Here is a 281,816-nt window from a genome sequence, read left to right on the forward strand (position 1 = left end):
GTCTGTCAAGCTATTCGCTGTCTCTTAACATGGTGCTAAACACCAGCATCTTGTAACTTCTTTGTTTCCACTTCCACAAGAGTGATACATCAAGTCCACATAACATGGGCCTACTTATGTAATGAATACATGCTTAACACAAACGTGGTTACATTTGGGACTCTTGCAGTGCACACAAATGCCAAAAACTTACACTTGGGGATATGCTGTACAGGTGACAGGGTGTGTTGAAGGGCTGCACTTCGTGACTCTTGTGTCGCCCCTAAAACGCTAATGTTTTGAAAGGGAGAGGTAGTAATTCCGCTCAGCCTCATGAGATTTGGAGTGCTGGCAATGCAAAACAAACCATATTGCATGGTGCAGAACAAAACTCTAAGGCGGTCGACCCTCTTGGACATTCAGATGCGGGTTCGATTCTGGCTGCGGCGGTCGAATTTCGATGGAGGTGAATTTCTAGAGGCACGTGTGCTGTGCGATGTCAGTGCATGTTAAAGAACCCCAAGTGGCCGAAATTTCCGGAGCTGTTCACTACAGCATCCCTCATTAGCCTCAGCCTCAGTTGCTTTGGGACGTTAAACCCCCATAAACCACAAACTTTCTTTGGTGCATACAACCTATAGTGTAACCAGGACCAACAGAAATTTAGCTTTTTTTTTTTTTTACTTTTTCACCAACATACTTTACTCACATTTATGTCAGCATTCTTCTGGCCAGCCATTTCAATTTTCCAGAAAATGAAAAGCACCATTACTGCTTTCAGGAATTCCCGAGCGCCTTTAAATGTCACCGTGCTGATATTTCTCCCAGAACTGTCCCCAGCTGCAAAGCAAGTGTCGTCCTAGCCTTGTTGCAATGCTGTGCAGATAAGGGGCTGCCCCCTCAAGAAAACTGTTCAGCTCAAGGCTGCCCAGCTGAACACTGGCGCTGCTTTCGCTTGGAGGAGACAGGAAAGACAGACACACAGTGTTTTTGGTAATGATAAATCGAGCCAAGGATTTTTAATTTTTAAAAATATAGAACATTGCAAAAAAGATACAATCTGTACAACAAAAAACAGTAGCAGACCTGAGCGCACAACAACCCACTTGTGTCCCCTTGTGCGCGTTGGCTCCGCAGCAAGAAAGGAGCTCCAGAAACAAAAAATTTGCACAAAGTCCATAACAAACATAACTTATTCAGCCCTCTCTCTCCTCCATAAGTATAAACAGTGTTGACTATATACAAGCATTGTTAGTTACGCCCCGATTATAGCGTCTGTGTGTTCACTCCAGCATGTCTATGAAAAATAACCAACAGTTGCTCTTGCGTTTTTTTGACCCCTCCTGCTACCAAGGTTGGTGTCCTCAAAATAATTTCTTCAAGAATAGACACACAGCAGTCAATTGCAACCAGCCAACAGCTGGGTTCAGTTACCATAGACAGCGCTCTCACTGCACGCCCCCATCTGTGGAAGGCTTCTTCTGTGCCTCAGACGGCAATGCTTCGGGGACACCTGTTGCTAGGAAGGGGGGCGTAAAATCAGACACTTGTGTATGCAGGGGTAGGTGGTGGAAGGCAGTCTCGAGGCGAGAGAGAGAGAGGAGAAAAAATAAGCCGCGCGAAATAAATTAGGGGTCAACAGACGCACGCTACTCGATAGGCGCCAGAGGGCATAGAAGCTGACAGACAGAAAAACAGGCAGTACGTCGTCCCGGTAACACAACCAGGAGAGCTACATACAGGAGGACAGCCAGAGGAGCGTGCGATCCAGGGATGGGGCAAACAAACAACAAACAAGGAAATCACAGCTCACTCAAAGGGGCCAACATGAACCAAAGACAGTTCCGCAACACTCAAGGACACAAGACAACTAGGGACACGCGAGTCCTAACAGCACGTCGACAGCATCCCAAGGATGGAGGTACCGAGAGTTCACACTGCAGGGAGTGGTCTCGTCCCTCCGCACGGGAAACACATCACAAGAGCCCAGCTTGTCCCAAGAGTTGGTATCCCGCAAGTTCGGGGAAAAAGGAGGCAGTGCGGCTGCCTCGGCTGGCAAAAGCTACAAAAGCCACGAGTCATTTTGCACACCAGGAACGCGGAGGGGAAAGGGAATACGGGTGCCTGCGGGGGCACTGCTGGTTCCTAAGTCATCTTTTTTTTTTCTGCATGGGAGCTCGATTGTCTAGCCGGAAGCAGAAGGAAGCAAGCATGCATGCAAGCCCTATCTTCAACCGCGACCATCCTGAGCAGTTAGACACACTGGGCCTTGGTGATCTCCAAAATATGTCTAGGTAAAAATATTAGCAGATCTCATAATTTTTCTCCGACTTCTTTAAATAGACAATCACTCTACTTTTCTTGTTTGTTTTTGTCTCCAGGCACTTGCATTGTCACATAGTCAATGCTCCAAATGTTGCTGCTGATATTAGTCTGGTCTAAACACCAAGCGTAGGTGTTCTTGCTTCTGACTTTAGGCATAAGTCAAACGCCACTAGCAAGTTTACAGCAGAACGACCGTTTAAAAGCACAAGGGTTGAAGTCTGTAAGAGGGTGCCAACTGGCGCTGACACAAAGGGTACACATACCCTTGCATAAGTATTTAGAATGGCTGGTGCCAGAGCATCTTTATTTTGCTCACTCAACAACGAATTTCCTGGTGATGTAACCTGTAATGATCATTATCTTGCTAGTACCACTAATGTGGAAAGTGCACCATATCTGCTTCGGCTGAACCGCGCTGAACCTTGCTTTTGACAGTTGACCTCTTGTCATAGTGGCATTATTTTGTTCGTTTGTGCCACACCATTTGTAGCTAGTGATCGAGTTGCATGCAGACTAAAGATTCCTGCCAGTGCATTTATGATACTGCCAAAGTGCATCGGAAACGTGTCACACTTAACAGCTGCCAACAGCCTGAGTGCTGCACAGTATGCCTCCTGTTACTGCCATGTCCAGGGAACCACGAAGATCGGAGAGCAGCTCCTTCCTGCCACTGGCTTGCCATCTTTCACAGCTTTCATTTGGCGAGGGGTCAGCAGCCAGTAAGACACCTCAAAGGGTACACGAGGCAATCGGGAACTGGGAGTGGGAATGGCTGTGTTTTAGTTAATGTGGCAGTGGCAACGACGCTGGCAGCTCTGAATGGCAGACAAGAGAAAAAGAGCTACAATTACTGGACGGAAACCCAAGCTAGGTTGGTAGCGAGAGGATCCCTGCTTTGCAAAAAGCAGCCAACCAAGAGGACGTACCTTCCGTTTCACCATCCTTTCTTTTCTTTTAACTTGAGCTTGAGGATACCCGTTCGTTTTTAACGGTGTGACATTTCCATCTCAGCCTTAGCACCATGGGTCTCAGCAGAAAAATAAAGGCCGTCTATATTTGGTCAAGGCACAGAATTTCACTGCCCCTTTTCCCACACAGTGCCGCACAGTCTAACCTAGCAACATCTTCTGGCCGTGCATCGCAAAGGTGGCCTACTGTTTTCCTTTTCCACAAATACTTTCGTCCTTCTATAACAGCTCTTCCACAGCAAAGAAATGCAAGTTGGCGCTGCTAGCAAGCTTGCCAAACCAGCTCTTCTGCAAGATAACATTTGCTGTGCCGAGGCCGCAAAAATCGCCTGACAAAACATGAAATTTTGTTTGGGTACCAATCACTGCACAAGCAATTCATTTAAATGCGGAGGGCAAAAGCTGGCAGGGCATACTCACATTTCTTTCATCTTGCGAAACACTCTATTCAATTCATTCACACAATAGAGCGGTATGTTGCCAGAAAAAAATAAAGCTAAGGTGTGTGTGTGCGTGTGCGCCTGCCTAAAGACCACTGAAGGAGAAGCAAGGGGGGAGGTACCTTGCAACGCGAAAGGGGACTGAGTACTTCGGAACCAGCAGTGTCCCACAGCAGACCATTCTTGGCTCACTAATGAAATGAGGCATCCATGGTTAGCGACATATATCATCTATGATACATCAATATACTTATGGATACCAAGTTTTTGTTTCTATAAAGGCGCTTCCACACATTATCCAGGGGAGCCCTAAAAACACAACTCTGGTATCTACCCCTGTGTGCCCGCAGAAAAGAAGCTTCCAGCAGTGTACCACTTGGCGGCAATAAATATCCCATTGAGAGCGGGACCCTGCTAGACAGCAACACAAACTGCTGCTACCCAAACCCCTGCCACTCGGTCCAGTGCGCAGCAGCGGCTATGCACCCCACAAGTGCCGCAAAGGGGAAACACAGGGAAGCGACAAAGACAGTGCAGAACAGCTCCAATGATCAGTGCAGAGATCGTGATGCTCGTACGACAATCAGGTACACGGGTCTGTAGCAGACAGGAAAAATGTTGTAACTAATCCCCGCAAAGCATAGCAAGGGGAGTGTCGAGGCGCATGCTTGCGGGTGTGATCCAATGGGATGATTTGGGATTGCCGCTTCCCTCAGTTCCCCTTTGCACCCATGGCGATGCACTCACCCCCAGGTGGGCGCCCGTGTGCAACCAAACCAGGTGGTTGGCTCGCCGCACAGCTCATGCCTCAGTAAGTGACACTCATCCACGCACAAGCACCCAAGCAATGACACACAATGTGAGAAATGCAATTTGCTCTGCACCCAGTGAGAAGGACAAACAACAGAAGGGAAGGAAAGTAAAAGCAAGTTCAAGTAACCAAACATTCTAACATTTCCAAGATGAACATGCCTTCACACTGCACCTGGTTAGTCTCATCTGATCATGACAATAAAAAATAACAAAAGGCACTCAAATAGTAAAAAAAGAAGGAATCAAGCAGCACCGCCCGCAAATATATTGTGTCTCACTTGTGCCACTGATTCTTCGCCATAATTTCCCTTTCACGTGTGTGTCTATGTGCCCAGGCTTTTCTTCTTTCTTGAAATATCGGCTTGTCTAACATCCACTGAGATTCGGAAGTGAAGGCAGGGGCCCAGGACAAACTCACTGCCACAAGTCCCTCGTGGGTATTCTCTCCTTTTCCACATTATAGTCTGTGCGCGCCCAACAACCACACACTACAAGCACAGACAAGCACAGATGTACACACAAGGTTGACGCTCGATGTTTGCCGTAGGTCCACTGGTTTCGTTGCCGGCAACGTCCAAGTTGAAGCAGTCATGGTTAATGCATTTGGAGTCCTTTCTTTTTGTCCATTTTTGTTTGCTTTGCTGTTACCTGCCAGGTGGTTTTGTGAAACACTGAGATCGTAAACCGCTCTGTAGCAAAAAAAAAAAAAGAAGAAGGTAAAGGCGAGGCGGTCTGGTGGTGGGCTGCTCAGTCCTCCTCCTCTCGCTGCTGGCATCTTTTCCTTCTGCTAGGGTGCTCCACACCCCTTCACACATCACCGGTACCAAGCGAGCACTCCAAGATGCCATCCCCATCTCAGTCGACCGTGCCTAGCGTTACATCGCTATGTACATGCACCCAACATAACATAGAGAAACGAAAACACCCTTTAAAAAAAAAACGCAAACCAGGCAAATAAAGAAAAGAACAATGCCCTTGCCATATGGAAGGGAGATATTTGTACAATTGTCGAAGTTTGTGCGTTTATCTCACTCACAGCCACCTCTCATGTGCAACCGCAGAGAGGGAGGCATCCCTGCCACTGCAAGAGACCACAGCTGCCCTGGCCATCGTGGCGCTGCCACTGTCATCTGCCCAGAGGCGGGAAGAGGCGGCGAAGGAAAGGGCAAAAACAGGTGCCACCGACGTGGGTGTGGGACACCCGTGGCCGTGGCCCTCTCACACGGTCCCCGACTGTGCAAGCTACGACTTACATAACCCAAAGAGGAGCGGGACAAACCTTTCTCAAACTATGTTAAGGCACTTGACTGTGGGTTCAACAATAGGTAGTGGTGATACTACACTATCAAACGCAACCATGCAGCCAGACAGGCAAGCACACGGGGAGGCAGTGCGCACCACTCGCGCTCTCCACAACAGTCCTTCTTTGCTATTCCACGGACCGTATACACACACTGCAGTTCTCAGACAATAGCTTTCGTCACATGTCACTAAGCCTGTCAGAAACAGTGTGAGAGACCACACACCACAGGTGCCACCTCTCTTGTTTGCCATTTCCTGTGCCACCACTCGTCTTCCCGCAACACTCAAGAATGCCCTTCTGGAGCTGTTAGTCACTGCAACAAAAACATACACTAAAGAGCAAAGCCTGGAATAAAAAAAAAGGGGGAAGAAGAAAAACAGCTGGTCAGACCACGGGATCGCATTCCCAGCTTACTACACTATCAGGCTCTGCAGTCTGCACGATGCCCTTGCAGTGTGCCAAGTCCGGGCTGAAGCCACAACCACCCGATGAGTCCCCTGTAGTCGAGCACACGGCCAGGCATCAATCACACTGCCCACCCTGTCAGCCATGCTGCGCCATTCTCTGGCCCGTCACTTACAGGGAGCCACTGGTCTGTTGGTGTGGTATTTGTGAGCCTCCGTGTGATCTCACTGGCGCCCCAGCCGCAGACTGCACAATCAGTTTAAGAGGCCACAGAAAAGCACTAGCCAAAATAAGCGTCAAGAAATTTTGAACTACGTCGACCTATAAAAACTCAACAGTCCGAAAGGATAAAATAGTCTTCATGCACGACCTCAAATGCCAACAAAAATGTTTGTCAATAACAAGAAGAAAAATGTAGAGCTGTATAAAAAGCATTCGTTCTCACTAAGACGACGACTGTGCCACGATTAATGCTCTGTCACATGAAAGCAGGGGAGATCAATCTGCATTCACAGAACAAAAAAAGAAGGTTTACATAATAAAGCAATCCGATGCTTTTTAAAAAGTGTGAGGTAGCTTCTACAGCACAGACACAATCAGTGGTGAAGTGAAGGCGCATTTTCCCCACCGGGCCGCTACCACTGAGGCCTTGTGCAAGTGACTACCGAGTACCCCGCCCAGCTGGTGGCCTGCTTCATGCACAGCCTCCACAGAGGAGAGCAGCGGGCATGGCTGACAGTGTGGGAAGCAGGGTGGCAGCAAAGCATCCCAACGATAGCATTGGCAATGAGACATACGACGCCTATACATCGTGGCAGTGCCAGAAAAGGGGGCCACTTGCAGGCAGTAAGTCCACAGCAGAGCCCAGCTCCTCTACTACTCTTGGATGTCCCAAATCTCGGCCAGGAACGGTGGCAGCTTCTTGTTCTGCACCTTGAGCGAGAAGCACATTTCGGCGTTCATGTTGCCCAAGGTGCGCAGCTCGGTCAAGATGGACAGCAGCCGGGCAAAGTAGTTCTTGCCCGGGGGCCGGTGGTTCTCGGAGTACATGCGCAGGGTCTCAATGTAGTACTCCTGGATGCGCTCCACCTTGTGTGGGTCCACCAGCGATGGCCGTTCTGCAGTGGGCGTCAACCAGTCAACACGACCTCTTCCAACAACTCGCCACAGAAACACTCAGCAAACAAACATGGAGTAATGTTCTGATCAGTGTCAGGCTGTATAAAACAAATTCCCATCAAAGTAGTCCTCCTAGGTTAAGATCCAAATTGGCCAAACTGGTTTAAGAACAATCCCCAGTTTATTACAGCTGGTTCCCAGCTGACTCCAAATGGAATTCAACTGGACCGATTTCAACTGGAAACTGGGAAATATTTTTTAAACCAGTTAGACCATGTATGATTTTCACCTGAGAAGCATGCAACCCCTAGCAATGTTGTCTCACTACAAACTCACTTTCTTCTAAGTTATTTTACTTTAAACAGAACAGAATGAGAGAGCATACTGTTGAATCCACTGAAAGTGATCGTTATGCCCACGACCACTTCAGTGTCAAGTGGAGTCCCATAAAAGCAACAAATCTGCTTCAAATGTTTGTAGCAGTGTTACCACCAAGCATGAACACACTTTGCTACATAGCATTGAAACAATGGCAAGCAATGGTGACACTATTAGGCAGAGATCCACATCCCTATAAACTGCCGGTGCATACTAACAAGCCAGTTGCACTGGTTATACCAATGGCAAATGCTTTTTGCTACTTTGCTTTTCAACTACTGCTGAGTAGTATAGCCCAATGCATGTCAATGCAAGTCGAACAACCTTCAATCAGTACAGGTTCTATGTCATAAAACTGAAGCACAACTATGTTCACAATCTACAACAGCTTGCCATTGCTTTCAGTTGGGAATCTGTAAATTTTATCCTAATTAACTGCTCATGTGAAGGAAGCATTCAGCAGACAACTGACCGGCAGCAGCAGGAAAGAAGACACATGACGCAGAGCAACAGTGCGTTATTGCACATATTTCTTGCTGACACAGCCCAGTTGTATGCTCAGTGCTCCACACAATTCATCTTCTGGGTGTGGGCTCTTCACTGTCATACCAACGCAGAGCAAGCAGCCACACACAAATAAGCAGTACAGCTCACCAGAGAAAATTACAATGGCCGTCAGGAGTGCGTATTCAGCGTTGTCTACTCGCAGCTGACACATCTTGCGGCAGAAGCGGAACAGGGCATCAGCAGAGTCCCCCACACTGGCACTCCGGTAGTTGTCCCTTGTGTACGGCTGGTTATTGGCAAACACTATAGAATCTGTCTTCACATCATATTTCCGGGCACCTCTCAGCATCATCACTTCACTGGAGCACGCCTGCAAGACAGCAGCAGAGACGAGGGCAATATAATGCCTCTGTAGCACAAGCGTCACCATACCACCACACTGATGCAGTGTTCGCAACTCTTGTTAAGAGTAAAACCACTCCACTATGATACTGTAAGCTATCAGAGTGGCATTGATGCACCAGCCATACACATATACAACAGTCATAAAGCATGGAGAAGCCTCTCCATAATGAAGGGCTCACAGTTTCATGTCTTCGGGAAGCAGGAGCAAATATGGGACAAAATTTGCTTTCCCCCATCTCTATTACTAAAATGGCTTCATTCCTCTCCCTCCCTCTTGTTGCAACTGTGAGCATTACTATACAGCCTGAAATTTTTTTTTTTATTTTTTTTTCTTACACCATACTGCAATAGAACTGACTGCTCACAAGCCCCTTGCAACCCAATTATTCACCCTTGCATTACGTATGCCAATAAGTACTATCTGAAAATTGTTGTTTCTGCTATACATAGCATGGATGGAGTTATCATGCAAGCTTATTTGAGTGCAAACGCAAAGCAACCAGAGTTGAAAAGATTTATCTCAAACATTTAGCTGCATTCTTCGAAGTAACTTACTAAAAAGCTGCGTTGCCTATTTCTTGGAGCCTCCCACCACTGCAAGGCGCCAAAATAAGCCAGTAGCTCTAAGAAATTTGATCCACGTAAAAGACAGAAAGTATGACCTCAGGATGGGTAAACTCAAGAATAACCACGAAAGCGTACCAACCTTCAGCAAAGTAATCTGATCTTCTCGTGCCAGCGTGTCAAAGCCAGGGACCCGCTTGGAGAACTCCACAATGAGCTGCACTGTCAGGATGGTGATCTCAGTAATGTGCTGGAATCGCCGCTGGTTGTCTTCCTCACTGTCTCCCAGGGGGAAGGGCTGCACACATACACATAATGAAGGCAACCAGTCAACATCAAATGCAGAAAAAAAAAGTTACGTTCAAGCTAGCAACCCACTTGTGCACACACTTTCATATCGAACAAACATGTCTGCCTACAGACTGTTTCCGTTTCAGTCAAGGTGAAATAACAGCCAGGGCATTTATGGCTGCACTGGCCAGTATACAGTTGTGCGAACAATCTTTTCAGTTCTCCAGCAAATGGGCTTATTTTTCCTGCTCCCCCACATTTATTTAGTACAGCCATTTTCAGCAATAAATTTCTGAAATAACAGCACAGAGTTTTCCAGCGCCTACAGACCAAACCAAAACGGCCCACACAAGCAAGCACAAAAGCAACCCCGGTAACAGAATGCATAACCAGAATGAACATTCAGCCAAAACCAATATGGTCCCATGAAAGCACCAAAGTTCTTTCTCTGTCTTGAAGTACTGATGCTCCTCGCCGTTTTTGGTAAGCATATTTTCACTGCATGCAAGGTCGATCTTAGCCCTCCCTCAAAAGGACATCAATGAAGTTGCTCACTGTGCTTTGCTTCTATATTCCATATCATACATCAGGTGCAACGCTGTCAAGGCTAGCACTCTTGTTAGCACCGCCTACATTCGCAACCAAGAGGAAATGCATCCCTTGTGGTCAACAAAAAATAACAAATGCTGTCTTCAGACTTATTACACGTTTATCATGAGCATGATAAAACATGCTCTTATTGCTGACGAAACACTCAAAATATCTGAACTGCCTTCTTGCACCTATCGTTTTTGTTCACATGACGTTATCGCTATCCCCGCAACCGTGCTCCCAGCAGTTTTGAGGAGATCGCGTTCAGCACATTTGACCTGAAACAAATCTCCAGCTCTCTCATGCACATGATTCTCTCTCTCTCTCTCTCTTACCCGAGCTTCGTCCTATTGGCTGTAGCTTACGCAATCTTCCTCTGAACTAATCCGAGCTTACCCAAGTTACTTTGAGGCTTCACACAAGATTCTCAGTTGGGACTGTGTTAAGTAGTGCTTTCGCACTAAAACCGCAATAAAAACCTGTTGCAAGGTGGATTCGAACCCATACACGACACCCTGGGTACGCTGTCTTCTCCAGAGTCAAGCCTTACACCGCTCGGCCACAGAACAAGCACAGAGTGACAGGCATCTCTTTATTTTTTCATGCAGACTACTTGCAAACCTTCCACAGCGTTTCACATGATGTATGAAACGAAGTACAGTAAAGATCAGTCCACTACTGACCGTAGTTTTCTTCATGTCCTCCTCAGAAGGGGACTCAAACTCCTGCTGGTAGTAGACTAGCTTGTTGATGAGGTCCTCCTGAGATGAAGAGAGGGGCTTGACTCCTGGGCTGAGCACCAGTGGCTTCTTGTCCTCCTCGTGATTGCTGCTGCCCAGGGAGCTGCCGCCGCCACCCAGGGGCTGGCTGGTGGGGCTCACACCACCCACCGAAGATGGCGCCATCAGCGCCGAGGGACTCTCCCGCGTCGTGCTGTTTGGCCGGTCCTTCTGGTGCTTCTTAGACTCCCGCTTGATGGCACACTGGTACTCTGGCACCACACCTGTGACCAGCACAGCACTGTTAGCCCAGACTCAAGCCATTAGGGCGTTGGCTCTACCTACCACTAGAAAATGAACATAACAAGTACTGATAAATTACTGCCAGTGATTAAGCAGTCCCGATATCCTTCACATATTAATTCCCTTTTTTTGCATGCAGTGCTTTGCAACAACTGTGGACATGCTTGCTGTGCAATCTCATTATGTCTTACAGCACAATTATGACATTATAATTGTTCAAAAACTCACTTATGGAGCTCGAGTGGCCAAAGCCAGCAAGAACAGCTGTACGCAACAGCAACTCTAGAGAACTGACAGAGGTATTTAAGCAGCTTATTGGGAATCCACTTAGCAGTAATATTCGCATTCTGTGCAAGAAACTTCCAAAGAAACTGGTGAGAAAACTTCAAGGCCATAATGCATACTTAGATCAGAAATTGTAATTATGCAATGCTTTCACCAACATTAATAAGATCAGAAGTTCTGAGAAAAAGTTCAAAACCCTTGACATTTACTTATGTCACTATATCATACAAACACAGGCATGTATCTTAAACTTAAGCATGTGCTTTACAGCTGTTACAGATACTGCGGGCTTCCGATAAGTCATTTGACAAATGACGCTCAAAAGAATACATCACTTATTTCACGAGAACCAAAGCAATTCATCTTGGTAACTTGACAGCCCCAAGCCATTAAAAGCATAGCGGCTGGAACACTGAACACAAAGGTGCTGGCCGCCGCGGTGGCTCAGCGGTTATGGTGCTCGGCTGCTGACCCAAAAGACGTGGGTTCGATCCCGGCCGCGGCGGCTAGAATTTCTTTGGAGGAGAAATTCTAGAGGCCCGTGTACTGTGCGATGTCAGTGCACATTAAAGAACCCCAGGTAGTCGAAATTTCCAGAGCCCTCCACTACGGCGTCTCTCATAGCCTCAGTCGCTTTGGGACGTTAAAACCCCCATAAACCACAAAGGTGCTCTGTGCATTTGCCTCTTTACAGATTACATAGCTTGAGTGTTACAGCACCAAAGTCGATTTGCCCTTTTCTTAAACCTGGTGATTCTTCCCTTCTACAACCTGTACATCTTGAAGAAAGCTTTTAAAAGCAGCCAAAGAGTGTTCAAGCTAAATCTGACAGCACCATTGCCATTCAGTGCCAGGGATCACACCACAGGCTGGTTCAGTAAAGTGTTGTGGCCAACTCACTGGGCAGCTCACTAAACACTTTAATGCATTTGTGGTCCTGTGCCACTTATCTAGCCCGCAAAACTCAGGCCACTAGAGAGGAGAAAACAAGGCCACCGTGGCCACTCACATTCCGGCCGCATTCCAACGCTGAGGCACTTCTTGAGACGGCACTCCTGGCACTTGCGCCGCATGTACATGTCGATGTCGCAGTTATTGCCGTACTTGCACTGGTAGACCGCATTCTTTGTGATGCTGCGCCTGAAGAAACCCTTGCAACCCTCGCATGTGAGTGCATTGTAGTGGTAGCCCGATGCCCGGTCACCACAGACCAGGCACAGTTCCTCCTGCTGCCGTGGTGCAGGGCCCTTCTTCTTCTTTGGGTCCCCGAAGCTGTCCACAAAGTAACCATTCAGGCCGCCACCCCCGCTGCTGGGACTCATCTCCTCTTTGCCTGCATCGAAAAAGACAGCAAAGCATGAGCACTGAGACGCAGGGAAAGGCTAAAGGTTATATAAACCACTGCAACCTTCAAACAACAACATGTGTTTGTTGAGCAAGTTCCCAAGGCGACGAACTTCCCCATTCACTCCAAACACATGCAGGCAATGTAAAAGGGGGTGTCTGTTGTTGCATCTGCTGTCATAAAATCTTCAAAAGGACATAACTGCATCTCCAGGAATAAAGAAGCATATACTCACTGTTTCACATAGCTTTTCTGAAAACCGGGTCAGTATTTAGGCACATAAAAGAATGGAGGCATTAATGTGCACTTGTGAACAATGGAAGGTGGGAACACCTAGTTTAGTGTTGCGGATATATCTCTATATCTCCACATCTCCTCTCCCCGGTGCAAAACAGCGACACTACTCTTTTACTGCCAAAAACAAAAATGCCAAAAAATGTTTTTATATGACGGCAGCAAAAGTGACACAGTACAGTTAACTGGAAGAGAGTGTTCCCAACTTTCATGTCAGAATTACAGAACTGGCAAAAGTAAAATTTTCTGTCAGACGCCTTCACGGAGTGCACCTGTCAAGGGCCCTGCCCTGCTGTCAGCCGCATGCAGCCTGACAAAGCATTTCACTGCTTCTCTAAACCTTGACAAGGTGACAGTGCTAATCAGAACCTTTTTTTTTATTATTTTTATCACCCCCCCTCCATCCCCCCAACCCCCTTAGTGGGAACGCTTTTACCAGGTGTGCTTTTCATAACTCTCGCTGTGGATTAACTGCAGCAGTGGCCCTTCCTGCATGCATCAGATATCCCTCCACTGTCACATTTGTATGAAACTAACTAAAGATAAAAATTAAGGCATAGTGGCAAAATGATTGCAGTTCTGCTGCAGCGAAAACCAGTTTCACAAATGACAGGGGCACTTTGTATTCGGTTTCATTTGAATGACAGTGTCCCCACAAAGGTAGCAGGATTGCGACGCGCCATTACTCCCGGCAGACATTCGAAACGGCCTGACACGGCGCGCTCCACAGTCGCACACTGACGGCAAAGTTAAACCACGATTCTCCTCTCGACTGATGCTGGAGGATCCATCGCCAGAAAAAATGCGGCAAAACGTGTTTCAATCAGAGCAGGACGCGAAATTGAGATATAAAAGCATGCAGAAGCCTCGGTACACCGCTTTAGAAGAGCCGCAAGCAACGCGAACGCGCTTATGAAGTATAGAGGAGGCGCTGGCTTATGTCATCGGCGCCGCGCTGAGCGGCACCGGTTCCACTCGACACAGCCGGCGGACTCGAGTCGCCCCGACCGCACGCGCACACGGCTCCGGCCGACCTGTACGCCTGGCGCAGTGTAAACGGCCGCTGCCGTCAGCTGCGCACGGTACTACCACGGCCGCTTGATCTCCTCCCTTAGGAGCGGCCTGCCGAGTCGCGGAGCAGACAAAGGGGAGAGTGTGATGCGGCTGCTTGCCATTTCGGCCGCTAGGGGCGCCAAGCATCGGTGAAATGCTCCCGGCAGGCCGGCGCGGTCGGAGGCTCGGAAGCTGAGGCTTTGTGTGTTTTCTCTTGCGTTTACGTGGTGTTCCTGTTGGAACTTCACTGCGCTCACGTACGTGCGTCGAAAACAAGCATTGTGAACTCTTTTTCTGAGCGTAGCTGCGCACAGCACTGGCGAATAACCGTTAACGCGGTGCCTTGTCGTACGCCTTCGTCGTGCTAAAGAATGCTCCTCGGTAAGCTCTGTTGCACGTGCTCCTACCACGATTGCGTAAGCTACGTTTTTTGCCAGATCCTCTAAGGGGTTTTCGATAATGCCTAAAAACTGTTGTGTGCCACGCTGCCTATCAAATGCTGCAAGAAACCCGGAACTTTGTTACCATGAACTACCGTCCAATGCAAACCTTCGGGAGGAGTGGTTACGCAACATCTCGCGGCAAGGTGGTGACAAGGACAGCCAGTGGCAACCGAGCTCCAGAGCTGTTGTATGCTCACTGCATTTCAATCAGGTGGATTATGGGCAAGGAACGAAGCGCAAGTTGCTCAGGCCTACGGCGGTTCCGACGAAGTTTCCCTTCTATCCCACATACAAACAGCCGGTGACTTCAAAGAAGCGGAGAACGCTTTGTCGTGCGCAACCTGACGTTCTCATATCTCAGACGACCGGTACTTTAGGAGGTAAAGCGAGAGGAATGAATGCGGAAGAGAAATCTGCACACTCAGATTTTAGCACTGAACACGGCGGAAGCGAAAGTTTCAGAGTCCAGTCAGATGTAGCAGAAAGCCATTCTTCGGACGATTGCATTGGTGTAGAGGTATGTCGGATGAAGGAGTGTAAAGATGAATGTCAGACGTCATTCAATTTGACAGGCTTTTTCGACGAGACTAAAAGAAGAGCTCATCGCTTTGAAATGCAAACCCGAAGACTTAACGAGCGACTGCAAATGCTGCACGAAAGTTATGACGAAGTCCGCCAAAGATTGAAACGTGATGAAGATGACCGAGCTGTGCAGGCCGCAGTGAACATGTCCAAGGCTGCAGCAGACGGTGACAAGACTGTGAAATTTGTCTTGGAAAAGGTCATGAACTTTGACAAAGCAAGACCAGCAAGACCAGCTATTCCCTTTCATTTTAGTGTGCTGCGAATATTTATTACTGTATCAAAGGTGCACGAAGTATCCTTGTGCTGTTGTCAGATGTGCTGAAAGTCTCGTGAGGAGACACATGGTTCGCCTTTAGCCCCTCCTCCTGGACATAATTCACAATATTGTCGCCAACTACAAGATTACAGAGCGAGCAGTGGCGAGTACAGGAGCGCCCGCGCAACGCCCACCACCATTAAATCATGCCATGACCATTCGCCGTGTAGTCCTGTCTTCGGCTCGCCGTCACATTACAACATGTATTTATGTCCTGCATAAGCGGAAATGTGCGGAGAATTGTTACTGCTCGCCGTCTTTTATATACATCAACAATACTGAGTAAAAAAAATTTCTGGTTATCTGAGGGCGCGCTTTCTTCGAAAAAAGTAATAAGTGCGTCTGTGCCGCAAACAAAGGGCATGAGTTGAGCATGCGTGGACAAAACAATGTCAGTAGTCGTTATGGCAATCTCAGTTCTGTGCTCTGCATAGCTTTGTGTGCTGCGAAATTTACCGACCACGCGGATATCGACAAACATCCGCGTACACGACCGTGCTCATTTTATTTGCGTTTCCAAAGGTGTGAAATTATACCCGGCAACCCTGTTCCCTACTTTATACCATTATGAATACTACAGGATAAAGAGCCAGTAGATTTAAATATCATTTTTATTAAATTTCGGAGCCCTAACTCACAGGGCTCCGAGGCCCAGTGCATACCGCGAGGTGCAGTGCATACACCGCAAAACTGCAGGCAACGATTCCGTTACAAATGCGCACACCACCCCGCCAGCGCTTCTCCTCCTTCACTATCATTCACCGATAGCCAGCGCCACGGCCGCCGCGGCGGCGCAAGCTGGTACTTCCGCCATCACAGGCCGCGAGGCGCATTCGGCAGGCCGCTCCCAAGGGAGATCGAGCGGCCGTGGTACTACACTACTCTGGGCCACTGTGCCGCCGCTGTAACCTGCGCCGCTCCCAACAGCTGCCCTATTCGCACGCGCCGCGGCACGGACGCACTGACCCGACGAGGGCTGGAAGAGTTCTCGTGGCGAAAGCCGCTTTCACGTTCCACTACCCTTACACCTGCGTGGCTATGGCGTATCAGGCAACTTTACGCGGCTTGGCGTGTGTAACGTTGAGTGCGTTCCGGAAACTGGAAAGGCAGCGCGCTTACTCTGCCACCCTGGCAGGTGTAAGTTAACGGTTGATTGCGAGATGCTCACCCAAAGAACGCTGCGGCCTATTGCTGCAGTGCCGCGTGTATGCCACAACGTTGTCAGCGCTACCACAATCAGCTCACATCTCTCTCTCGCACCATCCCACGTACGTACCTCAAAGCGCTATTCATGCGTCCACTGACCCAGGGAGGCAGTTATGCGTGTTGTCAACGCCAACGCCAATGAACACAATGAACGCCGACGGCCTATGGCTTCAATGCCGCGCTTCTGCCACGCCGTGCTTTATTTATCTGAAGATCAAACGAAGGTGAAATCTCCAGACACGGTGAGCTTGGTGAAGCTTTCGCTTCAAAATTCATTTTCATTTTCAACTTTCCTGCAGCAAAAGTTTGCGGGTTGCGTGCGTTCGTCGGTTCGGTGAGGTTACCTGGCAGTGACAGCAGCAGATGAAGCATTTGAGTCCACTCCTACCAGCCGCCATTTTAGGCGATTGGCTCGCCGGACGGCGCAGAAATATTTATTGCGTATACTCGCATCCCGTAAACTTTTGCTGCCGACTGTACGCACTGCTCGACACGCAACGAACTCACACGTGCGGCATCGCCGTTCACACAACCGCATGCGTCTCGCTCCAGCGATCGCACCAGCATATTTAGCTCTTCGCCATCGCATTAAGCGGTTACGCTAGTCACGAACGCGTCCGCAGGCAAAAATAACAGTCACTAAAGCTGACAGCGAACGACGCACCACGGTCACGGGCGCTCGATCACGCTCTTTCGTGAGCGTTTCGCCGGTCCACCGTTGCCGGCATCGACGCACGGCATCGCGTCCGAATCGACGGCACGATGACGGACGGCAAGCTTTGAAAACCAGCAATCGGCGCTATGTGGCCGCGTCACGGAGCGGGATCTAAAAACGTTGGAGCCGCCGGCGTGCGCTGGCCGCGCGTTCTTGACCTTCGCCGCGCGCGCGCGCGTGACTTGCGAAGCCCAAGAAAATGTTTCGTGCAAGGCTACCGCCACCCTCACAGAAAGCGGCCGAGCCAGCACACCCGCCCACGAGCGCAAATCCGTGGGCACGGCTCTCACGTCACGAGCTTCTGACGCAAGCGGGCACATTCTCACCCCATGACGCGAGGGAACGGAGGGGAGAAAGTTAACAGTTTAGGCGCGTGGGGTGGACGGCACAGTTGGTGAGGAGAAGCGACAGACGATAGGGACACGACGCCAACAATTCGAAGCTGTAGCGCTTACTTTTCTGAAAACAGCTAGAAAGAATTTCTGAAACTATACTCTACCAAAACCTGAGAGGTTTTTGTTTAGATCTTTTTTTTCTTTTTCGCAAGGAAATACTGCTCATCCTAGCCATGAAGCGCAAACAAGCCCCATGCCATTACACGTGCGCACGTTTCCGCGGCATTCACGCAAAGCCTGGAATGATGAACGGTTGTGCCACGGCGTATCACCAACTGACCGCCAGTTAGAAGTGGATGTGGTTCCTCGAAATTACGGAGGGGAGAATGTGTCGCTGCGATAGTTCATCCACAACGGAGAAACTCATGAACGCAGGGCAGATGTGGTCTCGTATTTTGGATTCAGCCATAGGGAAGATTCTGCTCGCGGCACACCCCCAAGAAATGCTGTCAAAGTTTCCATATCAGCCGAGCACCCAACTCTGGACTACAGACGCCTCACTTTAGCTGCATGTTTCTTCTCCGCAACGATACATAAGACATTAGAATACATGGACAGCCACTTGGTATTCGCCTGCGACCGCTAAATCATTTATGATTAATTTATTCTCACCCTGATTCGGTTTCAACAGCTGAACGACGGCTGCAATGCTTAAGTAGAGCGTACTATTCTAGTACACTCTAGCATAAGTGTTCAGGTCACATATGAGGAACGAGAAAAAAAAAAACAGCAATGTAACCGCTAATAACTTGTTTTTCATTACTCCAGAAGAAAACCGGCAGGCAAAAATTTGGTGCTTATATTCCTTTAAATTTACAGAAGTGAGAAACACAGTAATAAATGTTATTTAACCTGCGCACAAAAGAGGGCACTCAGGGTAATTTTGAGAAACCGCACGTTACCAGCATTCCCTCGGTGGATAGAAGATGGACTGAAGTACTCTCCGAAACTCGCGCAGACGGTGGCGTCTCTTTTTCCCTCTACCTAAGTTAGAGAAAATGTATGGATAACGCCAATCTGATTTACCAGCGGCGCTTATCTCGTAAACGAGAGCTGCGGCGAGTCAGGTTATTCAGAAATGTCGGCGAAAACGACTGGGGTCTACCATTCGCGAATAGGAGCGGACAGTCGAAATTCGAGCTCCTCGGACGACACGTGCACATTTTTTTTTTTTTTAGCGTCGTCCGGACTCCTCTCTTTCTTTTAAGTTTTTCGGAGAGGACGAATAAAAGGATAAAAGTTCAGGTGCACACTGCGACCTGGAAGCGGAGTAGGTCGTCACGAAGGCACGCGAAGTCTACAGCTGAGCCTCGGATCGCGCTGCCACCTCCGGAGGCTTTCCTCTCATCGACCTATTCCTCTGCCTCCTGTACTCTTTGTTGGTGTGTCCAAACATCCTGGTTACCGATGCGTTCGGTTCGGGGGAAACCCGAGGCAGGTGGCCTCTGACAGGCAGTAAAATGAACGACGCGTCAAACGTGTCCCGAGCGCTAGAGGTTGCGCGCAAGAAGTGCCCTTGGGGCCAAACCATTCTGCAGTCTTTTTTTTTTATTTTCTTTAACTGCTTCGCAACACCCTCCCGCACACAAGCCGAACACCATCGCGGCCGTGTGGGAGGCGATTAAAGGAAGCTGCCCCGGGGCTCGCCAATGCCTTCCTCTCTCTCGGCTTCCGCGACTGCTGGGACGACGTCAATTACAGAGCACGGAGAAATGCCGCGGCGGAGGGTGGTGGTACCCGTATACTCGGAAACACGAGGCCGCGAACCACGTTCCGGAAGACCAGGAATTCGATGAATCCGTGGCCGACTGTCGGCGCACCGTGCACTGGACCGAAGCGAGGACAACGCGCCCCTTTCTCGACCTCCGTGCCAAGTCTCGTCATTCTTTCGTTTGCCTTCTCCTAGCGAGTAACGCGAACGTGGCCAGCGGTGGAACCAACAGAAGAAGCACGGTGTCAGCGTTGTCTCGGAGGGGCAGACGGACCAGCGCCCCGAAGTTTCACCCGCAGCGCCTCTGGCGGCCGGCCCTCGCATTCCAGAGCGTTGCGCGCCGAGCGCGAAACTGGTACACCGCCCTCGTGAAACATGGCAGAGCCGGAGCAGTCGCGAGAAGGCGTCCGCCTGTCAACCCTTCATTAGAGCGCCAGGCCCGAGAGGCAGGCAGCGGCAGATGAGTCCGGCCGCGTGCCCTTGAGACGCGCCGCCGAGCAGTCCTTGGCCGCCGCGCAGCACACACCACGGAGGGGCGGTCCTCTCCCTCCGCCGAGCGCGACGGGCAAGCGGAAAGTTTCAAGGGCGGCAGACGCACCGCTCCCTTGCTGCCAAACAATGAAGCCATTCTTCTCCATGCACGCACCACGCAGGGTTCCGAGCCGGTCACGCAACTTTGCCGCCGCCAACCCCGACGATTGCCTCATAAGCGTCCACCCTCGCCGCCGCCGCGTCCATAGCGCACGGCTCGCTCGCCAACTCGGCGAACTCCTGCGGTCACCAAATTGGAAGCGGAAGTCTCGTTTGCCGAGGCACAAGGACATCGCTCTGCTTCGTCGGTGGGAGCGAGCGAGGAAGAGCGAACCGTTTCGCAATGCGGAGGGCATATTATCGAACGAAGTAGTAAGATCGAGAGTATTACTTTCTAGCCGGAGGGGGCTCCGGTTCACACAGCGACGAAGAGAGGGAAGGGGGGGGGGGGGGGGGGGGGGCCTCCCCGCGGTCTTTGCGCCCGGGCCCGCTGGTCGCTTCCACGTTGCTCAAAACCCGAAGCGCTCGACATTCACACGCACCTCACGCGGCTCGTGGAGCCGCGCGGCCTTGCGGGCACCGGGCGGCTTTCCGCCTCCACGCAACCGCGTTGCGCGCCATGAATAATTAAAAGAGCGCTGCCGTCTTTTTCTTTTAACACCGCGCGCGCGCGCGGAGAGAGCGGAAAAACAAAACCGGACCGCTGGAAGGGGGGGGGGGGACACAACTCAGTCACAACGGGATGTTCTCGTTTGAAAAGAAAATCCTCTCCAAAGGTCAAAACGTGGACAAGTGACGCTACTTGCGCGGTCTGGAATATGGAGGACGGCAGGAGCGCGCTGCGCCGTTCTCCCTTGACGGCGTTGACGCCGCAAGGTCGCGAGAGACGACTTGGCGCTAACCACAGCGCACATGCGACGGGCGAGAAGTGTGGTAATCCTTCCGAGCTTGCAACACGACGCACTGCCTTGACATTGAAAACAGAGACGTTATACGGCGACGCCACGCGAAGCAGCAACTCGGTCGCCCGACAGACGCCGATGCGGGGATTTAGGTTCGTTTATGGGGGACTGGCAGCCTTCCCTACACGAAGCCAGGACCATCGCGAGTCCTCGGTTTTCGTCGGTGGACGCTCTCAACGAGCGTGCGTTTATCGAGAAAAAAAAAACAAAAAGAGCTGGGTGGGGGTGGGGGGGGGGGGGGGGGGGGGGGGATGGTATGCGACGAAGCTTCCTCAGAGGAGTGAGAAAACGGGAACGCCCGATTCTGCGCCCTCCTAAACGCCGCGGATGCTTCCGCGTTGTTTAGCTAACGATTGCCCCTCCTAAACGGCAAGGCGCAGCCCGATATAGACGAGCGACCTTCGCCCGTGGCGCGCTGACACAGCTCGCAGGCCGTCGCAAGCGCATTTATCCGTCTTGCTAGCGAAACGGTTCACGTTTCTTGGGGTACACAGAGAACAGACGCTGTTCGCATGTAACGCCGCCACGACCTCCCCCTGTTTCGCCCAGTTCTACCATTTCCCTCAGCAGTGTGTGACTTCACTCGCTATTACGCGGATAACCACCGAGCCACAGAGCGAAGCAAGCTCCCCTCTTCACCAGGCACTTGCACCGGCCTCAAAGTCATACCCCTTCCTTTCTGGTCCAAAGCGGGTGTGAACAGCGCGCTCTGAAAGACGCCCTTAGCGGTCGGAAAAACGGTGCAGGCGGCTCGCTCTCAGGGTGCCCGCGGCAAGTGTGAACCCTTCGCTCCCGAAGTCGCGGCAAGTGCGGCGACACCTGGAAGCTCGCGCGCAGGCCGTCGGACGGCGAAAAGCGCGCGCGCATCGATCGTCCGCCGCCGCAAAGGGTGTGGAGCAGGCAGTGCTAAAAATGAGCGTCGCTTATCGCTCGGGGGCCTCCGGTGCCGACCCGCCCACGCCGCGGCCAAGTCAACACAACGTGCTCCACCTCGGCCGCATATACACCTTGCAGCCGAAGCGAGATAAGGGGCAGTGGAGTACGACAGGGGCGCACGCGGGCACCGGGCGGGAAAACAAACAGGCCGAGACGACGCCGCGCGGATGCCAGCCGACAACAGGCGAGAGATAACGGCACCGGCTCGCCCGCCCGCCGCGTCCGCAGTGCCTTATCGCCGCCGATCGACCCCCCCACCCCCCCCCCACCCCCAGCCAGGGGGAAGGGAAAAGCAGTCGGCGAAACCCTGCGCTTCCCGACAAATCCCCCAGATGTGGGTGCCTGTACGTGCACCACGCAGCTCGAGATACTACGAGCACACTACAATAACTCTCTCCACAAAGCAACTCGTGGGTGCAATGTTCGCTTTGTTTAAAAGCATTTCTGCGGTTAGCTACTTCCCCGACGTATTTGTATCCCGCTACGTTAATCAGAATTCTACGCAACAACCACACACCTCTGTCAGCTTCCCTGAGATAGCGACGACCCATAAGATCGCAAGATTTGGAGTCAAGAAACGAGTGAGCCTAAAGAGACAAAAGAGCGAAATAAAATCGACCAGCAATGACGCTTCAGCGTTCGCATATACAAGAGCTGTCCATGTCAGTCATGTAGCGCACAAAGAGAGCTTCCCCTAAAGAGAGACGGGTGGCGGTGCAGTGCTCAATACCTTTCTCTCCAACGCCCATATCGCATATCGGCCCACGTCGTATGACGGCACATATACTTCCCATTTACCGTGAAAACGTGCAGAAATAGCCGCAGGCAACGAATAAAGTGCAGAAATCATCAACGTGAACGCACTGTCGAGGCCTAAAACTCTCACAGGGGCCATTCTGTGCTCGTCAGTCGGGAACATTCACAATACTCAACTGAAAACTCGACCGACGTTGGTGATCCCGATGGCATGCGCACTCATGTTCAGCCTGTGCCGCTCTGAAACGCCATCGCTTGCCACGACAGCCACATCCGACCTTTCAATGCACGATCTCGCGTTCCGCCGCGTTAAAGCCGCTGCGTTTTAACGAGACAGGTCTTGTTTAGTGACAATCCCCAATTGCACAACCCTACTTATGCGCGGTTCGCAGTTGCGGTTAGCAGTAGACGCAACCGACATTCCGAAACCACGTCGCACCAACTCGCGCGTTCCGACAGCCTGTTCCTACGCGTAGGAGAGGCGCTCAAAACGCTCGAAATGTACTTTTTCCAGCTTTTATCACAGACAGGAGACCAACTAGCCAAACTGAATACTTTAACGGTCTCAAAACTCAGAAAGGAAAGATTGCGTTATGGTTCGTTTTGAGGTACCTATACATAGAGTAGAAATTGTGTCACCGCTGCCGTCGCTCATTAAAGAACCGTGGTGCAATAAGACCCTTTGTGCGCGCTTACTCTAGTAGTTACAACGAAAGAGGGCAATAGCACAGTAGGAGCGAAATGAAAAGCCTTAGAACGTTATTTGTAGTACACATAATGCCAGGAGTTACTGTTATTAGACAGCGTCTGAGTACTAGCAAATAGCGATAGCAAAGGCGCCGTCCAAGAAAAAAAAAAAACAATTTACGCACGGATGGATATGTTTGACAAACTCTGTGAATATGAAGCAGGGAAAGGAACTACGCGGCATGCCTACTGGCGTGGCCAATTACATGTAGGCCGCCGCCTTTCCGATGTTTGTTTCCGAGAGAAATCGGCGGGTGTTTTTCGGCGCTTAATCTTCTTGGGATATCGGTGTCTTTCGGCTAGTTTTAAGCTGCAAACGCTAAAAGCCGTGATTATCGGCGAAACAAATTCTCTAAGTGTACAAAAGGGGTGATAGAAGGTAAGAGCATTAACACATTTTTTTTAACCTCATGTACTGTGCGATGTCAGTGCACGTTAAAGAACCCCAGGTGGTCGAAATTTCCGGAGCCCTCCACTACGGCGTCTCTCATAGCCTTAGTCGCTTTGGGACGTTAAACCCCATGAACCAAACCAAACCATCAACTGGTGGGCGTGTTGACCATGTTGGCCATGTTTATTGGCATGCTTTTTGATGGCAGCACCCAAATTTGAAAATGCTCTTTCAACGTTACCACTTTAGACGTTACAAGGAGCTCGGGACAATATGGGCTAGTCGTATGCATGTGGTTTCCAAAACAACGAAATGAGGACGGCAGCCCTGACCCTGCACGATAAAGAGTTTGGACCTTCGACTGAAACTTCTTCAGGCAGCGTTCGTCCCGCAATACACTCTAAGCAGAAAGGCGTAAAAAGAAAGTGAGCTTTCCTCTATGCGAACACCCCGCTAGAGGGCAGCTTACTCCCTCTGTACTCCTACATAGTTATATACATATTTAGTGTGTACCAGTCTAGGTACGTTCCGAGTGTGCGAATTCCTCGGGAAGCTGTTTTTCGCAACGGTCAACAATTTATGCATCGACCTACGGGTCACCCATGAAATCAAGTCGTAGTGGGTGTTCCTTTGCACGTTCATAAGCAACTTCTCTACGCACCTCGTAGAAGGCTGACAAAATGCTGCGTCTGGCTTTTTCCTGGTGCCCGATTCGAATTCCATAGCAGGGCGACAAGTTTCATACCAAGGATATATGACACATCTCGTGCGAGAGGTCCTTCTCCTACGACGCGTCTCCACAACCTCGAGTGAGGAAGAAAGGAAAATAGAAAGGCCAATCTCGGGAGTTTAAAGCGAATGTTCTAGTTTAGACCAGCGCTTTGAGCTTTTGAGAGACGGAAAAAATCTGGCGCTAACGCTCCCAACATCGGCCACAACCTGATAGAAAACCATCATGGGCAGCTCACTGTGGAGAGGCTCTTTAGTTCAAGACCTAAGTTCTGGCAGCTCTTAGCGAGAGCCCTGGTCCAGTACCCTCCGCCGAGACGACTAATCGTTTTGCACATGATTTCCGCAGAATCCGAGCTTTCTTGGCCGTGGATGAAAAAATAATGGCTCCACGCACTTTCCTATACAGAATCGAGTCGGCTGCCTGCGCTTAGGTGCCCGGCCATAACACCCCCGCGCTCTTTAAAGGACGAAACGAAGCCTTTCAGCGATATTCTCGTCGACGTGTGCTTAAAATATCAGCGTTACTGTTACAAGTGCCCCTGCGCTTTGAAGCGGAGAGGAGGAAGAAAATTTCTCAGTGAAAACGGTTGTCGGATACAAGCCCAGAAGCCAATGCTCCTCGGTTATAACTGTTTATGTATATAGCGACGTATACGTCAAACATTTATTTGACTCGACGTTTCGATCGGAAGACTGATCTTTTTCTTTTTCTCTCTCTCTCTCTCTCTACACACACACACACACACACACACACACACACACACACACACACACACACACACACACACACACACACACACACACACACACACACACACAATTCTAGCGTTTTACTCGTAAGCCTTTCATCTTCTACATGACTTATTAAAGGTGCACTGAAGAGGAATCTGAACTCTTCTTTTTGCCGCGGGAACTCGATCTACACGTTCCGAGCTTTTTTAGAAACTTCGAATTATAGCCCAGTGCGGCCGACTTCCCTCATTTACATCGGATTAACGTCAGGCTCCCGCCTTTTGTCTTAATTCCCCGGTGGGAGGAGTCAGCCAACGCATGGAGTACCTTTCAGGCAGTCGCGTGGCTTTGCTTTCGTTTTTTTTTTGGTTTTTTTTTTGTTTCCGTGAATAAATAGACCTAGTCATAGACTACATAGCTGCAAATTAGGCCCACGGAAATAAAAACACGCTGATCACTATGTATCATTCCGCCGATGGCAGAGCAGCAAGCCGCCACGGGACTGGTTGAAAGGTTGGGTTACTCCTCCCACCGTCTGCGGGGAATTCAAAAAAAAAAAAGGGGGGGGGGGGAGGAGCCGGGACGTTTAATCGGATTTAAATTACGGAAATCGGCCGCTCGGGCCAATAATTCGAAGTTTCTAAGTACGCTCGGAACGTGTAGATCGAGTTCCAGCGGTAAACATACGGGTTCAGATTCCTCTTCAGTGCACCTTTAAGCCCTTGGTATTGGTAGCCAGGATGATGCGGGATGTCAAAACACGCGGCAGGACCAGCAGCACGTTCAGCTACGAGTGAAATACGCATCGATGGGACGCGGGGGGGCGGCCGCAAAACAAATTTGTCACGCATATGTAAACCGCGATGTCAGGCATGAGTCAACCGACAACGACGCTGCCGCGATGACGTGCGCAGGCAAATGGGAAGAGACGTGCGAAATACCACATCAGTAGGAAGTGCAAGCCACAAAAAGACGAGGAGGAAGGGGGAGGGGGAATGGGGGGGGGGGGGGGGGGTGCAATGCACTACAGTCGCAGTGGAGCAAGCCACACTGAAAAGGCGCGATGAAGCAAGAGCAAGTTGCTACATTTGAAAGCCGTGCGCAAAGGTCACAAGTGGGCAGCTGCGGCGCGACACAGCCGCTGCAACACTGCTCGAAGAAGAAGCGACGCTGGCGGGTCTCTACATAGCCCCACGCGCCACGCCAACGCCACGTCAAGCGGTGAAGCGCGTGCAATATGTCGAGTGGCGGGAATCGACGCACGAGTTTTGAGGGTCACGGATGACCTCCGGCAATACGGTCTCGACATACGCCGAAAACACCGAGCACAAACGCAGAGCAGCGCGCCTACCCTGCCGACGCAGACAACAGGTGCCCATGCTAAATGTAACCAAGCTATAAATAAAGACGGATGAGAAAAGATGCTGCCGTGCGTCGTGCGGCCCTCTCTCCAGTATTTTTTTCGTCCTGAAATGTTAGTTCGGACAAACCAACTAAGTTTTTAAACGTTAGCTTCGGAAAGGGAGTCAATACAAAATTTGTAGACCACCCTGAAGAATACCCAGCTGAATTGTTTGCTACCAGATACCGTTCATGTCGCTTTCTTTTTAACCGGCCCTAAGAGCGCGCGAAATTCAAAATCTACCGCTTTTTGACAGCGGTGCTACTTGAGCGCCCCAGTCGCGACCTGAGAGCGAGAAATCCGCTTCTCTCATATCCCGCGCTTAGAGCAAAAAACTGAAAATTGGTTTTTGAGGAAAGGAGATGGCGCAGTATCTGTCTCCCATCTCGGTTGTGGGTTTCTAAGTGGACAGAGGCCACCAACCACCGCGGGTTCGAGCTTCGCGCGAGCCAAGGGCCCCGATCAGCCGTCACCACAAACACACTGGGACACCGATGCGGTGCACTCGACCTCCGCTGGGAGCAGAGCGATTCGCCGCAAAGAAATAGGTCTCCAAGTTCACCAAGGAGACGTTTATTCACGACGTCCTCCAGCAGATACACAAACACTCAATAGTCACCCCGTCCCGGGGGCGCGCGAGGAGCAAGGCTTCGCTGCGCGCACGAAGCGCCTCGAGCAATGCGCGCCGCTAGCACGCCGCTGCAGGAGAATGTCCCCGCGGCAGTGCTGTGATCCCTCTCTCGTGTCGACCGTTGGGCCGTTTGCGAGAGAGAGTGGGCAAACAACGCAATGTACGCCTGTCGGAGGTCGCTGGACCCCGCTGGACAGGCTAGAGCTGCTGCAGGTCAGAGGACACGTGCGGGAGAGCTCGAGTATACACTGGTCCGAACGGCAAAGGCCGGCACGGACAAAACAGTAGACAGTTTTAGCTGTGCGTCCGCAAAAGCTGTGCGTACGCTACGGGCGCACCTTACGCGCAGTGCCACCCGTCCTGGCAACGACAGTTTTAGTTGGGAGTGGCTAGTGTAGCGCCCGGTAAGAGTAGGGTATGGTGGCGCCATCTAGCGACAGCAAGTCAAAGCTCCTGAACTGTGTGCTGAGGAAACTTTTTCCTCTTTTATTAATGGCAGAGGTGGTTGCATTCGAAGTCTTTGTTTCTTTGTAAATGTAAATCAATTGAATCAAATGAAAATATAAATTCTAGCGCTAAGTTGGAGAAGTACTTTATCGGAGGTCGTTGCTATGACGACAGTGTACGCCGTAGATAGTTAGGCTTAACATCAAGAAATTCTTGGATTTATCTAAAAAACGATGACTATTTGTCACATATATCGTTACAGAGGGGTGAGAATGCACAAAATAAAAGTGAATACAACCGTTTAGAGCGAGCTATCGCGTCGAAAAATGCAGCGGCGATGCAGTATTTGGCCCGAAGCGGGCGTGCAGGGCGCCGCCATGTTGCCAACGTTAACCACGCAAGCCACGCAAGCAACGCAACGCAAAGTCCGCTGGCTTGCGTACGTACGCAAGACGCACGTATCGCGCTTGCGTTCTGCGCATGCGCACTACGGTCCCCGCAAGCTCCTTGCGTACGCTAAGCCCTTGCGGACGCACAGCTAAAACTGTCTACTAGCGTACGCACCTTGCGCTGTCTCCGAGGGATCTCTCTCTCGGCTCCGCTCGGACGGTCGCGCGGTACGCGGCCGCCCAAGCGGGTCCCGAAATCCCGCCAAAAGGCACCAATAGAGAGTTTTAGCTGAGCGGGTTTACTGCCCGCTCCGCTCGCAGTTCCCAGCGGAGCCACAGCGGAGCGTCGCGCAAGAGTTGAGTTTTAGCGCAGCGTCTTCCCCGTCCGCTCAAGCGAGGCGACTCGTTGCGCCTCCTAGTGGTGGTAACTGGACTTGCCAGAAAATGGTTATAAGTAAGCCTCTCTGATATATGCGTGAATAAATAAATAATAGCTGTTTACGTTTGCTGTATGCTTTCTGGTAACAACAGTGATTTGGTTTTAGCAGTGAAGCTTTCGTATTACAAAAAAAAATTAAATGTCTGCCACTGCGAGAGCCAAGACCACGCAAGTCACCCCTCGCAGCGTGCGCGTGTACGCATTTGTAGCGTTGTCTAGCGTGTGCATTCATCCTCTACGCGTGCGAGCGTCGATCGTGATCGAGTTACGTTCGCAAGTTATCCGACACCGCCTGCAATCTGTTCGCCATGCCAAAAAGTATCCGGCAAGACCCGCGCTGGCGGCCGCCATGTTGAATGTTTACGTTTGGTTCGGCTAGCGCGAGCCCAGAAGGCTTTGCGCGAGGCCCGCTCGTCGGCCCGCTCCGGACTCCGCTTGGCTCGCGCGGGAGCGGTGCGGAGGAGCCGTTCCGCTCGCGCGCTCCCGCCTGAGCGCTTCGCGCATGCGCAGTAGCGTTCCCGCTAGCTCGCTGAGCGGAGCGAGCGCGCAAACCCGCTCAGCTAAAACTCTCTATTGGCAAAGGCCGTTGGGGAGCCGGGGCGGAGCTGTGGCCAAATGACAGCGATTAGTCACCTAGCCGCCTCTCCACCGCCTGAGGCGGGAGCAAGGGAAAGAGGAGAAACAACGCGGGAAGCCGGCACAGCCGCGCAAAGGCAATGGCGGAAAGCCAGGATTCCCACACGGTGTACGCCTGAACCTGGGTCGTAAGCGAAGGGGTATAAGTGGCAGTGAGAACGCAAATCCCGGTCTGAGACAGCGTTCCGGAAATAAACGGATTTTTTTTCCCCCTCACGCAGTGCCTCTTGGAGCGCTGAAGTATCACAACAGCAAAGTGGTAGATTTTGGACGTTACATTTAGCTGGGACACCCGGTGTACCAACAGCGGATCCCCCACAGCGCTATCATCATAACGCTGTACAGGTCATCATCATAATAGTTATCATCATCTTCCCCAGACAAGCCCACTGCAGCGCCAAGTCGGCTATACTATTAGCCCTCTGTCGCGGGCAGCTGCGGCTACCTTATACAGCCTTCTCAAACTTCCTAATCTAATCCAGCCACCTTACCACACGCCGTTACCACGAATAATTTAATATAATCGGTTACCTGTTCCCCGCAGCGTCCGTTTCCTCTTCCTCATTTCAGCTACACGGTATCGACAACTCGTGTCTGTTCCCTAGCCCACTCTGACCTGCGAAGGACGGGGAAGCGGCAAAACTTTGCTCAGCTCGGCTGATGCCGCTGACGATCTCTCGCGCCTTCCTAATCAGCGCTGTCCTACAAAACTGGAGCAGAAAGGCCACGCTGTTCCACCCCAGCACTGACACGTGACGTCAGCCCTTAGCCATAGCCCCGATTCCGCACGGTTCTCGCGGGGACGAACTATGGGAGGAGGGCGGAGGCGCGTCTCGGCTTCCGCTGGCACGGTTGCGATCAACAACAGCCCTCGGTGCCAAGAGGAAGAGGCACAAGAAGCGGCGGCCCTCCGGGTCAGCTCCCGCGGCAGCACACCCCCGGACGCCGAACCGTGCGCGAGAGCGAGTGCGACGCCCTTGACCGTCAACGCGGAGCGCTCACGTCCGGAAATAACAATAGACACTTTTAGTTGGCCGTACGTAACGGGCTTACGTACGCAACGCACACTACGTTGCGTACGGTACGAATGGCGTGTCCATCACACTTTTAGTTAGCCGTACGTTAGCGTCCTTCCGAGTGGACGTACCAAGCGCATCCTAAAATTCTCCGCTGTGCTTCTCCGCGCCATCTGGCGCAAGAAATAAGAACTGATGCTTGAAAAGTTCTTGACATCAGCCAAGCCAAGCCTCTCGCCAATCCTCCGCCAGCCGTTCTCGCTGTTTTGTTTGCTTCAGGTTGTGATTCTCGTGTGCTCCGCGACTACCACAGCAGCAATCGAAATGCCGAGAAGCATTTAATTACTGGTAACGAAGCTGGCTGCATCGCGAGTCTTTTTTATTTGTTCCAAGAAAAACTATGCAAACAGAAGAAAATGAAATAATTGACTAAAAGCCAGAGAAGTGCTCCGCCAGGTGTCGTTGCTACGAGGTAAACACAGTTAGGCCTACAGCTTGAAAATAGCCAAATTATTTGAAAAACAGGAACTAGTTATCGCTTATACTTCTGCGTGTGGGCGAGAGTGTGCAAAATAAAAGCGAACCGCTACCATTTGAGCGAGCTATCCCGCCGGAGAATGCAGCGGCGACATGTTTTTATTTCGAAGCGGGCGAGCTGGGCGCCGCCATCTTGTCAACGCAACCCGTAACGTGCCCGTAGCGCACGCACGCAACGACACGATGCGTGCGTACGTACGCAAGCGGCCCAGCGGTACGGAACGTTCTGCGCATGCGCACTCGCGACCCGCAACGTTCCTGCGTACGTAACGCCGTTCCGTACGGCCAACTAAAAGTGTCTAATAGCTGCACGCGGGCGAGCTCCGACACGACTGGGTGACCGGGCCAGGAGCGAGGCGCCAGCCAGCGAGAAATGCTCAGCGCAGCGTCTCTTGTTTTCCGGACATGATGTGCGAACCGCGCAGCCGCCAAGTCAACTGAACTCGACCAAAGAACCCCGTGCCGGAGCCCTCCACTACGGCGTCGCTCATAGCCCGAGTCGCTTTGGGACGTTAAACCCACACGAACCATAAACCGAGGATGGCGAGCACGAACGTTCAGCATTGTGGACAAAAAGGTACAATCAACAAGGGAGGGGGATGGCGAGCACGAACGTTGAGCCTCGTGGACAAAAAGGTACGGTCAACACGGGAGGGAGGGGAAGCTGTTAACAACTGACACGGTTGAAACCATCCCAGTGGTGGCGGTGTCTACGTGTAAGCGGGATCAGCTTTACGTGTGGTCTGTCTCGGCAATAACTCACATAGTAGTAGCCACAACCACCTTATTTCTGCATGTGTATGTACGTACGTCTTGGCACGGCGCCATTTTTTTTTTCTCTCAAAGTTAGCAAGAACAGCACGAAGGCATTCGGTTCCCTCCATGGCACTTCCAAGAACGTTTCTCTGCCATTTTTTTGTGCCGCTGTTGATGTTTTCAAACATAAACCAAAGCGGCGACTGCTGACAGGAGCTCAAGAAGGATGGCTGAAAGCCGAGCGTCAGCCCTATCAGACACAAGCTCTACAGTTAACCCAACTGGCATGGAAATTACACAAGAAGAGGGAGAGAGATACATGACTTTTTTTTTTTTCTCGGCGCTTGTGAAAAAAGCACACAGAGACAGCGCCTCCCTCGATTGTGAGCTGCGCGTGATCGGAACGTAATTTCTCGAGTGGAAAAAAAAAAGAAAAAAATAGGGCAACGTCCCTTTCTGCACATATTATTGATTATTATTATGACGCATCCCATACCATGCCTTTTAAATATTCGGCATTCTTTCATTTTCTTCTCATTTTCGACGCACACACGCCGTCGATGTACAGCGTAATACTTTGCGGTCAGCAGAGAAAAGCACAGCAGAAAAAGCATTGCTCAAGTACGTCGCTACTTGCTGTTGTTTCCTTTTCTTTTTTTTAATCGCGCGAAAAATTTCTATGCTGACAACGTCAACGCAAGAACAAACAGAGCTTCGATATCTAAAGCGACGAGCCAGTAAATCGTATGCAAAAAAAAAGATGAAAAAAGAACAGCCAGCGCAGTGCTCTTTGTTCAAGCGAAGACGAACACGACAGGCCCCAACTGCGATGCTTCGAAGACTTGATTTATGAGGGGCGCTCGCGCGCACAATGAAGTTTGTATCACATGATAACAAATGAATCGAGCCGCGACAAGACTGCTCCGATGCACCGCGGAGGAGTTCTCAAAAGGCAGCGAACTCACTCGACGACAAACAATATGCCGAGAGAACGGTCGGATCAGCGAACTCCCCTTGCGACTAGGGCGACGTCGTCGACGCTATAATAGCCCGACGCACGCCTCCTACACGCACACACCACGAGTGACGCGAGCATCTGCCTCCAGACCCCGACACGACCACGCCAGCCATCCTCATCTATTATTCTGAATTACTTCCGCGTGTAACCTTCAAGTGTGGCGAAAAACGAAGATTAAAACATTTGATTGCTTCAACAATATACCGCGGAGAAGCGTCGGATGCGAGCGTCATATTTTGTCCAAAGCGAGAAAACGAAAAACAGAAGGAAACGACACCCACGTGCTTGCGTTGACAAAGAGCCTGCAATCCTTTTTTTACAACAGAGCGTTACGTGGAACGACAGCGCTGGCTAAATGCACGACGAAGTCGAGCGAAATGGCGTGGTGTGGGAACAAGAGAACGCAACACCTCCGAATGAAAGCGCGAATCACGCAGCGCGCAGCGTTCGACGAGGAGAGAGCCTCCCGATGGAGAAGCACTGTGGTTCCTTGAGATGCGGAGCCTCAAACTGCGCGCAGCGCATCCGCAGTCAACGATATACCCTAGCTGGAAGCGTGACATCGGAAGGACACGCAACGCGAACAGATCAGCGGTGATCTCGAAGGGTTACCACTGAGTGGATACCGAGTGAGAATTAAAAAAAAAAAAAGAAGGTCAATGAAGAAGCATTTCGCCGGCAGAGGACGTAGCCAAACTGACGATAACGACGGTGTGACCAGGGCACCGAATTAGACCGAGTGCCCTCAAACGTAGCGACGTGGCCGCCCGTGACCGGTCCCGGCAGTCGGAAGGGTTCGAGAGCACACGCGGGGCGTTATTTCCTGCGCCGCAACAGTTCCGCCGGAACAGCTGTGGGCCGCCTTTGCGCAAGCGTCTGCCGCAAGACGAAGGGCGACCCAGCGCCGCAGAAAGGTCGGCCTCTGGGGGCAACGGCAGCGCGAAGGACGATAGCCTCGCCCGCGCGGAGACTACAGGCAGCAGCGGCGGCGGCAGAAGCGGCAGCCGGCTGACTCACGGAACGCGCACCTGCGCCGCTTTCTCCGCGCTCAGCTGACGTCAGGGGCTCGCGAGCAGCACGCGGCGACGGCGGCAGCTCGCGCCAAGAAAGATAAACTGTGGCAAGTGCTCGCCTAAGACTGCGCCGAACAACGAGCCCCGCACACTCGCTGCGGCGGCGTCGCTGACATTCTGCCGGGCTCGGCCGCAGTGGAGCGGACAGCCAACCACGTCCAGAGTGCGGGCAGCGAGAGAGACGTGGCCGCGTCTGACCGTCCACCAGACAGGTCGGAGTGGCCTTCGCTAAAACGCTCGATGAGCGACACAACAGTTCTGGCGACCATCGCAGGGGGCCTCCACCAGGCTACTTACTACCCCTTCTTCCTTCAAACTGTGCATGCATCAGCTAATCCCGCGAACTCCCAGATGAGGGAGACACGCATGCATGCCCTGGACATGCATCACCAGAACAGCAGCAAAATGACCCCGTGCTCCCGTCCAACCACGCATTCGTCGAGAGGTGGGGGGAGGAGGCGGTGCAGCAGCAGGGCCAGTGTTATCATGTGGAAGGGTACGCACGCCAGAAGTCTTCCGGGGCCGCCGCGTACGGCGGAGGCACGTCCTCGTATCCGGGGTGGTAGTTCATGGCCGCCGGCACCAGGTGGCCAGGCAACGCACGCTCGCTCGCCGCTCGGGTTCACGGATCGGGGCGCGAGTCTTCGTCCTCCCGAGGAGGCGAAACGGCCGTGAATTAGCCAAATGTGTTGTCGGGGGGGGAGGGAGGAGAAGCGGGGGGGGGCGTGCCAGACACAACTGGCCTTGAATGCTGCACGCCGCCCGCAGTGCATAGACCCCGCAGAACGCGCGCGCGCGCAACGCTCCCTAGCATCGGCTCGGCGAACAGCGTCAAGAATGCACAGCTGTTGGGGACGGCTTTGCCGCTGCTGCTGCCGCTGCGCCGAGTGTCTGCACACACACGCGCACACATACGCGCACAGGGCTGCTGCTGTTCGCCGTCAGTCATTCGCGCAGAATGGCTCAGGCTGCCTATTTGGCGTCCCCGGCGAGCAGCGCGTTAGAACGGAACCGCGCAGGGCGGAGGCGGCGGCACTGCGGTTTCCAGTGACTCTACACTGCGGCACATTGCAGCGAGCGCCGACGCCAACAATGTCCCCAAGTCTTCCGTCACTGCCGTCCCAGAATCCGCCGCCCACAACACGATACCGAGGTTGCACGAACGAACAACGAAGACGCCACACAGAGGCGAGGACCTCCGCTTACGTCTGGCTTTCGGGGGAAATCCCGAGCGCGAAATAAATAAAAATACAATGCAAAGCCATTGTTCAAAAAGGGCCCTGAGAGAGCTACAGGAGTAACGGCTGCACAAACAGAGCTGCCCTAGCCTACCACACACTCGGAAGACTCATCAGGGTCCCTGTCACGATTCGCCGGCGAGGATTATGTACACGGGGCTTCCTGAAGGAGATAAACTATTTCGTGTGGGGGATAAAAAAATTCTTCATAGTCAGGACACACTTCCTTGTTCTAGAAACATGACAGTGGGTCTGTCAGGCGCGACTGAGCGGCGCGCCGCCGCGAAAATTTCCAACTTGTTGGAACCTCGCCGCTCACCGCCGCGACGACTCAAACACAGGTTTCTGCGCCGCGGTGGCAGGATTCGAGAGCGTTTTCGCTTGCATGTGAAACAGACTTTGCGTGATAAGCACGTCAGCGTTTTAACTGGTATTAACCAAGGGGGCCCTGAACACGTACTGCGTGTGGAGAGTGACCAGATAGCCAGGCCGAATCACTCCTCGAGCAGAATGAATGCATACGCGTTGAACTTTGCACGGCCCCTCAGGTTGTGCAAAGATAACTGTACAACAGGCCTGCACCTAACAATCCTGCAGCAAGGAATGTGCTGTTTCTCGCTCTTTGAATAAAAGACTGTTTAGGCGTAGAGTAAGACGGTCGCTGCCAAAACGCACGCGTAACGTCCACTGTGCCCACGCAACGTCCGGGTCAACCAACTGCTCTTCCAGGCCCACTTTTCGATTTCGCGAATCCTACACAGCAATAATCAGACGCCATTCACGGCCCTCTTGGTGATACGCAGTTGCTAGACACGGCAGCGAATTTTTCGACGACTAACGTAACCAACGCTCCTTAACATATCTGATGATGATGATTTTTATAGCCGAAGGGCATCTATGGCCAAAGAGCGCCATGGCACAAGGTGTTTTTGTCTATTCAAGAGCGTACCACAAGCCGAGCACCAGGCAAGGGGAATGCCTGTACCCACGGTAGTACCCGGCAGCACTGGGGATCGAACACCGAACCTACATGCATGCGAGGCGAATGCTCAAACCACTAGGCCACCGCTGCGGTTCCCTAAGCTCCGAGAAGTATACACTTGGCCTTCGTACTACGTGGCCAACTATACATTCACTGCTCATCCACTGACGTAGTACGTACTAGTAATTACCCCAAATCAGTCGACCTGAAAATACGTGGTTCGTACCAAGGCGAGAAAGAACTGACAAGCTGGCACTGGCTCATATACTTGCACGCAGTCAATAAATGTTTACCACCACCACAACCACTCACAGCGCGACTGAGGTGTCCAGTGACACAGTGAGACAGTTAGTGACGCTTGCTACTTTGTGGCTTCACACACACCGCTGAAACCCCCGAACTGCGGCTAAAAGTGTTTTCGCACTAAAAAGAGAACGGTTCAGAACCTGAGCTCTCCATGAAACGTCGTCGAGGGAAGGGTTAAAGAGGCGGTCACGTAACCTGGTACGAGCTCCGGCTGTATGGGCAAACGGGGAATATATGGAATGAACAACACGACGAAACAGCGGTCGCCACTACTGGGAACATCAAACTACGGTTTGTTTCCCAAACTTGAACGAAACGTGGTGTGCCGCGGGTGGTCTGGCTGGAGTCGTGACACCAGGAACAGCTCCCGTCTTGTTTCCGGTGGCTAAATCAAGACGTACTCTTCGCGGCAAGTCCGACCACATCTGGCTGGTGCAGCAATAGTAGCTTTTTTTTTTTTTATTCCTTCTTATCTGGGCCAATAAAGGATGTAACGAGAGCGTCGGTCACGTGACATTGCCAGCTTATGACGTCAGTCATTTCGCGCGGACGTCGACCAGAGAGATACCGCGGAAACGATCTGGTTCCCGCTGTAAAACCTCCGACCGCCCCCACGGCCGTAGCCTTGGTGCGTCTCCCTCTCCGCTGATATGCGGCCGCCAACACCGGAGACGACGCCGGTCGAAGCGAAGCGGCAGACGGCGCGGTGGTTACGCGGCGGTCGCGTGCACGCGCCGACGCGGCTGCCGTCCGAACGAGTGGGACACGCCACCGGAGGCCCACCAAGCACGCACTGTGCCACTAATGTACAGTTATACACGCGGGGCGAATTGGCACCGCGTACGCGGGTCGATATCCTCGGCGGCGGGTGTCGCGCGAGCGGCCGCCGACACCGGCTGCGGCTAGCCGCTCCGCCACCACGCGACGTCATTACCCGGCGCGCTCTTATTTCGCCAGGCCCCCGCCTCGACAGAGGCGCTCCCGCGCGAAGGCGCAGACACGGCTCGGCGGCCAAATGCCCCCCTTTATTCGCGGCGGTGGACAGACTGCGATAGGACGCACTCGCGCGTGAGCTAGTGGGCACCTCGCGAAGTATAGCTATAACAGTGGACTGCCGCGTACGCGTCGGCTGAACTGTGACGGAATCTGTGCAGCCTGTGTCGAAAGTAAAGTGCCGAAACAGTCTGCTTGGCACCCGAGGAAGTGCAAACTTTCGGTACGGAGGGGGAAGTAAGGGAGCCAACGCAGCATGACCCACAGGGCCCTAAACTTTTCACAAAGGCTCTACACACACCACGAAATGTTTATCTGAAACGCGACTCTGGCCAAAAAAGAAAATTAATCTCTTTGCATCTACAGCCCACTACCTGAGATGACTGAGCGGTGAACTGTGTAATCTGCAAACTAAAAATTAGGCTGCATACATCCCAGGCCGTGTGCAAAGACGATAGCGAAGTCGTGCGTTCTTGTTCTGTCTGTCGTCTGCCAGCGGTTGCACATCACGAAATGACTGAAAATACACAGCTAGCCGGGGATTCACTCCACTCAACTAATCACGTTGCGAGGCCAGTTTGGGAAGCACGTTCGAATGTTAAGAAATTCAAGCGCTATTTTTTTTTTTTTAACAGAAGGGGCGTCGCCGCGTTGGCTCAGTGGTTATGGCACTCGGTTGTTCACCCAAAATAGTCGGGTGCGATACCGGCCGCGGCGGTGGAACTTCGATGCAGGCGAAATTCTAGTGTACAGTGCGATGTCAGTGCACGTAAAAGAACGCCAGGTGGTCGAAGTTTCCGGAGCTCTTTCTTTACTACGGCGCCCGTCATAGCCTGAGTCGCTTTGGGACGTTGAACCCCCATAAACCACAAACCAAACTTTTCTGATCGAATGACGCAAGAATGCACAGCGTCTGTCCATCATGCATATTCTTGTTTCCGTCCGCAGAAGGTAGCGCTCAATTCCCTCTTTATTTACAATTGTGCACTGCCTCCGTCGGTCTCCGCTCACTCCCTTACTTCAGTAATATTTTTTTACTTCGGGGAAAAAAAAAAGACTAGTGCCGCCTCAAGATAAGGACCCGCACAATTTAACCGAGATAATCCCCTGACGCGAGTCGAAAAGCGACCAGTACCGCTTTCCACAATGCACGTGACGCCGGCTTAAATTATACAGTACAGGAGACGCGGCAAACGGACTCGACATTTCTCCTTTCGCAGCGCTCGCCCTATGAAAGTGTAATGTGCCCCGTAACAAATATGCACCAAGTGGCCGACCTGGCATCTCTACATCCAACATATCACTGCGATGCCCGCACGGGCGAAACGAGAAAAAAAAAAAGGGGAAGACACACGAACAAGAGGATGCTCTCTCTGTGCGCAAATCAGAAGTCGCAAATAATTCATCGCCAATGCCAGTTCCCTCTTTCATTTCTTTTTCTTCCACTCTGTCCCGCGCAGAGAAGCCATCAACGCAACAGATTACGCAAGAAAAGGCAGATCAGTGCGCCGACGACAGCCAAAGGGCGTTTGCGATGAACAGCACGTTTCTCCGGACAAGCGAGACGAGAGGCTCGTCCGCGGCGCAGGAAAACCGGGACCAACTCCCGCCTTTCGTCGTCGTAGGCGGCGGCGGCGAGCAGTCGTGAATTATACAGAAGTGGCTTCCCTCTTCTTGAAGGAACGGCCACTCGTCGACGCGCTACTTCGCAAAAATCGCCCCGCGGGCCTCGTCAGTCTCATGGAGCCCGAACAATCGCATCGCTCTTCTCCCACGGCTCCGAACCTTCCGCTCCCTCCCTCTCTAGGGGCCGGTCCTCTTCTCCGCACCGTCACTTTTTCTTCCTTCGCCGCCAGCGACAGCGTAGGTGGAACCTTCGCGGCCACGAAATGGGTTGTCTTTTTTCAACCCCTCTGCTATACCGGTTTGCGATAGTTGGTGGTAAGCTTTACGAAGCTTTACGAAGAGCGGGCGAACCAAGACATGTGCCTTTCACCTGTGCTCTGTAAGCTTGCGCGCTGTGTGACCTTTACTATGTCCTTTCTCCCACGCTCGGTTGTGCCTCTGCGTCTTATGAACGTCACCGCTGTCAGCATGCTGCTGACGAGCACGTTCCTCGCCCGACCGAAGGAAAAACAGTTCCTAGAATTCGTTGACTGACATGTTTCTAAGTTTTCTTTAAGCGACTTCAATAGCTCAGTTTTCCAACCTCCAATGAGCGTCCGCTAACACCGCTATTGTTTGTTTTATTTTCTAGCCCTAGCTGGGCCCGACGGTAAGAGCGTCGCCAGTGTCTTGCCGTAACGCAATGGAGCCCCGGTTGTCTTCCTGAAATGGGACTGACTTAAAACGGCAGAAACGGAAATGGAAGGGTGCCCCGGCAAGTGGGAGAAACAGGGAAGGGGGCGAGAAGACGGGGAGGAAACGCAAAAGAACGCGCGTAAAAAAAAGTAACGAAGGGCACAAAGGAAATAAGGAAAGCTAAATCAGACGCTGGCTCGGGGCCAGGGTTCGCGCGCGGCACGAGGGAGACGGCACCGGAGCAGCCGGCGCGTTACGAAGGGAGAGACAGCGCGTCTCTTCCAGGGCCAACGACGCAACACCGCCTCCTCATCCTCCCGGCGGACGGGCTTCAGCCGGGGGAACGGAGCGCGCGACAGCGGTCCCCGCCAGGTGGCGTCCAGAATGAACTCGACTCTACGCGCACAGCAGGGAAAGGCGCACGGAAAAAGAACGCCCTCCTCTCCGACCCCCTCGCCCCCGCGGATAACGTGCGGCGGCCTCGCTCCCCGACGAACCGCGGTGTCCGCCGGGGTCAGGAGGCAGCGGGAGCACCAGGAAACGCCACCGCCCGCCTTTCGTAATTTCTCTCGGGCCGCCGCGTTTTTTCCACGCGGGGTGGCGAAATGGGGTCTCGAGGTCAAGGTCGGCGGGGCTTCGCGGACCCTTGTCCCCCCTCCCCTCCGGTGAACGCGGCCGGCTCGGATTCCCGTTTCGCGAGAACGGAGACCGCGGCACCGACCGACCCGGTCGCCCGGAAGCGAGCGACTCTCTCGGCCGGCACGTGTGCGTTGCGCGCAGGGCCCACTTCGGCGGCTGCTCTGGCGGGAGCCGAGTGGGAGGAAACGCGGGGCGCAGCCGCCAGGAAATCGGCGGAGTTCCGCACGCGGCGACTAAGCAGAGAAAGGGCTGTGGCCTAATGGTCTCGCGTTCTGGTAAAGCGCGTCTTCCAAGGCTGAGTCGTCATTTAACCGGGATTGCGCGTCGCATGGTCCGTGGACGGCGCATAATGGAACGGAAAGTGCACAAAGCCGGAGCAGCGTCAATACCCACAGTCTCCATGAGAAAAGCTTCTTTCCTCCTCCCTCAAACGACAACAAGTTCTTGCGGAAGGCAAGCAGACCCCAACCCCTATACCCCGTTCCATTTTGCGGAATAAAGTTTTTACTACTACTACTACATACTACTACTACTGCTTAAAGCAAGGAACCCACTCCGCCTGAAAACGATTTCACATTCCATGCACTACCTGAGATGAAATCCTGGACAGCACGGCCAAGTGATCGGGCCGATCAACAGCGATGGGTTTAGTTAGTGCACTTCTCCCGCCCAGCGCGATGACCTCGGTGAAAACATTACAGCGAGGGCTGGTCGGTCACCGATGCGCTCCGGCTGGAGTGACATGAAGATCGCGACGCACGCGACCCCCGGCATGTGTACGTAACGCTGCCGGTGGCGGAGGAGACGTCGGCCGCCGCCGCCGACAGCTCGCAGCATTTTGAATCCAAGCCAAGGCCATCGCTTGCATGTCGAAACCCCAAGGCACGCGCCGCTGGTCCCAGAAATAGCGCCGCGTCTTCGGCCCCGGCGAGGGAGAAAGAGGACGCAACCCGCGCACGCACACACGCACGCACACGCACACAGAGAGCGCGCCAAACCCGCCCGACCCGTGACAGGGACGCCGCCAAAATACCTGCGCCACGTAGCCAGCCAACGCCGCCGCCGCAGCAGAGGCGGCCGAAGCAGGAGGGGGGTGGCGATAAATAAACGAGACGCCCCGAGATTACAATAATAGCGCGGCCCGAAGGGCAAAGCCCTGCCAAGAGAAAGAGAGCGTCCCTCGCACAACGTCGCCGTAACACGGGCAACCTCTCCGAACAACAACAGCCGCTGCGCCGCGCGACAGTCAAAGTACCAGGCGCCCGGTAAAGAGGAAGATGATGCTCGGCAGCGCGGTCACCACACCCTCCGAAGGCCGGCACGCTGACCGCGGAGCCATTTCCTCGCACCTTCGCGCGAGTTTCGACCCGAACAAGCTCCCAAGCGGCTGACACCACAGCGAAGCCTACACACGAGACCGATCTCGCTCACGCGCCAAGAGGGGGGCGATGAGGAACCGAAGCCCGACGACAAGTCACGCCCCCAAACGCGCGGCGTGAGCAACTTACGCCGCTTTGAACGCAGCGCGTGCCCGAAATCAAAAAGCGCTTTTGCCAAACCATTTCCTGCTCCGGCGTCGCTAGCGCGCGCTATAGTTTTCCATGCAGGTACGGGCGGAGTTCCGCCTACCGACGATGCACCTGCACAGCCGGTAACAACCACAACAGCTAACGCGCACCCTCCTTTTTTTTGTTCCACGCAGAGGCGACGCATAGTTACGTTGCTGCGATTTCTCTCCCCTCCACCTCGACCCCTCCCCCGCCACCCCCATTCCCTCTCTTCCCCCTGGGAACAGCCCAGTGTCTGGCACGGCGCGCTTCGCCGGCTGTTGTTCGCGGGGAGCGCGACGCGCCCGTACACTGGGCGCGGGTTCCTCGAAAGCGGAGAACAGCAAAATACGAGCCGCGGTGGGGACAACGGCCGCCGTCACGGCCGGGCCTGGAATGCGCGCCCAGTGTCGTTGATCGGTTCGGCCGCTGTCCCTCGGACGAGGCGAAACGTCGCCCTGGCAACGCCGCGCCGCCGACGACCACACACGCCAGCGGCGGCCAGCCCCACGCCGCCTCTGCTAGAACTGGGCCCGTACAACACGCTTCCGCACTTACAAGCACCTTATCTCACCGAAATCCCCCACTCCCCCTGCTTCACGTTCCCACACTCGCTGCGTTGGCAAAAGCTTAACATTTCGCGCGATTTCTCGGAAAATGAATCAATTGATGACTGACGATGATCAGCGCTCGAGTCGTCGTGTGCTCGTTCTTTGTCCCGTCTTGTTACGCGCAGTGTCACCGTCATAATGTACCAACTCAGCCAAACCAGCAACACTTGTGATTCAACTGAACACGCATCAACCATTCGATGCGATGCATTGGATACGCTTGCAACAGTAACACAGGAGTGCAGAGAGCGGGACATATGCAGCGGATATGCAGAGAGCGGAACACTTGTATTTATTTGATTTTCTTTTTTGCCTTTTCCGGGTAGCGCTTCGAGAGGCTGTGATGATGATGATGATGTAGCCTTCCCTTTGCGCAGGGTGACACAGAGACACGTAGCGGCGCAGACATGCGAAAACCCGTACAGAGAACACCGCAAGACACGAATGATACCAAGACAGGGGAGAGAACGAACACACGGCCCTCAACGCGGACGAACGTGGCGGCGAAGTTCCACGCATCTACGAACGTAAGTTGCCATTAACAACCGCTGCTGACGTTCACAGGACGCGTTGCCGTTTAGTGCAGACAGATATGGCCGCCGTAATGCGAGGCAAGAAAGGGAGGAGAAGACCGGAGGCGGCAGTGGAGCGCCGACGAGAAAGGCGACGGTCAAGGTGCCCCAGAAGAGCTCCAATCTGTCGCTATGCGCGTGAGCACCCGGGAACTGCGTCGAGAGCACCGTTCCTAATCAGCACTGGGCCGCGAGGACGAGGGAGGAGGAGGAGGCTCTCCCGGGGCGCCTTCCTGAACGAGCAGCACTGCAGTGTGCCGCCCCATCTCGCAGCAGCAGAGCGCGCTATCGCCACCAACGCGGCGGGCTGACGATAAGCGCCGCGGCCGACCACAACACGCGCCACGGCGACGACGTGCGTCGCCGCGTTCACGGCAGCACGGACACCTCTGGAGAGGGACTGCTACGTCATGCTCAGCGGAGAACTCATCCTAAGCTGTTGCCGCGGTCACCGACTGTGATGCAACGGAGAGGCAGAGTGTATACACAACGCGCCACTGGCCTCCGTTGTCAGACCAAACAACGCGGGACAGTGGGAGGCGCGCGCTAGCCACGCCGCGGCACCAAAGCCACTGCCTTTATACAAGTGCTCCTCACCGGTTGGCGAGAGCGAGGCTATACCTGAGCTAGTGGACTCATTGTTGATATCCAGGTCCCAGAAGTCGAGGTCCACGTCGGCGATGTCCGATCCGCCCAGCGAGGGCACGGGGCTCACGGGCCGGCCCTTGGCCGGGCTGCTGGAGCTCACCTCGGGCGAGCTGTCTTCGGGGGGCAGGGCCCGCTTTCGGGGAGCCGCAGCCGAGGCTCCCCTGGGGGCCGCGCCCCCGGAAGGGGGCGGGGGGCCCCCCTTCTTGCGTCGGGGGCTCGCCAGCCTGGCCTCGGGCCGCGCCACCCACGCCACGGCGCTGCCTCCCGTCCGACGGCGGCACCAGAACCACCACCACAGGCGGCGGCGAGATCGGTCAGCCGGCGGCGTCCTCCATGGCGCATAACTCCGGCACACGCAACAACAAGCGCACGACGGACGCCGCTTCCGCACCGAGGGGTCCGACCGACAGGGAGCGAGGACCGGCAGCGCCTGGACGTTGCCACCACCAGCGGCGGACGAGTTGGTCCCAAACAGAGCCGGCGTTCAAGGTCGGCCGCCGTGCGGGGCGCTCCGCTCGCTGCGCCGACGGAGAGGGGGGGGGAGGCGACCGCCGCCGCGCTCGCAGCCGGCGCAGGATCAATGGCGCGCCCCTCAAATCGCTCCCGCGAGCTGCGCGCGGAAGGCACGGCGCTGCCGCACTTGTTTCGCGACTTTGACAGTCCAAAACTGCGTCGTGTACCGTCCGAGCCGAGGGTCGCGGCCCGAGGCTGAATGACGGTCATTGCAGTGAGATGGAAAGCGTTTCTCCACTTTGGGCCCCGTTTCGTTTAGTGTGCAGGAAAAGGGTGACAGTACGTAATTTTTTTTTTCTAATCACGCTTTTCTTTGGTCCCAAACAATCCCTCCCCTGGAACAGTTTTCTGCACTTTGTCAAGCATCCGCGAACTCACTGTAAGCAAGGCCGACCGAGCAACGTGTACATAAAAGCCGTGGACGCTATTGGCCCTGGATGCGTGGAGACATAGCTCATCTCCTGAAGGCAATGCAACGGACACAACCCCAGAGCCCTACTTCTTAACGGCGGCACTTCCGTTTCTGTCGCGCTGCGAGCTCCGCAGCGCACAGCTCCAGTACCCAGCGTTGCTCGCTCAGTCATTACCGCGCACTTAATGGTGGCGCAACCAGCTAGCGCTGCCAGTGTGCCGTATGGCATTCGCCGAGCGCGACAGGTCGCCGTGCCACTACTAATGCGCTCGGCCGCGTCGATTTCGTCACCGGCGCAGCGGCGGCAGCAGCTCTCGCTGGCCCGATTACCGAGCGAGGCCTCGGCCGCCGTGTTTTTCTTCCTCCTCCCTCGCTCTTCTTTTTCTCTTCCGAGGGGCCCCGGCGCGTCTTGGTCGCAGGAAATGTGGGGCCGTCGCTGAGAAAGAAGACGACGACGCGGCCAGAGATGCCGCTTTCGCCGCAGGGGTCCTTCACCGCCGAGATGGCGGGGAAGGAGGGGGGCGCCGGAAAGCGTGGCCCACCCCTTTGGCCTGCAGCAGCAGCAGCGGCGGCAGGCAGGCAGGCAGGCAGCCGGTCAACGAACGGTTCACCTTGAACGCGGACTTTCACACTGGCCGAGCCGGTTTGGCCCGAGCGAGCACTTTCGCCGCGCGCCGGGCGCAGCCTTCCGTGGCGCAGCCGCCGCCGCCACCCTCGCCCCCGGCTTCCTCCCTGCCAGCAGCGTTTCCGACGCCGGCAACGCCACGGGGGAACCTGCGCCTCCCCCCCCCCCCCCCCATCCGACGCGACCAAGAAAACTTGGCGCGCCGCCGGAGCCCAGATCGCGCGCGCACTACCACGAGGCCGCCATGTTTATTCTCAAAACGCGAGCGTCGGCATTCCCACTTCCGCCGCAGAACAGCACGCACCGACGGCGAGCTGAGTGAGGGAGAGGAGCGTACTATGCGAGTGCACTGCTGCTACGTGCGCGTACACGCATCCGGCTGCCGCCGAGAAGCGACGTGCTTTGCAGCCGCACGCGGAGCGCTTCTCCTCCACGGTCGCGCTGCCGGTCCCGCAGCACACGCGAAGGTGCTGCCACGCCGCATTCAAGCGCAGACGTTTTATGAAGGCCGAGCCAGTCAGTCTGCATCCACTGCGGCGCCGTTGCAGCAGGACCGCGGGTGTCGGATGCGGAGTCAGGGACAGCGCTGCCGCGGACCACTATAGCGAACGCGGACTTTCCTAAAACCTAGCGGCGTTAGGCCTAATGCGCGACATGAACAATGCCTGCGTACCAAATCATCGACACAAGTTAGCGTAAAGGAAAGTAAAGTAACTACGAAAATTAGCTTTCAACTGCACGAAACGCTTGAATGAGAACATCCCACTGTAGATCAATGCATTTTTACATAATAAGCGCTTCCGACTTCGCACCGCAGACGGCCCATTTTCTATCTTTCTTCCCCCCCCCCCCCCCCCCCCCCCCCCCCCCCCGACGTACTGCACACAGAGATGGGAGAGGCACTAAACAGCGGCGGTGCAGGCGTGCGGTTCTAGCTGTACCAGCCCGGTGGCAGTAAACGTTCGTCACAGCAGGGAAGACCAGCGAGGCGTACAGCTGCTCACCCTTTCTTCAAATAGTTTAGCAAACCTAGAACACGTACGCCTGTGATGCGAGCAGCAAATGGCACAACGGTCCACTGTAAAGCCTCAGCATCTTAGAAGAGAACCAGCTTCAACAGTGCTCGAAGCACGACGACACGAAGCACACTGAACAGCTACAGTGCTTCGTGAGGGCAGTGCAAGACGCGTGTTCAGAAGATGCCCCCGGCGGTCATCTTCAGTGCAATGACCCCCACCCCACGGGAAGGGGCCGACGAGCACCCACAACAAAGGCGTACCGGGAAGCGCGAGGGTCCGCAAGGAAGCGAGAAAGGTCTAGGGAAGGCCGCAACGACTCGACGGCGCCACCGACGAGCATCTCTCCTGTCTCACTGCTCGAACGCTCGGACCAGACGTGTTCCAGTTGCTTTGATCGTTTTGTATACCTGACTAAAAAATCAATTCAGTTAAATTTTAGACGACCAAGTGATTCCCAGCGCAATACATTTAATGGTGCCGAAACTAGGAACGGATTTTCAAGACCATCGAGAGTTTTAACGACAGCCACGGACGTGCTGAAGAAGAAAGGGAAAGTCACCCACACGCAAGCGACGCACATCGTCACGGAAGCCGACGAGATCTTGGCCAACGAAGGAAGCGCTCAACATCGCACAGGTGAGATCGAACGTCTACAACTACGTAAGCGAGGTTCATGCAGCCACCAAGGCTCACAAGACGAGAAAAGAGGCGGAGGGTTAAATGAGAACTTTCCCGAAGAGGACGAAAAAATCGCCACGTACCTCGAACGTCTAAAGAGCATGACGAAACCTGCCCCATCAGACAAACCAGAGAAACAAATCCGATCATTCTGGCAACGACCGGGCGTGCTTCAGATGCTTCGAAGTTGGAGCAACTGAATTTCCACAGCAGAAGAAAGAAAAAAAAAAACTGGCAACCACTCGGGGAGAAATTCGGAACAGCTAGCCACACCAACCCACGGCCTTCTCACACACCATCCGTTTCGACTATATCAAGTCATCGCTGTGCGGAAAAGCTGGGGTTCCAAGCAACGGCGGATGCTGCCAAAAATCGACCTTCGAAAGAAGAGACTACGAACCAGACGGCGCTGACACAGGACGACATGCAAGAGCTCGTTGATGCAAATGTGAGTGAGTTGTGACGGCTATACGATGATCTTCAAATCGATATACGGGATAAACTACCAAGCGGTGGAGGCGACAGCTGAAGTCGCTCCTCCTGGTGTTCAGACAGGAGTTTGAGAGAACCGCGAGCGAACATTGGAGCAACGAACCGACGATAAAAGCGGTAAGCCAAGCATTTTCCTTATGAGGGGATCAGATGCGGAAACTCAGCCACTAAAATTTCGACCTTAGACTGCCGCGGCTTTGCATGCGTCAGCAGCAGGAACCACCTGCAACGCCAAGCTAGATCTAAATGCCAAAGAGGCCATTTCAGCAGTCAAATGAATTTCATTAAGGATTAAAGTTTATTCTGTCAGTGGGGTTGGTTCCAGGAGAAGAGCAAAAGCGGCATACCTCTGCTACTTCTAACTGAGTGTCATCGGAAGGGGGGTATCCAGAACGGAGCATAAAATACGGACCTTACAGACACCGTTTAGCTCCGCATTCCTCGTCTAAGCGAACAGATTAGGACTATTCGCGAGATGTTACTGGCACCAGACGACAGTTCTCCCCTTTGTGGACACTGCAAAGATCGACTTGCGGGTTGGTTTCGACCTTTTCGTTGAGTTTTCGCCAATGAATGTTAGGAAACTGACCCACGCACTGAGAGCGCGAGAAAATGTCGGTGCGTTCGGCTGGGCATTGCGGAAGTAGACTTCATCGACCTGCAAGAGAACTGCGCCCAGAATGTCGTACTGAGACCAGGGCTCCGCATCACAAAACTAAGACGATTCTGATACGTTTTCGGGATGGGAAGCCTGAAGTAAGGTGAAGTTACGCATTGAAAATTAACACAAAGTATTCAGATACGATCGTGCCGTGTTCATATTCAGCACCAAGAAGACACCGCACAGCATTCAAACAAACAGGGCCTCTAGCAAGCTACTCTTTGCAATTTCTCCGACCTTGAGATGTTTTCCGTGACAATTTCACTGACCATTAAAAAAAAAAAGATGGAAAAAATGGAGTGGTCATGATCAATATATGATATTGCTCGATATAAACATAATCCAGTTACAGCAACAAAAAAAAAAGTTTATGGAAACTGAGCACCGTTATGAGAACAAACCTTAAAATCCTGCTTATTTAAGGCAGCTCATTTTCTCCTGACGGTAGCCCGTCTTCAATCCGAATTATGCAGCAACTGTTGCTTCCCTGCTTCCCTTTCATGTTTTTATCAAAGGCTTTTCCTCCTCAGCATCAGACCTTACCAGTGTGTGCCAATAGCAAATTTTCGGTTCTGAAGCGGATGAGAGTAATAAAATCTGGCTGCAAATAGAATCGAGTAACCACATGAAGTTCAGATATCAAAACCGTTAGTTTAAATTAAATAAGCAATGTGCCTACACAAAATAGCGATAAAAAGACTGACTATACATAAATTGCTGCGGAACAAGGACAACATCATTTCCACAACATGTGTAACCTTGTGCTCGAAGTTCGAACCATGAGGCAACTAGCCTATATTTGTTTCCGTTTCGGCGAGGGCTCCGAGTTCGGCGTATACCCCGGAGCCATGTTTCCAGAACAACGATTTTTATGCCAACTATTTTCGCACGCGCGACGCAAAAAGATGCCACGCCGATGGGCACGGATACCGTGCTCAGTGCTCGTTGTATACCGCCGAAATTTACGCCAAAAACCCGTGTTAATGTGACACCGAGGATTTCCTCCATCCAATTATTGTTCTCCGTACGATTATCTGGCTATTATGACGTTTGTACGGCACCAAAAGACTCATTTACCGCCGAGAAATTTGGTTTTAAAAATCTTCCCGCCAGTCGATTCAAACAGGTGACGCTCTTACGGAAAAGCACTGGTTGCCGCCGTTTCGAAGTGGATGGCGGTGTAGCGTAGCATCCGGGATCCGAATTGAAAAGATCGTTGTTCGCACACGTATTTCACTTGTGAAATCGGCCAGAGATGGCGACACCTGTATTTGTTATTCGTTTTTGTCTTTGTCTTTTGCAGCATATAAAAGCTCCGCTTTCAATGAGAGCGTTCGTCGTTGTGATCAGAAAGCGGTAACCTGTCGACAGAGGCCACCTTCTATCTGTCCAGTGACCCTTTAATTTCAACCATTTCCCTGATTCTGCCGGCTTTTTGACGCTACATCCCTGTCGATTCCCTCCAGGTGCACAAAATTTCCCCGACAATTCCAGGTTTGCCACGTCGATGCACGCCCTGAACAAACCAGTACACACTGGGCGAAGGGCAGCCGAGCGAATTTTCCAGGCACGCTGTTCTGTATTCAATTTCTCCCGTCAAGCCGACCGAAATTTTCCTTCGCCTTATCGACTACGCACTCTCGCCAACCCGCGAAGCAGACACGAAATACCTTTCGCTTCAACCCTCACTTTGTTCTGTTTGCCCATATCTCTTTTTCCCCTGCCCGCAGCAAACGTGGATAAAAACGTGCGGGCGATATATTCGGCGACATCCCCTGCGGCACGCAAACACACACGCACACACATCACCGGCGAGAAAACAAGGGCCAGATAACCGTATCGCATTACAATGAACACGCCTCGGTTCCTCCACGTCCGATGCGAGCGACAGAAGGAAGAGTGCACAACGACGCTGCCAAGACGTCGGGGATGCGCGGACCTACTATGACAGCACCCTACCCCCTCCCCCCCTTCATCTCTTCTCTCGTCACGACACGGCCCGAGCCGGATGTTGTCCTTCGTCCGGCTGCTTTCCCGTGACCGTCTCGCTCGGGCAGCGGGTATGCCTCTCCGCGCACTCCCTCTCTGCGTCCCTCGCCAGGCGACAACGACCCGCGACTGAGCCTCCGGCTGGTGTCTGCGTCGCGGGCTCACGCACGGCGTGCCCGCAGCGGCCACTAACAGCAGATGGTCAAGACGGGCGACGAGGTAACAGGGTCACCAGGCATTGACCTTTCTCTCTCCCGGCACAACCACCACCACCCCGGATACCGAGGCCCAAAAAAAACAACAACGAGAAAGCAAAGCGAGGGAAGAAGAGGTCACTGCGTATAGGTTAAATGCGAATGGGAATGCGAAACATTGCGGGAGAACATGCGAGGAACAACGGATGCTCTCCGAGCAGTCGTGTGGTTTCGGCTTACTGTTTTCCTAATGCCAGTGACGTAAAGGTCATCTGCCTCCACGAAGTAACGAAACCATTGCCGGGCCCGACCATCCTGAAACACAGCCGATCGTGTGACACTGGAAAATTATTTCCGGTCTTCCGAAGGCTAATCCCGGATGTGCGAACGAAACGAAAAAAAAAATGGGGTACAACCGCGCGGTTTCTTCCAGAGTCCGGGAGCACTTTAGCCGGAGGACTTCGTCACCGCCGTCCCATACGGAGCCCGGGCGCGAACGCAAAACTGTTCTGCTAGCGCGTTAACAAGGTTACGCGCGGCGGCCCCCGTGAACTGGCCCGCAGACAGGGCCGCGTTCACGGTTGGGCCGCCGCAATTCGCGCCCCCGAGAAGACAACCGGGCCAACTGGCTCCGCCGCCGCTCAGGCGGGGGAAGAAGCAGAGCAAGAACCTCCAAAGGAAGCATCGCCGCGCGAGCAACAACACCACCAGCAGCAGCAGCACGATAACAGCAGAGCGTGGCAAAGAAAAAGAAGTCAAGCAGTTAGGAGGCCGCAGAGCCGCACGGACGGAGCCCTCCCTTCTCACCCACAGCAGCCTCCCCCCCCCCCCCCCCCTTTTCATCCCGGGTTCCCCTTCCTCCATCACCCTCAAAACCGTCTGGGCCTCGGAGTGGCTGGTTATGTTCGTGCTTGCACGAGCCACGCAACACCCCTCCTCCCTTTCTCACTCTCTCTCCTCTGCAATGCCGGTTGTATAATCCTCCTCCGCTGCTGTTTCGCTTCGCGTTCTACACCAACGAAAGGGTTGGTGGAAGCGGTGGATCGCCGACATCCTCCACCCCGCCCCTCCAACCTCCCCGCTGCTCCCCTTAGCGCACATGCATGCCCGCTCCTCCACCCATTTTGCGGTTACACTCCCAGGCCTGCTTTTAATGAGCTCCCGGTCATGCGTCGTCCTTCCTATTAGCTTGCTTTCTTTTTTTTTCTCTTCCTTCCAAGCAGACACGCGCACACACATACACCGGAAGTCTGCAAGAGCACTAACGGGAGACCGACTACGGCGCAGTATGCACTTTTTTGCCTCCTCCTCCTCTTCCGCTTAAGAAGGTGAGGAAGAGAGGCTGCACGCGCCCGCGACGCACTCGTCGTTCTGCCCACCGTGCGTTATGCGCAGCAAGCACTATAGTGCTGTAGTAAGGAAACGCGACACGAAACGGTCACGACTGAGAGGGAAAGGAAAGCGAGAACAGACTTGACTAGTTGACCCACTCATTAACAGACGCGCCGTTTACCGAACGCCACAAGCCGCCACACCGAGCACACAGGCATACACAGAGGAAATCGCTGCCCACTTACCGCCGCGCTCTCACACACCGCTACCTATAGCAACGCTTAGACGCGGGCCAAAGAATAGGGCACCTCGGGCAGAGGCCGCAGACGAAAGCCCCCCCCCCCCTTCCCGTTAAGCAGCGACCTTCCTTTTGTCCCAACGCAAAACCTAGCGCCAAGGGCGAGAACAACTCTAACCAGGGCCACAAGCGCAACATGATTCATAACTGACCAGCGCGGGAGGACACGGACAACGAAATGCACACACACAAGACTAGCACCGTGCTAGAAAGTCGGGCCAGGAACAACTCTGAGCAAGGGCAGCTGATGTGACATGCTTGGGAACTGACAGTAGCGCCGCCCTCGCCGGTCCTAAGGCATGTCGCACCAGCGAGTCCATGTCAGGCACGCTAGAAAGTTGACAAGCGCGTGCTACAGCCAACAGACCAGCCTTCTTTTTCCCTTTAGTACAGTCGAACCTCGTCATAATGAAACGTTTTATAACAAAATAATGGATATAACGAAGAAATAACGATTCCCCTTGGAAGCTCGGTTAATACGGGCTATAAAAAAACTACGGCTATAACGAAGTAATCGCCGGCCTCCAACTTCGTTGTAACGAGGTACTATATCGACCTCTTCTTGGTCACATTTCTTCCATGCACTCGACAGGCCAAAACTGAGTAAAATGGGACTAAATGCATCGCTCACTCCTGACACAGTCTTCGGTTAATGCGTGCGGAGACTACTGCGCTCGTGTTCCCTCTGGAACGTAGTGTCTGAGGGAGTAATGGTTGCTTCATTGATGGACTAATGGTTACTCCTCACAGAATGGGGAGATTTATAACGGGGGACCCTATCCTAAAGGCCCTACTCACTTCTGCGCCACTTTCAGTCGTTCTTGCTTAGAGTGCAGTACATCGCTTGTCAAGTGCCTTGCACGTGGTTCCTAATTTCGAAGTGATGGCGCCGCGCCCAAAGCGGAGGCACCGGCCTGCGGCGGCGTTTGGCGACCGCCGGGGTTTTCCGAGAAGGGGGCGAGGCCCCTCCCTCGCAGCGCAGCACAGCGCCAGTGGAACGCGCGTGTTGTGTCTGGTCCGGTAATCGCAGGCAGCGTAATGAGTGCGGTGAAGGGCCCCTCGCGTCGCGGCGCCCACATCTGCGACCGCGGCACGTGACTCATCGCCGCCAAGTCGGCCCCGTTCCTTCTGGCAAACACCACCAACCACGGCGACGACGGGTGGCCCTCGCCGAAAGCCCGTGCCGTTGTCCATGGACGCCGTACACTCGTCGACCGGGGGCGGCACACAGTTATGCTCCAAACTGACAACAAAATGAGCGCTCGCAATTCCAGGGCGATGAACGAAATGCTAATGCACGTATGACGTCATCAGCACGACGCTGTTAAGGGCGAGAACAGTGAAGCGCCGCCAGGGATCGGAAACTTCCACATATACCGTTGTCCACTGTACAGACGTCAGCGCCAATATCTCCCGTAGCGGCCGAAGTGAAGTAAACCAGAGTGCCGTATCGTCTTCATGACAACCGCATCCGGCAGAAAAAAAAAAAAAAAAAAAACTTCCACCACGAGCCGGATTCGAATCACGAGATACCTTCGTATCTCCGTCGATCAGACCACTCGGGGTGGGCAAAAATCATTCAATCTTAAGTATCAATTCACCTCCAGTCACCAGGTGCGCTGAAGTAGTTGAAACCGAAACTATCCGGAGTTTCCTACCCCTGGATCCACCACAATCCCTGTATTAACAAGTACTCCCCAGATGACCTGCGACGACAACATGAAAGCCACGGTGGTTCGCCGCCGGCGTTAAGTTCCACGAGAAATCTAAACGCGTCCAGCTCTCGGGCCTCTACATAGGATGAAAACTGTCCTTTTTACGGACCGAAAATATTCGCTAAAAATTGGGATGTTCCCATCCGGTTAGCTCCCACCTAACATCGCAACGGTGTTCGCTAAACAATGCGCCAGACTCTGGAGTGAAAAAAAAAAAAGAAACGCAGAGCTCGTTGACCAGACGGACATGATAAAGGTACCGAAAACGAGTCTATTCATCCTTTGTGAAAGCCAGCTAACTTATTTCTTCGGCGCTCAAACATGCCTCGACGAACTGACGGCAGTGCGTTCGAACATCGCGCCTCCGGGAACCGCGCTCTTGTCAGGGTGCTTCGACGTCCGCGCCATAGCGCTTGCAGCGCTTGTCGGGACGCAGCGCCATCCGGCGCTGGGCGGCCGAAGCACTCGGCGGCAGCAGCGCGGCGGTAAAACCGCTTTCGCCAAACAAGGTTCGAGAGAACAAAGACGGCCGGGAGCGCGACGTCAGCGGCGCTTTCCCTCTCGTTTGCCCACCTCTTCCGCGACTGCGTCGCCGGTATACTGCCCTCTCCTCCCGCGACTTCAACGAAAGAGGGCGGCCGCTTCTGAGCTTCGACTGCATCCACACCTCGCGCTTCTGCCGTCGTCGAATGCTGGTGGCGGCAGCGAGGAACTTCGGGGGAATAGTGTGGCAAAACGACGTTTACAGGAAAACCATCGGCGCCCGACAGCGCCACGAACTGCAATAACGAAACTTTCGATTCTTCGTCACTGATCATGGCTCCCCGGTGACGTAAGTCGTGGCGGACGACACCAGTTACGCGGGACCGAAGCAAGAGAAAACGAAACAAAATGATACAACAAAACGACCTTAGATTAGCTAGCCGCGCTGTCTACTATAGGTCTCACAATACTTGACGTCTAAAAGCAGATTCGTAGATTCCAAGCGTTGAAGCAAGAGCCGGGCTGCGAGCTTCGCAGAAAAGGGTTTTGCACTAATTTCGGCCCCCATGGGTTCTCAATGTACGCCGAAGCCTCAAAACCTCTGCGGTCATCATCATCAGCCTGACTACGCCGACTGCAGGATAAAGACCTCTCCCATGTCTCTCAAATTAACCCTGTCCTTTGCCAGCTGTGGCCACTGTATCCTCGCTTGTTAACGCCCACCTAACTTTCTGCCGCCCCCTACTACGCTTGCCTACTCTAGGAATCCACTCCGTTACCCTTAAGGACCACCGGTTATCTTGCCTTCACACTACCTGCCTTAAGTAGACATATTCCCTTACTACTTTTAGCACCTCGCTTTGGTTTTCTGCATGTTAATTGTTAGACCCACCGTTCTGCTCTGCCTGCCTAACTCATTGATCATGCTCTGCAGTTCATGTCCTGAGTGACTTGGCAAGGCAATGTCATCAGCGAATCGCAGATTATTTAGGTATTTTCCATTAACACTTATCCCAAACCCGATTTCTTCCGCTTAGTTTCGACTAAGATGTAATTAACCCGCGTTTGTTCCCTCGCCAACTCTGCCCGCGGGCAAAACCTCTGTACGCAGGCTCTTATGTATTTTGCCTTCATCATAATACGCCCCTGAAATGAGCGAAAATCGGAACCCACGACCCAGCGTCCGACGGCATAACCTCGCTGCCAGATCCCGTAAACACGCAAACATACGCACTTGAAATCAACAGAGGGTTAGTTAGTGTGAGGGTTAATGGGATCATTTTGAGGGAGCAACGAATAAACCTCCAGAAAGAGAGCTCAGGCGGCAAGATAAGCACGAAGCTAATAATAACGGCGCATTCCAATCGGCAATGCGGAGTAGCTCCGAATCCTCAAAGGAGCAATATATACGTCGAGGTAACCTGCCTGGGCCTGCACAAGGTCCGTACTATGGAATCAAATAAATAAACAAATAAATTCAGAATCTTAATCTGAATCGCCCACTGGAACATGCTGTTCGGTTTCGCGGAGAAAGAAAACAATGCTCCGGATGGCCGTCTGAAATGCGCCAGAAGCCGCATCTGATCATACCAGTTATTAAATTAGGGTTCAGCAACACATCGACATGTCCCGCTCAAGCCTCTAAAACCCACCGCAGACTGTGGCGCCACCAATGAGATGTGCACTAAAGCAAAAAGTGACGCATTGAGCGTTTTCACTGTGGTTTCTCTCCAGCCGCCATGGGCAGTTCATCTTATTGCCGCGAGTGGCGCGACAGTCGGCTAGCCTGAGAGTTTTGGACCAATCTGGGCGGAGGATCTTCGCAAGCGTCCCGTGAGGATAGTTCATCCGTTCGTTCAGTAAGAGAGCTCTCATGCACGCCTTCGGGAGGAAAGATTTGAGCTTCGAATGAGGCGCAGCCTTGCGACCTTTTCCACCCTCGTCGTTCACACAGAATGCGTGGAAGACATGCGTCCCATGCCAGCCAGCAGAGAGCCACGCGTCTGGGTTTCCCCCGGAACAAGCGGTGAAGGCCAGACAGCCGAGCCAGGTCGCTCGTACCGAGCGCCCTTCACGAAAGCGAACGCGCAGCCGGCGACGAGGGCGGGAAAACGCGCGATGGAGAGAAGCGATTAAGATCACGCTACCCTTTGCGGGCGTCCTTAGGTGGCTGTGCGAGGGTTTAACGAACTCGCAAGGACATCTAAGCGTCGCTCTCTCATATTATTTACCTCGACATTTCACTGCGTCTATTTCTTCGCGGCTTGTTTGGCCGCCGCAGGAAAGAACAGGCCGGGGATATAATCGCTCGTGATTCCTGCAAATGCGAGGCCTTGGGCTGAGACAGCTCGTACCCCAACCGTGGGCGCGGTGTTTCGCTCGTACTGTGTCAGGGCTAAGGTACAAAACAGGCGATGACGCGACACACATGTGAAAACGCAGTTGTGCCCCTTTCACGCAGAGCTAATGAGCCCCACAACGCGCGCGTATCTGTGGAGATAACTCCAATGAGGAGCTAAAAACGAACATGCCGTTTTCGCAGAATGTGCTACTACACAAGTGCGCAAAGCACAACTGTCGGGCAGCCTGCGTGGAAAGAGGTCCGAAATTCGTGACCACTGCACCTATAATACCACGTCGTAAAATCGCCTTAAAAAAAAAAAAAAAGAAAGAGTCTCGCATGCAATTGGAGTTACAAGAGCAAGCCTTGCGTCACGCGCATTTCTGCTGCATAAGTGCCCCGACACGTCGTCATTGGGGAGTTTTAGCATAGGGGGACCCTATCCATTTGCGGGATACAGGAACAGTGGGCAGCCAGTGCGCATGCGCAGGACAATTACCGGAGCGGCGTTACTGCACTGCGCATGCCCATTGGCGCCCTGATATTGATGACGTAACGTACAGCCTTTGTCAAAAGTTTAGAGCCCAGGGGGTTTGCTTCTAAGCACTATTGTGGCGCTCCTGCAGCACTTGTGGAAGTCCTACGCATCGGAGGGGGCAGGACCAAGAATCTTCTTACCTTCAGGAGATTTGGGACGCTGAGGTGGCATTACGAGCAAAGCAATGCAGCCCAGAAGCAAACTCCCTGGGCTCTAAACTTCTGACAAAGGCTGTACAACCAGCAACGAATGAAAAGCGAACAAGACACCTGAGGTTGCAGCACGGAAACACCAACACACTAGCTCCTGGAGAGAAAATACACGCGAGCTTGACGAACACTTCTTGCGAAGAGTCTTCGCGCCTTCGAATTTGTTGTAGCCTGAGCTGAAATTGAGCTTGCCCTTGTTAGGAACTTATCATTTTCCTGTTCGTGTCTCAGTTGTCTTGTTCGCGTTTCATTTCTTGCTGATAGTACATACGGCGGCGCTACGACTCCAGCGAAGAAACGGGTGCTTAAAGGAAGAAAACCAGCGCCACCGAGGGTGAAGTGCACGAAGTACTGTTTGGCGGCATCGCACGACGCAAGGCTGCATGTGGGCGAAGGCAGCGTACATCTAAAATTTCAGCAACAATGACGCCAGCACGAGTTTCCCCGCGCTTCTCCAAAGCAGTGAGGAGAAGCCTGAACATCGCGGCTCTTGAGCAAGGTTCAATACCGGGCGCGGCGCCCGCGTTTCGACGGAGATGAAATGCAAGTTGCCCGTGTGCTGGGCGATGTCAGTGCACGTTAACGAGCACCAGGTGTTCGAAATTTATCCGGATCCCTCCATAACGGCGCCTCTTTCTCTCTTCCTTCTTTCTTTCATACCCTCCTTCCTCCCTTCCATCACGGCGTGGTTGCGGTGTCCGCCGAGAAGTGAGACAAGTACAGCACCTGTCCTCTACTCAAAAACTCGACACGAGCCGACAAAGAAGCCTCAGGACGGACTCCACAACGCAACACGAAGCACGAGAGAGGCCTCTCAAACAGGCGCGGCAATCACGCCACACACACATCCCGGTCTCTCGATAGGCACAACCGCCGAGCATGTCTCGAGAACCGAGGACATGGCACGGCAACGGCGAGTTCTCCGTCAGACGCACCGGCACTCTCCGAGTTTGCTCTACGCTAAAGGCAAACACGCATTCCTCTCCCTACTGCTGGAGCGGCGCACGCGATCGCCGCAGTAAAGAAATAAGCACGGCGAAACAAGCTAACAAATAAAATGAAAAAACAGGCAAAGGAAAAACTTGTGCGGGAGGGGAGAGCAACGGAGAAGAGAACGAGGGGTGCCGCTTTAGCACGACGGAAAGTAAATTGGAGGAGGGAGCAGGAAAGCTACATAAAATACACAGAGCCGCGCAACTAAAAAACGAAAAGAAATTTGAGGCGGAGAGGAGGCTGCGCCCATGTCACACTAGTGATGCGACACTGCGAACGCCTCTAGACAGAGGGGGGAGAGGGGAAGGAACGAAAGCGCGCTCCTCTCTGCGCCGCTGGATCGCCGCCACTACCAGCACAGCAGTTCGCGAGCACTGCTCCTCCACCATCCGTGCCGTGCGCACCGACAGCCTGCGAGGCGCTGCTTCTGCCCGGTGCGCCCCCGTCCGAAAAGCGAGCGCCAATTAAAGCAGCACATAGCGATGCAGAGGAAGAGGGCAAAGCAGAGTGGAGAGAAAGACAGACGAACGAAAGAGCGCTAGGGGCGTGGAGGGGAGGGCGGCCCGCTGCGCCGGAGAGCCACGCAACCAGTCACGTCATCCGCCAGAAAGGCGCACGGACAAAAGGATGCTGCGGCAGCGGGGCAGAAACGAGTTGGCACAGAGATTCCACCTGTTCCTGCGGCGTGCAGCGGCGGCGGCGGCATGTGGAAAAACCAGTTTGGGGCCTCTCGGCCGCCGCGCGACAGCCGGTCCCGAGGCAGGCAGCGGCAGCAGCACGCTGCCCTTGAAAAAGGGGCGAGGGGCCGGCGCGATCGCCCTTGACTCGGGCGCTCTCCCTCCTCCGACGCTGCTGCTGCTGCTGCAGCGGCGGCAGCAGCAGCCGTAGCGCCGACAAAAGCAAGCGGGCCCCCTCCTCTCCCTACGGCCATGCCCCCCCTACCCGAAAAACACATCAAGCCTCTCCGAGCCGGCCACGCAGCGATGGCCGGGAACGCTGGTGCTTTTCGGGGGCCCCGCCGCCAGCGTTCTCCATTCGGCTGCGGTCTCGTTTCTCCGGGCACCGCCGACAAAATGAAAAGCGCAAAAGACTCGAAGGCAGCGAGCTGTGGAGAGGATACGCGATTGCGAACGCGACTGCGCACAGCGCGGAGCATTACGTTCCGAAACAATAACCAGGCAGGTTGAGGCACCCATGCAGTACGTTAAGATGCAGTTGAATAGCGCCCAAGGGAGACACCGAAGGTTGATCCGTTCTCCACGACCACAATTTTTTTTTTTTTTTGGGGGGGGGAGCGACAACAAATCCGCGACAGTCACCTCTCCTACCAAGAATGGTCATTATCTTACATAACCCAAAAAATAAAACGCTGCGCGATTAAAATGACCTGCGCCAATGCGAGTGAGCCACCCGATTCGTCATGACGACAGACAAGGGGGGGGGGGGGGCACAAAGCGAGAGAGAGAGAGAAAAATGGGGGAAGCGCTAGCGCCAGATTGATGAGCAGCCACTGATTGATGGCGTCTAGCGCAGACCGTGAGAACCACGCCCCTCCCTCACCCCTGCATTTGTTTACGTTCTCACAGGGTGTGCCTCTCCGGAGGTGTCCGAAGATGAGAGCCGGTGACCCAGCCTTCTCCGCGGAGGCAGCTAACTCCCATTGTTCCTGTCCGCGCCAAGTGCTGCACTCAGCGAGTGCACCCGACTTCATATCAGCCCACGATAGCATACTGAAATATGAAGTGCGTATGGAGAACTTGTTACCTAAGACACTGTCCTCGGCTAAAACTGGCCAAGTCGCTCCAATCAAAGCCAGCGTTGATCGCACAGCGCACAGCGTATTCCCCACGAAACGCGATCTTCAAGCTCGCGTAAGGGTGCACAATTTTATCAAACCGCAGGAAACATATCGGAGAACATATCGATCCCTAGGCGGGCCCATCTAATCGGTACACATGTCTCGCGTAGACAATCGAAGCCTGAAGTGCGCTACAGCCAATGATCGCACCAGACACAATGCAGAGGGAGCGATACACGAAGTGGCGAGAGCAGCGCCTCGCAGCGCAATGCAGAGCAGCCGCCGCTCAGCGACGCGAGCGCCCCCTTTCTCCCCAAAGAGGCACGGCGGTCACGCGGAAATATTCTTTTTCTTCTGACGCGTCCACGCAAGGAAACGGGGTCTTGTTCGTCGCCCTGAAACTGAAGGCCGCCTATTAAAGACGGGCCAGCAACAACGAGCGATGCTCGGCGGGGTAGCGAAACGCGGGGATGGCGGTAGCTCGAGCAGCCGTACAGAACCACCTGCTCCCGCCGGCGCGCTGGATGTAACACTCGGGCAGCACCTGCGGAATTCTCGGCGGGGAAAAAAAAGAAGGAGCAGAGGGTCGGGCCACAGGCACCCAGATAGATCCCCCTCCACCCCGGGTACTTTGCGGCGGGAACGCTTCATCCTCCGTACGGGCCGCTCCTTTCTATCGCTGCTGCACCCCGAAACGCGCAGGTGCGTCGCCGAGAGTTGGCTGCGCACGGCCCGCTGCGACCCGGCGCTCATTCCCATGCACTCGTAGATACAAGTAGCGGAAGATATCACTGCGGACAGAGAGATAACGCCACAGCGGTGTCTGTCGGGGCGGGCACGAATGCAATTCGCTGCGAGGAGGACAACGCTTACGAAGACAAACAGTTGAAACGCAGCTGTCAGCTCGCCAGTTCGAGACAAATATAGAATCAAAAGTGAAACGTTTTACTATCATGTTTAGACTGACCGACCTGTCGTTAGCACAATTTTGAGAACAGAAGGCATTCCGGGAAATGCACTAGCGAAGCGACTAGCAGAGACGGCAAGCAGACCTGAGGCCGCACTTTCTCCTCTTCTTTATTCGTCATTTTTCGTACAACTTGCCTCTTCCTTACCTCCTCCCCAAATCGTCTAGTTTGCAGGCAATTTCCAAACGCAGAACGGAGAACACGCGCAGCTGTTGCTCAACTCCACTTCGTATAGCGCTCCGAGTGGAGCAGAAACGGTCGATTTTCCAACGCGCGTGCTCAGAAGTCGCAAGTGCTGGCCACGTCCCTTTCGAGCTACACAACGCCGAGATATCGTGACGAGCCGAGCGCGAAAGGCCGGAGGTGAAGGACACTGCATCCTGGTAATCCTTCCCGAGTTACAAAAGCACTCGAGCTGGCTTCCAATTAGCCGGATAACGAAACGAGTTTTGCGCGCGTGCACCTCTGTAGTGCAACAACGCGCCCTATACTGTTTCAGGCAGTTACATAGTGTGTAAGAGTAGGGCAGGGCCGGCGCCAGCCACGCGACCGAGCGCTGCCGGCCTCTGCCGCTGGACATCTGATGCGGCGACCCAAGGAGGACGAAGTAGCGAAAGCCCGGAGCCGGCAGAGGCAGAACCCGAACTGCTTCGCTCTGCACGCCCGCCCAAACTTACGCACAGAAATTTGAACGAGAGAACCTTGACAGGGCCACCACCATAGTTGCTTTGACAATCTATCTTGTTAACTAGCTTCATGCAAACTGCCGCATCCAATTCAAGGAGCAACATGCCTTTCTATTAAGCCTATTAACGGCCGACACAAAAAGCATTTTCCAAGTGCGAGTTCGTCCTCTCATGCGCGGAGATAGTCAGCAGGTTTTCTGGATTAATTATTTTTGTGCAGAAAGAGGGCGACGTCAGAAACGGGGGAAACGGCCGTTCGGAACGGGAACGAAATTCTCCCAACGTTGTGCGAAATCAATTGCGCCTCGCAAAAGGGCGGCGGCCTAGCGGCGTTCGCGCATGGCCTCGACCTCGACCGCCACCAAAACACGCACACACACCTCGCGCGCACAATGAAAGAGCCCAGCCCGATTTTGTCGCAACTCGCTCTATCGGGGAGGGCACCACAGCGCACCTCCGATCGGCCTAACTTTCGAACCACAGACAGAGGCCGCGAAGGGGGGAAGACGGCGGGAAAGTACAGCGGCGCGGAGAGGCTACGGGGAAGGACCCCGGCCGAGCCGGGGCCGGCGGCCAACGCCCCGCGCGGCAGCAGTCGTGCATGCGCGCGCGAGTGAGTGTGTGTGTGTACGCGAGCGCCGCCGCTCGGAGACAACAGGCCGACGCCGTGGCGGCAGCCATTGTTCGGGCTCCGGCGAGCCGTGTCGCGACCTGGAAGCCCGTGGTGGGCGTCGTTAGCGGCAAAACAACGCCGCAGCGAACAGAGAGACGGCCTCCGCCGGGGACGGCACGGAAATGCGCCGCCAATTAGTAACGCGCCGGCCCGGCAAAGCCGGACGACGACGGCAGCGACGCGAGAAAGGAAATAAAAGATGATAAAAACAAAATGCCTGGCGCCCCCCGTCTTCCTGAACTGGGCCCCACGGACGCCGACACTCGGCAGTGCTGCCCCAGACACGGCGGTGGACCGGCCTATATATTGCGTAACGTGGCCGCGCGTTTAAATGCGGCGCTCGCTTCCCCACAAGATTCTCTTCGCTTCTTTGTGTCATCAAAATGGAACGCACTACAAAGAAAAGCACTGCTGCGGCGGTCTGGTTCGCTACCACTGAGACAAAGACACTTCAATGCACCTTCGCAAGTTCATAGAGCGCCGGTCGTTGCGTAACACGAAGAGTTAGTTCGCGGGCGAAATCAACCACATACACTGCTGCGTCGAGGCAGTCTCGCAGAACAACCAAAACTGCACTGAGCGCGCGCTCCAGACACTACTCTGGCACAACTGTCGCCCTAAACACAGTGAAACAACGAGTGTGTCTTGCAGTGGGGTCCACCTTACGGCAGTGTGCACTGCGATCAATGAGATTCTGATTCTGCGCCCAGACGTTTCAGTTTTCTTCCCCGATGTGAGACACTGGCCGGCGCTCGCTACCAGCTGCCATTGGAACGCGCAGCCCTTCCAAGCTGCGAAAGGGCGTGGCCCACGGGGCGGCCATACAATCGGCATTCGCCCTCCCCCATCCCCAGTCACGAAACGCTTCACTGACCGCGGCCACTGGGGTATAAACAAGCGCCGAGCGTGCTGTGAGGAGGGGGGGGGGGGGGGGGGGGGGGGGGGGGGCAGCTGCAGAAAGAGGACGTCCCAATCCCAGCCGGCCGAACGTCTCGCACCCGCGAGCTCTTGAATCTCCATCTCATTCGGCCCTCGCGTGTGGTCTCCCTTTCGCTCCCATGGACCGTCGCTGGCCTTGTTCTTATTTTTCTTTTGGGAAAAGTGCCGCCGCCGAGATGAAACGATAAAAACGTCTGGTTTCCAGGCTTCTTCTTCTTAAGCCTCGGAGTGAATTCGCATTAAATGCACGTTCCCTGCTTTTTTAAACCGTACCACATATGCTGGACGCGATCGACTCACCCGTTCAGAAGCATCTTTCAAACATGCCGTGTGTCGGTCTCGAGAAAAGCAGACAAGAAACAGGCTTATTCTATCTACCTCTCTCCCTCTCATTCAATCCCGGCACCGACCAAGACCACCTGCAAGAAACAACCCGAGGCATTCGTTGACTTTTGTTTTTCGCAAACCTCTGCGCCGTCCTCTTCCTTAGACGAGTAAACACACATACACGGGGAGATGAGATGGGAGCAGGAATGAAGGGGCAGCAGCGTCATTAACTGCTCGACGCCATCCTCATTACAGGGGAGCCAGAGTAGAAGATATTGCATCCTGCGGAGACAGCGGCTGGCTTCGGGCGCCGCTACCCCCCATATAACGGCACCCCCTCCAGCCTTGTGGACTTAGCACGTGCGGGCACGCCGGATTCCCGTCACGTCCCCCGCCAACCAAGTCCCGAGCGAGAGAGATTTTCGCGCCCACTTTTCCTAAAGGAGCGCAAGAGAGACGCGAGAAAACAAGGTAAGAATGAGACGTGTCGGGCTTGAACAAGCTGCCTCCGACCCTTTCCCACGTTTCCTTTCCGAGCAGTTTATTCACCGCGTCCTGCACAGCTGCATTAAGAGACAAGGCAGCTGTTTTCCCCGCGAGTGCTCTGTAACTATCACGTAGCGTTTGTGGAACGGGCCCCGAAGCTATACGGGGTTACAACGGCAAACGGCGAAACGGACGTTCCACACAGCGAGAAGCCGTGACGGAAGCGAACTACTGTTCCTGCCTGAATCGCTCTGCAAGCCCACATGAAGGAAGGAACGCTGGATTTCGGATGGAAAATAACAAATCGATTAAAAGCAGGGCCGCCAGTTTTCTCTAACCTGTTGATGGTGGGAGACACGCGCCATGATGCCTATAAATGGATTCACGTGATGTCAAAGGCGCCATTTTGTTGTCCAGCTTGTACTTCAGCAGTGCAGGTCGGAGCAGGAGGCGATAAGCCCACTAGACACGCCTTTCGCGGTGCTCCACAGAGAACAAAATGGCAGCCGCTGTGACGTCATCAAATACTCCTTCACAAGCTGCTAAATTACCAGCGCACGGTATTCCAAGTTACTGGATTCCGAGTTGTGCTCGCACCTTCGGGGCAGCCACGTTGCGTTCCCGTTAGTGCGGTCTTGCAGGGCCGCGAACTCAAGTGCCTTTGTTGCGTTCACCTTGCGCAGGGTAGCGAACCTGAACCAGCATACCTTCCTGCAGTCCTTCAGCTCTATCCCCCCCCCCCCCCCCCCCCACACCCCTTCGATCTTTTAAGTCGGAGCCCCTTCAAAAGAGAGTGTGCGTCTCCTCCGCTCCACGAAAAACTCGCCCAAACAGCCAACGTGGCGGCCACCGCGGCGAGCTTTCCCGCAAGCCGAGCTCGGCAGACCCAGCGTAGGTACGTACGGGCGCAATGCGTCGCTTGTGCTGCGGAGGAGCAGCGGCCCCACTATGGCAGCAGCTGCGTTAAACAACGGGAGCGGCGCACCCCCCTCCCCGTCCCCCGCCCCCTCGACGCTCCGCTCATTCCGATCTCGCTGGCTGCTGGGCTGTTAAAAGTGCACAGCTGCCGCCTGTCTTTGGAGCAGCATCAACAGGGGGAGAAGCGACAAGGAAGCGAACGTCGGCGCCGACGCCTGACATGCGACGGGAGGGACCGGGGCTTCTTTTCCAAACGCCGGAGAAAAGAACACCAAACAAAATGTATTTTTGCACAAGCGCGGAGTGTGTATACCGAACTACCGAGCTGCGACTCGAAGTGCACCCTCGTGGAGATTCGGCGTCGTTATATAGGCTCCACACTCGTAGTCGCAACGGCGAGTCCTTACTGGATCGCAGTGACGAAGGCACGGCGCAGCGCGCCGGGAAAGCAGCCAGCGCGTACGCTATTTTGAAGCCCGGACGTTCAAAAACCTGGCTATGCTCTTCGCGGTAGAAAAGCAGCCCCTTAACTGCGTTACGCTAAAGCTAGTTTGAGCAGAGCAAAACAGTTACAGCGAACGCGAGTCCCCGCAAAAAGGAGAGCCGTCTAGGCACGTAGTATGACTTCCCATTCTCTTTTTGTTGTTGTTGTTGTTGTTGTTGTTCTCGTACTCCTACCCACGTCTGTTTCCAGCACGGACTGTTCAAAAGGAGACGACAGACAAGAAATACACTGAACAGGAATGCGTTGAAATAAGGACTAAACTGTATACTTTTTCTTGATATATAAAATCCGCCACAAGAAACTCAATGGCCAGCGAACACTCAAGCGCTATGAGACTGCACCTGCAAGGCCGCTGGTGCTGGAAGCAACTCTCGCAACACCTAATTAGGTTGCGCAAGATTACAACGGCCCAAGTTCCCCTTTCTATGTGGCCACTTCGCGAACTGTCCGGACACATCGGGTGCGACAGCGTTCCGCCGCGAGGTTGCCCCCACACGCACCAACACACCGCATCAGCGAAGCAAACAATCCAGCGGCAACAGTTCCATCTGGATACGGGGCGTCCATCTGCGACGCCCCGCAGTTGCGTCATGAATGGGTCACGCTTCGTTGCTCCGTGTGTCGCGGATGCAGCCGGCGAATATTGAAACTTCTGCGCAGATCACCATGACGCGCCTCTCTCTAAACAGGGGGGCCACAACGTCACGGCTGCGTCACGCCGTTGTCACGACGACTCTGCAAACAACGCCAGCGCTGCCTCCTGCTATCACACTGCGTAACGAACGAAAAAAAAAAAAAACTGGACAGGAATGAGCAGTTTTATTTCCCTTATTCGTGCGTTTGCTCGTTTAACCCTACGCTCGTATTCACCTAAAGTCTTCTAATGTCAAGGAGCCAAGACACCCCGGTGTATATAGTATGTGGTATTGGACGTCCTGAAGCTGAAAAGAGCGAAGAGAGTAAACCGGCCAGTTGCGATTTTTCAAACACGACCGCGAATGGCTTCGCGCGTGCACCGTCACCGAACTCCGTGCATCCAATGAATGCCGGCTGCTGGCATCGTACCTATGTGTCGACACGAAGGTTCAAGTCTACGCAATGACCGATGAACAGGAACAGACCGCCGAGGAAAAATCGCGGCACCCAGTCGCGCGCTGGTTAACTGCATAGGCGAAATCAGATTCATGTCCCGAGCGTTGTGCTTTGCCCCGTCCGAAGTCCAGCAGTCCAGTGTATAGTCAATCAGCATGACACTGAGCACTGAGGGAGCCAATGTAATCTAGACAAGTCATTAACCTGCCCACACTGAGACTGGACTGAAAACGTAGCAAGCAAAATAACAGTTGGAGTTGGAACTAGTTGGTTGCACATTCTGTTCAATTAGCGCGCTAAGCAAACAGTTTTCCTTCTTGCTACGTCTTTCTCTGTGTTATTTTTATGTATCTTCCCTGACTTAACTTGCTGTTGTTGTTTTTTTTGTACACCGGTTACAATTCCGTTCAATCATCATCATCATCAGCCTGACTACACCCACTGCAGGGCAAAGGCCTCTCCTATGTCTCTCCAATTAACCCTGTCCTTTGTCAGTTGCCGCCACTGTATCCCCGCAAACTTCTTAATCTCATCCGCCCACCTAACTTTCTGCCGTCCCCTGCTACGTTTGCTTTCTCTTGGAATCCACTCCGTTACCCTTAAGGACCAGCGGTTATCTTGCCTTCGCATTACATGCCCTGCCCAAGCCCATTTCTTCCTCTTGATTTCAACTAAGATCTCATTAACCCGCATTTGTTCCCTCACCCACTCCGCCCGCTTTCGATCTCTTAACGTTACACCTATCATTTTCCTTTCCATAGCTCGCTGCGTTGTTCTTAACTTAAGCTGAACCCTCTTAGTTAGCCTCCACGTTTCTGCCCCATAGGTGAGTACCGGTAGGATACAGCTGTTGTATACTTTTCTCTTCAGGGATATTGGTAAGCTACCATTCATGATCTGAGAGAACCTGCCATATGCGCTCCACCCCATTCTTATTCTTCTAGTTATTTCCCTCTCATGATCCGGATCTGCGGTCACTACCTGCCCTAAGTAGACATATTCTCTTACTACTTCCAGCACCTCGCTACCAATGGCGAACTGCTGTTCCCTTGCTAGGCTGTTGAACATTTATTCATTAATGTAAGCGTGGCTTGAGATCTGCATTGAAATGCCTTCATATACGAGGCAGGAGTCCCGTCAATCTGCTCTTCGAAGCAGCTTTTTAACGGCTGCTCTTTTCCTTGTATCAATGCAAAAAGCAATTATTATTATTATTATTAAGAGGGTCACCATAGACAGCGGCCGTGAATGCAATAACTTGGCCCAGTCGACGACACAGCCACGTCTGAAGCAGCGGCGGCGGGAACGAATCGATGCATGCTCGGTGAAAGAGGGCCGCCGACACCGACGCTACAATAAGCAGTGCATCGCCACGACCTTCGCCTTCCCGGGTCATTCCCGGGAACTCTCGACAGGCCGATTATACTAGCTCCCGGCAGGATATCTTATCAGCGACGCACCGTCCAGCAGTGTCAGCAGACTGCTACATTTCGAATGACCTATATTTGACACGGGAGATAAGAGCCGCTACCGCGAAACCGCACGCCATGACCGCCCCAATCGCTCACACGGGAGAACTTTCAATCGCCTCGGGTGCAACACAGTCCTCCCCGCCCAGCGGGCAGGCAGGGCGAATGTGTATCTATACAGCGCGCGTGGCGGTTTCCTTCCTTATTCCTGGCCGACCTTCGGATCCCTTCCTGCATGACGCCCTCGCCCTTGACAGTGTCCGCAGTCCCGTTATCGACGCTACGCTGGCTGCTTGACCCGGCGCGTCCTATCACGCCAAGCACCGCGGCTGCGTCTCTCGGTCCTTAATCTTCACTAGCGCGGATGAAGTACAATGACACTTCGTGTTCTTCTTTTTTTTTTTTTTTTGGCCGTCGCCTCCGAGCTACTTCGTACCGGCGCTTATACGTCCGGAGCTTTCCTTAAACCGTTCTCTTCCATCAGACGTTTACTGCTGGATGCAATACATGTACGCGCAGGTGCCAGAGAACGTTGATCGGGGAGAGTTGAGGTAGCCATCCAAACAGAAAAACGACGGATTCGAGTAGAGTGCCTCTACAGGGCGCAGAATTGGCGGCGCAACCGAGCTCAGCTGCAGGAAGAAGGCGCATACGGGGGGTGCGGAGAGAGGGGTGAGAGACTCACAGGGTCCCCGGGGGCTGTACGTCTCGTAGCTGGAGGAGCAGGAGCCGGGCGACAGGCCGCTGCTGTTGGCCAGCCCGTTGAGCAGCGGCGGCGGCGGGGACAGCGAACCCACCGACATCTGGGACGACGGCGACGAGATCCACGCGCCGACGTCGTCCTGTCGCACGCGCTTCGGGGGCACAGGGCCCCCGTCGCCGCTGGCCGCCCCGCCGACGCAGGGGCTCGGCAGCCGGGGCTCGACCTGCGCGCACAGAGTCAGTCAGGGGGGTCGGTGGGAGCCCGGAAGGAAGAGAGAGAGAGGGGGGCGCACCTTGACCACGCTGGGCAGGTTTGGGGACAGGGCCGGCGGCGATCCGGCGGCCAGGCCCCCGGCTCCTCCCTGGGCGGCCTGCAGCAGCATGGGCTTCATGGAGGCCACCTCGTCCGAGGATGGGGCGGCCGCCGCCGACCGGCGCCCCAGCGGCTGCAGCTGCAGCTCAGACAGCATCCGATGGCCGCCGAAGGGCGCCGCCGACGCACCGAGACGCTGCTGACGCTGCCCGGGACACCATTCGAAGGCTGCGCAAAAGAGACGGGGCCACCAACGTCAGGGACCACGCATACACACAACGGAGGAACATACAGTACGCACAGTCATACACACAACTGTCTCTAGAGCGCTCGAACGCCGCGCACTGTTCTCCATTCATAACAACCGCCGCTGACCGGCGGGCCCGATGCCTATTTGAAAGACGTAATGAGTTAAACACGATCCTCGGGAATGTACACGCACCATAAGGTCAGGCTTCTAGCTCTAGATCACTGATAAAAGACACAAGTGCGCCGTTCGAGCGTTCTACACAGGTGTATGTGGACGACAGTGTACAGCCCAACGGCTCGCTTTGCGTAGCAAGAGTTCAAATTCAAACTCTCCGGAAGGTGAGGAGGGGACCACCGGAGAGCAGGACCTCGAGGGGCACTCAGGAAAGGGCGGTGCATGGAAACACCCGACGTCTCACACCCTGCAACGAATTCCCCGTTGCTTTCGCCCCATTTTCAAAAGCTCTAAAAACCAGAAGCCCTCGACACGAGTGCCCCGCGTCCCCGACTAACAGTGCGCTGCGCCGGTGTGAGGTCGTTTCATTCCCGGCTGACTGCGCATTATGGAACGCTAGCTCCCGCTTTAGGTAAATAATCTCGAGACACTAACGTCTCAATCTGCTTGTCCCTCCTGGTGCCTGTTTAAACATTCCGAGGCCAGAACGCCTTGGGGGGCTTTTTTGTAATTACTGTTAGGACCACTGGGTCTTTTGATGATGATGATGATGAAGACCACTGTCACCGTTTTCTTGTGGCGTATTCCAATCGGCGATCTGGAGCAAGTTGTTTTGCTCCTCGAAACCGGAGCAGTCCGGATCGCCGACTGGAATACGCCATTCGACACAACACCTCTCGTCTTGTCCCATTTACCGCGCTACTTTTTACACGCGACAGTAAAAACCACCCAGCTCAACGGCCTAGCGAATTATTGCCAATTGGTAAGCGTCGTTGCGAGTGAGGCGCGCCGGGTTAAAAAAACATCCCCAGCAGCACAGGTACCGGCCCAATATTGGAAACGTATTGGCAAAGTGCCAGTGTGAAACCATTCATTTGCAATACTGGGCCAATTACCCGCGCTTCTTGGGACCCACGAGTAGCAAGCATACTGCCTGCACATAAAAGGCAGGAAAATACGGCGTAGCCAAGGCGCACGAGAATGGGCGATCGGTTTCACTCCGACCAGCAACAAGCCCCTGCAAACACTGATAGTGTGAAAAACACCATCAACAAAAAACGACCCGATAAAAAGCGAGAAAGTAAGGTGCAAAATACGCTACAACAATACGACAGCACCGTGTACGTAGGCGACATTTACAAACAAGCCAATCGCATCGCGATTTCGACCGTCCTATAAGCACCGAGGATAAAGTTTGCTCCCTCCCCAAGCAGTAGGTCACTCGCAGAACCACACAATGCCGTACGGAACGACCGAAAGGTAGACCGCGGCCCGCTCGCGATACACGCCACGTGTTTCCGCAACCCTAAACCAGGCTGCCTGGCCCTGGAGAGCCGTACACCCGTGACGTCAGACCGCGCAAAGGTTACTGCACTCGCGGAGAAACAGTTGTTTGTGAACGTCAGATTTGGAGCGCCTAAATACCAGTTTATCGCGGCAGTTGATAGGAGCACACTCTCACACCCCACTCGTCGATAGCCGAATAACATCAACATGGGTCAGAAGTGATAAGATCCTTAACTCTCACCCCCTGCCCTTACCCACCACCCTGGGTAGGCCCCTTCACTTACATAAATGTACACCCACACACAGTCCTTCAGGCAACAAGCAAATTACTTTCGCGGCCGGTGCGATCCGCCACAGTTTTTTTGCACTGGAGATACTGCGGATAAGGTAGCCTATCACGGTTGGCCTTGACAAAAGTTTCCGCAACATCTATTCAGTCCAGATTGGTGCGTCATTGTATCATGCGCGTATAATTAATGTGGCAGTATAGGCGACACGACACAGATCCACGAAGCAGAGAGATGGGGATGACGTCAGGCGAACGGTATTTTCCAATTACTGCCGCCCCGGGATGAGATCGCGTTTCGCAAGCCCCGAAAAGCCACGGGATGCGACGCGTCAGACGGGCGATCCCGGCTGGGCATACGGGAGGGCGAACGCCGAGGCTTCGACGCGGCTGGTAGTGCAGTTCGAATAGGCCGACGCTGAACACGAGGAAAAGGATGTAATGAAAAAGGTCAACTGCTAGCCGCATACACGTACACTACGATGATGCCGCAAGCTTAATTTCGACGAGAGAGAAAAAGAAATTAAAACTGCCAAACCAATGACGCCGAGACAGACAGAGTCATATTAAATACGCTCACACAATAAACTGCGTCGAATCGAACGTATTGCCTACCAGCGCGTCCCAGCTCATAGATCGACTGAAGCTCAGAGTGCAAGCTGACTACACCCCACGTGATCGCCGCAATGTGCAGCCAGTTGTGCCTGTTCCGTACCACTCTTGAGTTAAGATCTTTCGAGTACTGATGCACCACGCATCAAATCCGCGCACACAGTACAGAGAGGCACAGCTGGGGGTGGGGAGCCAGCCCCATTAGAGCTCCCCGTCGCCGATCGAGGCGGGCCAAAGAACAGCGCTCAGCGCAACGGCTGCTCGAGGACACCGTGCGGCTGATGAATGAAGCCGTGTTGATTTCGCCAGACATCTCGCAATCATCGTGCCCGCGGCACCACGTAATATTCTCCCTTCTATTCGTGTTGAACACAACGAAGAAATATACAACGCTGAGAAGGAGAGAGCAGAGAAAAATGCGTGTCGTAAACGGCGACATGTTAAACGCACTTAGCGCGAAAACTCGATATGACACACGGGCTCCTAAGGAAAACCAAAGGCGCTGTGGCAAAGTGGGCACTCGACTCGACTCGCTTGACGTTGAGGAGAGGAGGAGATTATGAGCAAAGGAGTAAGGAGCTATCATTCGTGCAGTCGTCAAGCGGCGAAGGATGGGCCGTTAGGGTTTTATATCTGACTATACACACACTAAGCAAGCACACTCAGATAAATGGATTAAAATGGATCAAAAATGGATTAGCCGAGCTATCGCTTCGCGAGTAAAGCGAGGGACGCTAATTTCTCCGAACGTCGCTCTCCTGTTTGTGCGCGCTATCACAAGAATGTGACTCCTCAATTTCGCGCAAGCGTTACGAAAGTCGCAGATGCAGTAATAGCTTCGAAGAGTAAAATGACTGCTTGGAACAGGACGGAACGCGCAGCAACGCAGATATACAGGGTTACGAACGGGCTTCTTCCATCAAAAGCGGCTTCCATGGCTTAACGCTTGGAACTAAGCGAAACAGGTCGCAGTTGAAATCACTCATTAAAAACCGGTTTCCCGACAACGACGCATTGCACCTCCCTCTGATAGCACCCAGTATAACTCATTCCCATTCTCCCTCCTTGACTGCCTGCCCGCCCATATTTCTGAATCGGGACGATCTGCGGTCACGTTGAACGGTCGACCGCCTCGTTGATACCGGGCCCGACGCTTATGGAATGCGGCTTCCAAATGACCACTTCGTCTTCATGGAACAACGCAGCGCGCTTGGAGAAGCTACATGCGTGCGACGGGTGCCAGGCACTAACTGGCCTCTCTACGGGGCATCTCCCATCTCATATGAAGGAGTCTCGGCAAGGCGCGTCATTGGCAAGATCCGTTCATCCACATTACAGAGGCGGGTGTCCTGTCCTCCGAACGACGACCACGCACCCACAACTATACCACTACCTCGCTGTGACGCTCCGCGGAGGCGAGGGCTGATTCGCCGCGCGGCCAGGCACAGTGCCTGCCCCGTCGTTGGCGCGCGCGCCACGCGGCCGGGCCGAGGTCGGCCATCATCATCCGGTGGCGCGCGCGGGGGTGAAGTCCGCAGCAACGCGGGCCAGCAAACAGCGCGCCCGCGCAGAGTGCAGTAGCCGCAGCGACCGACCTTCAACCCGGGTTGGAGCTCCGCTGCGCAGGGCCATCGATCGGAGCTCCACGCGCGAGAAGGAGAAAAAAAAGAGAAAAGAAATAAAAGTAGAAAAAGCGCAGAGCTTGACCTTGGCCGCGCGCGCACTCTCGCGCGCTCCGCTGTGGAGAGCCGGGCGGGAACGGCGGGAACGCCGGCGTTGCTGCGCGCGCCAGCAGCGCCGCCTAGAGATAAAACGCATCACTGCGGTGGGCGTCAAGACACGCCGGCGAGCCAGCCAGCCCACGGCTCGGAGCCGCTGCCCCGGGGCGTAAAAAAGACGGCGGCGGCAAATAAGAAACGAAGAAGAATGGGCACCGCGATCAATGCGCGTGCAAGGTGCACGCCTCTCCCGTAACAACGTTCCTCTCGACGCGGTCTCGTAACAATGTATTCGTCCGGTTACGCCGGCCGCCTCCATTGCGAAAGGCAAACCGTGAAATACTCCACCGTGCCTAGAGAGAGAAACGATAGCCGGGAGCCCCGTCGCAGCAGCGCCGTAGATCCAATTGCATCGCGATGGAGACTGGGCGTCGAGTGCGGAGCTGGCACAAAAGGCTAACGGCCGTCCTCCGAAAGGTACAAACGCTGCAGACGACCTCGCCGAACGAGTTCTCTGCAGGCTAAACTTTTCCCGAGTATTACGAAACGAAGCGCTGGCGTCTTCCGTTACGGCAATGCAATTGATTTTTAGTATGACGTCACCAGCCCTATTCTCAGACTACTGAACAGCTTCACAACGCTCAATGGCAAACGTTCTGGAGGACGCGCCTAGCCTCGATTCACTGGTTGAAAAGGCGGCCAGTGGGACTTCGGACACCCGCGATCGCACCCACTAAGACGTCTATGTCAAGAACCCGAGCGGCTTGAGCGAATGGTTAGTGCCGAAACTTGGAACGGGCGAGGTCCGCCGCAAGCCGGATCCACAACCCGCAGGTGTAAAGTTTCGTACGTCGCCAGCATAGGCAATAGTGCTAAAATATTTTGTTTGGAGGTTTTCAAGAGTGTCTGGGGAGTCGTACTACGAAAACAGGCACAACCGAACAAGTACACGCGACCAGCAAAGCCGGCGACTGGCAAAAGCCGTCCTCGGCGATATGCGTACTGCAAGACTGTTCTGAACAGGTGTCAAAACTTGGCCACACTGTACCGCGGCAGCAACGTGGAATGATGAAGTCAACGCGCAGCGAAAACGACGATGAGCTTCTCCTCGATGCGGGTCAGCGGGTCATCGGCGATACGCGATCATTTCCTCCAGCGCTCCCGCCGCGCTCGCGTCGCTACCCCGTTACGTTGGCGGCAGCGTCACGGTCAGCGTCGATCTACCCGTACATTTGTTGCGGTCAAAGGCCGTCGTCGGACGCTATAGGTGTGCTTTCCGTATTAGGCTGCCTCAACAAAAAAAGGAAAAGGAGACAGAACAAAAGCGCGACCGGAAAAAGCGGCGACGAGAAAAGCAACAAACCAAGAAGAGGAAAAGAAGAAGAGGCGCGACAGCCTTCACGCACGGTAGAGGGAAATGTATAGAAAAGGCCGGGGCAGCAGAGGGCGATACCTCAATGGCCGTCGCTCGGCTTTTGTTGCCAAATAACTCTCGCTTGCAAACGAGAACGGTGAAAGGGAAACGCGGGCGTGCGCCGAGCTGCGACCGGTCTCGAGGACGCGGCGGACGGGGGAGGCAGGCAGCCAATGGGGGCTCGGCCGACGCAGACACGTCATCGCTGGCGCTCCAGGGGCGCACTTCCGGCACCGGAAGTGGACCGATCCCCCCACCGCCCGAGCACGGCGGGACCTTGAAATGACGTCTGACACAATGGCCGTGGCCCCCTGAGCTTGAACGTGCCCCCCCACCATCCACGTACGACGTTTCTGATTTAGACGCCGCGGTGCTGTTGCGGCTTGTCATCGTGATGCAAAGCGCATGCACCGCGCAGCCCGAGATGACGCTTTCACACCGCTTGACGCTAAATCCCACAGACCCCGAAAAAGATGCGGTTGCCCTCGGGTCCGGCAGCGACGCTATGGTCCGGAGCCCTTGCAATGACACGGCCACGGCAAACGACTACTGTGGTCCAACGACAAGCGGGCGACGCCAACGTAACAGCCTGATTTCGGCCAACACGAACACGGGGAAGAACTTAATCGTTCGGTAAGGTATGTTGACGGGCTAGTTGGTTTTGCATCTTGAAACTTGGGAAAAACCACCTAATCGTTCGGACTAAAGCACTAGTGCCCCGCGCTCGAAGGCGAATTTTCCGCCCCAAAGCGTGCTCGAGCCGCACAATCCGCCTGCTGTCAGGTCGGCGTTTGGTTGCCACTTTACTCTCACGCTGAACTGGAGCTGGTCGCTGTGGGATAGATTGGCTCCTCCATTTTGTATGAAGGGCGCATTCGCGCTGACTGCTTTCACTAGAAGGACCACAGACCGCATCCCGTCGTCTCCGGCGACAGGCAGGCTGTTAGTGCGCGACGCGTGCGTTTCACTCGTCGCTTACGTAAAGACTACGTCGACCTTCGTTTCCTTTTGGCTGGTCTAGAAGCATCGCAAAGTGCATCAAGCTGCCGCGAATCAACGAAGATTTATTATAGAAATTTAACGAGATAAAGAGGTCATCAACGCATGCGCGAACGCACGCACTACAAAAAGGCGAGCGAGATACCGATACTTTACACGCCCGCGACAATATGGTCTATTTTGAAACTCCACTGTGTCCCTTATAAGAAAAACCCCGGTCGGTATAAAACGGCAGTCGACACGACACCTGGTCTCACTTGCCATACTGAAACAGCCACTACAGCAATAAGCGCGCACTGCACGCACGGAGATTCGCGCGCGGGAGAGAACAGCAGTCGCAAGCGTGCCACGTGAACTATGACGCTTTATAAACCATTGCTCTACAGCTCAGTGAGCGCTCCTGCCTTCGACGAAACATTTACGTGGAATTTTTATACCCAGCGGATCGACCCACGATAATCCGCTCGTGAGATGTAACCCGACTGTAAATCTCGGCGTTAAAAAATAAGCGCAGCAAGTGCGGTAAATAAGCCAATTCAGTAGCCACAGCTCGGGAAGGAAGCGGCCATCCGACGTCGGCTCTGGAATGAAAGCTGCGAGGAACTGTCCCATACACTGCAAGCGACAAAACCAGGGCCACGCGCTGGAGATTCCCCGAGTTTCAGCGGGATCAGAAGCTGCGTCCTGCACGCTTGCCGATCTTTCGGAGAGCAACTACCAACGCCCGACTCCCAGACACCGCTTGAACCGCCTCCTCACGGCGGTTATTTCTTTCGTCGTCAGCCCGAAGTCAATACCAGGCCTGCCACTAAAGTTGCACTAGCAGCACGACGGGCATGCCTCTTTTGCAAAGCAGCTTCCTCCTCTGTGGTTTCCAAACCCGTTCACGTCTTTTAGTGCCCGTATCGTTTCTCATTTTTCTTTCCACATGCGGGGTAACAGCAAAGTGAATGAGAGAAAAAGTAAGCTTAGTTATGCAAACAAGGATCCGTTATTTCCCGAATAAATTCAACCCAACACTATCGTGATCGTTGCTCTCCGAGGCGGGTAACGCATTATACTGCGGATCCGAGTAGCAGCGCACACTGTACAGGGTCCGCAACCATAACTTCGACGAGCGCACGAGCCAAGGATTCGAGGCGAGCCACCATTTCGCGACCAGGAGGACATCATTCCAGCTGTCAGCGCCGCCGAAAACAACACGCGTGGCCTGCTCGGCGACAGTTTGGAGCGTTGAACTACGAGGTCGTTTTTAACTGGAACAGCTAGGCCGTAAAATTTACGACGACGTTCGAAAACGTTACGGGGCTTGCTCGCGCGGCTGTAACGCGATATATATACGAGTCTTATGAGCGCTGTGCGCCTCGTTTTAATGCCTCCCAGTTTATTTCCCCTGCTTTCCCCCGCTTCCTTCGATGACGCCGTGCCGCATCCGGAGTTTGCCGATCACGGCTGATGTTGGAGCAGCTGTAAAACGCGCGTGGATCTGGCATTATCGCCGGCGGGCAGAGAGTGACAAAAAAGAAGTAACAGGTGTGCCCCATAGCAACGACCTCCACGCTAAAAGTTAGATAAGGGATTTTACGTCCGCTCGCGCCAAGTGCGCTCACGTATAGTATTTGCGGTCGTTCTATTGCTTCACGCACGAGCCTGCATCGCGCAACTAGGCCTAACAACGACGGCCAAACCGAGCAAATCCGAGTTCTTTTTTTTTTTTTTTTTTCAGCTGGCCACTATGGTCCTGTGCGTCTGGTGCCGCAAAAGTTCTGAGCGCAAAAACTAAACAACAGCATGGAGGCAGTGCCACTCACTAAAGCTTAAATGCGCACGGCAGTAAAGCTGAAAGATGGTGCCAAGACCTCACTTCGAAGCCGTGCAAATCTCAACGAACGCCTCAAGACAGCGCTTTGAGTTCACCACTCGCACAACACCGCTGCCAGTTCCCGCTCAGCGCAGCGATCAGCTTTAACGCAGGAGCACAAACTGGAGATGATCGAGCGAGAACAAGCCAGTTGCCACAACGGAGGAGGATGGGGGGGCTTTACCCAAGGCCAACACTAAGGGCCAGTGAAAAAGAGCGCCTTCTCCGCTAACGCCCGTTGGTTGCCTGCCGTTGTTAAATCTGGTTCAGCTCAACGTCAGCACAAGAGGCCGTACAATACAAAGAGAAGAGCTAACTGCCGAACAGTACAAGCCACCAAGACAGCTACAGCAAATGGGTCCCCGGACTAAGGACTACGCGCTCTGGAGGCGGCCTCCCTCCAATGTACGCTCATAATAAAATTACGGAGGGCACTTCAGACTACTTACGTGCTTGCTTCGAATGCCCTCCTTTCTAATTACACATCTACTCATTAGCGCGCACAGTCGTAAAGCAACGCATATACCAGGTTCACCTTTGTTTGAAAAGAATCAACGCGGTTTTGTAGCCTATGGGTCGCATGCTCGCCTCGAAATCTGAGTCCAGGGTCAATTCGCCACACCTTCGGAAGAAATTTTCTTTGACACCACGGTGACGTCATCTTGGACTTTTCGTGACCACTTTTGCTGTCAACGACGCCGGGTTTCGTCGCTGATAACCATATAATGTTTTCGTATTAAAAAAAAAAAATGTTTTTTCTCTCCGTCTGGCCCGATTCAAGCATTTCGGGCAGCATTTGCCCATAGAATGCTTCGCCGCCTATTCCTTCCCGTGAATAGCGAGCGCTGCGATGTACAGAAAGCTCCTCACCCGAGGTTCCGACAAATAAGGGCCGCTCGGCCATTAGTTAACGTCCGTCCGCGCTAGGCAAAGCGCAGGCCATGCAACTGCGTGCACCGGTCAAGAATACGCGTACGCGCGCGTGGGGCTCCGCCGCTCCGAGCTCGCCCTGTTTACCGCAGCCCGTCCGAAGCTGTTACTCTCCAGACGCTGGCCGCATGCGTGTGTGTGTTTCCAAAGCCCCGCTGGCCGCGCCCTGGCTTCTTGCGCGGCTCCTAACCACCCGCGACGCTGAAAGATGCGCAGAAACCCGTTTGCTTTCCATGCCGCCCGGAAACAAACGGTAGCTCGTGCTCACTACGTTACGCTGCGTGGTTGCCTGCCCTCGCGCACTGCCTCGGGAATATTTTTACTTCGCTGCTAGACTGCTCGCTCTCGTAACTACCGCGACGCTTCTCCCGAACTCGGAAGAGGAGCTACTCCGCGAGACATCGCGAGTCCGCTCAGAGCGTATAACTATCACTGTCATCGGCACACCTGAGAAGCGCCTCACGAGCTAATACTGGAGACATCGTCGACGCCTGGACCACGCTGGGCCCCCATTATTTCCCTCCAGTCGCAAAGACATGTGTATAGGATTACACGAGGAGGTCACTAATGATGACGCCATCGCGCATGTGACTCGACGAGGCGCTCTCGTTTTACGTAAAGTCCCGCTACTATAGCCGAACCTCGTTACAACCGAACGGTTTATAACGAAATAACGGATATGACGAAGTAATCACCGGGCACCTTCAAATTCGTTATAACGAGGTTCAACTTCAGCTCAGTGGGGGAATCTCTGAGCATATGAGACACGCTTCGCCCGAACCTCGGCGCAAGGTGCTGCTACGTCCGCTGCACGTAGACCCCCGACCGACAGCAGGTGCCTCTGCAGAGTGAGCGGCGATTCGCTCCGCTCGGGGACCCGGACTTGCCATACGTGATGCATCGCCACTCTCACTGCACGCAGGCACCCGCAGATGGTGGCGGCGGCGGATTTCGCAACGCCGCTGCCGTCGGCACGCAAGGCCACGCTTCTACGTCGTCGCTTTCTTCGGCCGGCGCGACGCGACGTTCGGCAGGTGGGCGTACGCCCGCCGCCGCCGCCGGGCGATACAGCGCACGTCTACCCCTTCCTGAAGGGACGCGTGTTTGCCAACGGAGCGCGCATTAGCATGGACGCGCGTACGGCGCTCTCGTGACACCCGGCGAAAGCGTTTTCTTCCGACATTGGGCCAACATCTTGCCGCCTCATTTCTATTTTTTTTGTTTGTTTGTTTCTTCGAGCCGGCACGGCACCGCGAGCATGTAACTGGCTCTGCGCGCGGGGCGGCTTCGCCCGAAACCGCCGGGGCGCGTACGTGCGCATGCGCACGAGTCACGACCAGCGAGGTCGGCCTGCCACCCTTCCCCGCTCGTGACGGGCGGTCACGCGTTATTGTGCGCGAGGAAGACCGCCCACTGCGGCTGCGGTGCCTCCTCACGTTACGGCCGTCTCCGCCGGCGAAAGAAATGAAAAAAGGAACGAAGCTGTCCTCTACTCTGACCCTAGAGCATGGACACCGTCGGATAACCAAACCAAGAACTGGAAGTAGGGACGACATTGGTTTCCCTGGAGAAGCAGGGAAAACATTCGGCCGGCGCTGCTGTGGGAAGAAGCCACCAGTCTGCGAGGGCAAAACGCCGTCTCCAATGTCCACGAGAGTTCAGGCACGCCAGCAAGCTTCTGAGAACAGTCGTCGCTGCCGCTGAATCCAGTCGTTCTGTCCCCAGCGGCCCAGCTGCTTTCCCTCCACTGACCGCAGACTTCCGCCTTTCACGATACCCTGCACGGCACAGACAACGTAAGATGTCTTCTGGAAAACGCTGCGATGTGCCCGGCAATAGCATAGACAGAAGTCATCGACGTTTCGCCTCTGGACTCAGTTCCGAAACCAATCGCAGTTCAGAACAAAAGAGAGCAGGAGGGGGTCGGGTAGGGATGAGACGGAAAAAAAAAAAGAAAACTAGGGAGCGCTAAGGGTTCGATTGGGGCTGCCTCCTCCGTTTGCGAACACGAGTGAGGCGCGGTTCCACGGGCGGCTGCTGCTGCTGCCAGAAGACGAGCGCGCGGCAGGCGGGCAATCTTGCGAGTCTGCGCCCGAAGCCCTGGGAAAAAAGCAGCGCCCCCAGAGCCCGCGACACGCCGCCGCGGCCCGATAAGCAGAAGAGCGCAGCTACCGCGAAGCCAGCAGCAGCAGGCCCACAGGATGCACCCCCAAGAAAAGAAACCCGCGGCTGCTGCTGCTGCTGACGAACGCTGGCCGAGTTTTCCAGGCAGCTTTGTGCTCCGCAACCTCCGTACCCCCTCCGGGCGCATTTATTTCTTTTCTTTTTCTTTCTCTCCGCCATACCGCGCCCTGGACCCCGCGCACGCTCTCCGTTCCAGGAGCGCGGAGCGGGACCTCCTTCTGGGGTCCTTTTCACGCCGTCTCGCCCTTGCCCTTGAAGAAGGGGGGGCCACGCACCGCCGCCGCCGGGACGCAATGCACACACAAGCGCCGTCTGTTCTCCTGAGCGGAGCCCCGCCGCCGCGGCTTTGTTGATTGGCGCTCCGGAAGCCGCACCCGGCGGCGGCGGCGGCGGCGCTAGAGCGGGGGCTCCGGCCGTGTATGCCGCCGCCGCCGAGACGAAGACGCTTTTGCTTTCCTCGGAGAGGGACCCTTTCACGCGGCTTCCGGTTCCAGTCGCTGGGTCACCAGTGCCGCCGGGGAATGAATGCCCCGCCGCTTTCCCTCCCTCAGGCCGACCGAGCCGCGGCTGCCCCGCCGCGCTCGGGGTTCGGCTTCGCCCCCCTCCGTCCCCGACAGTCCCAAAGAACCGGGACGGCTGAGCTCCTCGGCCCAGCCCCCTGAGGAGCCGGCGACCGGGGCTTCCCGGGCAGGTCAAGCTGCTCGCGGCACACAGACGTGTGCACTCGGTCACAGCGGCCACGGGAAGAAGAGCCCCGCTTCTGCAACTTTGTTACCGCGTCCTTTTGGGGATCCTGTCCGGAAGGTGGAAGTGACTTTGATCAGCTGCCACTGGACGCGCCACGGGCAGTTCCGTTCCCGCGAGCCCCGTTTCCGTACGCACCTCCTCCGCGAAGTGCGAGGGATACGCTACGCTGTGAATGAAAGTGACACGACACGGCCTATTCTGGATTCCTGCCCCTGATCGCGAGACTTTCACGGCAGCGCAAAGAGAAAGTACCGCATGAGCAATGAGCAAGCTGCGCCTTCACTTGCATTCTTTTTCAGCTGCCACCTTAGGACCGGGCAGCTAGCGGTCGTCCACGAAGGCGCCTGTACTTTTCCTGTACGGCGCCTTCGTGGACGACCGCTACCTGCCCGGTCCTAAGGTGACAGCTGAAAAAGAACGCCGCTTCAAAGTTTGCCAGCAGCTGCCGCATATGTGGAACGCTCATGGCTTGTTCTCTCTTTAATATAGGCCCACGATATGGTTCAGAATAAACATGCCGCCCGATTACAGATCAAGTGCGAGCGGGACACAACAAACAGAAGAAAAAAATTTCACAGACTGCGTGGTGCTGGCCGACGCTAACAAGCGTAGCTGAACTCCGAAACTATGCGAGGCCTACAGGAAACGCAACAAATGGAATGCCGGACACTGTTTCACATGACGGGCATCCGCGAAACGTGATCCCACGAAGTAAAAAGCAGTTCCCTACCAAGAACGTCGCCGCCTCCTTACGCGCAACTGCAGGAATGCCTTAAAAGAGTTTCGTATTGCAATCACTGAGAAAAACACTCAAGCTCAAAACGCTCACAAACTCGCAGATGCGTCAAGAAAGTCCGTGCGCGGGGCAAAGCCGAGCTCAACCACGCAGAGCCGCTGCGACAGACGTGGACGAGCACTCGGACCAATGCGTCGACCGAAAAGACGGAAACGGGACCTGCGCACCTACACGGGGGGAACAAAAGGGAACCCAGCTGCTGCTTTCCGGACAAGGGATTTAAAAGCTCCCGGGGGCACCAATCGGCCGCAGGTGAGAGAAGGAACTGCGAAGACGTTTTCCAATTCCTTCTTCATCCTCGACTCCCGCGCAAGCCAGCCCGAGACTCGGTTCCCCCGCATCTCCTTTTTTCATCGCGAGCTGAGTAGACGCCAGCAGCAGCTGCTGCTACAAGAACCGGGAGTGCCACCGCTCACAGTGTGCGGACCAGCTCGTGAGCGGGGCCAGTAACAACAACAACGCGAGGCTTTATTGTTGTGCGCGCCCTTCTTCCATTCAGAGCTACTGGGACGAGAAGTGGAGAAGTACCAAAGAAGAAAACATGCAAGAGGGGATATATACCCTAACAGAATGAACAAAACAGAAAAAAAAATATGCACAAAGCTGCTACCAGCCCCGTCGCGGCTTTTCTTACAGGTGTTGCCGCCGCTGGTTCTGCTGCCCCGGTTTGCCGAGGCAACGGGGCCATGTCCCGGACGCGACAAAAGCGGTGATCGAAAAGAGCGGGACACCGGGTCGGCACGCGGGCCGCGAGGAGCATCCCCGTGCCGGCACAAACAGGATGGGGTTCTCCCAACAGCGCAGTTAAAGGGCTGCTGCGCCGTGTACATAGCGGGGTTCAGGTAGAGAGAGAGAGAAAGGGGAGGCGCCCGGATAACGGGTCGCGGGTTACGCATTTCCGCGCACCGTTCGTAGCCCCAGAACGCGGGAAGTTGGAGCGCCCGGCACTGAAGGGGTCGTCGAGCGCCACGTCCCTTCCCTATTCGAGCTGTCGGGTCGGGATTAGAAGGGTTCACCGGATGCGAGTTCGCGCTCCAGGAGCGGACGCGGAGCGCCCTTTGTCGTCGCAGAACTGACGGTCTTCTTCTGGGGGCACACGGGAACTGAAAGGAAGTGCCTTAAGAAAGGGGAGCTCCCTTCCCTCTTTATCCTAGGTTGCACAGCGTGTACAGTTCCTGTGCCTGCGCGTGTCAGTGATGGAAAAAAAAGAAAAGAACGCGTTTTGTATGCTCCCGCTGCTGAGGGTTACTTCAGTGTCGGCTTCGTTTGGATCGCGACAACTGTTTCGCTGCTCACACAGCAAGGCGACACAGAAGAGGGAAGATGAAAGCGCCTCTACGCAACTGCCCGTTCGGTGAACCTTGACAGGTCAAGTTCAGCCGAACTATGACCCCCGTCGGCATAAGGAGAAACCAGATACGCTTGCACCACCGCAGGGGCCGGGGGTGCGCGCCAAGTTTAGATGAGAAGCTCGGAAAAACTCTTAACATCAAGTGGTCGCAAATACGACGGGCCTAACAGTATACGTGTCAGCAACACTAGTTGGTAAAAGACTAGTGATCACCGAAAGCGACGTCGTCGGCCACTGCGGCGCTAAAGGTCGCCCGCGGCATCACTGCCCCCAGCGCTGGCACACTGCCGGGTGGGAAGCAGCTGAGTGCGCGGCTGTAACTCGCGTGCGTGACCCTGATCGAAGCAGCGGGGAGCGGAAACCTGCCCTCCAAAGAGGCGCTCGCTACTACTACACCGCACCCGTGCCTCTTTTACCAATCAGTCTAAGAATAACGCCTCTCTCCGCGCGCGCCCGATCCGCAACTCGCGAGCGATGTCCGAAGAAACAACACACAAACGAGGCGGCGGGAGTGGTTAGGGGCGAGCGAGGCACTGCGGGTTGCCCACCACTGCAGCTGCCCACAACACCGCGCTGGGGAGACGAGGCTCGGGAATGGTGGAGGAGGCATGGGAGTCGGCGCAGCTGGCTCGCACGCTGCTCCCAGGGGCGCGCAGCACGAGACAGGAAAGTGGGCAGCGCACGCCAGATGAAAGTCCGCTTGTGGCTCTGATTCGCGGCCCAGGAACGCACGCACGCAAGCGCCACGGAGTCACGGTCAAGCCGAGCCAATGACGAACACCGGGCGGCCAGGCTTTTTAAAGCGCGCGCTCACCTTTTTTTTTTTTTTTTCGTTTTTGCGACAAAGTGAACTAAGGCGACCGAACTGGGGACGAACTGAACTTGACGTAGTACGTCTCGTCACCTCTCCACGGTTCAGTGAACCACCTAATATCCGCAGCTGTTCTCTCTGGCAAATCTAAGGGCTAGTTTCACAGAAACCCTTTAGAGGCGACAGATGCAATATCCTTTTTTTTTATAAAGTTCATGCCCAAAGTAAAGTATGTCAATGAGGTTTTTAAAAAGAAAATTTCTAGCTCACATTCTCCCACCCTTGCATCCCAGCAAAACTTCACACCTGGAGTGGAGAAATTCATTCGCATTTTGAAACATCGGTCGAGCCGATGAAAACTAAATACGGCCTCTAAAACGAAGCAAATGATCTGAAACATGGAACACGCCTGTACGTAGGAGACATCCAAAAATTTGCACGCAAAATGGCCTCCCTTCCACTTGTTTTTTTTTTTTTTTTCAGATTTTACTGAAACGCATACAAAACCGCTTCTCAGAGGGCTGACGTTGAGCGAAACCGAAAAAAAGAGGCGTTTTCGCGATGGGGGCATGCAGACTGTGAACTCAAAGCGCCACCAAGATGGACAGTGTACGCCGCGTTCTACGCTCTCAACGTGTACCTCTACACTCGACGACAGCGGGGAACGCGTAGCCTACAAGCCATAGCATCCGTCGTCGAAACCACTCCTCCCTAAATCCAACAAGAAAATAAGAAAAACAAAAAGCGAGAAAGAGCACTGCACAATTTTTTCGTGCCGACCGACTCGCCGAGGACCGACCCAGGGACAGCCCCACCCAAGAACTAATAATAAAAAAATCCGTTTCTAAGTTTGGACCGCGCGTCGCCGCAGTTCGTCAGCAAGAACGCCAGTGCCGTAACTCACTGGCTGCAGGGACGGGCGGACGCCAGCGAAAGCAAGGCAACAGAAACAAAAGGAAACTAGGTGGAAGAAAGCGGCCGTAAATCAAGCGCGCTCTGCCGGCAGCAACAAGACAGCCGGCAGACTTTGGTTGCACCGTTAGTAAAGAGAGGGGGGAGGGGGGGATAGAGCTAGCGCACGCTAAAGCGTCGCCTCACCGAGTAACACGACCCCGGGGAGACCTGTGCACGCTGAACGCCGCGTGAAACGTGGCACCGGCACTGCGACGCGAAGACTACACGAAGCACCCGAGTCAGGTCGGCCGAAACAGCCACCGAAAGAACAAGGGCGCGCCGGACATCTGCTCGCGCACGCTAGAGTGGCCGAAAAGGTGCGAAAACAAGTTCGCGCAATGGGAGGGGACGGGCCAAGAGACGTTTCGGCCTGCTGGAGAGCACTTGCAACCGGAGCCCAACGCCAAAACAGTGTAGCGGACGGCACCTGGCGAACCCGAGTAGCCAGAGAGACGGTGGAAACTATTAAAGGCGGAGATCACTGCACTGCATAAAGATGTACGCTAAGTACATGTTCGCTCAGCATTCAAGAGACACTGAGGAGAACTTGAAGTTGTCCTCAGTCGATAGACTATAACGCGCTCTAACGACAGAGGCTACATTCACTGAGAGCGGAACCTTTATAAGCTCTAGTAGAACACGTCTAAAAAAAATGGACAGCGGTCGTTCTCCTACGCACACTGCGGTGACATCGTTTATTTATTTTTTATTTTTTTGACGATGGTGACGGAGTTCTCCTCGGTATGGACGTCATGGGTTCGAATCAGGCGGCGGGGTAAAAAAAGAAAGCTTCCTTTTTGAATAAATTTCTCTCAGCAATAGACGCGTCTTGTGCGGCCGAATTGTCAACATAGCCAGAAAAGATGCATTCTAAGATTGCATTCTAAGTTCTAAGATTGCTACCTACATACACCCTATTGCATCAGGTGCGCTCACGTAAACCCACATTCCGCCCTCACACCTTCACTCGCTGCACGCCGGAATGACGGCACGTCCAAAACGATAGCAGTCCGACACGCCCGCGACATGCGCACGCGGTCAACCCTCCCGATGTGATGAGTCGTCGCCGCCTGAAAGCATCTCCGCTCGCTTGAAGCGGAGTTGCACCAGCCGTCGTCGTCATCGACGGAAAAAAGGACGCGTGGGCCGCAAGGTCCCCACCAACTGTTCTTGTGCAACCGGCGAGCGCGCGCTCGCAAACGCGGAACATTTTCTCGTCCGGAAAAAGCCGAGTGCCCGCGACCAGTTACCCACAAGCATTGCGATACATCCCTGGTATACAGAAACACAGTCGAGAAGGCGCGCGTACGTGTGTATGTATGTGCACGCGTGTCCCGCCGTGTACTACGCCCCCCAAGTGAAAGCGAAACAGGGCGGTGTCGCAACGTCTGTCCCACACTCGCATTCCCCCTCCTCCTCCTCTTCGCGTTTTTACCTTCACCCGGCCGCCGCCGCCGAAGGGCGGGAACGTTGGAAAGAGGCAACGCCTTGTCGCAAAAAGGCGACGCGGCATACCGAGCTCACCGGAGTTTTTTTTTTTTTTTTTTCTTAACACCCAGCAAGCAAAGAGCAGTGAGTTCTCGAAGCAACCCACAACGAGCCCGGAGAGAACCAAATGACATTTTCGCGTTATAGCCAATCAATGCGCCTTCATACAAGACACCAAACATGTACAAATATACTGGCGGTACGTACTTCGTTCTTTCTATCGGCCGTTAAATGCGAAACTTTCCAGAACCAGTGGCCTCGCACGATCTCCATGCGCTGCAGCTCGTACTGAGAGCAATAGTGCCACCTCATGACTGCACGAATGCGACTGAAACCGGCCAATGAAAAGCGATTATTATTAACTGGCAGGACGTTCGTGCGGGCTAGTCGGTTCATTTTCCAGAAAGGCTAGAGAACGCAAAGAGACGACGACAGGAGGTAAAGGAACGAACACGACACCACGGGCGCGTTAATTGGCTCGTAATTAATTGACTCATAATCAGCAAGAGGACTAGTCGCGACCGCACGTACACACTACTGGTACACTGCGCCAAATTTAGGCTTACCTTCAAAGCCTGTAGTGCATGACCACGCTTCCGGATCGCAGGCATTCCCCCACTGTGCCTGGGTTTCCATCTCTGCGACTCGTCTTTTACTTCCAAAATGGCTCTTCTGGCTCCCGACCCCCAAGGGGCACATACGGAGGGGCCAGCAAAGAAGGGGCCCCAAGGGAACAGGAGCTCCATTGTCACAGACGCCTAGGCAACGAAAGGGGGAACCGGCTGGACCCGTCTAAACATGCAAGGACAGACGTCGAAGGCGCGCAGTGGCCGACCCCAGCGGTGTATCGAATCTGCAACCACGCAGAAACCGAGTGACAAGAGAGGCAGAGTTCAATGGAGACGAGAACCCTTCTGACCCCCTGCGCCGCAGGTGACCATCCGGGGTGGCGACGACGACAGAGTAGCAAGGAAACATCACCTTACTTCAAAAAACAAAATTCTTCGCCCTGCCCAAATTGGCCAACCGGGAAACTTACTCGCCGCGCTGCGTCGTCCCCTTCCGCGACCGGCGGAGTCCGGAGGAAAATCGAGGCACGTTCCCCGGAAGACGGATAATCACCTCGCGTGTCAGACAGCGGCTCAGACTAAGCGCCGCCAGGAGGTCTCTTTCCTCTAGGCGGCCCCGTCCTTTCACCGTCCGAGGCAACAAGCACAGAGGCGCGCGCGCGCAAGGTCAGCATCTCCGAGCGCTAAGAGACAGGGCGTCTCAGAAGCCGGCAGGCGGGTTCGTGGGCCCATCCGTAACAGCATCTTTCACTGTCCTCACTTTGGGTAGCCTGTGCCGGGCCTGTGCCGGGAATCCCCTTGGCTACCCCAAGGGCACGGGGCCTACAAACAAATGTTTCCCGCTCACGCACACGTGCCTCCCCGTCAGCTTCGAATTTCTGACGCTACTCAGAACAGCGCTTGCGCAGTGTCGTGCTGAAAATCGCCGGCCCCGACCAAAACCGCGGCTGCCCTCCGCTGGGCGGCGCTCGTGCGCCCTTGGGCTTCTGAATCGAGAAGCAGCGCGCAGAGGAAGAACACGGGGAAGCAGGCAGCGCGTGCGCAGCCCGCGCGCCGCAACCGGGAGAGCCAGCCAGGCGGGAGAGACGGCGAGGGGACAACGCACGGAGAGAGCGCGCACGAGAGAGAGAAAGAACGTGTGGGAGGGGAGATAACCGCAGCGCCGGCAGCACTCGGCGCAGAAATAAACACAGACAAAAGGGACGCTCGCTCGAGCCAGCGCTACAAACTAACCTTAGAGAAGGACGATAAAAAAAGAGAGAAAAAGAAACACGGGCGAACGCGCAACGGAGTCAAGGGCGACGCCGGCGGCGCGAGAGTGCTCGTTGCCCGTTTCCCTGGCGCAACGCTTTCTCGCGCAGGCTGGCTGGCTGGCTGCTGCTGCCCCGGCAACCAGCGCGGCCGCGGCGGAGACGACGACGACCGAGGGCCACCGGGGCATTTCCTGCGTTTCCCTTCCTCCTGCTGCTCTAGTGCGCCAGAGCTCGGTAGCCGACGCTGGCAGCGGAAAACCGCGCTGCCATGCCACCGAGCTTGGCGCCCCCACGGCAGAGGACCAACCTGTCGGTTTCTCCACCCCCAATTCTCCATCATGACAAAGGGTGTGGGAGCGGTACGGTGTGTCAGCAGATGACGAACGCCGCGCTCATCGCCGGGCTAGGCCTAACGTTCAGGATGTACAGGTACCAAAAGCAGTGCCACACAGACACCGTGCTGTTCCACCGCACGGGAGAAAAACTAAGGCGGGAGCGGAACGGAAGGTCTGTCGAGGCTATCCCGCTTCCTCTATCTCTCCCTAGGGACACCAGAGGCGGCCTTTCCTGCCTGCCGGGACTCGGCCCTGGCCAATAAAACCCATCACCGAGCTCACATAACATAACCCCACAGATATTTCATGACGGCTTCAAAACCTTGCTGTGTTTTGGGTTTCCAGAAAATTTTGCCCAACGCGCGAAAACACTTTCCGAAACCAGCCAACAGCAGAGGGTTTGGCCTGGTGCGTAACTTCCGATCTCGCTATTTTCCGAGCAAAATTTGGTTGTCGTGGTTTCAGCGCAGAAGCTGCCGACTCTCACTTCATCGTGAACCATGTAACGAAACAGTTCAGTGAAAGCCTAGTAGAAAAGGTGGAACAAGAAAGGGTGTCGGCGTATGTTTCACTTCTTAAAGTCTCAGCACCACAAAGTGCAGTTAGGCGCGCCACTGCGATGCGTCCTTAGCCAAAGAAGGATTTTGACCATCACTTTTATCGTACTTTATGTCGTGTAGCAGGCACGTAGCACGAAATTCTTTTTCGGAGGGGCCCAAGACAACTTTTTTTTTGAACCGGCAAAAGGAAGAACGGGGGGGGGGGGGGGTCGCCCCATCATCTTCTCCTCTTGGATATGTGCCTGCTGTGCAATCTTAAAAACGGGGTTCTAGCGCAGTTACGCTTCCCTGATAAGGCGAGGTGGCTGAGAAGCGGCAGTCACCAAGAAACAGTGTAGTCTCGCCGCTCTATCGCGAAGTGGAGTCGCTTCGTGGAGGTGTACCAACGGCTGCGGTAGGCGACCGCCGTCGCCATAATACGTACGTCATGTCGCGAGGAAGCGATTCCTAATGCGGTTACCGCTTTCCAACGAAAGTTTCACATCACTATGATCCATGCGAAGGACCAGTACACGGTTCATATGACTTACAGGTCTGCTCTGAATGCGGGTAATTACGAGAATTGACAAAACTTCCAGCTTCCCGCGGGTAGCTCGTGCAGTGGGCCTTTCATGGCACTCCCGAAAGATTGAGGAAGGCGGCGGGGGTTCATACATCGCTGTAACTGAATTCTTTAGAACTGAAGACATTTACTGAACTCTCGAGGCTTTTCGTCACTTTGTCCATCTTGCACAAAATGCGACTAAGCGAAAACAAGTCCGAAAACGAAGCGAAGGCAACACGAATCCAGCGCCCAACAAGAAGCCCTGCTAGGAGCAACCGCGCCATTACACAAACTCGCATTCCGCGCTAAAGCGGTACCCCTAAGAGAGACAAAAATGGCGAATGCGTCCCGCATCCAGCAGCGCGCGTCACTTTCTTTTGTGCTGTTCCACCCGTGACGTCAGAGAGAGCAGCAGCAGCATGGAGGCCGCCGTGTAACCGACCCACTTACGAAGCCTTCCTCCTTGCGCGCGGCCCCATTTTCCCGCGCCGCTCGCGCTGACCCATTGTCGGGGAAAGGGCGCGCGCGCACCGCAGCAGGAAGCCGGCGGCCTCGCTCCGTCGTCGTCTCCCGCCGTAATGGCCGCAGTGTTACCGTAACGACGGCAGCGGGGCTGTTTTATTTCGCCTCCAGCACTGCGCTATGCGGGACGGCCGCCTCTTGGTAGAGATCATATCCCGACACCACGGTCGAGATATGAAACGACCGAATCTGGCGAGCACCGCACGGCTGCAAAACGAGGATCCAGCCAGCGACCGACTCCGAGCTTTGGCCATTTGCGTCAACGACCACAAATTGCTTTTGGTGACGCATTCGAGCTCATCCAAAGCGACGCGTAATTACGGAACGGCCAAATGGTCTCAAGACGCCCAGTGGCCAGGCAGAAGCGTCCAGGCAAGGAGAGGACGAAGCTAATGCGGGACAGTGATCATTCTTCGCGCAGCGGACGCTTATCGCGGTTATCGATGATGAAAGCAAAACTAGCGAACATCGGTGGACGAACCACTTTTAATTCGGCAACGCCGAAGACCAGTACGTACTTATTTCTATTTTTTTTTTAAATAGGGGAAAGAAGAACTGTACCGTTCTTTAAAAACGACCTTGACTCCTATTCGCGCTCGATTTGACGAACAACGACAAATTCGCAACGTCGCAGGATTGCAAAGGAGAACGGGCTCCGCGGACGCGAGATATGCCGACGCCAAAGCATCGCGAGATTACTGTGTCTGTCATCGCGTGACGTGATAATTGCAAACGTGCGCATTTTGTCGACTGGCGGCGCACGTATGAAAAGGCCCCCGGCTCCACACTCTAAGAAAAAAAGGTGTGATCTTAGTCTTTTTGGGGGGTAAAACACTTGTCGCTGAGCTGACACCTTTTTGGGGGTAAGGTTACGCTGTTTCTTGGAGACTAAGTATTTATGCTCTCGCACATAGAGTAATGTTACGCTCTAATAGCCTAAACTTGCACTGACATAAGAAGAGTAACTTTAAACCAGTTAGGTATAACATTACGCCTTTCTAAAAGGGGTAAATGTTAGCCTGAGGAAAGCATAAACATATCCTAGCATGCAAGGTGCAAGTTTGCACCTTTAGCAGGTAAATTTATGCTATGTATAGAAGTGCAAAGTTACTTTGTCAAAGACTAAACTTATACCGTCATAAACAGAGCAAAGTTTGCACCCCTGTGGTGCAAGCTTATACCCTTACATGATGGATAAAGTTACCCTTCTAGTGGTACAAAGTAATGCCCTGCTGCAAGGGGTATCTATACACTACTCGGTGGTGTATTTATACTGTCCACACGAGAGCATTATTACCCTTCTGTAGCGTAAACCTGCCCACTGAATGCAGAACTAAAGTTGACCCATATGGTAGAAGCCCGAGTCTTTCTGGAAGTGCAGGCAGTGTCAAAATGTTGCGACGAATCTTTCATGTGAGATGGTCTGTGTCATTGTGTGTTCAGGTGCAGGTACTACTGCAGAATGTACACAAAGAATTCATAAACGAATTGGAGAAAGAAACATACCGTCATATTTATTTTGTCACATGCTACACCATATTACAGCAATGACCCTGGCAGTCTTCTTCATACAGGTGGAGGCAGTATGTACCATGTATTTGACCTGCACAGAGAAGAAAACATATAATGAATTTTGCAACCACAAAGCTCAGACGACGTGACAATGGGCTTAGTTAATTCAGGTCTAAAAGTGTAAACCACACAAAAGGCAGGGATAAATGGAAATGCATGAAAACAATGCCACAAGTGCAGGCTTCTGTTTATTATTGAGAACCAAAATCAGAAAAGATATGCAGGAAAAACAAAACATGTCCTAAATGGCAGCTACTTAATCACTCACATATGCTGACATTATCACAAGCACAGTGGCTTCTCAGGAAAAAATCCAGAATATTGTGCCCAGCTGCACGGTCAGGCTGTAGGCATCCCGGATGCCAGACTAAGAAGAGGGTCATATCAAGAAACAGAAAAACGTGCATGAAATGGAAGCTACTAAAAGGTGATAAAATGAAATGCCGTTTAACAAACCCTTCCCTCCATTCTCGTGTTTTTATTCCTCCGTATCTAGAGTGGTTAAGGTTTCATGCAGCCCTTGCTAACAATATGTCTCTGGTCTCTGATGCCATTATATGATTTGTTGCCCATGCAGTGAATTTTCTTCCTAAAAGGGAAGTGTAGGTGATTATCTGAGCATCAATCAGTGATACTTCCAACTGTAATTTTCCCTGCATATATTACCTGTGAATTCATTTCCAATTAGCAAACAGCAGGAAGCTTGTCCCTGTGATGGCATTTTTGGGTGCATTCCATTGTCACAGCCTTTCGATACAGTTTAAATACCTGGTGAAAGGCCTATGCACAAAGGCTATGCACTATAAATCTTAGTGTACCACTCCTGGAAAACAAAGAAAAGCTTTCGGCTAAATGTGAAATAATAGCAAGGGCAACTTACACATCTAAAGAATTGTCTCCATGCATGAGGTAACGTCATACCCAAAAAATTATTTGGACCACATTATAATACAGATACTTTTTATTCACGTTCATAGCCTGTTTCATACTACACCTCTACATTATGCCTGTGCGAAAAGCTTTGGTTATGGACTGGCCTTCACTGACAGACTACATTAACTACACAAGCAGCACAGAACAGTCTCCTTCTAAAGCACTATTTTTGCTTGAGGAAATTACATATCTCGTCTTCTTATTTAGACAGTGCTGCTTCTTCCAATGCTTGCAGCATATGCAGCAGCAGTAATTCTCATGAATTACATTTTGCTGGCACAATAGAATGTTACCTTTACACATCTTTTCAGATGCTTAGCATAATGAAATTGTAAACACTGACTGACAGCATTCAAGAATGGCTATTAAAACAGTTGCCTTCCATATCTGCTGTCACATGCAGTGCACGTGACCTTAATTAAATTTTAAGTTCACTCCGATGTGAAATGAAACTAATATGGATTCATGTGAGTTATTGGAAATTATTCACATCAGTGAACAGCACCTTCCTACTCAAAAAGAAAGTGTGAACAGTGCAAAGAAGATTAACAGCCTCACGTAGCTGCATATCACATTAAGCTTCACATGCATAAACGGTGCTAGTCATATTAGCTTGGTAACATGCCACCCTGCCAAGCATTACCATAACTGTGTCATTTTTTTCTGACGTCAGCAACATGGATTGTAGGCAGCGCCTCTCAAACTAATTCAGTATGAAATCTTTGCTGAAGTCCAGCCTACTTTTGCAGAAAAAAAACTGCATTTATACTTCATGTCATAAAAAGTGGTCACAATTAATCAAACCATTATTCAGAAATTCTTTCAGAACTAAGTCCTCGAAAACATTGAAAAGCTCTAAAATCTCTGTAATAGAATGGCTGCAGCTGTGCACCATAGCATACTATGTTCACGGATGGACATCAAGTGATGATGAACTTGCAACAATGTCCCAATTACATAAAAACATACATACCACACACATCTAGTCCCGGCCACTTGTACGGAATCCAGGCTGAACTTCGGTGCTAGGAGTGACAATGGTTGTGCACCTTTGCATCCCTCCTTCTCCCAGGTGCACTGCAATAGAGGCATCGTTTATAGCATTAGTGTAATGGTTAGTGATAACTTATATGTTCATTAAACCACGTAATGGTAGCACACATGCTCAAAAAACGACAGGAATAGTTTGAAAACGAGAAACAACTTTTGATTCCAAATTTTTATCCATTACAGCACTTGCCACATATTTATAACAGGCATAATTGACGCAGTGCACTGGCACAATAAGTCTAGACAAACTTCTACAGCACAATGGCCTATTACCAGTGAATTGTCACTAAGTGCCTAACATAATTAACACATTTTCTAACAGCCACTGCAGAAAAAAGAAAGAACTATACTGTTACTGCTTACGAGATTGACAGTATTCATTACAGAATTTTTTTTCGTTGACAGATTACCGCAGTGCAACCAAAATCCTTATTGTTCTAAACAGAAAAGCTTAGATACTAGTGTATTCTTCTATTCAACCTCTTAGAGCGACATCAAACCTAAAGTCTCACTCTTTCACAAGAGAATACAAGAGCACAAAAAGAGGTTGACATAGACTGTACGCTTTTGTGAGCTAATGTTTGGCCACCAACTAGCCCCGACCTTTTCACTAGTAAAAAGAACTAAACAAGTTCACTTTTCTCTATTAGTTCTCAGCCTGAGTGAAGAGCCAGTTACATATCAACTTAACACCATTAGCAAGCGCATCTTGCCATTCGAATGCAGTAAAACTGCTGGCATGATAAGTCACATTCTGGGTTAGCAAAAATATTGCAAGGTGTAAGCGAAAACGGCCGCATGCCAGGAAGCGCAGAGCACAAATGAGCTGCTAATTTCGTGCCTATGAATAAATAAATTTCACGTTTACTGTTTTATCGTTTGCTTGCTACTCCGTGGTAAAGAAAAAAAATTGACGCCGTCCATTCGCAAAAAAAAAAAAAAAGCGGCCTGGCAGAAGGAGTTGCTTTGCAGCGCTAAAATTATAAAGGGATTATGGTCCAATAAGAATCACATACAGTGCTGCAGTAGATGTGAGCACTGCGCGCAGTACGTGCCACAGAAGCGCGCACACTAATTTACTCGCCCCTTTCTGAACGGAGACTGCGGTTTGGACTTACCTTACTGAATGGTCGTGAGCAGGGACAAATACTTGGCGTTGAAGAGACGACCGGCAATGTTCTTTCGCACGGCAGACGAAGGATCAGAGCCTGCAGCGAAAGAAAGCATGAGAAAGACGCCGGCAGATTGCGCCGCTGCGATCGTGTGTTGTACACGATAGGCTCCCTCCGGCCGCACGCGACCGGCTCAAAACAAGAAATAGCAACAAGCAGCGGCTCGCGCACACAATCCATGATAAAAAATCTGTACTGAACACACCATAACTTGATCGCAGGAAACAACCCGTATGACCAAACGAAAATGTCACTTACTTGTACGGTTGAAATTGGGCGCAAAGAATCCGTACGATGAGGGCGCCGCGACAATCTGGCGTGCGCTGTTTCTTTCAGACGTTGACTCTTTCGCGAAGATGTCGCCCACTGCAGCGTCACATATCGATGAAGCTTGCACGATGAAGTAATCGCTGAACAGAACCTAAACGCACACAGGCCCGTACTGCAAGATGAAATGAGGAATGCGCGTCGCGACTTGCACGCACGGCACCCAGGCGCGGTAAACAGCGGCTTCGTCTTCGACTCTACGCGAGCGGCCAATCCAAATAGACAGGCACGTGATCTGAAGAGAGAGAAGGAAGAAACCAGGAGAAACTACAACCCATCGCCAGCCATCGCTTCCAAAGCTTGCTTCGCGCCATAGAGGAATTGCAGAGGAGGTTTTCCTTCCTCCATGCTTCGTGCCTTTCTTTCGTTCCGCCGGACCCCGCGCTTCCCCTCTTTTCCTTTTCTCCGCCGACTGAAAGAACGTCTGCGTTCCCAGTAGTGTCCCAAGGTCAAGCCGCCCGCGTGGGGGCGACAACCTTTGGTCCTTGCAATGTGCTGGTAGCTTATTATTTTTGCATGCGCCTCTCTGCCCTTGTGGCACGTATTTTTCCGCGCTTTCGGCGTGCGCACAACTCTTCCGTTATCGGAGACAACGAGCGCGGCGAGACTCGTCTTATCAGTCCTTGCAGTATCCCTTTGAAGCTTTTAATGCAGCCAGCTATTACGCAGTATGAATTACGCAGATGCTGCCGTAAATGTGTGGCGTATGCAACAGAATAGTTTTCAGAGCAGCTGCAGCTTAAAGTTACGAGCATCATTCGGAAGTTCTCGTCAGCTCTCATTTACTACCGCGTACAGAAGGCACTGCGAAATATATATCAATAAACTGCCCTTCCTGTACTTCTAAATCAGTCATAGAACCGGCTAAGAAAGCGATGTGAATGCTGCAGCATTATTGATTCAATGTCAGGCACAGTAACAGTTTTAAATACTGATATTGCCGCGTGATATTGCTGCGAGAAATTTCAACTTTCTTTTGTGCTTATGGGGCCGCACGTGTGAGGAGAATCCGAAGAAAAAAACCGCTCTGTTCAAAAATAGTTTAACTCAATCGAAATAGACACAGCTGTAGAAATATTGATTTAATAAAGCCGCATCGAGTGATCAGAAGCGTCAGGCAAACAAAGGGGATTCACAACATTTGAACATTTGAGGAAGATGGCGCAGAAGAGGGCTTCAAACGACAGTCGACAACTGCTGATGCAGCAGTTCTCACCTCTCATCGTTCCAGTGTTCGCGAAGTTCTCAAAATATTTTCAAAATGGGTCAACAGAGCAGAAATGGAGCACTGCCAGCGCTATGCCAGCAAGCATCCGTTAAGACGCTTCAACCGACTGGTTATTCGGGCGATTCCGTCTATTATACGCGCTTTCATTTTATTCAATATAGGCAGTTGCCACCGCTGAATTTATGCTTTTGTTAAAGATTGGTTCGTCAGTGCGATACAATGTGTCCTTTAGCTCAGTTTTATCTGTGCATACAAGACAAAAGTCTCAGTCATCCGAAGCAACTTACGATGATGAAGGAAAACCTGCCGGTTTATACGCCGTAGTTTCATTTATTTTCGAGCTTGGGTCTTCGGGCTGCGTCTATCTAGTGCAATGTACTGTTTAGTGCTTCTCATTAGCCTCTAAAAGAAAGAGTTATTTCCTGACGCATGAACCATTCCATAAGAATTCACAATGCACTGCCGCAATATAAGCGCCTTGATTACTGTTTCCTCTGGCACCCGGTTTGTTGCGGAATTCGATGCTTCCATAGCGCTACAGTTCGAAAAAAAAAAAAAAAATTGGAGGCAGTCAACTTCATTTCTGAATATCAATACTATACTTGAGTGCATTAAAGCTGCGCGGAACAACCTAAAAGCTAAAAGTTACGTACACGTACACTGAGTTTAAGCTAATTTCTGCTCTTGTAGGCGTGCAGCACAATTTCATATGCAAGAGAAGTTCGAATAGACTTAAATCGTGTTGGTCACCTCGCTCCCTGTTTATCAATTTAAAATAAGCTGAAATTGAATTGCTTCTATGTGAAACACTTGTACGCGCCAAAACATGATCAGGAAATGCAGCTATCTCGAAAACTGATTACTATGGGCTTCGCTATCTTGTGCCGAGAGAAAGGATCCGTACACTTGTTGGAAAGGAAACGTAGAAATGTCTTTTACGCTGCGTTGAGGAGTTTCCGAGCAGATGTACAAATGCTGGTGATCTCACTGTAGACCAGCAAAAGTGCGACTCTGAGGCCTGGCTCGTGTCTTGGTAAAAGTGCTCTAAACAAAAATGTACCTATATATATGGAATGGTCAGGCCACGTTCACAACTCAGTTCAGATGCAGAATTATTCCTTCCCTAGTTTCTTGCATTTTTGTTTTTCAGCGTTGTCAGTATTAGTGGTGAAGATCACGCGTTTATCAGCGAGTAGGGCTCTTTTTTGTTGTTGAAATGGAGCAGAAATATGAGAGTGCAATTTATTCGGGATTTGCGTTACATTGCATCTTCAGCTAACATAAAATTACAGCGTCAACAATCTCGCTCGTTCGTCTGATTTTGATTTATTAACTTGTATGCATGTTAACCTGAACCCTTTCTGTTATTCGTCTGTTATTTGCTTAGGAACATGTGCCACAACGAGGGGTTATTCGAAAAGCAGTGCACGTTATTCGAAATTGTACGGAGGGAATTAACCGCCCTGGTACTTATCGTACGCTATTAGAAAATGAAGAACAGCGCTGACTAATAGAGCTTACGCTGGCTGTGAAGCAAAACTGTTCCTTTTAAAGCTTTTATTACCTCTTTAAAAAAAGCTTAACCACAAGCCGATATTATAAGCGCAATAATTTTCATGCCTCTGGTGTGTTGAAGCGCTAAACTGTTGATTTCGTTCAGAGCTGCGATTGGTCAGAGGAGTAACACAGCACCGATCATGCCGTCTGTCTTTGCTGACTTACTTCTTTTTTAAAATGATATCCAATCATGAGTATGAAAGCACATGCACCGAATATTAGTGATTATTTTGGTCGTTAGCAACCAAGAGCATGTTTGCATGCGTGATGGTTGTCGTGGCCGATCGCGGCCAATGCACCTTTTTTCAGTAACGTTCTGTGCATCCGCCAAGCCGCTTCGTCCGCCATTATTTCCGACCATGTCAGGCGGAGATGGGCAGAAGATCGCTGTACGTGTTCTTCGAAGAAATAGCTTCTGGTCCCTTGAAGAAGCGAGGAGGCGCGGTTAGTGTCGCCAGCGCGGGTGAAAGGATCAATGCAGTGGGGGAGCGTGAGCCAGCGTAGCTTTTAACTATTGTCCTCAAAATAACCCCGCCACCCCGCTTTCGGGAGAGGGCCATCTTCGAGAGGGAGGGGAGGCGGTGAGGGCTGCATACTTTGCTGTACAGCGTCTTCGCGCAGAGGGAACACAGCTGGTTTGAAGAGTAAAAAAGGGGGTAAGTTTTCTGAAAGAGACTAACGGCCTCCACCACCTCCACACGGGTGTAACGATGCACTCTGCAAAGTGCATCTTTAGTCCATGCGCCTTCAGATAGCATAAGTCGTGAAGATGCACCCTTCTTACACCCTTTTTTCTTAGAGTGCACTGCCGTTCAAAGATGAACAGGACACCAGCTGACGTGCACCCAGCGAGTAATGAAACCGGTTGCGAGCGGCGGCCGCGCGGCGTATCACTTCGAGACGACGCGCACCGCCGTGCCCACAAGATGTCGAAAGAAACTCGGTATACGAATGGACGGCAACTTGGTTGATGGGGGCGCGCGAGCTCTCTGATGACCGCCGCGAACCATTAAGGCGCGCGCAGATGTGGCCGTCGCAGCTACTGCCGTCTCACCAGAGAGAGCACGCGAAGCTCAACTTCGCTTGAAAACAAGTCGCTATTAACCGCGTCGTGGTTAAGAGAAACGCAAGCGCGTCGTGACTCGGGGAAATCAAAAGGGCCGACAGTGACTGCATGTCATGCACCCCACCTCCAACTTCCGCAGACACCGGCTAACTATCGAAACGAAAGGTTTCGTTTTATAAGATTAACGGCCCAAAGTGACTCGGGCTATGAGGGGCGCCGTAGTGGAGGGCTCCGGATAATTTCCACCCCCTGGGGTACTTCAACGTGCACCGACATCGCACAGCACGCGGGCCTCTAGCACTCCGCCTCTATCGAAATGCGACCACCGCGGCCGGTATCAAGCCCACGTCTTACATGTCAGCAATCGAATAGGAGATTCGCATTACGAAAGCGCTATGCCGGTCTTTTTCTTTTTATCTCGAAAAGGACGCCCGGCCGGCGAACTGAAAGGTCAGAGTCCGCCACTGGTTTCGATCTCTCGTCCGTTCGACGGAACAGAAACGAACAGCGCGCATGGAGTCTGCGGAGCGCGGGTGATTGCGGCGATACCGTCGCATTAGGTCCAGCCTTGTTCGCCAACTTTTACGAGCATGCATATATAGTTAAGAGAGCGGCCTTACCCCTCTCGACGGGGGCGGTAGCACAGGTAGCTCTCATGGCAGCGCCGCAACGCGCGGAAATCGCAATTTGTATTCACGACGACGAGCCAAGCGAGTTTAGCTACACGTTGCACAATTACTCCGATGCACGCACACACAAACGCACGCAAGCGAATGCGAGGAAGCCTCGTTGCATATTCCAACTTCGCGACTTTCTCGAAGGCGCGTTCACACTTGCGCCACTTTTCATGCAACTATAAGTTCGCGGCCTTACTCGGCGCGTGTCATATCCGTGCGTAAATTATCTACGGGGAGCGGGAAGCGACGTCGCTACACATAAATTCTCTGCGCGAAAAGAAAAAAAGCGAAGGTTATACATCCGTGAACCCGGTGGCTCCCAGCCAGTTGGAAGCTGTCGTGAACGTGGGACATGCCGACTGCGTACGAAAGTAGCCAGCCAGCTTTGGCTACTAACGAGCGGACTCGTTAGGCAGCAAAGGCAGAGGGAAGTCGGAACGCGATGCACCCATTACGGTCATCGCGGGAGATAGACTGTTTCACCGCGGAGCGGCGCTCACGACACGTCGATGAGCGAACTCGGAGCCAGAGACAGTTATCGCGGAGGCTGTAGTGAGGTGCTCTTCGCTGTCCCATCCGAACGGGTTTCTTGATTCGATAGTGTGTTTCACACATACGCATGCGCGCTTTGCTAGACACGGCCATGTGTAGTACCCGCCAAAGGCGTGACATCGTGAAAAGGAAATAGTTACGAATTATAATGCAAAATAGTCAGGGTCGGCGGGAACCAAAACGCTACAGCTGCGATCTGCGGCCCAGGTGAGCCAGTCGCCCACCTCCTAAGAGTGGTATAAAAAAAAAGAATAAGGCAGAATGCAAGACAATACATCAGAGACCGCAGCTCAGATGAGGGTCGTTCCGTGGCCACAAGCTTGAAAAAGCGGCCGTAGTCGATTCTAGTTGGCGCAGTTGATAAGAATAACTTGACAGGCTGTTTCGAAGCTGTAGTATTTCTCTGAAGACCACTAGCTTCACTGGGAGATTACGCCACACCTCCTCACGCACCCTTCCCGATCTTTCCCAAAGACAGCTCGTGGGCAAATTCTTGTGAATTCAGCAACAGTTCACAATTTGCGTCACAAATACTCAAAGCGGCCGCAACTGCAATTATTTATAATCGATCTTGGCGGCCTGGCGGCGCCATTACACGACCCTTGAAGGAAAATCCCCCGGCGCTGGACACGCGCCCGTACCGCCAACTGGGAATAGTCTAGAAGAAGACTGCCTGAAGGGCAGTCATTCCGGACGGACAAAGCAGATAGGCTGGCATTGAGAAAAAATAAGCAAAGCGATAAAAAGAACTCTGTCCCGTATTTTCCACCAACAACGAAACTTATGCACACCGGTAGACTCGTAGTAGTACCGCAGGGCTAAAAAGGCGCGCCTATTGCATCGAAGCTGCGTATGGACTATGAGAGGCGCCATAGAAAAGGGCACCGGATAAATCTTGATCGCCTGCTGTTCTTTAAAATGCACTAACATCGCGCACCACACGGGCGCACTGCACCGCGTCGCGGCCGGGATTCGACCCCTCAACTTCGGGTTAAGCAGCTGAACAACAGCACCACAAATTGTCAACTGCAGCTGCTAGAGATAAAGAAGAAAGCGAAATGCAAAGTCCAGTTATTAAAAACTGTGCATTTCATCCACAAATTACACAACCGCGCCTTTCCTCTATACCCTTCGCAGCTTCCCCAGGCCCCCGAGCCCGGTGTACTCGGTATGTCCCCAACGCAATTCCGACAACACGGTGCCGCCGGTGCGAACGGGTCCCTACAGCGGCCCGCAGCAGTGCAGCGATCGGGGCGCGCCCCCGCGGCCAAAACCTTAGCGCGCCGGGCCACGTGGCGCCGGCGTCCCGGCGGCAGAAACGCGCCCCCTCCCTCCGCGGGCTGTTGCCACGGGTAGCGGCCGCTTGGCGGCGCGCGCAGCGCCGCCGACGACGCAACGCCCGCCCGCACGCACGCACGCACAGACACGCCGGGAGGCCGGTGACGCAACTCGTCCCCCTCGCCCGCGGTGCCGGTGGAAGGGGGAAAGAGAGCCAATGCTCTCCCGTCGTTTCAAGGCCTCCCGAAAAAGGCCACGCCGGAGACGCGCATGCGCCGCACCAGACAAGCGCGCTGCTCGCGCGCCAGCGAGAAAAGCAGCACAAATAAAAGGCGAATATGGAAGGGGGACGCTGCCGCCGGAGCAGCGCGAGGGCCGCCGCCAAGGCGGTCGCGCACCACCGCGCTCGCCGCCTTTCCCTTTGAAAAGGCTTAATTCCCAAGGGGGTCGCCGGGCCAAGAAGAAGCGATGCGCACCGCCGGCCGCTCGAAAAAACACGCGGCGAGGGAGCGCGCGAGTTCCCAAGCTCGCAGAGAGCGACAGTTGTCGTTGCGGCGCTGAAGGTTTGTGGGGAACTAGCCTTCGAGATTTTCTTTTCCTTTTTTTTTTTTTTAAAGCTAAGGAAGGGTCCCATTCTGCAGAAAATTCGGCGGCGTCCGTTGTGGCTGTGGCCGAGAAATCCGGATTTGGCAGAAAAGGTGGCTACATCCCACATGAACCGGCGGATTTGAAAAGCGATTAAAACATTAGAAAACTAGAGATTCGAAAGTCGCGACGTAAGAGTCGCGAGTTTCGATCCTAAAGATCGAAAGGTGTTGGAAGGTAAGAAGACCCCCAGTCCTTACCTTTAAGGACCATTTCAGTTTCAGGGAAGCTGTAAGGGCTCCACTGTACGAGCTAGAAGCAAACCATGCAGCCTGGTTACTTTTGACAAAGACTGTACATGCGTCGTGTGGCCTTTCACATAATATGGAAACAGTGGCCGTGTCTGCGTGAGCAAGAGGAGTCGCTGCCGGGTCCCAAATGGCGTTATCGCGTCATATGGCGGGTATTGCGGTTCACCGAAACACAAGCCACGAATCAGGCCCGTCACATGCCGGCTGCTTCGATCGATAGTTTGTAACAACACTCTGAGCATGTTTTCCCAGCTCTCCGATTGATACTCATTTCAACGTGGCCTCAGACGCGCTTCTTCGGGCGTTGGGACAGCAACTCTGCGAAGAGGATGAAGATAACTGGACCATTCGCTGTTTTGTTGTTGTTTTTCGCAGCAGCGGTATCATAGCGAAATGGCACGACCAATACTATTCAGGCAGTGACCTACTCGGTCTTCTACTATCCTACGTTTAACGTGTTTAGGAGGTGGCTTGGCGGTGGCAGACTTCCCAACGTCAAACATGGCGGTGCGCGAAATAAAATTTTTCTGCGGGTGTAGACACGGCTCAAAAGCTGCACTTCGAATTCTGGGTTAAGACATCGCTTTTCCACATTATATTTATTTATTTATTTCCTCTCAGGGCCAAGGCATTACAAGAAAGGATGGATAAAACTTTACACTCACTTTCCGACTTCTTAGCTCCAACCCCACTTCTTAAAACTCCAAAGGCAAACATAAACAGGGAGCGTTCTCTCAACTAGCGCCCTTTTCTGCACCAGAACGAAAAACACGAGAAAGCAACGGGAAGAACAAATATGATACGATTAATTGGAAAGTTGCCGCTACTTAACGACGAGAAATAAAACAAGCTTTACTATTTTCGGTACCTTCTTATCACAGCAGCCATGCGAGGCCACTCGCCTCGGAAGGGTCCGGGCTGCTGGCTGAAGCTAGCCTCGAAAAACTACCTTACAAAATCAAGACTGACAGTGGCAGAACACGGTGCAACCATGGGTCGAGTTGATGGGAACGATGCCATGTGTACAGCCTGTAAACGTGTACAGCCTGTATTCACGCGAAGCGAACAGAAACGCAATGCCTTCTTGCAGCACACAGCAACTGCACACCAGAGCCGATAACTCTACGTACACTGTCATCCCGGTCGCCCATGGGAACAGACCGGAGCATGAACTGAACGTAAGCGGCGGACAGGTCCACAAAACGGGACAGGTCCAATAACAGGCGAGCTCAAAGCGCCACAGAACGCGCAGAGGAGTCTACTCTGAGCACACGCCATCGCGCCGAGGCCCTACAGGGTAACGAATCCGTGCCGGTTTCCCAATGTGCGATACCTCTCGAATCAAATATGAACTACAAGAAGAATCTGAATAAAACTCTTGAGAATACCCTTGAACAGCCTACTGGTCCCGTGACTGCCAGAGCTGTTTATTCTAAACAGTCTAGAGACTCCCCAGAAACTCGATGCTTCAGAGCGGCAAGATTACGGGCGCCAAACGTGGGGAGGATCTGGAGATTTTCACGCCGCCTGGATATGCGAGAAAGAACCGCTTCCGACCCGCTTCAAGTACGCGAAGCGCTGCTCAAAAGGTGACGCCGCACACCATAGGGAGCTAGCTGCCGAAAGTGAAAAGATATGTAGAAACCACGATTGTGCGAAAAGTGTGGGCGTAACGTGGTTTGGAACTTGGCAAAACAGCGCTCCCTCAACACTGCTCGCTGAGAATTTTGGTGCACCTGCAGCAACCACGGAACGAGCGGCAGCACGAACGTTTTAGACGCGTTCGCAACAGTCCACCGATCGTGTGTTTTGACTACCGTATGTGAAAAATACAAAGGCCTACATGTGAACTGCGGAGGGCGGATTCAGGTCCGGGCATCTACGACGCCGGTGCGGCAAAAACAGCACACGTTCCAGCGCCACCTGAGCAATGCGGGAGAAACAGGGGAACTGCACTGGAAAAACTGACGCAGACGCACCTTCCACGAGCGATCGTCGCTGGCAGAGAGCACTGCCAAACGGGCTTGAACTTTTCTCTGTTCGCACCGCAAACGGGCAGCCGTCATCGGCTCTCGGAGGAGCGCAAACAAAGCCTCCCAGAAAAGGCTGCCCGAGACGACAGCCCCCATCCCAGCTGAAGATAGTAGCAGCTCGACGTCGGCGGCGCTTTGCATGATGCCAGGAGAGCGCGCGTGCGTTTCGTCCGCAGCGACTGGCGCAGTGCCGCCTCCCCTCTTCTACTATGCCGCCTCCCAGTGTACAACCGAGACTGCGAAGAGAACGTGGGGATCAAGTTGCGAGGCAGAGGAAGGGGCGGATGATTCTCTCAAGCATGGGGCGAAAGAAGCTTCGTGAGTGCACAGCGTTATTATCTTTTCCAAGAGAAGATCAAAAAGGTCAACTCATTCGAGCCACTCACAGCACACTCCGATCGCAACGGCAATCAGAGAACTGCGGACATAAAATTTTTAAGGTGAAAGCCTTTAATGGCTCATACTGCCGTCCGTTAACAGAGGGTGTCACACCTTTGGCAGCGTTTAGCTCGTGTCAACTCGGGAACTAAAAGAGATATGAGAAGACGAATGGTTGCTTCAGATAGACGTGGAAAAAAATGAACCTAGGAGCCACGTTTGGTGACTGTAGAGTGGTTAATTAATTAGTCAGGAAATGTCAAAATTGCGTCGAAATAGTGCGGACGTCGATATAACCACGGGAACGGTGCGACGTGACATCCATCGGAAGTCGTCAGGGCACAGTGAAAATTGCCACAGAATGGTCGGGAAAACGTCGGATTTATGTCAAGTTAGATGGAGAATGTGTAATTAAGCGTAATTAACACTTAAGATCCCCGAAAGATGTATAATTTGGGTATCGATATAGCCACAGGAACGACGTGACGTCACATCCACCGGAAGTCGTCACGGCATAGAATCCTCGGCTTTCGCCTCTCAACACTTTAGTCGCCAAAGTGTCCTCGCAATTTTACTCGAGTTCTTTCTTTGGGGCGGTACGTAAGAAATTGTTATACATCGCGAGAAATTCGCCTGCGCCCGGTAAATAATTTGTAGATACATTTTTAAAATGATTTTTGCAGTTTAACAACCAAACAGTCGATATAACATCAAATTTTAGTTCAAGTCACGTGAGGCATCAAAAAAACTTTGTTGAAGTTGAATCGCGCTGGGGTTGAAGGTCACAAAAAAGCCCTCGTTTGCACCACTCACGTACACCACTCCCAAGTGCCGTCCCTACTTCACGCTCTGGCCGGCCCAGCTAAAAGGGACTCGCAAAATTTTGCTCAAGCAGTCGCCACACCATTCAGCTACAAGACGCGCAGCACGAACTATAACACACCAAAACCGCGAACTCTCAAAAAAACGATACAAGTACGCGCTTTTTTTTTTCGTTTTGTTTGTCAGTTTTTACAAACAGTTCCTTCAGAAACACTGAGGCTGCTACCTCAAAGCAGACCGCGCGCTACGGGCGCGCATATGCGCAAAGAAGTGGCCCGTGTACTCTTCTGGCCTGTGTTTGTTATCTCAGCGAAGAGCGGCTAACAAGGCGGCGGGCAGGCCGCGAGCCGCCTCCGCCCACCGCCGGCGGCGCCCGAGTCGCGCCACGGATGCGTGCACTGCACACACGACACATAAGCGCGCGAGGCTACAGCGTAGGGAGAGCCCTCCATACGCCGCATGGCTCAAACCGTTCCACCCAGGAAAGACAGAACAGGGGAAAAAAAAAACGAGCAAGCAAGGGAACAGAAAGAGTGTTGGGGAAGGTGACACAGAGGATGAGAGGACGAGCGCCATTGCCCAGAGGTCAGCGCGACGGCGGGGGCTAATGTCCATAAACGTAATCGCGCGGCGCCCTGGAAACAGAGCAGTGGAACATCCGCGAACCGCGGGCGGAGGGAGGGCGTCCACTTCTGTCCCTCTCCCCCGCCAGTATCAGGTCCGCACAGCGGGCGGGGTGGGGTGGGGGGGGGGGGGGGGGGGGGGGGGGGGGCTTATCGCTTCTCCTCGCGCAGCGGCCGGTGCTTCAAATGTATATTGCATAAGAGGACGCCCCGGAAAGAAAGAAGCCATCTGGAGAGCGCCGCCGCCGACCCGCTAAAACGCGCTGCGCGCATCTCCCCCATAAACGCCGCTGAACGTACAGCCGTCAGACGGACACTGGAGAACACGGAGGAGGGGAGAGAGACACCTCACCTCCTCTCCCTATTCCTCGCCTGCTCGCAGAGAGGGTGCGGAGGAACGCGAAAAAGGACGCTCATTCAACGGCAGCGCGGGCGGGCCCCAGATGAAATGAGCGGGTTCGCCCGTGGTTACCCGTGAGAGCCAACGACGCTCCGAGGAGCCTCGAAAAAAAAAAAAATGCAGTGCCACATGGGACACGACGGACGAGGCCATGCAAAAAGATGGCACACGGGATCGGAGAGGCGAAGAGAAATGACACCACGAAGCAAGAAATATCCCAGCAGACAAGCTACCTGTTATATAGTGTACAGCATCAAGAGCGACTAATTATTTTCCACACGGATCTGCGCTTTTCTCGTCGGCTAGCTCAGCTGCAATGCGCTGCTAGCGCACATGAACGTCAGAACATGCGAAGAAGTTAGAATACGTGGTATATGAGGACATCCGAGGAGCACTGAGTATTGTTGAAAGATAGCTTTCTCACTCGCAGATCTGGGAAAGTATCCCGTTCAATACTTATAATGCGGTCGGTCGACTTTACGTTTGGTTTTGGTTTATGGGGGTTTAGCGTCCCAAAGCGACTCAAGCTATGAGTATAGCCGTAGTGAATGGCCCCGGAAATTCGACCACCTGGGGTTCTTTACCGTGCACTGACATCGCACAGTACACGGGCCTCTAGAATTTTATCTCCATCGAAATTCGACCACCAGAGACCGGACCGAACCCGCGTCTTTCGGTTCAGCAGCCGACTGCCTAACGTTACTGAGCCACCGCGGTGGCTGTCGACTTTATGTAACATACAGCTAACATAGAGAGGAGAATACTTCAAAAGCGTCAACGTCAGGCCCGTTTAATTACCTCAGCTGCCTTTATGTAAACCGCCAGCGCAAGGGGAAATTCCACGAGCGCGTCAGTCGTCAGTCACCGAATGCGGCCCTGCTTCTGTCCCGAAACTCTAGGAGTAGGAACGACTACAACCGGCCGGTCCACGTCCGACGCAAAGCACGAGAACCGTTAGCGAACGCCACCAAAGAAGGAACCCGACGTCCAAAGAAAGCAGCGCGTTTTCTTCTTTTTCCCCTTCGGATCGGCCTACGAAGTGGGACACGGAGGCAGGCAGCGCCGGTCGGAGCAGCTTTCCCCGTCGGCGCAGCCCAGAGCAGCAGCGGGGCAGCGGAGGCGCGTTTCGCTTTCGCGACTCCGACGAGGGCCGAGCAGCAGCGGGGCGACCTTGGCCGCCCGGTTCCTGCGGCACCCGCCGCTTTCTCCGCGACCCCTCCTCCACCGACAGCCAGCCACTTTTTTTTTTCCACGGCGCTCAAATTCCGCGTGCCAGCCGAGCCACGCGGTGAAACCAAAACAAGAAAAGAAAATACGAAACAAAGACTGCAACCCCAACCTCCCGAACTGCGCCTCCCGCTAACAGAGAGCTGGGCGTTCTTTCCCGTCTCGTTCATACGTTCATGCTTCCTGCAGCTTACACACCCCTTGCCCTAATGGACAACTTCCGCACACGCCAGGAAAGAGTTACCCTCTCACGCGCGCACTTCCGGCTCTTCCGCAGCGTGGCCCGTCCGTGCATGACCAGCGCGCCGACGGCCTCGGCGACACCGGCGCGGCATCAAACCGTGAGGGCTACCTCATTCCATCGTGCTCGTCGTCACCTCAGCGTTGGGCAAGGCTCGCACAGCCCCCCTCCCTCCGGGCGATGATGCGTTGCAAATCGTCGGCCTTAAAAAACGCCGCCCTTTTGACGGCTGATGCACCGGCGTTGTGTGGGCTGCACACACACGCACACAAAGCGCAACGAGTGACGTCAGCGCGGTCACGCTTCCGCGAGCCTGGAAGAGGGGTCGTGTAAGCGTGAGTCCCGTGTTGCGACACCGCGGACGGCACGGACACCCGCGCGCGCACCTGTGCCGGCTGCACGCGGTCCGACAGCGGAAGGGGGGGGGGGGGGGGGGGGGGGGGGGGGGGGGGGGGGGGTCCGGAGCTGAGGGAGAAAGCCCATCCCGAATGCCGCGGACCCATCACGCCCGAGCCGGTTGAGCAATTTGGGAGAAAAATTGCGCACGGTGGCCTTGAAGGTGAAAAGCTGTCGGCGCGAAAAGAACCCGCGCCGAACACGCTTGTAGAGGGCAACACGAAGCTTCAGCTCCCACACGGGGCATCGGAGGCAAATGCCGAGTAGTAAAGTGCTCTATAACGGGCAGCTCCGGACGTTCGAAACGACGACCCTTTAAGAATCACAATGGCGCCACCGTGAATTACGTAATAATAGTACAGCACCGGATTATGCGTCAAAAGACGCCCAGTAGCGCTGCGCACGAGACAACGTGAAGTGGCTAAAAGGCGGGGGAGGGGGGCGGCTTTCGGGCTAATGGGACATACTTTCGCACTAAAAACAAAAAAAATGCTCACGAAGAGGCAGCGGGTCGAGGCAGGTACTCGTCGAGGGAATGCATCGTTGTAACGTTTCGACAACTTTCATTTACACTCTATCTCGAAAGCTGGTGGTGACCGTCGGGGTTTCAGGTGCACGAAGATTAGGGGGCACCCCCCCTCACCTTTTCGGATACAGTGCAGGGCGACTGACACAACTCCCCTCGCGCTAACCCCTTCCTATACTTTCTCCCTGTCGCCTCACCTCCTTCATTTCATTTCTCCAGTCTGCCTGCTATCCCTTTATTTTCGCTGCCCCAGCTCAGGTGCTTCCTGTAGTGATAACAGATGCCTGAGCTAGCGAAAATCTTTTCCTTCCTTTCATTATTATATTGAAATAAACCACTACTACTACTACTCTGCACGAGAGTTCTTGATTGGAAAACACCTCCCCGTAAGTCAGCTTTCCTGCAATATTGCAAGTTGTCCAATTCCAAAGCGGGATATAAAAAGATGAACATGCAGAAGGAGCCAGTAAATTTAAATGTGGTTCTTTCCCTTACTCCGAAGGGGCTCAGACCCTTCAAAAGTGGGTGGATTCGTCGGTGATGAAGCGCGAGGCGCACATGCGTACGATGAAACGAAGAAATATATTTACAAAAATACACAAAGGCAAACTATAAGTTATTAAACAGTTAAAGCATGGGCCCTTTAAGTACGTGCTACGAACGGAGCCTCTACCTAGACTGTCGTTCGATGCTTCTGCATTCCATTTTTAAAGGTTCCGTTAGTGAAGAACTTGGGGCGATCATTCCCGGTCACCCGTCCCAGGCTTCCATAAACCAATGATATTCTCAAACAGCCCCTGAGGGTTGGGCGAAACCTCGAACCCAGAGCCCTCGTGATAAAAACGAACAAACAAAATATTCGAAACCCCTTTCTACAAATGGATTTCTACCTCTCTACTTTGCAGCCGGCTGCCCTTCGAATTCCCCTTACCCGTGCACCTGGGTATCTACCTTTCCACTTTGAAGCGGGCTGCCCTGCCTCTGACATGCAGCCCACCATTCTTCACCGCCCATTTCAGCGAGTCTTCCACGGTTGTCAGCGTGTTTGCAGACCTGGGTCTTACAGGCACGTTGGCTAAATTAGCTACTTCGTCGCCGACGGCCGCGATGGGGGAGTGCGCCGTGAGGCTATCACGTCGCGAAGCGTCGGACAAGGGAGACGCCGCGAGAATACCACAAAAGAGAGGGGGAAGCCTGGCGTACCTTCGTAGTTCCAGCAGTCCGTTCGCTCAAAGGCGACTGTCAACAGCCGCCTTTTGTTGCGCGTCGTGCGCGAGCCTTCCTAGGTGCTAGCACCGGCCCCGCTTTCATTGTGAAAAAGGAACCCCTTTCCTCCCCCCTCATGGCGGCGCCGTTAAGCCGGTAATGACTTCGGAATGCCTCGCTCTTTTGAGTATGCTTGCGCGGGCCGTGCGGGCGGAGAGACTCGAGCAAAGTTCTGCGAAGTCCGGAGCGGTACAGCGACCTCGTGCCAATGTAATTAAAATAAAGCTAACGAAGCCGTAAACGAGCAGCGGCCTTACAAAGCGCTATACCCGGCCGCGGAGCTAGAGGCCCGTGTACCGTTCAATGTCAGTGACTCACTGCACATTAAAGAAACCCAAGTTGTCGAAATTTCCGGAGCCCTCCACTACGGCGTCCTTCATAGCCTCATTTGCTTTGGCACGTTAAACCTCCATAAACCAAAACAAAGCGCTGTACCCAGCTTATAACGCTCCCACTCACCGCAATTCGGAACCTCTCCATCAGGCCGTTTATTTTATTTTATTTTTTCTTGAAGCGCGTCGAGACTGAAACCTGGCGGAGGAGGAGAGGAACGAAGGACGGTTCACAAAGCCGAAATGGGTCGCAGCTCCCCTCACCGGCGCCGCAAAAGCTCTCTCCGGCGTCGCCGCGAGGGGTCAAGCGACACTTTGCGCCGGACCCCCGGCCACGCGCTGCGAGCACATCGTGTACAAAAAACCCCTTGCCGCCCGTGGTGATGGTCGGTGGGCGTGATTCGAAGGACGGCGTCGCTTTCGACGGGGGACAGCGTTCCCAGAACAGCCCCGCGGCGGCGTCTCGTGTACATAAACGACGCGGCGTCCACGCACTCGCCGCCACTGGCTGGCTACACTCGCCCGCACGCACGCCAGCGTTTGAGGTCAGGCCGCCGCGGGGCCCATTCGGCTACGCGATACACTCGAGGCGAAAACGCGCGCCGCCATGTGGGTCAGACCGGAGCGAGCCGGCGGCCCAAGTAGGACACGGCGGCGGCGACTACGTCTCTGCGCGCGCCTACCTACCCTGCCGCACACCCTCCTCAACCCTTCCCCTCCTGATGGACTCCTCCTCACCCATCACGTCCCGGCGAGGCTGCGCTCTCACGCTTCCAGGCCCCGGGCATAAGACGGGGGACCCCGTAACGCCGTACGCTCGCGAGACTCGATATATGTCTGCGCAGTATCGAAGAAGGGGGAGCCGAAGGAAACGAGGTTACGAAAAGGCACAACTCTTAACGATACCAGACGCATGACCCGCGCGTCCTTACCAGCAACAGAGAGTCGCACTGCGCCACTCTACTCGTCTGAACTTTCTACAGTTGAGGATATCTAGTTCTATTTCTCCGCGTTACTCCGAGCCCACGAAAAAGGTTACGGAGAGTGTGACAGGTTATCACACGTACGGTGAACGAGTTTTGCGATAGTCGAATACGGACAGCTACGCGCCCTTGGTTTAGGCGCCGATATTCCGACGCTGCCGTTCAAGATAATCAAGCTGCCGAGAGAATCGCCCGTGAGCCCCTCCCTAAGGCTGCAGACAACGCAGAGCGAAGACCGCCGGTATACCCAGCGGCTCCTAGACCAAGCGGTCGTCGCGCATCACCCAGAATCCCCTCACACCGACCGTATACGAGAGAACCAAGGGTATGACTGGAACGTAAGCCGAATCGTCCATCGCAAGGGGTCAACACGAATTCGGCGGCACTCTCTAATGCGACTGGGGCTTATAGTGGCAGCCCCTGACACCGTAGATGAGGCAGTGCTCTCACGAGAACCCTTAAAAAGCAGGTTACTCGGCCTCCCTCCTCTGGTTTACGAGTTTGTTCCCCGGTGCAGACCTCCTGGGCACTCAGCAACGCCAACGTACGCTGGGTGCATCAGGCGAGTCGGAGAGACGGGGAAATTGCATAGGTCGCCGAGGGACTGTTGCCCGAATTCTGTGCGACCTTTATTCGTCGGCTTCGGCTCGGTCACACAAGCAGGGACGCGGCGTGAAGGCGTTGCGCCTTTTCCGCCCCGCCCAACTGTTTGTTCCTTGTTGCACGCGGTGTTCGGCACACTGTGATTCCATGGGAGACGCCAGCGCCACCCGCTGCTAAACGCTCTTCCTCCTTCTACTACGGTGCCACTTATTCGACCCTACCTGGCTTAAAAAGACGTTGTTACATCACGTAACAATTGCGACGACCCCTTCGCCAGCCACGCTACGTCTCAAGAGAAAACTCCGCGAAACGGCGGCACCCTGTAGCAAGCGAGTTTTTTTTTTCCCCCGCAGTGACGACAGCTATACGTCGCGCGCTGAACCAACATTAATGCCATGCGCGCAATTATACAGCGAAGGCCAATTAGACGCGGGGTTGCGATGTGACACCCGAGTCAAGCGTCAAGCGTTCTTCCCGCCGCCGGCGCAGAAGAGACCCAAGAGTGACGGCCACCTCGCCAGAGAAGTGACGTACGCACAAGGACGGCGGCAATTGCACCAAACGGCATTGCGCAAAGACCTGACAACGTTCGCCTCGCTCGTAGCCATCACTCTCCTTCGCGCCCGTTCGCTCACTTCATTTTCTTTTTTTTTTCCCCCGCGTCACTCCGCCCTTTTTGTTTCTTCTCCGCTCGTGCGACGGAAGTTTGGCGAGTGACGAATGCTGAATGCACACCTTTTGAAAAACGGGAGGAAAAACAAATCGAGAGGGGTGGTACGGCACCGAGAGGCTGCCTCGTCCGAGTGTCATGAATATAAATCGCTTCCTCCGGCGCGTGGGCAGGCAGCCCCCCAATGCACGCGCGGCTCTCTCTCTCCTGGTGCAGGGTGCCCGCCGGCGGCGAGACACGCGGCGGGGCGGCGCGCTAGACGTCCGACAAATCAAGCCGACGTCGCCTGTCACGCAACATGGATGCAGCGTTACGAGAGCGAAAGCTGAGTCGCGATCGCGCTCCTTCGGGAGCCAAAGACCCTCGCAGCACGCACCACAGGCAGACAGAATGCGGTGTGCTTGTACGAGGACAGATGAACGACGAGGTGGATGGAAGTCGAGGTCTAGCGCATCTTGGTCTTGTAAAGAGCGCATCAATGGCTTGTGGGGGATACAAGGGCCGGAAGCGAAGACTGCGCATCTCTCGTAGAAGCTGAAGCGCGATTCTGGACGAGTCAACTCGCGTGAAATAAAGCTCCGAGAAGTGTCGCGGACCGAGCTAACAAGGTCCAAACCGCCTGATGAAGGAGAGTAGAGCAATATCACCACGTGCTTTCGGCGTTCTTGATACGCTACATCCTCCGACGCACGAAGCTTCAGTTTCTCGTCCCTCTCCCCATCGACCGCGTGCGTCCCAGACCGGTGGTGCTTGTGCGGAAGCAGCGGCTGGGTCACAGGGCTGACCGGAAGCCAGGCTGGAAGAAGGCACAGCTCCTGCACGCAATTCCCCCAGCTACGCCCGGTGGCTGCCGCGGCGCCGTCGTCGCACGAGTCAACATTCCTGCGCGCGGAGTGAGGGAACCCTGACCCATTTGCGCCCGCCTCGCCGACCGAGCAGAGACGTGCATATGCACGCACGCGCGCGCAGGCGTAATTTTTGCGGCAACGCGCCTGCAGCAGCAGCAGCAGCCACGGGCCATTGGGCAAACGCGCCCTTCTCGGCGCGCGTATACAAAGCAGCTGCGGCGGCTTGCGTAACCCGCAACCCGAAGCGGAAGATAAGGGAGGCTACCAATAGCGTCCCATGGACAACACAGCCCCCCCGCGCCCACATATAAACGCTCGCGCCCGGCCACCGAGCTGGAGGAGAAGGGGGCAGCCTGTGCGCATGCATACACAGAGGCCGCCGCCGCCGCGGGGCAAGCAAGCTCTTTCTCGATCCCGCGCGCACCAAGAGAGATGTAGGTTACGCGCCGATGGCGGCGGCGACCATGAACCCCTTCGAGCATGCCACGAGGGCGAATGCGGTGAGAGGGACCTCCTTATTTGTTTCTCTCCGGGCGCTGCGCAAAGTGAAAGGGGGACAGACTCGACGAAAACCGAACCGAGCTGCTGCCTGCTTGCCGCCGGGCAAGGACGCCGGCTATACGTATTATACACCACTGCCCCGAGCGAGCGAGCGGGCGCTCGTGGGGCGCCCTCGGTATTGCTGCCGCTTTGCATGCGCGCACTTGGGGAATGATGTGGTCGTTACGGGGCGCCCGTAACACTGCACGCGCCGAACGTTGATAGCTGTAATCGCCCCGGACGGGACACGACTACGAAACCGGGCTGGCTCACTTTCTCCGCGGAAATGGCCTCCCTCTCTCGCCGCTGAGATTGAAATGACCGCGCGGTAAGGCCTTGCCAGACGGAATTCGTGACCGAGCTATCTGGACGCTTAATCAGTGTACTATGTAGGAAAACAGCCCGAATGCGACGCGCATCACAATCTCGAAAGGTAAACGCGAAGCCGGTACCCCTGTCATCCGAATGCATGTAAAAAAAAAAAAAAAAGCAGGACATTAAGAGAGACATACTCGGGCATCAACGACTTAACCGCGCGGAGTAGCGGCAAAGCACCGCGACAGCTGCAGGAGCCACTTCGCGATTCTCCGCCAGTTTGCCGAAGCACGCAAGAGCTAGAAAGCAGGAAAAATGAAACCGAGTCCTCCGTGCAGCGCATCCGGAGTGACAGAGATACCGAAGGCGACAAATCAAAACAGCACCGCGTTCCTGCGGAGGGGTGGGATGGCGTGGCGGTGCAAAGGCAACCGCCATGTTGCACAGAGGGGGGGGGGGGCACAAGGTCAGATCCCGGCGGCAGATCCGAGACCCAAGCAACCCAACAGCGCGCCGAGCAGCAACAACACAAACGCTCCGCCCCCCGCGCGCGTGATCACTCTTGACCATCCGTTCTTATTTATACCGGGACCGTCCTGCCTCTGCTGCTCATTACGCGCCCAATATCGCCGGCACAAGGCGGACCGGACGATACTGGCCTTGGACCAAGGAGCGCGTGGACGATTTACGTCCCCCCCCCCCCCCCCCCCCCCCCTCCAATATCCGACCAATCGTCGGGTAGGTACCCCGAGGCGGCGCTGGTGGCCGAATACGCGGCACGGTACGCCCCGCGGGCGCTCTAAAGATAGACGAGCGCGCGACGCGAAGAAACAAAAAAAGGCCAAGGGACGCGGGCGCCCCAGCACCATGGTGAGCTCGCGCGACAGCGCAAAGTCCAAGGCCTGCCACTCGTTTTTCTTTCCGTTCTGCCCGCATCTCGCGATTTGCGCGGCTGGTCAAACCTGTCAGGAGGAGCGCGCGCGCGCGCGGACACGCATGCCGCTTCCAGCACAGGCATCAAACGCTACCTCCATCGCGCTCCTCGTGTAGGCTTAGCTGCTGCTTCGAAAGCTTTGCTTTCCCCTCCTCTCTCTCTCTTCCTGTGTCGCGTGTCTCTTCCCGTGTCACGAGCTCCAACGCAAAAGCAACGCTGCTCATGTAGTACGAGATCTTGCCGCCACAGGGCTCAGCAGTTCGAAAGCAAACTTTCACGAAACATGAGTTACCGGCACTCATGCGGAATATTTCCACTGGTCTGCCTTCTACCTTACATGAAACCCGCCGCCATTGGAGTCCCTATCCAAATTCCTCACGTCGGATTGACTACATGAACTCATGCTACACAGCCCGTGCTCTCCCGAGCGAGAACTGCTCCTAACCCCCGTACTCCCATCGAGAACGTACAAGAAAACTTTTTAGCCGAGCAATATATCCATGTCTTGCAGACCACCGACAGCCCCCGACGATATGGGCTCATAAAAGCGTGCGCCGCTGCCGGATTATATACATTACTGGCGTTCAATCAAGACATCGTGCTCACCTGGAAAACTGGAATAGCGGATTGACATGCACTGATCCTGGCTCTGCGGTCATAATCAATCTTGTCCTCCCGTAATACTGCGAAAGCGTCGAACTGAGTGTAAATAGGCGTCTATTTTTTGTGTGCGAATGAAAAATTAAGGGGAGTACTATAGTAACTATACCATGGTTGGCTGAACTAAATTTACTTCACTACACTCATAGCACAACAACCTGGGCCAAGGTACGCGACAAGCTGCCCCTTAATCGCTCTCTTTCGTGAGAAATAAACACCCTGCATTTTGCTATTCCAAAATACTGATAGAGTATTAATACTGCGTACTGTTTCACAATCACTTGCCTTTCCCCACCGGAGAGCTACATGATAGGAAAACGAGCTCTCTCAGCTTGCGTGTTTGTTAAAGATGTCCCTCCCAGTACCCACTACTTTCACGTTTCCACCGAAACTTACAGGAGAGAAATCTTCGCAGATTAGATACTGCAATACAATATCAAGCCAGGTTCCATGGCGGGGAAGGGGGGGGGGGGGGGGGGGGGCGGTATATTTTTGCACCGTGCGACCCTCTTAGTTCACCCCTCATCTGGAGTCAACCGACCAAGAGCGCAGGTCGCGACGGTGCCAGAGGGTATATAATAACACCACTTACAATAATCACCACGGGATTCGCTTCCTAATCTTCCGCTTCGAGAGACGAATAGCGCCCGCGCTTCAAACGGGCCCTCGGCGCAGACACCTGACAGGCAAGAAAGAGGGCAATATAACGGCACAACGCTTTCCCTAGCAGTCTCGACCGCAAACGCGTTGGGGAGAAACGAAACCTTTTGTGCAGCTGCTGTGGCGAGGCGAGCTCAGAAGAGGAACAAAAGCGAACCGCGAAAGAAAGACGCGGCCCGCGTCTAGACGCCGGCGAGAAATGCTCCTTTTCGTTCTTTTTTTTTTTCAAGAGACAGCGCGCGTTAGTCATCACAGCCACGTGCGATATGCCGCCACGCCGAAACAGTCGCCGCGTGGTCAGTGCGCCCGAGCAGCTGCGCGCAGCTTTGCCATAGAACAGTAAAAAGACACGGAAAGAGAGACAGAGAAAGAAGAAAACAAAACTAAAAAAAAAAACAAAGCCAGGAACAGCCAGGAAACCGCCCACTAGAGTAACATAGACATGGAAAAAAAAAAAAGTAGCCCATTAACCACGTTACGGCAGGGCGGATACGTCGATCAGTTCGTATCCACGAGTTTGAAATGCGACGCGCCAGAGAAGAAAAAAAATGAAAAAGAAGAGGCAAGAGAAGAGACGACGCGGCCGTCACATTAAGGTATAGTATACCGAGCCCACGTCCAGTCTCGTGTACGCGAAACAAATGAGCCGAGGTCCCCTTGTTCGCTTCCTCGTCCGTGATAGATTTGGCTCTGCACGAGCACTCGGGTTTTTCTTTTTATTATTCTTTTCCTCTCCCGCAGCCATCGCCAGAACGCCAGCAGGTGGCGCAGCTGTGCACAGGCAGCTACATATCTTCCACGCATCATGCACATGTGCGCGCGAACGCCGCTCCACTAATAGCGCACAACCGACTGTGCAGCAGGAGGGGGACGTGCGCAAACCGAAAGGGAACTAGAGTGCGTATAGTAGCAGTGACACAATGTGCGCGTCCGCAGCGGAAGGTATAGGACGCGCGCTCAGGGGGATGACGCAAGCGGCGGAAGTTAAAAAATACTGACAAATACATTTTTAAAAAGTGTAAAAAAGTAAGCATGAGGGCAGCAGCAAGGCGTGGAAGGTGTCGGTCAGTCTCCGCGACGGTTCGCACGAGTGAAAAAAAAAAAAAAAAAGCGGTTTGGTTTACGGGGGTTTAACGTCCCAAGGTTGGCTACCCAGGCTGAGGGACCCAGTCTGTTGCAGTACGACGTTGGTAATTTCAGCTCTAAGTTTTCTTGGGCATTTTTTTCTATGTTTCCTCGTGAACATGTAGGTAGAAACACCGAGGAGTGTCTCGATGTATGCGCCAGAGGGAAGTGCATTGCTTCACCATACAAACGCCTCGCGCACCACTTCGAATTCACGGAAAGCGCCGCACTTGGCTTCTGTTCTCGCTCTGAAGGGACAAAGCCCGAACTCGCTTAACACGACATGGATTCCGTTGTACCACCGTAGTGAAATGCGAAGTGCGGAACAAGGGGCGAGTGAAATGCATTCCGCTAGACCTTGCACGTGCGAACATCTTGACCAGCGCGGCTTCAAAGCGGGGAGGCGAACTTGCACCGAACATCCTTCGCTCCAGAAAGAAAGAAAGAAAGAAAAGGACCACAAAATGAACGATTGGTTACTTCAGCCAATGTTGAAATCTGTGCGACGAACAACACAGGCGCTATCAAGTGATTGAAACCTGTTCGAACTTCTGAGCACCGCGATGCTTTTATAAACTTCGCAAAAATGCTGTCCTTGGAGGCGCCATCACGCTACTGGATAGAATTACGTGACCTGAGAAGATCGTTGCTGCCAGATTAGGAGTGCGCCATGAATTTGGTCCGGAGGGAAGCGGCAGGCTTTAAGGAGGCGTTACCATAACGGGTGTCACCACGGTTAGCAAGCAGATGAAAGTGAGGGTGGATGCGCGCGGGAGTCCGGCTATCTTCCGCCGCGGAGCCAAACAAATCTTTGTACAGAAACGACGGGCGGAATCGGGTATTCTCGCAAATGTGCGGGCGGATCATCATGCGACGTGGTTGCGCAGCACCCCACATGCGCGCGGCGCTATTCGGCAACGCCGCTGTCACGTGACCACCGCAGCGATTCCTTTCGCCGTCGTCAAATTGACAGCGGCGCGCCGCCGCTGCCTTGCCTGTTTTAAAGAGAGCCCGCGGTATCGTCGCGGACCTTGAAATGAAAATCCCGCGCGTGTTCTTTGTATCGCTCGGCGGCCAGTGCGGAACCATAATTAGGGCCGACGTGAGGAAGGCGGCTTGTGCAACGACGGCAGAGCGTACTCCGGCGGCGCAGCAGCAGCAGCTCTGGAGAGGGCCGCATCGCGAGGAATGCGAAGGAAGGGAGCGGAGTCAAGAGAGAGCCGTTCACATGCACCTCCGCCACAGCAGTCCAAGGACGCGGCGGCCCCCGGAGGTCACGGAAAACGAGTGGAGGCGCCTTCGCCTACATACACGATTACGGCAGCAGCAGCAGCCGCGCATCCATGTCGTGTATGCGCGCACTCCCGAACGGGATGAGCGCACGCAGGAAGGGGGGGGGGGGGTCACTTTATCTTCTACGCTCGTTCGTTACTTGCACTGCGCATCGCAAGACGGCGTCCGGCTACCCATTAGTGGTTGTGGGACAAGATCGAAACAGAGAGATCCACCACCTTTGCACTGAACTGCGGTCTGCGCACACACGCGCCAGAAATCGGCTGCGAAAGCCCATCAAATATGCGCAGCACCTGTCAAACCTGCCCTTTAACAAGTGCAGTGCTGTGCGAGGAAAAAAAAAAACAAGAGAAAAGTATCTTAGAGCACCACTGCTCCGATTCTCGCGAGAAAGACCATGCACAGACTCTCGCAACATACCTAATGGCAAATGGAAAACGGGAGCAGTGTTTCGTAACGGTTCTGTTCCCGTACAATTTTATCCGCACTTGTGCAGATTGGCTGTTGCGACTTGCGAAGAAACAGACAAAGAGCTAAATAAGCAACCTCATTCGCCGGATCAGTGATGGAATACGAGGCCGGCCAATCGCGAGAAAGCGTAAGAATCAATCTCGGAAGGAACAGATACAAAATACGGCCGACAGTGGATCATTTTTACTCCCGAGTTGGCAGAAATTTGATTTTCTCTCCCCTTTCTTACACTACACTCGGGAGCAACGGATGGGCATCGCGCACGCTTTGCTAACACTGCGTACGCTGACCGTGTGTTCATCAAGAGTCGACGAAATCTTGAAGCGGCCGCCACCAAAAAAAAAAAAGAAGAAGAAGAAGGGAGCGCCATCGAAGCAATGAAATGCTGGCAAGTGAGCGACGAATTCCTTCGCTTCCGTCCGCTCCCCGCAGCGTGCACAAACCAACACCACCACTGCGCGCACTTCTCAAAGGCGTCTCGTCCTTGCACAAAAAGAAAAAAGAAAGAGCGACGCGCAGCTATGGACTGCACACTCATTAATTGACCTCCGGCGCAATGCGTATCCACTTCGAACCCTCGCGGACTCGCTCTTTTATCAGTGGCATCCAGGCGTCTCGGGTTTCCGCGTCAATCGGCACTAGCACTCCATGCAGCGAACCGCGCGCATCTCCACCCCTCCCCAACGCTCGCGCGATAAGACTCGCTCTTCGCCTAGCGCGCACAACAGCGGCGACCTTCGCGGCCATCTCCCGCGTCGCAACCCGCAGGAGATGCAAGGCGGCGGCGTCGCAGAGCAGCAGCAGGAGTGTAACCGGCAAAAATCTGACACCACGGATGACGTTTGCTGCTCCTGCATGCAAGGCAGGGAAACGATAGAACATATTCTTATCCGGTGTAAGACCCTCCAACCCCTCAGTTGCCGCCGCAGGAATCCGCGAAGAACTAGGGTTACGGAACAGCCAGAGCATGCTCAATTTCAAAAAGTAGAAACAAGTAAAGGACGACTAGAAAACTGGCGCAGGTCAAGAGAGCACGCTAAGAATTAATGGCTTGGTGACACTCACCACCCCGACACAAAGGGTGCGCTAATAATTACGAAGCACGAGAAACGCCGACCACGGTCAAGGAGGGGTGCCTGACGGACAGCCTTACATCGGCGAAAACGCTCGCCTGCGCGGACTGAGACAAAAAAAGAAAGAGAGAAAGAAAAAAAAGAACAAAACATACACCGCTGTAGAAGCTGGGATTCGAAAGCCGCCCGGCTCACACATTAGAGAGTTTTGTCGTAGTGTGATCCGCTACTGCGATGCAGCCCAAGGGGGCCCCCCCCAACTGCGCATGGACACATTTGCCCCCGGGGACATGTGGGGACGCACACTTAACAGTGAGCAGGCGCAGTTGGGTTCGAAGACTGCGCTATGTCATATCCCTCTATTAGGTGCGCGGCGTCAAGATCGGCAAGTCAGCGGCCGACGTAAAGATACCGATTGACATGTTTGGAGGGCAACGGAGTTACAGTGGTTGGCGCCGCCACCTAGACAAAGCAAACTAGATTCCCACGCTCATTCACGGCTGAATTCGGGAAGAAGGAGGGGCCGATGTCAACACGCGTCCTCGTGCTCAACTTCAACAATGTCACGGCGACTAGTAATTAAGCCCATGAAATGAAAATTGCCGCGGCAGAACCACGTGACGGCTAAACTAAACCACGGCGGAAGAGCGACAGCACGGCCTATTCCCTTTCTTCCCGGAGCTACGGAGCGGTGGGTTCGGCATCTAACGGGCACCAGCTGCGCCGCATCGGAATGGTATAATACAGAAGACGACTGGCCGCGAGGGAGCAGCGACCCGCGTTTCCCGTTCTCCGAGATGAACGTCCAGACGGCGACTACAGATGGGGGATTCGGAGCGGAGGTGCTTTGGCAGATAAGCATTGCCACGACAGTATGGCGGCCCGTTCGCCCTCTCCAGATGGAGTGGGTCTGCCCCCCGAGAGAAGTGGGCGGTGGCCCGAAGTTCCGGCTGGCTAGCCGCATAAACGGACAGTACAACTGCAATCCTCAAGTTGGGGACCCGAGTAATTCAGACCCTTCGGGGTTCACAAGTGCGTACAGTAAGCTTCTAGAACACTTCTTTTCTGCTGTCCCCGTAGAAGTGCGAGTACTAAAACACTTCTGTGCAGTTCTTCTCAAATACCCTTCTCTATACACCGCCTTGCAATAAAGCCCCACTTCGAGCCTGGCCTCAGCAGGAAGACACACGCGATGAGAGGGCACATTTCCACCGACGATTGGTCTCGTCCCCCCGCGGCGACCAATACCGGAAACGCGACAAGCAGCGCGCCCTTTCGGTTTCTGCCATCTCGCTCGATAACTTGTGGCTTCTTCGAGACATGAGCGCTTCTAAGACACTGCCGAAACGGGCCACTTCGCGCCCTCACGGAAGTACACTGGGGGCAGGGTGCCAGAACAGCATCTTAACTCTCTGCGGCCGCATATCGTGCCTCTTTGTCATTTTTTTAAAGCGATAACTGCTGTGTGCAGGCGGATTTCACGGCCTTGCGAGATACGCAAACATCGGTCCCTTGTGGCCAGTGTGAGCACGATTAAGCTCTGCGGTCTGCCCATACGCCACTGGGCCTCGGAAACGGCATCTCTAAAAAGGGCGCCTATAGCACACCAAAAGAATCCCGGGGACAAAGCTCGAGCCCCCTGCCCACGACCTCATGACACCAAACGCCATCCGACCCAGCTCTATAGAGCGCACTCCCTTCCACAAAATGGAATGCGCTAGGGGACAGTTTACTTCCTGTTCACTCCTTTCTGCTTGCATTGCTCCGAGATCTGGGAAACATCTGCAGACAGTACTCGAGGGACCTATACTGTCTACAGCTTCGATAGAGCAAAACTGATGGCAGTGACAGTTGTCATCGAAGGCTGCAAACTCCATACCAAAGCAGCAACAAGGAGAGCCCGCAGCGAGAGATGCCGTGGCCCTACCCTCGTTGCGAGAAGCATCACGGTAACACAGGCGCACAGGCAACCAGCCAGCACCGTTTTAACGAGCTCCACGACCGGATCGCCGCCACTCATCAGCGCGCCTTTTACGACGCTGGTGACGGCCGCGAGTTTCGCTAAGGCCAGCAGGCGCGAGTAGAAACTCCGCTCCGCGGGGCCAGAGGCTAGCAAAATTACAGCGCACGCACTGGGAAGACAGAAACAAACGTGTTCCGTCCGAACACGCTGCCACGAGGAAGCGCGATGACGTTAGCCAAGTGGGCAAAGGGAGCTCTGGGTTTCAAGGCGAAAGCCTGGTAAGTCATATACAGGTAGGCATGCACTCAAAGACGGCCTAACAACTAACATTCGGAGACAGCCTAACAACCGCAAAATTTACTGCATCAAATCGGACTCCCGTGATTAGGGCGAGAAATTGAGGAAAGGATGCAGCCATGCAATCCGGCACCCTACTTAAGGTTACAGCAGACAACTGCACTTAAGCATATGGGCCTACAGGAACAAGCGTCTGTTTCGCGCTTGCGATGATGATCCCATCGGCGGCAACAGCGAATATAAACTACGGCGCTCGCGTCCATTGCGACAGGAGAGACTGGTCTCTATAGCTGCCGCTCACGGCGTACGCCTCGAGGCCTAGAACAGCGTCGCGGGCGTGTTGCAACGCACAGAGTTGCGGGAAGAATGAAAGGGGCAGTTAACGAGCCCATTAAGGCTGACCACACGTTCGCCCTTCGCCGGCGGCCGCTCGTCGTGGCCGCAACAAGTCGCCCGCGGCGCGGTGGGAACGTTCCAGCTGCGATCGTGGAAAAAAGACATAATTTTGAAGAAAAAAAAAAGAGAGAAAAAGAAAAGGGGAAAGAAGGAAAGCGCGGAGGAAAGAAACGGGAAATCGAGAAGAGGAAGTTCGCCAGCCTGCCCCACTGACCCGCCCCCTTCGCGCGAAGGGAGGGAGGGGGGCTGGCGCTCCCATTCAGAGCAGCGCGGAAACCGGAGGCCGGAATCGCGCCGCCGGGAGTAGAAAGCCGCTTCCCCGCTTCCCCCTCCTCCAGCTTCTTCGACGGGAATGGAAAAGGAAGACAAACTGCTCGGGTCAGGGCGCAGAGGTTACGAGGGCGGCCCTCCCCTACCCACCCACTTCCCTACGCGCACGCGCTCGCTTTGGTGCTCGCTTTTTCTTTTACGCTTTCAACTCTGCCCTCTTTGCGATACGCGCCCCGTCTTCCTTCTCGCGCAACAGCGTCCCCGGCCGCACTGCTCCGCGATAACCATCTCCGAAACGACAAACCCGCTAGCAGCCCGGCATCAGAACCAAGTCGACCCGGGTTTTTTTTTTCTTTTTTTTACATGGGCGCGATACTACTCCCAGTGAGAATACGCTTTTACCGCCGATCCCGTATAAATGACATTTCCTTTGCATTGGCGTCAGGTTGAGTCCTTCCGCCACCTGCCTAAGGAAGCGAATAAAATAAAGCTAAAAATAAAAGCTAAAATAAAATAAATTGGCACGACGACTACGCCGCGAACTGCCGCAAGTCCTATAGGGTGAAAATTATCGCTTTACAGCAAACGAGTCCGCGCGCGAGATTCGCGGGACTACTCTGATCGCCGACTGTCCAGCGTGGGCATATTGCCACTGCGCAGAGCGGTCACCCCCCCTCCCAAAAAGAGAAAAATATATGCACACCTTACGAGAACAGCTGCACGTACGAAGAAAAAGGGACGACAACAACCGCGGACAGGAAGCGAAAGACGGCCCAACGAATGATGACGTATCCGGCGCCTCCGCATCACATCGAGGACGCAGCGTTAGAGGGAGACAAGTGCCGCCCCAATGGGCCAAACAAAGCACGTATACCACACATTCCATTAGGGCGCCGGTACAGCGCGTGCGCCAGCGTCTGCTGCCCTCGGTGACAGCGAGCACGTACCTTCCCGGAAAGAACACCGCGCAGGTAACCAACCGCTCGCACCGCACTGCTCCCTCCGACAACGCTCGGAGACGACGCTTGGCCGGGAGAGCAAGTACACCCCTCTAAACACGAATACGCCTAAACCGCACCTGAGAGCACTGTCCCGCTCGTTGAAGGCTCACCCCGATGACATGAGAGATTTTCAACTCATTCCAGCCTTTCCAACACGCCGACAGTGAAGAGAAGAGCAGCGCAAATGCTTGAATGCCAGCCAGGAGCAGCACACTATCCTGAGCTTACAGCCCAGAGCGACTCACGCCAGCCGTAGGCTACTGCGGCACAATTGGTTTCGTCATGCATCTAGGCCCGGCTTCTGCGGTGGTTATTTCACTGTACATATCACGCATTTCCTCCCTCCTCACACTAGCAAGGGAAGGAGGTCTGGCCCCTGCAGAACAACCACACATAAGTGTCCAAAGGAAAGTGGCAGTCAGGCTTTCCGAGGTGCGCCGCCGCGGCCGACGAGCGCGAAAGGTGGCTATGCCCCCGATACTCGGGCAACGCGTGTCTGTGGAGCCGCGGTTTCGGCAGAAATCCGCCCCCTCAGCACATAGCATTCCCGCGCGAGTGCTCAGCTTCCTTAGACGCCCCAGATGTAAAAACACACAAACAAAAAAAACCATCTGTCCAAAACAACGCAAACAACCTGGCCAGAACCTGGGTATGAAGGGGGAGATGGAGAGAGAGAGAGCTTTAAACTTCGAGGAAACCTCCAGGCGGAGCGGGAAACGGCACACCTCCCCCCCCCCCCCCCCCTCTTTCTTTTTTTCTTTTTCAAATGGCCTGCCTAGCCAAGACGACCATAAAGAGGGAGCCCAGTGGCGCAGAAGGCACGCCTCGCAGGCCAGGCAGGATGGCAGGTCCGCTGAGCAAAGCACCCCGAGGCGAAGAGTGAGAGGATAAGAGAGGGAGGCGGTGCACGCTCGAACTGACCGTACCGAAAGGAGCGAACGGCGATCTCGCCCCGGCGGCACCGGCAGAGGCAAAGAGGAAAGGAGAGAGGACGGCGAGCCTTCCTTTCGCCCGGAGAAGAGACTGGTTCGTGGTCGTCGCCGCCGGTGACCTTGCTTTTGGTGCGCTCGCTCGCGAACGGCGCTCTCGGTCGAGCCGCCGGCCATGCCAGCGAGCGAGCGCCCTCCAGGACTGCTGCTTCCCTGCTCCCTTTTCCTTTCTCGAGGCGAGCGAAAGAACGCCGCGTAACGTTTGATAACGACGGCCAGCTGGCCCGTCGCTCTCTCTCCCATCGCTGGCTGGGCGCGTATAAATAGCCAGTTCCCCCTCCTCCTCCGCGAGCGCACGCCCGCATTATAAAGTCGCCGCCGGCGAGAATGGCAAAGGCCGGGGGCACGCACAGAGAGAGAGAGAAATGAAGAAAACAAAACACTATCAAGAGGGAGGGAGTGAAATGACTCCGACCAGACTACCCGATCCCAGCCGCTGACGACAGAGGGTGGTGCTGCTACTCTTTCCGTCCGGAGGAAGAAAGCGCCAGAGCCCCAGGGAGAAAAAAGAAACAAAGAACGGGTGCCAGTGAGCCAGTAAAAGACTACGGCCCCGCCGAAAAGGCAGGTGAGCGACAGAAGCAGCGCCGTCCACTTGCCCCGCTGGCGTCACAACGAAGCAACAAGCGACCTGCGCACAAGAGGCCTGGCTTTCGGCTTGCGCACTGAAACGGGTCGTTCAAGACACCGGACGACGCTTGTCGGAGGATCAACTATGTGAACAGGCTGGCAAAATGAACGCATGAATTACTGAGTGGTAGTCCTTCGAAAGGCCATGGGCAGCTCCGGGCATCTTGGGAGACAGAAGTAGACAAGGCGCTCAGGATAACCTCCATTTTCAGCCAGCTGGTCTCAAAATATTAACAATATTAACCGAAACAGGTAGTTATCACCTTTATACTGTGACCAAAAGGAAGAGGCCATTTGATGCATATTTTTTTTTTCTGACCTCCGCATACACGTTACCGCTGTTAGATAGGAAGCGTGAAATCACCTATTTCTTTATTAAGCAACTCATAAAATTCGCACCAATATCCAAGTCTGACTGTCGCATGGCTTTACTGATACAATGTAGCCTGCCGCAGCGCAACCTGCATGATGACCCGCGACGGTCGAGATAAAACCCACGTTAGAATGCAACCGACGTGCTGGAGCCCATACGGGCCAGCGCAAGGAGATAGAGCTCTCGACGATCGATAGCGCCTCCTCGACGAGCAAGTTCTATTGTATCCAACTCACGCGTGGCTCAGGAATATCGATAAAGGGCAACGAGAGGAAGTTCAAGAACACCGTGCCAACGTGAGGCAAGGCTTCAACGGCGTCGGCGAGCGAAAGTTTCATGCTTTCAACATCGCGCGTGAAAAAGCGGAAACAATAGTGCGCGCATGCTTAACAGAGCGCGCCTCAGCGAGCCCAAAGGCGCGGTTCTCCCACACGCGCCATTCATGGACGATGCAGGCTTAGCGACCGCCAACGTCGATTCATTGACACGACGCGCTCAGAGCGGCGTTGGAGGGCGTCGTCGTCGCCGCATACCGCGCTTTTTTGCGCGGCGCTTGCGACAGCGCTTTTTCCCGGAATCGTGCTTCCAACCCGGGCGCTGATCGCCTCGAAGCCCCCAAGCCCCCTCCGCCGGCCGGCGTTCAAACAAAAGCGCCTAGCCCGCTGGCGACGAGCCAGCGTACCGATCCGACCTTGAGCCAAAGCGGCCGCGTGACCTCGACGTCACACAGGCCACGTGACACGCAAAGAGATGACGTCACCGTCCAGGGAGCAACGCTCGGTCGGGCACCGCCGCGGCTGGTCCGCGACGCGCGCTCAAGGTTGCTCTCGCGCTCAGCGTCGCCATGGCGACGGTCCCCTTCTCCTTGCCGCAGACCCTTCCACGCCTCCCCCGCACGCGCCGCCGTCGCCAGTGCAGCACGCCGGTCCAGCCACCAGCAGCAGTCGACGAGCCCTTTCAAACGCGCGCCCGCTTTCTTTCATTCCCTTCAACGCTTCGCTTTTTTTCTCTCTCTCTCTCTCCCCCCTCGTTCTGCAGCCAGGGCCGGGGCTTCTCTCGTACTAAAGGGCACCCACACAGCGGAACAAGCGGCAGAAATCGAAGCCTCAGGAGGACGCGATGTAGAGTCCTCAGTGTTGCTTCATGCGACGCCTTTGTGCCGAGCCCTCTTTTCAACAAGCACGTTCGGGCCGCCCTCCCACTAGACCCGGGAACACTTGCGAGGGTTGACACGAGCGGCCGCGTTGGAACTGTGCTGAAATCGAAAGATTTAACAAGGGCAGTCGGTTTTGAAAGGCGCAATGTTAAGTACGCAGACGGATAAACCAACGTCACTACGATCTCTGTTCAGCACGATATCGATCCATCAGAGCAGGCTGCGATTGAGGCAGGTACGCGAGCTCAGCCAGAACTAAGGCAGCGGGCAACTTCTCCGCGGCCGGCTGACCTAGTCACGGCAAGCACGCGTTAAGATATGAACAGAGCCCACCTCCTCCGGCATTTGGCACTTCCCAGAGAGACGTTTCACCGGGAGGCGACAAACTTCACAGACGAGGCATGGGCAGTACTAGTAGACTCTAGCAGTACCATAGAGTTTCTTACTATAGTAAGAAACTCTATGAGCAGTACAATGTCCATAAACGCAGCCGACGCGGACGTACGGGTGCACAAGTGTCGCGAAGACACGCCGGCCTGCGTCGCTTGATTAGAAAGTGACTACGCTTCCTGAGAGAATGAGGGTTTATTTTTGCGAGCCGCCTAAGCAGCATTATCTCTATAGACACATCGACTATAATGCTTAACAAAGAAAGAATAGGGAACGCCAACCAAGTCCTCACCGTAAGCGAGGTGCAGCTAGTCGTTTCAAAACACGCACGGCGGAACTTCTGCGACCGCCGGGTGTTCATCCCCATAAGCTCACTGCCTGTGTCTCCCGAAATGTCCGACAGCAGCCTGCCGAATGCAGCATTTTTTTTTTCTTTTACAGAGGGAGGGGGGATAATGTAGGGAGGATGGGGCAATGATAGCCTTGGTCGAAAAGCGACAGACGCAGGGCGGTGGCACTCTGCTGGACTTTCCACCCTCGCGACCCCGATCCACGAACCGCAAACTGTCCTTCCGTAACGAGACCATCCCAGAAAGCGACCCGCAAGTCGCGCTGGCCAGATCGGACGTCGGTCTGTCGAGCCGCTCGTTGGATGCACATCACAGCCGGTAGCATGCCCTTCGAGAGTGGCAGGTGTGAGTTACGTCCCCCGCCTACTTCTAGTACTGCTACGTCCGCGCACATCTGCGTTGTGAATATTTCTTTTTTTTTGTACTGAAAACAGCAAACCTCACCACGGCACCAAGCACCTGCACAACTTCAAGAAACAGCAGTTGATAAAAATGAGCCATGGTCCGCGGCGTGCTGTGCTACTCCGCTCACCAATCGCAGCAGTAGACGGGATCAGCTTTGTAATGCTTAACTGTGTTAAGCAAGTAAACGAGTTTTAACGGACTACTTTTTTGTCGCGGAGGAATCCCGTGCAGTGGTCCTGGACGAACGCGGGCGGAGCTTCGCTGCAGACTTAAGTTGTATGAACTTGTATCCGACTGTAGTCAGGTACAGAGGTGTGTCGCGAGTCCACGTACGAAAGCAGCGCGACATTCGCGACTATAGAGTACGTTTACACCGCGCCCGCATCTCCAGTAGCAGCGCTGCGCTGCGGCGGGTGCATTCGTGCGCAGGGCTTGGCTGCACGCACGGCAGAGGCCGACGCCAGAGGACGAGCAACAGGGGGCGGGGGGGGGGGAGAAAAGAAACACGCGGTGCCGCGAAAACGAGGCTAAACTCCATGCCTCGCTGCTGCATCTCTGTCTTCCCCCGCGCGTGTCGTCGACGCATTGCGCACGGGCGCGTCAGGCGACGCGCGGCGGCGCGCACCTATACAGCACGGCCTTGGAGTAAAACCCGCCTACATCGTCTCTGCCTCAGCACTGTGTCAAAGAGTACAACGCCGCTCATCTCTGCCCGCATTCATTTTTTTTTTCTTCAACGCCTGTATCAGCGAGCACTCGGAGAGAGGAGCGCGTATCACGAAGAGGTGCAGCGAGTTAGATGTCAGTGTTGCACCACATTCGAATAAAGAAGCGATATAAATAGCCGGGCCTATGACGCAGGCCACCTGTGCTCTGCTCGGTCGCATTGAAGTCAGAACAAGTGACACACGACGGTCCGTATGTAAGGCTTAAAAAAAACAATAAACGATAAAAAAAAAATGGTGGAACGAGAGCCGTAGATAAGCCCAGAGACTCTCAACCGAAAGCCCGCGCACAGCACCAGCTGTGGTGTGGACTCGCTTTGGGAGAGCCACCCAGCGGCAGGGATTTTTTTCTTTTTTCGTTCGTTCGCTTCCACACACAGCAGGCGCGTGCTCCGACAGCGAGTTTCGTGTTTCGCTTGTTTGTCCTTTTCCCAGGTTGCGCAAAATGTAGCGCATCAGTCCCTCGGCAACGTCCGCGCTCGGCGCCGCTTCGTGCGAGGCCGGAAACCGGGCGGAATTGTCGCACCTGGGCGACGCCATTTCGCAACTCTCTCTCTTTTCGTTCAGTTCTGTTGCCGCCTTATTACGGCGACTGGCGGATGAAGAGTGTGCTCAGTGTAGAAGGGCAAGCGTGCTTCGCGTCACCGTGCGCAAAAGCGCTCCGACCTCAAGAACGTGGCAACACGCAAAAGCTGCTCACCAACAGTCGCCTACACATATCATGGAGAAAAACAAGAGGCGCAGACGCCCATCATAAGCAGCGACTGCTAGCGACGTCGAAGGTTTTGAAGAGTCAATGTTCGGCTTGAAATAAGCTAAACTCAACCCCCCCCCCCCCCCCCCTTTTTTTTCGTGAAATAAGAAACGATAAAATACGTATCTACGAGAAGCCGGCAGAAATTTTAGTGAGCTCGCTCTGGTTACAAAGTTACTTTGGCATAAATGTCGCCTGCGCGGACACGTACGAACATTCCTTCACCACAGAGGGGCCACCAATGAACTCTCTAGTTTCTTTTCCTCCCTTTGTGAGATCCGTTCCACAGCATCAAGAGTAAGAAAGCGCCTGCAGTTCGTCGTCGAGTGTCAGTCGCTCCATAGCAAGAGAGAGGCCGTCTGGCTGCCTAAACGTTCGAGACCATACGATGCGCTACTTTTCGCTACACTCATTTGGTGCGCCTCAGTTGCAGACACTATTGCAGACTTTCTGCCCGCATTTTCCTCACCTGCCATTGGTCAGACCAGCAGTGAGCCGCGTTTTTATTCTCCTTCGAATCGCAGTCGACGCAGCTGCAATAAAACCCGACTCGCATCGAACTGTTGCGGAAATCGGAGAGTCACCACATCCTGAAACTACCGCTCAGCTTCCAGTAATAAGCAACAGCGCGACGTTAACTCGGGTGACCGGATAACGCAGAGCTCCTATCTCCACGGATGCTGCCCCGAGCTTGCGATGTTACTTACTACTCCCAAAATACAACTGTCACCGACTAACATGAGGCTTGTTTCCATTCACGCCGACGCTACACGTTTCAGGTGATGCGAAAATTGCAGCTGCTGCGGCTGCAACAGCCGCTTAGACCAGTCTTCCTCCCCTCCTCCTCAGCACTACACATACTCCTGCCACGTCTGACAGGTGAGCCGCTCTGGACAGAACGTTAGCGCTGATTACATGAAACAAGCATTACCTGCATTACACCGCTTGTCCCCTGTCACAACCGGCTGCTCCATTCGGACCGGATTTCAACTTTTACTAAACGATACCAAATAAATAGCTTCCAGCAGCTGCTTAGCCTGCTCAATAGTGCAGACCCGAAGGGAAAGATAACGGCACCAGCGACCGCAATCCATCGCTGCAATTGGCGGTCTCTCGCGAGTGCGCGGTGACGTAACATCCAAATGATGCGCACCTATGTCTGACACAAAGGCAAAGCGGCGCATGACCGCTCAAACGAAGGCCTCAAACAAATGACATACTGCCGTGACGTCCCGCTCAACTGCCTGGCACCTGCCAGCCACCCACGATGCCACACCAGCACGTGCAGGGCGGCTGACAAAGGAGAACCTCCTTTCGATGAGCAATAGCCGCTGCATTCCTGAGTTCTGTCCGAAAACTGAGTTTACTTCACGCTGCATCAACGAAGCCAGTTTCACGGGGCAACCAAGACGACGTAGCGACATCGCTCCTCCCTTTCTCCGTTCTCAACGAGGTCGGCGCCGGCGGGACGTTGTGAGCCTCCCAGCCTAGTTGGACTAGCTAGCTAGCCCAGAAGGCTGCGCGTCCTCCGCCTTTTTGCACGCGAAGGTAGCAGGAAAGAAAGCAGCCAGCGACCGCTTCTCCCCGGCACAAGTCTCGGCTCGCCAGGGGACCCGGGCACTGCGCGGCAGCAGCAGCACAGGGGAGCGTCATTCAGGGTTTCTCGGAAGGAGCGCAGGGCCCGTGCAGGAGGAACAGCGCGGAGGAGACCCCAGCCCCAGCAGCAGGAAGCAGCGCAGAAGGGGTGGGGTGAGGGGGGGTAGCCCAGCGATGACACAGCAGCAGACAAGCATTCCTCCGCTCCCCTCCCCCCTTCCCGGTGAAAAGACGCAGCGGCGGCAGCGGCAAAGGCAGCAGCAGCAGCAGCAGCGGCAGCCAGCAGGCGGCAGCACAGGCATCCACACACAGAGGGAAGCGGAGACGAAGAAGCTTTATTCGGAATTTACTTTGGGCCCGCTGCGTCGTGTGTGTGCGTGCGTGCGACAGCAGCAGCGGCGGCGGTGGTGCCGCTGAATGACGGCGATTAAAAAGGCAGGCGTCTTTCGTCCGCGCCTCCTCCTGTCCGTCCAACACTGGAGCCTCGCCAGAGGGGTCCACACACGCAGTGTTTGCGTTCGCCCAGTCTCTTTCCTCCCATCTCTCCCTCTCTACCCTTCTCTGAAAAAGAGAGGAAGGAGCCGGAGGGAACCAACTGTCTGGGAAGAGCGGGTAGAAGAGGGAACAGGGGGAGGGATAAAAAGCACAAAAAAAAAAACAGCAGGCACACAAGCAAAGCAGCAGTCGGCGCAGAGGTGTCTATCGGGAGAGACTGCGGCGAGTTAGCTGCGCAGTACCGCGAACGGGCGACTATTTCCAGCTGGTCGCCGCGGCGAGCAAGCGGGAGACAAAAATGGTGGCCAATGGAAGGGGCAAGCCAGGCGGGCATGCAAAGGCGCTGAAAGCAAGCAAGCTGGGCAGCGCGCGCAGGGACAAACTGAGCTCGCCAATATGTCACGGTCGAGACAAATGCCTGCGCACAATCAGCGGGCCAACTCACGGTCCCGCCACGAAGGCCAGGTCGGCGACCGTAAGCAAAATGATTTTCTCTCGCAAGCAGTTTGAAGTGCCCTCTTGTTTCAACTTGACATTAAACGCCTCTCAGATAGGTATCACCGCTAGAAAGCATATTACTTGATCCATTCGGCAAGTCTGTGCGCCAAATTTTGGAATAGTTTTTTGGAGGAGAAATTCTAGAGGCCCGTGTGCTGCGCGATGTCATGTCAGTGCACGTTAAAGAACCCCGGGTGGTCGGAATTCCCGGAGCCCTTCACTACGGCGTCTCTCATAGCCTGAGTCGCTTTGGGACGTTAAACCCCATAAACCATAAACCAATTTTGGAATAGCTATCTAGTGACACATAACGAAATTTGAAGTGCGAAAAGTAGGCCATCCTTTCAGCAGAAAGCGCTGATACGCCAACAGTGCTGGGAAACTGGTTTAAAAAAAAATAAGTAACGAGAAGGAAAGTAGAACAAAAAAAATGTTGGCGGTAAGGCGCATCCGCGTCTGTTGTCCCTTTGCGTCTGTCCGTGACGCCAATTAAGCTTCACTAGCGCCAAAACCACACCGCGAAAATCTACCTATACTGGGCTCTGAAGCTCGGTCTTGAAGGCTGCAACATATCGGGCTTCCCTGACGTTTTCCAAATTTCAAGTAAAAATTGTTCGCACAACTCAGATGCGTAGAAATCATTCACGACGCACCACCTAGCCCGACAGCAAGCTTTAATGCAACTATGTCACTACAGTCAAGCACGCCACCTACACGTGATGGTTCCACAGGCCTCTTTTGTCACACTGTGGTCACGGGACTTAGCATCTAAGAGTTGGAAGCCCTCCCTCCATTTTATTTTTCTTCCAAATTTTTTCCCACACTCACCGTTCGGTCTCATTACAGAAACGACTTCGTCTTATGCGGCAGGCATATTTTCCTTCTTTGGATCTCCGAGAGATGGCGCGCGTGGCGCGTCCCAAAGTGCAGTTCGTCTACGATGTGAGTGTGTGTTCCTTGCGGATTTAGCCTCTCTTCGCAGTTCGGTTAGCTGAAAGCGAATAGAATAGTCCTTACAAAAACGAAACGAGAAACAACAAAAGAAACAGCCGACGCGTACGGGAAGAAAAAAAAACGCACAGTTGCGAAAACTAATTAGAAAACTTATTAGACAACGTGTACAGCCAGGTTTCGACTTCGATTTTGAACCACGTTCTTCCGAGAGTTTCTTCGTTCTAGCTCTTCTCTCTGAATAAACCTACTGGCTGAAAAAAAAAAAGCGCCACTGGATGTTCTACTATGGCGCTCAGCAATTTTCCTATTGATATTTTTCGCTTATGGAATTTGTAACGGCTATAAATATACTAAATTAAGAGATCAATTTCACGCTGTTACCTCGCGACTTAAAACTTATAAAGAGCTCCAAAAAAGTAACCGCACGAGGCGATGCTGCTCGCGACGGGACGTACACGGCGGCGACTTCTCCCACCTACCGCACCAATGCCCCACGAAGTGACAAGACTTCCCGGCAGAGAGAGCGCGCTAGCTCGGTTGGTTCAGTTCGCGATATCAGACGAGTAAAGTGCGGTACTGCCCGTTTTTAACACTTTAAACCGCACGAAGCACATCAAAAACGATTACTAAAATTCTCAGTGTGCACTGCACTTGAAATGAAATATATGTACCCGACGAGCACTGCCCAGTGGCGTTGACTCACGTGCCGAGACTTGAAACGACCAAAAGGCGGCGTACAACACCCTTTTCTGTTCCACAACTCCTAACAGGTTTTCACTACACTGTTTCGGTGCATGGATGATGAGTCGGCAGCTTCTTCGCTAAACTTCGGTCGCAATTTTACACACCGGAAGTCACGTGCTACGTGTCCTCAACGCCTGCTGCTACTAGCTAGTTTCGAAAGCCACTGCCGGGCGGTGGGCGAAATGTTTTGCAAACCCAGAACCTGAGCGACGCGATGAGCGACAGCGCCTCGGCGGATTTCAGCTCATCGCGCGAGAAGCGATATCGCGCGGCGTTTCGCCTCGAATAACCGCTTCAGGCGGTTAGCGCTCAAGTCCGCCAAGCGACCGCAAGCGATTCCGCTGGTATTCCTTCTCGCAAATGCGCGACAATGGAGGGAGGAGCCTATCCCCGACCATGGAAGGAGGGGATTATCCCCTTTCAGAGGCTACTCCCTGCACTGTCGCGCTAGCAGGCATGGGAATCGGCCGATGTCATTGTCTGGAGGGGGGGGGGGTCTTACAAAGGGGAAAGGCCGCTTTGTTCTTGAGTTGTAACCGACTATGGTCACGTATTAATGACTTCGGATGCTGGTACTTACGAATAAGTTGTGTGCAGGCGCGAGATCGCGCCGACGAAAGCATCTAATGGCGAGTCGTCACCTCACGAGAGCCGCCACTCGTCGCGTCGCACGTCTGCCGGTGCAGGCGACGACAGGCGTACTACATAATCGCCGCCGCCACCTCGCTGCTCGCGCACTACGCCGGGCGGCGAAGGGAGCGAGGCAGCCACAACAGCCAGCGGGCGACGTCGGCAGCAGAGCTCGGATGCATGCAACATGTGGCCGACGCGGTGTACCTGGGCGTCCCAGCTGTGACGCACGTGCAGCGGCGGCGACAAAGCCTGCGCGGCGGCGGCGGCGGACCGGGAGACGCCGCAGCCCCCAACGGAAGGGCCCCCCACTGTTCCGATAGCGAATGTCAAAGGCGTCGCCGCCTCTTCCGCACGCGTCTCTGCTTCGCGTCGCAGCGCGGTGGACGCCAGTCGTGTGTACAGCTTAACGCTTGGCGCGCTTATAGTGAGTCAACGGCCGCGCCGGAGTAGGGAATTAAAGTGTTGCCATTTCACCCCCATTCTGGACCGTGCATTTCAGCTTTGACGGCGTACGCCATGCATCTTGGAGCACTTCAGGCCTTCCTGTTTTGACCCAGGCATCGCGAAGCACTTCCCGGAGATTCGGTCAAGTGCACCACAAAACCCAACCCAACACATACAAATGCGCAGAAATCAAGCGCGCGCGCGCGTGTGTGTGTGTGCGCGCACATCGCGCGCGCGTAGAGAGAGTGGGGGGGGGGGGGCAGCCGAAGGCGGTTGACTCGTACAATACCAATACGCCGGGAAGCTACGCCCCGGCTTCTGCCACAGCCTGACTGTGTTCGCTGTATGAAACGCGTGCACTGAGTAAACCACAACCGCCAACGCGAAAGTGCACAAGTTCACCCCAAACAAGCGCACACGGTAAAAATTGTTCGAACAAGAGAATGCGCAAGCAATTCTCCGCCGAGGTTTAAACAGAAGGTGATAAACGTCACCATCACCGGCCTGACTACGTCCCCACCAGGACAAAGGCCTCTCCCATATCCTTAACCCTGTCCTGCGCCAGCCGCTGCCACCTTACCTCGATGACAATTTCAACCTGTTGACTAGACCCATTTCGAGGCATGATGCAAATGCATTTTCTCATCCTCCAAGGACAACTTAGCAACCGTGCCACATCATCATCATCAACATCCAAGTAAAATCCACCGCAGACAAAGACCTCTCTCTCTCCTAATGGCCGCGTCACACATAAACCAGAGTAGACGCGCCAATGCGCTATTTACGCTCACAAAACTTACCTCAGGGAGAAAACGCAGCTCCAGAAAACTTTGAAAACTCGAAAAAGAGAGCGAAACAAATCTCCGGCGACCGAGCGAGTTTAGCAAGTACCGACGGTATCCCAGTTCGAGCGCAGCTCGAAGCGCACAGCATGGCGCCGAAACATACGACCCCCCGTTCGCGCACGTTACGCCGAACTCGGGAAATATATATATATATATATATATATATATATATATATATATATATATATATATATATTGGAAAAAAAACGGCAGGAAATAAAGGCGGCCGTTATTTATTAAAAAAAAAATAATCGCGAAACGTAGGAGCAACTATAGTGTACTAGAATATGGGCAACCAACCGAGGGTGATACGAACTGCTGTCGATTTCGCTGCCCTCACCCATCGCAGCGCCTTGAATTATACGGCCCACAGAAGAAGACGACCACTGCGCGACGCCCTTTAACACACACGAGACAACAAAAAATAATCACAAAAGAAAGAGACGAATGCGGGGTGCCCCAGCGAGCAAAGTGTCGCTCAAAAAACCACAGATGCCGACGGTAACGACGTAGCGCGGAAGCCAACAATAGCCTCCCGCTGTGGCTGCGTCGGGCACTCGGCAGAGAGGGGGCGAGCTTCCTGCCGCCCACTTCTTGCTTGTTTTCGCCGTTTCCTGCTCCGTCCCCGTTCTCCGGAAAAGATCTCTCCTGTCCCAGAATAGGCGAGTTAGGTCGGAGAATACCCCGCGACAAGACATTCTTTCTCCCTAGCTTTCCCGTTTCCCGCGCACTGGAGCTCCGTTCCGAGACGGACCCGCATACGCGTACGGTGGCGAGCTAAAAGCGCGCGAGTCCAAGCAAATTCCGCGCCGTCTCTCTCGCGACACCGTCGTTTCTATCAGCGCCTGCCTTTTAATCAACACACATCGCTGCATCGGGCGACGGAGAGAGACAACGCGCCCGCCAAGTATTACATCCCAAAACTGCAATGTCGCCCTTGACAGGCGCCAACATCATCAGCCTCACCAACGTCAAAGTACGCCATCGAGTTAATTGTTCACGCCCCTCCCACACACACACACTCCCGTGGAACCCCTCTCAAAATGCTTTGTTTCGTTTTCTTTCCTTCTTTCTTTCATTTGGGGCCGCTTTACCTGCCTTCGACGCGACGCACGCTTGAACTTGTCCGGGTGATGATGATGATGTCCTCGGGCTGAATGGCACATACCCACGGCGGGTGATTGGCCAGGGTGCATAGCGGATACAAACGCACTCATGTACAGGGAATGGAGTATATTTAAATCTAAAATTTTGGGACGCAGAGCTAGAATTTGTACAAAACAAAAAATACGGATGTCACGAAGCCCTCTTTTTCACCCAAAGCGCCTCACGCGCAGATGTCACATAATCATAGCACCGAACCCCTGCGCGGGCTTTCGACGGGGCGTGGGGGGGGGGGGGGGATCGTGCACGGGTCTGTTCGATTTGGAGGCGCGCAGCCATCCGCGGACGATCGTCCACGCTCAGCTACAGCAGCAGTGCTTCCCACCCGCGCAATAAACAAACCAACCAACCAACCAGATGCAGAGTGTTCGTCTCCGATGCACTTCACGCGCACGGTGAATATCAGGCCGCGGGGGGTTTTCCTCTCTCAAGCAACTGATACGATGTTTGTGCTCAGGCCAGGTTGCGCGACACCAGCGGCGTCGTTAAAAAAGACACAAAGAGACGAGTTTCACTAGAATCGCAGGGGAATAGAGAGATAGCGGCTGGGAAAGACGACGACAGCGGTGGGCCGAAAACTTCCTCGTTCTCTGCTTCTTTGATTGCACTTCGTAACGAGAGTGGAGTCGCGAGAGTGCGGGCGACGGGTTTATGAACAAAAGGCCAACAAGGCTGCTTCGACTAGACATCACGTCTTTTCCTGCTCTCGATGCTTGATATCATATTCCTGGAAAGCGTTCCGGGAGGCAGCTATTACGGCCACGATGCACTGGCTTCTATCGTTTTTTTTTTTTTCTTGCTTCTAATCTTCCTCTTTTTATTTGCAGCATGACATGTCCGCGGATGCTTCGCTCACCTTGCTGTACAGTTGGGAGGACGAGCTCTAGCAACAAACATTTCTCTGCGCACGTCTCTCGGGAATCTGCTCGCCACAGGGAACGCGTGCGTATAGTGTACCCGATCTAGGCTCAAATCACCCTGTTCCTTCCTTCCTTCCTTCCTCGGAGGAAAACATTTATTGGACAAAAAGGAGTTGCTTAAGATTATGTGTGGTGTCCTCATTCCAGGTCTCCACTGGCTTGAGCTGCTCTGCGGACCCGTTGGATGAGGTCCCGTTGGTCATCCGGGTTATTGCTGGTCATCAGCGCCTCCTACCACTCAAATGACGTGTGTTGGCGCCTGGAGATTGTTTGGTTTGTCCCCAGATCGCCACGAAATGTGAAAGAGTATAGGGTGGGTCTCGCACCAGAGATATGTGTCGGCGTACAAAGTCGGGTGCATGATATGTAGTACATTGAGGCTTGGAAAGCTGTTCGTCTCTACCTGCCGCCAAGTGACGGCGTCTGGGATTCCTCGAAGATTCACCTATCACGACGCGTCGTTCCTGCATCCATCGGCTTTATAGCCAGCAGCTTTGCCGCTCGAATAACGGTGAGGCGCTTACGTTTTTGTCTTCAACAGGCTTTCTTGCATTCCAAAAGAAAAGGAAGATACATTTCATTTCATCAGTTCTATTCCTTTTCTTCCTCTATAAACGCTCCTCTTTCCAGCAGTTCACCGCTGCGTCTTGGCCACTCTCCCGTAGTGGGTATGTGCCATTTTATTTGAGGCCAACCAACCAACCATAAAGGTGCCCTTTTTTCCTCTTCTCTCTCTTTAACAGTACATTCGCCTCTTTTCCTGCTGCCTTGGAGCAACAAGACATGTATACAAATTGTAAAGGCGAAAACAGGGGGAGAAAAAAAAAAACGCAAGAGTAAGCTCAGGTAGCGAGGGCGACAGAATAATAAGTGCTGGCGAATACCTTTCGTGCAACATCTGCAGTGCGCCGGTCGCGTTTCAGCCTTGTCAAACCACTTAATACTTTCCACGTCAGTCTAGCAGCGTCACATGACGGCGCCTGTTATAGTAACTCGTTATACAGCCCCGTCACGGGACGGCGACTGCCGCTCTGCTATCCCTCTCTCTCTCGCCAGCTGTCAACGCCGGGAACGAGCCACACTCATCGGGCCCCGAGGCAGTGCCGGAATGCTCTACAGGCCTGCAGCCGAGTGTCCTTCCTCGGCGGAGAAATGCCGACGTTGCGCAATGTGAGCGTAAACGAAGCAGCAGCGGGGCCTATCGGGAAGACACGCAATACAGAGTAGCTATAGACAGAGAGAGTATGAAGGTTGAGCGTCGGGCTAACTGCTCGTTCTAAACCAAACCAAACCTCAACCACGCCTTTATAGGGAAGGGATGAAGTAGGGAGTGAAAGGAGGCACAGAGAAAGATGCACCGTAGTGGAGGGCTCCGAAATCACTTCGACCGCCTAGGGATCTTTAACGTGCACTCACTTTGCACAGCACACGAGGGTCTGTTCCTTTTAAGATTCGCAAAAAGGGCCCAGTTGAGAAAAAAAGGCGGGAAACGACACAGGGCGCTAGAGATGGCGCTGGTGCCTTGTCGCTCCTATGGCCCTTTTATGCATGGGGCGCCGACACGGCGCCCATCAGATATATGTGTTAGAAAAGGTCTTACAAAAAGAAAATAAAAAAGTGCCCTGCCCGCACCGCCAGATGGCGCACCGGGCTTCCCATCCGATACAAAGGGAACAGTCGATAGATCATCATCATCATCCTAGTGTTCCTGCAGGAACACTGGTCGGTCATCCACTCCGTTCCGTGAGATGCGCCGACTCCTGCTTCGAGAGAGGTATAGCTAGCCACGCGCGGGTCTGAGACAGTGTGCATGTGCTCCAGCGAAGACGCACCAGGCCATAAAAGGCGCCCGAACGCGTGATCAAGGCCACTCGAGGAGACCTCAGGAGTGGCTTCTCGAACGACAAGTCGCCGCAGTGCGCGCAGCCGCCCTGCGCTCCTGTGCGCGCCGCTGCAGTGCACATCCCCCCCCCCCCCCTCGGTGGCAAAAAGGAGATTAGCAATCGCGGCGCGCCGCCGGCGCTGCTTTTCGCGATGCAAGACAAGTCGGCGCTGTGTCTTTCCTATATATATTTTTTTTTTTCTACGAGGCAGTTTGTATTCCAGCACCGCGATAAGCAGCAGCGACGGCGGCAGCAGCTCCCACAGCGGACAGGCCGCTGCCGGAGCCCCAGCGGCGCTCATGCGGCGAATCGCACCCCCCGCCCTCCTCTCTTTCCCTTCGCCCATATGGTCAAGGCCAGGGGAGTCACGGTCCCGCCTTTCGCGAAGAGGAGCCCCTATCTGCATGAGGCTCGTTCCTCGGCAGCGGCAGAGGCGGCCCACGTAATTGGGCACGCGGTTAACACGAAGGCCCCGCCGCCGGGCCACGCACGACACGCGCAAGGAGCCAGATCGTCGTCCACACAACGCCGGGGCCAAGGGCAGGGCGCGGAGGAGGATTCGCCGCGCCCCGCCGCCATCGCGGCACGAACCGCCGCGCGTGCCCCGTTCCGACTACCGCCGGACACGTTCGGACAGGCCAGCTGAAAAGATGCAGTGCCGAGTCGGAGAGGCTTCTTTTTTTTTACTGGCGTAGTTGCGCACCGACTGGCCCACCAGTGCACTCTAAACTCTAGACGACTTCCTCTGCTGCGCTCATCAACGCTATCCGCCATCCAACACTCTCCCCGCTTCGCCTACAGTCGTGTCAACTGACATCTTTTTTTTTCTTGTACGCTTTCTTTTTTTTTTAAGGAAAGGAAATGGCACATCCGAGCTCGCGACAATTTTTTTTTCGCTGATCTGCTGCGCAAAATAAGAGAAAATGCGCCGATAGCGAAGCACGTTGTGAGCGACACACTGTGATCAGCTCGGCGCGCAACGCTGCGCGCTTCAATGGACTAGACCGTGCACGAGGCTCCTGCCCCTCACGTCACACGCGCTGCGGCAACGACACTGCTGCCGTGCAGCCGGCGCTGCACAGATGCCGAGATGTGAAAAAAAGGAGGAGGCTCGAGGGAGACAACACCTCATCCTCTGCTCTGCTCCCGAGCACGAGTTGGGAGGATGACGAGGAGGGAACGGAGATGCGCCTCCTCCGCGAATACACCTGCTGCAGTGTGCGTTGCCTCCGACTGCGCACAATCACGGCCGCTCGCGGGAAAGAAAAAAAAAGGGGAGGTTCCTGCCCCTTCGCACACACACACTACGCTGAAGAAGCCCAACTATTATTCTTCGCCGCGGAGTTTCGTCCCTCCTCCGCGGGAGGAGAGAGCGGGGCTCTTAATTGCGTTTCCCTGTAGTGTACTCCCCATGTGCGGGTTCCAGGCGGACCTTTTCGCGCACCCAGCTGGTTTACGCAACCGCGCGCGCCTTGCGCCGCGTCAGCCAGCGCCGGGAGGGTCGTTTGCGCAGGGCGGGCCATTCCGCCGGCCGGGAATGGGAAACCGTGGGCTCGCGCGCGCACCGGCCCCGGCTGGCGAACCGCGCGCACGACGAGAAGGGAGCAGCGGCCGACTGCGAACGCAGATGATATGCGCGAGCGCGCGGACCCAAGTTAATGGCAGCTCCCAGGCGTCGTTCACTCGCTGGGCAGTTTCTCCGTTCTATTCCAACTACACGAGTTGACTGTCTCGGTGCTCCGCAATGTGAATTAAACAGCCACAGGGCTACCTAACTGCATTATATGATATCGCAAAAAAAAAAAGAAACCTTGTTTGTCATTTTCAGCAAAGCCTTTTTTTGGCTGAACTTCAGTGCCATCTTCTCTTATCAACCCACTCCTGTGTGGACATGTACTAACAGTGTGACTAAAAAGCTAGGTAATTTGTAGCCGATTATATATCATAATCGGAAGATCTGCTAGCGAACTTTGGTCGCGCTCCAACATTTGTACAAGATCGAGGGAATGTTCCGAACCCGTCAAGCAGCTGCACTCGTACTGTCCGTCACGGCAGATATCGTGGAAAGCGTGGGAAGCTTTGAGAGTGCGGCAGGAGCCGATAATGGCCGCCATGGCCGCTGCGCGTCACTGCGAAACTAATTACGCGCCTGCCTTCGAGCAGCATTTCCAACCCGACAACTTGACGCGGCTCTACCGTCGGCATCAGCCAATCACGGCGGGGATGTCCTCCTCGCCGGTGCGAGAAAGAAAAAAAGGGCGGAGACCAGCTCATCGCAGGTTGGGGGCACGGGAAAGTTTCATCCGCGGTGCCGTTCCCTCTGCTAGAGAGATAACGGAGGCCGGCCAGTAGTCTAGAGGCGATGCACAAATCGTAGACAGCCAGTATGCGCAGTACGTGCCAAGCCCGTTCCTCGGCACACGTCCCCAACGGCCCCGATGGGCGGAGATGCCGCAGACCGTCGGCCAATGAATGAATGGTTTGCTCCGACGACACACGATCAGACGACGCAATTAATCGCAGCATTTGAGAGCCCTTAGTCCCGAGTCGTGCCTCGTTGCGAAATCCGCCGAGTGGGTCGGCGTGAGCCTCGCATAACTAGAAAGAAAAAGTGCGTCCGAGTGCGAAGAACGGGCACAGGACGAACAGGAGGAGTGGTACGAGCAACCAAGCGATAGGGCGCACCTCACATTAACGCCACTTAGCGGTACACGCACAACCGTTGCCGCTTCGGTAATGACGTTTCGGCGCAGTACCCGAGCCACGCGCCCAGAAATCACGCAACGGGGCCTTCTAAACACGCATGCGGCTGACTGGCACGAGTCATTCCTTCAGCGACTAGCTACCACCGGTTGCAGACGAAAGCATTCCGCTGGTAAAAACAATAACGACATAGAGTGAGCACGGAGGGGAGAGAGACCCAAGGCGGTCTTGTCAACCGGTGTCCGGCAAAGCCTGTGCACTGGTCCGGGGGGGGGGGGGGGGGTCTAAATATAATTCCCTCTCCTCGCAGCAAAGTAAGGAAAAGGAAGAAGAAAAAAAAAACGCCCCTAAATGACAGCGTTACCGCGGAGGGGGCTGATTGCAGACGATTACGCCTTCTCTCCTCTCTCGATTCCCTTGGCAGCAAGATGGCGGCCAGCTCCACTCCTTTCTTCGGCTGTGGCGCAACGCTGCGCCGCCGGAGGAGGAACGCAGCACGAAATTACCGCGCCGCCGCCGGCTTCGTTCGACGGAGTGGAAGGGGGAAGAGCCGAGCGCGACTGACCTCAATCGTCGGAGGCGACGGAGCCGCCCTTTCTCCGCTGCGGCGGCACCGAGAGTGAGCGAACAGGGGATCCGTTTCGCCCAAGACTAAGCCGCAAAAATGGCCAATCACGCCATTTGGAACCTATGAGCACCGACTGGCCCGGTAGCGATCTGCAGCGCGTAGTGCGTGTGGAAATTGAATCGAAAATTGTTTTTTGAGGAAAGGAAATGACGCAGTAACTGTCTCTAGTATCGCGGTGGACACCAGAACAGTTCCGTAAAGAAAGGGATAAAGGAGGTAGTGAAAAAAGAAAGATGTCGTGGCGGAGGTCTCCGGAATAATTTCGACCACCTGAGAATCTGAAAGTGCACTGACAACGCACAGCACACTGGCGCCTTTTGCGTTCCGCGTCCATCGAAACGCGGCTGCCGCGGTCGGGTTAGAACCCAAATCACGAAACAGAAGTTTTCAAAGTACCGTGTTCATGTCATACCTTTTTTTTTTTTCTGAACATAATCCTAGACACTGCAAACGGGGTGGTCAGCAAGTGCTGGAATGTCACCTGACGTTCGTATGCCCTTTTTTATTTACCGGCGCCGAGGAGTGAAAGTAACGACCACCTTCAGCTTACGGAGCAAGTTCGGGCAAACTAACGTTTCACAAAACGCGACGGACGCCCGTGCTCTGTCCGACGTCAGTGCGCGCTAAAGATCCCAGGGCGGTGGATGTGAACACGATTCCCTGCATAACGGCGAATATTTCTCCCTTCCCTGGCGGTGAGGTCGGAGTCTCCACCCCGAATCAGATAGAGATTTCGTCTTTCAGCATAAGTTCAGAACCAATTGGCCTCAAGCTGGCCCAGCTACTGTTGCCAACGCGTCGCATGGTCAGCGTTAAACCTGGCGTCTCTCGGTACTCTGTCGGACGCGCTAAGTGGACCAACGCAAGGAAGAGGCAAGTGGACCTTCGAGAACACGCACGATCGATCAACGAAAACGACATAACCCCGATGACGGGTCGTCGCGTTCTCCCACCCTCACTCCCGCGTCGCGTCAATAATTAAGAGGTTCGCGCAGGACTGCCGACAAGGCTATTCCATGGACGAAGTGCAACTCAAGCACACTGCCGCAAGTACTCTGCAGCTACCGCACTGCAAAGGGAACAGATATTATTCGTCTGCCGCTGGCACTCCTGCAAGGCACCGCGCAAAGGCCCAGTTCACAGAGCTGTTTACAAACAGGTTCGCCACTCACGACTACCAGGCCAGCGCGCCGGCCTATGAACAAGCCTATCTCGCTGCGCTTTAGCAGATAGGCCTCGTTGGTGACGCATATTTTTGCTGTCAACAGCGCCAGCGTCACACAGACGAAAAAGAAAAAGCCCACCTCACTCCACGTAAGAAAAGCTTCGCGAATCCACCCTCAGGAACCGTGACGGCAAGAGCAGAGAGAGGGAGAACACCTTAGTGTGCGCGCGGGCCGCCACGAAGAACACTATGCGAGCCCACTTTTTCCGCCATAAAAATGGGAGCAGCGTAACGCGACGAACACACACACACGGCCCTATCTACAGCAACGTAAACACCGCAACCTTATTGCACCCCGCGGTGTCGAGGACGATGGCAGGCAGAGAGAAGCGGCGTCGGCAGCCGACCGCGAAGGGTCGCCGGGCAGCGGAGGCAACGCGCGACAGTCGGGAGAGAAATCAGCCATGCAGAAAGGTCCCGGCCACGGTCGTTCGCTCCGCGCCTGCTGCTGCGGCAGCTTCAATCAATACGCGCGCGTGGTGGCCCTCCCCCTCCAGTTAAAGGACGTCGACGCCGGCCGAAGAAAGGGGTTGTTTTCCGACGCCGGTCGGCACGGAGGTTACCCTGCCGGGGACACAACAATGGAAAGCGCTCTCTCCGTCTCGCCTCCGATTACGGCGACACCGTGCACCGACACCACAGTATGCCCCGACGCTTAGAACAAAACGAATGAGCTGCAAGCGCCGATACGAATGGCGTTCGCTCCAGAGCAACCTCGCGAGTTTGAACACGTAACAATGGGCCCGAGACACAATATTACGCTCCGCAGTACAGCACTCGTTACGTAACCTGCGCTGAAAACTGCCAGCCCAGGGTTTCCGACACTCAGACGAAGAAAACCGCGTACTACAGTGATTCTGCCTCAACGAAACAGGAAGCTGTTACCAGTACGTCCAGTTAGTATGTACTCAACTGTTAAAAACTACCAGCCTAGGGAGCTCGTGCTTCCGTCCATTTCACCATACTGCTCAGCTTACGTCGGCAGTCAGTTACCCCAAGTGATTAGGAACTTGCAGGCTACATTTTAAAGCATTTCGTCCTCGTTCTGTGCTTGGAACCATGACGAGCCAATAAAGAGTATTATAAACGACGTTGAAGAATAAATTTCTGTCATGTCGCTAATATTGCGAAATTCTCTCTCCGGAACTCTTTTTCAAGGCAGTGTACTGAATTAAATGGAATTTCAGCCATGCCAGGAGCAATTATTTTTCGTTTTGCAGCTATTTCTTGAGAGACTCTCTCTCGTAAGCTTCTCCAAGGCACTGTACTGAACATCAACAGACGTTTCACACGCAGCCGCCAAGGTGGCCCAGTGGTTATGGCACTCGGCTGCTGACCGAAAGACGCGGGTTCGATCCCGGCCTCGGCGGTCGAATTTCGATGGAGACGATATCCCACGTACTGCGAGATGTCAGTGCACGTTAAAGAACCCCGGGTAGTCGAAATTTCCGGAGCCCTTCACTACGGCACCCCTCACAGCTTGAGTTGCTTTGGGACGTTAAACCCTCATGAACGATAAACCAAACATAAAGTCGACAGTGTCCTGGTGGTCCTTACAAAGGATGCAAACCCTCACAAACTGACCGAGCAGCAGTATAAGTAAGTTTTTTATTTGGGACAAAATTTACAAAAAATTCTGTCCTGGGTGAGTAGGCTAAAGGCGGTTTCCCGCCTGACGAGGCCATCCCACCCTTGACAGCGGAGGCAACTATTTACAGGGTTTGAAGAGGCGTGTAAAAGGTACATACAAACAGATTAGAACAGTGTAATTATAGACAATGCATTTAAACCATGTATGCACAACATATTTGCAAGAGACAAAAAAGATACAATAGGTTGAAATACAAACAAAGAAAATGCCAGCTTACGTACATCAGAAATAAAATAAATCAGACAAAATAAGAAATAGCGTAATTACATTTATACATTTAAAATAATATTTACATTTGGACAAAAAAAAGCAGGATACATATGATGCATGGAAATTTCACCTATACCTCCATAAGGTACATAAGTTTCATTGTTTTCTTTATTTTGTGTTGTGATGGATTGGCAGACAGTATTTCAGAGGTGGCAGGATATTGGTTCAAAAGTCTTGGAATTTGTGTACTCAACCTGTGGTCTCATAGCTCGTACGTGATCTGGGTATTTGCACTGTATCTTGTCTAAGTTCATAGGGGGTAGATTTATTACAGTATTTAGCTTCAAATGTTGACCTATCCAAAAGTCCCGAAACGAATTCGATTTTGTTCCCCACACTTTCTGACCGCGCACCTCCACACAGGTACAGACGCCAGCCATAAAGTTGAAACGTATTGCCCCATGTCTCTCCCCTGGACTAATCAAGACCACCCGTGAAACCCGAAATGCGCACAGAGACACGCGTAGAACGTGAACGATGTCGGTTTGGGCAGATTGACGAGAATCGCCAGGTGATCAGCGTCAAAACATATACGATAAGTCAGTCCGAATATTCGGGGAGATACCGTAAAGCAGCTGGGCGCTTCTTCCAGCCGCGCGTGCCTGAAAGGGCAAAGGTCAGTCAGTAGTGCACAGTAATCTTATCAATAAATAAATTTGAAATAATGCGTCTTTGTGCAAATGACGAGTGCGAAGAGGAATTTTTCTAGTCCTAATCTAGAATGGTTACGGCGAGAACAGGCGTTCAGTACCGCTCTGGAAGAGGTGAATCACGATAAATAATGAAAACACTCCTTTTTTTTTTTTTTCTTAAGAATATGCCAAGAAGGCTCTTCATTATAGTGCTCGTCTGTTTTCGCACACTGTTCGGGCAAATTCCACAGGCTTCGTAGTCTACAAAAACGCCAAAAGCGACACTCGGTGGCGGCCGTAAGGGCACAGGCTGGCGTCCGCTCAGGCATCTGTCACTCGACCCAGGCGGCGCGTCGTTACCGGGCCGCCGTGCTTTGAAAGTCCGTCTACAGTGGATCAGGCTGTCTCTGATGCAGCCGTCGCTTCTGGCAGTCTGGACAACCGGTCCGACGCGTTTGATAGGGAACCCGCGGGGGCCGAGCGCGCATGCAAAAAAGCCAAAGAGAGAAAAAGCGAGAATGACTCGACGGAGCGAAGAATCTGGGTTCCAGGAGAGAGAGGGGCCCGATTGCATCAGAACCGGGCCGAACCTAAAGCAGGTCAGCGGCTCCCGGCACGCCGGCAGCTCCCACGAGGCACGGACGGCTGACCAAAACATCCTAGCCGGCAGACATGCGTTGGGAGAACGCATCGGCGGAGGGGGGGGGGGGGGGGGGGGGGAACGTCGCCGCATGACAACTCGCGAGCGAGAGCCTCAGTAGCGGCATATGTGCGCGCAAAAGTCAGTTACGCCGTCACGATAACCCAAGCCGACGGCCCGACTGAGTCGGACGGGACGCGATAGCTGGCCTGGAAAGAGACCAAGGTAGATTTCGGCGGAGAGAGCGCAGCCCAGAATGAGGCCGGGACGCGTTAGCGAATCGATAAGGCAAGCCCGCCGGCCTCCACAACAACGCCGTGGTGGTCGTGACCGTTCGGGGACAGATTGCATGACCCGCGAGGGGGAAAGGCTGAAGACGCCGGGTGGCGCGACTCGCGAGCACGCCGCCGCGCGTGGGTCCCCGGCGAGTCGGGTGCGGGCTCCGGCCGAGAGCCGCGCCCGGGAAAGAAAAGGCTGAAACTGGGGCGCCCCCAGGGTGCTCCCCAGGCCCGCAGACGACGGCAACACAGGGCTCGGGCGCATGCGCACACGGCACGACCTTCCAAGGGGTCACCCACTGCGACTGACCGGCCTTCAAAATTAGGGTCAGCCACCGCGAGTGTCGCGCTCCCTCGCGTTACATCACCGGGGCTCCGACAGCGCGAGCAGCGGCAAAGAAACACCGGCGGCACGGACAAGAGCCGCCATGTGCGCGCACGGACGGTCGGGGACACTTACCCTGGCACCCAGCGGCGACGGGATCCGCACGCTGCTCGTCGGAGTTGCTGGCCGCGCGAGGACACACACCAAATCCCGGGCAACGGACGATGCGAGTGCGGCCGTAGGCCTAAACCGAGACCCGCTCGGCGTCGCAAACGCACAACACAGCACGCTATCCAAGCCGGCAGTCGCTGATCGAGGTTGCCGCACGGGTCGTAGTCCAGACGGGCTGTTCAAGCCGTGGGCAGGCTCGGAATAAAAAAAAAAAGAGGAGGGGGAAGGGCTGCCGCCGTCGAGCTCGCGAACCGCGCTGCTGCACGCCCAGCACTTTTCCACGGCGATGGCTCGGGGCGGCAGCCTAAGTAGGGCAAGTGCGCTCAGCCAATCGCAGAGCCGCGCACGAGCCCAGCGGCGCCCCGCGGAAGCCGCACCAACTAGGCCTCTGTGGCAGCGGGGCAGTTGTGCGACTGCAGCGCCGCCGCTCCATGGCACAGTGGCCATGGCACCGGCTCCGCCGCCGCCGGGTACAACGCCCGCGCGGGACGAAGAAAGTGCTCGGCGCCCGCGGCGAAGGCTATTTGCGATGCGCCGTTTCCTTTCTTTCAGCCGCTCTTTGCCCGTAAACACATCGGGTGCGTTCCTTCCATCCGGAGCACTAGAATTATCGCCGCAAGCGTTGTTCGTCTCCCTATTTGCCCGTGGCGCTGCACGGAACGCACAGATAATTTAGGTGCGGCAACCAGCCGAGTCTCTCCTGCGCATCGGTTTCCTTCCAGACAATGCGCCGTGCGGCAGTAATAACCTAACTATGGTGCTAATAAATATTTGAAGCGACTGAAAATGAAATGCAATGTCCGGAGATTAATATGCCGTATGGGCATGGAATGAATCCAACGATCCTAAATAATGGTCCCCTGAACATGAAGCTGAAGTGTACGGGCTTGTAGCATTTAAATTGCGATGCATCTAAATTTTAACAGGTGGCGGTAAAAATCGCAAGTGCGGGCCCACAGGTCTATGCTCAAGATCGTAATTTATGCACACCTGCTTGCGCGCGCCCTAGAAATACGAAATATGCTGCAAACAAGGTGTTGCATAACAACAGGATGCTGAAAACAAAAGCACGTCACATAAGCTGTAATTTCTCCTTTCTGAAAGCTATGATATTTTTGTTGTTGCTTGCTTTGTTTTTTTACACCTGTTAACTGCGTTTCGAAGCAACAACGCTTATGAGGATTGAAAACGCTTTCCCGCAGACCGGTTCAGAATTTTGCCATGTCTTTTGGAATGTCTGATATAATGACTTATAGCGTTTCATAAACATTTCTACCTGTTTTTTCCTTTATATACATGGGTAAGCAAAAATAAGCGATCACTCAGTCAAACAGCACACGAAAACAATGGAGTCGCATTACACGGTTTCAACAAGCTAGTCCAAGGATGCATACTATGTACTCTTACTACGCAATTAACCAAGGAGCGCCATATAAATTACTGTCTATATTTTAAACAGTGGCTGATAGTCTCGCGTGAAACCTATACGTCAGCGATTAAAATCGCTGCAATACACTCTGAAGCTAGTCCTTCCAGACAGGATCAGGGCGCCTAGTAAGCACGTTAGCTTTATGAATTGACAGCAAACCGTCGATGTCTCTCCCCCCCTCAATAAATGCGTTGCAAGCCTTAATTGCCTTGATGGACGCGAAATTCGCCATCTACCAATGTTACGAGCCTCAAACAACTTAACGCCATCTGCACTATGTATGGATGCACTCTTCTGATTACATGCAGTCTTTTTTCTTTAATTTGAAGCAGTCACGTGATAAAAACCTTCCCAACAGGCTAGAACACTCGCAAAAAAAAAAACACGCACACAATTGTTTTGTGCCTGTCTTCTGCGTGCCCTGTTACCCTTGTTGCCTAACAATAAAAAGAAACACATTGATAGTAACAAAGAAAATAAAGCATTAAATAAAATTGATGCAACTGTCGCAGTTGAACACCGCCCCTTTACGCTGTCGGCATTCAATCTTCTGCCAGATTGGTGTAGGTTGCCTCGATTGGACAGCGCGCGTACTATGTCGGCCAATCGTTTCAAGAGTGCACGTAGTGACCAATCCAGAGGCAGCTATCGGGGGGCATCACGCTAGCCGCTCAGAACTTCATAGTTGCACACGGCAAGGCACAGCCGTCCACTCACCTCGCTCGATCGATACGCACAACGGCCACCGTTGCATGCACGGACGAACGACCGGCGAGCGCACAAGTGCGGTGAAAGCGTCCGGTTATTCCTCGCGCCAACTAGATTCCGCGCTACAGCTACGCGCGCGCCTTGGTAAATTTCTCATCGACTACAGGCCATTCCGGGCCACGCAAGAACACTGCGTGCGATGAAAACAATGGAGTCGCATTACACGGACGGAGTTATATATGCGCGCTTATTTTGTCAGGCCCGACCGCAGTTGGCCTCGCATAAAGCGCGCCACTGATTGACGGCTTGCACCGAGGAGCTCGGCGCTTACTTAGGCTGTACACTCCTTCTTTCACTTCGTTCGCCTTCGGTAGTTATCGCCTCCGGTCTTTTGTTTCGTCGTCTCGAAGATTGGGACCTCGCTAATTACGGTCTTTGTGCTTCGAGGCGAGAACAAAGTTGCTCCCCTGGTTTGCATGTTTCTTTCAGACAAACAGAAAAAGAGAGACGTGAAATAAATTACGAAAAAGAACCTCCGCCGCGACGTCTTTCTTCTCTGCGTTCTTTTACGGGTATTAATGAGGGGTCATGGCAATAGGAATGAGTTTAGCATAGAAAAAACACTAGATAGCGTTGCTTCAGTCTTCGAGCCGCTTCTTCTGGCTGTACTCGTATCCTACATATGGGCTGCATCCATTGGAACATCCAATCTCCTTCTTCTGTTTGTGAGTTTATTGCGTGCAGAAAGCTCTGTCAAATCGTCGCCTCCTGTGCACAAAAATGGGAAACTACCAGACTTTATGGTGATGATGATGATAACGCTGTGCCCCCCCACACACGCGCACACACACACACACACACACACACATATTGTTTCCTGTAGCCACCGGGCCCTGGTCCCCGCATGCTCCTTTCAGGGCTCGTTCAAGAACATATGAACGCGCGCACATTCGAACGGTGGGCTGGTGCGTTGTCTGAGTGTTTTGTACGCACTTCTGAACAGTGCTGTAACATTTGCACTCCGCGTGACATATAGGTTACGGCCTAAGCCACTGGCAGTTCTAAGAGACGGTCGCGAAACCCTAAAGATCGTGGGTACTCTACAAATGCGTTTCTCTCTCTCTTAGAGCATACGTCGGCTCGACCAGAGATCCATCGACTCGCGCTGTGTTCACGTGATCCCTGCCAAAGCCGGCGCATTGCACCCTCTGGAGATGTGGTGGCGTCTCGTCAACATGCACGCCGCATCTGGTGAACGTGACCGTACTTATAACGGGCACGCAACTCTAGCGCCACCATAAAGAGCTCCACTCCCGAGTGGTTTGGCGATGTATCTGCGGAACACCGAAAGAGATGGGTATCAGGCTTTTCGCGGAACAGGGGCTCTTCTGTTGAATACAGTCTTCTTTAACAACTTCCCTTTTCTAACCAGCCTTTCGGTGCGAAATCGAGTTGTATTTCTCTTTTTTTATCAGTTTAATGTCGGAAGAGGTGAGCAAAATATCAGCGACGTTGTATCGTCGTTATACACGATGGTCGCGGCTCTGTACATTCGCGCGCCATCACCATCATCATCAACATCATCAGCCTGACTAGGCCCTCTGCCATAGAGTTTCTTACTATTACCTAGAGGGAAAGCTGGCGGCGCTGCACTTCAGCCACCATGGACGCCCAAAGCATCATGGGGCGGTGAGCTACTTGTTGCGGCACAGTCGTAATTTTTCGGAAACATGGAGTGGCACTACTAAGACGTTTCATTCCGAAAACTCTGTTCGTGTGTGCGCAGACGACTTTCGCGCGAATGCAGTGTGCAAAACCCATAGTAGTGAGAACGCGACGACACACGCACCAAAAAAAGGTTTCACTTTTCCGAAATGCCATTAAAAAACATCTTATAGTATTTAAGCAACAACATCTTTTTTGAAAACATATTTACTTTTAAAAGTGCGCCTGTTAATTACGAAATATTAGTTTTTATAGTGTTATTTACTAGGCCAATAGGAGAGCGAGTCGTCTGTTATTTTGGACAAACCTTGCACTTAAATGCTTTTCTGCTCGTTTGTTGCAAGCATTAGACAAGATATTGAATATTAGGACGTTTGTAGTTATCAAACAGCTTAATTTTTTTATTATTTTTTGGCCAAAAGTTGCAGTTCCGCAACAAGTAGCTCACCGCCCCATGATGCTTTGAGCGCCCACGGTGGCTGAAGTGGTCTCGAGGGGTCGCCATGTAAACTCCCATAGACGGGCTGCCAGCTTTCCCTCTAGGTAATAGTAAGAAACTCTATGTCCTCTGCAGGGCAAATGCCTCTCCCATGTCTCTCCAATTAAGCCTGTCTTTTGCCAGCCGCGGCCACCGTATCCCCGCGAACTTCTTAATCTCATCCGCCCACCTAACTTTCTGCCGCCCCCTGCTACGTTTGCTTTCTCTTGGAATCCATTCCGTTGCCCTTAAGGACCAGCGGTTCTCTTGCCTTCGCATCACATGCCCTGCCCAAGCTCATTTCTTCCTCTTGATTTCGGCCAAGATGTCATTAACCCGCGCTTGTTCCCTCACTCACTCTGCTCGCTTCCGATCTCTTAAGGTTACACCTGTCATTTTTCTTTCCATAGCTCGCTCTGTTGTCCTTAACTTAAGCTGAACCCGTTTCATTAGCCTCCACGTTTCTGCCCCACAGGTGAGCACCGGTAAGATACAGCACTTATATATTTTTCTCTTGAGGGAGGGACTCGCGCGCCACTTGTGTCTAATGTGACTCACGTTGAGTGCCTTCGCGATATACCCTTCCCTATATTTTTATTTTCTTATTGCTTCGTTTGGGTACAGCAGTTGACTGAATAGCCGACAATCAACGCACGCACTTACATGTATGGTACGCGCTGCCCACTCCCAACTGCTTCGTTCTGTTTGCAGACGACAGCAGATCTTACTTCCCATCGCCTTGTTCCTACATTTTTCCTTATCAACGCTTTCTCCTTCCGTTCGTCCTTTTCTCACCCCGCCATCCACCTTTGGCAAAAGATGCCTCTCCCGCTCTGGTGGCTGGCTTCACGCGGTGCGCGCAAGCGACAGGTGAAGCATCGGGCAAACAGAAGATTGAAGAGGAAAACGTAGTCAATGGGAGAAACTTGTTTGCTGCGTAGGAACGCGACAGCCTGCTTCTAGATGACTGCATGATATTTCTGAATAGCAGAAAAGTAAGGCACGCTCTAAACATAAATAGTAGAAATGGAGTAAGCTGTCCTCTTTTGCACATCTTTTTATAAAAGAGTGTCATTAGAGGACATGCCTAACTCCCTTTTTACTAACATATAGGCATATTCGTGTTTAGAGTGCAAGTTGGAAGCAAAACTGAGGCTTGCCGAAACGCATCGAATGATTCGATATTGTCTGGGCAGGTGTCGCGCAATTCGAAACCAGCTGCACCAGGTGATAATGAAGTGCGCAGTTCCTTTCGGATGGCAAGTAACGGTACCGACCTCCGTTTCACTCGCTCTTTAGAGGAGCGCACCGTTACTGTTCTCGGTTTAGCAACGCTCGAGACGGTCTCGTCTTTGTCTCTGCGCGCTCTCCGAGCGCACATCCTCTTTGCTTCCGTTACGCAAGTCGAGTGACCACGTGACCATATAATCCTCGTCCCTTGAGCCCCACGACGCGATTCACACATAACGACGCGAAGCCTGCGTGAAGGCCATTTGGAGGCGTGCGCGAGCGTAGCTTATATGCATAGATAGGCGAAGGAGTTACCCGGCCTCTGGGGCGTCCACACATCGTTATCTGGAAGCAGCGCCAGCCGCGCTTATCTCTGTCGCTATCGGCCATGCTTGGATCCTTGTTTACAAACAGCGCGACGCTGGGCCATTGCTCTCGCGCTGGCCGACGCTTCCAGAACGAGCGCGCATTCACAATACTCAAGCAGCTCGCTATCGGGTCGGCGATCCTTCTTGCGCTTCTCAGATTTCTGGCTAGCTCCTCTTTTTTGCATCGCAAATTGTTTTCCTGTTATAGTCAGCCGAACTTGCCGCCATGTTTACGAGAGTTTCTTTCTGCGTGTGACTGACACTTCTGCCTCCCTGCAGGATTTCTGCAGCCATCGTACACATGAAGGCTCGCCTGAATCAGATGTATTGGTCCTTTTAACACGACGCTGGCATTGGAAGCTTCTACACTGACTACACAGGGTTACGGTAATCCCCGTTCGCAGCCGAGCTCAGCTGATGTGCAATATACCCCCGATTGCACGTTAAGTTTAATGGCTTTTCGACAGCGGCGTCGAACAGTGTGAAAGAAAGCTTCATGGACACTTGAGGGGGAAGCTTGCGTGGGAGGCAGCTGGGTGCAATTACGAATGGTCGTGCTGCCGAATGGCGGGTAACGAGTTGTGCTTACTCTGCCTCTGGCCAGAGGGCTCAGATGCCACCCTGTAGTGTTTGGAGCCACAGCTGGTGGAAGTTGTGCTTGTGTGTATTTGGTTATTTTGTCAGAGTGTTTTTACTGTTTGTGGGAAAGCGCAAAAGCGCGATCGGCTTCTTCAAAGGCATGCGGCCCTCGCGAGCAAACAAGCTCGTGGGTACCGGCGTGTTATTGGTCTGTTGAGTTGCAGAGAAAATGCTCCGATTGGTTCTAAGAAGCTCATCTCTGATTGGACACTAAGTTGGTCCCCAAAATGCTGGGGAAACTTATTTAAGGAGACGTTTTGGCGCCAAATGGGGAGACTTGGGCAGTGTTACGACCCATCTTGAGACCCGAGATGAAACAAAGGGAGATTCAACGTAGCGGCAATTTTGACGGGTCGTTTGACTTCAACTTGACCCCACGATGACCTCACAAAAAAAGGTGACTTTCTGGGAAGTGGCCGACGAGGCTCTTCCCACACTCGGCTCGGAGAAAACGACCTCCCCTTCGAGAAGCAACCGACGACAGGAGAAGAAAGGGTGTCCCTCGTCTTGAGAAAAAAACCCGGAACGAATCAGAGGAAGCCTGCGCACCTGCGGCTGTGACGTCAACACGACACAATGCTATAGGAATGCGGAATGCGGACTGCGGACTTAGGAATGCGGACTCGCCAGTTCCCACGTGCGGGCTCTAAGCAGGTGTCTTAGTTGGCAGTGACGTGTGGTGCCGATCTTTTGTGCCACGATGAGTTACCGCCTAGTGAGGAGGCTCAACAGGTCTTCGATGGCGGTGCTGGTGCCGATCTTTTGTGTCGCGATGGAATGTCGCCTGGTGCAGGGGCGGAGTCTTGGGCTATATAACCTGCGACCAAAGTGGGCACGAACGCTCTGGACCTTCGGTAATAGGTTCATCCAGTGTGGCTCTGAACCTTGGGTAATAGGTTCATCCAGTGGCTCTGAGCCTTGGATAACAGGCTCATCCAGACGCTCGACGCTATGATCTCTTAACTTTTGATTCCTTGCTCTTCTCTTTGTAAATTTTTGTAAATAAGTGTCTCAGTTGCTTGCCATTAAATCTGCTTGTTTTTGTAATCTCCAACTGCGAATATTCAGACGTTCCTCATCCCAGCCACGCTACCTCGAGACACAACAACTGGTGGCAGCGGTGGGACCTGCTACCTTGCGTCACAACAACTGGTGGCAGCGGTGGGATTCTGAAGCTACAAGCGGCAACAACGGTCGGCCAGCGAGAGTGCAGCTGTCTTGGACATGATCACGTGTGTGGGTGAGTGCTTGGCTTTTCCTTTGATGTGGACCAGGTTCTAAGAGAGGGTTAAAATTTAGAACTGGTAGACACCTGTGCTTAAATCTTACAGGTTTGGTATTTTTGCATAGTTGTTTTGGAAATAGCTCAGACTCAGAACTATCATGGACCTACAGAAACTGCAGGAGTCGGACCTGTTGCTGTTGTGTGAGGAATTGGGGATTGAGACAAGGGGTTTGGCACGAAAACCCATGATAATTCAGGCCATTACTGATTTGGGGGCAGATGATGAGGAGCTCATTGAAGAGTGGAGTCTCATCGAACAAAAAAAGGAAGAGCAGCTCAGACGGCAAAAAGAGCAGGAAAAAGAGCAGCTCAGACAGCAGGAGGAGCGAGAGAGAGAGGAAAAATGGCGTCAGCGCGAACGTGAGAATGAAGCAAAACTACTGAAGCTAAAGGCTGAGCTCAGTAAGTTAGAAATGGAGTTGAGCAAGAGGTCGGGAAGTTGTCCCCAGCAAGTGGTACCTCTTCTCAGCAAGGAGACAGGGTTCAAGATGTCTAAGCATATGCAGCCATATGTAGTATCAAGGGATATCGGTCTGTATCTTGTAAATTTTGAACGAACCTGCGAGAACCTCGCCTACAGTCAAGAAACTTGGTCTCAAAGGTTACTGACGGTTCTGCCCTGCGAGGCAGCGGAGGTTGTCGCGCGGCTCAGTAGGGAGGACGCGGACAACTACGAGAAGGTCAAGGCTTGCCTTCTACGAAAGTATAGACTTAGCGCCGAGGCGTTCAGGCAAAGATTTTGGGGAGCTAAGAAGTCGAGGGACGAGAGCTATCCCGATTTCTTATACAATTTGAAAGTGAACTTGGTTGAGTGGCTAAAGAGTACGGAGTCATATAGTGACCGGGACGCTGTAGTTGAGAGAATTTTGTTGGAGCAGTTTTACAACTGCCTCCCTGAAGAGGAGAGAAATTGGCTAAGGGACCGGGACAACGTAGCGTCGGCGACGAAAGCTGCCGAACTCGTTGAGGAGTACGCTTCGCGCCGGCAGTTTAGCAACACAACTAGAGTTGATAGGCCCCGTAATTTCGGAAGGAGTGCGAATTATCGTCCCGAGAGGCACTTTGCGAGCTCTACAGTCGAGAAGAAAGAAAGGAAGGTTCCTTACGAGAAACCTCAAAAACAGGACGACAGTGAGAAGGGTGCAAAAGTGGCCAATGCACAGAAAGAAAAAGCCGCGTTTGAGGCTAGGAGGCCGCTCACTTGTTACAGATGCAATGAGCCGGGTCACATAGCAATGAACTGCCGAAAAGAAAAGGTGGCGTTCTCGTATGTCAGTGACTGCGATGAAAACATGAAGCTGCTGAAACCTTACATGCATGACCTGGTAGTGAACGGGAAGCCATGCAAGGAAGATGAGATGGGAGAAACGCTTACTGTTAGCCCTGAGACAGATGGCACGTTGGCAGATAAGGCAGAGGTCCCGCGCCAGAAAGAATGCAGTGAGGTTCGGTGTGAAAGAAATGACAGAGCCAGAGAGGGGACACCGCTGGTGCAGCTGGCGAGCACTAGCAGTCAGAAAGTTGAGGCTGTACTAAGCGACACAAAGAGTGAACGGGTATCGCCCGACGGCAGCCGGGAAGCGCCAGGGAAGAGCGCAACGTTCCCGGAAAAGTGCCGTACAGACGAGATTGTTTCTGTTGCCCTGAATGAGGAGGATGCTGCTCCGATAGGGAGACAGCCGGAAAATGAGCTTGGGTGCTCAGACGAAACCACAGGAGTGGACGATTCAACAGTTGAGCCGCCGCCTGGCACTGTGAGTAGTAAACCGCAAGTAGCGTCGCGGCGCAGGAAAAACCGCGAACGCGACAAGCGAATGAGGAATGCTAGGGCAGGTGTTAATGCTGATGCGAGGGCCGGCAAATTAACTCGGGACAGCACCGCGAGAACTGTGAAAGAAAAGGGAAAACCAACAGTGTCATTTTCCCGAAGGCGGCTGGGCCCGATGAAAGCCAAGGTGACTGCCCTTGCAGGCCGAAAGCACCATTGTCCATTGAAGAAACATCGCAAACGCGACAAGCGATTGAGAAATGCCAGGACAGGTGTTCATGCTGATGCAAGGGCCGGCAGATCAACAAGGGACGGCACCACGAAAGCTAATGACCGAAAAGGAAAATCAGTGAAATTTTCCCGAAGGCGGATGGGCCCGATCAAAGCCCAGGTGACTGCCCTGGCGGGCCGAAAGAGGGACAGACGGCATAGTCGTTGGACACGAGACGCAGGCTTTGCACTACGAAGAATAGGGCGCGACAGCCACACAAAAGGGCGCCACAGAGAGCGCGTGAGTCGGAGGGGGTCGCTGCAGGCAGGGACAAAGAAATGGTGGAGGCACCCTTTCCTCAGTAGGTCGAGCGGAGGCGGAACCAATCAAATTCGCAGTTTTCTTGAAGCACCTGCTTGTAGACCGGCCATCCGACCACGACCTCGCAGGGCGCGGCTAAAGAATGTCCAATTCGGGGAATAAGTGTTTGCCTCTTTTTTTTTTTTTTTGTGCATTGACTTACTGAAAAAAATTCGACAGGGGTTAAGGCAAACGAGTACCCATTTTTAGTGGTAAAGCTCAGTGGTGTTAGTGGACTACAGGATTTTCACTCAGTTATGCAGCTTTTGGAGCTGTTTATTTTTTTTTTTAAGTAAATGCAGGAAGGGACGCGGACTTCTTAGCTGTTCTTTTTAAGCAGTCCGGAATGCTCTTTATGAACCAAAATTGCTACTAATAGTTTTATTCGTGCGTTTTTGAAAGTGAGGGTGTACAGTAGCAGGTTCGGTTTTTCTCAGCTTGCGTGGGTCCTGGGAGTTTTCAGTGTGAGCTATTCAGAATGGCTATACTAACCGGATTATAGCACCCTCTTTTGGAACTGGTTTGCTCGGAGGGAAGTTGAGTGCTTGCTTGCGCATGTGGTTGAAGTTTCAGAGACGCCTCAAAGAATTTGGCCGGCGTAATAGAAGACCACGTTGCGAGCGGCAGAGGGCTTCTGGCATACTTCTGGCATGCTTCTGCAAGTCGTCTCTTCGTGCAGCAGCGATGACTGCTACTCGCCGAGACTCGTCTGGCGGGGGAGGTAGCTGTTACGACCCATCTTGAGACCCGAGATGAAACAAAGGGAGATTCAACGTAGCGGCAATTTTGACGGGTCGTTTGACTTCAACTTGACCCCACGATGACCTCACAAAAAAAGGTGACTTTCTGGGAAGTGGCCGACGAGGCTCTTCCCACACTCGGCTCGGAGAAAACGACCTCCCCTTCGAGAAGCAACCGACGACAGGAGAAGAAAGGGTGTCCCTCGTCTTGAGAAAAAAACCCGGAACGAATCAGAGGAAGCCTGCGCACCTGCGGCTGTGACGTCAACACGACACAATGCTATAGGAATGCGGAATGCGGACTGCGGACTTAGGAATGCGGACTCGCCAGTTCCCACGTGCGGGCTCTAAGCAGGTGTCTTAGTTGGCAGTGACGTGTGGTGCCGATCTTTTGTGCCACGATGAGTTACCGCCTAGTGAGGAGGCTCAACAGGTCTTCGATGGCGGTGCTGGTGCCGATCTTTTGTGTCGCGATGGAATGTCGCCTGGTGCAGGGGCGGAGTCTTGGGCTATATAACCTGCGACCAAAGTGGGCACGAACGCTCTGGACCTTCGGTAATAGGTTCATCCAGTGTGGCTCTGAACCTTGGGTAATAGGTTCATCCAGTGGCTCTGAGCCTTGGATAACAGGCTCATCCAGACGCTCGACGCTATGATCTCTTAACTTTTGATTCCTTGCTCTTCTCTTTGTAAATTTTTGTAAATAAGTGTCTCAGTTGCTTGCCATTAAATCTGCTTGTTTTTGTAATCTCCAACTGCGAAGATTCAGACGTTCCTCATCCCAGCCACGCTACCTCGAGACACAACAGCAGGGACTCTTGGAGGAGAGTCGGAGTCGCGAGAGACGGACAGGGTCTAGCTTTGCGCTGGTCACGTTCCGAAGGACGAGGAGCCGCTACGCGTAGCGCGATTTAAGTCGGCCAGGCAGGACAGGGTTTCGTAGGGGCGAGCTCTGGCCTGGCGCTCCCGATCGTCCTGAATGCTAGCGACCACCCTGGTCGATGTGTATAATTGTAAATAGTTGTAAATAAACCCAGCTGTACATATAAAGGTGAAGGAGAAAAGGGAGTATACAACCACATTCTGCATGTACGTACTGCTGACTCGACATATATTCTATATTGTAAAGTTGAGCAAGACAGCCCTTTCTACACGCATAGAATAGAAAAATTTTCGTCTAGTGCGCTCTAGCGGACTTGTGGTCTATCGCTATAACTGAATATGCCTGCTTTAAAATCCATTTCATTCAGGCGCACCGCCTACCATGATGAAGGATGACATTATTATGATGAATGATTCATTGTCTAAAAAGACTCGAAGTGCGCATTTTCTCTAATCGTCTTAATTAGACCATTAAAGTAACCCGTTTGTAATTAGTGACTTATAAACGACATCTTTACAAAGCTATGAGACTGAACTTAATGGACATACGAACTACGACCACTGGAAGCCCATTTCTTCCGTCTATTATGAGGGCTAAATATGCGGACACCACTGAACATTTTTTGCTCGAAAACTGTGTAAACCTAGGGAGCAGCCCTTAACTACCCTTTTGATTAGAAGCGGTGAGAACGCTGGACACGACGCCGCTCTGACTGGCTCGCTCTGTCACACACGCAGACAAGCAAGCGAGCGTGACACGTGGGTTGGCGACCAAGATCACGTTACCATTGACCCGTGTTTTCCGTGAGACGAAAGGCGGCGGCAGAAGCGGTAACCGGAATGGCGTTCTTTTATTTATTTTTTAGAATAGTGAACGTTGTAGATACACGCACCCAAATAAGGGAGCCGTTAATGCCGCTTACAACAATACGGCTGCCACTTTGCAGGCGAATAAGGTAGGCCCTGCGAACCCTGCAGAGCATAAAAGTTACACGGGAGATGATCCCAAACAACGCAAGGGACAAACAAGCAAGATAAGCCAGGCAGGCAGAAGGACGTTTATCTCACGTGAAAGAGACCGCAGAGGCGAACACTTGAAAAAGGTCGGCGCTGCACAGCCGAGCACTTGTATCGAAGGGGTCCTTGCCTACCGTTGCCGAACGGCACGCGTGAATTATCTGCTTCGAACTTGGTGTACTACAGCTTCGTTGTGGCTGCGTGATTTATTATTCACCAACATTATTTCCTTTTCGTGTGTATGTTTGCGCACTAGTCTTGAAAATATGTGAACAAGTTTGTTAAAAAGCTGAATAAAAAAGAAACTTACTCGAGCTTAATCCGCGCAGCTTGCCCAAACCACGACATGACCCAGAAAAACATGCAGCATACACCGCGGGGATAGCATGGATCTTTAGTTATCGTTTTCATATTCCCGTGCAGCATAGTTGTAACCAATTGTATTCCAAGATCCCTGGCACGACAGTACGTTGCCAAAAACTAAAGCAGTGTTCCCTATGCTTGAACAGCGCCGCATATCAAAAAGTGGTGCGGTTTTACAGTTTAGTTATACCGAGTAGACATGTGTTTATTCTTCGCCTCTTATTTCTGGTATCTGTATGTGCACACAACCGCGTTTCTCGATCTTCACTGTCACACCCCCTCTCCACTCGGCCGCAGCTGGCTCCTCCCATTGGCTACAGCCGGCGCTGCGCCCCTCCGAACTTTTCCGAGCTTCCTCCCAATGGCTTCAACGCTCTGCGAACTTTCCCGAGCTTGCTCTCATTGCAACTGATGCGACGTTCCAGTTAAGTTTGCGGTCTTTTTCTAGAAGCATAGAAGCGCGGAGACAGTGACAGACAACAACATTCCCCTTTTGCTGTAGCTGTCTTCGTAGCCAAGACTCATCAGGAGGATGGGTTGCAAAAAGCGCTCCGCTATTGGTCACAGAGTACCTGCCGTTGATTGGTCAACCGACCCGTCTCCAAAATTTTGAAGAGCTGATTTAAGCGGAGGTTATGGGCGAAATTGAGGGTCTAGCAGGAGTGAGGCAAGGCTGACGGAGGTGCCACCAGACTCCGGCCTAATGTGTAGCAGGAGGCAGACGGCCTGATCCTGCTAACCTCTGTCCTCCTAGTATACACCTAGTTTTAAGGCGAAAGCCTTCAATTGCTCATGCTCGCGGTGTCCGCCCGTGCGCTGGAATCGAGCCAAGTGTGGCTTCTGTTCCGCGCAGAGGCGCAACCTCCTCCCCTCCTTAGCAACCGGCGCGCCACTGGGGGGCGCACCTGTGCATAGCAACCGTGACGTCACACAGCAGCGGTAGCACGAGCGCGCGCGCGTTGGCGGTGGCAGTTGCACCGCCGCTCCTTCGCCAGACGTCTCGTTGCAGTCGAGTGAAAGACGCATGGCTCCGAAGCGGCCCCAGTGATTCAGCGCCAAGCGGTTCGGGGAAGCGGCAGTGGGTTGACCACAAGGCTTTCGCCAAGCACACTTTAGAATTTCCAAAGTGTCTTCGGCAATTTTTTTGCTATTTGTCTTGTTGATGTCGCATCTGACGACAGTGCTGTAAATAAATGTGTACAGTCAAAAAGAGAAGGTCTCATCTCCGCACCCCAACGTGTCGCTGAGTCACGAACTTAGAGGTATCATCACCAACACCACCAAAAGCAGGAAAAGGAGAAAACGAGCTGTTCCTGCGAACGAACCCGAGCTTACCCGAGATACTCCGATGCTTCACACAAGACAAGATTCTTGCTCGGGGTGGGTACGTTTGGAGCAATGCATTCGCACGAATATGCCTCTAATCCTGGAAATATTACACGAGAAGTGCGGAGCGAATGCTATAGTCTGCGATTCTACATGCCAGACTCGTTCAAAGCGCGCTTGAGATCAAGAAGCCCTGTCCGCACAAAACGGAGGAAAGCCTACATGCGCAGTGAGGATGCCTTCAGAAAAAGCCAGACCCCGACCAGTTGTTGACGGTTTTCGTCTAACGACGGATGAGTCCAGCTAAGGAAAAAGCAAGAGACTGCGAGCAAAAGGAGGCGGTTGCGCGACTGCGATGAAAGCGCAGTGTAAGATTGGTTTATAATGTACGCACGCTTGAGCTGGAAATATCTGCCGATTTACAATTAGGTAAACATAATTACGCCAATGGGGTGACTGCGGCTTCAGGAAAGGTGGCAGCGCGTTGCTAGAGGCGCAGCAACCCCTGCATGTGTACCGAGAATAGAAGAGCAAACACTGAAGCATATGCATATTCCACAAGATATCTTCTGCGCTACACGCAACATGTGGCATGGCGGAAAGTGAACATTCCTATAACATATACAGTAACGTTAATATAAGCATTCTAGTTAGCCCTATAAGAGCACAAACTGCTACCTAAACTTATCTTGAAAAAGTAATCTAATGCTACATTTTTAGGACGAGGACTCAGGAAGATCTTGGCAGGAAACTTCATCTGTACGTTGTGCCAATATCGCCATTGTCCGAAGCCATGTTCTCACGCGTATACATAACACGACACCTCTGCAGCAACCTTAAAACGTCACATCCGTGTTCATTTATGTCCGAAAAACTGAAGAGACACTTAAGCTCCGCCTTAAGGCTATGACGCGACAGCGTATTGGGTTAGTTCCCATATACGCAGAAAGACATTCTCTACACGTAGATCTCTAGGAGCCCTCATACCACTTCTGGCGCAGTGGTGCAGAGGTCGAGCGATGCACCACTGCCCTGCGATGGCAGGTGCTTCCAGCGGTGGGCCTTGTGCGGCCTATGGGGGTTGCTCTTCCCTAGAGAACAATCATTGTTTTAACTGCCACCTGCCATGTTGGGGAGTTTGCTCACTATCCGGTGAGGCAGGCTGTGATGGCGCCGCAAAGTCACGTGAACTAGACGGCCTATCATCCTCCTAGGTTGCTCTCTTGGGACCACCTGACAGAGACATATGCATGTCCGTGTCGTTTCGCTCACAACGCCGACGTCGGATTTTCTGGTGTACGGGACTTTTAACACCATCGCGTTAATAACATACATGCTTCATAACTGTGACGTCATACTCCATTCATGCTAGATGTATGCAAGACGCTTCAACAGCTCTCCTGCTGTACGCTTAGTAGCTTCCAAAGCGCGATGTGAACGGATCGCTCCTTTTTTTTTTTTTTGGGGGGGGGGGGGGGGGGGGCTGCATAGCGTTTTCTCGTCTTTGACTGGTCGATTTGGCGCGAAATGGCTGCAGGCGCTCTGTTTTGGCGGGAAGAGGCTCCAGCCTTTCTCCGAAGCGGCAGCAGGCGTTCGAGTTTGGCGGGAAAAGCGGTTTTGTTGGCCGCCGTGATGAGGGCGCCGTTAGACTCGGCGCCCAAGCACTGCCATGTGCCGAACACGCCTTGACACGGGGGCTATGAGGAGCGTTGAGATAGGGATAGCTTTTAGGGAAAATGACGATCGCTAAACCGCACCATTCCCTTCCCTCTCCCCTGGATTATCCGCTGTATTCTACGATTGTTAAAATGTTACCATAACACCATGGCACTGTAATTCTATGCTAGAACTACCATTTTTATCATTGCGTATTTACGAGCTTGACGCTCTCTATCTAGAAGTGTTGCTGAATGAATGTTTTAACCGGTGTGCTGAATTACATGACTCAGGTAGTATATGTCACTCGGTACTTCGCATGCTGTTTTTATAAAAGAAATTTACCCAGTCATGTATATCCTCACACTCGGCTTAATTTAGTAGAATTTCTGCGAAACTTATTCGGAAAATTTGTGTAGACTGACTGTGGCAAGGTACAAGTCTGACCGCCATCGCCGGTGCGGATACACACAGCCTGCACGTTGCTTTCGCTATGTGAGTGATTTATCTTCATCTGGCGGCACTCCGTACAGAGTCGCAGCTGTTATACACTGTGTATGAGGAAACAGCTTGCAGACACTGCCGCCGCCAAATGCCGGCACGGCTGCACTACCTCGTATACCCCCATGGATGCTGGAAACGGTGGGGCATTCAACAACGTGCAGGTTACTTTCTGACACGCAGAACTGCACTCGCATGAATCGTTACACGTGCGTGTTAGCTTCACCATCTTGCCCGACAACAAGGACATGACAGTGTCGTTCCTTGCAGACACGTTTCACCCAAGACTTTACACATTTTTTTTAAATATATTTTTGAGTTAGAAGAGAGTTTTTTTTTTTTCGCCATTGCAATGTCAGCGGTGTAGTACATCAGAATACAGCTAAGACGTTGAAACTATAGCAAGTTGGCAACCAGAAGACAGCGGCAAGGCAGCGTCAGCGCGACGTCCAGTTCAAAAACGCGGTTCAGCAGCCAGGTCTCCCGCATTGGTCACAACTGCCTTTGTCCTCATCGATATATATATATATATATATATATATATATCGATGAATGTATATCGATATATATATATATATATATAAGAAAATGGGAAAATGAAGAGGGCCGTTTTTAGTCGCCGCTATCTCTGGTTCTACATACGTAGCGAAAGCTAAGGCGCGCTGTTCCTCTGTTTCCTCTTCATCTCATTCCGATGTCGATTCCAAGCCTACTTTTGCTTAGCAGACTTGTCGCCGTCCATATACTGCCACCTCAACTGTGGTTGCGGCGCACGCGAGGTCTCCTTTTCAATCCTCCGACATGTTATCAGGCATGCGACACAGCTGGCAAAGCGAGCGGAGGCGAGCGCAACGACGATGGATGGATGGATGGAAAAAAACTTTATTGTTGATAAATTTAAAGTGTTCTTGACCCTTACGGGTCACTGGGCGCCGTGGTCGATTCTTGGTCCAGGATGCCGCACTTGACTGCTGCCATCGTGGCTCGGCGTACGAGAAATCGTTGCGCTTCCTCGTCCTCGCTGGCCAGCAAGTGCTCCCACTGCATCACACTCGGGTTTATTCTTGGCTCTAAGTCTGCCTTAGGGCAGGTCCATGTGATATGCTCTAGTGTAGGTTTACCCTGACACCACGGACATTCGTCTGGATATTGTGTAGGGAAAATCTTGTGTAGTTTGTTCAGGTGTGGGTGGTAAGTGAGTGGTTATTTATTGTGCATTTGATACGGAAGGTAAAAGAATATTTGCTGCCCCGGCATCTGCTATCGCGACAGGAAGCACCTGAGCTGGGGCAGCGAAATAAAGGATAGCAGGCAGCGAGTAGAAGTGAAAAAAAAAAAAATGGTGAGGGGACAGTAGAAAGGACAGGGGGAGGGGTACACTTTCAATGAGTCTATTTACATATCTACAAGGTTAAAAATATACATATATACAGGTCGCACGCGCGTGGAGATCTGGGCGATCGCTGTTCAATCACACGCGCATGACACATAGCACAAAACAGCTGGAGTGGGGGTGTCCAGCTGATTATCGTCCGAGGTAGCACACGCGGAGCGTTCAGGTCACTGCGCGCAACTACCTGGCGGAGAACAGACGGGACGTCAAGCCCGCCTGTTCGAGGAATTCACAGAGGCTCACCATTGTTCGCTCACGGGTGCGCGCACTGCCTTGCGGCCACAATAACGTTGCGAGGGAGTCTGGGAGAATGCCCAGCGCCCGGTAGGCCGCTAGCATGTCGCGACGGGCATCTATGAGCCCGGTGCATCGAAGGAGCAAGTGTTCGAGTGTTTCGTCAGCACCGCACCCAACACACACTGCACTCGTCGCGAACCCATGGCGCGCACGTCGTTCCCCGGGCCAAACGCATCCAATTCGCAGGCGAAGGATCATTGCGCGCTGCGCCCGCGTGAGCGGGCGACAGCCGGTGATGTAATGGTGGGTAGGTACCGGTTTGTAGTCTGCGCCAGTGTACCTGGTAAGCCTTTTGTGTGGGGCTGGGTATAGCGTTTCCGCTGACCCCTGTAATGATCGAGTATATCTGAGTATGTGGGGGTAACTGGGTCAAAGGTGCCCGTGGTGCAAAGTGTTGAGCCTGCTCGGTTGACGTACCCTCGGCGCCAACGGCTCAAGGTCGGTCAATGTGCCTCCTCGGAGCACAGCCACAGCGAAATCGCAAGTTCGTGGCCAATGTAGCTTTCGCTACAAAAATTAGCGGCGGTTTAACTACCGCTGAGCCTGGTTAGAGAGAGAAAGCTGTGGTGTATCGGACAGCTAGACGCGGCTTGGCGTCTGTAACGTTGAGTGCGTTCCGAACACTAGATAGGCAGCGCGCTCACCCAGTTACCCTGGCAGGTGGCAGTTGATGGTCGATCCAAGGAACGCTGCGGCCTATTGCTGCAGCGCTGCGTGTCTGCTACCTCATCCCCTATCACCAACCGCGGCGGAGTCTTATTGGGAGTCTCTTCTGACCAGCTCGTCCGCTCAAGACCAGCGCTGGATCATCTCCAGCGCTCACCGAAGGATTGCGCTCCAGGGGCTATCCTTCGCGTTGTAAGGGTGCCTCCTCCTCACATTGCGGAGGCATCCAAGTACCATGTAGGGGGCTTCGCCCCACGATTTACACCATTGGCAATAAACGTTTCCACCACCACCACCACAACGTTGTCAGCGCTAGCGCATGCAGCCCACATCTCTCTCTCTCACCATCGCCATGTACCTCATAGCTCGTTTGAGGCGTCCACTGACCCAGGGAGCCAGTTATGCGCACTTCCTTTCTTCAAAATCATTGGAGTCTAGAACGATGTCAATGCCAACGCCAATAACAATGAACGCCGACGGCCTATAGCCTGCAGTCCCTATACCTGCGAGTGACTTCATTACCGGCTCTGATCAGTGGGAGGCTCTAAGGTTCAGCCCCGACCCGGGGACACAGATCAAGCTCCTCCAGCTGGCTGAAGATGCCGCCGCTACCCATGGGCTATAGCGACCATCGTTCAAGCGTGGGGAGGCTTCGGGTCGCTCCTCTGCATCCGCTGGTTATAGTTTCACCGCCACCACAACGTTGTCAATTCCAACGCGAGCAGGACACATCTGTCCCTAACACCACGTAGCTTAAAGCGCGACTGAGGTGTCCACTGTCCCAGGGGGTCAGCTAGGCCGAAGCGGTGGCTCAGTGGTTATGGTGCTCGGTTGCTGGTCCGAAAGACGCGGGTGCGATCCCGACCCGGCCGCGGTGGTATAATTTCGATGGAGGCGAAATTCTCGAGGCCCGTGTACTGTGCGATGTCAGTGCACGTTAAAGAACCCCAGTTGTCGAAATTTCTGAAGCCCTTCACTACGGCGTCCCCATAGCCTGAGTCGCTTTGTCACGTTAAACCCCATAAACCAGCCAACCAACCAACCAGGAGGAGGAGGAGGTAAAGTTTATTAAAGAAGAGGTCTTAGGCGCGGGTTGGGGTGACGTCCCCCTCCCCGCGGTGGGCTCCTCTTCTATGCTGGACGCCAGGTGGCCGACGGACGATGTTGTTCTGCGACCTCTTCTGCCCGCTCCGTGACTCGGAGTTGAACCTCCGGGTCCGGCCTCCCACTGCGATTGAGTAGAGAGCTGCAGATTCTGCGATGGCTTGTTTTGATTACATCAGCATAGGATGTGTGGTGTGTCTGCTTTTTGGTGCCCACACACATTAGGTTGGGGCAACCTAAAAAGAAATAAAAATACTAAGCCCCTACCTGCACCACATACGTACAACAGCCTTAACCCAATTTGAAGATAAAAGAAAAGGCCCATGGGCAATGATAATTTTACCACCCGAAGGTGGAAAAAAGAAAAAAAAAATGGCTGAGGCTTAGCTAAGGTTAAGCCTAGTTAGATGCGAAGCATGTTGATGACTAGGCTTGGTAATACGTGGCTTTTCTTGGTTGACGTTCATCCCGCTCTTCATCGGTCTCTGTGGCACGCTGAAGCTTTCGCTTCTCGTTCAAATCAGCCCTCCTTCTAGGCGGCATCCCAACACCTGGCCGCCTCGTAAGTGCCCGGATAGCGAGGCAAGCTCAGCTTTATACCGCTGCTGTAGCGTCACGTGGTCAACTGCAGCGCCTCTGATGTGGAGCCTCCACCGCCGCGGCCGACCGCGCGAGCCGGCAGCCCATCTCTCCTCTGCTGTGACGTTATGTTGTCACGTGGTCAGCCGCCGCGCCTCTGATGTGGAGCCTCCACCGCCGCGGCCGACCGCGCGAGCCGCCAGCCCATCTCTCCTCTGCTGTGACGTCATGTTGTCACGTGGTCACGCTAAAGGTCAATGGTAGCTCCACCGCCGCGCTCGACGGGCTGTAGTGTAGCTCTAGTAATATGCTTCGCATAATAGCGACCCACAGCCGTGGGAGCGAGCCCGGGGAGACTCCCCTGATCTCCCCTGGGAAGCAGCGGAAAGGATGGGCAAAATGGATGGGATGAATGGTTGTCAGGAAATGGGTTATGGGTTTTAGGGTGTGAATGGGGACAGCGAGTTGTTTGGTCTTATCCTTCAATTATCTCGACTCCATTTCTGACCTGCTTGGTCAGGGCAGGCAGAGCATCGAGACTGCCAAATGGTGCGGCCCCGCTCACGGGATGCCCGACCACCCACCAAACGCAACGGGCTCCGACCGCCAGAGACAGGAGAACCTAACTCGGGGTCAGCTATCTAGGGCCCCTCCACGACAGAGTTTGTTTCCAACCTGCCAGCTGCTAACCGTCGTGTGCTTTTCGCGGTTTTTCAGACACCGGAAGTATGTGTGATGTGATCCGGCCAGTAGAGGCTTAGGTCATCAGCCTATCGGCCCACCGGCCCTCGGCCCCATGACCAACACCTCCGGGGGACCCACCTGTGCTTCTTACCAATCAACCATGCAGTTATTTTTCTCCCCTAGCTTGCTCTTCTCCAACTGAGGAGGAAGTGTTCAAGGCTGGGCTGACCGGGCCACAAACCAAGAACATGGCTTAGGGTGAGATGAACCGGGCCTACTCCGCCGGTACTCCGCATCATCGACGGTTTTTACTGAACATTTCAAGGTCGTACACCCCTTTCCTCGGCGTCCCGCAAAGGCCATTACAGACCTGCGGCCGGCCGTGAAGCCGCTTGCCCGAGGCGTCGTTTTAGAGCCTGGCCACTGTGAACCGCCGCGCGGACCTGATTTCTCCGGAACCAGAAACCGGCGCGTCAGTAGCCAGACTTGCACGCCCCCGCGTGCGGAGGGAAGTAGCATGTATTTGAAAATCTTTTGACTTTGTACATGCCTTCGGTGCCAGATTTTGTGGGTACAACCTGGGGATAAACCCAGGCCTGCCTCCGTTCAGGCATCGGACCTCACGAGCTCGACTGGCCCTCGCAGTCACCTGGGAGTCGCTGCCACTCCCATGGGGTTTCGCATCGCCAGAGGATGGGTTCCGGCCATCCCACCCCCACCGCTCGCGTTGCACCGGAACAAATTAAGCCTAGTAGCCGAAACTACACCGGCCCGTGTCCGATGGCGGGGGTGGGCCACGAGCAGGCCGCACAGTCGGATTTCACAGAGAGAACAGACGGGGCTGAATTGCTCTGGGAACCACATTGAGTACATGTACCGAGTGTCTGTTTGGAGCTGCCGCCAATTGACTTGTTGTGTTTTACTTAGAGATCTATGTGGTTCTGGGAAGATTTGTCTTTCTTTCTTGAAGTGGGTAGTAATTTCTTTGTAGGCCGTCACTCGCTCCTTGGCCGACCTGAGCTCGGGGTGGCGCACCTTCCGCTTAACTACGAATTCTCGGGCCAATTGGTGCGCCGCCTCGTTTCCAGGATGGTCCGAATGGGCGGGGACTCAGATCAGTGTGAACTGGCGGGTATTGGAGATTTCTTCTGTAAGATTTTGATGGCTGCGGGGTGGGTCCTTCCTTTGGAAAAATTTCGAATTGCGGTTTTAGAGTCGCTAATGATGTATTTGGCAGTGGTAATGGCTAAAGCTATGGCAGCTCCTTCGGCCTCCTCCGGAAATTTTGCTTTATCAATAGCCGCTGATCCAAGGGGAGAACCACGATGATCGACAACTGGCAAGGAAAAGGCGTCTCTGTCCGCATGTTCTGCTACGTCCACGTGCGCCGTGTCTTTCTGAACTGAAAATCTTTCGTGAAGTTTTTTTTGCCCTAGCCTTTCTTCTGTCCTTATCGTAGTGTGGATTATTCTAGTACACTATAGTGTAGATGCATGTTTTTGGGCAGAGTTCGTGCACGTGTCTTGGAATTGGCAAGGCGTGTGCACGGATTCCTTCATATTGTATTTCCGCTTTCTTTAAGATGAAACGTCCCTTTTCAGTGCCTGATAGTCTTTCGTATTGTGCGGTGAGGTGTGCTTCGATGATTTCCGCTAAGGTGTTGTGAATTCCTAACTGTAGTAGTTTTTCATTTGGGGTATGACGAGGCAGGTTGCGCGCAATTTTGTATGACTGTCGAATTAGAGAGTCCAGGTTGGCTCTTCTCTGGTTATGCACCTTTCGTTTGCTTTCGAAGCTACCGCTCTTCATCGGTTTTCGGCGCAGCTCCGGAGCGGCTGAAGGTCAAAGCGACAAAGTCGGTGAAATTCGCGGATCATGGCGCAGTAAAGCTTTCGCTTTAAAAGTGGCCTTAAGGTAAGGAAAGTTGCAGCAACTGTCTCACATTTGGATATTTCAACCGCGCTTCGAGGGATTGGGCTGAAATACAGAGAAAGAGAGATGTACAGAGTCGTCCACTCCTAGCTTGAACACGCGAGAGGTTGGCTGCTCTCTTCGGATGGCCAGTGAGTCCGACACGGCCACGCATCGAAGCAAAATGGCGCCGGCGTAGAGGGACCTAGAGTTGATGCTTCTCGTCGTGTGCCACGTACTTCGCTTTGATGCACACATACAACAGAAACAATGGCGCTCTGAACAGCGTAGCCATGCCGCTCGCATATTCAAGCTCAAGCTCGAAGTGGACGACCCTGTACGTAAGATAGGGCACCTGGTTACCATCTGGAGGTTTTTAACATGGACTGACTGCGCAACACACGGGCGTCTCTTAGCGTTACGCATTCCGTTTAAATGCGGCCGAGATTACATGCCGCGCACTCGCACTCAGCAGGCATGCACATTAAAAAATCTACAGAGCCACCGCGGCGCATGCCGCGCTGAAGAGCGGGAGAGAGGCATGGCGCTTCAAAGAGCGGGAGGGCCCATATGAATGCAGCGAGAGACGTAGCGTCACCACGAGCTAAAGGACGCGACCACATTTACTGCAGCTGCGTCAACGTGGCAATAGAAGGAGAGGCGGATGCGGCCTTCCCCTGAGGGGAGTCACAGCGGTCACAGCGTGCTTTGAGCTCGTTTTCCACCACCGCCTCTTGGGCACGTAAGCGGCGCTGGACACGCGGGTCGCTACCACCAAAATCGGCGAAGGAAGCCGAGCAGTCCAGGGGCTACCACAAACTATGCCACTAACTATGAACCGTTCAAGATTGCGCGACACATTTCCTGCAATGCATTTCATGTTTAGACCACATTTCGATGGAGGCGAAATGCTAAAGGCCCGTGCACTGTGCAACCCCGGGTGGTCCAAATTATCCGGAGCCCTCCACTTCGGTGTCCCTATCAAACCAAACCAAGTCAATCAACCACACTCGCCGACAGAATTAGTACCACAGCTTTTTTTTTTTTTTTTTACACGCCAGGAGCCTGCATAACAACCTCCATGCTGCATAAACTGCGCACGCCGCTCTAGATTGATAGGTACTCGAGGTCCGAGGATGCTCGCGGCCCGAACGAACATCGCCAGTTGGGAGCCCAAACAAGACGGTGGCGCCATCTAGGAACTTTCTGCAAAACTATATATATATAAAAAAAGTGTTGGTTTGCCCGCCACATTCAAAACAGCTGAACACGAAGTTCAATGCCAAAACGATGAAATTGTCTCCAGCTACAAAGTTTCAACAAACACATCACACCGAAACAACGTGCGTCACACTGCGCAGTAAAACACGAGCATGTGCTTTCGGAAGACGGTCATGCAACGCGGACAAAACCATGCAGCGCCCTAAAACTTACTGACAAGTGCATTAATTAAGAACCAAAATCTTTCAGACTGGCCGTTGGTGTGCAAATTAAAGTGTTGCGCGCAGCTCTCTCTCTCTTTCACTACCACCTTCCTCTCTTCCCTCACAGAGCGATTGAGATACCCTCCCAGAAGTGATATTGCCGCGACTGGGTTTTGACAGTTATATTATCAGGGCCTTCCTAACAAACAAAATGGCAACGGTATAGGATTGGGAAAAATAAGGTCTACGTCCTTCGAAGTACCAAACAAGGGAACACCCCAAGGGTCGGTCGTATCGCCGTGACTCTTCAATGTGGGCATGATCGGACTCTCGAAGAAAATAAACAATCGACGGAGTCTGATCATACGTGATGTACGTGGTCGACATCACGCTGTGGGCCACAGGGGCTCGCAGGGAAAAAAAAAGTGAAATTGCAAGCAGCAGCAACGACGGTTGACGCGTACGTCAAAATCTGCAGACTGGCATGCTCCACAGACAAATCGGAAATTATCAGGCTACACACAGGCACAAGAAGAATGCAGATGAACCGATCCTCATCAAACTCAGTGGTACATTAATACCGGAAAGGATCAAGACAAAGGTGCTGGGAATGTGGATACAGGCCAACCTAAAGAGCAGCCACAGCATAGCCACTTTCAAAGCAACCATGGAACAAGTAACGAGAATGGTCAACAGGATCAGCTATAGAGGAAGCGGAATGAAGGAGGCGGACATGCTCAAGCTGGTGGGCAGCTTGATGGGCGATAGGGTGACGTACAGCTTACCTTACTAGGGCTAAACAAAACAGATATCATAAGTAAGGCGTACAAAATTGCTCTGAGACTACCATAAAACACCTCCACCGAAAAAATGATGGCCTTGAGGAACGTCTTTCGAAGAATTATAACCCTTTCCAAAGTATGGTTGGTTGGTTTATGGCGTTTAACGTCCCAAAGCGACTCAGGCTATGAGAGACGCCGTAGTGGAGGGCTCCTGAAATTTCTACCACATGGGGTTTTTTAATGTGCACTGACATCGCACAGTACACGAGTCTTTAGAGTTTCACCTCCTTCGAAATTCAACTGCAGCGAACCTGCATCTTTTCCATCCCGGCCACGGCGGTCGAATTTCGATGGAGACGAAATTACAGAACAAAACTGGACCTTGCCCCCTTCCCTTCTCCAAAAGAAAGTTCCAGAGTCCCTGCCTCTTTCCATCCTCCTTCTTGCACTCCATCCTTCCCGCATTACATGGTTGAGGTCCCCGCCCAGAAGTGTCTTTAAGCGCTCGGCTGAGCCGGACTACCTGGGTTCGAATCCTGCAGCTGCCGCGTTTCGGAGGAGGCGAAATGCGAAAGGTGCTAGTGACGTGCAATGTCAATGCACGTAAAATGCCTCCATATATGGTCGAAATGATTCCGGAGCTCTCCACTACGGCAGCTCTTTCACTAACACCTTCCTCTCTTCCCTCATGATGGGGTTGAGGTGTCCACCGGCCGGGAAGTGAGATAGTTACTGCGCCATTTCCGTTCCTCAAAACCATTTTAGTGCAAAAGCACTACTTCAGAGGGTCAAACACAACCAAGAACCTTGTGGCGTCTCTGACCATGAGGGAGCAGAAATAAAACAAATATTGCCGCGACTGGGTTTCGAACCCACAGTGGCGCGAACAGGTCAGTTTTGCTGGCCACTGCAAGAGAGCAGTACTATGTTAATGCCGCAGCTGATCACGCCTTGCGTTACACCGCCACACGCTCTCGCGCTGTGCATTGCACATAGTCTTCATCAACTTCCATCTGCGCACGCGGTGCGAACTGACCAGATCAGCTTAATGTCGATCAGACGTGCCGACAACTCAGCAAAGCAAAACCACGAGCCAACCAAGCTAAACACATACTTTTGCATGTCTGCTCAGTTTAACTTTGTTAAAACCCTAACCATTTTTTTTTCAACCGCTGATGACCTAACGGAGGAGCAACCGTGCTCCCAGTCCATGTCTCCTCCTCTAGCAGCTACAGTGGCTCAGTGGTTATGGTGCTCGGCAGCTGACCTGAAACACGTAGGTTCGATTCTGACCGGGCGGTCGCATTTCGATGGAGGTGAAAAGCTAAAGGCCTGTGTACTGTGCGATGTCAGTGCATGCGAAAAAACCTCAGGTGGTCATAATTTCCAGAGCCCTTCACTACACAGTCTCTCTCAGCCTGAGTTGCTTTGGGACTTAAACCCCCCTAAACCAAACCAAAATCACATACATAAACACGAAACGTGCTGACTAGGGATGATGGGAATGTGATCCCCTCAGTCCCCCTGTGTGAACCCACCTGCATCAGCAGAGAATGCTTTGTAAGGAGGAAGAAGGCCAAGAGAATGGTACCATCATCAGCCTGACTATGCCCACTGCAGGACAAAGGCCTCTCCTACCTCCCTCCAATTAACCCTGTACTGTGCCAGCTGCGGCCACCCTATCCCAGCAAACTTCTTAATCTCAACCACCCACCTAACTTTCTGCCGAACTAGGATTCCAACAATATTGGGGCAATTTTAAATTGAAGCATGTCCATCAGTGTGCTGTGTATGTCGTATGCATATGTGCTTACAGCCATAGTTGCCATTTTTCACCTAAAACCTACAGATACTGGCGTCTTCTGTAGGACTGGTTAGGTAACTTAAAATTCGTTTGAAGATCAGCTCATATGAGCTGTTGCAATGCAAGGACAAGGCCAGAAGCTAAGAAACAGTGTCGAGTCTCATCACCAGCTCAAACAGTTTCTGCTGATGCAGTGTTTAGACTTTGCACAGTTGCGGTAGTGCTACACAAGTACACTGCAGACAGTCTCACGCCCAATCTTCTAAAATTGCATGCCTTTTCCTTAGTAAGGCACTAAATTATTTAAGTGGCACCAAGTTAGTGCAGGCAGGCAGGTTGAATGCAAGCAGGTAGCATTCCTTCTTCAATTTAGACTAGGCTACACATTTACACACAAACTAATTGCTGCTCAACTGCTGTTACTCCTGTGAATGTTGTGTACACCACACACATATTGTGTCTAGTGTGACAAGACGCAAGGCTTTTTTTTTTTGTTGTTTCAATTTTAGTTTCTGTAGTGTTAATGACTACTGGTCTCTTAACAGGGTCCTTATCACAATTCTTTACAAAAGATAGTGCTCAACTAATGTGAACATTGAACACTGCCACAGTTGTGTAGACTTCAAGAAAAAGGTAACACAGACAAAATGGTTGTTTGGTGCTTTTATAACAGTATACTATAATACATATTGAAGGTCAGTATAAACAGTCCGAACATTTGATTTGGCTATGAAATACTTCGTGCAAACGCCCATATGCTGTCTCCACTAAACTTCTCAATTACGAATCAACATCAAATCTCAACAGTGTCGGGGTTGGCATTAGGTACTTCTAATAAATGCCCATTCAGTTTCTGCTATGTATTCCATTAAAACATTTACATACAGTAATACTGCAAAATGACTCTAGGAGACAGTGTCATATAACCGTGTGGGCTAATACGCAAACATTTGGTAAGAGAAAAATGAGCAATTAAGTTTGAGCAATATCACAAGGTAAATAAAAAATTTCTGCATGCTAAAAATAAATGGCACAGAACTAAGTGTAGGTACAGTCGTGCTCAGTATGACTTGCAACAAGAAGGCATGGTCAGAGCTTTGTTCAGAAACCAATGGGACGTTCGTGGTGGACAAATTTATGCACCTACTTCGAAATCAAGAGGGTAGACCTTGCTGCAGTGGCTATCATGGTGTACACAGTCGTCATGAGGTGCAGATAGCATCATGGTCACTGCCATTATGTTGTAGGCATACCAGTGACTGCCTATCACCAAGTAATCTACAAGATAATATTCATGAGGCCTGTGCGTTCAGCACTGCACAGGACAGCAGAAATTACACGCTTTTCGATCCCTGCATGACACTAGAAAAATTGCTGTTGCACAGCTAAAGAATTCCATCCATCCATCCATCCATCCATCCATCCATACGGAATGTCTTTTCATGGAAAATCCTCTGTGCGCATTTTTTACCAGATATGTGCATTTAGACACTATACATTTCAGCCCAGAGTGATAAACAACTAATTTCTTGAAAAGCACGGGTTAATGTCACATAAACCACGGTAAAATAATCTTTTTTTTTCAGTGAATGCACAAGGCAGCAGCTTTTTAGAACAAATTTACGCGACTAGTAGGTCCCTGATGCTCAGACATTTCCTTCTCGTAAAAGATCACTATTCATTCTTCATCTCTACGGCTGCAAAATTTCGTGTAAATGTAAGAATTTTTGAACAACCATATTCTGCCTCTGGATTTTGGTACACAGTGTTAAACACGAAGGGCCCAGATTTGGAAGGAGGAGACCCCCATTGGAACATGCCAATGGAACATGGTCCATCCAGAAGGCAGAGCATAAGTGAACTGCCCAATTTGTTAAAAGTCCATTGTGTCGCGTGTGGTCCAGGCAAAGGGCAGGTTTGAAACTTGGGTGGCTTCTTCTCCTCAATTGCTCTTCAGTTGGTGGGCGAAAATTCGGTGGGAAGCGGTGAGTAGGCAACCATATTCTTCGGTGTCCTGCGTCTCCGAAGGAGGACGTAGGCTGTGCAGCTGAACACCACAATGGCCAGCACAGCACTCTGGCCAATCACCAGGGCTAGGGCTAGGGAAGAAGACAGGGAGGGAGAAAGAGACAAGGTGACAAAGTCAGACACACAGAGGAAAAGCTTTAAAGCACCTAGCACAGTGCAGGCCACATATTAGAATAATAAACGAATGTGTGCTGTGGACGTTGGCTACTACATCTTGCAACAGCTGGCCTTCACACTGCATATGCCAAGCTATACATATAGGATTGCAACAAACACTGCATGCACATATGAAAAAATATCAGAAATTAGCGCCTGTACAAAATAAATGTAAATTAGTGCTCTCGTTTTTGGCCCTTATTTCTTTCAAAATTTTTTTTTTTCTGGGGGGGGGGGGTAAAAACTGGGTGCTACTATGTTTAGTTCAAAGTCAGATAAAAATTGACTTACTCAACAAAATGCGCTATAACTTTTTTGCCAGCAGAGATAACTAAACAATACAGCTCGTCTTCAAGTGGAGAAAAAAATGCATTTTTTTGTAACCAGCTTGCAAGACAATCTAGAAATGGTGGTTTGCAGTAAAGAACTGCTTACGAAAATTTCTTTTCATTTCTTACAATTATTTTGTCACATACATTGCTGTGCCTATGTACAACTTTGCTGCTTTTCTATGCTGCGCAAACATTCATTAAACTGGACAGCCACAATTTAACGCACAACCTTGCAGCAGAACAGTCATTAGCGTGGGGAACACTTGCTAGAGTGATACCATTAAGATTCCCAGTCAGCACCTATGCTCTGGATGAATGAGGATGAGAATGTGTGGATAACAAGCATCAAAAGACATTTACTTAAAAGCATTAAAGTTTTAGCACAGCGTGATCTGTGTTCCGCTACTACAACCCATTTTTGCCAGGAGCTATCTGAGTATGTGCACTGCTGAGAGTCACAAAGTGCAGATGGGCCTGAGTTGCCGTGTGCAAAGGCACACCTGCCACCTCATAATAGGTGCAGCTGCGTCCCACATAAATGGATCCCGGCAACAGAACATGGATCACACTAGGTACAAACCTTACCGATGAATGTAAAATACTGCACCAGAATAAGTGCAAGGTACGTGCTGGTTTCAGTGCGGTGCTTCAAGCTTTGTGCACTGGCAAATTACCTTCTTTTGAAGGTGCATTTTCAGGTAGAAATCAGGTTTAACCATTTTTTCGCAAAGTCTTCCGTACACAAGAACCAGGTCAAACGAGATTTTGCCCGAAAACGAAGCGCCCTAGGCATAATACGTGAAACAGTAATTAAACACAAGTATGAAAAAAAATCAAAGAACGACAAGTGACCAATGCAATGCAGGAAGCACTTCTGCGGCAGTAGTCTGATTTAAATTTTCAGCTTTCAAATTCGATTTTAACATTTGTCTTTTACTTGTGTCTTTCCGACTCCACAGCCCACTAGGGGCACTACTGCACCGTGCCTCCTCTCCTCTCTCATCACCCTCTCGCCTTTCCCTCTCGCACTCCTTTGATCCACCCCCATAACCATTTGCTCACAATGCTGGCAACAGATTTTGAGGCAACGACGGTCGTACTGCTAACGCAGTAAAAGAGGGGTAGTAAGGGAGGCGTAGTAAAGTTGTAATGCTTTATTAGCAGGCAGTTTTACTAATATGGGAATAATGGCTGCTTTTATTTTTACATTAATATGTAATAGGCTAATCTGTGAAATGTCCATTAAAGAGTGCGTCCCCCTCCACCCCCTCATAACATGCTCCTAGGGAAACCTCTATCGTGAATTTGAGAGGATTCAACACTTCATGTAGTGAGGCCACAATGCCTTGCTGCATACCGTAAATGAGGCTCTGAACAAACACAAAACAAAATATATAGCTGTAGAGAAAAGAATGAAAAAAGTTCCATGTCTGTCCTCACTGAAGACTACAACAGACTGAGAAATGTACGCTAAGAATTTTAGGGACAAAGCAACAGAAAAAAAGAAAATGTTTCTGCAGAATTATGACAAAAACAAAATATGAAAGTAACACATGAAAATGCGACAGTAGAGTATGAAAGCTGCAGCCATAGAGAGCCGCAGGCTGACTCACTGTCAATCATCATCACGAGTGCATCACAAAGTTCAACAATACAACTGCTTGTAGGTTACATCACTTGAGCTGAGAATCTAACTTATACCCACAACAAAGTTGTAAGAGCCCTTAAAGGGGCCCAGAAACACAATCTTAGTTAACTGTTTTGCCTGTTGATTGCATACAGTGAGTTATAATGGTGCTATTAGCGTCGGTAATACCGCGTACATTCCGTTTTTTAATATTTTAATGTCCTCCCAATCCCAAAAACAACTTCATGGCTCTGATGGTGTCGCCACACAGTGGCGGGTTTTTAGCAGCGGATATGACATCACCTGGCGCGAGCTTGATGACCGGACAAACAGTAAATATCCTGCAAACTGTGTGAATAAATAGAGACACATTTTGTCACCTGTCTGCGTTTTATATTAGATCAACAAAAACAATTTGTTTGTCTTAGATAAAAGCCCTGCAAAGCAAGTAAAATAAAAATACACCACCAGGGGCGCTCTGGCATGGAAACAACGCTGCCAGTCTTACAGAGAGCAGGCAACCATGGAGTACAAACTTCCGCGACATGCTCTGGCTAGCTGTTTTGATTGGTTGCGCCAGGTGCCATCATTGGGAGAGCGAAATAGGAGTGGGAAGCCCCGCCAAAATCGAGTTGAGGGCAGCGTTTTGTTTGCTTGTATTTTGAAATTTCTTCACTGAATAACTCCTGTTCCTGTGCATCGATTCCTGTAATTCTTTTTAAGTCATGATCTGTGTGACATAAAGAACCCACCTGAAGTATAGCCGGTATTCCCCCAGGCAGTGTTTCGCAGCCCCTTTAACTCCCACTGCTCAAGACAAATGCAGGCTTGGCAAGTTCCAATTCCTCTGATGTTTAGTTTCCTAATCGTGGTTTTTTCTCTACACCCCTTTCCCCCTCTTTTGGTCAGAATCTCTTTATCAATAAAACACGTTAAGACGATTTGACTGTAGTCCCTAATCATGCATTATGACAATATAAATAACAACAAAATTCATGCAACAAAACAATTACCATAAACAACAATAATAATAGTAACAATAACATTAATTTCACTCTTCAATAATTGATATTACAATTAATACTAATATGAGTTATAAAATACGCATTATACATTTTCTTTTAGCAGTATTTTATTTTTACAGTTCGCTGCATACTCTCATATTTTATGTTGCTGCATTGCCTGCATCTACATCTGATTCATTAAGTACCTCAGCAAGTCTTTGGTTATGTTCTGGTTACGTTGTGGTTGTAAATTCTTCTTTCATGTTCCTCACACCACATGACTGAGCAAGAAACTGGAAGCACAGTAGTGCAGAAAGCCATACCTCCATCAGAGAGGAAGAATGGCTGCTGAAGGCCACATTCTCGGCGCCAGTCGTCTGGAATGTTCACCCTGGCCAGACTTAGGAACTCATCCAGGGAACAAAACTCGTCTGTGCAACCGGGAAAACGCAATGCCTGGGGTGTCATATCAAATGCATTGAGCGTAAGCCCACGCACTGAGAAGTTGCCCGGTCCATTCTTCCACAGCTCGAGAACAACGCAGGAGCAGTAAGGTGGAGCGTGGCCATCAAACACACCCAGGGAGTCCAGGAGGGCTGAAACCTCTGTGTCGTGCTGCAGAAAGGCACAAGCAACTTATGTAGCAAATCAGACATGAAGGCTTTGCTTGGACTAATATACTAAGAATGCATCAAGTCGCAGGGTGAAAGTAATGATGCAAGAACATGAGGACAGACATGAAAGTAAGAAATTAAACACACATTCTACCGAACTATGCACCAGGCACGTCATGAGCCATATCGCTCGTATCCCTTTAACACCCGTGCACCAAAAATGCTAGTACAACAAAGTGAGTTTTGTCTGTAACCCATCTGCTCACATCTAGATTGATAAGCAGCAAGTGCTACTTACTCACACTACACTTAACACAGTTTCAACCATAGATAGCATGTGTGGGGATGTCAAGGGAGAAAACCAGCCAAAAAAGACGGAAACACAAGAAGAGAACGACACAGGACAGCGGCTGGACTAACAACTGAATTTTTCATTGAGTACAGACCGCCAGGTAATCACCACGCATGCGCCAAGGCAACACTCAAACATGCTTGGGGATGCGCTTTACTCGTCCCCTGTGGTTCGTTTCCCCGCAATGCACCCTCAACTCATCCCCTGTGGTTCGCTTCCCCGCAATGCACCCTCCTTAGCCATGTTAGTTACTTTACTAACAAGGGAGGGTGCTGGCGTTGTAGTGACACGAGCGCCATGGATGGTGTGTTTGCTACGTGCGGGACAGCCCTCTTCTGCTCAGGACCTGGGAAGCGCACTGATGTTCACGCACGACACTCCGCTCTTCGTCGGCGGAGCGAATGGCAAAGCCTTGTCAGGGGGGGGAGGGACGTTCTCACATTCGCTCGTAACCATGCTGGTGAGTAGGACGTCCGCGATTCCAGCGTATTTTGTTGCTAGCTGGTGTTATTGTTGTCGTAACAATAAATGCCTGTTTGTGTCATCCAGTGTGCCGTTCCTTTGTTCCCTCAGAGCAAGGCCCGCCGTGGTCGGCATGCGCTTGGTAACGTATGCGATCACGGGGTGGGGTCCAGCGGTTTTGAACTGCGTCAGCCACGCTTAAGCGGGAAGAACGTGTTGATCTTTCCCCAATTAAAACACCACACATGACGAAGTTGTACAGCCAGATATAAAGTATCAGAGCTAATGTGCTACAGTCAAACCCACTTATAACAATACCGGTTATAACAATATATCGGATATAACAATGGTCAGTTGCGGCACCGTCAGCTTTTGCATGTGTTCTATGGTATTTTCGGCACAACCCTGTTATAACAATTATTGGTTATAACAATGGTATTTCCATGGCACTTCAGTATTGTTATAAGTGGATTTGACTGTATTTACCTTCATTACACTTACTAGAGAGCATGAGGGATGCTATACGTTGAAATCTGAATGATACCAAGTTCACTAACATACCGTTTGTTGAGACTCCAGTGGACATTAAATGCACCAGATTTACCAAGATTCAAACCCAGGGACGGTCGGCCAGGCCTTGTGAACAAGATGTTTGGATATGGAGTAGTTTTACTGATGGGTGATGTGGGAAGAAAATGCTGCTCCAGATAAATGTGAGCATTTTTTTGCCGATGATTGTGTTATTTACCGCGAAATTAATGATGATAATGATGTATTTGTTCTTCAGTCAGATATTAACAAGGTACTGGATTGGTGTAACCTGTGGAATATGAAGCTAAACATTACTAAATGCAAGCATTTGCCCATTTCTCGTCTATCTAATACACCCTCTACCTACTGCATTAATGGCATCACTCTTGAAACTGTGTCGTCTTATAAATTCTGGGTGTTCACGTCTCTTCTAACCTGTCTTGGAAAACTCATGTTGACTACATTACAAATAACGCCAATCGCATGCTTGGATACCTTCGCAGAAATTTTTTATGTGCACCGAGTTCATTAAAACTATTACTTTACAAAACATTGGTCCGCTCTAAATTGGAATATGCTTCATCGGTGTGGAACCCTGGGGTCGAATCTCTCATTTCTGACTTAGAATCAATTCAAAACCGCGGTTGTCGCTTCATACTTTCCAACTATCATCGTACTAGTAGTGTAACTGCCATGAAAGCTAACCTTTCCCTACAGCTTCTTTCCCATCGCAGGTCAATAGCTTCATTATGTACTTTTCACAAAATTTATCATAATCCTTATCTTAAAGAGAAGTTACTAAAAAGACCACCCTATATTTCAGCACGCATTGATCACCGTCACAAAGTTTGGATCCCTCCTTGTCGTACAAGATGTTTTCACGATTCATTCATACCCAGAACTTGTGTCAGCTGGAATCACCTTCCCCACAATATTGCTGTAATTACTGATACTGCTGCATTTCGTAACGCTGTTATTAATTTTATATAAGTATGTGTCTAACTTTGTTAATTTATTAGCTGCTCTTTTCTTTTGTGTTTTGTTTTGTGTAATGCTGCCTTTTGTTAATTCTGTTTATTGATTTTATACCAGTGTGTGCTGTAACTATATTCAATTTTTCTAGCTGCTGTTTTGTTCTTTATGCTTGCATGTTATTCCCACTCCCCTCTGTAACGCCTAACGGCCCTGAGGGTAAATAAATAAATAAATAAATAAAATAAATTAGAGCCTGTTTATGCCAGCTTGCAAGAGTAGTGACACACATGCTCCAGCTGGAAGCTAGAGCAGCAACCAGGAGCAGCAACCAAGTGGGAGCATGATAAAACCATTCTTACGGCTGAAAATTTGTTGAAAATAGTGCCCAAGTATTGGCACTTGAACTCTGAGCGCTTCCTCTGAGTCTGCTTTAAACGCTCAGGATGTGGCGGTAGCTTTGTCAACTTCAAATAGGTGCATGTCCATGGGCCTCAAGCAACACTTTGAACTAATGAAAAGCTACAACTGTACTAGACATAACTAACTAAAACATTACCTGCACCAGATAATTATGCACTAACTGCACACAGGCCCAGCACTAATAAAAAGGCTTGTTGCTCTTTTCCATTTGGAGAAATGAGACAAATATGTGGTCAGTTGTTCTTATAAGACTGCAAACTACTATACTATCAGAAGGAGAAAGCCCATTTACCTCATCTTTCTGTCAGCTATTACTCCTAGGTAGTATTGTCAGTCATGAATGCACCAAGGGGGTAAAGGTCTTACGACAGCAAAAGATGCCTTATACAGACAGTTCCGTTTTTATCTGGAGGATTTAAAAAAATTCCTGTGAGCAAACTACTGGCCTAATCGAGAGCAAACTTCGCTCACGGGGTAGCTTATTATGGTCTACGTTCTTTGACACATAATTAAACGTCGGTACTTGCCTGCATTTCCTGAAATTAAGAAAAAATTGCTGTCAACTGGGAGTAAAGCTGTCACAGACGTGAACTAAGCAGCTTGTCTGACAGGGCGCGCCATCTGTCGGACCACAAGCGACAAGTGATCATTACTGTGTGCAGTGCTATCGATGCCACATTTTCACCGTGGTTTTTAGTATTATTAGCGACGGCTCTTTCTTTCTTGTCGCATTCATTTCGACGAGCAGACGAGCCGCATCTTCGACGCCAGCGCGCTACCCCTCCACCCACTGAGCCGCGACGTCGTTTGCCTCGCCTTCCGGCCGATGGCGCACCCTGTCAAAACAGCTGCTGATCTCGCGCCTGTGACAGCTTTACTCGCAGTTGACAGCAGTTTTTTTTCTTAATTTTAGGAAATGCAGGCAAGTACCGGTGTTTAATTACGTCTCAAAGAACGTAGACCATAATATGCTACCACATAAGCGAAATTTGCTCTCGAATAGGCCAGTAGTTTGCTCACAGGAATTTTTAAAAAATCTTCCAGATAAAAATGAAATTCTCTGTATATCTCACTGTGCAACAAAATGAAGAAACAAAGTAGAACTCCTCTTCGTAAAGTCATTCGATTCAGCGAAAATGTTTGCATAGATACCAATCGTTGGTGATGGCATTGCTCTGAAAATGATGTCAGATAATTAATTGGCTACTTACTGAACACAGTGTTGGTTTATAAAAGAAAACATACCTTCCATCCTGCTCTTTGGTTTATTGGGGTTTAACGTCCCAAAGCAACTCAGGCTATGAGGGATGCCGTAGTGAAGGGCTTCCAAAATTTCGACCACCTGGGGTTCTTTAACGTGCACTGACATCGCACAGCACTATGAATATAATGACAGTTTGATTCTATGTAAAAACCAAAGCCTTGTGTGAACATGGCATCATCTTCTGTTGCATCAGTGTCATTTAAGAGGCAACAGTTAAGAAATGCGTGCGACGCATTCAAGCGTAGCAAGACCATCCACACCGTGTTGTTGCGTTGCCCAGTACTGCAAACGCTCGCCCTTTTCTTCCCTTCCGGACTCCTCACTGCACTTATACTGTATTCCCTTTCTTAGCGGCCCGCAATGCCTCCTTCTACGTTCGTAGCCAGCTTTTTTTTTTCTTTTACCATTGAGTGCCGCACGCTTTGCCTCACGACACCAATGCCTTCGAAAAGTTGGTTTCTCCTCGCAACTCGCAAGCCTGGTGGTTAAGCCATATATAAAAAAAACTCCTTTCTATTGTTTTTGGCACCAAATTTATTTACCTAACTACTTGCCTTATCAATATCCATTTTCCCCTGAATTTTGCCCTCCAGATTCTAGACTGCGCGCGTGTCGTGACGTGACTGTTCCGCGGGAAGAGTGCCGTCATGGCCAGATGTTCTTTACTACAACAATTAAAACTGCCTTCATTATGAACGAAAGAAAAAAGTACAGACATCTATGGCAGGAGAAACGAGACCACAGTTTCACTTTAATAAACCAAAGTTTACTATAACAGGGCTCTACAGCACATGTTAAATTCACTACATTGTCCCGCTATATTTTGAAACTGAACTCCAAGACTATTGTTCACAAGGTACAAGTCACCAAATAGGCATGGTCCAACTCGTGCAGAGTCTGAATGAGTACATATCCAACAAACCAACAAATTTCAGAAGCGTCCACAGCATGACTGAAGCTAACAGCCACCGAAACCAAGGAGCATAGGGTTTTTTTTTCATTCGTAGTGTTAATCAGTGGGAGATTAATAGGGTAATTATTTTAAAGATAATTGCTTAGAAAGCAGAAGAAGAAACAACCACATGCCGCCAGTGGGATTTGAACCCACAACTTCCGAATTTTGTGTCCAGTGCTCTACCAATTGAATTATGGCGACGGCTGTTCAATCTTCTGCTTTCGGGGGTGTTTTATGCGTAGTATAATCGAACCTTGAGAGTGTTCACCAGCACCATCCTTTTCACTGCCAATTATGACAGCCGTATATCATTTGGAAGCAATGCAACAGCTAGTTATGACTGGTAATGATTACGTTTTGATAGGAATTTAGTGCCTACCGTGGAATACATGAAGACCTTGTGCTCTGACTTGTTCTGGGCAGCAGCCTCCAAGTTTCCAGACAAGTTTGCCAGCAGCAGTCCTGTGAAAATATTAACAGGACAGCGCCATTGTTAGAGAACAATATTTGCATCAAACAGTGCAGCTTAAAAAAAAATGAAAGCAAAAAATAATAAAGTTCAAACACTGCTCCACTTTCAAAAGGTAGTAAAAAACTCTGGTCCCCATGGCAGTCCTCATACCACACCTGGCACAGTGATGAGCCACTGCTATGCGATGGCAGGGCAGTGCGACTTTGTGCCTGTGCAACCCATATTGCTCTTCCTGAGAAACCTCTCACAACCAATCAGTGACCTAACTGCCACCTGCTATAGTGGGCAGGTTTCCTCATACCACCCCTGGCACAGCGATGAGCCACTGCTCTGCGATGGCAGGGCAGTGCGACTTCGTGCCTGTGCAACCCATATTGCTCTTCCTGAGAAACCTCTCACAACCAATCAGTGACCTAACTGCCACCTCCCATAGTGGGCAGTTTGTACACAAACCAGTGGGCAGGTTTCCTCATACCACCCCTGGCACAGCAATGAGCCACTGCTCTGCGATGGCAGGGCAGTGCGACTTTGTGCCTGTGCAACCCATATTGCTCTTCCTGAGAAACCTCTCACAACCAATCAGTGACCTAACTGCCACCTCCCATAGTGGGCAGTTTGTACACAAACCAGTGGGCAGGTTTCCTCATACCACCCCTGGCACAGCAATGAGCCACTGCTCTGCGATGGCAGGGCAGTGCGACTTTGTGCCTGTGCAACCCATATTGCTCTTCCTGAGAAACCTCTCACAACCAATCAGTGACCTAACTGCCACCTCCCATAGTGGGCAGTTTGTTCACAAACCAGTGGGCAGGTTTCCTCATACCACCCCTGGCACAGCGATGAGCCACTGCTCTGCGATGGCAGGGCAGTGCGACTTTGTGCCTGTGCAACCCATATTGCTCTTCCTGAGAAACCTCTCACAACCAATCAGTGACCTAACTGCCACCTGCCATAGTGGGCAGTTTGTTCACAAACCAGTGGGCAGGTTTCCTCATACCACCCCTGGCACAGCGATGAGCCACTGCTCTGCGATGGCAGGGCAGTGCGACTTTGTGCCTGTGCAACCCATATTGCTCTTCCTGAGAAACCTCTCACAACCAATCAGTGACCTAACTGCCACCTCCCATAGTGGGCAGTTTGTTCACAAACCAGTGGGCAGGTTTCCTCATACCACCCCTGGCACAGCAATGAGCCACTGCTCTGCGATGGCAGGGCAGTGCGACTTTGTGCCTGTGCAACCCATATTGCTCTTCCTGAGAAACCTCTCACAACCAATCAGTGACCTAACTGCCACCTGCCATAGCGGGCAGTTTGTTCACAAACCAGTGGGCAGGTTTCCTCATACCACCCCTGGCACAGCAATGAGCCACTGCTCTGCGATGGCAGGGCAGTGCGACTTTGTGCCTGTGCAACCCATATTGCTCTTCCTGAGAAACCTCTCACAACCAATCAGTGACCTAACTGCCACCTCCCATAGTGGGCAGTTTGTTCACAAACCAGTGGGCAGGTTTCCTCATACCACCCCTGGCACAGCGATGAGCCACTGCTCTGCGATGGCAGGGCAGTGCGACTTCGTGCCTGTGCAACCCATACTGCTTTTCCTGAGAAACCTCTCACAACCAATCAGTGACCTAACTGCCACCTCCCATAGTGGGCAGTTTGTTCACAAACCAGTGGGCAGGTTTCCTCATACCACCCCTGGCACAGCGATGAGCCACCGCTCTGCGATGGCAGGGCAGTGCGACTTTGTGCCTGTGAAACCCATATTGCTGTTCCTGAGAAACCTCTCACAACCAATCAGTGACCTAACTGCCACCTGCCATAGTGGGCAGTTTGTTCACAAACCAGTGGGCAGGTTTCCTCATACCACCCCTGGCACAGCAATGAGCCACTGCTCTGCGATGGCAGGGCAGTGCGACTCTGTGCCTGTGCAACCCATATTTCTCTTGCTGAGAAACCTCTCAACCAATCAGTGACCTAACTGCCACCTGCCATAGTGGGCAGTTTGTTCACAAACCAGTGGGCAGGTTTCCTCATACCACCCCTGGCACAGCGATGAGCCACTGCTCTGCGATGGCAGGGCAGTGCGACTTTGTGCCTGTGCAACCCATATTGCTCTTCCTGAGAAACCTCTCACAACCAATCAGTGACCTAACTGCCACCTCCCATAGTGGGCAGTTTGTTCACAAACCAGTGGGCAGGTTGTGATGCCACAAGTGACATTGTGTCCCACCTGTCACTTAGGCTGCTTCTCTGGGGGATTTTTCTCGGATTTTTCGCTTATGGTCAATGACGTCGATGACGACATTGGCAAATGAACACAGACTATGCCAGCTTTTCTGCGACACGGGCTCCTTCATGCTACTGTGTTAATAGTTTGCCTCTTGGAAGACTGCTGTACAGGTGCTTTGGTACAGGAGCATAAACCAACAAGATAGCCAAGAACATACTTTACCTGCGAACAGCCTTTTCAGAAGTGATGTCTTGGTGTAGAAGATAAAACTCTGGTCACTCTGGTACCTCAACTTGTCCCAAAGTTCTACGGCCCACTTGGGTGTCGAATAGTTATGGTAGCGCTGTGGAGGATGAGAAAGGCATATGCTCTCAGAATTGCAAAAAGAAAGGCAGGTAAAGCCATCAACTCCATAAAATTACTAAACACAAGAATGAGCGAGTCAGCAACCCCCTACATCCGTTAACAAGACAGCCCTTGTATGCAAAAAGATAACGGCAGGTGTGGAGAGTCTTTAGCTCATAGATGTGCATCAGAATAAATGGGAGAATCAGTAATTCATTTGCTGGTGCCCTAAAGCTGTATTACTAACAGCAAAACCTGTCATATTAAAGGGCTGAGGACTAATTTAATTCCCTGACATTCCTTGCGTGCCCTGAAACATGAGCACATGGAAGATTTTAGTTGTCATCCTATATGTCCCTTGCAGTGACCAAGTACAATAATAACAATTTGTCCGTGAGGAAAGGAAATGGAGAAGTATCTGTCACATCTTGGCGGACACCTGAACCGTGCCGTAACGGAAGGGATAAAGAATGGAGCGAAAGAAGAAAAGAAGAAAGAAGTGCCGTAGTGGAGGGCTCCAGAATAATTTCGACCACCCGGGAATTTTTAACGTGCATTCCCGTGCACTGACATCACACAGCACACGGGCACCTTTTGCGTCTAGCCTCCATCGAAACGCGGCTGCCGCGGCCGGGATCAAACCCGGGAACTCCGGCTCAGTAGCCGAGCACCCTTACCACTGAGCCTGACATGTCTGACCAAGTATTAAACTTGCAACTGTGAACTTGGCCGCAGAATAATAACCTTAGCTGTCAATCCACCATAATGGGCCTTCCTCTAAATGGCAAGCTAAGATAAGCTAAACTCATTTTCTCCAATGTTCTGGGCCATTCCTAAGAGCTTAAGTCACCAGAAGAAGAAAAGGAGCAAAAGTTCAGTGTACAGTGTACACTGCAACTGGATAGCTGCAGTACTAGCGCTATCCGACAACTGTGCTAACAGAGACGCATAGCGTATGAAAAGGCCTGAATATATAGCCGTGCCTTGTTAATATAGGCACCTTCATTCCCGAGCAAGACTGTCCATAACTCAAATTGTCTACAGTAACGGGCCGTAACAGCAGGAGGCAAATGGATATGGAAGATAAAACGACACTCTTTGAGATGGCTTAACCACCAAGCTCCTGAGCAGCGAGGAGAAGCAAACTTATCAAAAAATTTGGGGCCGTGAGGCAAAGCACTCCGTGCACATGGGAAAAAGCAAGAAAAAAAAAAGGAGAAAAACAAAAGCTGGACATGAATGTGGAAAGAAGGCGGCACAGACCATGGAGAAAAGACTTTTTAAAACCATGATGGGTGAAAAATAAGCGAATGGGTATATGCACATTCAGGAGCCACATCAGCGCTTAAGTGAAACATAGAGGGAGCTGTTTTGAAAACAGTCTTCTGCATTCAGTTAAATGGCTTATCACAAAAGGATTGAAGTATAAGCTCCAGCCCCTCATGGCCCACTACATCTCTGCAGTAATCGAAGCAGACAACTTTATTCATACAGCAGAGCCCGGACATATCAAACCCAAATAGTTTGAATTATTGGGTATAGAGCACATGTGGACTGCCCCTTGAAAATCGTGTGTAAAATTATAGAAAAGTCGTCCAGTAAATTGAACTTCAATCTTGTCAATATATCCAACAGCGCACTGCACCGCTGCAAGTGGCACTTCTAACGGCGATCTTCGATCACTTTCGGGTGCACAGATGGGTCAGCAGTGCAGCCTCGAGCTCCTGCCGGCAACGCTAACGCTGTGGAACCTCACGACAATGTGAACGTGAGGTATGCTTGAGGGTGGCCTTCGATCTCTTGTACTCACTATGTCACATTTCTGTCATAAGTTGAAGCCAACCTAACCAAAGCCTAGCGGTGTCTATCGCATGGCATGTTTCACTCATTTCACTGCAGAAAGCGACGCGGAAATGAACTGTATGTTATTTTAATAAGTGGTTATTCTGAGTGATGATTCTGACAAGATTAGGTCCCTTAAAGGGTCAGTCTACTGAATTTTATCGACCATATTTTCTTTGCGGCAACCGATAGCTCTTTACTCAAATTACCGTTTAGCCAGCTGTGGTGCCAAGGAGTGCGGTAGAACATTTTAAAATAGAATTTATTAATGTGGGAACACATCTGTATGAGATGGTAGTCTCATCTGGCAACCATCTGGATTTCCGCCGCGCGGCGACAAACATGGCGGCGCCCGTCGAAGCCGGACCTCTCGCTTCGGACTGAATTCTCGTTGTTGCTGCCTTTTTCAGTGCGTTCACTGGCCATAAATGGGGCGCCTGTCTTTCGCTTCGTCTCATCTAGCCTATAAGAAAACATATAAGAGATAAATTTGCTTAATTTTAATAATTAGAGCGACGATTCTGCCGCTCCTAGGCTTAAGTGGAGAGTCGGTTTGTTTACAGCAATGGTTCCCGTCCTGACGACCAGATGGCGCCACTATAGGCTGAGTTTATTTTTGCGTCTCTGCTAGCATACGCTGAACTAAAGGTGGGAATGTGCCTGCGTTTTGCGTACGTGTAACTATAAATATTCATGTGATTGACAGAAAAAGTGAGCGGTACGCCTTCTACAGTTTACTAGAACAAAACGTGCGTTTCTCTGACATTGGGGCATACAAATGGTACGTAGTATATTCACTTATGCTTCTACAAAAAAGACTACCACTTTCTTGAACAAAATGAACGTTTGGGGTCGCCACCATGCTTTTTTACGCGACTTTTAACGCCGAAATAAAATATAAATTCCTGTCTAAACCGGGCGCAGACCCCTCGTTATTGATGTTATAGGGTGCCAACTACCAGAATATGCCATTATTTATACACTCATATCGGTGAGTAGACTGACACTTTAAGACAGGGACTGGCAAGTTTCAAAGCATTAGTCTGTTGACGGCAGTGCGTTGCCAGCAAGCCTGTAAGGGGCACATCACTGCAAGAAGAGTCATTAGCACGGGTGCAATGTATGCTTGCTTCTAGGTTACACATAATCTTATGCTGTGGGGACGCACTCACCCACTGCGGTTCGCTTTCCCGCAATGCACTTCAACTGTGATTAGCTTCCCCGCAAGGCACCCGCCTCGGTTGTGTTAACTAACAGGGGAGGGCGCTCACGTCACAGCGACACCAGCGCCACGGATGGCACGTTGGCTGCTCGCGTGCGGGGAGAGACTGGTCTCTTCTCCTTGGGACCGGGAAAGCACGCGGACGTGTCGGGCGCCGCTCTGCTCTTCGTCGACGGGCGCCTCGTGGTCGGAACATGCTTCCGCCACCCCGTCCAGTCCGGCCTTGGAGCTTCCCCTTTGCCCTAGCGTGGGCGAATGTTCGCTCGTAACCGTGCTGGTGAGTCGGACATCCTCGATCCCCCAGTGTATTTTGTTGCTAGCTGGCGTTATTGTTGTTGTAGCAATAAATGCCTTGTTTGTGTCAGCCAGTGCGTCGTTCCTTTGTTCCCACAGAGCAAGGCCCGCCGTGGTCAGCGTGCGCTCGGTAGCGCTCGCAACCACGGGGTGGGGTCCGCGCGGTCTTGAACTGTGTCAGCTGCGGTTAAGCGGGGAGAACGTATTTATCTCCCCCAATTTAAGCCCCACAATGTATTGAAATTTTTTTATATATACAATTATCGACGTAGTTACTTCTCGATTCCTTTCAAGTTAGATGTATCCAGGTTGGACTTTTGAGGGATTCTACCGCAGTGTGAAGTGGAAAGCCAATCAGTAATGCAGGCACTGCAGTCTGATGAACGCACTGCGGCTCATTCCCCTTAAAAGCACCATCTCACCGCATTTTCGAAATGCATAGCCAACACAGATTAGCCAAAATGAGCAATAATAGTTCCTGCGCCACAAAAGCAATGAAAAAAGTAACAGGTTCTAAAAGCAAGAAAAACTTGCGTATTGGGGACCCTTACCTCAATCAAAAGCGCATCATAAACATAGGAAGCATCATTCCAGTCTGCAATAATGCTCCCAGTTTTCTCTGTAAGAGTTTCGTAGAGTTTCTGAAAATGAACGAAAATAAATTGTTTCAAACATGCCAATGGCATTTTTTGAAGTTGGTCATGAAAATTCGTTTAGAAGCTAAAGTTATGACAATGCTCTCATGTTCACAACCTGAGAACTTATGACATCAACAAAATACCACTTCGTGATACACGCACTGTTACACCCAGAGGTTACTTTAAGATCTGATGTTCTAAGATATTGTACCAACATGCCAAATTCCATTTAAAGGGAGAGCAAAGCAAATAAATTTCGAATCTGAAAGCTTATGAATGTACAACCAATCACTAAATCAGGGCAAATCCTACTGGCAGTAGGATTTGCGCTGGGTGCACAGGCCAGCTTAACCAAGCTCTACTAGAAAAGCACCTTTGTCACACAAGCCGCAGGCATAGGAAAAGAATGAAGAACCTACGTGATACTTTTTTAGAAATGCTTGCCCTTCTGCAGAATCCTTGACACGCTGGGCTTCTGCTTGGGCTTCGGGGCAGTAGGCGTCTCCAGGAACAAGCATCTGCAACGTACCAGGATAGCTGATATTTTCTTTTGTGCACGAGTTTTATGACGCCAAAAATGAACAGTGAAGCTCAACACGAGTTACAACCTGACAGGCAGCATACAGTCTGCTCAGATGTCTCCTTCAACCCAAGTGAGAAATCAAGCTTAAGGCCTTTGAACACAATGATGAGAAGAAATGGCTGCAACAAATCTAAACAGTCGCCGGGCAACCTTCAGTACGGCACATGGATTACTAAAAAGAAAATAAAACAAACAATCACAGTTATACTAGGTGCATTACCCAAGAAAGTTAAACTGATAACACACCCTTGTGAAGAAACTGAGCTCTGCTGACAAACACCAGCAAAAATTTGACTTAGCACAGCACTACTAAGTGGAGGCTGTGTGCATTTATTTTAATTCAGACCCACAATCAGCCAAGTCTATTTACCACTAGTTCCAATGCACCCCTCAATATGTTTGTGGAAGGCCCACTTACTCAAACTGAGCACAAAATCAGTTCTCTTTTTCCTTTATATTCATGCACATAAATAAACAAATAAGGTCATGCAGCCATACCCTCTCAGTGACAGTTTTCTGAGCCAGCAGTAACTCCATTCACTAAATTAGCTGCATTACCTTATCAACAGCAAGTAGGAAATGTTGGCAGTGGGCAGACCAGCATTAATTTGGGTTCCAAACAAAAACTTAGCTGTGGTACACCCGATCTTTGGGGGTGGGGAGAGAGAAAGAGAGGCTCTTTAATGAAGAACGAAGATTTTAGCCAGCATTTAAAAAGCACTCACACGTTACTCTGCATTAAAGTTGTCTGACATTTTCCGCTACAAGTGAACTTTGTCGTACACTGTTACAATCTGACAGGCAGCGGTATCATACCATCACTTGGATCCTTATATAATGCATACTTGATGGCACAGAGGATAAATTCTCTATTTTAATGCAAATTTTCACTTCCCCTTCATCAGCTTACCCCTTAAAAACCTACGCAATGCTATCATCATACTCGACAACAGCTTATCTTGGCAATAAGAGGGAGGCTACAGGGGTTGGGCATCCTTAAACATGTTATTCCACCAAATAGTTTGGCTGCACGACAGAGCGCCTGGCCACCCGGTGCTTTGCTCTTTCTGCGTTACCTTCACACCATCGCTATTGCAGCTGGTGTCATCTATGGAAGTTTTTTTTAACCAGATGCGCCTAGCAAAATAGTTTTTTTTTTCTTGGCTCAACATTGAAAGTTGGCAGTTGTGCAAGAAATATGCCTTAAATATCGAATATTGACATTATACCGCGTTTTAAGAGAAGACAAAAAAAAAAAACGCCAGTGCGGAGTAAATTCTGCTGCGTAGAAAGACGGCAGGGTTCGGCTACATAGCTTCCATTACACTGCCATTCCATTACAGTTGTCGCGGAGCACAGGTAAGACATGTTCAAAAGAAACTTGTGGCTCTTGCATAAAGAGCAAACTAAATACCAATAAATGCATAATCAGTTGAAAGGAGTCACGTGAAATAGGAAACTTACCCCATCTTCAGAAACAGGGCGTGTGTGTATGGGAACTGGCTGCCAGGGGAAGGTCGTATTCCACGCCCAGTCAGGGGAAGGTGCTGCAAAGCTAGCAAGGTGGCATTGGGCACTTGCCAGGCAGCGGTCCTTGTCCGAGCTCCACACCCGCAGCTGGGCACCAATACATCTTTGTGTTGGTTCTGGCCTTCAGCAGAGAGCAAACACCTATACGTGCTAACAGGTACAAATTACAAATTAAATCTTAATCATGCTCGTGGAGTCAAAGTTGTACCTTTGTACCATCACAGAAAAAAACTGGTTTTTCTTATCAGTTTCAAACCAGGACAGCTGTTTAGCATTTTGCCATTAAATCCTTGACAAAACAGTCAGGCTGCATTTCAAGGAGCAAAAAAATTCAGGGGAGCACTTTGTTGACCTAAAGTGCGGTGAGGCAAAAGCCTTAAGCGTGGTGGTGCTGCTTGTGTCACTGATGTGTGGTTAAGATACTGAGGTTCACCTCTAAGGGTGGAACGCGACAGCATCTTGCAACGCTGCCAGGGAGTCCACAGAATGCCATCGCCTGTTCAGCTGTACGCCTTGCTCGTCGGTAAATTGGTTTTTGAGGAGAAGAAATGCATGTATGTCTTGCATATCTCAGTGGACACCTGAACCTCACCATAAGGGAAGGGAGGAAGATAGGAGTGAACGAAAAGACCCTATTCACTAGACGCGCCTTTGTTCATTCCAAACCATCGAGCTGGCATGGCAGAGCGGTTAGCGTGCTCGTCTCGCACTCCGAAGACCCTGGTTCGATTCAACAACTCAACCAATTTCCTGCTCTGTTTTATTTAATTTATTATTTCTGGTCTGACTAGAAAAGTGTGACACCTCTGCTGACAACCTTCAGTAGACAACGATGAGACATTAAAGGCTTTCGCCTTAATATACAACCTACCATTCTGAGATGCCTACCCTCATGCAATGTAAGAAATTTATCTTTCCCAAGGCAAGGCGAGGCGCTCAGATGTGCTCGACTTTCAGGGGGAGGGATGGGATGACGACTAATCCGATCTATATGTGACTGGCACTTCAAAGAGAAATATAGCGCCTGCTTGGCTACACCTAACACCGTCAGACCTTTGTATGAGATAAGTAAAATGAATATCAAAAAGGCTGTCAATGTGCCAAACTTTACCCTTTTTCTAGCCTCCACTCAAGCCACCACTTGCAAAGCACAGCAAGGCAGAAACAACAAAAACGTAGGATAATGTTTTGTACACTTACCTCATGGGGATTGCCAGAAATGAAGTGGTTATATCGCGACCTTAAGTGACTTCCCAGTGCATAATGTTGCTGGCAGCCAAGCTGTTGATCATAAATAAAACAAGAAGTCACATATTAAAAAAAGTAGGATAAGTGAGAATCTACTAGCTACATAGTTATAACAAAAGCGACTTGTTTCTCTTAACAATTTCTAACACCTAAGAACAGCATTTTGAAGCATCCTTGCATTAATGTGCGATAGACATAGAGCTATTTAAACCAAAAAATGGCGGTATTGAAGTTGGTGCTTCTCCATGAAGTCTTTACAGCCAATGAGCACAATAGGTAGGGGGCAGAGAAAACAGATGGGCTTCCATGGAATGCCTGGGCATCATCTCCTAAATCAATCTCACTTTGGCCATTCTGGCATGACTCCACTTCTCCAGGCTCCTTGCTTCGTTCACCACTTTTGCACACGCATTTGCATCATTTAAGAAGTTTTTTTTTATATGAAGTTTAGCACCCCAAAGCAACTTAGGCTATCAGGGACACAGTAGTGGAGAGCCCCGGCTAATTTTGACCCCCAGGGGTTCTTTAACATGAACTGACATTGTACAGTACACAGACCAGCAGCATTTCGCCTCCATTGAAATAAGACCACCATAGCTGGGATCGAACATGCGTCTTTGGGTCAGCAGCAGAGCGCCATAACCACTGAACCACTGCCGAGGCTATTAAGCCAGTTCTACTGCCGACGCGTCACCTTGTCAACTTGAGTAGTTTCCGCATAAAAGGTGGCTGCAGATAAACAGCTGGAGATGGCAGGAGATAAGGGTCACTCCACTCTGGTGGTTTCAACGGAGTTACTGCAATTATGGCACTCTGCATTCTTGAACATGGTACAGCAGTTTTTTACTCGCACAACAGATTGCTTGCCTTCTCTGTCTTAAGGGGGGATGCGGGTTTCAGCAAATTTTCTAAAATTTCTTGATGTATCTACGCGAAATTTTTATAGCACATTAAAAATAATTTTATGACTACACTCACAATATTTCAGTTATACCTCCAGAAAATAGTTTTATAATGCATCTTTTCCTTTCTGAATCTTGTGAAAAGGCTGCAGAGTTAGGAAAACGTGGCAGAAGGCTGGCTCAACATTCACTGAGTTCCTGCTAGCATGCGAGAGGTCAAGACATTCATAGAATTTTTTGCGCAAAGAACAATTTTGGTTTAAATTTTTTTGGAATGCAGTCTCTGTTGACATATCTAGAGTGACAAGAACATTTCATAAAAAAAAATTTTAATTCATAAATTTGAAAAAAAAAAAAAACAAAGAATGTCTTGACCTCCACTAAATTCTTAGGAGTGCAACGAAACAAATGGGGTCGAAACAGATAAAACAGTCGTGAATAAATCTGCTCTGCAAGGTTAATATCTGGGCAGAAAACTAACTGAGAAAAACACTCTTGTTCGAGTGTTACCCCACAATGCACAACCACCGTGGTTCATGAACCAGTTTTTTTCCGAGTACTTCCTGACCGATTTGAGCAATAGAACTTTGGAACACCAAAAGCATACAAGCGGACAAAACAATCTTCAAGAAACCAATTTTTTGGAATTTTAAAGCTGTGTCCCCCTTAATATATGTCCTCCTATTCAACCTAACTCAAGCAATGCACAGCCAAGGATGGTTTTGCTGAGGTGCCTCATCACCATTGCTCCTCTCCTTTGCTGCTTTCATTGTTGGAAAGATCATTATGTTCTGATAAGTATCTTGTGCAGGTCATCAATAGGATGTTTACATACCAAAGGTATATGTATTTGTACACCTGCCAAACCGATGACCCATCCAGGTAACATACTAAGGTGGCACTCCTGTGTGAGCTTGGCAATAGCCTTCCATACTCCTCCATAACCTCCCACATGTTCTCCTGCAACTCCCTGTCCGGAACACGCCTGTATGAACCGTGCCACAGTCACCTGGCTGCAAATGTGCCATTTGAATCACTGAGAATGTGTACAGCACCACGCTACAAAACATCAAACCTGACACTGCCAAGAACTTTCAGAACTCCCTGACTACTTTGCACTAAGTGCCCACCAATGGCCTAGATGCAAGATGCACCTATCTTGACTTTATAAGGAGTTCTGATTTGAGTTCACATACGTAGTTTGTAGACAGTATCAATCCCAGGTGAATATAAGACATGTCCCACTGGGACTGCTCTATGGCAGCTTTGTCTGACGTGCTGCTTCATGCGAGCAGATTATTTGCCGTTGAATGCAGGTGCTAATATGGCGCATTTTTAACTGATGCGTAACAGTCATTAAAGCTTCAGCTTTGCATTCATCAGACAATGTTGTCAGTGTAGAAGAGAGCTAGAAGGAGCACCCACAGTATCTTCCTTGTAGCTGCCATACCTCCTTGCCCCCCGTTTGAAACATGCATCCCCAGGAGAATGGAGTTTGTCAAATATATACAGTTCTAGTGGCACTCCTGACATTTTGAATCTCTGGAGTGTGAGGGTTTGGTGCGCTACAAAAGCCACAACACACAGACATGTGCAAGCCTCATCCACTTGTGCAGTGGGCACATTGCTCTTAAGAGAGACTTATTAGCTCAGCGTGACTGCCTTGGCAAACAGGAAGTTCTACCCAATTGTTACTGCACTTCTACGACAGATAAGCAACAGCGCTGCTCATTTCCTGTAAGTTTTAAAAAATGTCCCAGTTTCCACTGCGCTATCAAGAGCGCCTTCCTCCAAAAATGCGACGGCAATGTAATTGCCTTGCAAGTTTTACCTTGGTCAGTTGACCCGGACCTTCCTTCCAAGCCGTAATTGGAATGGGGTCGTTCTTGAAGGTCCTTATAGGTGTCCTGTCCCCATGTCTGTAAACCTGAAAGCGGCAGGCAAGCTGGTTGTTTACTAAGTCTGACGAAGCACGACGCTCCAACGGAGGAGACGGAATGCATTCGTAGCATTTAGGTAGCCTCAGTAAGCAGTGAGATTACGGCGCTCACGCACATTTCGGCACATACAAACGCATGAAAACACATTTTACTCGATCCAATGACTGTCCGCAACGGAAAGAAGCCGGTTGGAGACAGGCCAAATGCTAAGCAGGTCGTTATACACTCCTCTCGGACACTCAGAATACATCACGTTTGACACGAATATTCAACTTACCACTTGAAGCAAAACAAGGGAGCTCTCGCTGGTTTCGCCTGCAACTTGCTGACGTGTAGCAGCCAAGACGAACGCGTGGAAGAACATAAAAGCCAACATCACCTTCATAGTTCTACGGTGGGCCGCTTTCAACATATTCAGAAACCCTAAAATAAGTAAGTATTAGAGGTTAAGGTTGCGATAAGAAGCACATACGCCCTTTAAATTGGCGATATGATTATCATGCTATCATATTTTTCACGGAATTAACTATCGAATAACAAAACAAGTGTCAACTCGGACGCAGGCCCAACAGCTGAGCCAGCTGTCGAGCTGCGCTGCCTGCTGAAGGTGCCGAACGCAACCGAGGTTGTGGAGGCGGGGCGTTGTCAATCAGTCATACATGATTGGCTATCTCAGTCATGTGACTGGGCGGCAAGATCCGTGCTGCGAGGAGTCTGTGAGCGAGGGCATAGGCGAGGGCAGCGGCTGTAGCTGTAGTACGGAGCGGCGGCTGTGGCTAGCTGTGGTCCTGTGGACATCGGTGGACATTGCGACCATCGTGACGGCGGGTACGGTTATCGAGGTGGATGTGCGTGTCACTAATTGATATACTTGATAGCATTGTAAGTGTGGTGGTTGGACGTGGAGGATGAAATATGCAATATCACGTCGACGAACGTAGGACTTCGTCTGATACGCTTGATTGCACACATTTGCGGTTTATGCACCCGCGGGTAGAACGGGTGCTTTCGTTTGTATGCCACGGGTCTGCCCCCAGTCACAACTGAGCTGATAGGATAAAGGGTCCGACTTTTTTTTATCTGAAGACAATAAGCGAATATAATTTCCAGTGTGTTTTGAGTTTCATGAATCGATATTAATATGTGCAGCTGTTTTTGAAGTGCGAGCTTTCATTTAATTAATTTTCGCGCTGTGCGCCGTTCTCTTGCAGTTCGCAGGTTTTGCAGTCGCAGGGCATAGTACATCATGCTGTCTAGCCTTCTGAAAGAACACCAGCAACGACAGCATTTGAGGAGAGAAGAACAAGGTGCGCGCGTCATATCGCAGATGTGTTCTCGACTTGTGAAACTGATGAATTTAATTTTCAGATCGAAAGAAAAAGGAAGCCACAGCCGCTGCAAGTGCATTGACAGCTGCTATGGTAGACCATCTAAACGTCGGGTGGGCATTTATGGTCGCCTTGATTTCTCAAATGAACTAGCTCTGACCCTGTACTTGAGGCGGCGGATGATTTGTGAATATATCTGTTCTTGACCATGTTCCAGAGTGGCACAAGCCTACTTGAACCAAAGGAAACTAGATGCTGAGGCTAAGCAGTTACATGCTAATGCCACCAATTTCAGCAAACAAGCATCAAACTGGCTTCATCTGGTAGACAACTTTAACCATGCATTGAAGGTAATATCAACTGGCTGCATGAGTAAAAAAAACTATGAAAATTGAGCTATTCGAGCTTGTGGGCAAGAATAAGTGTGGAATTCATATCAGTGCATTATTTTCTTGTTGTCTTTTCAAAATATCTCTGAAAATGCGTTTCTTTATTATGTGTAAGCTCCTTTCGTATGTGAACTGTGCAACTTTTTCAAACATCTCCTTGATTCTTGGCCTTAAATGTCATATGACCAATGAAAGATACGTTTTATGTGCCCGTGTGGCTTTGTTGGAAGCTGCAAAGCTCAGTAGTGCTCGAAAGCTCAGTGTGTACCTGTAGTATCACTGGCATGTCTTTTACTTGTGTTCAGAGTTGAGCATTGCATTGGTGCATGCAGACTGTATTCGGCCTGAAAAACTAGTATTTCAAACTCAGCCTGGGCCCATAAACCACATTTTAATGCACGCTATCTCAGCTGTCTGCTTGAACAGCCTATATACACACAGGGTTTACACAGTTCTCTGGACACTCTCGTGGGAGATTTTGGTGCTATTGTAGAGTTGCTGAATGGACCAAGGCAATGAGTAGCCTCTTGTGTGCTTTTGTAGAGCGGTGTGTTTGTGGATTTAAGTTTAGTTAGTTCATTGTGGTTCGGAGTAAGTCTAGGCAAACATTTTTTCTTGCTTGTTTGGCATGCAGGAACTTGGTGACATTGAAAACTGGGCAAAGAGCATTGAGGCAGACATGCGAACTGTGTCCAGTGCTCTGGAGTATGCTTACAAAGGTAATTTAAACTTATACTGAACACCTGAGTATGTGATAATATGTGTTTTCCCCTTTTTCACTTCAATATTTTCTTCACTAGTGGGCCAGCAGGCTTCCTGACTTAGTGCCACTTGCGGCCATACCAGCGAGTCAAAACAGGTATGCTGACCCGAATTTACAGTAGTAAATGACACTGTATCCTGCATGTTCACTAAATCAGTGTTTTAAGCCTGATGCAATGGGCACTGATGACATTTTGTGAATAAAAGTAGATTTCAATGCAGAATTTATACAAGGTTTGGAAATAGTGCTTTCTCAAAACTGAATTGAATACAAATAATGCAGCTTTGCTGCCGAAGTAACAGAATCAAATACGAACTGACTACTTTTACGAATCTTCGCTATTTATAAAAATGTTGTAGGTACGAATTGCGCACAAAAGACACACACAGGAAAACACACGAGGGAGACTGAAAGAGCGCAAACTATCAACTGGTGTTTATTAGATTCAGTGCCGCTTTATAGGCAGTGTGCACACGTGCCTACAAAGAGAGGAAAGAGAGGATAAGGCGGCAAATCAAACCCTGCGCGACAAACCATCAGAAACGCTCCAAAAAATTCTTTTCCGCATTGTACAGTGAAACGGATGTGTCACTCACACAGTTATCACCCCTTGCCTTGATGTGATATGCCTCTAGAAGTTCACGTTCAGAAGATTCGTACCTACAACAGTATGCACCAACTCGCCCATCAAGAAGTTCTTCTTAATTTATAAAAATATTCATACTAAACGATTACAGTCGTGCCTCGTTAATATGAACACTTGTGTTCGCGACCAAAAGTATCTATAAAGCAAGTCATCCGTAATAACAAATCATGAAAGAAATATTCTGAACAGACACAATGATTACAGTCTGTTTCTGTGCATAGTACGTGCAGAAAAGTGGGAATCTGGCAATGTTGGAAGCTCCGAGTGCATTATTCTGGTCGCCTATCTTTAAAATAATGCTATTCAGATTGAAGCATGTTTGAAGTGCATTATTCTGGTCGGCTTTATCTTTAAAATAATGCCTTGCAAATAGAAGCACGTTTGAAGTGCCCGCAGGCATATATGTGATGCGTAATATCACTTCATAACGTGACAAAGTTCCTCTTACTATGACTCTTCATTTCAAAAACCCTGTACACGATAGGCTGACAGCTGCTGAATGTGGAGAGGCCGTAACTACGGCATCTGCACATTTGTGCCACCTTTCGCAGGTGCCTTGCACTCAAAATACAAGTAATGGCACATATTTTAGGGGCTGTCGAGATTTTGTTCTCCTCGCTGCACATTTTAGCGGGACAAAAATAAAATTGGTCCCAATGGGCTGTGTGCATTTTCACCCTGTCCACTGTCCAGAAAACGAATTTCCATATTAACTAGTCATAAGTGCATTTAAAAAGTTTGGTCCCCATAAAATTGTCCATAATTCGAGTTGTTCTATATTAATAGGTGTCGTATTGACGAGGCATGACTGTACCCCAGTTTTAGGACCATGGTCCACCGGGTGAGGACACCCTCTGCTCCGAGGTCCAATTCTCAGGTCTCGTTGAAAACTGAATTTTTTTTACTAGATTGTCCACACCCGTTCTGTAGTTCACAGGGGCCAGTTGCAGAGTCTGCAAATCTGTACTGGTGCCGAAACATTGTGTTTCTCTCTCTTTTTTTCTTGGTGTCTTTACATTTTATTTTCAGTCAACAAAAATTATGCAGTCTCAAAACATTTCATGATCAAAATTATCCAGGCTGTTGAAGAGCAAACAAGGTCTATTGTTTCTACAGAGAATTCCGTTTTTATGTGCGGGAATTTAAAAAATTCCTGTGAGCAAACTACTGGCCTAATCGAGAGCAAACTTCGCTCACGGGGTAGCATATTATGGTCTACGTTATTTGAGATGTAATTAAACGTCGGTACTTGCCTGCATTTCCTGAAATTAAGAAGAAACTGCTGTCAACTGCGAGTAAAGCTGTCGCAGACGAGAGCTATACGCGAGCCGAGCAGCTGGTTTGACAGGGCGCGCCATCTGCCGGAAGGCGACATTCGACGAGCAGACGAGCCGGGACGTCGTTTGCCTCGTCTTCCGGCAGATGGCGCGCCCTGTCAAACCAGCTGCTCGGCTCGCGTATAGCTCTCGTCTGCGACAGCTTTACTCGCAGTTGACAGCAGTTTCTTCTTAATTTCAGGAAATGCAGGCAAGTACCGACGTTTAATTACATCTCAAATAACGTAGACCATAATATGCTACCCCGTGAGCGAAGTTTGCTCTCGATTAGGCCAGTAGTTTGCGCACAGGAATTTTTTAAATTCCCGCACATAAAAACAGAATTCTCTGTATATTGATAATTAAAAGATTCATCTTCGCTGTCGTCGTGGCTCGCTCTGATTTTCTTCCTCAACAGTTGACATCTCTTTCTACCTGCAAGGCGAAACACACAGCGGTACATTGCATTGGCTGACTGTGATACCAGCAAGACTGTGTACACACCTAATGAAGTCGGGCGCTCCATACCATAACAGCATACTGTGTGGCTTCAGAGTGGGCCCTGTTCTTGAAACAGTCATCAGAATAAACTGTGGTGTGCCTTACCCGAACTTTATGCCAATTATTTGAAAACTTGAGAACATATTTGATGAATTTCAAATAATTTTGAACATGCAATATTTGATTTATTTGACAAATTGCACAGACTGCTATTCAAAAATTTTCTTATTTGAAAACACACCCCTAGAAACTTGCTTTACATTTGGGCATTCTCGTTTCTTCCATTAAAAAACCGGTTGGCCATTAGAGGGCCACAGGTTTATTGGTGTATGAGTGTCGGCAGACCTGTTTCTCTCGCACAAGGCCGCTTGCATTTGATGTTCTGGAAGAAAACTGCACCTAGTTGGTATAGGGGAACGTACCTAAATATTATGATTCACTCTGTAGCACTATTTCTGACATGGACACTGTCTTGGCCCATCTTTTCTGCATGTTTGTAACACTTGTCCACAGAGCAGGAAATGTTTTTAATTGTGGAATGTGTAGAAGTAGCATTCAACAGGTTTTATGGAGTGAATGCAACAAAACTCAAGTGACATTGTTGTAAAACGAACATTTGTCTGCTCCTGGGAATATCAGAGATATGCTTTAAGACTGGAGGGGGAATGTAAAGGGGGTTTACCAGAATGTTCCTATTGGCTGTGGGAAAGGAAGGGGGTTAAGAATGAAGGTAGTCAGCTAGGGATGTGTTTTTGAAAGTCGTAACCTGTCGCGCTGCAGGAAGTGATAGTGCCTGGCAAGCCTTCACAGCTGATTATTGCTGAAATTCTGAGTGGCATCACTGAGCTGGTGGCTATCTGCTCATTAGGTGAGGGGTCAGAAACTTGCAGCATGAGTGAGAACTTTCATGCTTTGAGGAATGGCTAGTGTGTCTTGAGCAAAATGCTATTAAGTATGTGTTTGCAAGAATGCACTGTAGTTGTTAGTAGAGGTAAAGAATTAAAGATATCATTGTAAGGAGTGTAGACACCAAATTTCAAGTGCAATTTCAAGTTTGTAATGATGCGTAAGACACTATTATGTAAGGATTGCCACATGGTATTCGCTTCTGACGGCTAAACAACTACTCAATTGAATTCCTTCTCTCATCTGCTCTGGTTTTGGTTTCAACAGCCGAGCGATGGCTTTGATATCATGTGAGGAATGAAGAAAACTGCAATACAGTTAAGCCTGGATATAACGAAGTTGAAAAAGTCCGGGATTTTTCATTACATCCAGGTTTTCATTGCATGCAGTTTTCACGAGAAGACTCGCAAGGGCAATGCAGAACAGAAACCAAAATAAGAAATAAATGTAGGTGAAATCATTTTGAAAATGTTTACAGGAAACCCCATTATTCGATGTCTGATAGCGCGACTGCCGCGGCAACGGCCGGGATACGGCTGCTCTTTCACGCACTCGATGCCCAGCGTCGAGAAAAAATTGGCAGTGGCTTAGCTCTGCTATGCCAGGCTATACATAGCATGAAGTATTGGTGTATCTTGGTTAAGATTGTTTTTATTAGCTTGGTTCCCTCCATTAAACCTTGAAATTCCGGTAAGTGCAACTATGACTAAATTAAAGACGAGACAATGTGCAGTACCAGTTGTCATTTGCAGTGAAATTGGCAGGTTGGTATCATTTTTCCTACGCTCAACGGCTAACTGCCAAGCGATAACCTCGGGGTCCGATGAAGTGAGTTTTTCAAATCTCCTGCGCCGCTCAGCAGCAGCCCGACTCTCTTTTTCCTCCATGGAACGTGGCGCAGTAGCTGTGTATCCCTCCACATTTATACACGCAGCGCCATCTCCTTGCACATGCGCAGTAACCCACTGCAGGGAGTGGCGAGGTGTTCACATCTCAGTGGACACCTGCACCAGAGGGAAGGTGCATAACTGCCCTCTTGGAACAGTGGACACCACAATCGTGCTTTAAGCTAAGTGGCGGTAGTGACAGGTGTGCGCTGCATGCGTTGGCATTGGCAACGTTGTGCCGGAAACGCGGCGCTGAAGCCATAGGCCATCAGCGTTCGTTGTGTTCGTTGGTGGTGACAACGTTTTACACTCCGATCATTTCAAGGAAAGGAAGTGCGCATAATGGCTCCCTGGGTCAGTGGATGCCAAGCGCGCGCGGCGAGGCACGTCAGCTGTCCGTAGTGACGTCACTTGCTCCTCGCGCATGCGCAGTATGGTCGAGCTAGAGAGCACGCGAAACGGCGAGACTGGCCCATGTAGCTCACGCTACAAAACACCCGATCCGCCGATCTGGTTCCGCCAGATATTGACGCGCGGCGTCCGGTGAGTCCGGAAGCGGCAGCTGAAGCAAGCTAATAGCAGCGCAGAAAGCCCATTTTTCCGGTTTGGCTGCCTCTGCCTGTCGTTACAGCCACTGTACTGCCGTCACCAACATGGCCGCCATGGCTGACGAGCTGCACAGTGATTTTGGCATGAAAATGTTATCGTGAAAATAAACGCTGCATCAGACATGAAATGTCGCTTTTTTTTTAGAGAGAACACGGCCGAATGTTGGATCTAAATGCCTGCATTTTGTTCCTGAAGCAAATATGTCGAAGAGAACCGCAGCCGGTGGTGTCTGCAGCCAAATTTCGTAACTCGGCACAAGCTAACAGACAGTCGGCCTAGCGAGTTCGTTACATCAAGGTCAACCGCCGCTTGGCATTCGTTACATGGAGGTCTCACACGCTTCAATGGGGGCGCTGGCGAATTGAAAAAAACTTCGTTATATCGAGGAATTCGCTATATGGAGGTTCGTTAATCAGGTTTAGCTGTGTAATCGCTGTTTCTTCACTCAATATGATTCCGGCTCTTGAGGCATGCCGGCTTTAGAACTGTACCGAATTAAAACAACAAAGTGGGGATTATATCACTGTTTTTTCATGCCTTGCATGACCTATACTGTCTTTGATGTCATAGCCATCGCTCAGCGTATGAAAATGAAGCAGAAGAGAGAAAAAGTTAAATTATAAATTATTTAGCCTCTTTAGGCAAATACCACTGGGTGATTCGTGTAATGTCTACGCATCATTGTGAAGTAGAAAGCACGCAAGCAAAAGTGGGATGTCTATATTTCTTTAAGTACAAGCAAGAAATTTAAGTGCTTAGGTATCTCAGACCTGTTATGGAATTGGGAATAAGGCATCATCAGTTATTAGTTCCTTGCAATGGAACTTTGGTCATTTGCCAAGTCATTTAAAAACACAGCTGTATTTTAGCCACATGCATCTAGTACTGGAACCCGGACAAGTTTGTTGGGACCCACATACTATCACGCAGTATGACTTGCAACAAGCGTCAAGTGGTACGGGCCGATGTCCTGAAGCAATGTGAGCCGGGAGCTGCTGCAAAGTTTTTATATCCTGCCGAGCAGTGTGCCTGGTACTCTGCAGCACAGCATATTCGTTTTCTATCAAACGCAAACCAGGGGAAGGTGGTCACCAGAGTGTTGCAGGTCATCCCGATTGCGACTGTACACCAGAACTTAGAAAAAATTTATAATAGTACAGTCACATTTGTACTAAGAAATTATAGCCGGGAACTTAGCATGATAGAGGGCAAATGCAAACTGAAATGACAAGAACTGGGAACCGGAAAATAAATCCTAGATTAAAAGTCTTCGAACAACATTTACCACACTTAAACTGGAAAAATGTACTCAACTGCCAACTTTCATATCAAAGTGACTGAACCACCGTTTTAAGATCAAGGAACTTTCTTTTAGGGGCGACATTGTTTGTTTGCTATTCCTTTTTGTTCTAACTGTTAATGATTGGAGCAGTTTTCAATCAAGTTTATATCTTTCGCAACAAAAATTTTTTCCATGCTTCAAATGATTAATTTGTACCTATACAGACATGAATATTTGTAACTTCCCAGCTGTAATGCCCTATGGGGCAATGCTAATAATGGTAATAATGTGAGTTGTGCATATAAAGGGCCACTCAGGACAAATTTTAAGTTGGCCTGTATCGATGGATTACTGCATTCTATTGAAAAAGAATTCAACTTTCAATGAAAACAGCATTTATAAGATAGAAAAGGCCAAAAAATTTAATCAACATCGCTGGCCAATCTCGCAAGTACACTGCGTGCTTTGGCACAGCGTTTCAAGCGTGGATCCCGGAGGCTAGGCTTACGGCCATTCACTTTCAGATGGTGCTTGCGGAGTTCTTGGTGTAAACATCAAGAGACTGAATGCAGTTTTTGCAGCAATAAATGCGTTTTTCCTTGCTGGACAAACATCACAGTAGCATCATCGTAGAGCCCCTTTCAGAGCCTCTTTAAAGAAATAACCGGACATAGTAAACTTGGAGCCAAGGAGCCGGAACGACACTTGAAAGAAATGGGGCACTGACAAGTCAGATTGTTAAGGCCTGTTAGAGTTGGTCAGGCGGAGCAACTCCAACAGGCCACTGTAAGGCCAACAGCGCCTGCACATTAACAGCACCATCACAAGGCACAGTTGCTGTAAAGGCGCTAGTCCTGAGGTCTTGTTTTATCATTTTTGGTTTACTCAAGAACACAAAGTTCTTAAACTGAACTGGGTTTTGAGGAAGTGAAGTTTCTATTTTCTGGGGGTTCCTCCAGAGATACTGTGGCAGGTGTGCTGTATTTCAAATTTGTATTCAGCATTGTATTTCAAATTTCAGGCAGGGTCAGGTGTGTAGCACGTATTTCAGTACAGTGTAGGCGATAGCTTTCACGAGTAGTCTTGTGAGATTTTTTGCGGCAGTAGAAATCATGTAAAAAGACAAAATTTAACTCTGTTGCCATTGAAGAGGTGGCCTGGTGGTTTGAGCATCTGTCTCGATGCGGGAGGTGCGGGGTTAGATTCCCAGTGCCATCGGGTACCTGTCCGTTTCCAATCAGTATAAGCTTTCTCCTGGCCTCGTGCTTGGCTTGTCTGGGGTGCAATACTTGGAAAATGGGTTTCTGAACCCACCTTGAGTGGACCGAAACACCTTATAATATGGTGTTCTTTGGCCTTAGCTGCCGTTATGTCATTAAAAAAAAAAACAAATCATCAACTTTGTTGTGTGCTCTGCTTGTGTCAATGGTCATAAATGATTTGACATAAACTGCCGTCTTGCGCAACGTCTTTTCTAGGTGCAGTGTAGTATGCACAGATTGTATGTAGTGCCCTTTGATTTTCTATTTTTTGGAATTGAGGCGATAGAAATTGGGCTGTTCAACAGATATTTTAATTTTTTCTTTTCCAGCTAAAATAAGCTACTATTAGTGCACGTTGTTATGTGGGACATATCGATTTCTGCTAATCGCTTTCATAAACAGTCTAGAAATGGCAGCTTACACCAAGAAAGTGCTCTCCACATAAGGATATTTTTGTCATAACAACCTTCGTCTCTTACATTACCAGCACTTGTCTCTTTGCTAGACCTGCCTGCCTTTGTAAAATGCTAAAACATTCATTGCAGCAGCTATTTGAAGCACTTCAAATAGCTGCTGCAAGCACCAAAAGCCTTCAAATAGCTTCAAATAGCTGCAAGCACCAAAAGCCTTGGAAGAGGACGTCGTCAGGCGTTGCTTTGGGATGTTAAACCCCATAGAACAAAATGTTTTAGCTCAGTATAAAGCAAGTCCAGAATCACGTTGCGCTCGCTGCAAACAGATCTGACAAATTGCCTTCTCATTTTGAGTGCATCTAGCGATGGTAATGTAAGCAGAGGTGATTGTCAAGATGACACATATAGTTATCCTTATGCTCATTCCAAAGCTATGCATGCTTGGTGTTGCACGTCCTGGTGCATTGTGTTCGGTTGGTTTGGTTAACGGGGTTTATTGTCCCAAAGCAACCCGGGCTATGAGCAGTGCCGTATAATTTTGAACACCTGGAATTCGTTACTGTGCACCGACATCGCACAGTACATGGGCCTCTAGCATTTTGTTTCCACTGAAGTGTGACTGCCCCAGTCGAGATCGAACCCACATCTCTCCGGTCGGCAGCTTGAAAAACACAGGTTCATTATGTATGCTCATGGCTACCTATGGTGACATCACTACTATGCTGTGGGCGCTTTCAGAAGAGAGTACCTTGCCATCAGAAACTGAAGCCATTGGTCTCCGCTGAAAGTGATCAGTGGACGAAGCAAATTTCACCTTGGACTGAACATTGTGTACAGGAGTCCTCTTGCACTCCACTGTGAAGCCCCTACATTTAGTTCTAGCAGGACTGTAGCCTGCTTTGATGCATGCGAGCTGCTACGTTAGCAGTGGTGCCGAACATTGTGTCCAGCACATATTACAAAAAAAACTTGTGGTTCCCCGAAAGTCATAAAACATTGGCCAGAGGATTCCTACTCACATCCAGTTTTTCTGTGCTCGCTTGGGTTTATCCCACTCAATTTGCAAGCAGTTGTAGGAAGAATGGTTGAATCAGTACTGGAAGACTTTTCAACCCACTGCATTGCGTTCTCAGCCATACAAAAGGAAATGACTACTCAAACATGTTCAGAGTGATGTTTCTCTTTTTAATGGTCTTGTTGAGACAGCAATACTTATTGTATGGCTTGACTTACGAGGGCCTTCTAGTACACGTTTCACTGTACGAACCTACTAAAACATCGCACTTCGAGGCTTATAAAACACTTCTGGAACTGCAGCGACTAACCTATTATCATCTTTTGGAAGATCAGCACAACAGAAGACAAGGGCCTCTTTGCCCCTCATTTTGTGACGTGCTGATCTTATGAAATGAATATGCATCAACTCGCCCAACTTTCAGCTATGTTGAATCTATTGCTTCTTGCATGGTCTCTTTTAGAGCCCTTGGTGCCGCTGCTGCAGTGAGCTCATGGATGTGTGCACGGATCAGCAGGCTGCTGTTTATGGGTGAAACCCATTCTTGTGTCGAGGAAACAGCCACTGGCAATTAAAAACTATGCTTCTTGCCTGCTTTGCTGGTTCATCTTTTCACGATTAAGGTAGTAATTGCAAAGGGATATGTGTGTCACTCAATTATATCGAGGCCCTGCAGTGCGGTTTCGCACTCAACACTTGGTCCTTTAGTCACGTCGGTCTTCAGTTTAGGATGGAGATCATTTGGGTTACATGCACTTTCAAGAACGCTGAGTACTCGGCTTCAAGTCCAGTCTTCCGCTCGTAGAATCATGTTGTGACCAATTCCCATTTTTTTCACCGGAACAAATCTGAAGTTCACTCCATTTACATGCGTGTTGAACAAATAAACTCAGTGCCACCTTGAAACTCACTTTGACAGGGACAAGGGAGTTGACTTGATGGGAAAGTGCAAGTGTGATTATGGGAGCAGGCAGATGCACTGCAACCTCGTAAATGCCTCCTGGCCGCAGGGGTGTGCACAAGGTCGCATAATGTCTTTTAAGAGTGGGTAGGCAGGGCAAAGTAACGCCCATTTGGACAGAAGCCACAGTGCCCCTTTTTATGTCTCTCTGGGTGACCAAATCATGATGGCTTCCATGGGCGGGGCGCACAGCACGATCAGTGGCACCTCCTCAAGGCAGTTTCCCCAGTGGCATGGGATGCTGCAGTGCAGGCAGCAGACGGGCATGCCACTCGTGGTGAGCATTCGGGGCACCTGCTGTCCTTCCCAGGATGTTCTTCATTCAACGCCGTCAAGCTCGAGCTCTTCTATCTGTGCTTCGATCTCGCTCTGGCGGGCCACTTTCTCGAGCTGTTCAGGTTCGGGGTTGGCCAGCTCACCAGATTCTATCCTTTTCCTCAGCTGCTCAATGTCACGCAACTTTTTACGCAAGCTACGCAGTTTCTTGGCAGGGTCTGCGCAGCTGGCCGCTGATGGCTGAGGAGGCTCCTCAAGTGTCACTTGTGCCTCCAGGGATGTGGCCAGCTGCTCCACAGCACCTTCGGCTCCCTTGGCAGCGCCCTTCTTTTTCTTCTTCTTTTTCTTCGCAGCATCGGGCTGCTGCTGTGCTGCTTGTCGAGCTTCATACTCAGCAATCTCGGCCTGTGACAGCCCAACAGGGTACTTGGGCCCGGACTGGCTTTTGGCCCAGAGTTTTCCTTTGCTTTCATACCTGCATAATGAAAGCAAGACCACAAAACTTCTATGAACCTTTGTCTTCTGAATTAAAGGAGTGTAGACACCTAACTTTTGGGTGCGTGTTTTCTTGTTTGTAATGATGCATAAGGCATTATAATAATGGATAACCACATAGTATTCTCCTACGACCACTAAATAATTTATAATTGAATTTCTTTTTTGTGCTGTTTTGGTTTTTGTTTCAATTGCCGAACGATGACTGTGATGTCAAAGTGTGGTTATAGGTTACGTGAGGCATGAAAAAACTGCAATATGATCGTTGCTTCTACATTCATTGTCATTTCAGCTCTCGAGAAAGGCTGGCTTCAGCACTGTACAGAATTAAAACGATGAAGCAATGATTGCATCAATGTTTTTCCATGCTTCACGTGACATATAACCACACTTAGATGTTGCCGCCATTGTTCGGCGGTTGAAACTGAAAGAGGAAAAGCATGACAGGAAAACTCGATTATGAATTATTCAGCAGTCGTACACGAATACCACATGCTGATTCATGCATAGTAGTGTCTGCCGCATCATTGTAGATAACAAAACATGCTATCAAAATTAGGTGTCTACACTCCTTTAACTTATTTGAGACATTTTCCAGAAAAGAGCATAAAGACTCGACTCAATCCTCACAATGGTTTCCCAATATGGTTTTCCAAACTTGACTTCAAAATACCAGGAGTACCTTATCAGGATTTGTTGAGGCTTTGTTGTTCTCAGTTTAGTCAACAGATATTTGTGACAGATAACATTTGCTTGACATGTAATTTCCATTCATTTGCATTTTGCCGAACAAAGGATCGCAGTGTAACCTAAAACTTTCACTTATTCTTGGCATACAACAAATAAGATTTGAAATCAATGCATTTAATTTACTTTAATTTAGATATTACTCACTAAATATAGCTATCACAAATGGTCAAATTCAAGCTTACAGGTCATTACAATAAAGCTATTCTCGATAGCACGCACAATGCAAGCTGTACTCAGAAGTAAGTTCATTAGGAGACCAAAGCCAGTGAAATATGCACAGTTTTGCTTTAAACTTGCATGACAGAACTAGACTTCCCATTTCCACTCTATAACGCTCAAAATGACCGCGGGTTTGATCCCAGCCGTGGCAGTCAAATTTTGATGGAGGCGAAATTTTAGAGGCCTGTGTACTGTGTGATATCAGTACACGTTAAAAAACTCCAGGAGGTTGAAATTTATGGAGCCCTCCACTAAGGTGTCCCTCATAGCCTGAGTCACTTTGGGACGTTAAACCCCCATAAACCAAACCTAATAATTGCATGTAATCTGTACTGGCCGCGTTTCTATGGAGGCGAAACACAAGAGGCCAGTGTGCTGTGCGACGTCAGTGCACGTTACAGAGTTGAAGATCCCCAGGTGGTCGAAATTATTCTGGAGACCTCCACTACAGCACCTTTCTTCTTTCACTCCCACCTTCCTCCCTTCCCTTACCACACAGGTGTCCTCGAGATATGTGAGACAGATACTGCATCATTTCCTTTCCTCAAAAACAAATTTACCAATTTACTGTACTGTTCCTAAGCACAAGTTACTCTTTGTAGCTACAAAGTGACTCAGCTATGCCAAAAGCAGTGGGAATGAAGGCGATGGTGACAAATAAAAAAGCAACTCACAGGGGCACCTCCTCTTGAGGCACATAACCATCTTTGACACGGCGAGCCTTGCGCCAGGTTCCATCTGGTCTCTGTGTTGCTGGTATGTACGAGCCTGAAAGGCACATTACGACCACTGAGGAACATAAACTGATAACACATAAGGTGAAGCACACAGAAACAACAAATTTCCACACTATAGTTGGACCAGGACCAATGTCAATTCCTGTGCTTGTCACAAATCTGTCGAGAAGTGGTAGGTGAAATCAAGTGCGTAGTAAAGGCGTCAGTAATTAGTATGAAAAAGCAATGCATAGAAATGAGGCACAAGAGGAGGCGATACACAACATAGCGACCTGTGTTGTGTCGCCCCTTGTGTCCTTTGTCAACATGCTGTTCTCGAATATGCACCAAATAGTCCAGCTTCACACGGCTGTCTGGTAATTAAGCTCATACACTTCGCAGGACTACGCTAGCCTGTAAAACGGTCTGCGCACTTAAAGCTGCATGTTTACCTTGTTTACTTTCACATACCTCAATGCAAGAAGCCGAATCGGCAACTTACCATGCATGCACGGGGGAAAACCGCCGCAAACACAGGGACACTACAGCTTTTGGGAGAGCTGCACATCATACGCGTGTGTGCTAGGTATCTAGAGATCGCAGCAACCAGCGCAAGCGCCATATGCTAGGTGAGATTGTTGGTCAAAGGATTTGCACTAATTCTCTGGCCCCCTGATTTTATGATGCACACAAAATAGGAGGGTGAAAAAGGTCCGATTGCCAGTTTCATCTTTAGCGCCAAAAACAAACAGCGGGCGTTTATTCTTAGACATTCTGAACTGTCCTGCCCTCTCACTAATTTTTCCCAGTTATTTTCGAACCCACCACTAGTAAAATCCTCTCACAAACCTTGCTGCCAAACGTGGTAGCTACGAAGTACGGGACATGCTCGATCTGCACACACCTGCATACTCACGATCTACGTACTGACGAAAAATTTGAACAAGCGCTTAAGGCGAGCCTGCATGCAGTCAGTTATTTTTGTAACCTGCGAGATAAGCTCGCGTCGGCAGTCGCATGCGGACCACGGCAATTAGCATTGCTTGCTGCCCAAACCGCAAGCTATTTGGGGCGATGCTAATATGGGATGCAGTATTTACAGACGCAAAAAAAGTATTACGAATTAAATCCGCAGCAAACAACAGATTACTTGCAAAAAAACAAGATCGCCGGCCCGCAAGCGAAGTGCAGCTAAACATGTTGCATGCCCGCAAGGACGGAATAGTGAACTGCTCATGCCGACATGTTAAAAATTTAACATGACCGGTTCTGTAACATCTGAGCACTGGTTTACATCACTTGCATTATTTATGCACGCGCAAGTGAGCACTGCGCAGCGCAAATACCTTTTTCATCTGTCGCATACAATGCTGCTGTCTCGGTAGACGCCATGGTGATTGTGATCGCCCCCTGGCGGCCGAATAGACCGGACCAACGGAGACTGAGGCTGCTGAGGCCGATGTGGCCTTGCGCCTTGTTCACCCGGCCTCGGCCTATGACCCAGCGATAATTAACCCTGCCCAGCACGCTCAATCGCGAGCCATATTTTGCACACCCCTTGCGCTCGTTGCTGCTGTTAAACGCTACCAAAATTTGCCCTACAGTTCGACGAACTTTCTTTCAATGCAAGCGGGACCACAAAAAGCTTTTCATGCGCACTAGCCCTTTTTCGCAAGCGCGAGAAACAGCGGGTGAATAAATGCACCGGCTACCAGTTAATAATCATTCATCGTACTATCTAGTACACTATAATCGTACCATACCGGACGGCGGCTGAGGCGGTCGAAGCCGTCGAAACCTACGACCATAACCAACCCCTGATACACCAATGGTGCCGCATGGGTCGTAGCATGGAGTAGCTGAAGTAGCACAAAACTTTATTCCGCAAAATCGGATTTCTCTGTAAGAGAACAACCTGAGTCACTTAATTACTGACCCCGATCCGGGGACACCTAACCTAACCTAACCAACCGAGGGCTTTAAAGGGCTATATTGGTATTCGCCTACGACCGCTTATAATGCGTTTTTTTTTTTTTACTTTACTCTGTTTCGGTTTCACGAGCCGAATATGGATGTAAAGTGCAAGCGATCATTAGGTCACGTGGGGCACATAAAAAAAAACGGCACATAACTGCTGATACGCCGTTTATTGCAATTTTAGCCCTCGAAGCTGGCTGGTTTAAGTGCTGTAGTGAGTTAAAACCACGTACGTATCAGCATTTAAAAACTGCAGCTTTTCCGTGCTTCACGTGACCTAACACGTCACATGGGCTCATGGAACCTCGGCTGATGGAACCATGGAGGAAGAAAACTAGGAGGGACAATGACGTCACAATCTTGAAGCCTAGTCATAAAAAATATAATGGGAAGCATCATGGGAAATAGGCCCTCACGTGACAAGGCAGTGGTAGCTCTTAGCCGGATTTCGGTTTCGGTTTCGCTCTCTCGCTGTACGAGAAACTGCGCGACCATCTGCTTGCGTTCACTGACGGCTCCGTGGTGAGCGCAAACTGCTCGCTCGCCGCAGCGGCCACCATCCCCGAGCGACGCGTGCGCTGACTGCGGCGCAGTGGAGACACTGGAGCACATGCTCCTTCGCTGTGCCGCTTCTGCAGTGCCGCGTCGCGAGATTCTCGCGGCCTGCAGGGCGCTGGGAATCATCCCGGACAGTCTCGAAGCGCTCCTGTGGCCGCGCGGCACTGCGCCTCTATACCCGTGACAGAACAGTGGTGAGCCTCTGTGCGTTCATCGAGCAGGCGGGCTTGACTTCCCGCTCGCTCTTCGCCAGGTAGTGCACGCGTGACACGAACGCTCCGTGGGTGCTACCTCAGACGGTATACGCGGCCGGGCGCCCCACCCCGGCCGCTAGTGCAGTGTGCCGCGCGCGCGATTAGTCCGAGACAGGACGCCATACTTCACTGCTGAATTTCACGTCGGAACCGCCTATGTGCGCGCGCGTATTCGGCACGACTTGTGCCTCGAGAATGGCGGAGAACGGAGGGCCCATGGGCGGGCCGAAGTCCGCCTGCCCGAGAAATAGAATCTTGCGCAGCGCGCCGGAGCGCTCGTTCAACACGTCCGTCCGCCGTGAGCGCTCTGGAAGCCGCTGCGCCCTTTTTTAGAGGCTAGTTTCTTCGCCTACTCTCGAGTTCTCCGCTCATAGCATGCGCTGAAATAAACGCTCCGTATGTGTGTATAACGACGAAAGGAATTCCTCTCCATTCTCTTTATGAACCACAGTTGTAGTGACGAGGTCGCGGCCGCACCCTTTGATGAAAAGTTTACCCGCAGTTTTCTACAGTGCACCCAAAAACTCAAGAGTGTAATCAACAGAGACGCGGAGCCTTCAGACAACCTCGAGCTCGGTACGCATTCCGCCAAAGCTGCAACACAGGCGCTGCGCTGCTTCGGAGCACGGACGTTCACTAAAAAAGCACAGCTGGCTGGCAGTCTGGTAACTGTGGAGGAGGGCCTATTTCCCATGAGTCAGTGCGCAAAAGGGCCCTCGGCAGCGGCGTCAGAGGCTTGCAGAGGCTGAGCGCACTCCCTCCTAGTTTTTTTACCTCCATGGATGGAACCGATGCGGCATGAAAATACCTACACTGTATCTGTGTGTATCAGAGGCAAATTATTAACAGAAAACGAATCTAAATAGATGACATAACTGCATATTTGTGACACATCAAACTCAACAGTTTACCTAGCTACGACAATGCTAATTGCAAACCGGAATATTTTTCAACGTTGGAGAACTTGGCGCTGTTTTTATTTCAAATAGTACACGTCCCTTCCTCCCAGACTAACCAGTCAATCAGCAACCTTTCTAAGTGTCTTTAAATCTATGGGACATATATTGCTATAACTGTATAACTGAGACGCAGACCACAAATCTGATTAATACCTCAAAGAACAAGTTTTTTTTTTTTCAACTGCGTTAACCGGCAAGAGGAAAGCGATTTATCTATATGCTGAACAAAAAAAATAGAGTAAACCACTACACGTGCCCCAAGTTAAGCAAAGAATTCTAATAGAACGAGCATATGAGTGCATTCGGTGCTATATATAAATCGAAAGAATAAGGGTTAAATCTTTCCCAGCCCAACTGGTTTATGGAACAATTTCCAGTTGGAACCAAATGGGTTCCAGTTGGCTCCAACTGGAAATTGCTTCATAAACCAGTTGGGCTGGGAAAGATTTGCGCCAGGGTTAAAATTGCAATGTGCAGAATCTAATGCACTACCTAGGATAAAGAGTCCTGAAAAACAAACAGGAAACTAGTACAGAAATGTGTTACACTAGTTTAAACCCATATTAGATTTATAGAAGACCTATACACAAAAACAGGAATGTATTAGGCTAACACAACCTTGAGTTAGATTTTGCACTAAACTTGCATTACACAGATGATATATGGTTCTTTACAGACGATATATACAGATAAACATTATTTTGTACTGAACTTGTTTTAGACTGATATATAGTTCTTTACACACTAAATATACAGAACACAAGGAGAAAGGAGGGTTCAGGTAGGTACAGACTCCACAAAAAGTCAGCAAACACGAAGAAAACAATTGCACGACAGGACATAAAATAGCCTGAAAATGCACCTATTTATGCATGCCAATAAGGTTACTGCAGTGTGAAGCTCCACACTGCAAGGCAACATGCAAAAAGCCATCACGCGTCCAAATTTTTTTCCCAAATACTGCTCTTCTGTATGAGGCGAGGCAGGCATCAATGCTAGCATTTGACCCACCCGCTAAAACACGATGCTACTGTGGGTGCCCACAGAACGCTGGCTACAAACATGCCAGACGCAAAGAAAACGCCAAGACCACTCCTGTAAAAACAAAAGAAAAAAAAAGCAGTGCAGGGAAGGAGAGAGTTTGTGCTGGCCGAGCAAAGAGACTGCGTTTCTGATGTCATAGCAAAACTGGAAGCAGTCTCCACGGTGTCTGGAAGGCGCAAGGTGTGTGCAAAGTTGCCCTTGCTTAGGGAGGGATTCCATTGCCCTTATGAACACCATTCAAACTGCAAGTTCTTTCCATGTTCCTTAAATCTTGGCATCAGGCATGCACTGTCTTTAAGAGTGCTCAATAAAGCACTCACTGAAAGTCTAATGAAGTCCACTAATCAATTCTTACTAGACATAAGCATGCCCAAGAATCCACCAAACTTTCCAACTTGAGTCATTTAATACTTCTCACATGCAAATTAGCACTTGCAAATCATGCCAGTGGAAATAAACATCTTGGTCAAGAAGCATTGATACATCCACTAATCATGAAACCAGGAAAAAAATCTGTAAAACTTTATTGACAGAATCACTAAAACATATAAAATCGCAGGTGTATGTTACAAAGTCGTTGCTCTTTTTTTTTCCTCGAAGACGCATAAAAAAGTTCCCCTGGGATAACGTCTTGCAAAAGATTGGCATATATGACACATCATTCAGTACACGTTGCCCCTGTCACACACTTGTGAAGTAGCTCAATAGATATGGGTCTACCATTGTACACCTTGGTTCGCTCCAACTTCTCTATGCACAGCACGACCGCAAAGTTGCAATGCATAACAGTGATACACCACTGCTGAATGTGACGCCCCTGACTGTATAGGCTGCCAGCAGTAATTGCGCAGCTAAATCACATCACTCCTCTCAACAAGAAAGTTTTAGGAAATACAACTGCTGTGTGTTATGTGTGGTGTAGCAGGGCACATTTGAGCACGGGCAAGACGCATCCTACAAGCAATCCATGCGGCATTTGCCACAAGCAATTTCCCAAACTTTGCGGCCGTGCTGCAGTTGGTCATAAATAAGCTACTGGTTATTAGTTTCTCTATTAAAAGTACCATATATGCTCCAGCAAGCAAATATGAGAAGGATGCAGTTATTCATAAAGCATGTAACATATGCATATATTTATATACATGGACACACTTTTCTCTTATCGCATACAGCTGACTATAAGATGCACCTCTGACATGTGCAAGACATACAAAAAAAAAACCACAAAAGGGGACCAAGTGCCACTAGCAACAAGAGCCCATAACAAAACAAAATAAAAATGAGAAGGCTTTGGCACTATTAACGACGTTACACTGAGCCAGTGGCAAAAGATGGCCAAACTTTGACAATGTTTCTGCTTGCATTTGAATGAGTTTGTTCGCCATTTTGTCGTCTATAAGCAGGAGCTTCTGTCGATAGTTATATACAAAACAAAGCCCACGTGGTTGCATTACATCCCTGCAACAAACTAGTACAACACAACAAAGCCATCAAGCTTTGAACAGAAATGTGAAGCAAATAAGAATGTAGGAGAGAAAAAGGAAGAGGTGTGCTCAGTGGGAAGAGAAGTAGGCATGGATATGCTGGCCAGTAAGAAAAGCAACGTTCTTGCACATATGCTGCCCTCGTCATGAACAGAATAAAACACTGCTAGCAGTGAAACAGACAGCGCAGAAGAGAAAAAGAAACACTGAAAAACATGCTGGAGGCTACAACAGTTTACCAAGTGCCTGCCCATTGTCCTAGTGCATTCAAACTTGAAAGAGGTTGAGCCTAAGGGTTGCCGTACAGAGCAACTGGGTTGGGGGCTCCTTCATGATATGTCTGAATGCAGAGCCCGCGAAAAACCAGAACAAAGTAAATGAGCATGCTGCACTGTGTTATGCAGCGTTCAGTTAGACAAGAAGAAACTGAAGTGAAGAAACTGTATCCAGAAACTTGCAGGCTAGTGGAATAAAATGAATTATTTGGCGCACAGCTCACCCGTTCTCATTGACACTGCTGCCACTGCCCAGTGAAGCCAGCAATGGATAGTGTAGTACAGTCATTTCAAGCCACCTCCGAGGTGCTGGGTGCACAGGGTCGGAAGTACACGAGTACACGAGACAGACTGCGAAACTTTACACCAAGGTTGCTCACACCCTGAACTGCAGGCACACAGGAGAAAGGAAGTGCGTTAGACTAGCACCTGTACAATTGTGAACAGAAAAATAAGGCATGCACATAGGGCCCTCAGTGGAATTACTTCAATGGGAGGGGGGGAAAAAAAATTATTTCCCCTTTTACTCATCTGCTTTCATACAGAATGGTGCAAATAAAACATGATGCATACGTATTAGATTTCATATGCTGTGACCAACGGAAATGGCTGCTTGGGTCTTATTCAATTATGGATTTTTGTGCTCCACGAGGTGTATTCCAATTTGCTCCAGCAAAGAAAACATGACAGTGTGAGAGGGCAAAAAATTGGCAAGCAAGGAGAAATGGAACAGAGATGCTACACAAGAAGCACAACAAAGGGCAGCTGCTGTTATGACGAAACCAATACCAAAGGTAGCACAAGCGTTTAGCGCCCTCAACAGACCTTGATTAAGCAGTGTGTGTTACGTCGGGACATAAGCGTTCCTCGTAACAGCATAGCCGAATCAACAACCTTGCAAGTCGGAAGTGAAGCCTCTAGAATAAAAAAAACTGGCCATTCAGCCTTCATGACCAGTCTTTTTACTATTTGTCTTCAAAATGTGAGGAGGGTTAAAAGCCTACTGCCCACTTTGCACACACGCACAAGAATTGAAACACAACCCATGTCACAAATTACACATGTCATACCACAGGTCTGCCAGCAGAGATTGCAATGCGCTAGCAAATGGTACAAACATCCTCCTCGGAGAACACAATCAGAGTAGCTTTGCCCTCAGAGTGACGCTTCTAAAGTAAACACCTCTGGAGGGCAATGCACAGTGACAGAAGGAGGCCTTCCTCTGTCTCCCGGAAAAGGGAGATAAATTAAAACACAGCAATTCTGTACATGATAAATACTGGCCACGACACTGACCAAGAAGCCAAGGAGACGACAGCCTTCACGTGTCACAGCTATGTGCCAAACAAAGCTCTGAGAAACAATGCCTTGGACCACCATGACAAGAAAGCAGCAGAGCTCCACTGCTACTCCTCCGATGGGCACGCGGTATTGCACAAACAAAAAAAGTAGATATGTAACTATGTGCACCATTACATAGCCAACTTTACAATAAGAGCATAGTGGGAGCTTTTTTTTTTCCTTTTCTTTTTCCCCTTCCTTCTGCAGGCCACTCAAGCTTCTGCTTTGAGCAGTACTTATGTATGTATACATCCCTGGGACAAAAGCATTTTTTCCAGCGATGGTGGACAACAAAGATAAAGATGTCCAGAGTATGAGCAGCAGCAAAGGTCGGTCAAGGGAGCCAACACCACATTACAGCAGGGGAGTCTGGCCAGTTTTTTTTTTTTTGACACCTAGGCACATCCTTGCAGACGTGTCAAAACCACAGCACGGACTTAAGGAAAAATGCCAATCACTAGGTGCCAATGAAGAAACTGGGCCACATAATGCACCCTGGAAATGACAGCAGTTCTTAACCATGGTGTGCTGCGCAATTCATCATCAGTAATGGTGTGAACAGCAGCTGGCATGCTGCCAGCACAAAAGAATGAGAGAAAGAAAAAGAAAGAAAGAAAACACAGCGGGCACATATTTTGAATAGCATGCTCCCTAGCCATTTGTGGCAAACATCTCGGCAATGCACAGAGGTTCCTGCTCATATCATGCTCCAACTCGGCAGCATAGAGGAATTCCTGTTTTGTGAGCAGTTGTAGAGGAAGTGAATTTGCCAGAACACCAATTCTAGGAGCAGTCAAAAGTTCCCCCATTCCAATACGCCAGTGGATATCAAAGCTCACCGAGAGAGCCAAGTACTTCAAAATAAAAACACTGATTTCTGTGAGTGTACGCACCGACACAGCTACACAACGCTGCCAGGGCATGAACAGATGCATCTAGCAACAGTTCACACAGGGAATGCTAGAAATCAAGGTAAACACACACGTTGCTGCCACAGAGCACAGCTACCGTGCACTCTTCCAAGCGAGACGCTGAGGCCGCAAGATGTTTCACATAATGCGAGTAGCTTGCTTGCGTGTGCACTTGCCCAGTTTCAGGATCTTGCAGGAGTCACAAGCATGAACGATGCCATCGCTGCTGTTGATGCAAAGCTTTAACACCAATTGGAGATAGATGCAGAGACCACTGCATTCACCCCAAGCACTGCAGGGCAGAGATTTAGACGGGTGTGATGCAAAGACAAACAGAGCTGTTAACTAGGCTGCTTTGATGCCTGCTGGCTCAAAGTGGAGGTGGGGCGGCCTGGTGCAGTGGTTACCAGTTCGCCATCCCCGGCTTGTTCAGGGTCATGAAGTAGATCTGACAGGAGGTTCCTCCTTTGGCCGATGAAAAGAACACCTGCAAGAAAGAACAGATTAATGGGGCCAGAAATGAAACCTCCCAGAGCTGTGGGTCCCCAGCTTCTCCTTTGGGGACCCTTGTGTTTTAATGCTGAAAGAAACATTCAACCATGAAACAGCTTCTCTCCACTAGTTTGACTAGGGGGCTAATAAAAGGCATTGCCAAAAAGAAGCCATGAAAACTATAAAACATAACCTTCATAAGCTTGAAAGTTTTGAACAAGTGAAGCACCTGTCATAGAAAAGGCCACAAACACGTGCACAACGTGACCAAAACAAAGTTTAGTGCTGAGCACGGCAAATTTGCGCAGCAGCAAAATACAATACTTAGGCCTGAACAAGCCTAAGTTGTTCAAATGCACTGAACGCACCTTGATATAATTCCTTTTACTACCTAGCTCCACAGTTTATGACAGGAAGTAACCACTCTAGACTTTCTGGATCTTTGGTTGGCTTTCAAGACCACTGTCTGTGTTCTTTTGAACATCCAACGGCAAATTGTGCAGAGGCATCACTGTCACAATGCGCAGTGTCTCTAAAGCACCAGAATGTCTATTTTCAATAGTAGATTGAGAAATGTTTCCTTTTACACTGATTTCTAGCTTCAAATCACTTCACCTGGATTTACCTTGCGCTGCATTTGGGGTAATGAAATGCCTAATTCAAGATGGAACAGTTCTCATTTGAAAGGTTCAGTTGTGCTATGCCACTCCTTTCATAAACACAGATTTAAAGCCCATCAGGTACAAAAGCTTATCCCCACAACGCATCATTTATGAATACATTCAATAAATTCCGTAAGTATTCTGCATGGAAGCAAGGTAACTACCGCACTTTGCGTGACAGTACTTGCAGCATGAAAGCCGCAACATAACCAGACGAACAGCATGACACAGGGCAAATAAATAAAGTAAAAAAAAACACATATGTAACCACAGCACTAGTGTGCAGCCCCACACATTTGGCAATATCCTGCAGATACCCTTACCGTGCAGATACTGTATTCTCCGGTAAGACGCACCCGCCATATATGCAGGCTGTCATTGAAAAAGTTGGTATATAAGAAGCACCCCAATTTAACCGGTTAGGCTAGTGAGAATTAAACATGCTTGCGCGACCATCACGAAATTCACCGTACCTGTGAGAAATTTTTAAGCAGCGCTAAGTGATCGAAAAAGGCAACACTCACGCTATACCTGCCCATGTTTTAGAAAAAAGAAAGAAAAAACAAAAGTGCTGTGCATTATGTCCATAACAACATTTTATTTCTACTTCAAACCTACGAAGTCTTCATCTTCATACACGCTATCAAAAAGTTCGCCCATTTCTGGCGGCAACGCGGCTGAAACATTCTCTTCATACTACGTACACGAAGCAAAGTTGCAAAGGGTGGCTAAAAAAGAACACCGGATTGTCTTGACTTGTCTTCATCTTTTGGCATTTCACATTACTTTTGCTTGGCGCCTCCGAAACGGTCTCGTGTTTATGATCCCGGAAGTCGTCACACCAGCCGTTTCATGATAAAGTTCGCCTAAGAAAAGCTGCGCACGGCGGTCCCCGCATTGAAGTATTAACCGCGTTACAACCGCGTCATTGGTAGTGATATTTTTTCGATGAAAAAAAGCTTGAACATGAACCTGAGTACCTTCTGCACTCGCAAAAAAAAAAAAAGACGTAACATTAGCGTATAAGACGCACCCTTGTATAGGACGCACCAGCAAGATTTTTGAAAAAAAGCCGCGTCTTATACACCGGAAAATACGGTATAAAAAAGTAACCAACTTTCTGGTGCCTTGTGTCCCAGAGACAGCTGCTCCCTAGTTGGTGTTTTTTCCATTTTTAAGCTCGATGAAGTATTCCCACCCCAGATAAAACGCTACAGGGGGCTCTTGCTCTGTGCTCTCTCCCTCTTGTTTATGCCACAGCCTCGCGCCACTAATACCCCCCCCCCACTAGATGGCACCTTAGATGGCACCGTGTGCTTCCCCCGCAAGTGTCAGTGAAAGCAGTTTACTCTCAATACTTATTTGCCCCCCATGCAAGAAAAGCAGCAGCAAGTAAAAACAGGGTGGTTGGTACCTTGTCATTGCGTTCACAGAGGAACTTGAGCTTTTGTGACTTCTTGTGCATGAACACGCCATCCAGGTGGCCAGACTCCACACTGCGGATCTCGATCGCCTTGTTGCCCCAGCCCATGATTTGGCCCGTGCCGACATAGGCTGCATTCCCACATGACAAGCACACTCAATCACCAGAACCTCCACTTTTCTAGACACTGTGTGGATCGACAGTGCTATGGCAACACTGCCTTGCACTAATCAGACCATAAAGTGCTTGTTGACTAACAAGTTGCAGCAACTACTACCCTACATGACCGTGTCTTTCTTTCTTAACTGAATAACAAAACAGTTGCTAAACACTCCATATGGATAATAAAAACTGGATGTGAATCAAACTACGTTTCTGAATACAAACATTGTAAGCATAAGCCAGATATTAGGCGTTCTTCCACAAAACAAATGGAAGAACTAGGTTACTGCACAGCAAATACTTTATCCATGCTCTTTTCTTGCTCTGTAAGCTCGCTGAAGCTTACAGTGAAATTTGAGCAAAGCATGTTTGGCACGCAGAGATGCTCTCCTGGTTTCTCAAGTGCAAAGAGAAAAAGAGAGAAAGAGGCCTTCACTACACACTTAGTGGCCGACATTGCCAGATGTCTCCTTGCTGGCAGAGTGGCATTACAGGCTGCTTCAGAAACATGTGGCATAATGCATTGTAGGCAACTCACAACAAGATAGCTCACAAAAATGACGACGAACAGTAGAAACTCTGGCTAGAAAGTTGAGCGGGACGTTGCTTGTGCTGCTTTAGCTTCCTTAAGACCGCATTCTAAGAGATGAATTTTCAAGACGCAACTGGCAGAAAAATCTAGTGCATCATTCCACTGCATATTCGTCGCACTACACTCCATGCAAGATGAGCAGTGAATGCTGCCATCTGGGCAGGTGGGCGCTACTGGTGTGCGCTCTCAGGATGCTCTCAAACTGCTCGAGCATAGGAACATGCAAAAGCAAAATGAGTCAGCAGCATGAGCCTTACCGACTGAAGTAGGCATTTCTCCCCACTGCAGGACTATGTTCTTGCTGACTCGGCCATATATGCTCACGTAAACACCTTCATCTGAAATGTGGAGAAGAGAGACCAAGGAGGCAGCTGAGTCTGTACCGGCAGCGGTGACCAGGGCATCAAACACTGAACCCTACAATTTCGGTGAGACATGCAGCATAGAGCTACTATCAATAAAGCGCACCAGGGTGTGCACGTATTTCCACTCAAGGAGAAAGGCATGGCTGCACCAGAACTTTTAATTTATTACAAACGCTTACAATGACTGCATGGTCCATCAATGACGGCAAACGGTGGCGAATCCCTTTCTTTACAATACCAGCCATGATGGCTCAATGAAGAAATGCAACCTCACTGAAGAATGCCACCAGAAAAAGAAAGTGCAGAAATGGCCTCACTGTCGTAGCAGAGCAGGAGCTGGACACCCTTGGAGTTCGGAAGAGTCACAATGGTGTGGGGGGTGATCTGACTCTGGTTCTGAAAATGGCACAGGATCAGATTCAGGTTGGATGCAACAACCTTCCCGAGAAACGCGGAAAGACATGCTGGGACGCTATTTTCTAAGGCACAAAGCAAATCAGAGAAAACGGCTTAAAACGAGAAAAGCACCAAATTCAACATGAAAAACATAGTACAAGCATAAAAAAAAAAAATAAAGGAAAGGCCGAGTAGGAAATGGAGATATGCAAATGCAATTCATTAAAAAAAAAAAAATGTGAACTAGCTTCAAAATACAGCATGCTCATAGAAGTGCACTTCATGACTGCCTGCAGATGGCCCCCTAATTTCCCAGGTGTGCAAAACAGGCTTTCAACAAAACGGTGCGACTGGTCAGCACGCACTGCTTACCCCTGCTGCACGTTCCTGGAACTGTTCCACGACAGCACGAGGGTAAAAAAAGTACACACAACAAGAGATGAGCATGCACGCTTGCTGCAAGTCACACTCGGCAGCCACGCAAAATTTCATCTGATCTGCGAGTGGGGTCACGTGCCAACAGTATTGGGAAATAATTGCTCAGCTCTATGAAACATGCAGTAAAGCTGCTGAACAAAGAACCGATTTTCACCAAGAACAAAGATCGCATGGATACATCCTCTGTGTGTCCCTTAAACTCGTAGCAGACTCAAGACTACACAGGATTGTAATAAGCAGCTGACTGTCATTTCTGGCTCATGACAAGTACAGCTTGAGAGTTTTCAAGCACACTGCGTCCGGTTTAAGGCGAGTTGAGCTCATCCGAAGCATTTTCTTGGTTTGCCTAGCGATGGCCGCACTGGTATTATATGACAATTTTGACACCATTTTCGAGAGAGAGAAAAAAAAAAAGTGTTCGTTAGAGGGTTGACATGCTGAAGGCAAAACACAGTGCTGTTTCAAGAACAGAATAAATAAGACCCCAAAGAAGCACCCATTTGGTATCCTTTCTATTGCTTCTCATTTTACATGGTGCTGTTTCATTTTCAAACATGTCACTCTAATGTTAAAAACGAGAAAACCTGCATCCTTTGTGCTTTTATAGCAGGCAGCGCCACCTTAATACAAACTGCTCTTGAAAGACCAACAAACTTTCTGCACTGACATCAGGTTAATTGTGCCTTCCGGAGCGAGAAAACTAAGTGTTTAGTAAGCACTCTTCTCATTTCCCTTTCGTGGCACGTTTAAACAGAAAGCAAACAAGGGAAGGGGAATAAGGGGCTCGTTATAAATATGACAGAAGCCAACAGCCACAGAAAACAAGGGACACAGGGGATTTTTTTTTTAAATTTATTTATTTATTTTGTGGTGTTGATCAATTTAGAATATTACTGAATATGTTATCGCTTAAAGATAATTGATTAGAAAAGCAGAAGAAAAAACAACCACATGCCGCCAGTGGGATCCGAACCCATGACCTCCGAAACAGAAAGTTTAAACAGAAAGTTGTTCAGGGCCGCTGGAGAGGCTCAGTGGTTATGGCGCTCGGCTGCTGACCTGAAAGACGCGGGTTCGATAACAGCCGCAGCGGTCGCATTTCGATGGAGGAGAAATGCTACTGCACTGTTCGATGTCAGTGCACGTTAAAGAACCCCAGGAGGTTGAAATTTCCGAAGCCCTCCACTACGGCATCCCTTGTAGCCCGAGTTGCTTTGGGATGTTAAACCCCCATAAACCAAACCAGAAAGTAGTTCAAGAATGCTAACTTACATGTGAAGGAATGTAAACATCATAGACAGCTCCAGAGTCCAAATCCACTGCATGAAACCCTTGACATGAGCCATACACCACCTGTAACAAATTCACAGGCATTTATTGAAGGACAAGTAGCCTGAGGCATGCTTGCAGAGAAGAATGCAACACAACTGAACCTATGTAGCTGCACCGCACTCTGGAAATGAAATAAGCTAGACTAAACGTTCACGCAGAAAGTTACTCCTAGTCAAAAGACCAATTCATACCAAATTTCTCCTGCTTTTTCTTTCATGCATGTTTGGCACAAGATCTTTCTTTTTCTTTGCCATATGTAACCTAGAGTGCACACACTATCCTGAACTTCTACTTGCCCCTTGCAGCCTGCACCGCTGCTCTGAAACACCAAAATACATCAACCAGGCACGCCTGTTAAAGGGTCAGGCAGCATTTGCAGTCAAAGCTGCTTATGCAGGTTAGAACACTATACTGGATACGAACAAATGCAGTACCGTCAGCTTAACCATATGCAGTGATGCTACTGGTAAAAATGCGATTTGCAGCAGTATTCGGAGCACTAGAATATCCTATTTGGAGCACTTTGGAGCAAAGGAAACGCCGGTTTAGAGTCAGTCGGAAGCACCTAAATTTCCAACCTGGAGCACTTTGGAGCAATAAAACGTTGATTTAGAAGCACTACGGAGTATGCACCTTTTAGTTCCCAAATCTCTTATGTTGGCAAACAATGCTGTATAAGTTTAAGTGGTGTGCAAAGATGTGCTCCACCATTAGTTTGACATCCCTAGCAAAGAGTCACAGCTGACAGGTTTTTGCTTCCAAGTTTTGTACTTACCCACCCCCCAAGAGCCTTAATGGGATACTGAGGAGAAATTGAAGTTGGCTTGTATCGATAGATTACCAGCTCCTGATTACAAAAACGCCACTCATACTGACAACAAAGCTCTTGTAATGTAGAAAAGAGCAAGAACCAAAATACAGGTATCACCGCCACAGGCCAAACTCACAAGTACAAGCATGATGATGTCATAGGACAAGACAGTGCTGCTGGAACCAATGGTTCTAGCAACACTGAGACACGAGAAGCCACGAATCACTGAGGCTGACAAACGAAGGTTGCGCGGTTGAATACTGAAGTTTTGTTTTGAAACGAATAGTGCACTTTTATCACACAAGGAAGACTGACAAAAGACAACCTGAATGTTGTAAGCAAAGAAAATCAATACTTAGCGGTGCCACAGGCGGCGAGATGAGTTTCGGTATATCATGGCGCTTCGCGCCTATGTGCTCTGCATGCCCGCGTGGTTTTGTTTTTGACGCGCCTCGATTTGCAAGCACGGAACAGCAGAGGAACTCCAAGTGCCGCTCCAAATGCTAGTTAAGGGGGGACACTAGTCTTTGAGACCAAAAAATGACCAAAAAAATCGATTTTCAAAAAATGACATTTGTGGAATCTACAGCTAATATTTTTCAACTGTACCAATTTTTTCCTTCAAGAAATCATCATTTTGACCATGATATGAAATTCAGATCATGGCATGGGCTGAATTTATCCAGGAGCTGACAACTTTGGACATCTGGCTATCTCAGTATGTGGATATCTCAACATCTAGGACAGATAGAGATGTCATATTGTTTGCTAAGGGAAGCTGAAGGCACAGTGTGTGCAGTAATCAAAGTAGATTTGTTCAATCACACCTCAAAAATTTATAATTTCACAAAGTTTATTGATGCATTATGTTCACACCTTGAATATTGATATTCCAAATGCTTTAAAATTACTAATGAGGGTAAAACAGAAAAAAGGTTTTGATTATTGCACTCTTTGCTCACCATACTATGCAGCCATGCATTAAAAATGATATTTTATTGAGCAGTTTTTTTTGCACCGAGGTACTAGTAATGAATGACTAATAAAAAATTAATTATCTTGGGAACCGACTAATTTATGAGAAAGGTAATTTCATTGCTGAAATCAGTATAAAAAACTGAGCAAGTTGATACAGCTTCATTAGGACTGGACTAAAAATAAGGAAAATAGGTCTAAGACCGGTGTGCCCTCTTAACTTTTGAAGGAGCCAGTTAAGGTCAGATTATCGCCACGGTCGATGAAAAACTATGATGGCACGATTTTCGGAGACCGTAGAAGGCAGTTTGCGGTGTAAAGAGCACCTTGAGTGTTCGTACGCTCGCCTGACGAAACGTTCCCGGTTGTGCCAGTCAACTTCCAACTACTTCACGCTCTGTGGGGCGGAGGTCGCTGAAATGCAGGCTGGAGTTATTAGACACATTTAGCACACCGTATGCCGTGTTCCCGTTACCGGTACCTGTGTACTGGGAGCCCGCGCGCAGCCAATGAGCACGCGCAAATCTCCAGAACGTCACCAGATGGTGCCACGCACCCGGCAGCTACGAGCGCGCCTGCAGCATCGGAGCCAATCAGCGCCTGCTCACCGGCAGTAGGTGGGCTCCCTGTACTCTGATAACGGTAACACGATACACTGTATGCTAAAGGTGTTTATTTGCGAGAACTTCGTTGACGACTTTGGGAACAGGATGCATCATAACACTGGCAAAACGCTAGTGCAAACGTAAACGAAGTGACAGCCGCAATAGCCAATAGATGCCTTCAATGCGCGGCCGGCGGTGGCTTACATTTCGGCTGCTGCTAGGCCGCACCGCTAGCCGCATCACGGAGTCTACGTTACGTCATGTGCACGTCATGTTTCTTCGCCGCCGGCCAAGTGGCAACAAAGCCATGAAATGCCGAACTATCGGATTTTGCTATAAAAAAATATTAATAGAGCTCTCCTCACTGCCCCTTTAAAGCAGAGAAATATGTGTTCTGTTTCACAGCCGATAACAGAGACTCAGCATAGTGCACACCGCCACCACTACTGCTACTAAACGCGGTACGAGAGCACATGTCTGGTCTGAACAAGGCAGGTATGCTCGCTGCTGACACGCACGTGGCATCATCTGGCACCCTCAGAATGATGTACGCACGCGCCCCGATGGTGCATGGTAGCGGCACGCACTATGCTATAAGTCTGTAATAAAAGATCTCATCGCGCCTCCTCAACCGTGCCGCGGGAAGTGATGCAATATCATTTTTCATTAGAGCGTGTTCTTCAGTGCCACTAGATTTTGCTCCAGCTGCACGCACTGGTCACGAATTTCCTCGAATGCAGACGAGGCGTCACACAGATGAATAAGCTTGCTGCCTCCAAAACAGAGCCCCTGCATTGCTCTTAGCCTGAAAGTGGACGAGCAGATCGCACCTCGTGGCCATTTTCGCCATCGTTCACGCTGCCTGCGAGATTTTCAGAAACGGACTTTACAAGAGAAACTGCCATTTACTTGGTCCAGAAATTTGACTGTATAGAGTGGAACATTGTCATGCATCACTGCCATACTCGTGCATAGCGCCCGCGCCTGCTCTTTACACAAGCTCTCGCTCGTCAGTGCTCAGTGAAGCATATATTCTGGCAGATGCAATGTGCCATATAAGCATAAATCGCCACATGTGAACTGTACTATAAAATAATATTTACGTCTTAATTATACGCAACATTCCATTGTTTGACTCACGCTAGGGTTAATTGGCTGAGCCAGTCGCAAACATGCCAACGAAAGGTAGATTCTAAAGACTCGCAAGTTGGACGTCAATCAGCCTCCATAACGAATCATGTGCTGCTCATGAAGTGAGAGAGAAATGGGCAGAAACACAAAAACATGTGCAAAAGCTTCTAGGGACTGAAATTGCTTCATGTGTATGCACAAAAAGTCCACCACTGAAGTCCACATTGTGACGTTTGTTTTTCTGAATCCATGTTCTGCAAACTTTGAGACATCTAAAATTATCAGCTGCAGGAGGAAAAAGTTTGCAGTATTGGAATCAGCACATGAAAATGCACAAACAGTGAGAATTTGGTGTAAATCAGTCGATAAATAGAAAACATAGTTCTATAAGGGGTGTCCCCTTTAAAAAGATGATAACAGTATGCTGAATTTAGTTTTTGAGATTCAGTTTTAACCGAAAAAGGTCAGTATTCTTGGCATGCAAGGCACAGCTAGCTGGCTGTTGAGTAGAAGTTACACCCCGTAAAAGTTAACTAAGTTAAGGGGGGATGAGGGTCTTGAAAACTTTCTTTTTATTTGTTAACATATCTTTCTGAAACTTAGCACCTGAGTGTATCATTGAATGCTGATTTCGAATATGCATTTAGATTTAAAATATCTCAGCTGGAAGGAAATATATGGCAAAATAAAATATCCTAATTAGGTCATTTCTTACGGGCCTTTTTAGTAATTTATCAGTTAAATAAACATTCTTAAAGAATAAGCAGACATTTGCAAAGGCACAAAGCACATCCTAAAGCTAACAGAATGTCTACAAACTAATTTTGTTGATCATAAATAAACAACAAAGTTGGAAAGAAAAAATTACGTGGCAGTAATTAGCCCACACTTGGCCTAATTGCTCATATATCATGTTTAAAGGAAAAAAGAAAGCTTTAGCATGTGCTTTGGGCCTTTGCAAATGTTTAATTATTCTTAAAAAATCATTCTTTTGCTGATAAATTACTATAAAGGGCCGTAAGAAATTGCCTAATTTGAATGTTATTTTACAATAAATTTTCTTCCAGGTGAGATATTTGAAATCTAAATGCATATTCGAAATCAGCATTCTATGATACACCTGCGTGCTAAGTTTCAACAAGTTATGTCGAAAAATAAAAAACAAGTTTTCAAGACCCTCATCCCCCCTTAACTAAGCAAGGAAACCAGGGGTATGATGAGGCTGTGGTACAGTCGCATAAGTCGCGCAGTCATGTGATTTGAAGCATTTTTCCACTTGCTTACACGTAAGCCTCTGCAAACCGGGAAGCGCTGCCTATGATCTAGTGCTACTCCATACAATAAAAAGCAGCCAAAATGCAGGGCACTGCCATCCGTGCCTATGCAGCAATGTGCGACAAATCCTCAGAAACGCCTCCTCACCTTGAGCCGAATGTTCTCCTCTATGGTCATGTCCACCACGAGAGGTTTGTGGACCAGCTCGGGAAAAGACTTGAACGCCATGAACTTGTGGTATGGCTTGGGTGCCCAGGCATAGATCTCAATGCTATCCCTCAGTGCTATCACCAGAAACTTGATGCGCTCGTACTTCACTGCGAAGGGGAACAGCAAGAAAATACAGGTCCTTGTTAAACGTTCACCACAGGCCATGACCACGTCATGGGCAGCTCCTTGCAGAGTTCTCATGCGCCACACACACAAACCCACTTCTCTGCATCAAATACTGACCAGATTAAAAAAAAACATTTCCACTTTTTGCCTCATGCCCACAAGTCGCCACTTTCTTCGGGAGGTAAGCATGCACCCTACGAATGGTACGGACCAAGATACAGTCCACAGAAGCAAAAAGCAAACTGATGACGTAACCTACAAGGCAAGCACTCTTTTTGAAGTGAAGCAGAAGCATTTTGTTCAGATGATTTGTGCAAGGAAAATACACAGATGCTGTTTCATGACAAGGTGACCACAAACAACCAACACGCATTAGGGGAATGTTACCACTGAGAAGCCAATGTGCAACAGACCAGGAAATTCATGCAGCCCACTGCCCGCAGGAAAAAGCAAGTCAGCGAAAGCATAGCCATAACAAGCAATAAGTTCTCCCAGTAAAAGCATTCCAAAGGTAAGAATGGCCAGAAGCATACGGATTAAAAACAAAAACAAGCAGAGAAAGAGCCACACAGGGGTCCAAGAAACGGGATGAAAGCTCTAGTTACCGTTGCCACTCCAAATTCGAAAGGTATTTTCCCACTCCTTTAGATCGTGTTGGGGAATTGACCACACCACTGCGCTCAGCAAGTCATGGCGGGGACAGAGAAGACCCCACACCCCAGGGGAGTGAGGAGAAAGCCAGGGGGAGCAGAAGAGGAGAAGAAAAGAAAAAAAGAAAGAAACTCTGTCAGAAAAGCTGGCTGGGCCTGTCACAGGGGGGCACGCACTGCGACTGTCCTCCATTAAGCAGCACTGGTGTGCTCACACATGCATGCTCGAAATGGGAAAGGCAGAGATGCTACAGGCTGTCTTTGACACAAAGCAAGGGACTGTGCCACATGTGAAGCGACAGGTTTAAAAAAAAATGCCACCACTAATGTCTACGTTTGTGCTACCTAGTGAGACTGTTGAAAGCTTGTCTGCTGGCAATGCAAAGGCAACACAATATAGTCGCGATACGCTCAGGCATTCGGGAACAGTGCTGTGCTAACCACATATCTGTGCGATTCTGTCAGAAGCCACAGGAACAAGAGCCTTATGTGCAGCGATGGCTCAACTGTTTGCCACAGCAGCTCCAACATTTCTGCTCTTATCACAAGAACCCAATCATCCTGAGACACGTTTGCCAACGTTTAGCTTTCAGGACTGGCTAAGTGGTGCAGTCAACGCCCCACCCTGATATTGGCAGAGCCAAGTGGCAGTGGTAAATATCTTTTTGCTCAAACCATGCGCATCTTTGGGACAGACAGCAGCCTGCCACTTCTTTCCGTGAAACGCGAAAGCGGGCAGTTGCACACAACACAAAAAGGAAAGAATGGCAGCCACAGTAAGGAACACAACTAATTCGAAGCTGACAGGTCTATCCCTGAAAGTCCAGAGCGTGTAAGGCCCTCGCCCATTTACATAATGCGCAGCGTGCATCAGGCACCCCACTGGCCAACATGAATTTGGGCTCACCTATTTTGAAGTGAACGGCACCATGGAGGTCCCCGACATTTATCCAGCCGTTGCGCTTTTCGACTTGCTGCAAGTAATAAAAATAAAATCAGCACTCATGCCAGAGGTCATAGGCAGGCAGAGCTGCCATTAAAAATGAGGGAGAAAAAAAAAATTTTTCCTATCGTGCAGTGTAGTGCTGTCAGCATACGAGCAATTTGGAAGCACCGGAAAGTTGAAAAGCACAGGTTCAGTCACAAAGAAACTCAGCAGCAGCAGCCTAACTGACAAGCAAGGCTAGTAATTGAACCCGAAGGGTTAAGAGCTACTGCCAGCCTCTAAGACCCCAGTGGTGCCTACATTCCAACCTTCTGAATACGAAATCAAGCAGGACAAGTCACCAACTTCAAATATCATCAAATTATTTTGAAACCCGAGGGTAGTAAAAAGCAAAACCCTGCCAATAACGACACTTAGTACATGCTCAAAGTACCATAATTAATGCACTTTCCTTTCCTTTAAGCCCACTGGAATGCTAGCACGTTACTGCATTTACTCGCATAACAGGCGCACCACCTCAGTTTGGTCGCGAAAAATCAGATTTTTTTATTTCCGCGCATAATAGGTGCGCACCCCAAACTTGGCACCGCGATGAATACTGTATTTACACAGGTGCCATAATCCTGCCACTTGTCCCTCGTGCAGCTGCGGCATATGAGTAGAGAAACAAAGGAACATATGGCAACATGCAGAACAGCGACAGACACCTACTGCGTCAGTGCGCAGGATCTTGCTCTTGAGCCAGGAGAGGTAGTAGACGCGCACTCGCTGCTTCTTGCCAGAGATTGTGACCAGGATGTTCTGTCCTTCGAGCACCTCCATCTGCTGGAAGCGCCGACGCGAAATGAGCTGGTACACCTTGCCCTGCCCACTGCGGTCCAACAGCATCAGGCCATTCTCCGTGCCAATCAGCAGGTTCACCCCTGTGGTGGGGAGGAGGAGAAGAAAAGGCCGCCCCAGGGAATGTTCACTGTTCAACAGGGGTGTGCGCGATTATTGAAATTTGCGAATACGGACCAAACATGAATGTGAAGAAAAAATGACTTTAAAATCAAGCGCCTTTCCAGCATGAAAAAAACTTCAGAGAAAGATAAAAGTACAGCAGCCCACTGACTTTTTTCGGACTCCATCAATTCGGACTCGCGTGAGGTTTCGAACTTCGCTGAGGAATTGTCAGGCGCAAGATTGGGGAGTGGCGAAGACTGACTTTTAGAGCAGTTTTTTTTTTTTTTTTTTCACAGAGATTATTTTTTTGAAGTACACAGATTTTTCGGGCCGTTCGATTACTTGGACCATTTTCCGGGTCTCACTGAGTCCGAAAAATTGGTCCCGACATTAGTGTATGGTCCTCAGATCCGAAAAATAAATAAAACTAGACTGACTCAGCACCATTTGAAGCGAACTTGATCCACACAGAAATGCATACTGTTTGACTAGACAGCATGACAATTTGTAACCTACACTGTGGTCACGCAAAATCAGTAACAATACACGAATGACACACTACTGGCAACTAAAAATAGCATGATGGGTAGTAAAATCCACTTCAGTGGACCGAAAGAAATTTCCGAATTACCCGAAGGTGGAGTTATAAAATGTACCATCTGCCGCAGAGGTCCCCAAACTACAGAACCCATGACCAGATTGGCCAGAAGGCTGGCAATGAAGTGATTGCCGTTGATTGCTGCTTTGGAGATTAAAGATGACAAAAGGAAATCCTGGCATGACTCCAAAACCCCTAAAACGAATTAATGCAGCTGTATCACCAAGGGATGTGTGTGCTCTTGCTCTGGCCACGGGCCCATTAGAGACCAGGGTGACAGATGGCACATGCCCATGGGGCGCAACATGCAAAGCGGGGCACACACACACAAAAAAAGAGGGTGGCTCACCCCAGAGAGCGGCACACAGGATCTCCGAGTAGAAGCGCTTCTTGTACTTGCGAATCTCCGGGGTGGTGCTCACCGCCTCGTGTGAAGTGGGTGTGACGTTGACGTTGACGTGGGACTCCCGCCGGGGAGACGGGGCCGGCGGTGCCCCACCCCCCGCAGTGCTGCCCCCACCCGCACTAAAGCCAAACGCCAGGAAGGAGCGCTGCTTCTGTTGCAACTGCAACTGAGGCGGAGCCGGCGGGTTAAGAGCCTGCCGGTACTACGGGAGAGGGCAGGGGAAAAAAAAAAGGGTGGGGCAGGGAGAAAAAAAAGAAAGACGGGACGCACACACAAGGTGGCCAGGCCTTAGGCATACATGCAGGCAGACACCAGTGGAGAGGAACGCATGCATTGTAGTGCGCAAAACCCAAAACCTGCACAGCTCAGCCACAACCAGTTAATTAAGAAGGCGAGCAATCAAGAATGCGCGCCTCAGATGCCAGAATAAAGCGTGTGGCAGCAGCTCAAGTGGGCCAACTCAAACAAAGCTTTTCAGCTGTGTTACTGCTAGCTCTTTTTTGCAAGGCATTGCAATGCCTTACAGATACCTTTCCCTAAATGTGAGGCTACCTTTGTTACTGGGAATGTTCGCAAAATTATGACCACCAGTATCAAAGCCTACCCTTTTTTCACTCTTTTTACATGCAAGACCATTACAGTAGCCGACTGATTTTCCGGACTCCGATAATTCGGACTTCGCTGAGGAACTGTCGCACACCTCATAGGAACGTGTACACCCTACACCCGATATTTCGGACATTGTGGAGTCTAAAAATTCTAATTTTTGGACTAAAATAGACGCCAACAATGTTGTGGAGATTGGTTTTCAACCGAAAGTTCGTTATTTCGGCTTAATACAGACGCGGGCGGGCACTGCAGTCGCAAACAACCCGTTCCCCGCCACAGTGACAGGCGCCATCTTGGATTTGAATGGAATCTGCGGGTGCAATCAGACTGGCTTGGATAGGCTTGGCTATTTGTTCCCAATCGCTGCCATTCGAGATAATGGGATGCTCTCTGTTGCCATCGAGATGGCCTGCAAAAAGCGCGCGATTGCATTGAAAACGGTACTACAGGACAGTGGGACAGCTGCAGCGTCCGCTGCGGCTTGGACGATGCCCTCCCGCGGTGCGCGACAGCAAACACGGTAAAGGAGGGGACTGCACTCGGAGGCGCTTGCTCCCTCTCGTGTCTTCCCGCGGGTTACCCATAGGTTATCTCTCCGTCTTCGCGAGCGTCATTGCCCCATGCTAACTGACTGTAGTTGCTTCGCGTAGCGAGTGCATTCATTTGCGGCATGACTGCGGCTGTGTCGCACTATCTGGTATCGCGATGTGATAGGGTGTGGACATGAAGAAAGCGTGGTTATGACTCAGAGAGTAGGCAGAACATGGCGATTTTCGCAATTTTGAAAGCCGTTTTTTAGCAGAAAAGTTTTTTTTAAGTTCACGGATTTTTTGGACTGTTAGATGCCTTTTTTGGACTGCCTTTTTTGGGCCCTGCCGAGTCCGAAAAATCGGTTGGCAACTATTCCACCATCAATATGTACAATAAAGAAAATGAAACGCACGCACCAGTTAAATAATCTAAAAGTATAAAGAGCACACGCTAGAAAGGCAAAAGGAAAATAAGTAACAAGAGCCAAGCTAATAGGCAAGCTAATCTCTTGCATTTCAAATGTGTGAAATCATGACAAGATTTGTTTGTATAGCAAATGAGTGCCTAAGGTGCTCCAGCGCTGTGTGACCATTGCCTGAAGCACATCTAATTTCAGAAACTGAACTTGCGAACTTTGCTTCTTTCGAAAAATTAGCCAGATACACATATTAGTCCTACAGGAAAGCTGGCGGCTCGTCATAAGTATACGAAAACGTACGAATTTTCTATGTTCCTAAAAATTTCCCGGCACTTCTAGTAGCTGGGGTGATTTTAGCTTCGGCCACATGACAAGCATGCGCTAGCAATTATGATGCACCTGTATCACCTGCAGTTTTTTTTTTTTCTCCCCAGAGAAATTAATTCTGGACAACGCCGGGAACGATTTCTGGGAGAACTAAGGTAGTGTCCGTCCAACTGAGAGGTTCGGTCAAAATTTGAGAGAGTTGGCAGGTAGGCTATTTATTCATGTCACTGTGGTTGCTTTTTCCCTTCTTTCGCATCCTTCATACCTTCCTTCACAGCAGAGTTCAAGAGTCTACCCAGACTGAGATAGCAGAAGCCTTCCTTTTTTTCTAAATTTTCTTTGTAGCTATTCTCTCTGCCAGACAATATGTGTAGCGAAGGATGCCACATCTTTCTTTGAACTGCTGGAGCAAGCTGCACAATGCAAGAAGCATGCTGAACAGCAGTTTTTTTTTCTTCTACATCTTTTTCTTTACATTTCAGATAACTGAATACTGTGTTGAATTGACCTTGTAGATTTACAGAATTTACAGTCTATACAGAGACAAAACAAACTTTCTTAAAACATGGGATGATTCACACGCGTGGAAGATTTGATCTGTGACCAATAAGTACTCTTTGCAAAGCAAAATACTGCTTCCTTTTAACCAACATGCTGCTGCATCTTGTTTATGGTGTCACTGTAGCAATGTAGCTGAAAGCATAACTCTATATCTACTTGTCCTAACTGACATATGTATGAGGCCTAAAATTTTAATTCGAAGCAATTCGTTAAAAACTGTTAATTCGAATTCTTATGACATCATGGTACTGCCAAGAACGCTTGCATATAACGAGGCACAAAATCAGCAACTCACTGCTGTAACTGTTGAAGCTGGTTTAAAAAGAATATTTTCGTATTTCAGGGCACCCTGATCCACAAAAAAAGTTGCAAAAATGCTTTAGAGTCTGATATCATAGTACTGGTTAGGATAACATGACCTGAGAACATTGGCAATGTTACCAAATCGGTATGCCCGCTATTTTTCATGCATAACGGCTGGCTACCAAGAGGCATTATGAGAATGACTGCCAACATGCTTAGCAAGAATGTGGAGAGGGTGTGCATGAGAGCATGGCCGCCACTTAAGCTCAAGAGGGAGTACATCAACTCTGTGGTTGACAGCTCTGTTTGCTGGTTCGCATGAAAGCCAGTCAGGCCACACGCAACTGTGGAAGGCAGGGAGATGCATCGTTTAATCGCCCCTGATCTACATTTGCCCCCAACTCCTAGCCTTACAATTGCATCACTGCGAGTCTGTTGCTTTTAGCAGTGTATGCACCATGATGCTATCCCGCAAGAAACTACAACAGTGTGCTTAGACGCATACCTTCCTTCTTTGGCTGCCCAGTACAGGGGGTGTGAAGTTATATATGGCAGTATACGGTACCTTGAGTGTAGATGCCAAGATAGGTGTTGCCTACGTGCTGCAGTACACATTGCTTACATGCCTGAAGTGTGTGTGTCAGGAAATACATGTGAACACTTGCAAGCGATTTCCCATAGTGGTAAAACAAACTTCAGGGATGCCCCATGACCAGTGCAGCCTCTACACTAAGCATCTCAGATGGACCAATGATGCATTGCAGTCGCACCCAGTTCTCTGTTACACCGGTGGCGTACAAGTAAAAATGATGGACTCAATTTTCATGCACAATCTGTGTCGAAAATTTCTAGTGATGCTTTTATACCATGTTCTGTTTGAATGTTTTTGTATTGCCCACTCCTGCCTAAGCCCTTACATAAAGGCTGGAAGTATCTGAAATAAATAAAGACTAGAAGTCAAGAATCTGCATTACTCTGTCTGGAAGGCAGGATTACATCGATAGCATGTTTCAAACGGCTGCATGCAGGATGCAAACACCAGCTAAGATAAATGTGTGCTCAGGAAGCCAGGGTGTCTATTAAATAAGCACAGCAACGAAAAAAAAAGAAAAGGAGGGGCTAGGCGCAGCATGCCTAGTGATCTGCAAATTACCACTGCTGAGCCTTGCACAGGGGCTGCACAAGATGTCAAAGCGGCCAGTGCACAAAAAGAAAAAGCTAAAGGAGGAGGTGCCCATGTTTCTGTGCCTAAGTGGTCACATCAGGTGCAGAACGTGGAGGAGTAATTCACTGTTCACCATCATCATAAACAAAATGTGAGAAAGCTTCAGAAGAGACCATATATATTGCCACAAAATAAAGTTATCGGCCTATAGGCACGATCACCAACACTGCCTCTACACAAGGAAGCATGACCCACGAGTTACGAGCATGCACCATGGTTTAGAACACATCCTAAATTATAAATGATGCATCAAACAGGTCAGTTCGTTGAACAACGCTACACTGTTGGTAGTGGAATTGGAGGTAATGAGCCACAGCCATGCCTATGCAAAATGGAACATAAGGAAAATTGTAAAATGAATAGCTGACCCAGTTTTCAGACGCGGAACTCTTACTTTTTTTTCCCAGTTCCATCAATCCCACAGTGCCAATATATCCACACAATCAGTTTGGCGAGTTCGGATGCACTGCACCTCATTTCTGAAATTCTTGGATACCATTCCCACTAATCAGACCACTGCTACGAATAGTGAAACTGCCAATACAACCTTACTAATTTAAAATCCAACACATCCATGAAAAATAACACATCCATGAAAGAGTCCACACAAAGCTGGTGGAGCTGGCAGTGACTGGGCACATTGCAAATGAGCAAATGTTCACTTGTATCACTGCTGCACATCTTCCATGCAAACATGAATGGCAGATGCAATATGTAAAACCTTACTGAGCCAAGCCCCCTTCATTCTGGGTCATCAAGAGGAAGCAGCGAAAAGTACGGAAGACACACAACCATGCGGAGACAATGAATGAACGAAAATGACAGTGCTCTTCAAAGAGAGGACCACGTGCTCACTGACAAAAAATGCCTCACTGTCCCGATCTTTTCATCGTGACGACTGGCACGCCACGTCTCATCCGAGTCGCAGAGTGAAAAACAACTGCACATTCCCAGCTTATCTCACAACCTCAATACAAAAACAAGGGCAGGCAGCTCTGCCTTTCATCCTTTTCTTCTTCCCATTTTGGATCACCCATAAGGTGGGTAAACTACATTTCCAGATTCAGTGCGCTTGCTTTTCAATTTGGACATTTCCGCATCAAGTCTGCTTGTAGGCGACATGCCAGCAAGCTAACTGCAGTGCAGCTGTTGAATATCAAGCGCTTAATTAAGTCATCACTGAGATGTTGCTGGCTGAGTACAGCAAAAGGTTCACATTCATCAAGATCCGGGTGTTATGATTGCGTAAATTATGAGAATGTGCAGAAAACCACTTCTTTAAAATGGTAGGAAATTTCTGGAAAATAAAGTGACTCTTGTTTCAGCTGAAACTGTTTTTTCAGACTATCTGATTTCTCAGATACCAGTGGCATTTGAGCAATCTGAGCCCCCAAAGAAAGTCGCAGTCGAATGTAGGAAAAAAAAAACCTGGTATGTGAAATTTTTTACTTCGATCTCAATCCTGACCTTTCATGCACGTCTGTTCATTCCAAACGACAGTTACAAGAAGGCTACAAAACCTTGCAGTCGATCAATGCACCACAGAGATACCATATTTGCAGATATAGAACATTTTTTGGGGGGACACTGCAGGATATTGGATATTGCAGGATGCCCCATGAGCGATGAAATTATTTTTGGAGTGAATATATTAAATGTATGCCATTCAGCTTCACTCACTGCTCTAAAAATGAATCGCCTTCTCCATCTTCCGTCAGCTCGGCCTCTATAAGCCTCACCCAGCTGACTGTGGTCACGAACCGCGCTGTTGCTCAGTGGCTCCATCTGGTCTTCCTTGCTCCTGCCTTTTTGCGTGCTGTTTACTTGATTGTACCAACAAGCCAGTGTTTTTGAATGCTACCCAGTTTCTCCCGTCTTGCAGCTATTTCACAGCTTACACAATGCCACAAATGTGTTCTCGACTCAGCTTTGCTACAGCCCCACAACACTGAGTCCAACTGTACTGCATGCTGGTTTCAATCCTGGTCACCGCCGCAGCCTCAACCTAAGCACCACATGCTCAAGAGACATGCTTCCCACTGCCAACACTGCAGCCTGAACTCAAAGGAGCAGAGACAGCTTCCCACAGCCAACAGAGGGCGCAGCCGTAGGTATGAAGGAAAACCACAAGGAGCTCCCCTCTTCTCCACCCTGGTGGAAAAGCTAGCCATCAGCAAATGAGCACCAACACCAAAATGCCAGTTATATGCACCAGGCCCAAAGATGCTTTTTGGCTTATTAGAAACACTAGCTCGCATGAGCTCTCGGCCGAAAAATTATTCAGTTGCAATTGCCAACTGTACGAACAGGGCAACACAGAAAATGATAAATAAGGTTCTCTTGAAACAGAAAGTAACATTCACTATCACCATCCCAAATTATCAACTCATCAGCTGCTTGATTTTTACTCACCATGACGTCAGTCCTGCAGATTTTAAGACTGTCATCATAATTCTGGTTTTAAGGCCAATAAATGAAACATACTATTAAATTTATTTTGACTAGTCATGACACGCAATTGCACCAGGTTATAAAAGTGTCCTTTAAGAAACGACTCCAACACTAAGAAATGCTAAGTGGCCTCAAAATTAACGGCTAACTCCTAGAGGGCAGTGCCAGAAGCAGGCTGGGAATGAGTGTGATTCAATTACATGCGCACCACCAAGAACACGGTGTTTTATTAGTGCCTCACCTCTTCAGACGTGGTTTTGTCCTGCTGGCGCTGTTGTGCATGACGTGGCAATAAATCTGGGAGCTCACCACCACTTGAACGGGCGCTGGAAAGGTTGCCCGACGAACTCTGGGACAGGTCAGACCGACCCAGCCGGTCTTCGTGATTGCCCTACAAAAGGCACATGGGAAGGACGCTTGCTTATACATCTAAATGAATTACTATTCATTCGACAAAGCATGTCATCATCCATTACAAATGCAGGCCAGCTTACAGGTTAAAGCATTACAGGGTTTGAACATGAGGCAGCCCTATAAATCCCTACACCTCAAAAGTTGGATGCAACATGCATGTCACCGGTTCTGCAAGCACAAAATTCAATGCTCATGCCAATGAATTTCATTCCACACTGCGCCAACTGAAAAAAGTGTCCCTCTGTGAAAGTTTCCAGGCATCATTCAATTCACACTTGGTTCACTGCAGCACTGGAACCAGCTCATGCTGCATCGCACCACGCAGCATTATGACTGACCTTTGTGCAACTCTGCTCCTGAAGGGAGCTTATGCAGGAACTCTAGCGAGGCCTTTGCACTTGCTGGCAATACGATGCAGCCATGATGCGCAGTGGCTCACAGATGGCTACCGTCGAAGTGCATCGCTTTCAGAGTACATCAGAGACCCCTAAAGCTCAGTGAATTCCACTGGTTCATTCGGAGCAACGAAGTGCTACATCACTGACAGAGCAACCAAACCTGCCATAGTGACATTACTGATCAGCCTATGAAAAACACGCACCAGGAGAAGGCCTACCGTAAGCTTTCATACATGAACATATGCATGGAAGTCTGGCCTGATATCTGCTTGCCACATTTTCGTTAGCAGCAGCACTTCATCATGATACAAAGCAGTCGCATCCCACAATGAAAGTCGGGCCTGATATCTGCTTGCCACATTTTCGTTAGCAGCAGCACTTCTTCACGATACAAAGCAGTCGCATCCCGCAAAGAACTCCCAAGGTGCTCTGCATTAAGCTTAATCTTATGCCTTCAAATCTAAATACTGGTCACCTGGGAAACTTGACCCTCCCTGCCCTTCAATCATCAGAAGTCCACCCTGGGCGAGACAATTGCTGAATCTTTCTTTTCTTCGTAACCACATCCCACCCTCTTCCAAATAGTTGCACATTGCAGCGTGAATGTAGTGGATGATTTTCAGCCATTTATGAGGTGGCTCAGGAAACATTCTTCAATACCGTATTTATTCGAATCTAGGCCAATAGTTTTTTCAAAAAAAAACGAGATGTAGAACTCTTATGTCGGCTTAGATTCGAGGATTTCGTTTCGAGGTTTCGTATTCGTAAAATACGAATAAATGTAGCACGCAGGTGGCGCCCCCACAAAACGCCAACGAAAGACAGCACTGTAGCCGTTGCTATCCGTAGCCGTTGCTATCCGTAGCCGATACTGATCAAAGCACACATGAGCACTGGCTGCCATTTTGGCCTTGTTCTGTTCTCGTGCGGTGGCGTGAGCACATTCGCAGCAGTGAAGTTTTCGTGCGCGGTTTTTATCACCAACACCATGGCACCAAACAGGCGGTGCCATTATAGTGCCGCCTTCAAGTGGAAAGTTATACTCGCTGCAGAGCAGTCGTCAAATCTTCCAAGCCGGGCGGGACTTCAGCGGCTGATCCCGGGCTGGCGTTGCATATGTCTCCTCGCCCAAACGCCAGCCCAGGATCAGCCTGAGCGGGTTCCTGGCAATAAATGTCGTTTGCGTGCTGTACCTCTTGTTCGCAGTTGTTTTTTCGGCCGGCCTACAATCGAGGTAAGTTTTTTTTTTTTTCTGTGGCCTTCAACTTTCGGGTCTCGGCTTAGAATCGTGGCCGGCCTAGATTCGAGTAAATACGGTAAGTGCCTTGAAGGTCACATGCATTTTATCATCAGTGGTGCTGCTGCTGCTTCAGCTACTTCAATCCCTATCTGAATTAATTGGGGCAAGAGGTATAGCTACTCAAACTGACAACACTACATCAAAAATGTAAACAACTCAGTGTCACCCGCCAATGCATCAAACTGTGTTAAAAGCGAACTTGGCCTGACCAATTTTAAAGTGATGGCACTGTAGTGATGCAGTTCCGGTGAAATCCACCTCTGCTCAGCAGACTGAGAGGGCACTATGCCATGGAGCGAGCTGCTTCAAAAGGACGAGTGAAACAAAGGCTGCTTCCGGATCGACCAGTGGAACTCTCCATCAGTGGCACTTCCAAATATAGAAACCACCAGAAACCTAACTCCCACTAAAGCTGAAATATATGCTCCAATGCTTAAAAATTCTGCCTCTGTCTGCATATATATCTTGCACAATGTACAGCCCACTGATTTCACCCATAGGTGCAAGAATAACTTCAATTTGATCATTAAATCCTACACTGCAACTTCACACAACTCTTAAAAAAAAATCTCGCTCTGATCTGTAACTTCTCTAATATGCCCTAAAACATTTGAGCACACAAAAGTAGCACAACACAGCCTGCCCTTCACTGCTTCATCAGATGATGTGTGCACCACAATGAACTTGCGCCAAAAAGTGTGTCTGCCACAATGCCACCATATGCACCTTCGCAACACTGAATCTGCGAACTATGCATAAAAAAATAAAGTTTGTGCCACACAGTCTCTTTTACGAACTTGAAACACTACAAATGTGAAACATTTCCATAAAAAAAAAAAAGAAAAAAGAACAATGTAAGGCCCTCACTGATGAGAAGAAACTGGCAAGCGCACACACAAACACTCAGACCCATTATCATAAAACCAGCAGTGAAACGCTTGTTCAAGGTCAGGTTAAAAATTAAGGAAGGGAAAAGCATCACCCAGGCCAGATGACTGCAGAGGACCCATGCAGGAGAGAGAAAGACGACTCAGAGAAGAAGGAAGAGAAGTTACTGCAGAGAAGACCTTAGCAGGACAAGAGAGCGGTGTTAGTAACCAGGGAGAAAGCAACATTAGCCAGAGAAAGAAAGCAGCGTTAGTAGGCAAGCATAGAGAAGGGCACACGGTGGAAAAGTACACTGGACATTACACAAAAAAGAAGTTCGCAAAAGCTTGATCGCTGCCACAGGACAAAACCACGAAGATGCAAAAAGCACAGAAATTCAAGTTGCTGCATCACTTTGTAAAGGGGAAAAAAAAATGGTAGGCATTGGTGATGTTGTGCAACAGTTCGACGTAAGCACCAAATGCAACTTCACAGTTAATGGCATCTACTTAGAGCTGTGAAAGCTTACAAAACACAGAAGCTAAAGAAAAAAAACCCGCAGCCAAAGCACACACCCGGGAAGTGAAAGGTGCAGTTAAGGGGGGACACTGGTCTTGAAAAGAAAATTTTATTAATTTAGTCATAGTTATGAAATTTTCAGGGCACATGTATTTTTGTGCGCTGATTCTAGATATGTCATTTAATTTCATGTAAAACAATTCCATGAGCACTTATGCAATTTTTATGCAAGTATTTTGCGGAGAGTTTTCAAGAAAATTTGCTGCAGGAAACTTGCTGAAATGTATGCCATTGGGTTCTCTTGACACCAAGGAATACAATAAGGGTAAAATTATCATCCTGGCTCTCATAGAACTTGAGTAATAGGGTACTGAAGCTGCCACTTCACACACAGGAATACACATTTTCCTTCTCATTTCTGAAGCGACAACTTCAAAACTCTATAACTTAAGTTCTTTGATAGGCAGGAAGACAATTTCAGCTTTATTGCATTCCTTGGTGTCAAGAGAACCCAATGGCATACATTTCAGCGAGTTTCCCGCAGCAAATTTTCTTCAAAACTCTCCGCAAAATACTAGCATAAAAATTGCATAAGTGCTCAAGGAATTGCTTTACATAAAATTAAATGACATATTCGGAATCAGCACACAAAAATACATATGCCCTGAAGATTTTGTAACTGTGACTTCATTAATAAAAATTTTTTTTTCAAGACCAGTGTCCCCCCTTAAGAGTGTGCATGTAACCACAACGGTGCACCTTCAAATTCCAGGCTGCACACCCAGACCACAAAGAAAATTTTTAATGACTGCTTCGTTCCGTAAACCTGTGAAAGGGTGCATGTGCAGGCATACTCCTGGATTGATTTCTTGAAGGTTCACAGCTCATTTTCAACCAAATTTTTTAAAGATCAGCATGTGAACAAACTAGTTACTGCTGTCAAAATATTTTCCTCAGTATGGCAAAACAACGAATTACAGGAGATGCCAATGTAAAAATGGGCAGGATGTCTTATGTTTTAAGCATGCTAATATATTGCAGTAACTTCAAGTGAACTTTTTTTTTTTTACTCCAGCTGCACAGCTTGATTGTAACCAATCATAACTAGAAAGTATAGCAGGGTTATGGCACAAAGTTCTGGCCTTCCTTTCCCTCACTGACCTTACTACTTGTCTCCTCTCGCAAAACCGCGGCATCACCACTTGAGTTCGTGGTATCTGCTCCTTCACGGCGTAAAAGTCTCTCGGGGCTAGGAGTTCCACCAGATGAGTTGAGCGATGATCTGACTGAGGGTGACCCGGAGTGCTTCATGAGCCATTCGGCCACTGCTGCTGGATTGCGGTCAGCACGGTCGGGGAGCTGCTGCGAGTGCTTCCGCTCCATGGGGCGCCGTGCTTCCGGGCGACTGGCCACTTCCGCTGCGGTGGTTGCCGACGCGGACGACTCCTTCCGACGCCCTTTGCTCTCCCGTGGACGCTCCTTGGGCCGCTGCTGCTGCTGCTGGGAGTGACTGGAACGCCTGGGGTGCTCTTCGGACCGTCGGCTGCCGGCACTTGGTGCCGCCGTGCTGCCAGCTGCTGGTGGTGCTCTTCCGTGGTCATTCTTTGCAGCTGATGGCGAATGCCTTGGCTGATTGCTGCCACTGCTGTTGCTGGGTATCTGTAAGGTGGCGCCTGCCATTCAGCTTCTCTGCTAATGCACGTGGCCACGACAGTGGAAACCATAAGCTGTTAACAAAGTGCTCCACCAAAGCCTAAATGCGCACGAACGAAATGCAGTACATTACTACACTGACTGGCCCCCATTTAGGTGGTGCGTTATGCTAGGACTGCGATTTACGCCCTTTTGCTATCTGGCACAATTTTTTTTTTTTTTCAGTGCAAGCATAAGAACGACAGAGAGATTACATTTTTTGAACATGGTGGCAAGGTGGTGCACATGAAACAACATTAGAAACAACAACAGAAACAAGAAACTGAAGGGGTAAGTGATACTAGAGTACATGCAAGAACTTCCAGGGTTAGACACATGGTCATGACCCACACCCAGCCCAGAAGGAGAGAGGTTGGGGGCAGAGGTCGCGACAAAGAAAAGAGAAACGGCCGACCCTGCGCATGACAAGAGTGGCATCGTTGCGGCCTTCCTCTTCGTCGGGTGTTGGCGGCAGGGGACGGTTGGGAGCCTGACACATGAGAGGGTCCTCGGACGCCAAGCAGCGCAGTGTCTCCTGGTTGTAGCCATCTGGGGGCCTGCGAAGGCCAAGTGCGCGCACACACACACACAAAGCCTTTGCAGAGCCACCAAAGAGGAATGAAACAGAAAAAAGCACAACATGTCCATCCCTCTCCACATGTAATCAAAAAGTCACAGAGCTTTGAGTTGCGACCTATTGGTGCTCAAAATGCTTTGGACAGTGAACACCACAGAGTCCTTTCCACTGCTTTAGGGAGGACGCAGGTTACAGAGGTGAAATAATTTTTTTTTTTTGGCGTAAAGCGGTGAAATATGATGTGCTTATTGGCAGGTACACTAAATGAATTAATTAAAAAATCTCACTGTATACCTTCAGCAGTAATTTTTATGTGCTTCATTGCTACACCTAACTTGCAGAAAGCCTGGCATCACAACAAAACAAAGTAGGAGCCTAGAGTTGCTCTTAACTTTTGCCAAAGGAATGGCTCATACAGCGATGTTCTCAAATTATTTTTATCTGACTTTTTTTTTTCAATACTAAATATCATATCCACGCTTGTATAATGCACTCCCTACTGTCAAGTACCGTAAAAACCCGCGTATAATACGAACCCGAATATAATACGGGGCTAAGATTTAGAGACGCGAAATGGGAAAAAAAGTTTCACCCGCGTATAATACGAGTAACACAAGCTCATAGAAGACATTTATTCAAATCGCATCCCGCACTTCACTTCAATTACTTTGTTCTTCAGTAGCGCTTTCTTCGAACATTTCTTTGTCCGACAAATCATCCCAAATGTACTCATCTTCCGTGCCATCGAGGGCGTTCGAGATGCTGCACTTCTTAAGCCCGCTTCAGCCGCCCGGTTGGCGTCACTGCAGGCTCACCTGAGTGCATCCACTCTGCGTAGCACCGCCTGACTGCGTCCTTGAACGGTTTGTTTACACAACCATCAAACGGCCGCGAAAGTTTTGTCGCATTCCGCTGCACACGAAAAGGGCTTCTTTCTGTTGTGGCCACCCACGAATGCTTCCTTCGACGACACCAAACTGCCTCCCGGCCGCACCGTTGCCGATGTTCTCCGCAGCCAAAATCGCTTGAAAGTAGCCGAGTACTGTTTTCGAGACCGTGACATCGTGCTCTCTAAAACAATATCCACTTCACGAAGCGTGCCTTACATGCTAGCACGTGTGTTGTCAACAGGCGCACGGCACACCGCGACCCCCCGGCGCACCCAACGGATCAACAAAGAAACGACGTCGTGACGTCATTTGTCGAGAGTAACGAAGCCAAGCCGTAGCCACGCGCCAATAGCGAAGCGAAGCCATAGCCACGCCGCAAAAACGAAACCAAAACATCGAGCAACTTCGAAAATTTTTGTTCGGATCCGCAAATAGTACGAGGTGGAAATTTAGGACGCTAATTATGGGAAAAAAACCTCGTATTATACGCGGGTTTTTACGGTAGTTGCAGAGTAAAAAAAAATAATTTGAAAGCGTAGGAACGTCACCGCATAAGAATTTAACAGCAAATACAATGCAACAAAACTTATCAAAATCAATCAAGCCATTGTCGTTCTACACTTTCTGCAAGCAGGGCAGACGGTTCAAAATACACTCAAGAAAACTGGCACTAAGTTGCATGAGCAGTTCATGGCAAGGGCTTTGTAGAGGCCGCCGCATCTTTAATGTTTGTGGGCTTATTTCTTATTGTAAACATGTGGTTGTAATCGGAGGAGAACTTCGGTGGAACAAACTTTCCAGCGATACCGAACTTGTCATGAGCGGCAGTCCACAAGCGGAGGTGGAGAAGCGAAGGAGGAGAACCAAGAACAAAGGGCATGGGGCCCATATCATGGCAAGATACCAATAATGATGAACAAAAGATATCAGGGGATGCATGTGAAAAAGGCATGCTGAAAGTAGCTTTTTCAGAAGAAGTACTACCGATAAAGCTGATGACAATTTCTACAATCGGCGAATGCGATCGAAAATCATGAGTTTCCCCAGACTTTTTGGGAGAGCTGGCAGGCATGCCAATGCATTAAATTTATGGGGCAGGTTTCATGAGTACCAGAGTTAAGCCATATATTCACCATTCAGTTTTTAAAATTTGCAGCACTTGACGAACTAGGATGGCAGTATTCAAGTTTATCAGCTGGTGCTGCTCACGGGATGTCAAGTGAGCAAGTGATCGTTACCCGGGCAAGTTCTAGTCCCCCTATCTTCTCCAAACGATGCCATCAATATTTCTTTTTGGAATGCCGGTGGAGTAGGCCGAGCTCTTCACAGCACTGCAGACGTAAAAACTGGGCTGAATCAGGTGTAAAGACCTTCTAGAAAGTTTTCTGTGCAGCCATATAACATCACATTCAAAAGGCAAAAGGTTAGGCGGGTTGCTCTGCCTTTATCTCGTGGCCACAAAGAAGAATTGCATTTCTGGCCTGTCCCTGCACAGATGGTGGTCCGCATGGAGTCACCACAAATTCATCCAGGGTGAACAGTGCACTCAGATCACATTATGCAGTGATGTCACCTAAAGAGGTCTCTTCCAAATAAACCCATTAGGATTTGACTGTGTGCTGCGGGTGGCTTTACTGTAGGGTGCACAATGATGGTCACCCATCCTCGAAAAAGGACATTCTTTCGATAAGCAACAAAGAGGAGAAGAAAAAAGAACAAGGGCCGGGAAGGAGGAATTCACCACGTACAGCGGCCTCGGCGGGTCCGATGCCAAAAGAGTGCCATCGTTCTGGATAAGGCCGTCGTCCTCGTCGGAGTCTGAGCCCACCAGGTCGGTGGCAGATGGGGGTGGCCTGCTGGGCTGGGCACCGTTTATCCTCTGCGCTGGCACCAGGCGGGCTCCGTTTGAGCCCCGTGCACCAGCACCACCCAGGGCAAGCTCATTCAGCTGCTGCGCCAGCACTTCCAGCTCCTGTTGAAGGGAACACACCGCTTTTCGTTAGCAAAGGACAGCAACACATCATCATCATCAGCCTGACTACTCCCACTGCAGGGCAAGGGCCTCTCCTATGTCTCTCCAATTCACCCTGTTCTTCGCCAGTTATGGCCACCGTATCCCCGCAAACTTCTTAATCTCATCCGTCCACCTAACTTTCTGCAACCCCTGCTACGCTTTCCTTCTCTTGGAATCCACTCCGTTAAGCTCAAGGACCATCGGTTATATTGCCTTTGCATCATATTGCCTTTGCTCATTTCTTCCTCTTGATTTCGACTATAGGATGTCATTAACCCACGTTTGTTCCCTCACCCACTCCGCCCGCTTCCGATCTCTTAACAGCAACACATCCAGTGGAAATTCAGCCCCGTGAGTGCCTTGACAGGCACCTTGAAATTTCAAGTCACGGTTCCTTCAAAGGGCCACTGGGAGCATCGTGTTCCAATCACAAAAAGACCACTCTCCCCGATAACGCAGCTTTTACAAGCTGAAAAAGAACCAACAGCGAAATACAGGTGCCGCCATCACTGGAAAATTTTGCAAGCAAAATGCTTGTGCTGACACAGATTTTTGTGCGTGAATCCCACAGGGTATACGCTATGCTGCCATTTACTTCAAAACAGTGGCAGCCCATTCCCCTTATGGTAAGGACGGAAGGAAGCTTTTAAACCCAGTTTTCTTGATCATAAATGAGCCCTCTGCTGCCCGACAATCGTCAGCATTGAAAGAGGGCCAAGACAATCAATTTTTACTAAGAACTACAACAGGATAGAGTTGTCCTCACTGCCCCTTTAAGTAGTGAAGCATCCTTTTCCAAAGCTACATATGAAATCTTGGATAAAAAAAATTACTACCAGAACTGATGCAAGGCTTTACTGAACCCAGTCTTGACAGGGACCTTGAAATTCCATGTCACATTTTAAGTAATAACTGCATTTTCGCAGGCTACGTCTAAGAGCTGGAATGTAGGCATTACCATGAGAATTAATGCAAGGCTTCATATGTAACCCAGCAAGCTGTCTATCCACACTGAGACCTATGAAAATGCCTGCAAATTGCCTGCTCATCCTCCTTTTACAACTCTATACTGATTGGCGGCCAAAAAAAAAAAGTTACAGAATTGAATCACCATACTTAAGGTACCTATGAAGCAACTGTGCCCCCCCTTTTTTTTTAATACAAGCTTAAATACAGGCAAACAATGAAAATTCTGCTATAATGCAGTATTTCTGATTTCCCGTCACTAACGATACAGGGTAATACAATTAATTATCAATTATAACAACCTTTTTATCACTTATGGAGTAGAATTCCAAAGTTTTTCCAAAGGGGTCCACTTCACAGGTATGCACACCAAATGTTCTCTGCGTGCTGTTTCTCTGTAATGGTATGCCTGCTCCTGGTGAATAACTTATAGCTGAGTTTGTTCTCTCAAGATGTTTCGGTTTCTACAGCCGAACGGCACCTATGATGTCAATTTGGACTTGGGTGACGTGAGGCTTTAAATAACTAATAATTGCTGCTTGTTCATTTGTTCCCATTCCAGCTCTTGCAGCAGGCTGGCATAATAAATTTGGTGTGTGCACTCCTTTCAGTGTCAATTCAAAGTGTGCCTCAATCAAACTTCACTGGCTTTGGTAGCTCCATACACGAGTTGCGTACAGGCACGAAAGGCTGTCTTCTAGAGCCAGCCTGTGGCCCTGGCAGAAACGCGGAAACACAGCAGCACAGAGAATGGCCGGCTATTCACCTCTGGCCTGCGGTTGGGGCCCCTGCTGTTGGGTGGAGGTGGCAGGGGTTGCTGCTGCTGCTGGTGCGATGAACCTCCGCGGGCACCAGCCTGGTGGTTACGTGGTGGTGTGGCTGGCTTGCGCTCCTCCTCCACAGGGATTGGGGGCAGCGGCTTGCTGGGAGGCGGTGGATCTGGCACCACTGAAACACAATGTCCCATCAGGAGACTGGCACAATACTGGACACAGAACTCTTTTAGACTTTTCCTTCAATGCTTCGCAGTGCAGGCTTAATGCTTCGGAGTGCATATGGGATATGCCTTACAGCACAAACTTTCTTTTTTAATGAATTCTGATTATAATTTATTGGCCTGTCCCCAAAACTAAGTACAGTAGGATCCTGACGATATGATCATCGCTGATATGGATTTATAAAATTGCTGGCTGGAGTGCACTGGGTATAATATGCAGAATATCAGATGTTTTGAAACCTTTCCCATGCCGCTAAGAGTGATATGAACAATACGAATGTGTGAGCTGCGACCACACCCTGAACCACTAAGCACCTGCACACCACTGATGCTGCGATTGGCAGCCGAGCGGTACACACTAAAAGCCTGGTAAAAGCGGAACTTCCACGGTAACAAAAGAAAATAAAGTTGATTCCCACTACAATGAAATACACGAGACATGCAAAAAAAATTTCACTAAAGAGAAAACTTCACTGTTGTCAAATAAGACCAGAATATTGCTAGATTTTACTGGATACCTCATGAACAACATTTGTTTCCAAAAATTTGGCAGCGTTGCTCTTGCGCAGTTTCAAAATCAGCGCTGTGGTACCATTCTTGTGGTGCTCCAGAAATCTCTGTAAAATGGATGTATTCGTGTAATTAATGCAACCGCTACACTGGCTATGAAAACATCCATTTTTTTCTGCACACGTTATAAAAATGCCCCTGCCTTCATCCTGCGAGAATCTGTGCTGAGATCACGCTGCCTTGGGGCATTTCGGTGCGAAAGAGGCGTGCGTGCGCTCATGTCACTGTGCGTTAAAACAGGGGGCATATGCACATTGAAATCGATGCCTTGGATGACATGCCAGGTATGTGGTTGCTCCAATTCTTCAAAGACCTTTTGCAACGCGCGGTACAAACATACTGGTGACTGTGAGCTTCTGCTGAAACTGCGCCTAGAACCACTGGCACTGTCATTTACACATTAGTGCACCAGAAAAAAAACTCCAGCATGATGCTCGCCATCGACGTGCCATCCGCCGGCACGCCGTACAGTGGTGGTTTGTGTGCCGCATTGCTCAGTGTTGCTAGGCCTAACCTGCTGCACACCAAAGCTGTAGTGCCGCAGCGAAAGTGCTTTGTAACTCCCCTGCTTGACGTAAAAAGTCAGGATATTGTCACTGTTGACACAGTAACTGAACAAAAAACGCTAAACTAACTTCCGTTAAGACTTCGCCAGCGAAGCGAGCGTAAAATCCGCAGGGCGCAAGTGTGCAATCCGAGCCCCTGAAGCAGGATCAGCCTAGCAACGGCAATGCCTAGCATGCAGTGCGCTGCCAGCAGGCCGGCGGATGGCGCGTCGCAGGATGAAGCGAGTCACCAGTGCGGGTGCATTGTATTTGTGCTTCTAGGTTACACATAAGCTTATCTAATGCCATTTTTTTATACACCAAATTATAGCTATATTGGACCACTTCGGGATCCCTTTTGAGTTCAATTTATCCGGGTTCGACTATGTTTTTTTTTTGTCGCATTCATATTTTGTTACAGGACATTTCTTGTAATCAAGGCTGACTGTGCTTGCTTGGCTTGCATGGCGCCACCCTCATACTTTCATGAACTTAAATTGAACACATGAAAAACTAGGCATGGCAGTTAGCTTCTAGCTAAAGTTACCGACAACAAAATGGCAACAAGTGTTCTTGCACCATCTCACAACACTAGCTACTGCCACCTCGCATGCTGACTGTCTCTTGGCTTCTGTAGGCCACAGTAATATTTGCATGAAAAATGCAGCCAGTACAGAACTGACGCAACCATGGCCACTTCCGATTTTGACGAAAGGGAAGGGGCACATGCCACTCACCGATAACCCTCTGTGGTGGCACAGGTGGTGGCCTGGCAGGGAGCTCAGGTGGCTTGCTTGGTGGTGGCGGCTGCTGCTGCTGCTGTTGTTGGGGGGTAGCAGTAAGGGTGCCGTCCCGAGCCTGCAGCTGCTGGAAGTTTCGCTTCAGGGTCAGGTCGCGCTGTGCCGGCTCAACAGAGCCTGGCTCGCCGGCTGTACCGTCCTCATCCTCACCCTCACTGCCACTGCAGAAAAAAAAAAAGAGCCCATATGCAGTGCTGGCCGTGTTAGCAAAGAATTTTACATGTCCACGAATCACAACCGTGCCACACAAAAAAAAAAGTCAGCAAACTGGCCCTCTCTGGCACTGCACAGCATCAAGGACACTGAGTAGCTCCAATGCTATTTGCATCCTGGCGACATATGGCCAGTGGAGGGCGCTTTAACCTTCCATCAACCTTCACCATAGAGTACTTTGTTATCCTCAAGGGGAGACAGCAGCCTTAGTGCTGTTCTTGTTATTTTCAGTCCAAATGCTATGAAACTGCTCAGCCCTGTTCAGTTTTTTGTGCCGATTTGAAATATGCAACCGGTTTTTCACTTTTACAGTCAGTTCTCAAGATACAGCAGAAGCCTGCTGTTGTGTTTTTAAGCATAGAAAGCTGGGCTAGTTGGTTGCTAGTACTATTGTGAGATATTCCAGCGGCTAAAAAGACAGGGACGAAGGTAGACGAGAAAGGATGAACGTGTTTTCACGGGACTACAAAAAATAAACAAAAAATAAACATATGAGCTGAGAATGTAATAGCCGGGAAGCACGCATGAAAAAAAATGTGCATCGTTGTCTGCCTTTCTTTTTACTTTTGCTCCTGCTAAGGAAAACAAGCTTCTCGCGTATTTGCAAGGCTTTACACCTCTCGCGATCCTTCACCTGCGCAGACAGTCCTAAAAGCCCTGCTATGGCTCTCAGTCAACCTGAGCAGTGCGCTTCTCCACCATTTTCACGGTGGCCACTTTAATCCTACACAATCCCCATCTATTTGAACCTAGAAATTGCATTTTTAAGCAGCGGGTGACAGGGAAAATGCAGGTAAAAGAAGCATGCTTAGCAGCCAACCCATGCAAATGCATCTTGTACAGCGCAGCGACACAGTTTCATTTTCATGCCTTCAGTCGTTCATGCTCACGTCGCAGAGTTGCGCAACGGAACTGCACCAGCAGCCCAGCAGTGATGAAGTTTATAGAGTTCCACTTTGGGCTCGTTGCTGTTCTACATGCACTAAATGTAGGCTGTCAAAATGCTGGGAAGGGACGAAGCATTATCATGAAGTGACATTCGCGATGTAGCATGAAGGAAAGCTGTTACAGTTGCGTCGCAACAGCAGTTTGTACTTTATTTATTTTATTTTATTTATTTGTATATACTGCAGCCCCTACAGGGGATATTGCAAGAGTGGGCATATACAAAAAACACCGTAGATACAGTCAAAACTATAAGACACGGCAGGAAAAAATAAGACACCAAATTTGAAAACATAGGGAAAACTAAATAAAACTGGGAGCGCGGGAACAGTAATAACGAGATTATGTATCAGTTATCATGCACATAAATCTGTATATTGGGAGGGAATGCACTGGACCGAGCAATGCATTGCCATGTTCAACGGTACGCGGAAAGAAACTGTATTTAAACACATTAGTGCTAGCAAAGTAAGCTGAGAGATTAAGATTATGATGACTTCTTGTTGACGATGGTATGGCATGAGTTTCTATGGGAGCTTGGAAGGGACTGGCTCACGAAAACAAAGCAGGCAGGAAAAGAGCACCCAGAAACATAACATACTGATTACACATTTACAATCCTTAGCATGCAAAGAAAAGAGAGACGGATAAAAAAAAAAAAAGTAAGACTGATCAGAATATGTGGCTAGATATTTTGAAGTACAAGGAATCCAATGTTCCATGGAAGTACTTTTCAGATTAAGCCAATATTAGCTGTATTACAACATGCTGAGTTTCACTGTCTATAGAAACGGTTAAAGAGTGGTCTAAATTAGAGTGCACATAATAATCTGCAAGCAATTGAGAAGTCCACTCCCAGCACTGCACGCTTTAATCGTTTAGCAGCATGCTGCAACAAAAATTTTTGCTTGGTGATTTACTCCTGTAGTAAAGTGTTGCACAGCAAGTTTGTATTCCACACACACCTGCTACCAGCACTGCATGTGCAAATTCATTGGTGCAGTTTTTCGAGGGCATCTTTGCCTAAGGCACACAGCTTCGCTGCTGGTCCACTTGTGGATCAGTCAGCACCTTGCTCAATAAAACAGTTAGGTTACAGTGATGCGGGCAAGTGCTAAAGGAGTTTTCAATTTTAAATTTCACAACTGCCGTTTTTTCTTTTTCTAAAACTGTTGACAGCTACGTTTGAACTCCACTACCCCAAAATAGCTTGAGTTCTTTCGGTGAACAATGATGGAGGTGCAACACAAAGCTACTTCTGCGCTGAAATTTCCTTGCACACTGCAGAACCCCAATGCACCTGAAAATAACATCCGCTGAGTCTGTTCCTTTACCATTCGTCAGTTTGTTTTGTTTTTAAATGATGTAATACCAACTAGCTCAACTATCCGTACGACTTAATCCGAACATGACACTGCTGCAATGCCTTTGACTGGGTGCAGCTTTGGTATGCAAAAATCCATTGTAAGTTGTTCCGTTTCAAATAAAAGCCTCAGTTTGCCTAATGAAAGCACTCAGGTACTGGCTATGCACAAAAACCTGCAAGTGGCTCCAGGTCATAAAAAGTGCACTAAGACTGCAGTGATGTCCCAACTGTAGCAAGTAGCTGTTCTTGGCACATACACAAGAAACAGTTGAGGTCAAGGACATCAAGCTGGTGAATCAGCGCCAGGCGAAACTTTGGCCCCCTTTACACTCCGGCGGCTTTGACGTGTCTCAGCGCTACAGTCAAACTCGAATATAACAAACTGATATAGCGGATTACGCTTCATATCTAACACTCAGAAGTAGCACTAGCATTATGTTCGTAAAATGTGTTTTTTATAACGAACTACACACCGGATATATCGAACACCGAACACCCGCAGTCGGTTAGCAAATACCCACTATCAGTTAACAAATGCCCACCAATGCGCTACTTCCAAGAGGAGGCATGCAGAGCGTTCTGGGTGGACCAGTTTACGGCAGCCAGTGGGGAATAGGGCCATGCACTATCATGGCATGTGCTCTACATCGGAGTGTAAATATGCTTTTAGGCTGCCAGTAGTCAGATGAGGCAACCAACCTGTAGCGATAATCGTCTGGTCCGCCTGGCACCTCCCTGGGGCCTCCTGCTCCAGAGGCTGAGCGCTTGTGCTTGCGACACCGGTCCATGTGGTCCTTGAGCTGGATGCGTACCTGTACCAAGGGGGGGAAATGGCAACACTTGCAAAGGGGCACCCTTAAGGGCTCAACTCAGGACAAATGATGGCATAACTGTTATGACAGTGTACTGGGTGTCTATGGTAGCACACTGGGTGTCCCACAAACACAACCCCAAAGGTCAATGCTACTTTACGCCCCAGTAGCATAAATGAGAAACTGGCAAATTTGAAGACCTAACCTCTCTTGATACCTTGCCTGGATTACTAAAAGAACTCACTGCGAAATGTCTTCGTTGCGCATCGAGAGCAGAGTACCAGACAGCAGAGGCAGTAGCACTGCTTTGATTTTTTAACTCGGGAGCTACACCGCAATACGACATTTCGAAGCCTACGAAGCAAAATTTCAGTTCTGCTGAATTCAGGTACATGCAACTCTTCTCCCCAACACAATAGACCAAAATGTGCACTGCTTTCCCAATTTTGAGGCTGGCACCATCAGCAGGGTGAGTTGGTTTGCAGACAGTGGACGTCGCCATACCCAGTCAGTAACAGCTGCAACAAAAGCTCTGAACAAGCGTGCCACACTCGGTTCACCTGAAATAGCAGATGTGTAATCCTGCTTCCCTAGCTATGGCTCGATTGCTGGCTGCAGCCCCACGATCCACTATAAGAAGACTGGTCTCTGCAAAAAGCACACTGCAGTCGGAAAAATTTTTGTTCTATAATGCCATATCTTGATTTGAAGAAAATAGCGCCAGAGCATGCTAACCACGAAAAGACAAGGACGAGACACAAGACGAGACAAGGACGAGCATGCTCTGGCGCTATTTTCTTCAAATCAAGTATGCACCAACTCGCCCAAGAAGAAGTGTTAATGCCATATCTGCCAGCTGTTTTCAAGTGTTCTCTGTTCGGGCTGTGGTGGCATCTGATTTGCCAGCAGAAGAAAATGAAATTAGGACCTTCATTTGGCATTCACCCTGCCACCAGTCAACTTTTCATGCAGAAAAGCGGCTGGACTATCCAAAGGATGACCTAGTCTAATCAAACCTGAAGCCTAATCTGAAGCCTAACCAAACTTTTCAAATAGAAAAAAATACTGCTGGAGTTTCCAAAGCGAAAACCACTGACATAGTCCTCCACTTGCTCTTCTAGCCTTAGCGTCCCTTCAAACAAGGACAAAGAATTTCACCACTGGCACATCTCTCATACTAGCTCAAAACACGCGTCCATGCCATTATGGCACACACCTGTCTCTCAGTTGGTTGGTCCTTGATGAAGGGGTGCTTGAGCAGCTGCTCTGTGTAGGGCCTCTGTTGGTAGTCCTTCACCAGCACTGTCTCTATGAAGCTGTGGAACTTCTTCGCCCACTTGCGAGATTTTAGCCGAGGCGGTGGGTTCCGGGGGATCAGGAACAGGGCCCGCATTGGGTGCATGTCACACAGTGCTGTAGAGGGAGAGAGAGAAAAAAAAACAGAGAAGCCACAATAAGCACACACCCAGCACATACAAAAAGAACAGCGGTGTGCCAAAAAGAATAAAAAGCTTTTAACATTCATACTTGACGGAAAGCGTTCAGTTCAATTCTGAAATGCAGATCACACTACGAAACTACACACAAATCAAATTCATTAACAGTTTCAAATGTAACCCCAACAATTGCATTTGACAATCCTGGGCACAATGAAGTGCTCCAAAGTTCACTATGAAGGCACAGTAAGCAGTTTGGCTAACATCAAATCATCAGAATAAAAGTTGTAAACTCACGTGGCTGTGACTCTGCCATTTCCAGTGCAGTGATTCCAAGGGACCACAGATCACTCTGCATTAGGACACAATGACATTAGGCAAAGAAACTATTACACAGGCTAGCAGTTCACAGAGACTGCCACAAGAATGTGAGCCCTAAGATGGTCGGAGGAAAACAAATGTGTGCAACAATATTCCTGCAGCAGCTCTGCTGTGTGAGACCTCGACAATCCATACACACCCTGTTGTCATAAGTGGCTTCTGGATTCTCATCGCATGCAATCACTTCAGGGGCCATCCTGGTTAGAGAAAGAAAAGAAAATTGCAAGAACAATGCTTAGAAAGACACATTTGTCCTTTGTTCACCAAGCTTTCAGACTAATTACCATCTCTACTAAGGCAACTATTACAGAACCCCTACTGGCACATGCAAGTAACATAGCATTTCACAACCTGTCAGGTGTTAAAAGTTATTTGGCATTTACGTCACTAGGCAGTGAAGGTAAATTTTTTAAATAAAGAAAACTCAAGCACAGTATAGAGGCCCTATCATTTTTTTCACATACAATGCAACAACATGAGCACTGGTATTTAGCTATCGATGCAGCTCACTGCCGCAAAGTAAACATTGCACACAATGGTCACTCACATACGTACAGAAAATTACAACATACAGCACCAGTCTGTAAGAAGATGCATGGGAGAAAGTCAATAAATGAACAATCCTTGCAGAAGCTCACCAGTATGGAGTTCCAATAAATGTGTTACGTCGTCCTATTGTACGATCCAATTGAGCACTCACTCCAAAGTCCACTGCGGAGAAAAGCAGCTTGGTCAGTACGTTCACCACCGGTGTCGCAAGCAAAGAACCAAAACTAGGAGCTAAATTTTCAGGAAAGCTGCTGTAACGGGACCTTAATAATAATGCAACAAAAGCAATAAAAAGTAGACTGGTGCAACCAAAAACAGTTAGGTGGTGCTCTTCTAAACAGACCATAACGCCCCGTGGTACCCGACCTTTTGAATACCAAGAAGGCAACACAAGCGCAGTAAGGAAACTTGAGGAGAAGATTTTTTTTTCTTGCTGTAGTTATTCCATTACAGCTGCAGAGCTATAGTCAAGCAGGTTTTAAAGAGAAATCGCTGCGATTTTGCTATATCCGCGCTATTGCACTAAGTCATTCACTTCCATGAGGACCAATTATAAAACGCATTAAAGGGACCATGCAAAGAATTAAAAGCCGCTTGTAAATGTTAGAAGTGATGCTCAGAAGCATTGACACCAAGTATGAGTCTTCGGAACTGAGCCGGCAATTTATTATGAATTTTTAAAAATCGTGTTTTTTAAAATTCGCGGGCCGTTTGATGTCTTCGTAGGGAGCCATTCTGAAACCAAAATCGGGAAAACAGACGTCACTAGTCCCATGACGTCGGCAGGCCACCACACGCTGTCATTCGCTCGAGCCACGGGCACACGGGCACACTTCCGGTAGCGGTGAAAATCGTCTGCTCGAGCCGCCGCGCGACCCCCTCGGGCAAGCGCGAGCGAGGGCATTGCCTTCGCGCATATGGTTTTAATTTACCTCTGCTAGAGTGTACTAGAATTCTACCTCTGCCGCCTCTTTCTGTCGCGAGTTCGGCAACCAAGAAAGCGCCGAGACCGGAGAGACGCTGCCGACGCACGCTGCTCCTCGGGAGTGCGACAACTGGAAGTCGTAAACAGAACGTCAGCGAATGACGTATTCATGGGCAGAGCCCAGTCCCGGAGCTGTTTTCTTTATTTTTTTATAGTGCCCCGCGCGTACGAGTTGAGGGGGGAGAGGAGGAGAGTGATTTTTAATCGCCTATAACTTTGTTGTTATTGATGCTAGCTCAAAAATTCTTGTGCTGGGGTGACGAGTGATGGATTGCCTATCTTTACATAATCTCAATAAATTTATTTCATAGTCACTGCAAGGGAGTCGCAACAAGCTGCAAAATAACCAAATGCCAAAATTTCTAGTCAACCTACATGTTGGATGGTAACCTAGCTTAAAAATGTGTTTCACTGAACACCAGAAATAAAACTGTGCCAATAATCTACAAAAAAATATATATATATATTTCAACTCCTGCCTGAAAGACAACAGGAACTTGGCAATGTTGTAGCCGATCTCACTTGCCAAAGTAATCACAATGCAAATCTGCAGTATTTATTCGGTACACAATCAGGCACCTTCAACTGCCATTAGAATAACAGCGGCACTAAATTTCGACTTTAAGCACAAGATTTAGAGCTGGCTGTCGGTGGCGCATTCTTAAGAGCATATTGACAACTTTTCTCATGCTAAGGAAAGCATTATTACACATTGCCTGCCCCGTTTCTATATTGCTACAGAGAGTTTGCATTTCTCTTTCTTTAAATTTTTGCAAACTAGTCACACTTTGCCGCCGACACTACGTCCACAAACCTGCAGTTCCATTCAGTTAACTAAGCCTTCTGCTGCAATAGCCACTGGGCTGCCCCAGGTAGTGCATCATAAGCGCTACTACCCTGTGTTCAGCTACACTTTAGGTGATGTCCAACTATAGGTGATTCCAGCAGCATGTCTTCTGCACCTGGTGCTGAAGACATGCCAGTGCTTTTTGTAAACCGCTTATGCTTGCCTGAGTAATGGGATGCACTACGAACAGAGCCAAATGTCAATGTGCTAGAATATCACCACTTTTACTTAACAAGAATAACAATAAGCATCCTTGCGCAGTCAGATGTGCCTTCAGCAAAGCAATTAGCAACGCATCCAAGTTTGAATTAAGTTATAACCACAAGAAAAATTTTTTCACCACAACTTCAACCAGCCCCGAAACAACTCAATTCTGACAACTGAAATGAGACTCACCAAGTTTCACTTCAGCATTGTCGGTGAGCAAAACATTCTGCCCCTTGATGTCTCGGTGTATTATCTTGTTAGCATGCAAATGGCTTAGACCCTGGGAAGAAGTGGGAGAGAGAAGAGACAACGACTTGGCACCACAGTGCTAGCATTCCACCTCCCTCAAAACGGCCCATGACAAGACAAGGCGTCACCTACCCTGAGGATCTCTCGACATATGTACGCAATCCACTCTTCCTTCAGTGACTGGCCTTTGGTTGCTGCAAACAGAATTACAATTATAGCGATGACGCGCTCACTAACTGCTGCTTAAAACAACTTTTTTATAGAGATCAGCACTCAACAGAGTGATAAGTAGTAGTACATGCTGAAAGAAAGCCAACGATTCTGGAACCTTCTTGAGCTAAACGCAGAGTGCAGACCAAAAGTGAAGTTGGCCACACAAGTGTCTTGGTTTGCTCCTTGCTGGCAGAGCTTAATATCCAATGCATTAAATGCACTTACACTTGACCAGATCTGTGACTGAACCAGCACCGCAGTACTCCATGACCAACTGCAAAGGAAGAAAGCAGGCATGAGAATGTAATGCACTATACTGCGTGGTTCTACCCAGTGGCAGATAGGAACGATACACTCACCCAGAGCTTATCATCTTTGCCCGGTGGACTTTTCTGTATGAATGCCCCATAGTAGGTGGCAATGTTGCGGTGGTGGGAATACTGCAAGAAGAATTCAACCGTTGAAACACATTAAACATTTTTAAATGAAATCCTGGCTTTTACATTTCAGTAGCTTGCATTTATATGAGAATGTTTATGATGCCAGTATACTAATAAAGAAATGCAATGCTTATCATGGGTAATTCTTTCCCTACAAATTTATGAGCAGCTACAAGCACGACATCTAGCTGGACATGCACATATGAACAAAAGCGCACAATTCTTGAAGTCCTTAGAGATTCGTGGGGTATTAGACAGCGTAAACTTCGGCTAATTGTCTAAATGAAGGAATTAAACATAGAGGCTTGTCCCAGTATGCTTACCTTTTTGAGGACATTAATCTCTAGTTTAATTTCTTCTTCTTCATCCTATAACAGAGGGAAGACAATAAAGTACTAAATACAAATGTTAATTAGAACAGCATAAAAGAGGTCAGAAACATCATATGATTAATGTCGTTTTAAGGCATTACAAGCATTCAGGTCATGACTAATTCCTCCACAGCAGAATTTCCCAGGCTAATATTAATAGGGCAAAACAAATGCCTCGTGCTAAACAACGCAAGAACAGATTTGTTGCCATGCAGTTCATTTTCCTGCTAAATTCAGGCAATTAAGAACCAAGAAGAAGAACACTTACTTAGCACAAGTTTTCTACAATTTCAAACTACATATAAGGCATTTTTCAGTAAAAATGTGCACCATGCACTGATGGACCACTAATTCTTACATTGTGTCACATCTTCTTTAAGCTGTAAGAATATTCAACATCATCAAAACCACGTTTAATGCTACTGAATTTTCCACCTCAACAAAAGCAGGTCCTTTCCTTCATGCACACAGTGACAACAATAACATGAAATGGGTCAGTCATACACCTACTGTACCACATTAGTCATAAAATGTCAACACAACTTGGCTAAGAACAGTAAGCTAAACTAAGATAAAAAAAAAAAAAACCTGTGCAAGGCGCAGGTTTCAGTTCAGAGACTCCGTGCAGCTTTCCTGCAGTCTGCCTAAATGACATATGTGTTGGAATCATTTCTTAATGGCAAATTAATCCGCAAATAGCAAGCCAAAAGGCTAACTGCAGTCTTAAAAGTAAAGCTCATATTATCAACCTTGAATTGCACATCACTGCTTTGGTGGTTATTTTATCACAGTTTGTGCAATCTACACATCTCTGCAGAAAAACCCTCACCTCAGTGACATCCATGATCTTGATGGCTGCAAGCTGTCCAGTCTTGGTGTGCCGACCCTGCATTAAACAGAACAAGCTTGTTTGTTTGTTGTTGTTTTTTATTGCAGGGTTTTTGTTTTTCCCAGCAAATCTGATTCAGCTATGCTCATGTATCATTTGTTCGCTTATTCACAGCAGATCCATCCTCTAAATTTATTACCTCGATACTACATGCCAGATGCCTTTAAGAATTTGTGTTTTAAACCACAGAAAGATTTTATGCACAACCTGATTGATTTATCGCTTAAAGGTGCACTGAAGAGGAATCTGAACTGGTCTTTTTTGCCGCGGGAACTCGATCTACACATTCTGAGCATTCTCAGAAACTTCGATTTATTGCCCTGTGTGGCTCATTTTCCTAATTAAATGGAATTAACGTCCGGCTCCAGCCTTTATTTTTAAAATTCTCCCTCGTACGGTGGGCGGAGTCGACCAACGCATGGAGTGCCTTGCAGCCAGCTACGTGGAGGCTTTGCTTTCGCTTTATTTTGTTTTTTAGGTTTCCGTGAATAAATAGTTTCATTCGCAGATAATATAGCCGCAAAATAAGCCCGCAGAAATAAAAATACGCGCGGACTATTTGCTTCTACGGACTACTACGTATTACTCCGCCGATGGCAGAGCGGCAAGCCGCCGCGGGACTGGCTGAAAGGCACTCTACGCGTTGGTCGACTCCGCCCACCGTACGAGGGAGAATTAAAAAAAAAAAAGGCGGGAGCCGGACGTTAATTCGATTTAATTAGGAAAATCAGCCACACAGGGCAATAAATCGAAGTTTCTAAGAATGCTCGGAACGTGCAGATTGAGTTCCCGCAGCAAAAAGATGAGTTCAGATTCCTCTTCAGTGCACCTTTAACCAACAGAGTGAAATAGAGCAACAAACTCTGGGCTATTTTTTTTTCTGGACCAAATCGTATCACGAAAGCAAAAATATGTTTGAACAATATACACACCTTATACACCTGGCCATAGGTACCATTTCCAACTACTTCAATTAGTTCAAATATACCTGCCGGATCCTGCAATAAAAGATGAAAACAGGAGTTACCAACACACCTGCCAACACTAAAAGGACTGAAATCGACATTTTCAGAACAACAGCCCCAAGTGTTTGACACTTCTGGCATGACAAGTTCAATATTGAAGCAAAATTTATACAAGGCCATAATAAAGAAGCTGCAGATTAAAGATAAGGCCTAAATGCCCAAAAACTTGCCTGCTAGACACTAGTTCACTGCCAATAAGCCCATATATGCTTAGTGCCCTACATGTAGCACTTGTGCCTTGCACCTGCTAGCGTTCAAAAGTGTCTAAAGCTTTTCTGTGCAAGGATTGTGTTGAGTGCATTTCGTTTTCGTTTGTTGTGTGCGTTTAGAAAAATCCGCCAGTCTTCTCTGGATGCCATTTCTGAAATTTGACCCCATAAACTGCATTGTAAATCTGCAAAAAAAGAACAAGTAACTTTTCCGCATTATCATGAGGAATCTGCCACGCGTGAAGTGAAATGCGATATTAAAATCGATGCAAAATGTTGGAAGCTTCGCCACAGGTAACAGGTAATGAATGAGGACGGCTCAAAAGTCGAGGCTGAGCAAAGTATTTCCATCAGTGAAAGAACGATTTGGAATTGTGAAATGAAATAAACGAAAAAATTATTATTTTTTGTTGTTTCTGAAGTTTCGGCCTATATGGGTTGAGCGTTGAGAACCAGCTGCAACACTGCAGCAAGTTCTACGATGTCTGAATTTTTTGATGACCCTACTTGAGCGTAACCTAGATATGCAAGCGGTTTATTTCTTTGCAAACAAGTAAGGTGCAATTAAATTTAGCTGAGGCATTTTCCCAGAGAAAAGATTAATCTCCAGATTAATCTTGCTCAAAAAGTGCACAGTATAATGTAGAACGAGCTCCAGGGGCGACGAGGCGAACAGAGCACCCACACTCCTACCATTTCCTGTTTTTTTTTTCTTCCGTGTGTCAATGCTTTGCTACCCATCAGCAAGTGGCCATGGCATTGCAATGAAATGAGTGAAACTGGTGCTATCTGACCCTTTAGTTTGTCTCATGTCAGCAATGACACACAAAATCCCGCTGCTTATCGAGATCAAGATCGGTTTGTAAACGATCACTTGCATTGGTAATGCAATTTGTATCTTTGATACAAATGGCATTACCAATGCAAGTGATCGTTTACAAACCGATTTCACAAAAAACAAAGCAAGCTTCACATTTAACCTGTGTGTCCCATGTTGAAATTAGAAACTGTCATATATATAGCATCCAGATGAGAAATGCCAAGACTGTTAACACTGAAAAGGTTATCAAAGAGCCAACAGGTTCATTGTTTTCGAAACCAGATTTTTTTTCAAAGGTGATAAAGATGATTACTGGATGAAAATTTCCTCTTTGCTACTACGACGCTTCCTCTTCATTTCGAGGTGGCCACTGTGCTGGAAGCTACGCGTCTATGCTAACCCTCCCATGTTCGGAAATGCGCTGCAAAATGACCGAGTCTTACATTTTTTTTTCTACTTGTGAGCGCAAGCCAATTACTGGCAACACAAATGCGTGACAGGACGGATTGGTTTCTTTGCCACCGTTCTCCCATTGGTACCTGCTCTTTAAGATACTAAAAAAAAAATCCAGCTCGCAACTGCCCTCCGACCACCATGCGATGATAGCAGTGAAGACCACGCAGAAGTTAAATAGAAGTGACAGATTTCAAAGAAGTGCTGGAAATGGGAAGCAAATTTTGGAGCGAGACTGCAGGTCTTCTGTGCACAGAGCATTTACATTTGGCTCGACTGCTGCTTGGCATACAGTGCAGCTACAGGGCTGGTTTACTTACCTACTCATTAAATTCAAGAAGTGCTTTGAGGGAGCCCTTAACTTTTTGCCTGCCATTTTGCTTTCCATCAGTTGATGTGTCAATGTCAGTCTCATTTCAAGCTCTGTCGTTCACTTCAAAGTTTTGGCCCAACAGGTAAAGACTGGTAGAATATACCAGTCACACTTTCTTTCTGAGGGATAATGGCAAGTTAATTTAAGTGTGTCCCCAATACAACCTCTAAATGATTTTTTTTTTTTTTTTTTCCCTACAGATTTCCTTCATGGGCCTCCACTGCTAGCGACTATATGGCCAAGATATACTCCCCGACTGTTTCTAATCCCTCATTACCAGTCAAAAACTTGATGCTTCATTCAATTTTAAAAATACCATTAGTTTTCTCAATATCATTCATTAATAAGACCATTATACTTTGCCTTTTCAGGTCCTTGATCATATGCAGTAATTGCTCCCCTTAACTGTTTAGCAACATAAACATAACATTGCCAGAATACTACTGAGGTACTTGCCATTAACTCTCATACCTAAACTTTCAAACATCTTAGTTTCACTACTTCTTGCAGATGCATTGTTCATAATATAGACAGCTTGCATCTTCCTGCTTGACATCATTCTGATTGGCATTTTACCATTACTCCTCTGACAGGCTACAGTTACTAAGGGGTCCTTAATATTTTCTAGAATATATAAATATGGTCTCATTGCCTTTGGTTGGTTAAGCAATGCCAGCATTAACCCTGATGTTTCCGGAAGCTCAATCAAGTGCTTGATCTTAATTTATAAAGGCCCCACAGAGTGACCTGGTTTCTTCTGTAGATTTTTATATTTCTCTGTCAGCAACTGTGCCAAGCAGGAAGTGAAACTACTTGAAACAACATTTATCTCGAACCATAAGATACCACTGAAACTACTTAGTGCCTAGAAATGCTGGAACTAACCTAACATACAGATAAAATTCCTCGGCCCATATAACACAACAATCAGCTTTGTATGCCATTGTGAACATACTTCCCTGCATTATGTGCCTTCCAATAATTTCAGCAAGTATTGTTACGGCGAGGCAGCGCCTCGACGTCCCCACGTGGGAGACCTAAGGCCCCGTCGGCGAAAGCTCTGCAGGACTATGAATAAAGTTGTTACCAACCAACCAATTGTTAATGCCATGCAATACTCTGGGTACATTTCCTGCATTTCTTTTTGCCCTTATTTTCCTCTGACTAATGTGGGTGCTGGTCTGTTTTGATGCCCTGTCATCAATGGCAGCATTTTTATCACGCTTTGCAGTCACGCCCCAAAATACGATGTATGATTACTGATTAATTGGCTCTCACTTGTTTAAACATGTTAATATTTCTGGGCATAGAGTGCTGCACTGGGCCACGTTGGTCGAAATGCTCAATCATTACTGTTACGAATAGTCATAGAAGATAAACAATAAGGGAGTAATTACTCATTGGTACTCATTGGTGGATGCCAATGAGTAATTATCCCCTTATTATATATCTAATCCACTTTGAAGTTTCCCCTAAACCTTTGACCAAGAAGATAAATATTGTTTTCGTGTAACCAAGTTTCGCGTCGGGTGCACATTATTTGTCCGCATCGTCACAGCCTAGTGGCCTAATGTGGGCACAATGCAACACTCTATGCCAAACAGTACGAACATTATTTAAACGAGTGAGAGTCAATAAAAAGAATGGGATAGAGAAAGAATGCTCTGCATTCAGAAGGCAATTATTCAAAGTTTGTGTGAGCTTTGTTAAGTGAAATCAATCAGCGCAAACTTTCAAATCATCCAATGTTTCTAAAAATTCATGCTTACATCAAATACCAAGCTTTATATGTAGCCCTTGCACATCGCGTATATGAAGGCAAAAATATACAGTCGTGGCACAACTACTGAATGACACTTTCGAATCTGAAAATGAACGATAGAAAGGACTTGTGTATATTACAAATGACAGCAAGCCGAGTTTCAAAGACACAAATTAATCTGAAAGTAAGACAATCTTACTAAACTGCAACCATAAGCTACTATTAGGTAAATATGTTGAGCGAGCAAGGAAAGAAAAAAATATAAAGACCCTACAGCTGCACATAATTATTTATGGCTCTCAAAACACTGCGCAGTGAGAAATAGAGAAAAACAGCACTTTTTCGCAGCACTGGCATTCTGTTGCTGCACCAGCAAAATGAGACCATCCACACACAGAAATCACAAAATCAAAATTAACCAAGGACTCCCTAGCCATTACTCAGGAATTCAGTTCATTTGTCTTAATTAAAATTCAGCAAACCTGTGTTAATTCAAACCCAGTTAATTTGGAAAAATTGGCTGAAGGCTTAGCTTGGTTGATTGCGAAAGCAATAACACCTGGCTGCGCCTGGTTCTGCTGGTAGTTGGACATGGTTTCCCGTATAGTGCAACTCTGGTCACGACTTGGTTCTGCTAATATGGTTACCCGTATGGATTCACTCTGGACACAACATGGGTCTACTGTAAATGTGCTTTATTTATTACGATGAACACGCTTTGGTGATCCGTAAAGAAATGGCTTTTGGTCTGTACATCGGTGATGACATCGGCGTGCTCGCCATTCTGCAGCATACGGACGTTGCTTCGCCAACCGTTGTTCCCTTTCTTCGTGTTTCTTCGGCACGGCGCCGTCGCTTGGCCGCGGCACACCGTTCCAGCCTCGCCTTGTACGCATCCTCCGACATAGCACAGCACTGCGAGGAGCACACCCGCAGCCCCGTTTTATCCCAGTCTAGCGAGCGCCCTCACTCGGCACCTGCGCCGGAGCGCAGGATGAGCCTCCATCGATGAGACGAGTTGGGCCCCCAGCTCTCCTCTTGTCGTGACGTCGCGCGGTCACGTGGTAGCGCGCCGGAGCGAAGGATGAACATCCATCGATGGCAGAAAAGTGCAAGCAGTATTGCTTTCGCAATAAAACAGGATAATTTGTACCCCCTGTTCGGTATTATCAGGCATATATGCTATTCTGTGATATGAAAATATCGTTAATTTGGAGCAACTTGGCCGTGCTTCGGTCAGCTCGTGTGTATACAGAGCACAGGAAATGACAGCGACTCAGAGACCTGGCCTCAATAGCACGAATGGCTGTGATGCCCAACACAATTGTAAAAGTGCCATACTCATACGTGCTATCATAATCAGTTAATAAGGTACAGTGGGATGCTTTCTTGCTGCTCTCTGTCGCTTTCCTCTTTGCTTTCATTGTGTGTGTGTTGCAGACCATGCTGACAGAGTGTTCTGTGTTATCACACAGCCTGTAAGCAATATTTGCAATAGTTCCTGTGTGTGTACACAGGGTGGGCTTGCTTTTTTTTTTTTGTGCATCATCTGTGAGTGTGGAGAAGGGGTGGAGGGACACTACACTATTTTGTGGACCAGCGAAAAATATCTACTGCCGTGCAAATTTCTTGCACAAAGCAATCAATCATTAGAATTTTTTTCAGCAAATAAAGGAATGTAGATGTGGGACACTTTGTTATGGTCCTTTTTCAGTCCTCCCAATAATCCGACAGTGCTAATATAAACATTTTCTCCAGTCCTACGAAATTCAAATTAATGAGGCTTTAGCTATACAAGGAATAAATGTTACACTGATCTCTCAAAGCACAAGCCAAACCACTGTTAAGGGGGGAAAAGGAGAGAAAGACACTAATGCTCCCATCACACTTCCGAGAAACATCGGCAGCAGAAAAAGAGCGCTGCAAATTAGGTGACCAATTTCTGGCAACATGCCAGTACCAAAGCAGTGAGGTCATACAGCGAGTCACAAACGACCCGACACCTCACATGCCAGGATTCGTGGTACAAGTCAGTTTCGCACCAGATCTCAAGCGACGCAGCGATCAGTGCATGGTGAACATATCGCACGAATTGACTATCGAGAAAGCTTGGTGAGACGCGGTTCACTCAGCAATCATTGGTACCGATGCGGAGGCGATGAGAAAAGTCGCGCGAGCAATGCTGATTAAACACTTTGTGCTCCATAACGCTTCGCCTTGAGCGCCTGGAAACAACAGCCACCTCTCCAAAAGCAAGCCTCAACCGCACATCGCCAGTTTCGCTTACATGCAGGAGCGCCCATTACGCAACCACGCGCCGACTACAGTAACCTCATAGCAGCCCAACAGCTGCGAAAATCCGTCACAATTTGCAGGCTAGCTTATTATGTCAGGAAACGTCGGGAACAAGAAAAAATACCAGCGTCTCACGATAAATGCGAACTGGAGACGAGTGCAATGAACTCGACTTCATCCCAAACTTTTTTTTTTATTATTATATTATTATTACTGCTTACGTGCTTGCGTGGGACACACCAACGCCCTTCAATGCACTCTATTGACTGTTGGTTGCGGTCACGCATTATCTGCCTGCGTTTACACGAGATGCACAGGAACCGAGCTATCCGATGCGCCACCAAACCAACGGCACGCCCAAAATCATGTCTGGGGCCAACATGAAGGTATCGAAACTAAAGAAAAAAAAAAAAACCTGTCGCCACAACCACCTGCACAACGCGAAGGAATGCAGCGAAGGCGTGTTCTTCCTGGGGGAATCCGCATTCGATAAGTCATGCCAAGCGCCACAGGGCATCGGCCCAGCGACGTTTCGACGGAAGCAGCAAGAGTGGAGACGTTCTGTACTACGAAGTTCGAAGCGCAGCGGGACGCGCGATAGCCAAACACGAAAAAAGGGAAGGGAATCGCCTCCTAAAGAGGATAACCATCTTTAACCACAACAAACCGAACTTTTCCTCGCAATCCAGAAGGCTGAGAAAAGGAACGAAACCTAAGAACGAGCAGCTGAGACGCAACCATGCCGGAAGTGAAGGTAGAAAGCATGAAATGTTGCTCTCGCCTCCGGTTGGGCGTGAGCGGCGCTTTCTCGAACGCGAGAAGGGAAGCTCAAATCTCTAACCCAAGCAGAGTCCGCACAGGGGCCACAAGCCTCGAGTAAATATTTGCACCACGTGCGCGTAAGTGAACTAAAACTGAGCGCACGGAGCTACCCGTGCAAGCGTCCCTCCATCAAAGGGAAACTGCCAGCGAGACGTCCAACTTGTTAGGCCTAGCAGACAAGGAGGCATTCCGGCTGACCAGCTGACTTTCACAGCATACGTCTCAGGTCGACGGAGAGCGAACCTGGACTCATAATCGTTTGAATATGCACTCGTGTGTTTTTCGAGTGCCAGATGGTAATCAAAGAACTCGCTATTAGCTCGAGAGAATTTGTCAAAAGCAGCCCCTCCGACTGACACTAGAGAGCTTCGATATGCTCAATCATGAGTAAATGAGGTGAGGGACCAATTTTCACTGAACAGGTAGTTTCACATACCTTTAAACTGTTGAGGTCGATATCATCCAGACTGCAGTTTACACTTGGCTGGGTGTGCGCCATGGCGTTGATTGCAGCAAGAAAGCCGATAGGAACAAAAGAGCTCGGGCGCCCCTCGGAGCCTTCTAGGAGGCTCCGTTGCCGAATAAAACACGGAAAGGGACTCCGGGCGGCTCGAGCGTAGTGATGTAACGTCACATTAGTTCTACACAGTCACTTGGCTGAATAGTGTCAAACACGACGTAGTTTTAAGATTCTCATCACAGATGTTTTCGCACACCTCACCAACACAACCGGCCGTCAATGCTCGCTCTACAACATCCACTAATGCAGCCCACTGCGATGGTCTCAAGCCTTTCTCCGTTTCTCCGCCTCCGCAACTGCTCTCGTAATTATTACGGCGACCGTACCAGGTCGCTGCGTACGCTAGATTACGCAAACAGTTTCATGTTTAACTTAAAAGATCGTAATTACAACAAAAAAAGTTTCAAACCAAACTATAGCCTTGTAATTGTTTGACAGCCCAAATTCGCGCGCAAAAAAATTTAGCTTCTGTTAGCAACTAGCGATCAGTTTCGGTTTCTGGGCGCGCGCACGCACGCGCGTGATAGTGCGGCGCGAAACTAAACTAAGCGAGCAACTCGTTCGAAAGATTTCGAACTCGCAATACGATTGACGCAAATTTAAATGACTTGAGCGAATGCGCGCATTTAAATGTGAGCGCACACTAAAGCCACTCAATCGCCGATGGCTTTGTCTCATAGTAAAAACCGTGATAAACACGAACTGCCTCTTCTGAAGTATTAATGTAAACTATTACGCAGACATAGCCATCTCGCACTTTCGCCTTTCTACCTAGATCCCGACATCGAACCTTTATATAACTTCATCAGGGAGCTTTTTTCGAACTCACAGATGCGTCATGCAGCGAGCTTACGACTTGCGGCGTCATTCGCTGAAAGCGCAGAGCAGATTCAGACGATTGCTCACTTGCACAGCGAGTTTCGCTTTTAGCCTGATGTCGGCTGGAAACTTCAGCGTGAATTATTAAAGATGCACCATGTTGCCGAAAGAAAGGACGGGCGGCTAGCCAATGGATGGCGTAACTGTGCTAAGGCGGTTCAACCCGCGTGGAGAACCCGTGGCACGCGCGCTGCGTGCCTCGAGCTCGCTCACTGCCGTCGGGCGTGTCAGCTGGCCAGCAAAAAAGAAGACGGCCTCGAACAGCAGGTGAGATTTCCTCTGCCCCATAGATTGCTCCAATTTCGCATAGAAAACGAGAAAGAGAAACTGCAGCTCTTGAATTCCACCCCTGGGCAGCGTTTAAGCCGGTCGTCGCGGCACCGTGTTTCGGATAGCGGACCTGCCCGGAAGTCTTAACCCGAGGCCTTACATGGCTCTTGAGGTAGGCGAGCGGAGGTCCGGTTTTCTCCGCACGCGCTTGCGATTTCCTCGCGCCTCATCTGACGGTTGAAATTCCGCGATCTCCGCTATTTTCTAAATATTTTACCCGACAGTATAATTTGCCCAGGCGCGCATTGCTCTGCCTGAAACCAGGCAGAGCCTAGGCTCGACCGCGAGACGTGCGGTTGATGAAACTGCCCTCACAGCTGACATGAACGTGACATGCAAACTCATATTCACCTGCCTTAATTAAGCAACTAAATTTAGAATCAAATTCCATTTGCAATCGCCAAATTCGATCTTAGAAACGGTGCAAGGTGTTGATTACATCGACTTCCTAAATCATGCATTCCTGTATTATCAGCATATGCCTGAGTGAAACCTACTGACACTAATATGGAGTTCAGGTTTGTGCTACTCAACAAACACTTGCAGTTTGAAAAGAAGCAAAAAAAAAAACCCCTCAAAATTATGGTTTATGAGACAAGATGATGATTTTAACCCAAAACTTAGATGCCGCCGCGGTGGCTCAGCGGTTATGGTGCTCGGCTGCTGACCCGAAAGACGCGGGTTCGATCCCGGCCGCGGCGGCTGGAATTTCTTTGGAGGAGAAATTCTAGAGGCCCGTGTACTGTGCGATGTCAGTGCACGTTAAAGAACCCCAGGTGGTCGAAATTTCCGGAGCCCTTCACTATGGCGTCTCTCATAGCCTCAGTCGCTTTGGGACGTTAAACCCCATAAACTAAACTAAACTAAACTAAACCAAAACTTAGATGCTACCACAAGTGGATGAAAGTGCTACGGGGCCAGAATTATATGTGACCACCACCTACAACCACAACACAATCCCTCACCTTTTTAAGGCCATGTTTGTAGAGCAACTAGCGTCATTCATGTTTGAATGTAAAGGGTCCTGAAAAGATACTGACCACCAGCTTATGCACAGGTGTTGGCTACATTCTCAGCCATCGACGCTTTTGCTTGAGCACTTGTGTTTGAATCCAGCCTGGTCCACAACACAGACAGCTTATGCCTGTGCAGTGACCACAACAATATGCGACTATGTTTAAATTAAAGCTTGAGTAAATGTGCAGTATCTGGGACCCTCACACAAAAATTAACATTAATAATCGGGAAAGAATTCAGTATGAAACTGCACACTTTGTGTTTTGAATTATTTTGCCATGGACCTAATTAAGAGGCCAATTTGCCAGCACAACATTTAGGCTCGATGATTTTGACGTAAAATCCACCTGGGATCACTCACTATGACTTAAGACCCACGACTAATTGGACTGTCTCATGCACTTCCTACTCATGACTCATCTGGGTTCACCCATCTAAGTGCTGAATCTTTTTTGCAACCAGGTTGCATATCTAGAGAAACATTTAGAAGTGAAAAGAAGAAGAAAATATGCATTTTAAAAGTCTGAAGGAGGCTATTACGACACTGCTCCTTTACTCAAGAAAGCAATTTTTTTATTGAAGGTTTTGTACTATACTCATTAAATCATGAACAATTTCAAGTGATCTTGTGGCTCGTAGATCTCCATTGCCATGGTTCTGTATATTTGTCCATTTTATGTTTTTAAAAAGTTTTTTAGCATCCTCTAGTATTGACCGCATAATGTTGTCTAGCCTTTAAATAACATATTGTTTAAGCCTCTCAGCCATCTATTAGTCTTCTCAAAAACATCTTGTAAGACCTTATCTACATCATTTGTATAGAACTACTGTTAGTAGTTATAATATACAATGTCTCTTAGCTGCACCCTATTCCCTTGCTATCCCTTAACTAAGTTTATTTGCAGTAGCAAATGCTTGCTCAAGGCTATCCTCTCTCATTTCCTTATTAAGGACTTATCACTCTTAGTGGTAGCTTGCGAGTAAAAATATAAATCCTCTGGCAGCAGGAAAAATTGAAGGATAATGTAATAGACACACATGAGAGTTTATTGTGCGAGTATCAATTACAAAAAAAAAATGCCAGCTGAGAAAAATGGCTGAGCTGGTGAAGACTGAGCTGATGCATCATAACTCAAATCATGATGTGCATACGAGCTTGGAATAATTACAACAAAGTTCATGATCTGTATCTGAGTCACGCCTCGCGAGTCTGAACACGACCTGAACTTGAGCACAGAATAACTCACTACTCAGATCATGATCCGAATTTGAGCCCAAGCATTCCTGAATTCCTGAAGCATTCCTGAAGCGAACCCAGCCAGCTATGCCTATTATCCCATTATTTCTTTTTCCTATTGTATTGCTGCCGCATTGGGTGCCCCGCATACTTTTACATATTTCCTTCACAATTTAAACCACACTGAGAGGCATCATTACCTCATAACATTCCAAATCATTCCTATAAAGTACACCACTGAATTTGAGCCAGGTAGTTGAACATGCCACCCTTGTTCCCAGCATTCTTTATTGATTGATAAAAACTGGCAGGCACATTTATGTCTGTACTCCTTCTCATTACTCGTTGGCACTGGAGTGGAATCTACAAGGTCTATCCAAGTATTCAAGACTGCACAAAAAAAAAGGAGGGATATGCAGAAATTCTTTATAATGCACACTTTTCACTGCTCAGGAATTCATACAAACTAAATGTTCTACCTCATATTAACCAAGGTGACTAGTTTGTATAGCTGATGGCATTCTGCTGCAAAGAACACACTGCATAAGAGTACAGTGCAAGAGAACGATTGTGCTCCTGGTTGGAAGGCAGCAGCTGTAGCTTTCAGTTCTGTGCATACCAGTATGAGACGAAGTATGAACAGGCAGTTGATTTTAGGAGTTTCGTTTTATTCTGACTTGCTGTCTACAGTTAGCCTGACGTTTCTCCAACATAAGTAAATTTCGGAAAAGCGCGTTATATTTAAAGGTTGGACTTGTCCTTACTTATTTTCTGAGAATTCGGCGGACTTTTTTCCAGTTTCCATTTCAGAACTTGGTGTTCAGTTTCTTTCGGCGAATATTATTTTCTGTAGATGAATTATTTTTTTTTCGGTGCCAGAATACGGTATTCGTGTACAGACTCCAAAGCCACCTATAGTTTATCTTGCCCTTTTTGTGAGCCAGGCCATTCTATTTACAAGTAATTAAAGCACAAGTGTTCATATTTAGAGCTGTGCTCATAGAAGGAAATGCTATCGCTATTAAAAAGGCAATAGAACTCAACCCATGTACGCCAAAACTTCAGAAATTTTATAAGGTTAAAATATTTCTTCATTTCACTTCAGAATTCAAAATCATCCTTTTACTGGTGGAAAAATTTTTCGCAACACCAACTTTTGAGCAGACCTAAAATGTAGGATATTAAGCAAATTTGCTACCTGTTATGTTTCGTAGAGCTTCAAACATTTGACATCGACTTCAAAATTGCATTTCTCATCACACCCCGTGGTTTTCTTGTGACCATGCACAAAAATTTTTTCTTGCAGAATCGCAACGTAGTCAGTACAGTCAAGTCTGAAGATGGCGTCCAGAGAAGACTGGCTGACCTTTCTGAACACACACAATGCACAAAAATGAATGCACACACCACAATCCTTGCTCAGGGAAACTTTAGGGCCTCTTGAGTCTACCCCAGCGGGCCCAAACATTTACACGATAAACTTTTAGAGTTACTGTGAAAAAAGAGGTATCCTACATGTATGACGCAATGCATATATCGGTTAACTGATGGAACCACCGGATGAAAACTCGAGTGGAAGTTGAGTGGTGGTACGTGGGCTGTCATGTTGTAGTTGGGTTGTGGTGCTGGGTTGAGTCAGAGAACAGATTATCACATGGCCATGTTGAAGGCAGCGATGCAACTACTGCTTAACTGTCGTTGTAGTCATGCGTTATACCCGTGCCACACACGCACAAGAAATGGCAGTAAATGCTTAAGGCCTTAAGTTTGTTAATGCCATTATTTTCGGAGTTGGTGCTACACGTCCACTTTTAATGCCATTATCGAAAGTGACGATAACGCTTGCAAGGTAGTCAAAAGTTTCATCTTAATATTAACGTTCCTAATGAGTAGAATATATCGGGAAGGATGTTCAAATGTAATGTAAAAACGATTTTCCAGAAAATACGGCTGTTGCTGCTTTACAAGTCGAAAAAGTAGCCATAAACTCGCATGTCAGCACATAAGTCGAGAGTACCAGTCAATAAGGCTGGTTAAAATGGCGCTCTTCGCATCGAAAATGCGGTTTAGGTGCCTCATCTAGCTGAAACTTAAGAATTAACCATTTTATAGTGGGCTAGGCAGTTGTAGCTGACAAAGCTGCATGCTTTCCTGCGTGCGGAATGGGAACGAGAGTACACATTGCACGGGCGAATGAGTTGTGGCGAACTCAGTAGGTCGCGAATGGCAGTAAGGCTAATGCCATTAAATTTATGCG

General features: G+C 50.2%; 6 protein-coding genes and 1 long non-coding RNA gene across 13 annotated transcripts; 2 read left to right on the forward strand and 5 right to left on the reverse strand.

Moving 5' to 3' along the window:
• Positions 1-966: 966 nt before the first annotated feature.
• LOC149342008 (ecdysone receptor-like) lies at positions 967-149,863 on the reverse strand. Its single transcript, XM_089544307.1, has 8 exons — positions 149,529-149,863; positions 68,775-69,022; positions 68,465-68,705; positions 12,405-12,728; positions 10,772-11,091; positions 9,349-9,504; positions 8,385-8,607; positions 967-7,351 (listed from the first exon to the last, which is right to left on the reverse strand). The coding sequence occupies exons 2-8, from the start codon at positions 68,949-68,951 to the stop codon at positions 7,110-7,112; spliced, it is 1,683 nt and encodes a 560-aa protein (XP_089400433.1). The 5' UTR covers positions 68,952-69,022; positions 149,529-149,863; the 3' UTR covers positions 967-7,109.
• LOC149342009 (uncharacterized) lies at positions 16,677-44,749 on the forward strand. The gene is made up of 2 exons (XM_089544308.1): positions 16,677-16,879; positions 42,584-44,749. Exon 2 carries the CDS (start codon positions 43,459-43,461, stop codon positions 43,768-43,770), a length of 312 nt encoding a protein of 103 aa, XP_089400434.1. The 5' UTR covers positions 16,677-16,879; positions 42,584-43,458; the 3' UTR covers positions 43,771-44,749.
• Positions 91,928-95,797, reverse strand: LOC149342010 (uncharacterized). Its single transcript, XR_016282659.1, has 4 exons — positions 95,425-95,797; positions 95,113-95,202; positions 93,918-94,021; positions 91,928-92,042 (listed from the first exon to the last, which is right to left on the reverse strand). It is a non-coding gene; the product is annotated as an uncharacterized LOC149342010 (long non-coding RNA).
• A 27,679-nt stretch (positions 149,864-177,542) lies between the features above and the next one.
• LOC149342011 (prostatic acid phosphatase-like) lies at positions 177,543-201,489 on the reverse strand. The gene is made up of 10 exons (XM_089544309.1): positions 201,141-201,489; positions 200,755-200,850; positions 197,974-198,054; positions 196,708-196,860; positions 195,080-195,178; positions 194,574-194,663; positions 190,542-190,662; positions 187,994-188,076; positions 182,365-182,656; positions 177,543-178,993 (listed from the first exon to the last, which is right to left on the reverse strand). Exons 1-10 carry the CDS (start codon positions 201,273-201,275, stop codon positions 178,848-178,850), a joined length of 1,296 nt encoding a protein of 431 aa, XP_089400435.1. The 5' UTR covers positions 201,276-201,489; the 3' UTR covers positions 177,543-178,847.
• A 162-nt stretch (positions 201,490-201,651) lies between these two features.
• Positions 201,652-212,775, forward strand: Blos1 (biogenesis of lysosome-related organelles complex 1 subunit 1). 2 transcript variants are annotated; one of them, XM_089544311.1, is made up of 7 exons: positions 201,652-201,711; positions 202,075-202,170; positions 202,232-202,304; positions 202,409-202,541; positions 203,215-203,299; positions 203,381-203,439; positions 205,724-212,775. In XM_089544311.1, exons 2-6 carry the CDS (start codon positions 202,110-202,112, stop codon positions 203,398-203,400), a joined length of 372 nt encoding a protein of 123 aa, XP_089400437.1. In that variant the 5' UTR covers positions 201,652-201,711; positions 202,075-202,109; the 3' UTR covers positions 203,401-203,439; positions 205,724-212,775. The 2 variants fall into 2 exon arrangements, with proteins under 2 accessions (XP_089400437.1, XP_089400438.1); XM_089544312.1 differs by having other exon boundaries at positions 212,644-212,775.
• Positions 212,330-217,100, reverse strand: Pym (partner of Y14 and mago). The gene is made up of 3 exons (XM_089544313.1): positions 216,944-217,100; positions 215,556-215,649; positions 212,330-213,892 (listed from the first exon to the last, which is right to left on the reverse strand). The coding sequence occupies exons 1-3, from the start codon at positions 216,987-216,989 to the stop codon at positions 213,460-213,462; spliced, it is 573 nt and encodes a 190-aa protein (XP_089400439.1). The 5' UTR covers positions 216,990-217,100; the 3' UTR covers positions 212,330-213,459.
• A 3,796-nt stretch (positions 217,101-220,896) lies between these two features.
• Positions 220,897-276,394, reverse strand: msn (serine/threonine-protein kinase msn). 6 transcript variants are annotated; one of them, XM_089544317.1, is made up of 30 exons: positions 276,013-276,394; positions 268,750-268,815; positions 267,758-267,814; positions 266,881-266,925; positions 266,477-266,557; positions 266,343-266,391; positions 266,037-266,098; positions 265,845-265,935; positions 263,706-263,778; positions 263,207-263,264; positions 262,984-263,038; positions 262,467-262,663; positions 261,138-261,250; positions 257,852-258,075; positions 255,769-255,950; positions 253,771-253,994; positions 250,971-251,112; positions 250,025-250,522; positions 245,607-245,756; positions 238,884-239,100; positions 237,703-237,914; positions 236,953-237,019; positions 236,001-236,069; positions 235,207-235,376; positions 230,203-230,283; positions 228,865-228,885; positions 228,414-228,492; positions 227,989-228,069; positions 226,969-227,108; positions 220,897-224,887 (listed from the first exon to the last, which is right to left on the reverse strand). In XM_089544317.1, the coding sequence occupies exons 1-30, from the start codon at positions 276,073-276,075 to the stop codon at positions 224,804-224,806; spliced, it is 3,651 nt and encodes a 1,216-aa protein (XP_089400443.1). In that variant the 5' UTR covers positions 276,076-276,394; the 3' UTR covers positions 220,897-224,803. The 6 variants fall into 6 exon arrangements, with proteins under 6 accessions (XP_089400443.1, XP_089400442.1, XP_089400440.1 ...); XM_089544316.1 differs by having other exon boundaries at positions 238,884-239,106; XM_089544314.1 differs by having other exon boundaries at positions 238,884-239,142.
• Positions 276,395-281,816: the final 5,422 nt, after the last annotated feature.

Source organism: Amblyomma mixtum, chromosome 5, assembly GCF_055824585.1.
Source record: "Amblyomma mixtum isolate Tamu chromosome 5, ASM5582458v1, whole genome shotgun sequence".
NCBI lineage: Eukaryota > Metazoa > Arthropoda > Arachnida > Ixodida > Ixodidae > Amblyomma > Amblyomma mixtum.

What these genes read in the sequence shown, in the direction of transcription:
- Pym (XM_089544313.1), bottom strand. Translation starts at nt 216,989, where the DNA reads ATGGCGTCTACCGAGACAGCAGCATTGTATGCGACAGATGAAAAAG. An exon ending in GTATGCGACAGATGAAAAAG is followed by an intron (nt 215,650 to 216,943) that starts GTATTTGCGCTG and finishes TGTGCCTTTCAG; the next exon opens with GCTCGTACATACCAGCAACA. An exon ending in CCTCAAGAGGAGGTGCCCCT is followed by an intron (nt 213,893 to 215,555) that starts GTGAGTTGCTTT and finishes TTCATTATGCAG; the next exon opens with GTATGAAAGCAAAGGAAAAC.
- LOC149342008 (XM_089544307.1), bottom strand. Translation starts at nt 68,951, where the DNA reads ATGCTGTCTGAGCTGCAGCTGCAGCCGCTGGGGCGCCGGTCGGCGGCG. An exon ending in ACCTGCCCAGCGTGGTCAAG is followed by an intron (nt 68,706 to 68,774) that starts GTGCGCCCCCCT and finishes CTGTGCGCGCAG; the next exon opens with GTCGAGCCCCGGCTGCCGAG. An exon ending in GTACAGCCCCCGGGGACCCT is followed by an intron (nt 12,729 to 68,464) that starts GTGAGTCTCTCA and finishes TTTTCGATGCAG; the next exon opens with GCAAAGAGGAGATGAGTCCC.
- LOC149342009 (XM_089544308.1), top strand. Translation starts at nt 43,459, where the DNA reads ATGTCCGATCCGCCCAGCGAGGGCACGGGGCTCACGGGCCGGCCCTTG.
- msn (XM_089544314.1), bottom strand. Translation starts at nt 276,075, where the DNA reads ATGGCGCACACCCAGCCAAGTGTAAACTGCAGTCTGGATGATATCGAC. An exon ending in CCTATGGCCAGGTGTATAAG is followed by an intron (nt 267,815 to 268,749) that starts GTGTGTATATTG and finishes TGTTTAATGCAG; the next exon opens with GGTCGGCACACCAAGACTGG. An exon ending in ACAAAACCACGTCTGAAGAG is followed by an intron (nt 239,143 to 245,606) that starts GTGAGGCACTAA and finishes CCTCTCCCGTAG; the next exon opens with TACCGGCAGGCTCTTAACCC.
- Blos1 (XM_089544311.1), top strand. Translation starts at nt 202,110, where the DNA reads ATGCTGTCTAGCCTTCTGAAAGAACACCAGCAACGACAGCATTTGAGG. An exon ending in TTTGAGGAGAGAAGAACAAG is followed by an intron (nt 202,171 to 202,231) that starts GTGCGCGCGTCA and finishes TTTAATTTTCAG; the next exon opens with ATCGAAAGAAAAAGGAAGCC. An exon ending in GTAGACCATCTAAACGTCGG is followed by an intron (nt 202,305 to 202,408) that starts GTGGGCATTTAT and finishes ACCATGTTCCAG; the next exon opens with AGTGGCACAAGCCTACTTGA.
- LOC149342011 (XM_089544309.1), bottom strand. Translation starts at nt 201,275, where the DNA reads ATGTTGAAAGCGGCCCACCGTAGAACTATGAAGGTGATGTTGGCTTTT. An exon ending in TTTCTGGCAATCCCCATGAG is followed by an intron (nt 196,861 to 197,973) that starts GTAAGTGTACAA and finishes ATTGGTGCCCAG; the next exon opens with CTGCGGGTGTGGAGCTCGGA. An exon ending in GCCCTGTTTCTGAAGATGGG is followed by an intron (nt 195,179 to 196,707) that starts GTAAGTTTCCTA and finishes GGTACGTTGCAG; the next exon opens with ATGCTTGTTCCTGGAGACGC.